The sequence below is a fragment of the Arvicola amphibius genome, chromosome 4 (genome assembly GCF_903992535.2).
Source record: "Arvicola amphibius chromosome 4, mArvAmp1.2, whole genome shotgun sequence".
In the NCBI taxonomy this organism is placed as follows: domain Eukaryota; kingdom Metazoa; phylum Chordata; class Mammalia; order Rodentia; family Cricetidae; genus Arvicola; species Arvicola amphibius.
The window spans coordinates 106,007,976-106,291,322 of NC_052050.1; the positions used below are offsets into that span (position 1 = coordinate 106,007,976).

The window sequence follows — 283,347 nt, forward strand, 5'->3', positions numbered from 1 at the left end:
TCCACATCTCAAATGCAGTGCACACCTGTCCACATCTCACCTGCAGTTCACACTTGTCCATATCTCACCTGCAGTGCACACCTTACATATCTCACTTGCAGTGCACACCTTACATATCTCACCTGCAGTGCACACCTGTCCATATCTTACCTGCAGTGCACACCTGTCCATATCTCACGTGAAGTGCACACCTATCCACATCTCAACTGCAGTGCACACCTGTCCACATTTCACCTGCAGTGAATACCTATCCACATCTCACCTGCAGAGCACACGTATCCAGTTCTCATCTGTTGTACACACCCATCCACTTCTCACTGCAATGCCCTGTACAGACACTTAGATGTCAGTGTTGGCTCTTTAAAGATACTGCGTCACTGTGAAATATGAAATCATTTTAACATTTGTGTGAAAACCCATTTGCTAAATAGTCTGAGTTCTCATTTTGACTTTCTAATGTATTCTGCATAGAAGACTTCAGAAAGATGAAATCTGTGTCTCATGAGTTATGATTGATACCTGCTTTCCTTACAGTTTTTCTTATGTTGAAGACACGGGGAGAGCTTGGCCCTGATTAAAACAGCAGCAACCCCATGTCCGCATACAAATACACAAAGGGAGACAGGGCATGGTGGACCTTCCACATGCTTTGTTCTGATGGTTGCAGTGACTGATGGTTTCCTAGTTCACATTCACGAGGCTAGGATTCCTGTCTCAATCATCCTCACGCCACTAGAGCAACCCAACCTTGTCTCTGTCACGACAGTTTGCTGACATTTCTTTGAGACTGATATTCTCTCCCAAGTGGTTGGTTTGGTAGATAATGAATTTGTCCCTGCCTCTAGGTGTCCATCTCAGTACTCTCAGAAGCCACCACAGTTTTCAACTTTCAAGCTGCTTTTAAAATAATTCATTTGTGAATAAATGATGAAACCACCACCTGGGTGTTTTTGTGCTCAACAAACATTTCATGTAATGCTGAGTCCCTAGAACTCACAATGTGAGCCAAAACTCACATAGGACAATCCTTTCCATCATCTCTGTGCCTTCCAGACTACAGCTAAGAGCTGCAGTTTCCAGGAGTTGTGCTAAGTAAATTCCAAGACAACAGGATCATTTCCCTCTCTTCCACTTTGGGTCACCAATGCAGAGGATCTGGGAGATTGGACTTTGAACCTGCTCTTAAAAACCTTATTCAGCAGTGTTGTAGGATACGAAATCAAGGCAGATATATCAATTGTGTTTCTATACACTATCTAGTTTTTTTACCAATTTTATTGAGCTCTACATTTTCTCTGCTTCCCGTCCTAACTCTCCCCTCCCCTTTACCCTCTCGCAAGATCCCCATGCTCCCAATTTACTCAGGAGATCTTGTCTTTTTCTACTTCCCATGTAGATTATATTCACATGTGTCTTTCTTAGGGTCCTCATTTTTGGTCTCGGTTCTCTGGGATTGTGAATTGTAGGGTGGTTTTCTTTATACTGAGTGAGGTAACCTAGACCCAGAAAGACAAATATCATGTGTACTCACTAATAAGTGACTTTAGACACTATTTAATTTTAAAACATCATTCTAAATATTATCCCCAAAGAAAGATAACATTAGGGGAGAATCTTAGGGCAGAAGTGTCACCGCCCTTCTTATATGGTCTGTGCTTGCAGAATTTTAAAAATTGTGGATAAAGCCAAGAGATGAGGAACAGAAAATTTTAACTAAGGCACTAGAAAGGTTACAAAGAGCAAAAACATGTTCTTGTTTTCTTTGTCTTTCTATGAATCCAAGCAAATGAAGTAAAAACAGAGTCCCTGACGCATTTTAGCTTTAGTTTATTATATGAATGACATGAAGGACTGAGGAGCAATGTCTACAAAATGCTAAAAGATTCCAAGAATAGAAAGCAAGTGGTCTGAATAGTGGGTCAGCATCCATCAGGACCTCTCACGGGTTCCAGGCTCAGGGCCCGAGGAGAAGGAATCACTAGGCCTACTGAACTCATGAGCACAGCAGGGCTGGAAGGATCTGAACCATCACACAGTTCCTGTCAGTGTTTGGCCTTTGCAGGTCAGACAGGTAGGTCAGTTTCAGAGCTGCAATTGGCAGGGGTTTGCAGGTGAGCTGTGCATGGCAGGCCAGGTTCCTGTTTCTGGAGTCTGAGCCAGGCACATGCGTTCTATTCCATTGTGAGTGCCTGCACTCGCGAGCATGCGTGCATCCTCGTTGCTAGGAAACAAAGAGGGATTCCATTCAAACTGAACCACGGACCTGCCCTGGCAGGATGCTCCTGTGGTGCGGCTGCGATAACTTGTCTGTGTTTCTAAGTTTCAGTGTGGGGTTTGGAGGGAAGTGGGTGCCAAAGGCAGGGGGATAAGGAGGGCAGAGAGGGCCTTGGCAGCCCTGGGCCTGAACCATGCAGGAAGACACTGATTATGATGCCCAGACACCAACACCGAGTGCTTCAGGGCAGGCACAATGGTACGCCCGCATGTGGGCCTTCTGCCTGGGCTCTGGGTGCCTTGAGGTCCAAACCGAGCAGTGTCCTAAATCCTTCATCCCGTATGTACCTGACAAACAGTTCCAAAGGGGCGGCCAGCACGGGTGACTTGTCTACAGTGGAGCGCTTGATCACCTCCCGTACATACCACATGGATAATCAGGACAGCAGGAGAAGGTGAGAGCCTGTGTTGGGAGATGGGCAGGAGGGCCGGGGCCAGGCAGGCCAGTCAGGGAGAAGCACCACCTTCCAGGGTTCCTTCCTAAGGGAGGGGAGAAGAAAGACTTTGCTTCTGCTTTCACTGAGTCTGTTGGGTTTTCTGCTGGCCTTAGGTCCATAAGCATATGGAGTTTGCACACCTTGGAAGGGTCTTGCTTTTGGCTTTTCTCTATGGGAAGCAAAACAGTTGGGTCTTGAAACCTTTTACATTGCCTCTTTTACAGCATTTTATCGGACATTTTTAAAACGATTTAGCTAGTAAGACCATATACATTTAATTTAATTTATTAAGTATATATTTAAAGACATTTTAGACTTCTGTATATGAGTGTCTCGCTTGTATGCAATTTTTTCTGCACCACGTGTGTCAGAGAGGGGCGTTAGATCTGTTGGAGTTATGAACGGATGTGGACTTCCAAATGGGTGGTAATCCAAGTCCTCTGTAAGAAAAGTTAGAGTTCTTACCATCAAGCCATCTCGCTAGTCCTTACTCTACATGTTTTTAGTACTAAATTATATATTGCAGAAAATTGTATCATGAGATAGATTTTACCATACGACATCAACATTAAGGTTAAAAAAAAAAAGGTACCAAAAAATGTCACATCAGGGTGACCCATGTTTGCTTAAGGATCTTTTTTTTTTTTTTTTTTTTTGGTTTTTCGAGACAGGGTTTCTCTGTGGCTTTGGAGCCTGTCCTGGAACTAGCTCTTGTAGACCAGGCTAGTCTCGAACTCACAGAGATCCGCCTGCCTCTGCCTCCCGAGTGCTGGGATTAAAGGCGTGCGCCACCACCGCCCGGCTTTGCTTAAGGATCTTATGAGGAAATTTTGAACAGGGACGGTGACTATGTTCAGACCTCCTCCCTTGATGTGACGTGTGTGTGTGTGTGTGTGTGTGTGTGTGTGTGTGTGTGTGTGTTTGGCAACTAATCTGATTGCCAAGAAAACACGGCTTGCTTGTAGTTATCCACCTTACAATGGCTCTGAAAGTCTTTCTGGCACCTCTTCTACAATGATGCCTTGAAGGCATGTTTGACATATACCCTAAAATAACCAGACCAGCTCAAAAAAAAAACAGATATAATTTAATAATTGAAAACAGGGAAACTCACACGACCGGAGTAAAAGTTCCAATGTCCGAACAGGTCAGGGTAACACTGCATGCAGCCAGCGTGCACACCTGAATCTCCAGGTTTATCTACCTGGCTCCAGGCAGCCACACCCTAGCCAGATGTGATAGGCTGAGCTTCCCCATCATCTCCCCCTTTTGTCTAAACAAGATCGAACCAAACCCAATACAACTATATACAAAAGGAACAGATACCAAATATAAAATTACAAGCAAGAAACACATAACGAGTTTGGATGCTCACCTTCCTGGACCTGGGGGGAGTTGGGAGTGGACTTACCATAGTGTAGGGAACCCTGAGGGCTCTTTGGCCTGGAGAGCGAGGAAGTGGGGGTATGGGTGGAGGGGAGGGGAGGGAAGTGAGAGGAGGGGAAGAGATGGAAATTTTTAATAAAAAAATGAAAAAAAAAGAAACACATAACAAAAGTTTTACTAAGCATTCTATTTCAAGGAGTCTAAATAATGTATTGAAATTAAGTTTAGCTAAATCACGAGGTGGGAGCTACAGTTATCTAATCTTCAACTCCATCAAGGATCTGAGAAGGGAAGTAATATTACTTGAATAACCAGGAAGTACAATCGAGAAAGTTCCATAATGTGCAACAAATGACAGAGACAACTGACTACCTGGGCAATCACCCAAAGTCTCATTTGCAATGTTGAGGCAACCAACTTTGGCTAAGGCCTAACGAAACTGACATACCATTTTCAAAGGCAAGGAACTTTTTAGAACTATCTTACCCTGTCTTGACAAGATATGACAATCCTGTTTTATCCATTTATGGATACTCTGTAATAGTCAGTGGTCGAGGTATGGGCTTTTCTTTGCCCAAAGGCCAGTTCTGCCAAGAAGAAGACAAGCTCCAAGTGGAATGTCTTTGGTGCTCAACAATCTCTTGGGAATAGATCGATGTTGCCAGGAGCAATTGTGTCTCACTACCACAGAACTCTAAGATTAAATTAAATGCCATTTTCTATAGCCCTTTGAAGAGGTTGAAGATTATACTATCTATACTGAATATAATCTCTATGTATCTAAAGAAACTGGTTAGACTAACTATAAATATGACAAACACAGATGACTATTCCTCTATAATTCTCAATACCTATCTAACTTAAAGACTAAGAGAATAAACAACTGTGCAATAAATGAGGACAATGAGCTCCAAATGTAAAAAATGTATATCATTACATAAACAATATATAAGTATCTTAATCTGAGGTAGAAATGTACACTGCAACATGGTAAATATATATTAATACAATATATGTCAATACATAAAAATGTTTTAAACAGAGGTAGAAGCATACTGGCATACAATATTCAATATAATTTAACTTTGTATCAATATACAAGAATCGATACCAATATAATTGTCTAAAAACAATAACTCACAAATACCAATCTATTATCCCATCACTAATTATCCCTCTTTTTTTTCAAGAACACATCTGAGCCTATAAAATACCTCCCCCATTCCTCAACCACATACCAATTATAACCAACCTTTAAATGATGTCCCTAAACCTGAGGGCAAACTCTGCTGTGAGAGGGGATGTTGTCTTCTAAAATTGCTTCTAGCTGTCATGGGGGCGACATTCTTCCTAGGGGGTCCTGTGAAAGTAAATGATGGTTAAATTCTAAGATTAATATTTGGTCTGGTAAAATTGCAAATAGTCTCTGAGTGTTTTGTGGAGGTCTGGCCAGAGTGTTGTAAAAGATGTACACCATTTCAGCTAACCAAGTTGGAACTGTCTTGTGCAGCTGGTACCAAAAAACAGGTCTTATAGGAGCGCTATCAGCATTATGATGTCATATTAACCAGGTGGAGTTGATGTTTTGGGGCCCCATCTTCTTCCTGGAAACTTCAAAGATAACTGCAGGAAAATTTATTGTTTCTTATGGGAAACTTAAGCATTATCTATATAGACATATACAGACATATATATTCAATGACAGGTATGATAAAGACAGAAACAGATATGAGGAAAGGAAAAGAAAGTTTATATATTATTATTATTATTATTATTATTATTATTATTATTATTATTCTGTCCCATATCATGGCTCTTGACATGAGACAGAAACTCTGGAATTTCTCTTACCAACAGGCTTGGAATTGGAGAGGGACTGAGCCAGAGTCCAACTCCAAAACCAGCTCTATATATTTTTAAATAAATGCACATTAATACACATTTTAAAATATGTTTAGAAAAATTCAACTTACGGAACCTATTCAATTTTCCTGCTGATCTTTATTGGGTTTTAAATAGTTTCCATCCATCAGTATTCAAGCATCCAGGGTCCCTTGAATTTTTTTAAAGATGAGATTTTTCCTGCAGAGATAAGAAGAAAACCCTCCCCCATCATAAATGTTTTTATTACCACCAGTATGATTATCATCATTGTGGATGAACTGTCATTTCTCCTTTCCAAAAGGTTCTTCCTCTTCAAACCGAACCTTTATTAATTTTGATGGTATTTACAATTTTTCTTCTCCTGTGGAAACAAGAGTAAAACCACTTCCCCAACATAGCACATCTCCTGGCTTTCATTGTGAGGTCAGCACATCCTTGAAATAAACTGGTTGATTTAATTAAGCAGACTTTTTCCATTATCCAATGTCTTTCTGCGGCAGTTGTCCCTTTCTCATTAGCGTTGAGAAAATTCTAAGTTAATGAAGCACTATGTAATCTATTTCTGGAGGTATTTTCCACCCATTTCTGTTTGTTTAACATATCCTTTTAGTTCGATTTGATCTTTTTATGACTGCTTAACCTGTAGGATTGTATGGTATACCTGTAACATGCTTAATATTATAATAAGCAAAAAACTGTTTCATTTTCCTAGAGACATAAACTGGACCATTTATTTGTGCAGGTATACCCATGATGGTCATGACTTCTAATAAATGAGTGATTACTGAATCAGCTTTTTCTGAGCTTAAAGCAGTTGCCCATTGAAAACCTGAATAAGTGTCAATGGTGTGGTGTACATATTTTAAATTGCCAAATTCTGTAGTGATGAGGCGAGCAGGCCTGCTTTTCATCCTGCCCGGCTCCTGCATGGCTAGTTTTACACCCGAAATAACAACACACAAATTGTATTCATTTAAACACTGCCTGGACCATTAGATTCAACCTCTTATTAGCTAATTCTCACATCTTGCTTTAACCCATATTTAGTAATGTGTGTAGCACCACAAGGTGGTGGCTTACCAGGAAAGATTCAGCATGTCTGACCTGGTGGCTGGCTCTATGGTGACTCACCCAGAGAGGAGAGGCATGGCGATTGCCTAACTTCCCTTCTTCCCAGCATTCTGTTCTGTCTACTCCATATATCTAAATCCTGCCCTATCAAAGAGCCAAGGCAGTTTCTTTATTAAGCAATGAGAGTCCTCCATCATTTCCCCTTTTTATGTTTAAACAAAAAAGAAAGGCTTTAACTTTAACATCATAAAATTACATATAACAAAACAGTTATCAAGTAAGAATTACAGTTACAATATTTAGATCTATTTTATCTTTTATCATAACAAAGGAAAACAACTATAACTATCTATCTATTCTTCAACTCCATCAAAGACTCCAGACGGTTATAGTATTACCTAAGTAAATGAGAAGTAAGCAGCTTCCAAAACTCTAGAAATCACAGAGACATCTCACTGCCTGGACAGTCACCCAAAGTTCCTCTGTACCATTGGGGCATCCATCTTCGGCATACAGGCCCATAGTTTCCAGCAGACATTTCCATAAAGCAGGAAATTTCAAAAGCAGTTCAGTCAGTTTCTGCTGTGTCCTGCAGAATGTCTCACAGACTCTTTCACGAATCAGGAACCCCAAAAGACCATCTCACCTTTAGGCAAGTTCAGCAGTCCTCTTTCTGCAGGTTCTCTGTGTCCAGTTTATGCAACAGTCCAGGCAAGAGCAGTTTCTTGCACAAATGGCTAACAAACTCCATAAAGAGCCTCTTCAATGTCCATCTTCCTCTTGAAGTAGCTGGTGCTGCCAGGAGCAGACGTGTCTCATTGTCATGAAAAACCCTAAGTTGTTAAAACATTTAAAATGCTATATTCTGTAATCTTTGAAAGATATGAAGAATGCCTATCTGAAATAAATCTATGCACATCTAGAAAATCTAACTAACATGACTACAAGCTTGACTATTATTGGTGATTATCCATTAACAATCTATATTTACTAATAATACAGTACATTTTTAAATGAACTACACAATCACAATACCTTAATCAAGATCAGAAATGCATATACATATAACAAAATTGACCTTAAAATCCATACCAATTCAAATTATTCATATCTATATCATACCCCTTTTAAATGTAAAAGAACACTTATAAACAATATTTGGGAATATGGGCGCAGTTATTTCTCTCCAAACTGCTTCCTGCTGTATGGGGGTGCTGTTATTTAGGTCTTTCATGGTATTACCTGTGTGCTAGGAACATCTCAGTCACCTGTTGAGTGAAGTAATTTTTTGCGGGTGTTCACAGCAACCTTTCAGGAGGGCACGGTCTATCATACCATATTGGGATAGAAGCAATCCACAGGGTCTCATCCTCTGTGAAAACAAAAGAAAAACTTTTCCAAAGCATCATAACCTTAAATCCAAACTTTGAAGTCAAGGTATTTTCAAAATATCTATCTTCGATTAATTCAGCAGCATTTATAAAAAATATCTTTTAGCAGCTGTTGCTCCTTCCTCAGCATTCCAACTATTCAAAGAGAGCATAATAGCATACAGTATCAAGAGTCTCTGTGTAGGCAGAGGCAGGCGGATCTCTGTGAGTTCGAGACCAGCCTGGTCTACAAGAGCTAGTTCCAGGACAGGCTCCAAAGCCACAGAGAAACCCTGTCTCGAAAAACAAAAACAAAAACAAAATAAAAAAAAAGAGTCTCTGTGTATTTTCCATCTTTGTGCAGCTTTATTTTAACCTCTATTTCATTTAATTTTACTTTTATTTTTTGAGACAGGTTCCCTATATATCTTTGTCCTGGAATAACTCTTTAAACCAGGCTGTCCTTGAACTCACAGAGATTCACTGTCTCTGCTTCCTAAGTGCTGGGATTAAAGGTGCGTGCTACAACACCTTGAACTCACAGAGATCTGTCTGTCTCTGCCTCCCAGGCATTGGGATTAAAGGCATGTGATACCAAACCTTGAAATCACAGAGGTCAATCTACCTCTACCCCTTGAAGTCACAGAGGTCAATCTACCTCTGCCTCCCAAATGTTGGGATTAAAGGTGTGTACTACCACACCCAACTACTCCCCTTTTTTCTTTTTTACTTTAAGAACTTTAACTTTTAGCCTGCATATATTTTTAACACACTGTAAATCATTTAGAGGTTTTCTTTGTTTTTAAATCTCTCTTTACTGTATATCTCTCTCTTTTTCCAACCACATGAGTCTTTAATTTCCCAAGCAATATGGGTAGGGTTGAAGCTGTGGCTTTGTTGGCTAGATCCAGCCCATGCCTAAGCTTTCTGCGATTCCAGCCTTGTGGCTGAGGTACTGGCCAGAGCCATGTTCATTGCCACAATTCTAAAGTGTTTCAAGGCCCCTGCCAGCAAGCAAGCTGCAGCATTCTGCTCACAGACCACACTCAATCAGACCGCCTGCCTGAAATAGTCAAAGTTTGCCCTGGCAGGACGGCCCAGAAAGCTGGCATTTTTAAATGGCGCAGCTTTTTTTCTGCTATGGCCGAAACCCAAAAAGCATGCATTCAGCTTTTCATTAATACCATTTAAGTGTTTCGTGGCAGGATCTCTTAAAAGAGCTGTAGGGTTTTGCAGCTAAAGCTGAGTCAGGAAGCCTCTCTTAGATGAGAGCACTTGCTAGACTCTAGCAAGCGGAGCAGACCCGAGAAATTGCTGTTACCAAGAAAACATGCTTTACTCTATTCTTCCCCAAGCTTTCTCAGGCTTTCTATAGATTCAATTATCCACATCCAGGCGCCATTTGTAGTGATGAGGCGAGCAGGCCTGCTTTTCATCCTGCCCGGCTCCTGCATGGCTAGTTTTACACCCGAAATAACAACACACAAATTGTATTCATTTAAACACTGCCTGGACCATTAGATTCAACCTCTTATTAGCTAATTCTCACATCTTGCTTTAACCCATATTTAGTAATGTGTGTAGCACCACATATGGAGTTCTGTCTACTCCACATATCTAAATCCTGCCCTATCAAAAAGCCAAGGCAGTTTCTTTATTAAGCAATGAGAGTCCTCCATCAAAATTCCGCAAAGTGGAACACATCCATCTGCCAGATTTCATTCCTTTGTGTACCCTTTTGATTAGTGCCTGCAGGTAGCGGTGTTTGGTTACAGAAAGAGCAAGTAGGGCATTTCTTTATAATCTCTTCAGCTTGTTGCCATGTAATAGAAAACTTTCTTCAAGCCTTTGCTATTGACATGATGTTTTTTATGAAATTCAGAGGCCTGCAGCATACTTCCAATCAACAATTGATCGATTTCTGTATTACCTTGTGCTAGAGGATCTGGCAGACACGTATGAGATCAAATGTGTGTTATATACATAGGGCAAAGCCTGTTCCTGATCATGTCTTGTACCTGGATAAACAATAAAGTCAGTTCTGTATCATCCGGTATAAATTCAGTGGTTTCAATATACAAGATAACTCTTTCTGCATATTGCGAATCAGTAACTATATTAAGAGGTTCTTTAAAATCCCTTAGCATCATAAGAATGGCATATAATTCTGCCTTCTGGACAGAATAATAAGGACTTTTTTCCACCTTACTCAAATCTTCTGATTTGTAACCTGCCTTCCCTGATTTATTGGCATCAGTATAAAATGTATAGGCTCCAGTTATCGGAGCATCACAGACGATTTGAGGAAGAATCCAAGAAGTTCTCTTTATAAAGTTAAGCCTATTACTTTTGGGATAGTTGCTATTAATTTCTCCAAAAAATTAGCACACCTCTTTGCCATGGTTCACTGTCTTCCCATAACTTTTTTATCTCATCAGTAGTGAAAGTCACTATAATTTCTGCTGGATCTATGCCTGCTAGTTGACGAATTCTCAATTTACCTTTTATAATTAATTCAGAAACCTTTTCTACATAAGTTTTTAATTTTTATGTGGGTTATGTGGTAAAAGGATCCATTCTAAGATAATATCATCTCTCTGCATTAAGATTCCTGTAGGAGTAATTCTGGAAGGCAATATGACGTGAATACAACTAAGCTTTGGATTCACCTTATTCACATGTGCCTCCTGTAATTTTTCTTAAACCATTGTCAGTGCCTTTTCTGCTTCAGCTATTAATTCTCTGGAACTGTTCAAGTCTTTATCACCATCTAAGGTTTTCTTTAAATGAATTATTAGATCAGGTGTTATGCCAACAGCCGGTCATAGGCTGGTGATGTCTCCTAACAATCTTTGAAAGTCATTAAGAGTCTGTAACCAATCTCTCCTAATTTGTGCCTTTTGTGTCTTAATTTTTTGTAAACCTATTTTATAATCTAGATAATTGACAGAATCTCCTCGCTGTATTTTTTCAGGAGTAATCTGCAATCCCCATTTAGGTAAAACTATTTTTACTTCTTCAAACAGTCTTTCTAAGGTATCTATGTTTGAATCAGATAGCAAAATATCATCCATGTAATGATAAATTATTAGACTTAGGAAATCGCTTACGTATTACTTCCAATGGTTGACTTACAAAATATTGACACAAGGTGGGGCTATTGAGCATCCCCTGTGGGAGGACAGTCTACTGGTACCTCCTAGTAGACTGAGAATTATAAGTAGGCACTGTGAAGACAAACTTTTCTCTATCTTTTTCTTGTAAAGGTATTGTGAAGAAACAATCCTTAAATCAATAACTATGAGAGGCCATCCCTTTGGTAACAGAAAGGGCAGAGGAATTCCAGATTGCAGAGGGCCCATAGATTGAAAAACCTTGTTGATAGCCCAAAGATCTGTCACATTCTCCATTCTCCAGATTTTTTTCTTAACAACAAATACAGAATTCCAAGAGCAGGTAGATTCTTCTATATATTGAGCATATAATTGCTCTTATACCAGCTGTTCTAAAGCCTGCAACTTTTCCTCAGCTAAAGGCCATTGCTTGATCCACATTGGCTTCTCAGTCAACCATTTTAGAGGCAGGGCCGTTGGTACCTCCAAAGGGTCATCAGTTGCTTTGTGTTCTTGTACAGCCCGAATGGCTGGTTTCCATTGTCTGTAATATCTTCTAATATTTTTCTCAGAAATATAAGCTTTAGAAACAGCAGGATTGTTAATCTGGGTATTCCATTGCTGCAATAGGTCACGACCCCATAAATTCACTGCAATATTGGCTATATATAGCCTTAGTTTTCCTATTTGCCCTTCTGTCCCTATGCATTCAACCTATCTCATGCTTTGTCTTACCTGAGATAGGGTCCTGATTCCCAGGAACTGAACATCTACCTCCTGAAGAGGCCAATTCGGATGCAAAGATTCTGGAGTAATGGTACTTACATCCACACCCATGTCCAATAAGCCAAGAAAAATGCCATTTATACATACTCTTAGCTTTGGTCTTTGTTTATTTATAGAAGTCTTCCAGAATATACGTTTTCTCTGTCCTACCAGATTTCTTGACTCATTCTCCACATTTATCTCATCCTTCAGACAGTTATTGCTTTTAACAGCAGGCATGAGGCCTTCCAATTTTCCTGATGAGACACATTCTCCACAGTAACTGGAAATGACTGGACCATATTCGTCATGGGGGCAAGAGGGCCCCCCATTGTGTTTCCCAACGGTAACAGGTTGCCTTGTCTATCTCTTGTTGACCTACATTCATTGGTCCAGTGCCGGCCTTTGCCACACCTCCTACATAAACCTGAAGTGAGTCCTCCTGTTCCTGTTATTCCTAGAAGAGGCATTATTCCTGGAAATCCATTGTCTACAATCCCTTCTCATATGTCCCATTTTACCACAATTAAAACATTTGGTATCTTGATGTCTTCTCTTACCATTGGAAATTGCTTCTCCTACCCTCGCTTCAGTGCCATAGTCAAATGTCTCAATATTCATTGTATGCAAGACCCATTCCTCCAAGGGCACTGATCTGATCTTTAAATGGCCCAGGATCCTTTTGCACTCTACGTTGGCATTCTCATAATCTCAAGACTCAATTATTATACATCTGGCTTCTGGGTCAGTTATCCCTATTTGTACAGCCTTAGTGCAGGGAGCCGATTTGCTGGCCGCCATTACAAGATGGCGCCGAGCCCCTGCACCACCGAGTAAACAACTCCATATTAGGCAAGGCTGTAGACGGAACCTCTCGCATGCGCAGTAGTGCGCAGTAATCTTGGCCAATCCCGTGGCCGGGGGCATTGAAAGACGAACGAGTAGCCAATCCAGGCATGACCCGTGTGCGCTCTCCTTATATAAGCGGCTGCCGTTTAGTGCTCTGGGCCCTTCGCTTCCTGCTATCCCTTCAACCAAGAGGCTCCAATAAAGCGTGATTTGAGAAGAATCCTCGACTCGGTGGTCGTTCTTCCCTGCTGGCCAGGGGGGTTCGCCGCACCTTAGTTTTTGAAAAAAGTCACTAAAGGGTTCTCTCTGACCCTGTTTAACCCTGAGATATGATTCCACTCTCTGTCCTGGGTCCTGAACCCTGTCCCAAGCCTTTAAAGCTGCTGTGGCACATATGAATAGGTTGCGGTCATCATAAAGAGCTTGGTCCTGAGGATCAGAGTAATGTCCGTCACGTAGAATTTGATCTAGGGAAATCTCAGTTCCTTTCACTCTTTCCTGTTGCTCTAAAATTCTAGCCTCCTCTCTAAAAAGGCATCTCCAATGCAATTGTGGACCACATTCTAGGACAGCTGATGTTGATCCCATTCGTGAGGTGTGGCCTTGTTACTGAGAGCCCAAGTTTTGACCATCTCTCTAACAAAGGACAAATGTAATACGTAATTCACAATCACTTGTTTAATTTCTTTCAGATCACTCATACGTATGGGCTTCCGTGTATGTTCCTTGATGACCTTAGGGTATTTGGAGCTGGTCACCTTTTCTGATGTCATTACTGGAAAGGCAGGTAGAATTCTGGGGAAGCTATCTCAGAGAGTTTTACGTGCTGACAAAGTTAATTTTTGCCTTTCTACCTTTTGCTCCTGTTCATAGAAGTCAATAATTTCCTCAATCTTTTCAAATCTGTTCACCATTGCCTTCTGTAAGGCCTGAATCTCCTGTCCAGTATTATGCTCTAATGCCCTCATTGAGGATTCAAAGGTATGAAGTCTGTCCATTAGAGATAATATCTCATCCTTGGACATAATCCTCATGGCATATATATTACCTTCTTGGAGGGACATTCTATCAGTCAATCTGTCATACCCCTTCAACAAAGTCCAATTAATACATTCGGCAGTTCGAATCCTCTCAAATAATGTTTCAGCACCTACTGTTATAGACTGGACTTTATGTGCCAAATCGCTCTCGGCCAGGATGCAGGAGAGAGCTGCATGTGGCAGGGGTGTGAGGTGGTGCGGGTATCTATGCCCAAATGAACGTGGCACGGCTCCAACTGGCCAGAGCCTTAAAGGGCTCTACAAAGCCCCACGTGGTGGGTGCCAAGCAAAGGTGTATTTGACCAGTATGCTAAAATAACTACATCAGCAGAAAACAACAGATATAATTTAATAATTGAAAATGGGGAAACTCACACAAACCAGAGGAAAACTTCCGATGTCCAAACGGGACAGGTAAACAACACGTGCAGAGAGCTAGCGCACCTAGATCTCCAGGTTTATCTACCTGGCTCCAGGCGGCCACACCCTAGCCAGATGTGATTGGCTGAGCTTCCCCATCAATGCCTGAACTTTGGGACAGGGTATGAGACAGGTGTTTCATTTAGGACTAAGCATTCTGCAGAGACCAACTGTAGGTCTCTGTCAATCACTATCTACTACAAAAGGAAGCTTCTGTGATGAGGGTTAATAGTGGTATTTATCTATGGGCTTAATAAAATAGGAGCCATTTAAAACTGACCTCTATGGGTATTCCAAATGAAATATGCACACCTACATTTTCAAACCTTATATCTATGAAAGAAAACTTACAATATTGTCTTTTGGGTCTGGGTTACCTCACTTGGAATGGCTGTCTCAAGCTTCAACCATTTACCTCTGAATTTTATGACCCAATTTTCTTATCAATTGAATAAAATTCCATTATGTAAATACACCACATTTTCATTCTCTATTCATAAGTTGGTGAACATCCAGGTTGTTTTCACTTTTCTGAAAGTTGTGAATAAGACAGCAATGGACATGGATGACCAAGTATCCCACAGATGCCTTGGGTAGATACCTAAGGACTGGAATAGCAAGATCATGTAGTTGATTTATTTATAGGTTCACAAGGAACATCTGACTAATTTCCATAGTTGGCTATACTCTGTCTTCTATAAGGTTCAGAGTGTCTGGCTTTATATTGAGGTCTTTGATCCATTTAGACTTGAGTTTTGTGCATGGTGATAAATATGGGTCTATTTTCATTATTCTACATGTTGATATCCAGTTTCATCAGCACCATTTGTAATATATGCTTTCTTCTTACCATTTGATACTTTTTGCTTCTTTGTTAAAATCGGCTGTTCGAAGATGTGTGGATTAATATCTGCATCTTCTATTCAGTTCCATTGGTCCTCCTGTCTGTTCTTATGCCAATACCAGGCTGTTTTCAGTACTGTAGCTCTGTAGTAGAGTTTGAAGTCAGGAATTTTGATGCCTCCAGAAGTTCTTTTATTGTACAGGATTGTTTTGGCTCTCCTGGGTTTCTTGCTTTTCCATATGAAGTTTAGTACTGTTCTTTCGAGGTCTGTGAAGAATTTTGCTGGAATTTTGATGGGCATTGCATGGAATCTATAGATTATTTTTAGTAAGATTGCCATTTTTACTGTTAATTCTGCCTACCCAAGAGCATGGGAGATCATTCTACTTTCTGGTGTCTGCTTCAATATTTTTCTTCAAAGATTTAAAATTCTTGTCATACAAGTCTTCCACCCTTTTGGTTAGAGTTACTCTGAATATTTTATGCTATCTGTAGGTATTGGGAAGGGTGTTGTTTCTCTGATTTTTTCCCAGCCCTTTTATCATCTGTGTACAGGAGGGCTACTGATTTTTTTAATTAATCTTGTAACGTGCTACATTACTGAAAGTGTTTATGAGTTGTAGGAGTTCCTTGATAGAATTTTGGGGATTGCCTTTGTAAACTATCATATCATCAACAAACAGAGTTTGACTTCTTTTCCAATTTGTATCCCCTTGATCTCATTTAGGTGTCTTATTGCTCTAGCTAGGACCTCAACAACTATATTGAATAAATATGGAGAGAGTGAACAACCTTGCCTTGTTTCTGATTAAAGTGGACTCGTTGTTAGTTTCTCTCCATTTAGTTTGATGTTGGCCGTTGGCTGACTGTATATTGCCTTTATTATGTTTAGGTATGTTCTTTGTATTTCTGCTCTCTGCAAGACCTTTATCATGAAGGGATGTTGTATCAAAAGCTTCTGCAGCATCTAATGAGATGATCATGTGGTTTTTATTTTTTCAGTTTGTTTATATGGTGGATTACTTTGACAGATTTTTGTATGTTGAACCATCCCTGTACCTCTGGGATGAAGCCCACTTGATCATAGTAGATCATGGTTCTGATGTGTTCTTGGATTCAATTTGCTAGTATTTTATTTAATATTTTTGCATTAATGTTCATGAGCGAGATTGGTCTGTAATTCTTATTTAAGGGAGAAAAACTTACAGATCACTGTCCCAGACAACAGCCCTCTGTGCAATCATGAAGGGAACCTAGTCGCCGGAAGCAGAGCCAGAAGCCAGAGAGCAAGCAGAGGGCAGTTGCTACTTTTTTAAAGAAAGAGAGACCACACCCCAATGGGCTGGTATCTCAGCAGCTGTTGGCTGAAGGAGCGGAAAGACCTCCCACAACACCTCCCCCTTTTGTTTAAGTAAGAGAGTTTTAAACCTACTACGAAATTATAACAATAAGTACAAATACCCTATTCTAACTAGCTTAAGTCTTGTATAATAAATAACTTAGCCAAGTCATGAGAGGAAAGTAACTACATCTATATAGTCTTCAACCCCATTGAAGATCTGAGAAGGGAAATAATGTTACCTGAGTAATTAGGAAGTGTAATCAAACAACTTCCAAAACATGCAACAAATCACAGAGACAACTAGCTACCTGGGCAATCACCCAAAGTCACGTTTGCAGTGTTGAAGCAACCAACTTTAGCTAAGGCCTAATGTAACTGACATACCATTTTCAAAGGCAAGAGACTTTTCAAAACTATCTTACCCTGTCTTGGCAGGATATGACAGTCCTGTTTTATACATTTACCAATACTCTGTATCTCTGTCAGTGGTTGAGGTATGGGCAATTCTTTGCCCAAAGGCCAGCTCTGCCAAGAAGAAAGGCTCCAGGTGGAGTTTCTTTGGTGCTCAACATTCTCTCTGGAATAGATTGGTGTTGCCAGGAGCAATTGTGTCTCACTACCACAAAACTCTGAGTTAAAGGCTATTTTCTACAGCTCTTTGAAGAGGTTGAAGATTATCTATCTATACTGAATATAATCTCTATGTATCTAAAGAACCTGATTAGTCTAATTATAAATGACAAACTTAGATGACTATTGATCTATATAATTCTCAATACCTTCAAAGACTAAGACAGGGCTGGAGAGATAGCACAGAGGTTAAGAGCACTGGCTGCTCTTCCTGAGCTCAATTCCCAGCAACCACATGGTGGCTCACAACCATCTGTACTGAGATCTGGCGCCCTCCTCTGGTGTGTGGGTATACATCGAGGCAGAATGCTGTATACATAATAAATCTTTTAAAAAAGACTAAGACAATAAACAACTGTGCAATAAATGAGGACAATATGACCTCCAAATATAAACAATGTACAAATATACTTTGCAATATGGTAAATATATATCAATACATAAACAATATATAAGTATCTGAATCAGAGGTAGAAATGTACGCTGCAATATGGTAAATATACATATATCAATTCAATATATATTAATACATAATGTTTTACACAGAGGTAGAAGCATGCATGCATACAATAGTCAACATAATTTAACTTTGTATCAATATACAAGAATCGATACCAATATATTTGTCTAAAAACAATAACTCACAAGTACAAATCTATTATCCCATCATCAAATTATCCCTCTTTGTTTTCTTTTTCTTTTCAAAAAGATCCCTGAGCTTATAAAATTCCTCCCCCAACCCTCAATCATATACTAATTATAATCAACCTCTAAATGATGTCCCTAAACCCAAGGACAAACTTTAGTGGGAGAGGGGACATCGTCCTCTAGAATTACTTCCAGCTGTCATGGGGGCGACGTTCTTTCTGGGGGATCCTGTGAAAGTAAATGATGGCTAAATTTCAAGATCAATGTCTTTTAAAATTGCAAATAGTCTCTGAGTATTTTGTGCAGGTCTGGCCAGAATGTTGTACAAGATGTGCACCATTTCAGCTAACCAAGTTGGAATCGTCTTGTACAACTGGTACCCAAAACAGGTCTTGTAGTAGCACTATAAGTATCATGATGTCATATCAACCAGGTGGAGTTGTTGTTATGGGGCCCTATCTTCTTCCTGTAGAATGGAGCGGCGGGCTGTGTCCTGCCACCCAGCTAGCTTTACCCAAAATAATTACACGGAAACTGTATTCTTTTAAAACACTGCCTGGCCCCTGGCCCGTTATCTGTAGCTTCTTATTGGTTGATTCTTATATCTTGCTTTAACCCATATTTAGTAATTTATATAGCACCACGAGGGGTGGCTTACCAGGAGAGGTCTTAACCTGCGTCCATCTCAGAGAGGAGAATCATGGCGACTCACTATGGCGACTGCCTGAAGCGTCTCCCCACTCCTGCTACCCAGCATTCTGTTCTGTCTACTCCGCCTACCTAATTTTCTGTTCTCTTAAAGGGCCAAGGCAGTTTTCTTTATTAATTAACCAATGAAAGTAACATACAGATAACTCTCCTCCATCATTTCCCCTTTTTCTGTTTAAACAAAAAAGGCTTCAACTTTAACATAGCAAAATTACATATAACAAAACAAAACAGTTATCAAGCAAGTATTACAGTTACAATATTAAGATCTATTTTATCTTTTATCATAACAAAGGAAAACAACTATAACTATCTATTTATTCTTTAACTCCATCAAAGACTCCAGAAGGATATAATATTACCTAAGTAAACAAGTCATATGCAACTTTCAAACTCTAGAAATGACAGAGAGAACTCGCTGCCTGGACAGTCACCCAAAGTTCCTCTGTACAGTTGGGGCATCCATCTTCAGCCTTCAGGCCCATAGTGTCCAGCATACATTTCCATGAAGCAGGAAATTTCAAAGACAGTTCAGTCACTTTCTGCTGTGTCCTGCAGAACGTCTCGCAGACTCTTTCACAAATCAGGAACCCCAAAAGACCATCTCACCTTTAAGCAAGTTCAGCATTTCTCTTTCTGTGGGTTCTTCATATCCAGTTTATGCAACAGTCTAGGCAAGAGCAGTTTCTTACCCAAATGGCTAACAAACTCCATAAGTAGCTTCTTCGATGCCCATCTTCCTCTCGAAGTAGATTGGTGCTGCCAGGAGCAGACGTGTCTCATTGTCATGAAAAACCCTAAGTTATTAAAACATTAAATGCCATATTCTGCAGTCTTTGAAAGATATGAAGAATGTCTATCTAACTGAAAAATATCTCTACATATCTAGAAAATCTAATAACATGACTACAAGCTTAACTATTATCAATGATTATCAATTAACAATCTATATTTCCTAATTATACATTACATTTTTAAATGAACTACACAATCACAATAGTTTAATCAAGATCAGAAATACATATACATATAACAAAATTGACCTAAAAATCTATACCAATGCAAATTATTCATATTTATATCATATCCCCCTTTAAATGTAAAAGAACATTTATAAACAATATTTGGGAAAAAGGGCACAGTGTTTTCTCTCCAAACTGCTTCCTGCTGAATGGGGGCACTGTTAATCAGATCTTTCATGATGTAACCTGTGTGCCAGGTTCATCTCAGTCAGCAGTTGAGCGAAGTAATTTTTTGAAGATGTTCATAGCAACCTTTCAGGAGGGCGTGGTCTATCATACCATATTGGGATAAAAGCAATCCACAGGGTCTCATCCTCTGTGAAAACAAAAGAAGACCCTCTTTTCCAAAGCATCATGTTCTTAGATCCAAATCCTGAAGTCATACCGTTAAGATGTCCATTCTGGTCTAGCCTGGCAGCCCATATAATGAAATGTCTCTCTGTATTTAGCTCCTTTACAGTCAAAAATTTCAAAGAAAACACAATAAAATACATAATCCAGAATCTGTGAATTTTCCATTTTTACGTGGCTTTTTTTTACTCTATCACTTTACTTCTTTTAATCTATAACTATCTGTACTCTGTCTGTTTAAAGACTTTACCCTTTTTTTAAAGGCATTAACTTTATTTTCTATATATTTATTTTTTTCTCTCTCTCAAGCCTATGTACAGTCATCCAATATTGTGACCCATATGGGGGGTCTTCTATGTCTGAATCTGTCCTATTGTGAATCTGTAATTTTTTTACTGTCGAGAAACATGTTTGATTTGTGCCTTTACATCGCTAAGCACTTAAGATTCTAAGCTGTGACATTCCTAGGTCAAAAACAGGTACTGTGAGCTTGCCCCACCCAGTCCAACATAGCAGAGCCACTTGTGACTCTGAATTGGTTGTACTTCTGAGCTGCAGAGCCGCTAGGCTATTCTGAATGTTGGCTCCACCTCTCTCCAATTTCAAAATGGAGGATGTACCATTTTCTACTAGCTCTGGGGCCGCCAGGTAGGAGCCGCACTCAGCACTTTAACTCTGAGACTGAGCGTGCAACACAAAAACTCTTTTCATCCAAGTTACAGCCAAATCTGACACGCAGAGCACTACGCAGTCTGAAAACATCTCTCTGTATAATGGCAGGAATCCGCCATGCTCTTCTGCCTGCCTAAGCCTGATTCCGCCATCTGCCCAGGTGCAGGCGGGGAGCTCTGAGCCATTGGCACGGTCTCAGCGCACTCTCCTTCTGATCCCAAGTGGGAACACAAATATCCAGGCCCATAAAAGCCATTGCAATGGTTTAAAGCCAGAGTTCACGCTGGCGGCACAGCACAGGAAGCTGCGTTTTAAAATGACTCAGCTTTTTTTCTGCCGCTATTGCCGAAACAGGAAATCTCTCTACGGCACATCCTAGCAAATAGCAAAAAGCTGTGTTAAACTCTCTCTCCTTTATTTAAAGCCCTCTCAGGTTTTTAAGTGGATTAAGTCACCATGTTGGAGCGCCAATCTGTAGAATGTCACTGCAGGAAAAACTCATTGTTCATTGTGGAAAACTTAAACATTAATCATATAGACATATACAGACATACATATTCAATGACAGGTATGATAAAGACAGGAACAATTATTAGGAAAGGCAAAGAAAGTTTATAAATTATTATTATTATTATTATTACTATTATTCTGTCCCATATCATGGCTCTTGACATGAGACAGAAACTCTGGTATTCCTCTTACCAACAGCTTGGAATTGAAGAGGGACTGAGCCAGAGTCCAACTTCAAAACTACCTCTATATCTTTATAAATAAATGCACATTAATACATATTTAAAATTATGTGTAAAATAATTTCACTTATGGCACCTATTCCATTTTTTTGCCAATACTTATTGGGTTGTAAACAGTTTCCATCTGTCAATATTCAAACATCCAGGGTCCCTTGAATTTTTTAAAGATGAGTGCTTTCCTGCAGAGATAAAAAGAAAACCCTCCCCCCATCATACATGTTTTTCTTACTACCAGTATGAATATTATCATTATGGATGAATTGTCATTTCTCCCTTCCAAGAGGTTTCTCCTCTTCGAATCATGAAGGTATGTGTTTGATCGGCAGTTATGATTCACCAGACTAGCTTTAATATATATAATTCAGTTTTAATAAAGGAAAGGAAAGGGAACTTACAAATCCAAGGTTCCAGCGAGGAGTGCAGGAAAAACAAAGAGCAGGCGGGCCATAGGCCCGCAAGATTTTATAAGTCAATATTAGCCTAAGGGGGACACACTTTTAGCCGAAGGGGGACACGCCTTACAAGGTGATTGGCTAGGCTTCCCCTTCATCTCCCCCTTTTGTCTAAATAAGACAGAACCAAACCAAATACAACTATATTCAATAGAAACAAATAATAAGTATAAAATTACAAACAACAAATAATATTAAGCAAGAAACATATAACCAAAGTTTTACTAAACATCCTATTTCAAGGAGTTTAAATAATGTAGAGGGTAACTACAATTATCTAATCTTCAACCCCATCAAAGATCTGAGAAGGGAAGTAATATTACTTAAGCAACCAGGAAGTACAAACGAGAAACTTCCAAAATGTGCAACAAATGAGAGAGACAACTGACTACCTGGGCAATTATCCAAAGTTTAGTTTTGCAATGTTGAGGCAACCAACTTTGGCTAAGGCCTAACACAACTGATATAACATTTTTCAAAGGAAAGGAACCTTTAGTAGAACTGTCCTACCCTGTCTTGGCAAGATAAGACAATCCTGTTTTATCCACTTATGGATATTCTGTATCTTTGTCAGTAGTTGAGGTATGGGCTTTTCTTTGCCCAAAGGCCAGTTCTGCCAAGAAGAAGACAAGCTCCCAGTGGAGTGCCTTTGGTGCTCAACATTCTCTCGGGAGTAGAGTGGTGTTGCCAGGAGTGATTGTGTCTCATAAGTACAAAACTCTAGGTTAGATTAAAGGCCATTTTCTACAGCTCTTCAAAGAGGTCGAAGATTATACTATCTATACTAAATATAATTTCTATGAATCTAAAAAACCTGAATATCCTAAATATAAATATGACAAACATATATGACTATTGATATATAATTCTCGATACCTATCTAATTTGGAGACTAAGAGAATAAACAACTGTGCAATAAATGAGGACAATATCTCCAAATGTAAACAATGTCATTTCATAAATAATATCAGAGGTAGAAATTTACATTGCAATATGATAAATATCTCAATATAACAATTCTTTTAAACAGGTAGAAGCATACTCTCATACAATGTTCAATATACAAGAATCAACACCAATGCAATTTTCTAAAAACAATAATTCACAAATACCAATCATCCCATCAAACCAGGTAATCTTCCCCTTTTTTAAAACACCCCTGAGTCCATATAATACCTCCCCCATCCCCTCAACCCTATACCAACTACTAAATGATGTGCCTAAACCTGAGGGCAAACTCTGTTGGGAGAGGGGGCGTCGTCCTCTAAGATTGCTTCCAGCTGACATGGGGGCGACATTCTTCTCAGGGGGTCCTGTGATGGTAAAATTCCCAGAATAACATTTGGTCGAGAAAATTGTAACTAGCCTCTGAGTATTTTGAGGAGGTCCGGCCAGAGTGTTGTCAAAATTGTGCACCATTCGAAACTGTCTTGTGCAGTTGGTACCAAAAAAACAGGTCTAATTTTAGCACTATTAAAAACATGATATCATAGTAACCAGGTGAAATTGATGTTGTGGGGCCCCATCTTCATCCTGGAAACTTCAAAGATTACTGAAGGAAAATTTGTTGTTTGTTACAGAAAAGGTAAACATTATCTACAAAGACATGTACAGACATATATATATATATATACATATATATACATATATATATATTCAATGGAAGGTGTAATAAAGACAGACACAGATATGAAGAAAGGCAAAGAACGTTTATCAAGTATCATTATTACTATTATTATTATTATTATTATTATTACTATTATTATTCTGTCCCATTTCATGGCTCCTAAACTGAGACAGAAACTCTGAGATATCTCTTATCAACAGGCTTGGAATTGAAGAGGGACTAAACCATAGTCCAACTCCAAAACCAGCTCTATATACGTATAAATAAAAGCACAGTAATTCATACATATATATATGTGTGTGTATGTATGTATGTGTGTGTGTAAAAAAATGTTTTATACTTACTAAACCTATTCGGGATCTGTGTTGATCCATATTGGGTTGTAACTAGTGTCCATCCATCAGTATTTAAATATCCAGGGTCCCTTAAGTTCTTTGAAGATGAATGGTTTCCTGTGGAGATAAGAACCCTGCCCCCAACCTATATGTTTTTCTTACCATCAGTATGATTGTCATCCTTGTGAATGAATTATTTTTCTTTTCCATGGGGCTTCTTCTCTTCAAACCGAACCTTTATTAATTTTGACGGTATCCACAATTTTTCCTCTCCTGTGGAGAGAAGAGCAAAACCCATTCCCCAATGCAGCACATGCCCTGGCTTCCATTGCGAGGTCAGCATATCCTTGAAATAAACTGGTTGATTTAATTCAGCAGACTTTTCCATTAGCCGATGTCTTTCTGCAGCCATTGTCCCCTTCTCATTAGCATTGAGAAAATTCAAGGTTAATAAAGCACTATGTAACATATTTCTAGGGGTATGTTCCACCCCTTTCTGTTTGTTTAACATATCCTTTATAGTTCTATTTGATCTTTCTATGACTGCTTGACCTATAGGATTTTATGGTATACCTGTAACATGCTTAATATTGTAATAAGCAAAAAACCGTTTCATTTTCCTAGAGACATATGATGGACCATTATCCGTCTTTATTTGTGTAGGTATACCCATGATGGTCATAACTTCTAATAAATGAGTGATTACTGAATCAGCTTTTTCTGAGCTTAAAGCAGCTGCCCATTGAAAACCTGAATAAGTGTCAATGGTGTGGTGTACATATTTTAGTTTGCCAAATTCTGCAAAGTGGAACACATCCATCTGCCAGATTTCATTCCAATGAGTGCCCTTTGGATTAGCCCCTGCAGGCAGTGGTGTTTGGTTATAGAAAGAGCAAGTGGGGGCATTTCTTTACAATCTCCTTAGCTTGTTGCTATGTAATAGAAAACTCTTCAAGCCTTTGCTATTGACATGATGTTTTTCATGAAATTCAGAAGCCTTCAGCACACTACCAATCAATAGTTGATCAATATCTGCATTACCTTGTGCTAGAGGACCTGGCAGACCCGTATGGGATCGAATGTGTGTTATATACATAGGACAAAACCTGTTCCTTATCATGTCTTGTACCTGTATAAACAATGAGGTTAGTTCTGTATCATCAGGTATAAATTCAGCAGTTTCAATATGTAAGATAACTTTCTGCATATTGTGAGTCAGTAACTATATTAAGAGGTTCTTTAAAATCCCTTAGCATCATAAGAATGGCATATAATTCTGCCTTCTGGACAGAATCATAAGGACTTTGTTCCACCTTACTCAAATCTTCTGATTTGTAACCTGCCTTCCCTGATTTATTAGCATTAGTATAAAATGTACGGGCTCCGGTTATCGGAGCATCACGGATGATTCGAGAAAGAATCCAAGAAGTTCTCTTTATAAAGTTAAGCCTCTTGCTTTTTGGATAGTTGTTATTGATTTCTCCCAAAAAAAAATTAGAACACGCTCTTTGCCATGGTTCATTATCTTCCCACAACTTTTTTAGTTCATCAGCAGTGGAAGGCACTATAATTTCTGCTGGGTCTATGCCTGCTAGTTGACGAAGTCACAATCAGCCTTTTATAATTAATTCAGAGACTTTTTCCACCTAAGTTTTTATTTTCTTACTTGGTTTATGTGGTAAAAAGGTCCATTCTAAGATAATATCATCTCTCTGCATTAAAATTCCTGTAGGAGAAATTTTGGAAGGCAATATGACGAGAATACAACTGAGCTCTGGATTCACCCTGTCCACATGTGCCTCTTGTAATTTCTCCTCAACCATTCCCAGTTCCTTTGCTGCTTCAGCTGTTAATTCTCTGGGACTGTTCAAGCCTTTTCACCAGCCAAGGTTTTATTTAAATGAATTATCATATCAGGTGTTATCCCAACAGCTGGTCGTAAGCTCGAAATGTCTCCTAACAACCTTTGAAAGTCATTGAGAATCCGTAACCGATCTCTCCTAATTTGTGCCTTTTGTGTCTTAATTTTTTGCAAACCTATTTTATAACCTAGATAATCAACAGAATCTCCTCTCTGAATTTTTTCAGGAGCAATCTGCAATTCCCATTTAGGTAAAACTATTTTTACTTCTTCAAACAGTCTATCTAAGGTATCCATGTTTGAATCAGATAAGAGAATATCATGCATGTAATGATAAATTATAGACTTGGGAAATTGCTTGCATATTATTTGCAATGGTTGATTTACAAAGTATTGGCACAGGGTGGGAGAGTTCAACATGCCCTGTGGAAGGACGGTCCACTGGTATCTCCTTGTAGGTTAAGAGTTATTATAAGTAGGCACTGTGAAGGCAAACTTTTCTCTATCTTTTTCTTGTAAAGGTATAGTGAAGAAACAATCCTTTAAATCAATAATTATAAGAGGCCATCCTTTTGGTAATAAAGAGGGCAGAGGAAGTCCTGATTGCAGAGAGCCCATAGGCTGAATAACCTTTATAACCTGAATAATCTGTCACCATTCTCCATTTACCAGATTTTTTCTTAACCACAAATACAGGAGAATTCCAAGGGCTGGTAGATTCTTCTATATGTCGAGCATCTAATTGCTCTTGTACCAGCTGTTCTAAAGCCTGCAACTTTTCCTCAGCTAAAGGCCATTGCTTTGTCCATATTGGTTTCTCAGTCAACCGTTTTAGAGGCAGGGCTGTTGGTATCTCTGAAGGGCCATCAATTGCTTTGCGTTCTTGTACAGCCTGAATGGCCAGTTTCCAACTTCTGTAATATCTTTTAATATTTTCCTCAGTAATATAGGCTCTAGAAGCAGCAGGAATGTTAATTTGGGTATTTTATTGCTGCAATAGGTCACAGCCCCATAAATTCACTGCAATATTAACTACATATAGCCTTAATTTTCCTATTTGTCCTTCTGTCCCTATGCATTCAACCCATCTCGTGCACTGCCTTACTCGAGATAGGGTTCCAATTCCCAGGAACTGAACATCTACCTCCTGAAGAGGCCAATTCGGAAGCAAAGATTCTGGAGTAATGATACTTACATCCGCACCTCTGTCCAGTAGGCCAGTAATAAAAACGCCATTTACACACACTCTTAACTTTGGTCTTTGTTCATTTATAGAAGTCTGCCAAAATACACGTAACTCATCTTACAGGCCATTTTTGCTTTTAACAGCAGGCATGGGGCTTTCTAATTTTCCTGACGAGGTATATTTTCTGCAGTAACCGGAAATGCCTGGACCACATTCGCCATGGGAGCCTGCGAGACGCCCCCCATTGCATTTCCCAATGGCAACGGGTTGCTTTGTCTATCTCTTGTTGACTTACACTTATTCGTCCAGTGTCTGTCTTTTCCACATCTCCTACATAAAGCTGAAGGCTGAGTCCTCCTGTGTCTGTTATTTCTAGAAGAAACATTATTATTATTATTATTATTACTATTATTTCTGGAAATCCATTGTCTGCAATTCCTTTTCCTATGTCCCATTTTGCCACAATTAAAACATTTGGTAAATTGATGCCTCCTTTTTGCATTAGAAATTGCTTCTTCTACCCATGCTTCAGTGCCATAGTCAAATGATTCAACATTCATTGTATGCCAGACCCATTCGTCCAGGGGCGCTGATCTCATATTTAAAGGCCCCAGGATCCTTTTACACTCCACATTGGCATTCTCATAAGCCAAAGACTCAATTATTATACATCTTGCTTCTGGGTCAGATATCCCTATTTCTACAGCTTTAGTTAGTCTTTGTAAAAAATCACTAAAGGGTTCTCTCTGACCCTGTTTAACTCTGATATATGATTCCATTCTCTGTCCTGGGTCTTGAACCCTGTCCCAAGCGTTTAAGGCTGCTGTAGTATATATGGATAAGGTGTGTTCATCATAATTAGCTTGTTCTAAGTGATCGGAGAAAAGTCCTTTACCTAGAATTTGATCTAGGGAAATCTCAATTCCCTTCACTCTTTCCTGCTGTTCTAAAAGTCTAGCCTCTTATCTGAACATGCATTTCCAATTTAATTGTGATCCACTCTCTAGAACAGCTGATACTAACTGTACCAAATCGTGGGGAGTTGCCTTATTGCTTATAGACCAAGTTTTGAGCATCTCTCTAACAAAGGACGAATGTAGCCCAAAATTCATAACGGCTTGTTTAATTTCTTTGAGATCATTCATACGGATGGGTTCCCATGTATAATCCTTGATGACCCTAGAGTTTTGGAACCAGTCACCTTTTCTGATGTTATTATTGGAAAGGCAGGTAGAACTTTATGGAGATTATCCCGGAGAGTTTTACTCATTGACAGAGTTAAATTTCGCCTTTTTACCGTTTGCTCCTGTTCATCACAGTCTATAATTTCCTCAATCTTTTCTAATCTGCTTACTATTGCCTTCTGTAAGGCCTGGATCTCCTGTCCAGAATTATGCTCCAAGGCCTTCATGGAGGATTCCAAAATATGAAGTTTGTCCAGTAGAGTTAATATCTCATCCTTGGATAGAATTTTCATGGCATGAATTGTGCCTTCTTGTATTGACAATCTGTCAGCCAATCTGTCATATCCTTTAGACAAAGTCCGATTTTCACATTCAGCAGTTTTAGTTCTCTCTGATAATGTTTCAGTTCCTACAGACAGGGACTGAAGTTTACGATCCAAATCGGTGTTCTCTCCTCCGCAGCAATGGATCTCTCCTTAATATCAGACTGTACTTTTTCTAAATTTTGCTCATTTGACAGAGTCATATCAGACAAAGACCTATTCCCTTCCTTGAGAACTTCAAACTCTGTCTTGAGGAGGTTGGTGTCAGTCTGAATTGTTTTTGCAAATACCTCAACCGACTTAAAGTTGTCACTCAAAACAGTTGTGCCCTTTCTTAAGCATTAAACCTCTGTCTTAAGAATCCTGGTTTCATTCTGTAAGGACTTTATCATTTTTCTATTTTCAAACCATGTAAGGAAGAAACCAAATACAAGGAAAATTGCAAGCCCTATAAATATCCAAGTTATGGGAATATCATATGTATCCTGCAATATTTCTATCATAGTATAATTAAATAGACTGCTGAACTTTCCTAAAGGTGAGATGGTCTTTCGGGGTTCCTGATTCGTGAAAGAGTCTGCGAGACATCCTGCAGGACACAGCAGATACTGACTGAACTGCCTTTGAAATTCCCTGCTTCACGGAAATGTCTGCTGGATACTATGGGCCTGTAGGTTGAAGATGGATGCCCCAAAGATACAGAGGAACTTTGGGTGACTGTCCAGGCAGTGAGCTGTCTCTGTCATTTCTAGAGTTTTGAAAATTGCTTATTTCTTGTTTACTTAGGTAATATTATATCCTTCTGGAGTCTTTGATGGAGTTGAAAAATAGTCATACTTATAGTTTTCCTTAGTTATGATAAAAGATAAAGTAGATATAAATATTGTAACAGTAATTCTTGCTTTATAACTGCTTTGTTATATGTAATTTTATTATGTTAAAGTGAAAGCCTTTCTTTTTTGTTTAAACAGAAAAAGGGGAAATGATGGAGGAGGGTCATCTGTCTATGTGTTACTTTCATTGGTTAATAAAGAAACTGCCTTGGCCCTTTAATAGGACAGAAAATTAGGTAGGTGGGGAAGACAAAACAGAATTGTGGGAGAAAGAAAGCAGAGTCGGGCAGACACCTCAGGCAGACACCATGATTCTTCAACCTGAGACAGATGTAGGTTAGAATCTTTCCTGATAAGCCACCACCTCATGGTGCTACACACATTAATAGAAATATGTTAATCAAGATGTGAGATTTAGCCAGTAAGAGGCTGAAACTAATGGGCCAGGCAGTGTTTAAATGAATACAGTTTGTGTGTTGTTATTTCTGGGGCTAAGCTAGCCGTGCGAGAGCTGGGCAGGATGAAAAGCAGGCCTGCCGCAGCTCCTACTACACACCCCAGGCAAGATTTAAAGAAAAAATTCCTTAAAATCTTCCAAAAACCATAAGTAAGGAATGAATATGGCAGAGAATACCCACCATCAGAACATCTCTTTGCAAAAAAGAGTGAAGAAGAGGAGTTTGCCCAGATGCATGCAGTTCAAAATGCATACCTAAACAAACGACTCAGGCAAGATTTAATGAAGAAAATCCATAAAATGTACAATAAGTCTGAAAGTACCATCTGTTATAACAAAGTGCCAATTCCTGATAAACCTAAAGTGAGAACACACTTAAAGGTAATTCTGTTCCCTCTGATCTGAAAAATTGCATATTTGAGTGTGTAAGAAATGAAGCATCTGAACTGCCCATCTCTGAAGTAAGGTAAATGTTTTCCAAACAATAGCAAAAACCCAAATCATGAAAATAATTTGCCTTTCGTCTAAGCTCCCAATCCCAGGAATATACTATCCAGAAGTCATTTAACGTTTTTTTTTAAAAAATAAACTAGAATCTGTAAATCACAAACTAAAAATCAAACAGGCTTTTAACACCATTTGAGTTCCAGGACAAAGATACATAGAAGAGCCCTGTCTCAAAAAGCCAAAAATTAAAAGAAATAGAGTTTAAAATAAAGCCATGTAAACATGGAAAACACACAGAGAATCTGGATACTGTATGTTATTATGTTCTCTTTGAATTGTTTGCTGAGGAAGAAGCAACAGCTGACAAAAGATATTTGTTTATAAATGTTGCTGAATTAATCCAAGATGAGTATTTTGAAAATACCTTTACTTCAAAATTGAAGTCATAATTATCTTACTTTGGAGAAGAGGTTTTGCTTTTGTTTCCACAGGAAATGAGAGGCTGTGGATTCATTCTGAATTAAGAAAAATCATATTTGATCATGGAAGACCACCTGAGAAATCTCTGGTAGGAACAGATGGCCAAGATTTTTGAATTCTATATCTAGAACAGATTCAAGACTGTTGCCTGAGATGATCAAGCCTCACAGGATACTCCAGTCAGGACTTGATCATAATTCTAAATTTTATTTAAGTCCCCATAAGATTATCAGTGCCCCCGACCAGCAGGAAGCAGCCTGGATAACAATGCTTACATTCCCAAAAAATGGACTATGGATATTTTCCTTTGTTTAGAATGTTGGTTACAAGTTGTTATGGGTAATGGTCAGGAGAATAGCTAAACAAAAGATATTAGGTTCAGAGTTCTTGTTCCTTTAAAAAAAAAAAAAGGAGGGGGTAATGTATTTGTGTTCCTTTCATTGGTGAATAAAGAAACTGCCTTGGCCTTCTGATACGGCAGAAATCATGTAGGCGGAGTAGACAGAATGGAATGCTGGGAAGAAGGCAGTGTGGCAGACACCATGGTTCTCCTGCCCAAGACTGACGCTAGTTAGAAGCTTTCCCAGTAAACCATAACCTCGTAGTGAACATAGATTAGTAGAAATGGGTTAGATCAAGATGTGAGAGTTGGCCAAGAAGAGGCTAGATATAATGTGCCAGGCAATAATTTAATTAATACAATTTCCATGTGGTTATTTCGGGTGTAAACTAGCTGGGTGGCTGGGAGCCAGGTGACCAGGACAAAAAGCAGGCCTGCACCTCATGCTACAGATGGTAGTGCTATGGGACAATGGTTTGTACCCTTTCAATTGTATTTTAATAAAATGCTGATTGGGCAGACAGGAAGTATAGGTGGGGCAACAATGCAGGAAGTAGAGGCAAGGCAATAAGAACAGGAGAATTCTGGGAAGAGGAAAGCTTGGTCTGCAGTTGTGACCCAGCCACAGAAGCAGCAAGATGTGACTGCCTCGCCGAATAAAGTACCGTGCCATGTGGCTAACATAGACAAGTATAATGGGCTAATATAAATTTTAAGAGTTAATAAGAAGTCTGAGCTAGTGGGCTAATCAGTTTGTAATTAATGTAGACCTCTGTGTGATTTCTTTGGGACTTAACGACTGTGGGAACCAGGCAGGACAGAAAACCCTCAGACAACAATTGCCTGAATCCCCTCTTGGCCTTTGACTAACATTGCAACTTTCTGAGGCTCTGACAATGATAACCTAATTTCAGTATGAAGTAGTTAAAGAAAGCAGATTGCTCCTTATCCTGTACAAAGGCTAGAATGTTAGGTCAAAAGGAAAGTTCCTGGCCTAGGAAACAAAATGGCTACCTATAGGACCTATTGGCATACCAAGAAAGGTACCCGTTAAAACCAAATCTATCAATGGGTAAATTCATTAGCTGAAATGGTTTTACAATATGATAGGGCACTCGACCTGCTTATGCAGGACAAGGAGGTTATTATGCGGCTTTAAGAAAAGTTCTTGGGGCTGGAGAGATGGCTCAGCAGTTAAGAACACTATCTGCTCTATCAGAGGTCCTGAGTTCAATTTCTAGCAACCATGGTGCCTCATAACCATCTGTAATAAGATCCGGTGCCCTCTTCACGCAGGCAGAACACTGTATACATAATAAATATATAAATCTTTAAAAAAAAATCCTTGTTTCTATGCAAGCCACTTGAAAACCATTAGAGAAAATTGGCAAGGATTAGATTTACTAACAGAAAGAGGTGGGCTTTGCCTCTTCCTCAGGGAGGAATGTTATTTCTGTTAACCAGCCAGATATAATAAAAACAAGATCAGACAACCCTAGACAGATCTCCAAAAATGTAAGGAACAGTTTGATGCCTTGGGCTGGTGGCTCACTGACAGTCCAGTATGGAATTGGATGCCTCCTCCCTTCTTAACCCCTCTTCTCCTCTTCTGAATCCTACTTGTGACACCCTGTTTTACAAACCTCTTAGCTAGATTTTATCAACAAATTCAAAAGGTTTTTAAATGTGCATTGGCATTTTTTTGTGTGTGTGTCTATGTGAAGGTGTTGGATCCCCTTTAACTGGAGTTACAGAAAGTTGTAAACTGCCATGTGGGTGCTGAGAAATAAACCCTGGTCCTCTGGAAGAGCAGCCAGTGCTCTTACCCAGAGTCATCTCTCCAGCCCTGAAAGATTTCTAACTAGCCATGGGACCAAAGGCCTCCGACCCCTAGTTATGTCCTGAGGTGGATATCAAGCTTACCCAATGAACCTTGATGCCCCCATACAACAGGAAGTAGTTTAATGATAATGTTGCCCTCTTTCCTGACCCCTGATTAGTTATTAATGATAAACAAAAAAGGGGGGAGGAATACAGAGGAAAGGGACAAGGAAAGCACACCCTGCCCCTGGCTTGACCTGGACTCCTGAGACTTGGAAATCCCAAATCCTGTAACTCAGCATTAACAACCAAACAATTCTTCCTGCCTCATTGCGCTTTCCTATTAGCTCATAGAACATGCTCTAAAAACCCTGTAGCCCCCCTCCCCTGCCCCAGACCTCTGCTGTCTCTCTCTTTCTGATCAGAAGCAGTCACCATTCTGACTCTCCTCAATAAATCTTTTGTATGGGGTTTGTTGATATTGTGACTTTGTGGTGTTCCTTGGTTCCCAACTGTCAAGATACCCGTGCACTGCAAACACCCTTATAGCTATTCTAGGAGTAGACTCTTCCCTTTGCTTCAGGGCAGAGTAGGTCTCTCCTTAATGGCATTTAATTCTCACTGCAGGTAAGCCTGGGTGATGAGATCATGCCTCAAGAAAACCAAGACACAGAGTCAACAAAAAGCAACCAAGTATGTGCCGGGACACACTGGTTACACCAGCACCTGAGGCTGGAGGACTGCCACAAGGTCAACCACCACAAGCTAGGGCCACTGTGGTGGTTTGAATGAGAAAAGCACCCCACAGACTCAGGAATTTAACAGCTGGTTCCCCTTTGAAGATGTTTGGGAAGGTTTAGGGGTGTGGCTGTTGTGGGAGGAAATAGGCACTGGAAGCAAAAAAACCCTTTCAGTCATGGTGTTTTACCGTAGCAACAGAAAGTTACTTATAAGTTGGTAGCTGGGTGCTTGTTGCGCACACAATCTCAGCACTTGGCAGGCAGAGGCAGGTAGAACTCTGTGAGTTCAAGGTTAGCCTGGTCTACAGAGTGAGTTCCAGGAAAGTCAGAGCTACACAAAGAAACCTTGTCTTGAAACAAACAAGCAAACAATGACCAAAAAAAAAGCAGTGGGCTCTTTTCTTTTCTTTGATGGAGGAAATTAAAAGACTACATCTGTTTAATCTGTGGTTATTGTTGCTAATGATTATGCAGGTCTTTGATGAAAAAGAGCAAGGGGGCAGAATAAACACAAAATAAGTGTTGAAGATAAAAAAATATAGATGGAAGTTTCTGTCCCACCTGGTCCAGCAGCCGTTCAGTCCCAATGTAATACACAAAACTTATATTAATTATGAACTGTTTGGCCTATTATCTCAGGCTTATTATTAACTAGCTCTTACAACAACCCATACTTATTATCTATGTTTATGCACATGGCTTAGTACCTTTTCTCAGTTCAGCATTTTCATCCTGCTTCCTCTGTGTCTGTGTGGCGACTGTAGACTGAGTCTTTCCTCTTCCCAGAATTCTCCTAGTCTGGTTGCCCCCACCTATACTTCCTGCCTGGCTACTGGCTAATCTTTACAGGGTATAAGATCATTATCCTACTGAAAAAGGGGGGGGGGCGGCTGCAGTGCGCCTTTAATCTCAGAACTTGGGAGGTAGAGACAGGTGGATCTTTGAGTTTGAGGCCAGCATGGTCTACAAAGCAAGTTCCAGGACAGCCAGGGATGTTACACAGAAAAACTTGGTCTTGAAACATCAAAATAGAAAAAAAAAAATGAAGAAACATTATTACACTGAAGTGATGTACTGAGAGGCTGGAATTGTTGAAATTAGTGCCAGTAAAGAGGAGGTCTGCTCTGCTCTGGGGCAGAGGAAACGATGCCTTGAGAGCAAGAACCCACCCAGTTAAGCTTCCTTCCACCAAGGCAAAAGTAGCATGTGGCAGGGGAATTCTTGCTCTCTTACGAGGTCATGATGTGGCATTGTGAAAGTGAAGCGTGGGGTGCACCGGAAACCCCAGTGTATTGGAGGTGCCAGATTTGTGGGACTGCTAAGGACAACTGCACACAAAAAGTGGAACAAGCCTGAGAGAATTGTGTTGATGGCATAAGGCTGGGGCATGGCATCACGTCAGCCCTCTGACACTAGGCCTGGAGCTATGAAGTTTGCTCTGGCGTCTTTTAGACCAGAATTTTTCACTATGCTCCTACTGCTTTTTGGAATGGTAATGTGTATTCTGTGCCACTGTATGTAGGAAGTATGTAACTTGCTTTTTGATTTTACAGGGGTTGCACTTAAAAAATTGTCTTGATTCTCAGAAGAGTCTTTGAACTTTTAAGTAGTGTTGTAACTGAGAAAGACCATGAGGATTTTGAAGTTGGACTGAATGCATTTTTATTTCAGCATGATATGGCAATGCATCTATGGGGGCTGTCTTAGTTAAGGTATGTGTTGCTGTGAAGAGACTCCATGATCACAGCAACTTTTATAAAGGAAAACTCTTAATTGGGACTGGCTTACATTTCAGAGGTTTAGTCCATTGTGAAGCATTGTGGCAAGCAGACAGACAGCAGACAGACATGGTACTGGAGAGGTAGCTTAGAGTTCTACATGTGAATCTGCAGGCAGCAGGAAGAAAAGTGAATTGCTAGGCCTGGTTGGAGCTTCTGAGACCTCAGAGCCCACCCCCTAGTGATGTACTTCTTTTAAACCACCATATTCCACTCTCTGGTTCCAGAAAGGCTTGTAGCCATAACCTAATGCAAAATGTGTTTAGTCCAACTCCAAAAGTCCCCATAGTCTTTAACAGTCTCAACACTGTGAAAGTCCAGTCTCTTCTGAGACTCATAACTGTAATCCCCTGTAAAATCAAAAGCAGATCACGTCCTTCCAATACATTATGGCACAGGATATATATTACCATTCCGAAACATGGGGGTGGAAGCAAAGTGAAGAAATACTGGGCCAAAGCAAGACCAAAACCAGCTGGGCAAACTCCAAACTCTCCATTTTCGTGTCTGACGTCAAAGTACTCTTCAGATCTCGCCAACTCCTTTCAATTTTGTTGACTGCAACACACTTCTCTCTCTTGGGCTGGCTCCACTCCCTGTTAACAGCTCTCCTCAGCAGGGATCCCATGGCTCTGGCGTCTCTAGCATCTTGGGGTCTCCAAGGCAACCAAGGCTTCACTTTCACAGCTTCATACAATGGCCTCTTTAGGACTCCACCCAGTGACACTCCTGACACAGACCTGGCCTCATTAGTGTTCCTTAGTCATGGAGGGAGACTCTATAACCTCTTTCTTCTATCATGGACTCTAAAGCTAGAACCACACGGCTAAATCTGGTAAGCTGCTGCTTGCTGTGGCTGGGAAGTGGCCTACCTGTTCAATTACATCTTCACCAGCTTTCCATTTTCCATGGTTTCTTTTACTACCCAAGCTTGTCTATACTGCAACTTTCTCTGTAGGTCTCAAACTAAGAGATCTGCCTGTGTCTGCCTGAGAAATGTGGGGCTTAAAGGCATGTACCACCATACCAAGTCCTAAACTCCCCCCCCCCCCCAAGTCCTAAACTTTTAATTCTGGTTCACAAATATGAATGGATGGAATTTTACCCTGAGGTCACCACTTCCTTTATTTTATTTAACGTTAGAATTTATCTTCTTGAGCACAGGACTTAGCTCCATTCCACTTCCTGGTGCTTTTCTCCTCAAATTGTACATTTCCTATTTTTCCTTGCTCAGCTTGTTCCTTTTCGTTATAGATCTTCTTAAGAGTAAACACTAATAACGACATGACAGAGTCAATACTAGGCTTTTTTGAGATTTCCTCTGCCAATGCCCACTTCAGGCAGATTTTTTTGGACAGAAAGCAGCCACATTCTTCACCAACAAGAACAGTTTCAAGGCCACAAACATTCTTTTCCTCTAAAACATTGAGTTGGTCCCTCACAGTTCAAATCACCCTCAGCACCAGTCTTCCATGTGCCTATTAGTGCGGCTCATCAGGCCCATTTAAAGCATTCAACTGCTTTTCTAATCCACAGTCCCTCAAACAGAAGCCTTGTCAGGCCTGTCACAGCAAACCCCACTCCTGGTACCATCTTCTTAGGGTTTCTATTGCTGTGAAGAAACACCATGACCACAGCCAGCAACTCTTACAGGGTTTCTCTGTGTAACAATCCTAGCTGTTCTGGAACTAGCTCTGTAGACCAGACTGACCTTGAACTCAAGAGATCCGCCTGCCTCTACCTCCCAAATGCTGGGATTAAAGGTGTGTACCACCACCGCCCAACAGGGAAGCTTTTAATTGGGGCTGGCTTACAGTTCAGAGGTTTAGTCTGTTATTTTCATGGCAGGAAGCATGGTGGGCATGATGGCATGTAGGTAGACATGGTGCTGGCGAGGTAGCTCTGAGTTCTACATCTGCATCTGCAGGCAACAGGAGGAAAAGTCAAATACTAGGCCCAGTTTGAGCTTTTGAGACCTAAAAGCCCATCCCATAGGGACACATTTCCTCCTGAAGGCTACTTCCAGTGAAGCTATTGGGCCACCACAGGGGTCAGGAAGTAGAATGTGGTGGTTTGAATGAGAATGGCTCCCGAGGCTCAGATGTTTGAACACTTGGTTCCCAGTTCCTGGTGCTGTCTGGATAGGCTTATTCTGAGGATGCCCTTGAGTTCTGATCCTATCTTTACCTCCACGGTGCTGAGTGATAGTTCACTACATCCCAGTGTGGCCCCATTTAGATATTCTGGCATTACATCTGGCTTGCTTCTGACTCCTGCTCTGACAATGTTGCTAGGGACTATCTCCTGTGCTCCAAATATTTTTCTGCTCCAAATCTTCCTTTGTAGAAATTCCTGGGATTTTCTATACATCAGGTCAGCATGTATATAACACTGAAAGTCTCAGCTTAAGTGCCACCCTTTGAGATTTGTCCTAGGTATCTTGTCCCCTCCCTGCTTTTCCAGCTGCACCCTGCTTCATAAGTATGTCTACGTTCTTTGTAGATATCCTTGGTTTTTGAGAAAGTCTTACCAAGTAGCCTTACTGGGCCTCCCAACTTGCTGTCCTCTTCCTCCCAGTGCTGGGATAGCAGGTGTATGCACCATTCCTAGCGTACAGCCCTGAAGGCCAGTCAGCTTGGCTGAGCACTTAGCGCCAAACCCAGATACCAAGGAGCAAGCTTGTGCATTCCAAATTTGGATATGGCTTACATATCTGTGAACTCCCTTTATTAATCAAAACTTTAATGATCTCATTTTTTTTTTCCTTTTATGTGAATGGTTTTGCCAACATGTATGTTTGTGCACCATATGCCTGGTGCCCTTATTGTTAGAAGGTGGCTTCAGCTCTCTTGGAACAGGAGTAACAGGCTGTTGTGAGCCACTATGTTCATGCTGAGAATAGAATCTGGGTCCTCTTGAAAAGAAGCCAATGTTCTTACCTCTGAGCCATCTTTCCGGCTACACCTCCCCCCCGCCCCAAATGAATGAACTTTGGAGAGTTTCATGTACTCAGAGCCCAAGTGGACCTCAAATTCAACACGTAGCCAAGTTTGCACCTGAATTCCTGATCCCCTTGCGCCCACTTTCTGACCAATGGGATTATAGAAATGGACCACCAGGCCCAGCCAGTGTCAGTTTTAAACAGGACTACACTTGAGTCTCATACACTTGTAGTATCACAAGTTTATACCTAGGCTGGGCTATGTTACATAGGGAGATCCTGTCTCAAAAGAGCAAAAACAAGGCTGGCCAGATGGCTCATTAGGTACAGCCACTTGCCACCAAGCTTCAGGATGGTAGGACAGAACTGACTCTTGCCAGTTGTTCCCTCCATGTGTGTAGTGACACACACCAAAATTTGTGTCCATAGGACTTCCACAGTATTTTATTTTAAAATCAGAAATCGAATATGATGACACACACCTTTAATCCCAGTACTTGAGAGGCAGAGGTAGGTGGATCTCTGAGTTATAGGACAGCCTGGGTTATACAGAGAAACTACCTCGAAAAAACAAATAAAATCCAAAAATGGCCTGGAGAGATGGCTCAGTAGTTAAGGACTTGAGTTCAATTCCCATTACCCACATGATGGCCCTCTTCTGGCTATGTTAAGCACCTGAATACATATGGCGTGAACTGTGCACACACATGCACAAATAAAATTTAATCTAAGAAAATAAAACAAGAGCAGCTAGGTTTGGTGGTGGTGCATGCCTGTAGTTCCAGTGCTTTGGGAGCGGAGGCAGCAGAAGAGCTCAAGACCAGGGCTGGAAATGGTGTAGCAGAATAGCAGAGTTCAATGCCCAGCACCCAGAGGGCACTGCAGCTCATAACTGCCTGTAACTGTAGGTTCTGGGATCAGACACCCTCTTCTGGTCTGTGGACACCAGGGATACACATGGGTGCACAGACATACTACAGGAAAATCCATTAACATAAAGTGAAAAACATTTATTTATCTATTTATTTATTTATAGGCAGGGTCCTGTCTTTCCTGGAACTCACTATGTAGATTAGGCTGAATTGAGATCCTTCTGCCTCCCTGAGTGCTGGGATTAAAGGCATACACCACGCCAGGAAAATTCAGAAAAAATCTAAAAAACAAATTAAAAAAAAAAAGAAAAGAAAAAAGGTTCAAGGCCAGGCTAGGCTACAAATGGTCTCAAAACCCCGGAGAGAAGTCTAAAATAACCCAGCCAGCAGGTAGAATGAGTGCTCTCCAGTATTGTTCCTAACTTGACCCATGCAAAACCAACTGCCTGTTCATCTATACAATTTGTTCTGACAAAGCCACACTATACCACTGAATGAACGGTTAAGACAGCAGGTCTGCAGGGCATGATGGTCATTTTAATCCCCGCTTTTGGGAAGTAGATACAGTTGGCTCTCTTTGGGTTCCAGACCAGCCAGAACTGCATAGTAAGATGCAGGCCACTGGACTGCAGTGAGTTCCTGTATTTAAGGAAGAGAGAAAAAAAACAACTATTAATAAAAGACAGCAGGTTGATACGTCTGTAATCCTGCATTAGGGAGGCATTGGCAGGAACAAACATTTGAGACCAAATCAGGCTTCACAAAAACCCTGTCTCTAAACAGCAAAGCCAGGATCGGATGGCGGAGGAATCTGTTTATTTTGCTTATCTATTGACATAAAATCAATCTTCAAAATGGGCTGCTTTCCAACTAGCACCATGCGCTCCAAACATGAAGCAGGGAGAGTGTTTGTGAGAAGTATGTGTTCACTCTACTAGTGCAATGCAGTCTACTGCCAGGTGCAGAATCAAGCAACCAGCCATGATAAAGCTTTTATTTTTTATGGGGGGAGGGAAGGACAAAGAGTCTTACCATGTAGTCCTGGTTGGTCTCGACCTTATTATGTAGACCAAGCTGAACTCGAATTCCAGAGATCCTCCAGCTTCCGAGCATTGGGATTAAATGTCTGGTTTCCTCCACCCCCACCGGATACTCCCTAGAAGTACAACAAATTCAAAATTAATAGGTGTCTTCCAGCTTTCAGAAGCACATGCGGTTTCCATTACCTGTTTCCCTTCCATTTCCAGTATAAATCTTTAAGATAACGACACAAAACGTTAGGTTATTTCTCCCGAGGCCACTGAAATACAGCGCGCTAAACTCGAAGCCCGCCCTCCCACCCCAACGTCTGCAGGAGAGCTCCGCGCCACCGAGGGACAGGAGACCCGGAGCCCTAACACTTGACATCCTCCGTTTCTTGGTTTGACCTAAAACTCCAGGTGACCTTGGCGCTTCCTTTCCTCCTCGGTTACGAGTTTCTGTTTTCCGGGACCTGGGCCGCAAAGGAAACAAGAAGGGAAAGACGCCGGGCTGCTGCTCCGCCACCTCGGGCCTGGGCCGCCCCTCAGGCCGGCGACGTGAGCGGCGCTTCTTCCTGTGTTCGCGCCCGGTACGGAAGCAGAGCCGAGGTGTCCGCGTCGCTTAGACCCCGGAGGCTCGCGCGATCCGCGCAGGCGGCGGCTCTCAGACGTGCCCTTAGGTCCCCTCTGCGCGCGGGTCACATGGGGACACGCACTGCCCTGCAGACCCGCGCCTCGGGCTTCTGCAGCGGCGGCGGCTGCGCAGAACTCCGCCGAGGTCCACGTAGCGCGGGTTTCAGTGCAACCGATGCCCTCCTTAGCGTCCCAATGGCCGTTCCATTCCCTTGCTTCTGAGCGCAGAAGGCCTTCAGCCCACGCCGCCGCCCCGAGGCAGAACAGAGGACAAGTCCGAATTCCCGGAGCCGGCCGGGGCGCTTCCGATAGGAAGCCCCGCCCTCCGGGCCGGAGTGGGCGTGGTCTCTAGACAGCGTCTGTTGCCCCGCCCAACTGCCTCCCAACCGCTCTCTGGGTTCGGCCGTGCAAAGGGGCGGCGCGACCTGATAACTGCGCATGCGTGTACATGCGCAGAACCAATGGGAGCAGCTCACGAACTGGCTCCTCCCAAATCCAGCGTCTCCGCCCGCCCCCATCTCCCAATCTCCTCAGCGTGACGTTGACGCTGCGTGCGGCGCGGTTTACCCAGAGTGCTCAGCGCCGGGGCAGCTCAGTGGAGTTTGGTTCTCGAGGCGGCGGTGTTGGCGGCTGCTCCTCCGTCGGCTCCTCCTCCTCCTCCTTGCTCGGCGGCGACGGCGGTGGCGGCGGTGGTCCGGGGCCTGAGCTCCGGTCCCCTCCGCTTCCCTCCGTCTTCCGCCGTCTCCCCTAGCGCCCCGACCTCCTCCTGCGCCGCGGGGAACATGCGGCTCCGTTCCCGGAGGCCGGCGAGTGACTGACCCGCGTCCCCCCGCCTCAGCCTGCCCGCCCGCCGGCCCGGCCGCTACCCCCCGCTTGGCTCAGGCAATGACAGCGGCTCCGGCGTCTCCGCAGCAGATGAGGGACCGGCTGCTGCAGGCCATCGACTCCCAGAGCAACGTAAGTGACTGCCTCGATATCGGGGACCGAGGCCGCATGTGCCGGGACCCTCCCCCTCCGACGCATCCCCGGCCAGGGGGCCTCTCCCAGCGGCGTCCTGTCCGCCACAGTCGCTGCCATCTCGGCCTTTCGTTCTCCCGGGTCCGGGGGCCGCAGGCAAGGCGGGCAGTCCGGCGGCTCAGGGTACCCGAGGCCGAGGCTTCACGCGGCCTGGACTGAGGGATCGCTCGGGGTTGAGATCAGATCGCTGGTTCTCGGTTGTCTCGGCCTGACTGCCCTTGGTGCTCCCCACCGTGCCCCTCTGCCTCTCGATCCCGGGACTCGTGACCCCTCGGGAGGGTCTCCTTGCGCGGGGGCAGGGTGGGAAGCAACTAGTGTCCCTTCCATGGCTCGGAGAGCCCGCGTCTCCGGAGTCTCGGCCTTTCTTCCTCTTCGGTCTTCTGGCTGAAATTGCCTTCTTGGGCTCAGGGAGAACCCTAGGCCCTCCTTATCCCCAGCCTTGCAGCTTGGAATCCCTAGAGAGTCTCCCCTCTCTTTTTGACTACCTGGATGTAACCTCGGTTAAACTCTTCCTGGGGTCGCAATTTAGGAAAGACGACCCTGAAGAAGGTGGGATCCTTTCTGTTACCTTTTTTGGCCTAAATGCACCATTGCATGTCTGACCAGTTATGGCACTGAATTACTGCCCATCACAGTTGATTGTTCTCTCTCCCCTACCTTCCGGTCCTCTTTCCATGTCTCTTGCCTCACATGAGCAACGCAGCCTGATGCTTTGGTCTCATGGCTTTCAAGAGTTAGCTGTAAGGGGTCACTTTATGTCTCATTTCCCTCTGCTAAGCGTCCTATGATCAGAGGGGCAGTCTTTTCTTCCTGTATGAACATAGACTGATCTCATCTGTCCTTGTGTTTTTTCCAAAGGTTTGTTGGCAATGTTGGGGGGGGGGGGTCCTTGTTACAGGCAGGAGCAGGGCCATGGAAAGATGCACAGGCATCCAGGTATGAAATGCTTGATGGGAGACCAGGAAGTGGCCTTTGAGATCACTTCTTAATATGCTCTAGATGGAAGAAGAAAAGATCATCTTGGGCTTGGCCAGGTAACTGCGGTTTGAGCAGGGAGGTTCTACCTGTGCTTGACTTGTTACTCTTAGCAATGTGCTGTATTCTGATGTGTTCAGAAGAATCCACAATGATTTGTGCAGTCTTGGTAGAAATGGAGGTGTCCTGATCTCTGTAAGAATCTGCTTGACAGATCCAAAGTAATTCTCGGCTTCCTGATCTTCAGGCCCCATTAAGATCACCTTGATACTGATTTAGCAAGTATTTTAGACATCTTTGGAGGTGGAGTAGGGACAGGCTAGATAAACTCTTCTAAAAAGTCTTTTCTTATGATTTTTTGGGGGGGTCTAATGACTGATGTTACTCCAATTGCATGATTAGGATATTAAAACAAGTGATATGAAAACGTAGCCTTGGTGACTTGTGCATCTTTTATGAAGCCACAATGTGCACAGTATAATTTTTGTTTGTTTGTTTTTTGAGACAAGGTTTCTCTGTGTAGCCCTAGTGTCCTGAAACTCACTTCGTCGATCAGGCTGCCCTCGAACTCAGAGATCTGCCTGCCCCTGCCTCCCAAGTGCTGGGATTAAAGGTTTGCACCACTACCATCTAGCTTCCACAGTGTAATTCTTAAGTCCTGTGTATTCATTCTCTTTGCTGAGAAATTATCAGGGATCTGACTGCTGCTTGTGAGAGTGTTGGGATGAGCAAGTGCTTTGACACGCCGTTATGATGCTGTAGATCACATGGGTCAGGGACCTTGGGGGTCCAAGTGCTAGCTAAGGCTCTGACTAAAAGGGTTCTTTTGGAGGTGTAAGAAGGAAGATAGCTGGGCGGTGGTGGTGCACGTCTTTAATCCCAGCACTCAAGAGGCAGAGGCAGGTGGATCTCTGTGAGATCGAGTCCAACCTGGTCTACAAGAGCTAGTTTCAGGACAGACTCCAAAGTTACAGAGAAACCTTGTCTCGAAAAACCAAAAAAGGGGGGAGGCAAATTTTAGTTACTTTCTTTTTTGGGGGGGGGGTCGAGGGGAGCAGGGGTTAAGACAGAATCTCTGGAATTCACTATGTATGTAGACCAGGCTGGCTTCACAGAGGATCTGCCTGCCTCTGCCCTGGGATTAAAGGCATGTGCTGCAGTGTCTGGCCCCCAAACTTAGTTTCTTGAATCTTTTCTTACTATACTCATTGGGTTGTGGGTAAGGTTCTTGAAATGGAGTATATATCTCAAAGGACTGTAGTGATAAGTGACCTCATTGTGATAGCTGGAGTTGAGGACTTGTCTCTGGGTGTCGAGGGAAGTTTTTCCCTAAATGCAGTGTGTCAGTGACCATCCATGAACACTGCTTGGTGTATGTGACAGGTGCTGGCTTTGCAGGACCTCTTTGTAGAACTCAGCCTGGAGGAGAGTCCTTGATTTCTTCCTGAGGCATTGAAGGGTACCCAAGCATTTGCGCTTTCTCTGGATTGCTCAGAGCCCAGGTAAGAGCTGTGTGCTGGAACAGGGCTCTCTGCTCTGCTCAGTTATGAATTCTACCACTTGGTAATTGACACATATTTAAGTTGTTCATGGAAAAAATACAAAAATGGGGACAGAGTTGAAGAGTTTACACTAAAATTAACCCTCTTCAGAGAGAAGTGACAGAGATTGGTGTCATGTAACGCTTACCTTTCTGAGCGTGCAATTATGGTTAACAAATTTAGCTGTTGCTGGAAAGTCAGTGCCAGGCAGCTGACCTACTGTCCACAGCCTCTGAAGTTGGGAATGACATCTGTCTGACTGACAGTATCAAGGAGGTGTCCAGAGGAAAGCCATCTTTGCTCTGTGGTCCAGCCTCAAAGCAGCAAGCATTGTCCTTTCTGCCAGGCCTGTATTTCAGAAAGTTCCTCTCTCCCTTCCAAAAGGCCCCTAACAGACTTCCAGAACTGTGAGAAATTCAGTCACCTCAGTGTGTGTGAGCTCAGGGTGTTGACAGTCTCTAAAGTATGCTGTAGGTCTGTGTGTTGTCTTTTGTTGAAAATAAAGGTCAGTGGTATGACTTAATCTTTCACAGAAATCATAGTGAGTCCCTTTTTGGCCAGTGGCAGGGTTCTTAGTCCTAATGGTGCCCTCCCTGCTTGAGGAAACCCTGGGCTGTGTCTTCCTGAGATGTTGGCTCCTTGTGGTTGTTCCATGTCTTGCCTCCTTTTCTAGAGAAGAGTCCTGACCCTTTTCTCCATGCTGGTTCAACTCTTGAACCTGTGACTCAAAAGCTGCCTTGAAGCCCCCGTTTTTTTCAAGAAGCCCTGGGACTGCTCCGTGTCCTGAAGGCCAGCTGTGGAAGGGCCTGTCTGGAGCCTAGATGACTGAGAAATCACAGGTGACTTGAGATGTGTCTGTGGGGAATATGGGAGTGACCTTGTGGAGGGATAGTACAGTTTCATGGAAAACTAAGTAGTGGTCTAGGATGGGGCTTGTCAAAGCAGGTTTGTGACCCTGGATCACAGTGGGAGGCCAGAGAAGGCTTGTAAAGGAGGACTTGATCCAACTACTGCTACTGCCAGACTCTGGAACAGGAGATCCCAGGAGCTGCTTTCTTCTTCTCACTCCAGAAGAAGTGGGCACCATGGCTGTCATTTGGAGCCTCTGCTGGCCTGTAAATTCTTTGCTGCAAAGTAACTAGTGGGCAGTCCTGGAAGAGCTCCTTCCAGGCCTTGGTTCAGATCTGGAAGGGCTGCTGTGGTCTACACGAGTTGTTCTGCAAGGCCTTCTCCTGTGTGCTTGCTTCAGGAATTGATGCAAGGTGGATTGTGTGATCTTTTCTAGCTGTTGAAGGAGATAATGGACACCCTTAGTTAGTTTTTATGGCGCCCTGGCTGTTCTTCTCAACAGCCCCATAAAGGGAGTTGGGATGAAGCCAGTTGCCTTTCTGGTAGCCTAGTGCTAGTGGTGTCTGCTGTGGACAGGAGAGGACAAGATGCTTTTGTTTCTTACCGACTTCATGTAAGGTGACTGGACCAGAGTTAGGGACTTACCCAGGGTTAAGTAACGACGCTTTTGACACTGAATAGTGTTGTGTGAGACATGACCTCGGTCAAGGCAAAAAGCAGGGGTGAGCTGGTGTGAAGAGCAGAGAGGCAGTGTGCTTTCATGCTGGTCTTGCTGCTACCCTGGCTCAGAGCACCCTTCGCAGTTAGCTCCTGTCGTGTTGGGGTATTAGCCTGGTGGAAGGGTGTCCTGAGCCTATGCTATGCTTTTCCTGAGTAGAGAAGGTTGGCCTGCTAGTCCTATGTGATTGGAGCTGGGTGATAGCATCGCAGGGGCTATTTCCCAGTGCCAGTAGGCATGGAACTTTACCTTGTCTGTGATCCAGCTTTGCTTTCTGCTGCAAGGTGACAACTCTTGATACTAACTTAAAATGTCAGTGATCCTGCTGGAAAAAGGATGCAGGAACTGAGTGTGTCAGTTCTGCTTGGTCCTGTGCAGTGGTATTCCTCTTGTTCTCTGCTCTAACTAGGATTCGGGAGAAGATCAGTGTGGCAGTTCTAACTTTGGGAAACAAGGTAACAAATCTCACTTTGGAATCAGATTTTGTTTGACTTTTTTTTTTTTCTCTACAGAAGGTAGACTTTGTCTTCGGAGAGTTTTTTAGGTGGTCCTTAAAGTTGGACGTCCTAGAGGCCTGAAGAGCTGTCCCCACACTAACCTGGAAGAAGGGACTTTTGTCCTGGACAAAGTATTGTATTGTATTGTCCCTTGACTTAGGATATTGCTATGTGTACCAGACAAATACCTCAAGGTGCCAGGATCAGGGTTGGGTGAAGGGGCATCTGCTCCAACAGCCCTCAGCACCAATAAATACCAAACTAACCCCAGCCTGACTGCTGGGAGACTGTCTGCTTCTCATAACAGACTCCTTCTGAAGCTAGGGCTGGTCCTTTTTGTTTCCTGGGAGTGAGCTGTCCTGAGGCTGCCTGACCCTATAGCTGGTTGTGAGAATAGGCAGATGAGTTTGGGGTTCAGCAGGTAGCGAGCAGGCAATGTGTTTTCTGAATGGCCTTACTATGTCTACACTCCTTTCATTCTCAGGACACATGTGTTCTCTAATGTAGGGTCCTATGAAATAGGATACCTTTCCTGAGTGAGGTGACACTCTAAGCGTCCTCCCAGTCTCAGGTCTGGGAGGCCATACAGTTACATCTTCAACACCAGAGGGGCTTGTGGTTTATAGAGAATTGTGATAAATCTGAAAAGGGGCCTGAGTAGTTGACTGTTTCTCTCTAGTGCTTAATAGTGCTTTGGGTAGTAAGCAGACTTGAGTACACTCAGTTCCCTGCCTTTGGGGACCTGGAGTCTGGCAAGTAGGAGGCCAAAATGGTGTACTGTGTGTGAATGTCTGAGGTGCAGTGTTTGACCTTAGGACTGCAACTCTTGAGCCCAAATGGAACAGTTTCCCTGTGTCTTATTTGCAAGTAGGATTCATTCTCTCTCTCTCTCTCTCTCTCTCTCTCTCTCTCTCTCTCTCTCTCTCTCTCTCTCTCTCTCTCTCTCTCTCTCTCTCTCTCTCTCTGCGTGCGTGCGTGCGTGCGTGTGTGTGCGCGCGCGCGCGCCTGATGGGGCAAGATGATTGCAAGTTATGGCACATCTGTGAAGGTCAGAGGACAAGTTTGTGGAGTCAGTTTTCCCCTTCTGTGTTTATGTGGGTTCCAGAGGAGTGCACTCTGGTTGCTAAGCTTCTGCACACTGCCTCTATTTGCTGAGCCATCTTGCCAAAGGTAGAATTCTTTTTTAAAAATTTGTGTGTGTGTGCCACATATGTGCAGGTGTCTGGGGAGTCAGAAGAGGGCATCAAGTCCCTTGGAGTGGCTGTGAGTATCTTGATATGGGTGATATGGGTGCAAATCCTCTTTGGGTCCTCTCTTAACTGCTGAGCCATCTTGCCAGCCTCCTTATTTATTTATCTATGTATCTATCTATCTATTTATTTTGAGGCAAGGTCCCTCTGTCTCCTGAGTGCTGGGATTAAAGTCATGGACCAACACCATCCAACTAGACCTTTTTTTAATTAAAAAGAAAGATTGACTTAATTTATGTGGGTGAGTGTTTTGCCTGCATATATGTACCATAAATGTGCTTTTGGAGGATTGTGAGTTACTATGTGGGTGCTGGGAACTGAAACCAGGTCCTATTTGTAAGGGCCGCAAGAGCTCTTAACCTTTAAACCATCTCTCTAGACCAATATAGAATTCTTTTTGATTTTGTTTTCTAACACAGGGTTTCTCTGTGTAGTTTTGGCGGTCCTGAACTCACTCTGTAGACCAGGCGGGCCTCAAACTTAGAGATCCACCTGCTTCTGTCTCCTAAGCACCACCACTGGCCCAAGGTAGAATTCTTGAGAGCATGAAATGGCTCTGTGGGATGCACTGTCATCTGGAAGTTGAGAATTAAATGTTTTATAGCAGGTGCAGGTGGTTAGCTCTTCGTTTGTCTCTAGTGTGAGGGGAACAATTTGGAAGGAGTAGTCTGGTTGGTTAGTCACTGAGCAGTTTGTCCCGAGGACTCCAAGATGGAGCTGTGTACATTTCAAGCTATCTGAGAACTCCTGGAGGGCTTGGACATGGGCTGAGGCTAAAATTTCATTTTCTTTTTTAGTTGTCATCTTGCTCTTCTGCCTTGGGCTAGCCTGGAACTCTTGACTCAGCCTTCCAGGCAACTCGTACTATGTGAGTGTAGACCAAGGGCAGAAGACAGGAATCCTGGGAGAAAACCCTGCTGCCCTTAAGGCTGCTGTCCTGGATTGTCAGCTAGTTAAAAAGTCCAGGGTCACCAGGACCCTTGGGCTGTATGGTGGCCCTCTACTCCCGCAAGCTTCTGTGGTTCTCTATGGATTGTTGTAGGGAGAGTCTCTTCAGGTGAGGTGAGGTAATGTGCCCTCTGGGGATTCAGGCATGCCAGGCAGCTGGGTTACTGCTCCTGAGCCCAGAAGCTTCATCACTATCCTGGATCCATCCAGTGGAAGCCCAGGGACCATCAGAACAGAGGGTTCTACTGGCCTTGGTGGCACAGGCCTTTAATCCCAGCACTTGGGAGGCCAGAGGCAGGAGGATCTCTTGAGTTCCAGACCAGCCTTTGTCTATATGGTGAATCCCAGGCCAGCCAGGGCTATACACAACCCTTGTCTCAAAATAAATAAACATTTAAAAAGGTTTTTCCTAAGCTCAGAGATAGGCATGGTGTTTTCTGTTGGCAGCAGCAGCAGTTGTAACAGCCAGTGTCACTAGATGAGTACACTGGCTTCCAGGCATTTGCTTGCTATTTTATCCTGAAAGTAGGCACTTGTCTTCAGCTAAGGGGCCAGGAGAGACTAAGCAAACTGGGTCTCTTAACTAGTGCTGGGTGTCCCTGAAGCATGGGCTCAGTCCTAAGAGCCAGGCTCTAGCTCAGAGGCTCCACTATAGTGGTTTGTTTTGCTTGCATACATATTTATTCACTTCCTGGTTCCTGCAGCTTTCCCTCTTTTACTTAAGAAAAAAAAAACTTTTAAAAGGAAAATTGATATATATTTATGTGTCTGAGTGATGTGTATGCCACATTGGTGCAGGTGCCTAAGGAGGCCAGAAGAGGGCATCCTATCCCCTGGAGCTGGAGCTACCAGAAGTGTGAGCTGTGCTGGAGCCTTCTTGGGTCCTAGGAATTGATGGCCATCTCTCCAGCATATCCCTTTCACTTACTTTTAAACTCTGGGCTCCTTTCCTGCAAGAACTCATTTTCATTTCAGCTTTCCAATCTCCTGTCCTCTCTTGGTGTGCTTTGCGTAGCTGTTTTGTTATTGTTTTTAAAATTCTTTTTGAAATCCATGTTTCTTCCTGTGTAACATTCATTATTTAAAACCCTACCAAGCTCATGGCACATGTTTTCGTTGTTGTTGTTGTTGTATTTACTTATTCATTTAGAGGTAAAGTCTCCCTGTGTAGCTCTTGATGTCCTGGAACTCATTACGTAGACCAGTCTGGCTTCTGCATCCGTAGTTCTGGGACTAAAGGCATGCACCACTATGACAGGTTACTCTGTGTGTGTGTGTGTGTGTGTGAGAGAGAGAGAGAGAGAGAGAGAGAGAGAGAGAGAGAGAGAGAGAGGGAGAGAGAGAGAGAGAAACCAAATATTTTTGGAGCTGGAGTTACACGTAGTTTTGAGTCATCTAACATGGGTGCCGATCCCTAACTCAGAACCACTGGAAGATCAAGTGTTCCAAATCACTGAGCCATCTTTCCACTTTCCCCTAGTTGTTGTGTTTTTGCTAGGCTTGACTGCCTGAGCTCAAGGGATGGATCTTCCTCAGCCTAAGGGGTCTTGTTTTCTGCCTTTTTTATGGGGTTACATGCTCCTCCCGGTGCCTGCTGAGTTGTCTGGTAAAGGGGCTGGTTTGGAACTGTTTTCTCAGCTCTTAAGTGAGCAGGTGACTATCAGGTGCTGCCATCTTTCAGTGCTTCAGAGCACATGTGTGGAGATCCTGTGAGGCAGCTGTCTACTCTGGGAACTGAGGCTTGGTGGCCACATGGCTAGGAATCAGGCTGACGTTGGAGCTTGGTCCTTGTGCTGGTTGCTTGCGCTGTTACCTGTGAGAGGCCAGTGGGCACTCAGAATGCCTTTCTGCCTCCTGTTCATGTCCCAGCTTTTTTTGATTGCTTTGAGACAGGTCTTGCTGTAGCCTTGGCTGGTCAGAAACTTGCTATGTAGACCACACTGGTCTCGAACTCATAGAGATTCCCCCTATCCCTGTCTCCTGAGTACTAGGATTAAAGGCATGTGCCACCATGCTTAGCTTCAGGTTCTAGTCTTTAGGCCAGGCCACAGTTACCTCTGGTAAACTGAGAGGAGAGTCAGACAGACTGAGTGCCCGTTACTTAAAATGCTTGGGCATAGAAGAGACTTGGAGTCTTGGTTTTTACCATGTTCCTATAGACTTCCCTTCAGTGTCACTACTGAATAATGTCACTACTGAGGGAAGAAAGGAGGGAGGTCTAACAGCTGCAGAGGCCCCTGGCCCTCTGCCTTTATGCCACGTGATTTGTTGGTGGTTGACTGGCTTGTATTGACTCTGGTCAGGAGCTCTGTGGTGTACACATCAGTGGTTCATGATTTGCTGAGAGAGGACTGTGGATAGTGATGGTGACTCCACTGTCCTCTTTTCTGTGGTCAGCTCCTGCACTCTTTGAGTAGCCATGTGCTCAGTCTTGTGTGAGGGACAAGGTGGTAGCCACTCAAACCTGAGCTGGGTGGACCCAATAATTGTGCTGCATGTGACAACAAAGCAAGCCGTTGGAGGGACTGTGTATGTATGTCAGTAAGACGTAGCCTCTTGGAAAGGCCTGGAGTTTGTCTCCTGGATTACTTATTGTGCCTCACTTCCTTCATTAAATCTTGGCCTGGCTCAGGTCAGGTGGCCACATTTTCCTTGGGATGAACTCTAGTTATCATGGTAATGGTAGACTGTCTTATTTTGTTTTGCTTGCTTGCTTTCTTTTTCAAAACAATGTTTTTCTGTGTAGCCCTAGCTGTCCTGGAACTTACTCTGTAGACCAGACTGGTCTCAAATTCAGAGATCCACCTGCCTCTACCTCCTGAATCCTGGGATTAAAGGTGTGCTCCACCACAGCTGTCATTTTCTTTTTAATTAAAAGTTTTTATTGGGAATACAGGGACCAGGTATACCGAGGCGCTCATGTGGAGATCAGAGGACAACTTTGTGGAATTAGTTCTCTTTATGTAGATTTGGGGGGGGGGGTCAAACTCAGGTTGTCAGGCAGCAAGCACTTCTACTGGCTAAGCCACCTTCTCTAGCCTGTTTTCAGGGCTAGCCATCCTGGAATCCACTTAGGGTGAATGCTGCCTGGCATTACCTGCATGCCTGTTGTGGGACCTTGTGTTAGATGGGAAGGAAGTCTTTGGCTCACTAGTTTTCATCATTTCCTCTGCATTCACTTAGTTGGCTGGTGACTGGGCACCCATTCTTACATCCTTGGCTAACTCAGCAGTGCAGCCTGCTGCTTTACCCTGAAGTCTTATGTGATATCACCATCAATTAGCTGGGCCCATCGCTGGGTCTGGAGAGCTATCTCTCTGGAGGGCCAGTGAGTCCAACTGAGATAGATCGAAAGTCCAGAGTAAGTGGAGGGTGGTTTGCAAGAAGAGAGGCCTAAGTGCTGCCTGTTAGGGTTTTACTGCAAGCTCTGAATTTGTCTGTGATCATCCCCAGGTGCCAAGCAAGCTGTTAGCTTGTCCTTGTGAAGGTATGGTGGTTTGTCACTTTGGCCCTCACTGTAGTTGAGTGTCCCTTGGTGCTGCAAATCATCTCTCCTTGTGCTTGACGAACTGCAGAGTCCACACAAGGGTCCCAGGCCAGAGCCCACAGCCTGTGTGGATTGAGGAGCCCCAGGCTTGGGAGCAGGAGGTCTGGTTTGGTCTGATTGCCCTGTCTGTTTCCTCCTGTCTCTCCCATCCCCCTGGTTAATCTGGGGAACTGGAAACTGGTACCTGTGCTTCTGGGCTGCTGCTTCCCTTAGGTTGACCAGACGACAGGCCCAAGGGATGCTTGTTGTGTGGCCACTGCTTTTTCTTGCTCTGTATGCTCTGGGCAGCATGAGAGCCGGTGACTCTCTGCTCTTGCTAGGTGCTGGCAGCCTGGAGCTAGCTGGTACCAAGGAGGTTTTTGAATGGGTGCTGCTGTCACAGGTACTGAAGTAGCTGAGTTCCCACTCTGACAACTGGTGGCCACCTAGAGAGGACCTGGAACTGACTTCCCAGGAACGGGATGTTGAGTCCCCAGGCCAGGCTGCCATGCTCTCGCTCTGCTGGTCCACCTTTTCTCTCCTCCCAAAGCTGAGGCATCACTGTAGTTTGGGGTTAAAGTTGAGGTGAGAGAAAGGGAGGGAACTTCATTTTATGTTGCTCTCAGTGTAATCATTTATGTGGGGAGGGGTACTCAAGCATGGGCGGGCTTCCTCCATGTGGTGGCAAGAACAGCAGCTCCTTCTGGACCAGCCCAGGCAATTGTGTGGAATCACTGTCTTATCTCCAATTTGGGGAGCTTCTTCAGGAGAATCTGCCCAGATATGGGAAGGGGGAGTGTGCTGTAAGAAAGTGTTAATGCCCACAGGAAGTTTCTAGAAGAAGCAGGGTCTACTGTGCAGATAGAAACAGTAGGTACCCCAAGAGTGTCATGAAGATGTAGACTGCAGGACAAACAGGTTGGCCACCCTGGTCTGGTCTGGGATTAGAGAGACCACACCTTGTGGTGCATTTGGCTGGTTATGCTTGTATGGGGTGCTGCTATGGAAGGTGCTCACATTGCACTAGTCCTTCCAGGAACTAGGGACATGACCTGGCTCCCATCTCATGTGGTTTCTATCCCACCAGATAGGGAGTATAAAGTGGCATTGTTTGATTTGTAGAATGAAACATCAATGGGCACCAGAGTACCTGCTGTGTTTGTCACCCCAGAATTCCTCCCTGGGTTGCTGCATTGTCTTTGTGCCCATCATGATGCAGCCTCACAGTGAGCCCTGGCCCTTGCCTTCTTACTATGTTAATGTTCCCTTTCTGTGTGTATCCCCTTCTGGGATACCCACTGTCCTTTATCCATCATTTTGACTATACCAGCACCATATGAAGCACTTACCTGGTTTCAAAGCTCTCCCCTTGTGCTGTTGGGCCTCATCTGTCCAGCACCCTTCCAGCAGCCCAGTCTCAATCAAGTAGGTACATCTTCATCTCAGTCCTGAGTGTGCTGAGCTGTGTTCTTTGGTGCTGTGATCTACCATTCTAGGCTCTAGGCCACCTGAAATGATCCTGGGATCCTCTGTTTCAGGAGATTGAATTTTGGGGCTTCTAGTCGTATGACCCTGTATCTCTTCTTGGTTAGTCTCAGAGCTAGTTGCTACAAACCAAGATTGGGTTGTTTACCTGTTGGAACCCACTGCTGACTACCAAGGCTCCTCAGTTCCTCGGATGGCATATGTTGAAGACAGTTTGTTTCACTTGTAACCTGGCCTCACTGTTTGCCTTCCACCTTGGAAAAGCATAGGTTCACAGCCTTTTCTCCTCAGGAGGATGTAGACACCACTGGCTCTGGAGGCTGTTGAGACTGGAATACAATAGCTAGTGTCTTGGATGCTAACATGCCAATAACACACAGATGACAAGGCAGTGGACCATCCAGCTCCACTGCCATCCAGTCCAGCACCTTGGTCTGGTCAGTCATAGGGCTCTATCTTCCTGGCCAGTGATTAGATCAGGGAAGCACTACGACCCAGTGGAGCCTGTGGAAGTTGTAGCACTCTGTTGATGGAGTTGGCGTTGATGTATGTGAGAGAGGTGGGAGATGCTTGCTGCTGGATCAGGCCTTCTGAGTGAGCTGACTGTTACCCCTTGGAGCTGGCTTTTCTGTCCCTCAAACAATGAGAGTCAGGACAGAATTGTGTGAGTGCTTTGACTCCCAGGATCAAACTCAGGCCTTGGCTGGTGGATCAGCTCCTGAGCACAGTAGTGCCTAAACTGAGGAGAATGGATTAGGTTTGGGGTGGGTGGGAATTAAGGTTTCATGAGGCCTGATTATAGCATGCACTTGGCAGTGTGGGGATGAGGGTGAGGACTTGGCAGGTCCTTTGGAGAACCTTAGAGAACCTCGGTTCCTCCTGTGGTACATCTGACCTGTGTGTGTCACCCACTCTCACTGAGTGACAACGTTGTGCATACTGTTGGGCAGGACCTGATGTGCTGAGCCCTTTTGACCTGCATGAGTGTGTGTGCTCTTGGTCATCTCAGTTGCTTTTTGTTAACCTTGGAGTGAGTGTCTTAATGTTTCCAAGTTTGGGTGCCTATTGTGTTATGGGGCTAGTGTCATCCTGTGTGGTCTGAGGTGTGATGGTGGTTTCTCTCTTTAGTCATCCTGCTTGTGAGGGATGTATTGTTTCCCTGCCCCACAAGGAAGGAGTTAGGGTTATGGTTCCATGGGTAGTGGTGGCGGCGAATGCCTTTAATCCCAGCACTTAGAAGGCAGATGCAGACATGTCTCCGAGTTCAAGGCAGCCTGGTCTACAAAGCAAGTTTTAAGACAGTCAGGGCTACACAGAGAAACCTGGGAGGTGGGGGCACTTCCATAAGATAGGGATGTAGGCATGCATTTAAAGCATTTTCTTAATTAGTGATTATTGACAGGGGAGGGCCTGGCCTATTATGATCCTAGGTTTTATAAGAAAGCAGTCTGAGCAAGCCAGTAAGCAGCACTTTTCCATGGACTTTATATCAGCTTCTGCCTCCAGGTTCTTGCCCTGTGCCCATCTCCTTCCATACTCAGAATCTTGCACCTGCTCTTCTCCCACTTGCCTGTATCTCCAGTCTGCTATTCATGCTATCCTATCTGGATATGTGTGTGAGGAGCTAGGGGTGCAGCTGGGCTCACTCTGTGTGCCCCCAATCACAATGGTTGGGTGGAGAGACTCCATGATAGAGCATTTGCCTAGCTTGTGCAAGGCCCTGATTCCATTCCCAGCACCTCCCAAAACTAGCAGACGTGGAGTTCCCAGCATCCACATGGCGGCTTATAAATAACCACCTGCAACTAACGGTTCCAGGATGCTCTCTTCTGACTCTAAGAATACTAGGCATGGGTGTGGTTCACATATATACACACAAATAAAACACACACATATATAAATATATTTTATAAAATAAAAGTACATGCCCATGGGTGCCTTTCTCTTTTAAGTTCTCCTGATTCTGTCTGTCCAGTTACCACAGTTCTCTTTATGGACCTCTCTCTCTTTCTCTTTTTGAGGCAGGGTTTCTCTGTGTTGCAGCCTTAGCTGTCTTTGAACTAGCTCTGTAGACCAGGCTGGCCTCAAACTCACAGAGATCCACCTGCCTCTGCCTTTCGAGTGCTGGGATTAAAGGCGTGCGCCACCACCACCAGGCTGCTGTGTGGACCTGTTATTTCCTTACAGCACAGACACCTGTTTCAAGTTGACTTTGAGATAGAAATCTGAAGCACGTCTTGAACATTAGGATGAAGTGCTCTATTGTCTTTGTTCTGAGCAGCATTTTGAGCCATCTGACACCTGTTTGATTAGTGTGATGGTTTAGAGAATATTCTCCGTCCTCAACCCAGTCAGCCACAGTCACTTCAGCTCACACCCGGCACTGCAAGCTGGTGATGGCCTGTAGGCAGCTGGTTCTGTTGAGCACAGTGAGGTATGAGGTATGTTTTCCTGAGTTTCTCTAGAGAAGACAAAGTTCAGAGGTCCTGAATGGACATGTTTCCAAGCTCCCCGTCTCCCCAAATCTAGCTCTGAACCTGTAGGTCTTGAGCAGGCCTTGATTGCTGTAAATTTGTAAAATGCAGCCTCCTTCCTAAGGTTTGGGACTATGTCTTTGCAGTGGTGGCCCAGTGTGTGCTTCCTAGAATGGATGAAGGTGAAGGCACAATAATGGAGTAGTTTCTATTTCCAGTGAGAAAGCTACCCCAGGACCCTCTTAGCAGAACGAAGGTGTGGGTAGAATTTACATAGATCTGCCGCAGGTGGGAGAAGTAGTGAGTACCATCAAGCCTTGTGCAGCCCAGCGTTAATGTACAGTTCTGTTCCTTCTTAGTGCAGTCCTTCCAGCACTGGCCTAATGACTCCCCGTGGTTCACAGCTCCCAAGAGCCTTGGGCATCACAAATGGCCCTGTGAACTTGGAACGGTGGATATTATATCTTCTGCCTAAGTATTTTCTTTGATTCTCCTTGATTTTCAGTCTACAGCAGTTAAGGCACTGCTGACACTGTCCCTGATGCAGTGTCTCCTGTATTGTGAAAGAAAGACCTGTGTCAGGAGTGTAGACTATGTTCCACACATGGAAGATATAGCCCAGAATATTAGGAAGGTAGTATGCACAGCTTTTAAATGAATTGTAAGACAACATAGATGAGGTAGTGCAGCCTTTAATCTTAGCACTTGGGAGGCAGAGGCAGATCTATGAGTTCGAGGCCAGTCTGGTCTATATATGTAGTCCTAGGACAGCCAGAACTATAGAGACTTTGTCTCAAAAACAAAAGAAACCGGGCAGTGGTGGTCTCGCCTTTAATCCCAGCACTCGGGAAGCAGAGGCAGGTGGTTCTCTGTGAGTTTGAGGCCAGCCTGGATTACAAAGTGAGTTTTAGGACAGGCTCCAAAGCTACAGAGAAACTGTGTCTCAAAAAACCAAATAAACAAGCAAAACTTAGAGGTGGCAGGTGGTATTGGTATTTGTCTGTGATCAGAAGGAGCCAAGGTAGGATCCATGAAGGATGGCTGCTTACTGACTTTTTTATTCTTCCTGGCCTCCTTAGTTTGTTATATAGCCCAGGACCTCCTTAGTTTCTTATATAGCACAGGACCATCTGCCCAGGGGTTTTGCTGCCCACAGTGGCCTGGGCCCTCCCACATCCATCAAGAAAATGACCCATAGGTTTGCCCACAGGTCAGTTAAGGTTCCCTCTTCTTAGATGTCTCTAACTTGTGTCAGGTTTATAAAAAAAACAAATAGCCGGGACTGGGCAGTAATTATGCAGACATTTAATCCCAACATTCGGGAAGCAGAGGCAGGTGGATCTCTGTGAGTTTCAGGCCATCTTGGTCTACAGAGTGAGTTCCAGGACAACCAGCACTATACAGAAAAACCCAGTATGAAAGCCAACTGTACAAAAAAACTAACATACACAGTCTGTATCCCAGCACTGAGACTGCTAAGGCTGTAAGGTTGCTCTAGCCTGGGAGTTTAGTGCCAGTCTGGCCAACACAGTAAGTCCCTGCCCAGAAAATAAATTCTGGCATTCTCTCAGTTATTCTCCAGCTAGTTCACGTCCCATGGCATGTCTTGTGGCTTCCTCCAATAGAAGCTTAATAGATTCTCTGATAGGCTTAATAGATACTCTGATAGGCAGCAAGGGCTTCTCTCCTGAAATGGCTTCCTGAGGCATACTGACAGAACTGACTATCCCATGTGCTTAAAGGCACATAATATAGGCCTATAAGGCACTACAAATGTCTGGTGGAGAAATGCGCAGTACCAGATTTACAGGGGAAGCTAATGTGGGTGTCCCTTGCAGGCAGGATGGGTGGCCTTCATAGCTCTGCTAGAAGCTGCCTTACTCAAGCAGCCATGTTCAGGTGTGGAAAGGAGCTCAGAGGTAGAGCTGTTGTGGCTCTAGACTTGCCACTTCTCTCCTTGGGGGCCTGGAAAGAGTGCCTGCCCAGTCCCCAAGAAATCAAGGCAGCTGCCATTAGGCACTTGTCGTATAGTGTAGAGATGTGATCGTCTGTCTGGTCCAGGTTTTTGCTTTCAGTTCTGTGGGCAGTGTATTAGTTACTTCTCTGTTGCTGTGATTAAAACAAGGCCAAGGCAACTTATTGAAGGAAGAGTTTGCCTCTCCAAGCCAAGTTGAACACCATCAAGCTGGGTATGGTGGCGCATACCTTTAATCCCAGCACTTGGGAGGCAGGTCTCTGAGTTCAAGGCAAGCTTGGTCTATAGTTCAAGTTCCAGGACAGCCAGGGCTACACAAAGAAACCCTGTATCAAAAACCAGGGGAGTGACTAGCGCGGTGGCTCAGCAGTAAAGAGCATTGGCTGCTCTTCCAGGGAACCTGGGTTCAATTCCCAGCACCGACGTTGTGGCTCACGAGGGTCGCAACTCTAATTCCAGGGGATTCAGTAGCCTCACACATATATACATTCAGGCAAAGAGCACCAACACACATAAAAATAAATAAATACAAATGGGGGGCTCAGTCTGACGTCATCGTGGTCTGGAAACATGGCAGCAGGCAGACATGGGATGCTGCCTTGAAATTGCCTCTGCCAGGAAATGAAACCGCTGCTTTCCAGTTTAGACTCGGGAGTTCTTAGGACAAGGCAGAGGTAGCCGCATTCTCTGCCAAATATTCCAAGAATGGTCTCCAGCCCAGCTGCTGATACTGTTCTCTCTGAAACCTTGAGCTGGGCCTTCATAGTCCACATTACTCTTAGCGCTACTGTCTTTCAGGCTATTACTAGCATGGCTCATAAGCCGCGCGTACAAGCATTCAACCATTTTTTTCTAGCTCAGAGTCTCAGTCTTCAATATTCTTCCAAAAAACCAGCATGGTCAAGGCCTGTCACAACAGTAGCCTAGTACCAACTTTGTCTGTTACTTTCTGTTGTTGTGACAAACACTATGACCAATAGAGAAGGAAGCTTATTTGGGTTTATGGTCCAGAGGGTTAGAGTCCATGATGGTGGAGCAGACGGAGCAGGTGTGGCTAGAGCAGTTGAAAGTTGACTTTTTTGTTTTGTTTTCGTTTTTCGAGACAGGATTTCTCTGTGTTGTAGCCCTAGCTGTCCTGGAACTCGCTCTTGTAGACCAGGCTGACCTCGAACTCACAGAGCTCCACCTGCCTCTGCCTCCCAAGTGCTGGGATTAAAGGCGTGCGCCACCACCACCCGGCAAAAGCTCACATTTTAAGCTACAAACACACACATGCACACACTCATGCATGTATGGACACACACACACATGGAATGGTGTGAGGTTTTTTAAGCCCAAAGCCTGACTTCCTCTTGACCTACTGTGTCCAGCAAGGTCACTCTTTTTTGTTAGTTTGTTTTAGTTTTTCTGCGTATCAGCCCTGGCTGTTCTGGAACTCATTCTGTAGACCAGGCTGGCATTGAACTTGCAATGTGTGAGTCTGCAAGGTTACTCTTAAACCTACCTACAAAGTGCCACCAACTGGGTACCAAGTATTGAAGTATCTGAAACTATAGGGGACATCTCATTCAGATCACTACAGGCTGTATGCCCAGAAAGGGTCATCTTGAAATAGTCATGGGGAGATGGAGGTTGTTGAATGGGGAGAGTGTAGAGAGAACCCACCTTAGGCTCTGTTCAGTTGTGACTGATGGTGGAAGTTCCAACAGTATAATTGGTTACTGGAGGCGGCCTGAACACATAGGGATCTAGGAGGGCTCCAGGCCCTGTTCTGGCATTTCTGTGCCCTTTGAAGACTGTACAGTCTTTGTTGGTTGATCATACTCTGGTGTCCCTCATTCCCTGAGCAGCTTGGCCTCAGCCTCATTTAGTGAGGGACCACATAAGCCATCAGGAACAACTGGCATGTACTGACACCGGCTCTTCAGTGTCTCTCAGTTGGGGGTGATGGTGACCAAGTCACCCTCCTCTACTCCCGCATATGCAGCCTCCTATCCAAGTAGCCTGTGTGGTATGGGCTCTTTGGTCTGTGCCTGGAAAACCTCTTCCTGCCTACCATCATCTCTTTTCCTGGAGCTAGCCAGTGCTGTCTGCCTGGCATTCTCTACTAGGCAGCCAGAGTGAGCTATTTAAACCTGAGCCTTTCACTTTTCAGGCAGAAAAAAAAAAAAAGAAAGAAAGAAAGCCTTAGGTTTCTCCCTAAACCCTGCATCCAACCTGGCCTGGTGCTCTGCTGTCTACCCACCCTCTCTGGACTGACTCCCCTTCCTGATCAGCCTGTACACTCCCACTTTCTCTTCATCTCTAAGAGACTCCCTCTGTTGCCCCTCATTGGAGGCCCCCCAACCCAGCCCTGTCTGCCTGCACTGTTTGAAGTACTTTTAATCAGGCGTCTGTGCCCTTTGAGGTAAGCAGTAAGCTGTGCTTCAAGGCCACGGGCTGTGTGTTGCTGAGAAAGGGAGCTGAGCAATCAGACAAGAGCCAGTGCATGGCCATCAGACTGCCTGTGCCCCAACCCCAACTGTTTGATCCCAGCCAGATCAGTCAGGTGACCTCTAAGTTCCTTGGTTGGCTACTCCTAAAAAGATACAGTCATTTGTGAAGTTTGTGGAGGAAATGCTTAATGCTTGCTTACTCCACTGAGGCTGAGGCACACCCCCCCCCATGCATACATACATATACTGTGTTTGCTGCAGGACCCCAGAGGCACCTCAGCTCATGCTTGGATAGTGCAGAGGTGTGAGAAGAAGGTAGTATTGGAGATTAATAGGTAAGAGGCAGGGACCTGGGAAGTAGCTAGAAGTTTAGAAAGAAGTTTCTGGGTTTGGTGACATGGTAGGAACAGTTCTTGGTCAGATGTGGGGCTGCTGTGCATTTTAAGGAACATGGAGGATTGCTGTTAACTCTGATGAGAGGCCAGGCTTCTTTGCACCAGCTGTGTATATCCTGAGGCTCCAGACACAAGTTCATGGCTGGAGGCAGGAAGGGCATGTAAGTGAGGCCCCAAGGTGCCAGGGAAGGGGTCTTGTTCTCTTGGACTAGTTGCTTTAAAGCTGCTGTGCTTGCTGCTGCCAATGGCAGCGTACTGGATGTGCTTCTCTGTCTTGGGCAGCTGAGGGCAGGAAGGAGTTTGTTTCTGTGTTGGGTGGTTTAGTTATATGCTTTGGTGGAGACTCTGCTTCAGGGCAGAGTGCCACTATCTCTGTGGTCCTCACTCAGAGTCCTGGGGCACTGACACTACAGCTGGGGAAGAGACCTTTGTTTAGCCAGCCTAGTGATGCAGGTTTGGGGGACATTGCTGGGTTTTGCTGGTAGGGCCAGGAAAATTGGGTGTACTTGGACTACTTCTCAGAGAGGATGGGAGTTGCAGTCTGGTTCATTCATGTCTGCCCTACTGTGAATTGCTGAGATACCCAGCTTCCTCAGGACCAGATGAATTGTGGTCCTCTGTCATGCACACTGGCACACCACAGGCTCTCTGTCCCTCTTATTTTCTCTACTTTAGCCTTGCCTTCTTCCTCCTCCCTACTTAGGTGTTTGTGTGCCCTAGAACATTCTACTTGTCTCTACCATCAAGGGACACTGGGAGGCTAGGCTTGAGGATTGTTATTCCCTACTCTATGGGAAGCTCCCAAAGAAAATCTGGAACAGTTGGATGAGAACTCAGGACACAGCAGGGCTTCAGGGTGCCAGCCTGGGCTACATAGCAAGATACTATGTCAGAAAACTGGGGGAGGGGGTGTCTAGCCAGAAGTTGGCAATATGAATAAGCACTAGGCAAGGGTTAAATAGCAAAGACTGTGTATGCTCTGCAGCACCTGTATTCCCACCTGGTAAGGCAGGCACTGTCACCCTCATTTTGCTCAGGAGTTTGGAGTCAGGTCCAAAACTTGGTTTCTGTTTTATTTCTTAGTGAATATATTAATTTTTCTGACTTTGGCTTTATGTGTGTGTGTGTGTGTGTGTGTGTGTGTGTGTGTGTGTTGGCAACTTTTGGGAAATTGTTCAGTCTACCATCTGGAGATGGAACTCAAATCATCAGGCATGCACAGTAAATGTTGTATCTCCTGAGCCATCTCACTGCCCTGTGATGGTTTTTGGTGACAGGGTTTCTCTGTGTAACCCTGCTGTCCTAGAACTTGCTTTGTAGATCAGGCTAGCCTCAAACTCAGAGATCTGCCTCTGCCTCCTGAGGACTGGAATTAAAGGGATGTACCTTGGCTGAGTTTCATCTTCAGTGTTGTGAAGGACAGTGGGAAATAGTGGTGACAGCTGCTCCCCTCCAAGAGGAGCTGCCAAATAATCTGACTTTGTTGGACATGTGGCACTTGAGATCATGCTAGGCAGAGCTGGGGCCATACCCTTCCTGGGAAGTGGGGGATCCAGCCATGCTTTCCAGTGGAGATCACAGGCATCGGTCAGTCCTAAGGCCATGATTTCCATACAAATGTCTTAAAATTCCACCCAGCTGTCCTAGAAAGAAGTCCAGGCCCTTCCGTCACCTTAGCAATGTCTGGTGGACTTGCTGTTAGCTCTGCTGCCTTGACCTTGTGGTAAGGAAGACCAGACTCTCCTGAGCAAGGTGTAGGGCAGGTCAGGACAACCTTTGGGCTAACCTGTCTCGTGACTTGTTTGCCGATTTGGGGCTATAGCATAAGGTGCCACACACAGGGGCCACAGGTAAAAGGGACTGAACAGCTGGGAAGGGACAATGAGCTGTAGAGTCTCATCCCAAGCCTCACTTAACCAGCACAACAGAGAAAGGTCTTAGGAGACTCAGGCCTTGTTACCCCCTTTCCTTTAGGAGAGAGGTGGATTTACTTAAGCCTGCTGACCTGCCCCAAACTCCAGGAGCATTTCCACACTGCCATCATGTCCCTGAAGGGATGATTGCTTAGTAGGACATGGCATTGACACACAAGACTCCAAGGCTGGGCAAGTGGCAGAGCCTCATTTCCTTTCTGATTCTCTAAAGGAAGGGCCCATTGATGCTCTTTGGTTGAGGTTGGATCAGAAATGCAAGCAATAGGAGTTTCTGGATACTGCCTCTCCATATCCTGCTGGTTGTTAGAGACACGCTGCCATGCTTGTGTAGAGTCAGATCTAGTGACAAGGACAGGAGGGCAGTTCAGACACTTTGGCAGTGCTGCCAAACAGGAGGGCTCAGGTCCCTGGAGTCCTTTTCGAAGACAGCACATTTACACCCCCATTCCCATGATGGGATGATAGCACTTGCACAGCTGAGGATTGAAAACACTTGAAGCGGTAGCAGTTGGCAGAAAAGAATTTGGACGCTTGTGGCCAACTGGAGCCACTGAGATCAGGTTCCTAAGGAAAAACTGAAGGAAAGAAGGAATTGTGAAGGTGTGCTTTCCAGTACTGGCTGCGGGCTGTTGTGAAAGTGGGGTCAAACACCAGAGCAGGAGCCACACTGAAGGTGCAGATAAGGGGAATGCAGGCGTGTGTACTGTGAAAGCGTGATGTTTAGGACACACCGCAGGAAATGGTTACAGTGCCTGCACCAGAACACAGGAGGCCCCCAATGACTTGGTTCCCTATCCAGTATAGCCTTTGAGATTAGGCCTGATGCTAGTCTCTGCGCAGTCTGTACTTTATACTAACATGCTCGAGTTATTGCAGGGTATCTTGTCTTGGGTGTTTGATGACAGGGATCCCAAGTCTCACCACAGGACTCCTTCCTCCAGCTTTTTAGCCATGGTGAGTTCCTGGTCTTTGTGCAGCCCTAACCCTGTTGGGCATGTAATTGGTTCTGGGCCAGAACAGAGTGCTGGTGTGGTCCCTTAGTCTAGCAGGGTTGTCCTGGTCCAGTAAAGACTACCCATTGCCACTAGCCTCCCAAATGCCTCATGGCCTAGTGAGCTGTGGTAGCCTGCTGGTGTGTCCTCATCCTAACCCCTGAGTGCACAGGCTTCTCTGTTTACTGCCTTGAGACTTTCCTGTCACCAAGTTCCCACAGTGGTTGTGATGTTTGGTCTGTGCCTGCTCCAACGCCTGGCTTTGTACCTCCTTACATAACACTTTGGAATCAGCTACTGGTTTCCAAGAAGGTAGACTGAAGAGCATTTTTGTGGTCCTGGCACCTTCCAGGACCACCGCTTTGAAAACAAAGATTCCCAAAAGCCAGTTGGCCTTGTTGAGAAAGTATGGCTTGAAAGAGTAATAGCTCACACTACTGACTAGGGCCTCAGTGGAACAGAAGTAGTCTCTGTGCCTGGCTAGAGTCTCCCCAGCCCACTCCAGGACAGCACTTTCATGTTCGTCATGAGAATCACTTCTGTCCCTGCCACCCCTCATGAGCAGCAGTTGAATACAGGATAAGTGTGCTGTCCAGACACTGACTTGATGTATTTAGGGCTCAACTTGCCCCAGAAAGAGAGATCTCAAACATATGTAGTTTACTAATTGGAGTAAACATGGCACCCAGTAGGGAGGGACCTCAACTGTTGGGATCCTTGCTGTGTGTCATTGTGGTAGGCATATTTTGAAGTGGAAGTAAGCAAAACCTAGATCCCTGCACTCCATGAACTGGCTTGTGTGTGTATGTGAATGCAGAGAATCAAGAGAACTGGTGTGAGGTGGACTCTGTGTGCCCACCCCTTGCTGGATGGGCAGACTTTCATGGTGGTTGGGAATGGGGAGGTAATATACTGGCTGTTCCTTAGGCCCAGCCTGGAGAATCTGCTACAGTTAAAATGACCATGAGTTCATCCTGTTGGCATCTGACAGATGTCACTGGGGGCCAGTGTTGGGGAATTTGTTTTTTTCTCCTTGCTGCCTGTGATCAGTGGCTCTGTACCATTTCTCGTGCTGGTTTGTGATGGACACCATAGATCAGTGGCTCACCCTGAGAGCTGACAGTCCAAGTGCAGGCAGGCTATATGTGACATGTCTGTGCCATTATTTGGGTTTGTGCCTTCTGTTGTTGTTGTTGTTGTTTCAAGATAAGGTTTCTCTGTAGCTTTGGAGCCTGTCCTGGAACTAGCTCTTGTAGACCAGGCTGGCCTCGAACTCACAGAGATCCGTCTACCTCTGCCTCCCGAGTGCTAGGTTTAAAGGCATGCGCCAGTACCGCCTGGCAAGTTTGTGTCATCTTAAAGTTGGGATATGTAGTGATGTTGCAAGGCAGTGGTTGGTGAGACAGTTGACTGGACCCTAGGAATACCCCATCCTATGTTATGGTCTGTCACTGCTCCCACCCCCCAGGAGCTACCAGTATCTCTGCTGGAATCTAGGCAAATACTGGGGGTTGGGGAGGTAAAAGAAGGGGGGCATCCTTTTGGCCTAGAGTTCTGAAACTGAGTGGATGAGGCTGTGGGTGTGCCACAAGTGTGCTCCCTGCCACATGAGAGTGACTGAGTTCAGCTCTATACACTCCCTTTGAGTTTAGGGTGGTCATGGAGATACATCTGGTGAGGGTGAAGCAGGAGCCCTCAACCTACTGTTGAGTGCAGGTTTTGCTGGGCAGGGGGTTTTGAATCCCCTAGAAGGCCCCATTAAACAAGACCTCTGGTCCCTCACTAGAAGAATAGTATGAAAACCAGGACTTCACAGATGTAGACCACACACATTATTTATTTATGTGTATGATGTGTGAGCTGCCCTGGAGGCCAGGCCTGGTTCCTATGGGTGCAGCAGCTCAGGTAGTGCACAACATGTTGTCTGTGGCTTCCCATGCTCATGGGAGAGAAACTGGGCTCAGGTCCTGCTTTGGGCTGGTGCAGGATGCCAAGTGACTCCCACCATCTGCTCCTGATCAGCCCAGGTGTGTGCACAGCCTCACTGCCTGTGCTCAGCTGGCTCAGGAGCCTGCTTTCTAACAGTTCCTGAAAAGCTGGCTCGCTCTTGTTTGAGATCTGCCTTGTGTACAAGGTGTGGACCAAGTACTGTGTTCCTTCCTCTGGTGTTGGGCCATCTCCTGGAGCTGGTGTTCTTAGCAGTTCTTACTATCAAAGAGAGGCCAGGTGGAGGAGCCCCACTCAGCCTACTGTCTTCAGACACTTGGTCACCAGGACCCTTCTGTGAGGATTGATGGCCTATATAGAAAGCTGTGCTTGGTTTGCAGGCTTTCCAGTTACATGGGTGGAGCAGCGGCAAACTCACAGATGACATTTGGGGCAGCTCAGTACACTCATGAAGGGCCTGTGGACTGGATCCATGGTTTGGAGAATCTACTTTGCGTCTCTGTTCCTGACCAAAAGCCAAAGGGACAGTATAGGTTTTGTGTGAAGACAGATCTGCCTCCTCTGCCTTTCTCTTTGTTCTTAGGTAGCTTCTGTTACTGAATAGGCTAGCTGTGCATGCTGCTGTTCCAAGCTTTGGGCTTCCTTCTCCTGGGTGCTTTATGGTGTACAATAAGTGGTCTGCATGCTGTTTGCACCCAGACTAGGTTTCTTCTAGGTGCCATCTGTGGCATGTATTGGTTTGGAAGGCGCAGCTTGCTTGCTGATCAACACTTCCAGAATCTTTTGAGTTCAGTGGGCTTTATAAATTTTATAAAATTTTGTCTGGACCATTTTTCATTAAAAGAAAAAGGGGAAAAAAGCCACCAAAAAACCCCACAAAGACACTGTGTATTGGTTTTTCAAAAGTCTTTGGTGCTGAAGCTTCACTCAGCTCCTGGGCAGGTCCTGAGGACTGTGCTGCATAATGTGGCTGCAGGGGCTGCTGAGAGGCAGTGCCTGGGAGTGCTGGTGAGGCACTAGGCCACCAGCATGGTTCTTAGACCATCAGCCAGGTAGTGGCTTGCTCTGCCTGTCAGTCAGTGGTCTTTCTTTTGCTGGGAAGCCAGGGCCACTTAGACAATGACAGGCTACTTACGTGCTGGCTATCCCTTGGGAGTAGGTGGGTCCTATTGATAGGGAAAGGCTTTTATAACTGCTGGCAGTGTTTGTGGGACTCTACCCCACTGTCCTTTTTTCTGAGAAGCTGCGAGTAGGAAGCCTGGCCCCAATGAGTTTGGGGTGCTCACTGGGTCCTAGTGGAGAAATCTGCCTTAATCAGGCATCCCAGGAGCTCACACGATCCATGAGGCTGGTGGCCCAGGGGACATGCACCCCAACAGGCTCCCTGGCTCATCCAGGTATAAGCCAAAGAAGAGCAAGAAACCGTTGCCACCAGACCATGTCCTGCAGCACCATTCTGTTCGTGGGTGTCCTTAACAATGTCAGCTGGGGGACAGAGTGCTGGGCTCAGCAGGGAGTACACAGCACACTGAAGGCTCACAGATTGCCTGCTTCTAGGTGCCATCTGTGGCATGTTTTGGTTTGGAAGGCGCAGCTTGCTTGCTGATCAACACTTCCAGAATCTTTTGAGTTCAGTGGGCTTTATAAATTTTATAAAATTTTGTCTGGACCATTTTTCATTAAAAGAAAAAGGGGGGAAAAGCCACCAAAAAACCCCACAAAGACACTGTGTATTGGTTTTTCAAAAGTCTTTGGTGCTGAAGCTTCACTCAGCTCCTGGGCAGGTCCTGAGGACTGTGCTGCATAATGTGGCTGCAGGGGCTGCCGAGAGGCAGTGCCTGGGAGTGCTGGCGAGGCACTAGGCCACCAGCATGGTTCTTACTTAGACCATCAGTGTATATGTCAGCTTAGGGATACTGTTGAGTATGAGTTGTGCTGGGATCTGTCTGCTCCTAGTTCTTCGTTAGCCCTTCAGGAGAGGCAAATGACACAGCACTGAGACCATTTGGAGGGGCTTCACACAGCTTCAGGAAGCTATTAACTATGTACTTCTCTGCTGTTGCAGGTTGGGGTGAGCACATTACAGGGTGCTAGCTGAATGTACCCAACACACTCAGGAAAGCAGGTTGTGCATTGTAGGCAGAACCTTATCAGGCCAGTGGGAAGAGTTTTTGCCTTCTGTGGTCCATGTGTACATTCCTGCCCTTCATGGGCTCAGTTTCCTTGCTGTATAATGAAGCTGCACAGTCCTTGGGTTCCATTAGTGCTAATGGCAACTGCCAGCATCTGGGATTTGGGGAGAAGAGGGGGTGGTGAGCTGACCTGTGGGGACACTGGAACTCTAAGTCTTGGTGTCTCAGTTCCATGTTTCAACTTCTGGCTGGAATTTTCCCACAGGTAGTCGTTTCTTAGGTCCCAGGGGTTTACCAGCACAACCCTGGAGTGGGAATCTGATGGTGCTGTTCTAATCATAGAACAGGAGCCTGGTGTCTCCTGTTGGGATTTATTTTAACAAGGACTCCAAGCCTTTGTTGGGGATGGAGTTTGCAAAGATAGTCTGGTCGTCTGGAGAGTCCAGAGTGTGGCCACTGAATGGTCTTCCACTTTGTGATGCTCAACTGAGGATGGTGAGGAGCAGGAGGCGGGGCTGGGTAGACAGCACTTTTCACAGGATAATGTGGCTTGGCTTAAACATCTCTCCATGAGATCCCCCCCCCCCGCCCGCTCCCATCCCATCTTGGTGTCCTCTACCTGGCCTCATGTACCACATGATGGTAGTATTTTCAATCCCTTTGCCTTCGGGTAAGAAACGAGGGCTCATTCACCCCTCAGCTTGCCAATTCCTTGCTTGGCCTGCAGCCCCAAGAACCTAGATAAGGCTGTGCAGGTATGCTTCCTACACTTTCCTCTCCCTGCACACAGAAGTTCCTAAGTTAGTACCATCCACCTTGGGACTCTGTGTGAATCCTGTTAGAGACCCACCTCTAGCTGGGCCCTGGTGAACTTTCAGAGTACCATAACTCCTCGGGGTACATTACTTTTTGGCTCAAGTCTGTCAGTAGCTCAGGAGCCTTCGGGGTTCTATGAGGTACTCTTGGAGTCTCCACAGATGGTCTGACTTCATGTAGCCTGGAGGCATTGGCAGGTGAGCACTCACTGTACCTCCAATCTCCCAGAGTTTCCTAGAGCCAGAAAGACTCTAGCATAAAAGTAGAGGGAGGAGTAGTCACTGCTTCTGATGGATGCCACTTGCCATATCTGGTGCTTGACAATGCTGGACCTGGTGGTTTCTCTTCCTCAGACTCACAGTGAGGTGAGCCCCAGATGTCATGGGTTTGCCTAGCAGAAGTTGTGAGCAGTACAGGCTGTGGTCTCATGGTGAGGGATGGCCTTTCTGCTTCCTTGGTTCTTGTGATGTAGGTCCCTGCCTGATATTAAGTATATGCTTCCTGTTACCATGACAAAATGCCTAGCACAATCAATTTAATGTTTCGGTGGTAGTGATGGTGGTGTTTGTTTTTGTTGTTTTTGCTTGTCATACATTGATTGAAGTGGGAGCATGTGCCAGAGCATGATCATCTCATGGCAGCCAAGAAGGGGGATCTAGGACAAAGAACCTAATGTCTCCTTAGGGCATGCACCCAGTGGCCTGGGCTCTTTCTTATGGCTCCATTCATAAATATTCATGTTTCATCTGGACCTGTGGTGGTTCCTTGCCCCACCTTTGTATGGCCACCAAGGAGATGCTACCTGCTTCCCTGGTGCCCCTGCTAGCCACTGCAAATAGGCTTCCCCATGGGCATTTGAGCCACTGTGCGCAGGCAGGTAGTACCACACTGGGTGCCCAGAAATGCAAATAAAAGAATGGACAGGGCCTGTAACTGATGGGGAAAGAAGGGGGAGGCACGCTTGGCCACACTTCTTGCTAATGAAATACAAATTGATCTGTGCCTATCCATCTAATGAACAAGTGCATAGCTCAAGGCCTGGTACCTGAGCTCTCCTGTGGTAGAGCTTTAGCAGGGAGTTTGGGCATATTTGGGCATTGGGAATGAGTCACAAAGGACAAAGAACCAGGCTATTCCTAACAGCAGCTATAAATGACCCTCAGGCCTTCAACATGTGCTCTGTGAGCTACACATCTACCCTGAAGCTGTCCTTCAGGGCACTGCCACGGGTTCCCCAGCCAAAGTCAGAACAGGACCTGTGAGATGAGTGGATGAGTGTTGACACACAGATACATGGAACAACCAAGAAAACACTGGTGGTCTGTTATGGTGGTAGCAGTGCATTAGCCCTGACAGCCTTGTCCTAATAGAACACCTGAGCCTGCCTGCCCTGGCCACTGCTGTGATGCCTGGTCACTTGACTGACTCCAGAGTGTGGCCCCAGCAGTGTGGGCCTTATAGGTGTGGCAAGTGGTTCCTCAGGTGAGTGGCCTGCAGCTGCAAGGGGACATAGAGGATATGGCATTTTCTTCAGGGCCTTCTGGAAGCCCACACTGATAAGGTGGCCCATCAGTCAGGGTAGAGCCATGGGACTCTGAGCACCTAGGCAAAGGCCCCTTAAATTCAATCCGTGCAGCCCATAGTAGACACTTTGACTGCACAGCTTGACTGCACAGCTGAGCATTTCTGATGCACCAACCCAACACCTGTTTCCCCAGGTGTTCTGTCCCCTTCTCCTGTCTGAGAGCAGGGTGGTATCTGTCCAAGGACACGCTCTGTGCTGCCAGGCTGCTGGGTCTTGGGCAGAGTCCTCTCTGCAAGGACTGCTGATCAGGACTATATGGGAACGTAGGGCTCTAAATATACCAGGGTGAGGTCACTGGGTGGAGATGAAGCCATGGAACAAGCTCTGGAGCCCAGTGGTACTGAGATCCCAAGCCAAGGAACACTGACTTTGCCTTCTCATAGCACACTCTTTGCATGGAATCCCTACCTATCTCATGCCAGAGTATAGGAGCCATGTCTATAGACAGGCCAGCCACCCCTGGAGCAACAGAGCCAGTGTTGTAACAGCCATCTGGATGTGTTACAGATCTAGTCTCAGAAAAAAGTGGAGGCCTTTGTTCCCCAATGAGGGGACTAGCTTGTCAGGAATACCTTGTAAAAGACTGTGGGACAGTGTAAAGGGCTGCTGTCTGCTCTGTGCTCCCTACAGCTTCTCTCCCAGGAGTCAGAGCCTTGAGGAAAGGAGGCATGATGACTGCCTTCAGCTAAAAATAGGCAGACTAGAAAAGCTGGGGATGCATGGGTCCTACAGATTGTCTGCCTCCTGGTCTAGGAACCAACCTGGTACCTCACCTGGCAGGCATGACTAAGGTGTGGACTGGAGACAGGAACAATTCTGGGTTACCCATGTGAGTCAGAGAACTGATGTGATCAGTACTGCTGGGGCTGTTATTGAAGGTGGAGGGAGGGCTTAGGAGCCCAGGGACATGGTGTCCGTGAAACTAGAAACAACATTTAGGTGACATCAAGTAAGAAAATAGGGATCCTGACCTGTATGTGTAGGGAATGGATCCTTCCCAAGAGTCTTCAGGAAGGAGGAAGTTCACTGCCCCAGGCTATGGATGGGCAAAGTAATCAAAACATGCTGGGTGGTAGCCAGCAATCAGGCTTCTGGTCACTGGGTGATGGAGGAGGGTCATCTGTCTATGTGTTACTTTCATTGGTTAATAAAGAAACTGCCTTGGCCCTTTAATAGGACAGAAAATTAGGTAGGCGGAGTAGACAGAACAGAATTGTGGGAGAAAGAAAACAGAGTGAGGCAGGTGCCTCAGGCAGTCACCTTGATTTTCCAACCCAAGAAGGATGTAGGCTAGAATCTTTCCCGGTAAGCCACCACCTTGTGGTGCTACACACATTAATAGAAATGGGTTAATCAAGATGTGAGATTTAGCCAATAAGAGGCTAAAACTAATGGGCCAGACAATGTTTAAGTAAATACAATTTGTGTGTTGTTATTTCTGGGGCTAAGCTAGCCATGCCCGAGTCAGGCAGGAACACAGCCCGCCGCCTGCCCCTCCAACTACAACTGGGTTGTTTGTAGTAAGCCAATCTACAAGGGTGTGGACTGCAGCCCCACTTGCAATGACAAGAGAAGGCCTAAATGACCCTCGACAGTGATATGCCGGTGTGTGACATTCAGCGACTGGCCTGGCCTAATGAGTGTGTATGTACCTGGTTCTACCTGAGGATTTGCTTTTCTCCTTGTGACCCGGTGTGCCAGGTGTATGCTGTCGGTGAAGGGGGCTTAGGGCTGTGGCCAGCTAGCTTGGCTACCAAGAACCTGCAGTGCCATGGCACTACCGCCCTGTGGGGTTCTTCAGTCTGCAGGTGGATTGATTACCCACCTGGTAGGTATGTATGTGTCCTGAGAAGTGTTTAAACAGACTCTTCATTTTGAGGTTCACTTTGTTAGTTTTCTTTGACTGCTGGTGCTCTGGACTCCTCAGGAGTACCTATCCCTCCACAGTTGCAGATCCTCTCCTGTACTCTTTGGAGCTTGGTTTTAGCTTGCCATTTAGGTTTGGGATTCACTGAATTTTCCATGTGCATGTGTGTGGAGCATATGTGCACACATACATAAGGAGACCCAGGTTAATGCTGGGAATCGTCACTCACTCCTCCACCTGTTCATTGAGACACATCTCTGAGTCAAACCTGGAGCTCACCAACACAGCTAGTCTTACTAGCCAGTTTGCTCTAGGGACCCCATCTTTCCCTTCCAAAGCTGGAATTATAGGTGGGCTGTCCTGCCACCTGGCAGGTCCATGGGTTATGATTCTTATGTGTCACAGAGAGTTCAAGTGCCACTCTGACCATATCCTTAGCCCATGTGTGGTGCTTTGTCATATTTGCTGGTTGGTGTCTGCTTTCTGAAATGTAGCCCTACTGGGTACACCAAAGCTATTCCCACTTAACTGTATTTGTCAGTGTGGCTGTGCTGCTGGGATGTCCAGTCATATCAGTCATAGCTTTTGGTCCTACCGTCTCTGGAATGACAGCCCTGGCACCTGCCCTGTGAGCCTGCCATGTTTGAACAAGTCAGTGCAGTGATGTATGGAAGGGCAGGCCCTTCTTGAGTGGGATCCCAAATATGAGTCTGTGAATTGTTAACCTCCCTGTCACCGTGAAGCTCAGTGCTAGTGCTGACCCTGCCTGTTCCACACAGAGCCTCTCAGTGTCTCTGGCCTTCTTTCATGTTCTTGAGGCTGCATTGCTGCTCAGGTGTTTTGTTCCAGAGTCCTTCCTTCTGGCCATGTGACATACATCTTATAGTCTGTGACATCCTGCTTTGTTCAGAGACTCTCTGAAGACCTTGAGGAGGTCATCAGGTTGACTAGTTTATTGTGATCATCTTGCTTTCCTCAGAGCCTTTTTGTGTTATATGTGGTAATTCCTCCAGTCATTGTCCAGAAGCCTCACAGCAAAGCTGTCGTCAGACCAGGGGCAGGTCTCTTTTCATGGCAGTGGGTGGGTGAGTGTGTGCATATGGGAGATGGTAATCAGGGTTTTGATGGTGCCCAGTGCTGTCACCTTGGAAAGCCCTGGGCTGCTGGGCTTTCAATGGGAGAGGGCAGATCCCTGAGCTGATAATGTGGTTCTTGTTTTTCAGATCCGGAACATGGTTGCAGTATTGGAAGTGATCTCCAGTCTGGAGAGATACCCCATCACCAAAGAGGCACTGGAGGTAAGAGCCCTGGCCCAATCTTGGGCAGAATGGGAGATGAGGGTAGCCCCCAGCCAGCTTCTTCCTGTGGCTTAGGCTCTTAGAGTCCTTCAGGGGACCCAGTGGGCAGTGTATCCAGGACATCAGTCTTCCCACAGAACCCTTCAAGAATGAAGGTTTCTGATTTCACTGCTGGGCTCCTTCCCCTACCCTGCACACCTCATAGCATTTTTGGGACATGGCCCAGGAACCAGTGGACCTGTTCCTGAGAAAGCCCCTGGGTTCCAAATCTAAGAATTCATGCTGCTACATAGTGCTGGACACACCCAAGCTGTATCCAAGAAGCTGGCAGTTTAGGGGCAGGTAGGGAAAAGGTAAGCCAGGAAGGGTCCTGCTCGCTATGTCCTTATTCTATAAGCATGTGTCACTCTCTTGGTTGTAGGAGACACGACTAGGAAAGCTCATCAATGATGTCCGCAAGAAAACTAAGAACGAGGAGCTGGCCAAGCGGGCCAAGAGGCTTCTGCGGAGCTGGCAGAAGCTCATTGAGCCCGTGCACCAGAATGAGGTGGCACTACGGGCACTGGCAGGAGCTGCAGGCTCTGCCAACGGGGGCGCACACAACTGCCGGCCAGAGGTGGGAGTGGCCAGCACACCCAAGAGCATCCATGACCTGAAGAATCGCAACGACATCCAGAGGCTCCCTGGGCAACGACTAGACAGACTGGGTAGCCGGAAGCGCAGGGGGGACCAGCGTGATCTGGGCCACCCGGGGCCACCCTACAAAGTTTCCAAATCTAGTCCTGACCCACTAGTCCCCAATGCATCCCCTCTCCCCACTAACGGGATCAGTGGGAGCCCAGAGAGCTTACCCAGCCCTCTGGATGGTAGTGGGCACATGGGCTCTGATGGCAGCCGCCTGGAGCCCAGCGAGAACGAGAAGCACAGCACCAAGATCCCTGTGAACGCCGTGCGGCCGCGCCCCAGCTCCCCTGGCCTGGGCAAGCCCCCCGTGCCCTGCCTACAGACCAAGACTGCGCAGTTGCAGCATCTGGACAGGACGGATGAGCCGCCAGGCCCTCCCCATCCCAGGGGGGCCCCTCGCTGCTCCTTCAGCCCCCGGAACTCACGGCACGAAGGCTCCTTTGCCCGGCAGCGGAGCTCGTACACAACGAAGGGCCCCATGTCCAGCCCCTCCTCACGCCCCCAACCACTGGACACCATACAGGTGCCGTCCCCACTCCCACTGGCCCAGCCATCCACGCCCCCTGTGCGGCGGATGGAGCTGCTGTCCAGCGCTGAGAGCCCTGTACACTGGCCAGAGCAGCCCGAGGGCCACCCGCGGCTAACAGGGCCATCCTGCAGGGTTGGGTTGTCGCCAGACTCCTCCAAGGTGGACAGTGATGCTGCCTCTTCAGGTGGCTCGGACAGCAAAAAGAAAAAGAGGTACCGACCTCGAGACTACACGGTGAACTTAGATGGGCAGGTGCCTGAGGCAGGCGTCAAACCTGTGCGGTTAAAAGAGCGGAAGCTCACCTTTGACCCCATGACGAGACAGATCAAACCTCTAACCCAGAAAGAGCCGGTGCGGGCTGACAGCCCCGTACCCACAGAGCAGCCACCTAGGACAGAACTGGACCAGCAGGAGGCCAAAGCCAGTCTCCAGAGTCCGTTTGAGCAGACGAACTGGAAGGAACTGTCGCGCAACGAGATCATCCAGTCCTACTTGAGCCGCCAGAGCAGCTTGTTGTCATCGTCTGGTGCGCAGACCCCAGGCGCACACCACTTTATGGCCGAGTACCTGAAGCAGGAGGAGAGCAGTCGGCGAGGATCCCGCCAGCCTCATGTGCTGCTGCCGCTGCCCACGCCCACTGACCTCCCCGGGCTCACTCGGGAGGTCACGCAGGACGATCTGGACAGAATCCAGGCCCAAAAGTGGCCAGGGGTGAACGGGTGTGAGGACACACAGGGTAATTGGTATGACTGGACGCAGTGCATATCGCTCGACCCACATGGCGACGATGGGCGCTTGAACATTCTGCCTTATGTCTGCTTGGACTGAGCACTTGGCCTGGTCATCAAGTGCATTATCACCTTGCAGGGGCTAGGCTGGCCAGCCGGGAGGCCGGGAGGGGGGGGGGCATGAGGCTCGCGCTCCACCCTCCTTTTGTGAAATGCTGCTACCAGTTTACTAACTATTGCAAAGGAAGGGCCACTCGGAGGGCAGACGGCAGAGGGAGTTCAGAACTCTATAGCAAGCCAGCTATAAAGCGTTAGTCCCCCACCCCAGAAGAGGTGCGAAGTACCGAAGGCGGGGACCTCAGTGGCAGGCAGGCACAGGAACCCTGTGGGAGAGGTTACCAGTAACAGCAACAGACACACATCTCATCTCTGCATCTCCTGCTTTTTGGCTCTGGTGTCTCTGAGGTACAGGCCACTTCTCCGGCCTCTGTCAAGCCAGTGTTTTCCTTTGTGTTGTGCGCTAGAAGCTTCTCTGCTGTGGTGAGCCCTGGCATTGGGCGGGTGGGCCAGCTTCACCCACACTGCACAGATGCCCACCCATTTGTATATGGTTTCAGTTCAACCCCAGTTCTTAAAGAAATGCTGCAAAAACTTCAGTTTTCTCATTTATTTCATCCTCTTTTCCACCTGACCACCAGCCAAATAACTTTTCTTTTTTCCTCTTCACATCTCTAGAAAATGTCATCTTTCTAGAGCCCTCAACCCACAAAAGTTCCCGAGGATGCTACTGGCGTGAGTTGCCCTGCTGGGTGAGGGGAAAGCCGTCTGTTCGCTGGAAACACTCATAACCATTCCTTTAGATTTGTTTGCCTTATGGTTGTCATAAACGCGATTTGCAAAAACAAGGAGCCTTAGTGAATGTACAGTACCTAGACTTCTGCGTCCGCGCAGAAGGGAGCAACTTTGCTATTTGGTCCAGTAAGTGGACACCTTGTGATATAAATGTGGAAATAAAAAAAACATTTGCACAAACCAGTTTTTGAATAATTCTCATTTTACACTTGATCTTTCTCTGAAGCCCACAGCCACACCCACTGTGCCCAGTCTTGGTGGCATCCCATTAGCTTGCTTCTGTGGCAGCAGGCAGGGCCTTCCTACCTGCCTTTCATTCATTTGGGGTCAACCACATCACCCACCCAGAGAAGCCCCCTTCTGCAGGCCGTGTAGCTGGTGACACCTTACCTGCCCACCAGGACTTTGTGACATGGCAAGGCCCTGAGCAACCCTCCGGCTCAGTGCACTAGAACTATCTAGTTTTCTCCTCTTCCCGAAATCAATAAGCCAAGATTGGGTTTCCAGTTTTTGGGGTTTTTTTTTTTCTTTCACTGAGATAGATATCTGTTTAATTTCATAGACGAGCAGGCAGTTACCCATAAAACAGCTGCATGGGGTCAAGTTCTAGAACATTCTAATTTTTAGGACCACAGCCAACCCATAATCAGGTTTTGGGGTTTTTGTTTTGAGAGCCAATACGGATTTACAAGGCTTGGTGCAGGATGGTACCACTACCATTAAAGGTCCATTTGAGGAGGTGGAACCCCTGGGCCAGTGTTCACTCATGAGCGCATGTTCCTGTTTTGTAAGATGAAAAGGCCTTCACAAAGTTGCCAGGGCCAAATGCCATAGGAGATAAAAGCAACCAAAACCAGTTGGTGACGAAAGGCTGTGTACCCAGCTGGAGGGCATTAGGGTACGTAGAGAGGCTGGCGTCCTGTCACCGGCTTCTTGTCTCAGACCCGGGCTTTGAAACAGGCCTTACTACTTGGATCCCAACGCGCAGGGACTGCCACACCTGTGTTGAGTATCTAGCAAGCCCCAGGGGGGTACACATGTGCTACCTCGAGAACAGGGATGAGCTACAAACACATCCCCGACACTCAGGCAGCCGAGTTGAACTGCCATTTTCTAAACTGCTAATAAAGACACTGTAAAGGAGAAAGTCGAGGTCGGTGAGATGACTAAGCGGATACACGCTTGCTGTGAAGCCAGAGGACAGGAGTTCGATCCCCTGAACCCACCTGGTGGAAGGAGACAACAGACCCAAGTCCTCTTCACCCCATCCTCTCACACTCATGAATGAATACATTTTTAAGGGACCGGAACAACTCCCACAGACACTTGAAAGCACACGACCTTCGGAATCGAGTTTTGTCGCTAGGATGACGGTGCTGAAGTCTTGTCCTGCCTCGGGGCTCTCGCCAGCAGCTTCAGCCCGGTCACAGGGCTCTGAGGACAAGTGTCGCAGGAAGCGCCCCACCCTGGGTTGTCAGGGGAGGGTGACACCTACCGCACAGCTTCCGAGGACCGGCATCCTCCAGAGGCTTGGCTGCAGTGGGCTTCTTTTCTCCTGAAAGATCTTTTGTTAATCCTGTTCGGGCCCTAGGCATCCCGCTTTCCCAGCCACAAGTGGGCGGGCCCGCGTCGCCCCGCCAGCCACGGGAGCACGCCGCAGCGCTTCGCGCACGCGCGACGCCCACGGCGCGCCTTCCGGAAACCTTCCAAGTGGGGCGGGGCCCTCGTCGGAGACGTGGTTGCGGGCGCGTCGGCGGGCAGGCGGTGATGACGCGAGTGTGGCAGCCAATGGCGAGCGGCGATGACGCGCAGGACCGGAGGCCAATGGGGATCGGCGCCTGCCGGCGCGCCCGCCCCCGACCCGCGTCGGGCGGTCGTCCGGCGGGAAGGGGGCGGCCGCTTGGGCAGGATGGCGGCGGCGGTGGCCGCGGGTCCCGGCGCGGGCGCGGGGGTCCCGGGCGCGGGGGTCCCGGGCGCGGGGGGTGGCGGCGGGGCGCGCGAGGGTGCGCGGGTGGCGGCGCTGTGTCTGCTGTGGTACGCACTGAGCGCGGGCGGCAACGTGGTCAACAAGGTGATCCTGAGCGCCTTCCCATTCCCGGTCACCGTGTCGCTGTGCCACATCCTGGCGCTGTGCGCCGGGCTCCCGCCGCTGCTGCGCGCCTGGCGCGTGCCGCCCGCGCCGCCCGTGTCTGGCCCCGGCCCCGGCCCGCACCCGACGTCCGGCCCGCTGCTGCCGCCGCGCTTCTACCCGCGCTACGTGCTGCCGCTCGCCTTCGGCAAGTACTTCGCGTCGGTGTCGGCGCACGTAAGCATCTGGAAGGTGCCGGTGTCCTACGCGCACACCGGTAGGTGCGGGCCGGGGCGCACTGCCTGGGGATTCGAAGTATGGGTACGAGTTCGCGGGCCGTCAGACTGAGACGCCGCCAAGGCGCGGCCGAGTCTCAGGTTGGAAAAAGTCGGAGGAGTTAACTGCGCGCCGAGCAGAACTGACTCCAGCTATTGGGGTCGGGAGAAAACCTTACAGAGAGGGAAGGTCGGCGTCGGGTGTACAGGTTGCCGAGACTGCCCGCTGAGTGCTTTTCCTCTCTTTGCAGTCAAGGCCACCATGCCCATCTGGGTGGTCCTCCTGTCTCGGATCATCATGAAGGAAAAACAGAGCACCAAGGTAACCCCAGCAGAAGCCCTGGGCAGGGCGGGATTCCCGGTAACTGGCTGGGTTGATGACGTGGTTGGACCATGGCAGTTCTCGAGCTTCCTGTCAAATAAGGAAGTCAAGGTGTCAGCCCCCTGAGCCTTCCCCAGTGTCCCACACTCATTTCAGACAGCAGGTGTGTGGGAAGGGGAGATGTCCTCGGATAATCTCTTGCTTATTGTCCCCGAGTGCCACGTCCCTCTGGGGTCCATTCTTCCTGTTTTGATTCCCTCTGCTGGTTTGTTGATTGATGATGCCTGTTGGGTCCCGTTTTGGCAAGTCACCAGGGAACAAACTAAGTTGAGACAGGTTTTCCTTCTGTTCTTTTTAAACATTTATCTGTTTGTATGCTGTGCCTCAGCATGTATGAGAAGCTCAAAAGACAGGAGTCATCTCATCTTTTCATGGTGTGGATGCCTGAGATCAGATACAAGTTACCAGGCTTGGCGGAAAGGGCCCTTACCTGTTGAGCTATCGTGTCCTCATTTTCCCTCACCAGAAAGAATGGTCGATGCTGGACAGTTGGATCTGATGTGAGATGCCAGGCCAGAGGAGTTTGATGGTGGCAGAATCCAGCCAGTTCTTAGAAATTAAAACTTTGAGGAGCCTAACATGGTATGATGGATCTGTCATGCCAGTACTCAGGATGCTGAGGCAGGAGGATGGAGAAGTCCAGGATAGCCTAGGCTACAGAGCTCAACTTCGTCTCAAAAAGTCTCGGAGCTGGTCATGGTGGTGCACGCCTTTAATACCAGAACTAGGAAGGCAGAGGCAGGTAGATCTCTATAAGTTTGAAGCCAGCCTGGTCTACATAATGAGTTCCAGGACTCTGCAGAGACCCTGTCTCCAACAAAAAAAAGAGAGAGAAAGGTTGTAGCTCAACGTGGAGCCCTTGCTGAGAACTCACAGGACAGGGGTTTGCCGTTTGTTGGGGGGGGGGGGTTGTAGCTCAGCGTGGAGCCCTTGCTGAGGACTCACAGGACAGGGGTTTGCCGCTTGTTTAAACCAAGGTTGTGATGATCTGGATGTGGGCCACACAGGGCACCCAGGGCTCAGGGCTGCCTGGGAAATGCCGGTGTCCCAGCTGGAAGCCATCTCACCCTGTTCTACAAATGCTCATTTTCTATATATGTCCTATAATTGGTTTAGCTCAGAATGGCTTCCCCAGAATCACTGTGTAAAAACTGGGCCGCCTCTGAGTTTTGTCCTCGGCCCATGTCCAATCCCGGCCAGCCCTGTCTGTGCTCTGCAGTCCCCATGCACGGTGATGTCAAGTGGGGCTGGCCTCCTGGAGTGAGTTGCTGGGGAGGCAGCCAGGTAGGTGTGTCACCTGATAACACACCTTGTGTTTATCAGTTTTCCTTGTCACTGGGGACATTGTACTTGAATCGGCAAGATGCCAGTAACCTCACAAGTGCAGGTCCTGGAGACTGGCCCTCTTGGGCAGAGACCTGCCTTGCGAGGCAGATAACTCAGGCCTCTGAATCCCTGTTCTCAAGGGAAGATGCGGGATGCTGACAGAGCGAGCGGACCGTGGCCAGGAGTGCAGGGGCAGGCATTCAAGTCTCAGTGGTCACTTGCCTTGAGGACAGAACCCTCTGCTGCTAAAAGCCTGACCTGTCTTGCTTTGTTTTTACACATTTTGTGGAGACGTGAGTCCACATGGAGATTAGGGGACAGCTTGCAGGAGTTGGTTCTTTACCCACAAGGAGTTCTGGAGATCAGACTCAGATTTGGGGGCCTTTATGTACTGAGCCCACTAACTGGGCCCCGATTCAGGTTTTGATACAAAATCTCTGACTGGAAATCCACCTGGCTTTCTACCTTGCTGGGTTTTGTTTGTTCTTAGAAACAGGATTTGAAAGTAGCCCAAGCTAGCCTCCTTTTTTCCCCATTTATTCATGTATTTGCCTGTCTGTGTGGAGGTCAGATGATAGCTTTTGGGCGAGTCAGTTCTGCTTCCACCGTGTGGGTCCTGGTCATCAAGCTCAGGTGTCAGGCGTGGCAGCAAGTGCCTTTCTCTTCAGCCATCTCACCAGCCCCAGCCCCAGACTCTTGGTGATCCTCCTGCCTCAGTTTCCCGGGTGCCAGGATGCTGGGCAAGAAGATGGGGTCCCCCAGGTGAGGTTTCCTGTAGTTCTGAGTGGTGAGTAGCCCTAGCCCACCTGAGCTCCTCTGCCCCCTGCAGGTGTACCTGTCACTGGTCCCTATCATCAGTGGAGTCCTGCTGGCCACTGTTACAGAGCTGTCTTTCGACGTGTGGGGGCTGGTCAGTGCCCTGGCAGCCACGCTCTGCTTCTCCCTTCAGAACATCTTCTCCAAAAAGGTGTGTGCTCTCGCTATGCTGCTTGCCTGCAGGGGCCAGAGCAGACAGCTGGGCAGACCCTCCTGTGCCTTCTGTCTGCCTGAGTCTCTGTTCCTTCTTTTGTTTTGAGAGCCGGCCCTAACCTAACCCACTCTGCTGATCTCCTGTGTTCCTTTTTCTTTACAAGTCTTCTTGTTACACTTTGTTTACATACTTAGTATGTGTGTGCAAGGGCACCGCCATGGCCTGAGTGCGGCGGGCAGAGAACAACTTGCAGAAGTCAGTTTTTCTTCCATGTGGGACCTGGGCGTTGAACTCAAGTCTTCAGGCTTGGTGACAAGCCTTTACCCATTGATCCATCTTGCCAGCCCTTCCACATTATTTCCCACTAAACCCCCATTTTGTCCCATGAGCCCCTGGGATCTGCCTGCAGTTCCCACCACCAAGTGCTTGATTTGCATACACTTAACACTATAGCCAACTTCTATGTGGGTGCTAGGGATCTGAGCTCAAGTCCTCATTCCTGAGCCATCTCCCCAGCCCTCCTTTCCTTTCTAGGAACGTGTATACTGAGCATGCCTCTGAGGTGTGGTCACTGACCCCATCTTGTCTGGCTGTGCTCATCAGTGGTTACTGTGTGGTGTCACCCTGCTGCAGAGCTCAGCCGTGGCTTCAGCACAGTGGGTCTCCTTGTTAAGAATGTGACTTATTGGGCTGGAGAGATGGCTCAGCGGTTAAGAGCATTGCCTGCTCTTCCAAAGGTCCTGAGTTCAATTCCCAGCAACCACATGGTGGCTCACAACCATCTGTAATGAGATCTGGTGCCCTCTTCTGGCCTGCAGGCATACACACATATACCGAATATTGTATACATAATAAATAAATAAATATTTAAAAAAAAAAAGAATGTGACTTATTTCCAACCTATTGTAAGAAATACATCTGTGAACCTCTGTAGAACATGCTGCTGGATGCTTGGGTTAGGGCATCCCCCTGCGGTACACCATGGTCTGCAGTAGGAGCTGTTTTTGGCTTTTGCCTGGCACTGCCTGGTGGGACTCAATAGGCTAAACCAACCTGGACTCAACTCAGGGATATCAACCAGGCATGACGGTACCTGCCTGTCACAAGCATGTGTGGAATGAAGTCAGGATCGCCATGAGTGTCAGGCCAGCCTAGGCTACAGAGAAAGACACAGATGCAAATAAAAAAATAGCGTGGGGGGTGGGGGCTTCAGAATGCCTGGCTCACTACACCCTCCCAGCCTGTGTGCTGCTGGGTCAGTTCTGTTCTTCTGTCGGCCCTCGTCCATAGGACAGCACTTTGTCCAGGCATGGCTGTGTTCCTTCCTAAGCAAGCAAGCCCGTCTGATACCCAGTCCTGGATATCGGATTCCAGTCTCATTGGGGGCTGGAAACCCGGGCGACCCTAATGAGGTGCTCTCCCCTCAGGTGTTGAGGGACTCAAGGATCCACCACCTGCGTCTGCTCAACATCCTGGGCTGCCATGCCGTGTTCTTCATGATCCCCACATGGGTTCTTGTGGACCTCTCCACCTTCCTGGTCAGCAGCGATCTGGTGAGTTGAGGCTGCTGAGAATTACGTGTCTTCACTAGCATGTGCTAAGCGTGTGCTGCTTTGAGCACTGTAGCCATGTGTTCATCCTGGACACTGAGCATCTATCTGTGCTGGTCTGTCTGCTGTCCCTGTAACAATAAGAACGTAGGAATCTTTAGGTCTCAGGTCTGGATACTGAATGCCCAGCATGGAGTATGTTCTTCCAAGGGCTCCTGTCATGTCCTGTGACACTGCGTGAGAGTGACAAGAACATGTGTGGGAGGGAGGGACCAGGCTCTGACAGAGCCCCTGAGGTGGTGGGTGTGGGAAGAGGGAGTTTACCTTGGCTCAGGGTTTCTGGGTTTCTGTTGGCGTGCTTGGCCCTGATGCGTGGGAACTGTGCTGAGCACAGTGCTGTCATGCTCTGACACTGCTGGAGTGTGTCCAGAAGGGATTCACACTTGAATTTCAGTATTTAAGTCTCCTTAATTCAAAAATCTAAATCCAAGTGGTCTAAAACCCAAACTGTGTGATCAGCTGTAGGAACCAGAGTCCTGGGAAGGAGAGGCCGGCCCCATGCTATCTTAGACACGGCCACGTCACGCTGGAGCGCGTGCACTTACCTGTGTACACACACATGCTCTTTCTAGTGTGGCACTGGTCACAGTCCAGAGCTGACCAACGGGAAGTGTTGGTCCCCGCCAAAAGCTGCTAGAAAGCGGAGGCACCACCTGGTAGGCAGAAGTGAGGAACTGGGAAAAATCCTTGCGGGGAGGGGGACTCTTCTTTTCCTCTGCCTTTGCTTCCTTGATGAAGTCATTCCTGCTACAAAAAGCCAACAGGTTCTGAGCTGCATGTCAGGACTGTGCCTCGGGGCTGGCTATGTCCAGGACAGCACTTGTCCTTGACCTCTCAGGGCCTAGGCTCCACTCAACACGACACACAGAACAAGGGACACTTCTTTTCTCATCCCAGCACGCAGGAACCGGAGACAGGAGGATCAGAATTCAGAGTCATCCTTGGCTACATAGCAAGTTTGAGGACAATCCGGGCTACATGAGACCCTGTCTAAAAAGAAAAGGAAATCCTGGGCAGCAGCTAGTGAGACCTGTGAGCACTGCCCCACATAGCGTCCAGGAGACTGGGTGGAGCTGTGGGCCAGGGCACTGTTCGGTGTGAACACTAAGCACAGAGCTTCTGAAGAGGCTTTGACCGTGGTCGCCATGGGCTGCTGGAGTTTGAAGCCCAGTAGCATTCTGTACAAGAGTCCAGTAGGGCCAGTGTCTTCTGCCATGTTGTCCTGGGCATGCTCCATCCTTAGGAAGCACATGATGGAGGGAGCAAGCCAATTCCTACAAACTGTCCACTGACTTGCCCAATGACACACGTTGTCCACACACGTACTCCGTGATTTTTTTAAAATACTCGAGTGGAGTCTCCGCAGTACTTGGGCACATAAGTGGGAGGATCAAGACCTTAAAGTCATCCTCAGCTACATAGGCCAGCCTGGGCTACATGAGACTGTTTCAAGGAAAGGGATAATTCCCTTTCTGGATGGTTCTCTTTTTTTTTTTTTTTTTTTTTTTTTTTTTTTTTTTTTTTTTTTTTTTTTGGGTTTTTCGAGACAGGGTTTTCCTGTAGTTTCTAGAGCCTGTCCTGGAACTAGCTCTTGTAGACCAGGCTGGCCTCGAACTCAGAGATCCGCCTGCCTCTGCCTCCCGAGTGCTGGGATTAAAGGCGTGCGCCACCACTGCCCGGCTCTGGATGGTTCTTGTGCTGAACCATCTTTCCTGGATGAGCATAGCTCCCACCCCTCAAGGCAGAAGCCTCTTCACACCAAATGGAACCCATCACAGCCAGCCATAGCTGGACAATGGGGATCAGCAGATGTGCGAGCACAGCCCCAGTGATACGCCCTCATCCCAGCTCCTGCATCACAGCTCAGAGAACATCTGCTTAGAGGGGCCGGGAAGATCCTAAGAGCCATAATCCCAGGAAGTCCACTATGAAGCAGTCTCCCTAGGAACGGCTGCATAAACAAGACGGGGACAATATCAGCGGACTTGCCAGTCTGGAAGGGAGAAAATCTCACAGGGTCCACCCCAGACAAAGAACTACAGGCAGCTAACAACTGCTGGGAGAGGGGGAGTTTCCCAGGAGGACCCTCACTGGCTGTCCAGTGCAGGGTGGTCAGCTCTGAAGCCTTACACACAGACAACGAAAACAGGCTCAGCAGGTTGTATGTATACATATGTGTTCACACATGCACGTGTGTGACACTAAAAAAAAAAAAAAAAAAAGGCTGTTAACTCAGGGTGCCTGCAAGGGGCTGGCAGGAGGAAAGGGATAATAGAAGTGACGCAATTTTATTTCATTTTTAAGAAGGAAAAGCGAACTCGAATGGAAATCTTAGACTGGGAACACAGCGCCTCTGAGATGCCTCCGTACCAGGGTGACACTAGTGGGTCGGTCAGCAGAGATTGTCCCATGCACTGTAAGGCAGTGCCATGATCCCATCGCTCAGCAATGATATAGAAGATTGCCAGAGAGTGAGGGCAGCCTGGGCTACATGGCGAGACCCCGTGTGAGCCTATATGTGAATATTTATAGTAACTCTATTTTTACCGTGAACTGGAAACAACCTACAACAAATGAGGAAAAGCTGGTATAGTCATGAAATGGAATATTACCTAGTAGTGAAAAATATCCTCTTGTTTCTCACAGCCCAGACTAGTGTCAGGCTGAATGGAAAAGGCCTGGCTCTGTGTTGTGTGATTCTGCGTATGGAAACAGTATGCTAGGGACAAACTCATTGCAGTTGCCAGGTTTAAGGAGAGGCTGAATGCATTTTGTCAGGAAGCCATTCGGGGGCTGGCCACTCGGTTCCCCAAACACATAAATCTGTGAGGCTGAAGTCCTTCCTGCCACATCTAGGCCTCCTGGGAGCAGAGCAGCACCCCCTGAGTGACCCCAGCGGACTCCTACCCAGCCTCAGGATCCACCATTTCTGTCCCCAAGCTTCCTGACTCTAGCAGTGTGCTCTGTATATGTGCAGCTGCATGGTTTCTCTTCTGTTTTGTTTTGTTTTTCATATGGGTGCTGGGGTCTGAACTCAAACATTTTCCTGACTGAGCTGTCTGTCTTCCCAGCCCACCATTGGTGTTTTTGAGACAGGATCTAGGTCCTGTATTATGTGGCCTACGGTGACTTCAAACTCCTGATCTTCCTGTCTCTAGCTCCTGAGTGCTGGAGTAGAAAGTGTGCCCACCATGCCTGGATTGGAAGCTCTGTAGTGAGGAGGCTAGCAGGCCTGCTTTTCGTTCCGCCTGGCTCTCGCACAGCTAGCTTAGCCCCAAAATAATTTCACGGAAACTGTATTTATTAAACACTGCCTGGCCCATTAGCTCTAGCCTCTTACTGGCTAACATTCACATCTTGATTAACCCATTTCTATTAATGTGTGTAGCACCACGAGGTGGTGGCTTACTGGGAAGATTCTAACCTACGTCCATCTTGGGCTGGAGCTTCATGGTGACTGCCTCACTGCCTTCTTCCTCCTGGAATTCTGTTCTGTCTTCCCCACCTACCTATGTTCTGACCTATTAGGGCAAGCATTTTTCTTTATTAATTAATCAATGAAAGTAACAGATAGATGGAAAATCCTCCCACATCATTTTCCCTTTTTCTGTTTAAACAAAAGAGAAAGGCTTTCACTTTAACATAGTAAAATTACATATAACAAGTTATCAAGCACAAGTTACAGTTACAATATTTAGATCTATTTTATCTTTTACCATAACAAAGAAAAAATATAACTATAACTAACTATTCTTCAACTCCATCAAAGACTCCAGAAGGATATAATATTACCTAAGTAAACAAGAAGTAAGCAACTTCCAAAACTCTAGAAATGACTGAGACATCTTGCTGCCTGGACAGTCACCCAAAGTTCCTCTGTACAGTTGGGGCATCCATCTTGGGCCTTCAGGCCCATAGTATCCAGAGACATTTCCATGAAGCAGGAAATTTCAAAGGCAGTTCAGTCGCTTTTTTTCCTGTGTCCTGCAGAATGTCTCACAGACTCTTTCACGAGTCAGAAACTCCGAAAGACCATCTCACCTTTAGGCAAGTTCAGCAGTCCTCTTTCTGTGGGTTCTTTGTGTCCAGTTTATGCAACAGTCCAGGCAAGAGCAGTTTCTTGCCCAAATGGCTAACCAGCTCCATAAGGAGCCTCTTTGATGCCCATCTTCCTCTTGAAGTAGATTGGTGCTGCCAGGAGCAGACGTGTCTCATTGTCATGAAAAGCCCTAAGTTATTAAAACATTAAATGCCATATTCTGTAGTCTTTGAAAGATATGAAGAATGCCTATTTAACTAAAATATATATATCTAGAAAATCTAACTAACATGACTATAAGCTTGACTATTATCGATGATTATCTATTAACCTATATTTCCTAATTATGCATTACATTTTTAAATGAACTACACAATCACAATACCTTAATCAAGATCAGAAATACATATACATATAAGAAAATTGACCTTGAATTTATATCAACGAAGCAAAATTTATATCAATGTAAATTATTCATATCTATATCATATCCCCCTTTAAATGTAAAAGAACATTTATAAACAATATTTGGGAACATGGGCACAGTTATTTCTCTCCAAACTGCTTCCTGCTGTATGGGGGCGCTGTTAATCAGGTCTTTCATGGTATAACCTGTGTGTTAGATTCATCTCAGTTGGCAGTTGAATGAAATAATTTTTTTGAGGGTGTTCACAGCAACCTTTCAGGAGGGCATGGTCTATCATACCATATTGGGATAGAAGCAATCCACAGGGTCTCATCCTCTGTGAAAACAAAAGAAGAACTTTTCCAAAGCATCATAACCTTAGATCCAAATTTTGAAGTCAAGGTATTTTCAAAATATCTATGTTGGATTAGTTCAGCAGCATTTATAAACAAATATCTTTTAGCAGCTGTTGCTCCTTCCTCAGCATTCAAACAGTTCAAAGAGAATATAATAGCATATAGTATCAAAATTCTCTGTGTATTTTTCATCTTTGTGCGGCTTTATTTTAACCTCTATTTTATTTATTTTTACTTTTTGAGACAGGTTCTCTGTATATCTTTGTCCTGGAATAACTCTGTAGACCAGGCTGTCCTTGAACTCACAGAGATCCACTTGCCTCAGCCTGGGATTAAAGGTGTGTGCTACCACACCCAACTACTCTCTTTTCTTTCTTTCTTTTTTTTTTTTTTTTACTTTAATAACTTTAACTTTTAGCCTGTATGTGTATGTATGTGTGTATATATATATTTTTTTTTTATTTTTTATTTTTTTATTTTTTTTTTTTTTTTGGTTTTTCGAGACAGGGTTTCTCTGTGGCTTTGGAGCCTGTCCTGGAACTAGCTCTTGTAGACCAGGCTGGTCTCGAACTCACAGAGATCCGCCTGCCTCTGCCTCCCGAGTGCTGGGATTAAAGGCGTGCACCACCACCGCCCGGCTGCCTGCATATATTTTTAACACACTGTAAACCATTTAGATTTTCTTCGTCTTTGAATCTTTACTGTATCTCTCTTTTTCTGACTACATGAGTCTTTATGGAGAGGACTACAGTCATGGCTTTGGTGGCTGGATCCATCCTCATGGCTGAGGTACAGCCATAGCCATTTTTATTGCCACAACTCTTTGGCGTTTCAAGGTCCCTGCCTGCAAGCAAGTTGCAACATTCCGCTCACAGACCACATTCAGTCGGACTGCCTGCCTGAAAGAGTCAGAGTTTGCCCTGTAGAAAGAAGCGGTAGCTTTACCCGAAATAATTACACGGAAACTGTATTCTTTAAAACACTGCCTGGCCCATTATCTGTAGCCTCTTATTGGTTAATTCTCACATCTTCCTTTAACCCATATTTAGTAATCCGTGTAGCACCACGAGGTGTGGCTTACCAGGAGAGATCTTAACCTGCGTCCATCTCGGAGAGGAGAAGCATGGAGACTCACTATGGCGATTGCCTGAAGTATCTCCCCACTCCTGCTACCCAGCATTCTGTTCTGTCTACTCCGCCTACCTAATTTTCTGTTCTCTTAAAGGGCCAAGGCAGTATCTTTATTAACAATGAAAGTAACACATAGACACTCCTCCATCATTGCCCAGACAGGATGGCCCAGAAAACCGGCATTTTAAAACGGCGCGGCTTTTTTCCTGCTATGGCTGAGAAACGAAAAGCATGCGTTCAGCTTTTCATCAACACTGTTTAAGTGTTTCGTGGCAGGACCTCTTAAAAGAGCTGCAAGGTTTTGCAGCTAAAGCTGAGTCAGGAAGCTTCTCTTAGATGAGACTGCTTGCTTGCCTCTAGCAAGCAGAGCAGATCCGAGAAATTGCTGCTACCAAGAAAACATGCTTTACTCTATTCTTTCCCAAGCTTTCTCAGGCTTTCTTTGGATGCAGTTATCCACGTGGGTGCCATTTGTAGTGATGAGATGAGCAGGCCTGCTTTTTGTCACGCCCGGCTCTCACACAGCTAGCTTAGCCCCAAAATAATTTCATGGAAACTATTCATTTAAACACTGCCTGGCCCATTAGCTCTAGCCTCTTACTGGCTAACATTCACATCTTGATTAACCCATTTCTATTCATGTGTGTAGCACCACGAGGTGGTGGCTTACCGGGAAGATTCTAACCTACGTCCATCTTGGGCTGGAGCTTCATGGCAACTGCCTCACTACCTTCTTCCTCCTGGAATTCTGTTCTGTCTTCCCCGCCTACCTATGTTCTTGACCTATCAGGCCAAGCAGTTTTCTTTATTGATTAACCAATGAAAGCAACAGATAGATAGAAAACCCTCCCACATCAAAGCTCAGTATGATTTAGTTGACTCTGTGGGTTACTCTTGTGAGTCTTGCTTCCCCTGGTGTCTACCTGGCATGCCTGCTAACCACCATGTTCAGAGAGGGTCCGGCTGGGACTTGTGGCCGCCACAGGATGGCTGGAAACTGACAGCAGGGCAGGAAGGTGGATGTGAGGGCCGTCTGAGGAAGCTGATGCCCAGGACTGCCCCATGTCCAGCTGGGCTGCTGCATTCTTCCGGCATCTGTCTGAGAATGGGTGGTGGGCTCAGGGGCTCTGTGTCCCTCTCTCTGGAAGGTGACCATAGTTGATAATGTCACCCATCTCCTCGGGTCCTTCTGGTTTGATACTTTCACTTCATTTGGTTTGGGGTTTGGGTGCTAGAACCCATGACGTCATTCGTGCTCGGCACACGCCCCACCACCCTGCTGTTCTGTGCTCCAGCTGTAGAGAATGCTTTGGGGGAAGAGCTGTGCAATGGCTCAGTGGGGAGACTGCTTGCTGTGCACCAGGAGGCAGGGAGATCCCTGCAGCAGGCTGCACCCTGCCACACACACACAATTTTGGTAGCCTTTTGAAGAAAAATTATTAGATGTTATGTGTATGGGTGTTTTGTCTACATGTATATCCATGTACAGCATGTGTGCCTGGTGCCTTCAGAGGTAAAAATGTGATCCCCTGGATTGGTATTACAGACAATCGTGATCCTCTATGTGGGTGCTGAGAATCTAATCGGAAAAGTACTCTTAATTGATGAACCATCGCTGCAGTCCTTTGGTGGCTGTTTTTGCATCTCTGACAAGATACCCTCAACCACTCCATGCAGTGGAGTGGTCAGGAGGGTCAGAGGTCATGTGTAAACTGGTAAAATGACCCAGTGGTACAGTAAAGGCATTTGTTACCAAACTTGTCGCCCACCAGTTTGAGGCCAACCTGGGCTATGTAAAATTCTGTCCCAAAAAAAAAAAAAAAAAAAAAAAAATCTAACCACCTGGTGACATTCTGCCTAAGTACATATGTACCCCTCTCCCACTGATGCTTCCCACCTGTCTCCATAGGCCTATGTGTCTCAGTGGCCCTGGACACTGCTGCTCTTGGCAGTCAGTGGATTCTGCAACTTTGCACAGAATGTCATCGCCTTTAGTATCCTCAACCTCATCAGCCCACTCAGCTACTCAGTGGCCAACGCCACCAAGAGGATCATGGTCATCACTGTGTCCCTCATTATGCTCCGCAATCCAGTGACCAGCACCAACGTACTAGGCATGATGACTGCCATCCTGGGGGTCTTTCTGTACAACAAGGTGAGCATTAGGGGCCACTGTCCGCCAGCCAGACACAGCCAAGGAGGGTAATTCTGGCTCTGGGTTCCAAAGGTGCCTTACAAAGTGGGTGGGTTTTGTGTGCTGCATCTTTCCTGAGCTCTGTCATGGGTGCACAAGACCTGAAGCTTCCTTGTGTCTTACCATTTGTTTTGGAGCAGAGGCTCGTAGAGCCCAGAATGGCCTTGAGCTTCTGACACCCCCCCCCCCACACACACACACACACACCTCCCAAGGGAGTGGAAAGACAGGTGTCTGTTCCATCTGGTTTATGCAGCGCTGGGGTGGAGCCCAAGTCTTTGTGCATGCTAGACAAGTGTTCGACCACAGAAGCATCCCTCGTCCTTGGTTTTGGGGTAATCTCTTTGTTGGTGGTGGATTTTTGTTTTGTTTCAGTTTGATTTTTTTTTTTAAAAAAGAGTCTCATGTGCCCAAGCTGGCCTCAAGCTCACTATGTAGCCTAGACTGGCCTGATACCCTTTCCCTTCTGCTTCTACCTCCTTAATGCTGGGTGACACTCCCCCACCCACCCAAAGTTCCTTTGTGCCTCATTACTCTCTCTTCACACAGACCAAGTATGACGCGAACCAGCAGGCTCGGCGCCACCTCCTCCCTGTCTCTACGTCAGACCTGAGCAGCAGAGAGCATCTGCGGAGCCCAATAGAGAAGCCCCACAATGGTGCACTGTTTCCTCAGCAGGGTGACTTCCAGTATCGCAACATTCTCCTCACAGACCATTTTCAGTACGGCCGCCAGAGCCACCCGAACTCCTATGCCCTCAGCCGCCATGATGTGTAGGCGTCATCAGGCCAAGCTTCCTGCACCACCTCTGTAAGCCCAGCAGCCTGGCTGAGCACATAGCAGCCAGCAGGATCCTGATGGGCTGTGGGGCATGACCACAACATGGATGGCCACAGGCTCGGATCCTGGTTCACTCTTCTGCTCAGAGGCCATGCTCTGCTTTGGTGCACAGAGGTGCCCCCAGTACATGGCAGAGGTCTGATCTGAACTTCTGGTGACAACAGGGACCCACTCTGCAGAACTGGCATTGCTGTGCCTGCAGTCCTGAAAGCTAGCAGGAGGTAGCATCTGGGGCATCAAGGAGAGGTATGGAGAGCTGACACAGGAGCCAGTACGCGTCCCCAGCAGCAGTGCTCCAGGATGCTCCATGGCAGTAAGCCACTTGCACTTAGTGCTGACTTGGGTGCCTACAGTGACCATCGGTTCATTAGTGATTGGTGTGATCTTCCTCTGCCTTGTGAGTGTCAGAGCAGGACACGACCCTCCACTCCCGGCCTGAGTGGCCCTTGGACTCCAGAAGGGCTGGCCAGTGTTGGCCTTGGCTGCACCTGCACCCTTCTGATGTACAGAAGGCAGGATGATGGTGATGGCAATTTCCCCAGAACCTCAAGTTTCCCTGGAGAAGCTTTGGAGCCTAGGTCCAGGCAGGCACTGCACCAGGGTTAACCAGTGGGTGGAAACCATCTTGATTTATTTCAAAATACGGGATGTTTGTTACTGGAGCAGTCCCTTGGAGCCAGTGGTAGCAAGGCAATGCTGAACCATCTTGAAGCTGCAGCCAGAGTAGCAGAAGATGAAATCTACACTCCAAATATAGTGTCGCTTGTCAGTGAGGAGATGGCGTGTGGGTCAGGATCTGAACGGTGTGCAGTGGGCAGGACAGCCGGCCAGTCTTAAGTTTAGTTAAGAGTCAGTTGAGGCTGGGTTGGTGAAATGCCTGCTTCGCGTACATGTGTCAGTGGCTTCAGTCTCCAGCATCACAGCATAGCGGTGCGGGACTGCCTTTTCAGCACTCGGAAGCAAGGTGGGGGTCCTCACCTACATAGTGAGTTCCATCCCAGCCTGGACCACATGAGACCCTATCTCAAGAAAATGATCAGTTTTAGGGACCTGGCCTGCTGGCATACATCCAGGGGTTGAGCCAGGAGGATGGACATGAGTTTGAAGCCAATCTGGGCTACATAATGAGACTGTCTCAAAAACAAAACGTTTTGGGGACTCATCCTGGTGACCTATTCCTATGGTCCTAGCTACTCAGGAAGCCAGGGCAGGAGGGTCTCCCAAGCCTGTGAATTCAAGGCCAGTGTGGCAATGCAAGGAGAACCTTTTGGTTCGCAGAAATGTGGGTTCTGGTGTGGGCACAGCAGGCCAATGGTGGTACCCAAGGATTGTGACATGTTTTTGGAAATCAAGGCACCAGTTTTGGGGTTTTTTTTGTTTGTTTGTTTTTGTTGTTATTGTTTTTGAGACAGGGTCTCATAATACAGATCATGCTGACCTCGAACTCATAGAGATCTATCTGTCCCTGCCTCTTGAGTGCTGGAATTAAAAGCATGTGCCACCATGCTCACCTGGAGACGTCCCCACTAAGGCTCCCAGACTGATCTCAACTCTTAGCTTTCTTCTTAGCGTCCTTCATGCCTCTGTCTCCATCTCTAAGCACTGAGCAGACAAGTGTGTCATGGCGCCCCAGTCCTTAACTCCTGGTTTGTTGGGTACCTACGTTTTTGATTAATTAGAGGGTTGTTTTGGTTTTTTTGTTTGTTTGTTTTGTTTGGGTTTTTTTTGGGGGGGGGGTTGGTTCTTTGAGACAGGGTTTCTTTGTAGCTTTGGAGCCTGTCCTTGAACTCACAGAGACCCGCCTGCCTCTGCCTCCAGAGTGCTGGGATTAAAGAAGCTCTCCACCACCGCCCGCCCAGATTAATTGGGGTTTTATATCTGAGGTTAGTTCATTCACAATGCCAGCCTGAGGGCAGTGTCCCATCTGTCTTGCTTGCTGGATTGCAGATGTTCAGAGCCCATCACCACAGTGGGAAGAGCACCTTGATAAGGTGGTCTGGTGGGGTTCCTCCCTGGGGAAGACACTGAGACACCTGGAACTATAGAAGTCTCCATGGGTGTCCCTGACGCTGTGTTGAACTCAGAATGAATTATGTCTTTTTGGATTTCCATGATGTTTTTGTAATATGTGTATTAATGCATTTTCCTTTTCCAGTGTGAGGTTTGCCAAGGAGGGAAAGGCCATCTCACTTTTCTTACAGTTTATAAATTAATAAATGGGATATTTAATTCTGTTCATAGGCTCTCAGTATGAACACTGGAACAAATGTGATAATCAGGTAGACCAGGTGGCTGCAGCTCAGTGGATGCAGTACTCAAACCTGTGCATGAAGCCCTGAGCTCCATTCTCAGCATCACATAAATTGATGGTGGTGCATACCTGTTACCCCACACTCCGGAAGCTGATGCAGTTAAGAGCAGGAGTTCATGGTCATCTCTGGCAACATAGTCCATGATTTACCTTGGCCCATTCAGTGTTGTATTAGCCCCCTAGTCTTGCTCGCCCATCATGTTCACCTCTCTTTTGGGATTCATATTAGAGAAATTTTGTTGCTTTTTCCATATAGCCTTTAAATGGCCTGGCCAAAACACTTATCCTGGCCCACCCGACTCCTTCATTTTGCAGAAGGGGAAACAGGCTTATAATAGTATTGAATGTCTGTTCACTATTAGAATACTCAGAGTAGGGCTTCTTTTAGTTATTTATTTCTTTGAGATGGTGGCTGCCTGTGTGGCTCAGGCTGACCACAGGATAGAAGGCAGCACTTCATCCTCAGTCTCGGTGCTGAGGTGACACAGGACTGCCACACCCTGCACCTTATTTTACACCGTTTATTCTAGGGAAGGAGATGAGCTGAATGTATTGAGGCAGGGAAGTACTTGAGGCTTGATTTCCCTGTGTGTTGGAAGGACTCTGGGCTCCCAAACCTCTGGGTCTAAAATGGAAAACTGTCATGTTCTTGTTTTCCGTTGTCGTCATCCTGAGGCTCCAGTGTCATAGACTGTTCTGTGGGAATAGTTGTGTTCCTGGTTGCTATTCACCAAAAATAAACGATGGTCTCCAGGGGCTTGAGATTGGCTCTGGTTTGTCAGGGAAGGTCTCTCCTTGCGCTCCCAGAAGCATAACATGCAAAGAGACTGAAAATCCTGGGTAGGGACATGGCTTGAGCAGCCCTTGCATGGCAGGGATGGAAACCAGAATTGGGACTCAAGCCCCACTTGCCATCATAGTGCAGGGGAGATGGAGCCAGGATTGTAGGAGCAAGCTGACGATTGACCAGCTCCAGGTTCAGCCAGAGGTAGAGGGCCAATGAGATGGCTAAGTAAGTAAAGGGGATTGCTGCCAAGCCTGGCAATCTGTGTTCAATTTCTGGGACCCACATGGTAGGAGAGAACCGATTCCTGCAAGTTGTCCACTAACCACATATATGTGTGGCATGCACACACCCACACAGAAATATCTGAATAAATAAATATTTTAAAACTTTGAATGTGTGTAGAGCAGTCAGGGGAGACACCTGATACCAATTTCCAGTTTCTGCAAGTAAAAACATATGTACACTCCTGTATATATACATGGTCACCTACATGCAAACAAATAACATGTACACAAACCACATATGTATGCAAGGCAAGAAAACATTCTGCCTGCCTTTATTTTCATGTCTGGATGTCTAACAATCATGAGTCTACGTATGAGTGTGTGTGAGCTCACTGTAACTGAGACTGGCCTTAAACCCTGAATCCTCTTGCCAAGGCCCCCTGAGAACCTCTGGCTTCAGCCAGCTGATGTTGCACCAGGATTCAGTTCCTCCAGGACCCAGGCCCAGCCACGCCCCTTAAGGGCCGGCAGGGCACCCATTTCCTTAGATGGCCTTATCTTTTGAGACGGCCTCACTCTGCAGCCCAGGCTGACCTCAGATTCATGATCCTTTTCCTCAGCCCTAGGGTTAGTTGTTGCTGTGTACTTGGCACCTGGGCCAGCAAGCCCCATGGCTCCTCCTGCCTCTACCTCCCAGCACTCCTGGCTTTTTATGTGGGTGCTGACGGTTTGAACTCGGGTCCTCATGCCTTTGTAGCAAGCACTTTACCCTTTCAGCCATCTCTGAATATTCAAACATTTGGGGGACGGGCCCCCTTTATGTGGGTGTAGAGGTCAGAGGTTGGCCTCGAGTGTCCTGTTGGACCCCGTCTTGTTTTATGACACAGGGTCATTCATTGAATTTGGAGCTCACTGATTGGCTAGGTTGGTTGGTCAGCCGGCAAGACCCAGGGATACTCCTGTCTCTGACTCCCCAGTGCTGGGATTTCAGCTGTGTGTCACCACTTCTAGGTTTTGCCTAGAAGTTGGGATCAGACTCCAGGCTAAATGCATGTGCAGCAAATACGTCACTGATGCTGCCATCTCTGGACCTATTTTTAAGTATGAAAACATTTTTAAAAACAAAACTAGTTGTTGATATTCAATGTTTAAAAGAACAAGTTACAGGCTGGAGAGATGGCTCAGTGGTTAAGAGCACTGGCTGCTCCCTGAGCTTGATTCCCAACATTCACATGGTGGCTCACAACCTTCTAACTCCAGTTCTATGTGACCTTTTGGGCTCTGGGCACTGCACACATGCAGTATACAGACATATATGCAGGCAAACACCCATACACATAAAATCTTTAAAAATACAGGATCAGGGGTCTGAAGAGATGGCTCAGAGGTTAAGAACACTGGCTGTTCTTCCAGAGGATCTGGGTTCAATTCCCAACCCCACATGTCTGTAATTTCAGTTCCCAGGGATCTGACATGACCTTAACATCAATTCACATAAAATAAAGTTAAATAAATTAAAAAAAATAGGATCAGGCGCTAGTGGTGCCCACCTTTAATCCCAGCACTTAGGAGGCACAAGCAAGTGGATCTCTGTGAATTTGAGGCTAGCCTGGCCTACACAGCAAGTTACAGGACAGAGCTACACAGAGAGACCCTATCTTGAAAACCAAATAAATAAAAGAATGAGGTAGACCCTTACACATAGTTTTCAAACTCTGTCAGGAAGCTTAAGGTCATCCTTGGCTACACAGACAGGCCAGCAGGAGCTTCATAAGACCATGAAGCTAAAAAAAAAAAACATGGTGAGAATATTGTTTTGTGTTTATTGTTTCCTTTGGAAAGTAATATGCTGAAGATACTGTGTTACTAAATATTCTTACCAAGAGAGTGATATGCTATCGAACACCTGTTGGGCTGCTGGCTCCATAGAGTCCAGCATCCTTGGTGTATATTCGCTGTAGCCAGTGTTCAAGCTGAGGGTAGTTGCTGTACCAGTGTGTGTGGTTTTAGTTCCTGACCTAATCTGTTTCCTGTGCTGTAACAGAGGATCTAACACCAGGGTTGATAAATCATGGTTTGGCTCACGGTGCTGGGGCTAGGGCGTCCCAGAGTGTAGCTCTATGCATAGCCTGGTGAGGGCCTTCCTGCCACACGCATGACGGTCACAGAGTGTAGCTCTATGCATAGCCTGGTGAGGGCCTTCTTGCCACACACATGATGGCCGTGACCTCCCCACAGGTCTCTCTTCCTAGGCTTTCCTGAGATTTGCAGCAGTCCTCCTGCTTCAGGTGCTATTTGCCATGCTTGACTCTCACTCTTCTGTGTGAGGCATCTGGACTCCTGCATCCACCCTCAGGTGTTGGGCTTACTGTCCTGTAGAGCATTCACACACACACACACACACACACACACACGACACACACACCTGAAAGCTGCTGGTTCAGCCAGGCAATCATCCCATCACCGAGGAAGCTCAAGCAGGACTCCTACAAGTTTGAAGACTAGGTTACATCTGTCTAGATAGCGATATTTAAAAATAAAAGAAGCCATCCCATCAAAGATGGGAGAACCAACACCTACGACATCACCATTAGAAACCCCTAATGTTTCCATCCACAACTATTACAAGACTTAAATATGCAGATGGGTTGTTTCCAACCATGAAATTTGGGGTGACCTGTTTAAACCATAGCTGGGTGGTGGGCCTCCCTCACTGAGGGATGACTAATTTTGTTTGAAAGAAATGCTGGGACCCAGCTTTCTTGCTTCTCAGTTCAGGGAATGGTGCAGCCACAATGGGAACATTTCCCCAGCCAGTTATCCTCATCAAGATCACCCCCATAGGCTCGCCCAGAGGTCCCCTGGGCCTTTCATTCTAGACTGTACTACGTGTATGGTTGGCATTTCACAGGCACTCAAAGCTACCAGACTACTCCATCTGTTCACTCAAGATAGAGAACTCTTGGTAATCCTCCAGGCTCTTTACAGCCCATCCCAGGGCAATAGTGGATCAGATCACATCTTGTTAACAATAAGTAACAATCTGCTGGGTTGTTGGCAAAGTAATACCCCAGGGAACAGGTGAGCTTCAAGGCTTGGCAGGTAGGGATACATGTGCTCGCTCATCTAACAGATCAACTATTTATTCCCTCAGAGGCTGCCAGGAGCAATAACTGGGCAACCGGGTGGGGCTAGTTACCTCTCCATTGGGCTGTGTGATAGATTTTGTGTGTGCACCCACAAACACATGAAGAGGGCAGAGGATGTCAGGTGCCCTGCTTTATTTCATTCTCCATGTTATTCTCTTGAAACAGGATCTCTCATTGAATCTGGAGCAAGGCTGGAGGCCAATGAACCCAGCATCCTCCTGCCTGACCCCACAGCAGAGGTAACAGGCACATGGGTATGGCCACTCCGGGCTTGATGAGGTTGTGCATGAAACCAAACTCAGGTCCTCACACTTAGACAGCACTCTTAACCGCCCAACACTTCCCATTTTCTAACCATTTATTTATTTAATATATGTGGGGGGGGGTACACATGCCATGGTCACATGTGGAGGTGAGGGGGCTACTTAAAGGAGTCAGCTCTTTGACTTAGGTCACCAGGCTTGGCAACAAGTACCTTTACCCACTGTCTTGTCTGCTCTTGTTTTAAGGACATCTCATGAAGCTTAGGCTAGCTTTGACCTCACTATGTAGTTGGTCTTGAACTCCTGACTCTGATTCCTTTATGTTGGGCATTGACCTGAAACCAAACCCTGTGGCCATCTGTTGAAATACTGGGGACGGGACCCTGGGCCTCACATACGCTAGGCAAGCAGGGGTCTCTGGGATGCTTGGCCATCTGTGGAAATACTGGGGACGGGACCCTGGGCCTCACATACGCTAGGCAAGCAGGGGTCTCTGGGATGCTTGGCCATCTGTGGAAATACTGGGGACGGGACCTGGGCCTCACATATGCTAGGCAAGCACGGGTCTCTGGGATGCTTGGCCGTTTTGGTTCCCCCATATTTTGCAGCGTTCTGTGAGCAGTCAGGACAGCTGCCATGGTGAGGGGACCAAATGTGTTGCAAAGTTTTGGTCTTGGCTTGGTGGATAGGGAGTCATTCAGGTTCCCAAAGAGGTTCCTTAGGAGGCAGAGTCATTGCCTAAGAAGGGCAAAGCCCAGCTGAGTAGCAAGGAGGCAGGCCTCCCTTGGCAGAACCTAGTTGCCTAGAATTATTAGGGAGGTGAAGGACAATGGGTTGGGAAATATGAAGCAAAGGCCCAAGTGTGGTAGTGCATGCCTTTAACCCCAGTGCTGGGGAGGCAGAGGCCCTGTGCAGGGGTGGCAGTGGGTATGTGGAGCAGGCTGGTGAGATGGCTCAGAGGGTAAAAGTACTTGGCAAATCTGATGACCCGAGTTCAATTCCTGGGGACACTGGAATGGCAGTTAAGAGCCAATCATGGTACAGTTGTCCTCTCCCCTCCACACTTGGGGAAGGAAGGTACACTTTCCCCCAATAAATAAAACATATTAAGCTTTTAAAATACTTACTTTCTTACGTTCCACTGGTCTTCACATTGCTTTCTTTTTCCCCCTTGATTGTTCAAGGCAGGGTTTGTCTGTGTCTGGCTGTCCTGGAACTCGCTCTGTAGATCATGCTGGCCTCCAACTCAAAGATCCACCTGCCTCTGGTGGGATTAAAGGCATCCACCACCACAGCCCAGCTATATTGTTTTGGTTTTGTTGTCTTGTTTGAGATAGGGTTTCTCTGTGTAACAGTCCAGGCTGTCCTGGAACTGGTACTTGTTTTGTAAACCAAGCTGGCCTCGAACTCACAGGGATCTGCCTATCCCTGCCTTCTGAGTGCTAGGATTAAAGGTGTGTGACATCACTGCCCGGCACAGCCAGTGTTTTTGTTTTTTTGGTTTTTTTTGTTGTTTTTTTTTTTTTTTGTTTTGGTTTTTTGAGACAGGGTTTCCCTGTAGTTTCTAGAGCCTGTCCTGGAACTAGCTCTTGTAGACCAGGCTGGCCTCGAACTCAGAGATCCGCCTGCCTCTGCCTCCCGAGTGCTGGGATTAAAGGCATGTGCCACCACTGCCCGGCACAGCCAGTGTTCTTGATGGCTGAACCATCTCTCCAGAAACTCCCCCTCACTTCCATTGCTTTACAGCAGGGTATCTGAGTGTCCCTCAGGACTGCAGAAAGTGGTATCCGTTGTCCCACATCTCATCCACTCATGGAGACGGTAAGGCTGGGTAAACTGGGACATGAGAGGGCTAGGGGAGAGCTCAGAGCAGTTGAAGGGAAGATGGGTGACCCCTAGTCCAAGCAGAATGCTGGGTAGACAGATTTAAGCAGGAGTGTGACCCGGGAGAGTGGACAAGGTCACTGTCCCTAACCCACCAGCTAGCTGCCTTGCAGTTCAAAATGATGGGATGGGGGTTAGGGCAGTCCGGGTGTTGGAAAGATCAAGACAGTGAGTCATGAGTTATGTCAGGGAAGAAGTCTGCAGGGAGCAAGAATGTTCTGGAACAGTCTCGGGTGAGCAGATGTAGACTTTGGTTTGCTGTGAGTCACACAAACAGTCCTGATGAGACTTATGTCATTTGGGGATTACAGGCTTTTAAAATTATTTTATTGATGTTTTGCCTAGATGTATGTCTGTGTGAGGATGTTGGATCCTGGGGTTACAAACAGTTGTTAGGTGCCTTGTGGGTGCTGGGAATTGAACCCCAAGTCCCCTGGAAGTGCAATCAGTGCACTTAACTGCTGAGTCATCTCTCCAGCCCCTTGTCTGGCTCTTACATTGAGTTCTTGGACATGAGTTCAGGTCATCTTGCTCCAGAGCCAAAGCCAAGCACATTACCACTGAGTGATCTCTGCAGCTCCAAGATTAGGACATCATGAAGGGTTTTCACAGCAGACAAGACAAGGTTTCCAGAGGGGCAGAGGCACTCTGAAGACTGTAAGGATACCTCACAGACTCAACTGCATCTTTCCTCCTTGTATAATCTTGGTGTGTAGCTTCCAGCAGCTAAGGTGATATCCAAGAGAATTAGAAGTTGAAGATCCCGGCTAAGAAGCCAGAAGACACAGAGGCTCACAGTTAAGGGCTTGGTGGCCAGTACAAATGCAGAAAGTAAATCCATGCCAGAGATGTCAGCACACAGCTCCAAGAGATTCTATGCCCTCTTTCAGCCTCTGAGGGCACTGAACTCACCTGCAGAAACCCACCAGACACATACATAATTAAAACAGATCTGCTTTTCTTTGTTTATCGAGACAGGGTTTCTTCATATAGTCCTGGCTGTCCTGGAACTCGCTATGTAGACCAGGCTTGCGTCGAACTGCCTGCATCTGCCTCATAAGCGCAGGAACTAAAGGCGTGCGCCACCATGCGTGGCAAACTAAGATACATGGGATTTTTTTGTTTGTTTTCCTTTTTAAAGCTGATAGTATAGCTTCGTGCTTGCCTAGCATGCACGCTTTCCTGGCTTCCAATGCTAACTAACACTCTATAACCCCGGCGCACGCCTGTCATCGCCGACAGAAGGATCGGGAGTGCCAGATCACCCCCAAGTATACGAGGAGTTAGAGGTCAGCTTGAGTTTCCTGAGACCCAATCTCCAGAAAGCAGAAGTAAACAATAAAATACGTAAACAAAGGGGATGGCTGCCGACGGCTGCTTTCAGTTCTCCTTCCCTATGTCAGCACGCGTCTGCACGGTCGCTTCAGAAGACACGTCGCTGTTCCACTTCTGTCTGACGCCGATGTTGGGAAGCCGGGATTGTGTGATTCGCCAAGCCTGAACGGTGCACGAGGCTGTGAAGGACGCAGAGGACTGAGAGCGCCCGGACGCTCTCGCAGGAACGCAGAAACCCAAATGTTCAAGCCAGGTCCGCTCCACACGCTCTAGCGCGTAGCGGAACGGCGGCGGTCCCGCGCAGGCGCCAAGAGTCTCCCACGCATGCGCCTCGCTACCCCCACACCCCCGTGCGTGTTACTCACACAGCCTCTTCCCGCCCTCTTCCAGTCCTCACTTGCGGGGTTTCCCGGCGACAGCCGTAAATGGCGCGCCAAAGCGGCCCGCGAGGCCGTCGTAAACGTCTCCCTTTGCGCCACTTCCGGCCGGCTTCTGCGGACGGTGCTGGTGGGCGAGCGTGAGGCGCCGGAGGTCGTTCCCAGCGGCTGCAGCCATGGAGATGCCGCTGCCGCCAGACGGTGAGATCCATCCCTGAGCGGAGATCATTAGGTTCTCCCCGCGTGCCCCCGCCGGCTGGTCGTGCCTCTCCAAGTTCCCGGCTCGGAGACGAAGCGCGCTACGGCCTCGCCGCTCCTCCCGCGGCCTCTCCCGTGGGTCCCCACATTCCAGCGCGCGCGCTTGGCCCTATTCAGGACCCGTACACCGCCGCCTCGCTGCGGCCCGCCCCAGAGGACCCTGGCCCGATCCCCGGGTTCGAGCTGCCCCCATTGACGCCTTTTCCTCCGTCCTGCAGACCAGGAGCTTCGAAATGTCATCGACAAGCTCGCTCAGTTTGTGGCTCGCAACGGGCCCGAGTTCGAGAAAATGACGATGGAGAAACAGAAGGACAACCCGAAATTCTCGTTTCTGTTTGGAGGCGAGTTCTACAGTTACTACAAATGCAAGCTGGCTCTGGAGCAGCAGCAGCGTGAGTCCCCCCGGCCCTCGGCCGCCTCAGCATTCAGTCCGGTCCCCGCCGCAGCCTTTTTCTTTGGGGTCGCATGTTTCGCGGTCTGCAAAACCGGGCGGTTCTGTCTCTGACTGTTCTTTCTGTCGTTCCTGGGGCCCTGCACTAAGATAGACTGTTGAATCTGTGTGCCTAAGGAGTCATACATTGAAGTGTCATAAACTCTCTTTCCGGGCGCTGGTCGGGAGTTCCTGGATTGTCTTTGCCCAGGGGATGACGGGTCTGCAGGAAGGCGGGAAGCAGAGTCTTGTATCTGGGGCAGGAACTGTGTAGCCCATTCTAAAGACTGAGACCAGAGGCTTCAGCGTTTCAGATGCATAGATCAGAAAGTTTCCCCTTTAGTTTCTGCAGCGTTTTTTCTTTTTCTTTTTCTCTTTTAATTGGTTTTTGACACAGCTTCACTCTGCAGCTCTGGCCATCCTGGAGTCAGCTTTGTAGACCAGGCTGGCCTCAAACTCAGAGATCTCTGCCTTCCAAGTGCTGGGATTAAAGACATGTGCACCACCCTGCCTGGCCTAACTGTACCTTAAAATGTCCAACTAGGTGAGCATCAAGAAACACATGATAATAAAAATAAAATTTAAAAGCCAGATGTGGTGGGTCAGCCCTTTAATCCTAGCACTCAGAAAACAGAGGCAGTTGGATCTCTGAGTTTGAGGCCAGTCCCATCTACACATCAAGTTCCAGTACTGGCATGACTGCATAGACCCAGTCTCAGAAAACTGGGGAAAAAAAAAAGAAAATAGTTAGGAAGCACAGGTGGTCTGTGAGGTCTCACATTGTAGCACAGGTTGGTCTGGCAGCATGTTATTCAGACTGGCTTCCAACTCAAAGCAAACTTGCATCGGCTTTTCAGGTGTTTGGGATTACAAGTGAAAGCCAGCATACCCCAGCTTTGAATGACAACACTGTCCTGGGTAACTCTTAACGCCTGGGTGAGCTGTTGGAATGAGTGCTTGCCCTTGCAAAGCTACGGGCATTCAAAGGTGACAGCTGCCAAACCACAGTCCTGATGCCAAATACTTTCTTTGGTGTGCTCTAGCATTATGTTGTGGATGGTTGATAGAAAACTTGTATATATCAAACTTTTAAACTATAGATTTTTATAGAAAACAGACAAACTTGAGCCCATGGAGCACAGGGACTTAAAGAAGCTGTATGTTCAGAGAGGAGCCACCAGTGGCCACAAGTGTGAGCTGGAGGAGGGTTTGATATGGAGAGTTCTGATATACCAATGTGGACTAGAGTCTGTGGGTCATAAGGTTTTGTCTCCTATTTAGTCTTGGTAGAGGTCAGCTGTTTGATGTCACTTAGCCTTCGAGCACCAAGTTCATAACCATCCTAAGGCAACAGAGAGCCACAGAGAGTTCCAACACAACAGGCTGGAGTTGGGGAGAGGGCTGACCTAATAAGGGGGTCAGCGTGAGCGTGGAGGCAGGTGGTATCAAAGGTAGACTTGGGGATAGGTGAGGGGTGGCAAGTGGGAGTAAGTTTTGATAGTGCCTTGGAGTGAATGTCCCTGGGAGCTGTACAGGAAGTCTGCCCATACTTCCCATCTGGACAGTGTCACTTGTTAGGGTGTAGACTTAGAGCTGGAAAAGGGAAAGGAAAATGCATGGAAGCCATGGCAGATTTGGGCTGGGATCAGGAGGGCATTCCGAGAGCCATGCCATAGTAGGATCTACTGAACATGACAGGGACAGCCAGGGGCAAACTGGAGGGAGAGTCTTAGGAAAGCTGGGGGGGGGGGGCACAGGCTGAGGATGATAGGTGGTGGAAGTCCAGAAGAGGGTTTGGGTTTGACCCATAAGGGAGGAGTTGCTTGCTGAGGAGCTATAAGCGTCACCTGAACATTAAGCTCAGAAAGGGCTGTGGGCTCAGTATTTTATCGCTAAACCTTGGACTGGTCTAGAATGGCACTTTGCAAGCACTGTGGTGAAGGCTAGTGCTGAGTTGTTGGTTAAAACTTCCAGTCCACTGTCACCATGGCCTTATATTTGCAAAGTGCAATAAAAGTGTGAGTTGTGGGCTGTTGCCTTTCCCTTAGATTATCTGCTGGGCAAGACTGCTCCACAGGCCTTGTCTGCTGTGTGCATAGGGCCGCACTGCTACAGGACACAGTTCCTTACTAGGTATGATGCAGGCAGAGGCTGATTAGTGTGAGGGGTATGTCCACCCTCATCTGGATGGACCGCTATGCCGGCTGGAGTGCAGGAGCAAGATCCAGGCTTGGACTGGGAAAGCCCAGTGCTGTCGTGAGTGAAGGTCCAGGCCATCAGTGGCTCCTCCAGAGTGAAGCTCTCCCCAAAGGAGTGTGGAATTTACAGCTTAAACCAGGCCAACTTGTGGATGCTACTAAGGCCTAAGTGGGACTCACCCCCTTGCCATACTTTGTTTTTGCTCAAAGTTCATTTCCTTTGGGTAAGCCTCAGAGGTTCCCACAGATTGGCCATGTTGTTGGGATCAGGCAGGGCCCAGAAGTAGAGGGTAAGCAGGCCATCTTGTTGAAGTCCTGCCTGCAGGCAGGGAAGTCCCTTTTCTCCAGACATACTGATACCTCATCTGGCCAGCATGGGCCCAGACACTGTCATACCAGTGTGTTATTGGTGGTTTAAGCTAGGTGATCCTGGATGCTGGTCCAAGGCCTGCAGATTGAAAGGATCACCACAGGAGGTGTGGCAGGTCTTGGGGATACTCCATCCCTGTGTGTGCTGGCCAGACCTTCAGAATATGTCTTGAGTGAAGGGAGAGTTTAGGGACCAGCCACATGGAACAAACACACCCCTAGGATAGATACCACATCTCCAGCAATGGCCATAGTACCTCAGTCCTGGCTAAGAAGGGAAGATGGGCAGATTCAGCCTGTGTGGTGAGGAGGTGGTACAAAGGCAGCTTTGATAATCTCCAGGAAGACCAGGCACAACAGGGAAAAAAAGCACGGGCAGGTTGGCGAGTGAACTTAGCTTTCTTCCATCAACCCCTCCATACTGGTCAAACCTGATGCATCGCAGGGAACCTGGGGCTGGCCCTAGGCTCACAGGACCCATCTCTCTCCTACTAGTCATCTGCAAGCAGCAGGCCCCAGAGCTGGAGCCAACTGCAACCATGCCCCCTCTGCCACAACCTCCGCTAGCTCCCACGGCACCCCTCACTCCGGCCCAGGGCACCCCGTCAATGGACGAGCTCATCCAGCAGAGCCAGTGGAGTCTTCAGCAGCAGGAGCAGCACCTGCTGGCCCTGCGTCAGGTACAGCTGTTTCTTGGGCTAGTGACCATGGGGTCACCTTCCAGTAGGACTGTGGAACATTCACAGGTGTTGCTAGGTAGACTTGTGGATGCCACCACCTAGTGACTTGGTGCCTATCAGGCTGAGTAGGGAGGAAATTCATTGTCCCATCTGTTAGGCTGATCCTATTGCCAAGTTCTCTAGGGAGGAGAATCAGAAATGAAAAGAATGATGTACGGACCTGAGTACTAGCCCCACTTGTGTTTCCTTGCTTGCTCTTGTCACACACCAGGCGTATGTGTTTGCTGCCCATCATAGACTGGACACCAGAACTGGCCTCTTAGTCTTAACTGGCTTGATGGCCCATACTTAGCATTTGTGGTTTGGGTTTGGGTTTGGTTTGGTTTGCTTTTGAGACAGCATCTCCCCAAGCTGTCCTAGAATCACAGTCTCTGCCTCAGCCTCCCAAGGGCTAGGATCATGGGTGCCTACCACATGTTAGCCCTCATTCCTGCCTCCCTGGCTTCATTTTCCTGTTAGCCGAGGCCTGTTCTGCCTACTGTGGTGCCTACTGTCACAGGATTTGGCATATGCTAAAAACAGATACCGGTGTGTCTGCTAGAGCCCTTGTTCACACCACCTGTCCCTTATGGCCTTCCCAGGAGCAAGTGACTGCAGCTGTGGCACATGCAGTGGAGCAGCAGATGCAGAAGCTGCTGGAAGAGACACAGTTGGACATGAGCGAGTTCGACAACCTGCTACAGCCCATCATTGACACCTGCACTAAGGATGCCATCTCGGTGAGGCTCAGTGTGGGGTGGGGGTGCTGTCACCTGCCTGACCACCCACTCACCCTGGCCTGACTCTCAGGCTGGGAAGAACTGGATGTTCAGCAATGCCAAGTCCCCACCACACTGCGAGCTGATGGCAGGCCACCTGCGCAACCGCATCACCGCCGATGGAGCACATTTCGAGCTGCGACTGCACCTCATCTATCTGATCAATGATGTGCTGCACCACTGGTGAGTACGCGATCCCTCGGGCCATAGCCCACACCTGTAATTAAGGGTCTCCCTCCCAGCTCACCAGACCACCCCTGCTACACACACACTGTCCACTGCTTCCCCTCCCAGGACAGTGTCTGGCACCTGCAGAAGGCAGGCCTTGGGTTCTGCTGCCTCCTTTCTACTTCCGCAGCCATCATGTGTCTGCTTTAGGCTGCTGTCCTCCCTCCCCACCACTGTTCCTCACAGCCAGACACATGGCTGCTACACTGTGTGGACCCTGCCTCCCCTCTGTTCAGATAGATCCTGGGGGCTGCTTTTGATGACTCTCTGCCTATCAGACTTCTCCTTTGCGCTATGGCTCCAGCCTCTTAGGGCCTGGGAGGTGTGTCTCTGCATGGCTACTGGGTGAAGTTGATGGAGGAAACCAGAACCCAGAACTCTGGCCAGAGGCAGGTGGAGGAGTTCCATGCTAGTGACACATGCTGACAGTCAGCTAAGCTGACTGCCTCCCTGCCTTTCAGCATGGCCATGACAACCAGGACACCTGATAAGTGTGCATGACTCCCAGGAGAGCAGGAGAAGCTGGCCTGCTCCCTCCCTCCCTGCCTGGTCTCCATTTCTGTCCTGCTGGGAAGTGGGCAGTTGGCTCTGCTACCTACGCCCTCCTGCACTGCTCCTTTTTCTCTCAGTGGCTTGCTGCTGCCTCTGAGGACAGAGCCTCTGCTCAGATGGCCTCTCCCCCACTCCCTGCTATACTCTTCACCTGGACTCACACAGAAGTCCGGCCTGCAGTGCCTTTCGTTACCCAGTTCCTGCCAGTCCTTGCTGCCCTGTGACCTCAGCTGTGGGAGCTGAAGCTGCTAGCCTCTGTCTGCATCTTTCCTGGGTCGGCATATGGTTGCTGAGCCACTGTCACACAAGAGGCCTGGATTCACCATACTGCACAGCTGGAGGGGCCTTCCTGGGCTGTTTCTTCCTCTTTGTCCCCTCTCAGTGGCACTGGACACAAAACCCAAGGTCTTGGCACATGGCATGCAAATGCTGTGCCTGGGGCTGACCATAACCTTTGTGGGTGGTTAGGCTCCAAGAAGCCTCCTCAGTGGCCCTATGGGGCTGGGGAATCCCTGCTGAGCGGGTTGTTGAACCTGCTTGGGCACAGTGGTAACTAGGTCCTGACCACAGCAGCCCCATTGCACCCTTTGCACATATGCAAGCACTCTGGTAGGCCCTTGTGATAGTGAAGGCCTTGTTCTGAATAGCCCTGGGGTACACACTCTTGTCTCCCAAGACAAGGCACCTGCATTGTAGATAGTCCTGTGTGGTTGGGGGGCATTTCCTGAGGAGAGGGTGCTGTAGCTGCAGCCGCATGGTAACGGGTGCGTGGCCGGGTCCCGCCCCAGGGCCCTGACGCGCGGAAGGTCTCTCCCTCACAGCCAGCGCAAGCAGGCCCGGGAGCTGCTGGCTGCCCTGCAGAAGGTGGTGGTGCCTATCTACTGCACTAGCTTCCTGGCTGTGGAGGAGGATAAGCAGCAGAAGATTGCCCGGGTATGAGGCTGCTAGGGCTGGGTGGGCGGGTGAGCAGCTGGGCTGAGTGGCATGACCTCTGCCTCACGAGTCTTCCTCTGCACCAGCTCCTACAGCTGTGGGAGAAGAATGGCTACTTTGATGACTCCATCATTCAGCAGCTACAGAGCCCCGCCCTGGGACTTGGCCAGTACCAGGTGAGCGCCACACAGCAGGGGCTACCCATCACCACAAAGTCTTAAACTGTGGATGTTTTCATCACTGAGTCTGGCTGCATCTTACATACCTTTTAGCTATTGGGTTCCAGACTGGTATCTTGAATGGTGGTGTTTTCTCCACCAGGCTACTCTCATCAACGAGTACTCCTCAGTGGTGCAGCCTGTGCAGCTGGCTTTCCAGCAGCAAATCCAGAGCCTCAAGACACAGCATGAAGAGTTCGTCAGCAGCCTGGCCCAGCAGCAGCAACAGCAGCAGCAGCAGCCACAGCCACAGATTCAGCTGCCTCAGATGGAAGCAGAAGTGAAGGCCACACCCCCACCAGCAGCACCTCCCCCAACCCCAGCACCTGCTCCTACCATCCCACCGACTACCCAGCCAGGTATGCAGTTCCCTCCACCTCTTAAAATGAATGCCTTGGCCAGGCGATGGTGGCACATATCTTTAATCCCAGCACTCGGGAGGCAGAGGCAAGCGGATCTCTATGAGTTTGAGGCCAGCCTGGTCTACAGAGTGAGTTCCGGGATAGGTTCCAAAGCTATACAGAGAAACCCTGTCTCGAAAAATCCAAAAAAACAAACAAACAAACAACAAAATACAAACAAAACAAAACAAAAAAAAAACCCTGAATGCCCTACACGTCAGAGAGCACTATTTATTCCCCTGGTCCCCTGGCTACCTGCTCCACAGCCTGCCCACTGCTGGGCCAAGAGTAATCCGCTTATGTGCCCAGACTAGGCCAGCAGTGTCTGCTCTGCATGGCCCCCAGAGTAGAAAAGAGGAGTCAGGCTAGTGCATTAATCCACATTTGGTACACTGTTCAAGGTGTGGTCCAGGGCTGGGGGACCTTAGCACGTATATAGCCCAGTCCTAAACACACACAACACACATGTCTGATCTCGTGTTTGTAGTGTATATGTGTATGTGTGTAAGGACCACTTATGAAGAAACCTGGGTAAGGTCTGAAGTGAGTACTCAGGAAGCTGAGGCAAGAGGATTTTAAGTTTTAGACCAGCGAGTGCTTGCCATGCAATCACAAGGGCCTCATTTTAAAAGTCAGGTGTAAGATGGGCAGTCGAGGCGCACGCCTTTAATCCCAGCACTCGGGAGGCAGAGGCAGGCGGATCTCTGTGAGTTCGAGGCCAGCCTGGTCTACAAGAGCTAGTTCCAGGACAGGCTCCAAAGCTACAGAGAAACCCTGTCTCGGGGAAGAAAAAAAAAAAAACAAAAAACAGAGAGAAAGATGGCTGGGTAGAGTAGTGTGTGTCGGCTCAGTGCTGGGGAGGCAGAGACAGCAGATCCCTGGAGTTCAGTGAGACTCTTGTCTCCAAAACCGAGGTGGAGACCAGTAGGGCAACTTGCAGGCGTCTGATGGCCTCAGTTTGATCCCTAGGATCCACAGGGTGGCAGGAGAGAGCCTGCTGCCAAGAGTTGCCCTCTGACTACCACGAGATGAGTTCACTAAAAAAAAATAATTTGAGCTGGGCAGTAGTGGTACCTATCTTTAATCCCAGCACTCGGGGGGTAGGGACAGGTGGATCTCTGTGAGTTCCAGGACAGCCAAGGCTACACAGAGAAACTGAGAAGCCCTGGGGGGTGGGGGTGGGGAGGAATGACAACTTGTAGACAAAACAGTGACATGTCATGAGCATGAAAATGTCTGCTCTTGTATCCCTAGAGGACTGTGATGGTGACATTGGCAGCAGTGGCTTTCAGTGACTTTAGGAACACAATTCTTTCCTGTCCTGGGCTGGGTTGGGGGTGTTAGGCTCAACAGTCCTTTCTCCTACTGACGAGCCACTCCTGATTGTCACCTGTGTTTAGATGACAACAAGCCTCCCATCCAGATGCCTGGTTCTTCAGAGTACGATGCCTCAGCAGGTGTTCAGGATCCTGCAGCTACTGGCCCTCGGGGTCCTGGCCCCCATGAGCAGATCCCGCCAAACAAGCCCCCTTGGTTTGATCAGCCTCACCCTGTTGCTCCTTGGGGTCAACAGCAGGTACTTCATCTGTTGAGACATGTGTGACAGAGTTAAAGGCCTGCTCTGTGTGCTCCTAGTAGGGTTGTGTGGGGCAGCAGGCAGGGGGCGGCCATAACAGCCCAGGGACAGTGAACCCTGAACAGACGCCCAGTACCACCATTGTTTGAGCCACTCAGGGTCCTCTTTGGCCTGTCCTTACTAGTGCAGCTTTCAGGTCTGTCAGGAAAGATAGAAGGAAGATCAGAAGTGGTGAGCTTTCCCCAGAGGCTACAGGTGCTGCAGGGACTCTGGGTGACTCAGACCAGAGCAGAGATCACATGGTACATGAGCAGCCCCGTAATTTGCTAGGTGAGATTGACTGGAGCATCTGGGTACAGCGTACTTTCCCATCAACAGGGCATGGCCATGCCACTGTAGAGAACACTTACGGGTGCCAGGGATGTGAACTACAGGTCTCAGATCTGAGCCTCACCCCTCAGCTTCAAGTTTAGTTGACAAGAGATGCACATCCCTGTCAACAGTACCCATGTCCCAGTGTGGGCTGTGAGCCTGCTGGGTGGGCACATGGGAACCTTTGAGGGAGGTATGTGACAAGCTTTGCGTAGGCTCAGTATGATCTATGGGATGGAGGGCTGGTCCACTGAGGCTTACCAGCCAGTATGGCAGTCCACCACCAAATCTTGAGGTTACAGGCATTAGCAGCCCATGTAGATGGCAAGGTGCTGGATTCCATCCCTAGAAGTGGGGGATAGAACCAGGCCATGGGACATGCTTGTAATTGCAGTCTTTGGAAGGCTGAGGTAGGAGGATTGAGTTCCAGGCTATCCTGGAACTGGAGTGGAGTGCCGCCCATACCCCTCTTCCCCAGTAAAAAAGACCTTGAAGCCAGCCAGGCTTCTTATCATGCCTTCATGGTACCTTAGAAACCATCCTGCACCAGGCGGCTGTGGTGCACGCCTTTAATCTTAGCATTTGGGAGGCTGAGGTAGGTGGATCTCTGTGAGTTCAAGGCCAGCCTGGTCTACAGAGCGAGTTCCAGGACAGGCTCCTAAGCTACACAGAGAAACCCTGTCTCAAAAGAAAAGAAAAAGAAATTATTCCTGCTATTGAGAATTCGGCCTTCTGCTTCTCTTGGAAGCCAGAGGAGAGAGCACTCTACTTACCTGGCATGGATCATGTAGCTTGCTGCCAAGCCTTGGGAGTGGTGGGGGACCTGTATGGTCTCTCTCTCCTGTACCAACCTAAGAAAGGCACCTGTTGTCCTGGAAAAAGAAACAAGGACAAGTGTCTAGGCTGACCTCAGGCAGTGTTCTGGGTGAGAGCGTCTTATGCTATAGAGTGGGGTGGTTTAAGGCACATGACCCAATTTGTTGGAATGTTTTGTGGTGTGGTACAGGATGTACCCCTGCTGTGTCCCACTAGGGATATGGTGCCCGTTGGGCCTGAGGGAGACACATTTGGTCCTACTTGCTTTAGATGTGAGGTTGTAGCCCTGGTGGGGACCTAGGAGAGAGAGGTAACTACAGACCTTGATCTCACGTCTGTGTTTTGCCTTGCAGCCCCCAGAGCAGCCTCCATACCCACACCACCAAGGTGGACCGCCTCACTGCCCACCCTGGAACAACAGCCATGAGGGCATGTGGGGCGAGCAGCGTGGGGACCCTGGCTGGAATGGGCAACGAGATGCTCCCTGGAACAACCAGCCAGATCCCAATTGGAATAACCAGTTTGAAGGACCATGGAACAATCAGCATGAGCCACCACCCTGGGGTGGTGCCCAGCGTGAGCCGCCTTTCCGGATGCAGCGGCCTCCCCACTTCCGTGGGCCCTTCCCACCCCACCAGCAGCACCCACAGTTCAACCAGCCTCCACACCCCCACAACTTCAACCGCTTCCCACCCCGCTTCATGCAGGATGACTTCCCCCCTCGTCACCCTTTTGAGCGACCACCCTACCCTCACCGCTTCGACTATCCCCAAGGAGACTTCCCCACAGGTGAGTGGGTAAGGCAATGTAGGAAGGCCTGTTGGGGTGTTCCAGGTATGCCTTGCTGTCAGTGTTGTGGAAGTGACAGGCATAGAATGGGTATGGAATGGGCAGACAAGGGTGGCCTCCACCCTGCGCCCACACGTACAGGCCAGTTGGACCTTTCTGTCTGTACTTCCAGCACCATTTTCCTGCTCTTGCCTTGCTGTCCTTCCCGGCTGTCTCTTGTGGTTGCTGTGTCAGCCTGAGCTGCACACAGAAGCCATAGACAAGAGTGTGCCTCAGTGGTAGAAATCCACACCCTATTACAGGGTCCTCAAGGCTGGCCTCAGGAAGGCTTTCCTCTGCATGTGTCCTCCCTGTTCTCTTCAGAGGACCTCAGGCAGTTGGGGTAGAGTCCACCAGAGTAGCCATAATGTTATGCTTCAAGGGCAGCTGCTGGCTCACCTGTCTTGAGTCCTGGCAGAGAAAGACCTCAACACCCCCAGCGAGGAGGTGGAAGTTCAGCTTGCTGCCACTGGGTACAATGGTGTGGTCCTTCAATCTTGTCACTTGAGACCCCTTAGCTGCATCCATATCTGTGAGAGTTCCAGGCCTCCTTATTGACCTTCTCACTCCACTTGACTACGGAGCAAGCTGGAGACAATGTTTTGTTTTGCAGAGATGGGACCTCCTCATCACCACCCTGGCCACCGCATGCCACACCCTGGGATCAATGAGCACCCGCCCTGGGCCGGGCCCCAGCACCCTGACTTTGGCCCTCCTCCCCACGGCTTCAATGGCCAGCCCCCCCACATGCGGCGACAAGGCCCACCTCACATCAACCATGATGACCCCAGCCTGGTCCCCAATGTACCCTACTTCGATCTTCCAGCGGGGTTAATGGCTCCCCTTGTGAAGGTGATACTGGACAGGGTGGTAGGTGGTAGTGTATGGTGGAAGGAAGGGCGTGCTGATGTTGGGCTGGGTTCCTGCCTTGCCGCTGTCTTCTACTGGGTGGCCAGGGAGGACTCCGCAGGGCACAGGCAATAGCGTATTCTCCTACAGCTGGAGGACCACGAGTACAAGCCTCTGGACCCCAAAGACATCCGCCTGCCACCCCCCATGCCACCCAGCGAGAGGCTGCTCGCAGCTGTGGAAGCCTTCTACAGCCCACCCTCCCATGACAGGCCGAGGAACAGGTAGGGAGGCTGGGCCCCAGGCTGGTTGAGCCCCTGCCCTCCTAGTCCAACTTGCAGGTGAGGACCTGGTTCCTCCAAACATTCTATGCATTGGTCTCAGACGCTGGGCATGGAGTATAGGCCTTGTGCCATCCAATGTTGGCCCAGCAGCCATTAAGAACAGCAAGTTTATGAGGTCACCTGGGATTCGGCTGCCTACCAGGTCCTTCCAGTGGGAAGGAAGTCTGAACACGTAGCAGAGCCCTAGCTGCCTCCTGGTTAGCTTCCTCCCTGGCCATTATGGCCCTTGGAGGCCATCCCAGGTCTCTCATAGGGGCCTTGTCTTACAGTGAGGGCTGGGAGCAGAACGGCCTCTATGAGTTCTTCCGAGCCAAGATGCGGGCGAGGCGGCGCAAGGGCCAGGAGAAAAGGAACAGGTGATCTGGGTGGGTGTCATGGGGCCAGCCCCGCGGTGTGTGGTGCCCTAACTGGCCATCCTCACTATGGCATTACCCCTGCAGCGGCCCCTCCAGGTCACGCAGCAGGTCCAAGAGCCGAGGCCGCTCATCATCTCGCTCCAGCTCACGCTCCTCGAAGTCTTCGCGCTCCTCCTCACGCTCACGATCCCGCTCCCGTTCCCGCTCTTCCTCACGCTCCAGGTCCAGGTAGGCACGTGGGGGCATTGGGAAGCCCATGTACACTGCTCCTACCAGCCCTCCATTGTCCCACTGTCCCCACAGAAGCCGCAGCAGGTCACGCTCTTCCAGAAGCCGCTCACGCTCCAGATCCAGATCCAGGTCCAAGTCATACTCTCCGGGGAGGCGGCGCCGCTCCAGGTCCAGGAGCCCCACCCCACCGTAAGCCGCTGGTGTCGGGTATTCAGAGGCACCCCTATTGCTGAAGGGAAGGTGGCATCACTCAGACCAACTGGGCCAGTCCACAGGCCCTTTCCTACCATGCTTAAATGGCTGCTGTCCGTGCTCTAAGTCAAATTATAGAGTTCATCACCTTACCACATGGCTCTCTTCATTCCAGCTCCGCAGCTGGCCTGGGTTCTAATTCAGCACCTCCCATACCGGACTCAAGGCTTGGAGAAGAGAACAAAGGCCATCAGATGCTGGTGAAGATGGGTGAGTACCTGAGTCAGTGCCAGCTTCCTGCATGGGACCCTGCTGGGGGTTCAGTGGTCATAGCCTTGCCATGTGCACCTTCTTTACTCCCTCAAGGTTGGAGCGGGTCTGGTGGCCTTGGTGCAAAGGAGCAGGGCATCCAGGACCCCATTAAGGGTGGTGATGTCCGGGATAAGTGGGACCAGTACAAGGGCGTGGGCGTGGCCCTGGATGACCCTTATGAGAATTACCGCCGCAACAAGAGCTACTCCTTCATTGCCCGCATGAAGGCCCGCGATGAGTGTGAGTAATGGTGTGGGTGGGCAGGGCGGGCATAGTCTGCTGGAAAGGTGGGAGTGACGACCCTGTTCTCACACAGTCTCCACGTTTGGGGCGAGAAAGGAGGAGAAGGAAGACTAACACAGGCCTCGGGTGGCGCTGCTCAGTGTGGAAGTGGCTCCAGCTTGGCTTGCCCATGTCCTGGAGGAGGTGCTGCAGATACCTCGGCCTCTCAGTGCCAGGAGAGCAAAGCTCAAACCAAGACCACCCCCACCCCCACCCCAGAGCCAGGTAGTGAGACCCGCACTGCACGTGACAGCTGGGAAAGGAAGGTCAGAAGGAATTTCATTTTGGTTCCACCTGGTTTTGTGTTAGAAAAGCGAAGCCTGACTCCTTATGTGTGGGGTCGGGAGACCCTACTCCTCCTCCGTCGTTTAGCTGCATTTTACCCTTCCTCAAACGTTAGCTGTTTTCTATCAGCTGGACACAGCTTCCGAGGAGACGGGGTCAGAAAAAGATGGCCTCCCCAGAGTCCTTCCACCCAGCACAGCGCCTCAGCCTGCAGCTCCCGCCTGGGGAGCCCAACACCAGCGAGGAGCATCCCAGAGCATGGGGTGCCATGGAGTGCGGGGCACCAGCCGGGCAGCACTTCCTGGGCTGTTTGATTTGTGTGCCCAGCCATTCCCAGAGAAGGAGGGAGGGAGGGAGGGAGGGAGGGAGGGAGGCCCCGGTCGCTCCTGGGGCTGCAGCAGCCTGGTGCCAGTTATTTGTACAGACTTTTGAGATGTTCTTTTCAATAAACTGCAGAGCCCTTTACAACTTCTCAGCACCACATAAGACACTTGATTTTTGTTTTAGATTTCCCATAGCTGTGACGTGTGCAGACATGTCTGACTCGGGACAAACAAGCAGACACATGTGCTGTTAACCACTGATTGTGGATTTTACTGTTTTGCCTTCAAATAAAACCTTTTGTAAAAGATCAGTTTGTCCACCTGTGGGTGAGATGTGCACACAGGCATGGTGCAGGCTGCTCCGAGGTGGATGCCAGCTGTGTTGGACACCGTGCTCAGAAGACCTGTCTCAGCTCCTGGCGTGGAATATTCCCCATGGGGCAGCTGCCTCCCTCTTGGATGATCCAGACGCCTGGCATGTGCAGTCTGTTGCATTGACTCGTGGCTCCATCCTGCTTTGAGTGCCTGTGGCAGGTCCTCAGCTGTCCTCATGACGTACCCACAGAGCCACAAGCTGGGCAAGTGGGGGCTTAGAAACCATGTATGGTTGTTACTGAGCTGAGATTAAGCAGGAAATTCCCCAGCCTTGCCTGCCCCCACGTGAATGAGATGGACAGAGGTACCCAGGTAAGCCTCACCTACTGGGACTTGAAGTGAAGCTCCTCCTTTGCCTCCTGAAGGGCAGCCTCCATGGTCAAGGGTGCAGGCCTGTGACTCCTAATGTACTGTAGGACACAGGACAGTAAATAAGATGGCTACAGGCACACAGGAAACTGCTGGGCCCTTAGCCTGGGAGACGGACTGCCCCAAGGTGCTACATTCAAGATGTTCTAGAGTGACGAGCCACGCTGGGTTCTGGGTGACATGGTCAGGCTGGGAAGTAGCGGTCTTAGGATAAGAGGCTGAGATGTCACATCAAACATCTCACTGTGAGCTGGGTGTGGTGGTGGCATACACCTGTAATCCTAGTATTTGGGAGGCCGGGGTGGGGTAATGTAAAGTTCTAAGTCAAGCCTGGGCTATACAGCAAGACCCATCAAAAATAACGTGGAGCCTACAAGATAGCTAAGTGGGGGAAAGGTACTGCCTGTTAATCTGACCTCAATCCCCAGGACCCACGTGGAAGGAGACTCCTGTCAGTTGTCCTCTGAATGAAAGGAGCTGGATATGGTGGTGTATGCCTGCCATCACAGCACTTTGGAGCGAGCATGAGGCAGAAGGCTTGCCATTTACCTGAGGCCAGCCTAGAGACAGACCCTGAATCCAGAAATGAAAGCTGGGCAGATGGCTCCGGCTGAAAGCACTGGTTGCTTTTTGCAAAGGACCTGGGTTTGGTTCCCAGCACCCACACAGTGACTCAAAACTGCCTGTAATTCTAGCTCTAGGGGATTTAATGTCCTCTTCTGAGATCCTAAGGCACATGTATACATAAACATTTGCAGCAAAATGCATGTAAAAAGAGGATCAGCTGAGTGGTGACACACACCTTTAATCCCAACACTCAAAAGACAGAGGTAGGTGGATCTCGAGTTCAAGGCCAGCCTGGTCTACAGAGTGAGTTCCAGGACATCCAGAGCTACAAAGAGAAACCCTCCATTAAAAAAGGAAGGAAAATCAAAATCCCAGCAAAATTCTTCATAGACCTTGAAAGAACAATACCCAACTTCGTATGTAAAAGCAAAAAACCCAGGAGAGCCAAAACAATCCTGTACTTCTGGAGGCATCACAACCCTGACTTCAAACTCTACTACAAAGCTACAGTACTGAAAACAGCCTAGTATTGGCATAAGAACAGACAAGAGGACCAATAGAACCGAATAGAGGACCTGGATATTAATCCACACATCTTTGAACACCTGATTTTTGACAAGGAAGCAAAAAATATCAAATGGAAAAAAAGCATATTTAACAAGTGGTGCTGGCATAATTGGATATCAATGTAGAAGAATGAAAATAGACCCATATCTATCACCATGCACAAAACTCAAGTCCAAATGGATCAAAGACCTCAACAAAAAGCCAGCCACACTGAACCTTATAGAAGAGAAAGTGGGAAGTACACTTGAAAGCATGGGCACAGGGAACCACTTCCTAAATAGAACCCCAGCAGCACAGACATTGAGAGAAACAATTAATAAATGGGACCTCCTGAAACTGAAAAGCTTCTGTAAAGCAAAGGACACGGTCAACAAGACAAAACGACAGCCTACAGAATGGGAAAAGATCTTCACTAACCCCACATCAGACCTCTGTCTGATCTCCAAAATATACAAAGAACTCAAGAGATTGGTTATTAAAAGTTCAAAGAATTAATTTTAAAAAAAATGGAGGGGGGAGGAACTTGGACTTCCCATAGGGCAGGGAACCTTTATTGCTCTTCGGACAGGAGAGGGAGGAGGAGTGGAAGGGGGAGGGGGAGGTAATTGGGAGGCGGGGAGGAGGTGGAAATTTTTAATAAAGAAAATAAAAAAATTAAAATTAAAAAAATGGAGTACAAGCCTAAACAGAGAACTCTCAACAGAGGAATCTAAAATGCCTGAAAGACACTTAAGGAAATGTTCAACATCCTTAGTCATCAGAGAAATGCAAATCAAAACAACTCTGAGATTCCATCTTACACCTGAAAGAATGGCCAAGATCAAAAACACTGATGACAACTTATGCTGGAGAGGTTGTGGGGAAAAGGAAGGCTTCTGCATTGCTGGTGGGAATGTAAGCTGGTACAACCCTTTTGGATGTCAGTGTGGCGATTTCTCAAAAAATTAGGAAACAACCTTCCTCAAGACCCAATGCTACTACTTTTAGGTATATATCCAAAGGATGTTCAATTGTGCCACAAGGACATGTGCTCAACTATGTTCACAGCAGCTTTGTTTGTCATAGCCAGAACCTGGAAACAACCTAAATGCCCCTCGACTGAAGAATGGATAAGGAAAATGTGGTACATTTACACAATGGAGTACTACACAGCAGAAAAAAATGATAGCTTGAATTTTGCAGGAAAATGGATGGAGCTAGAAAACATTATTTTGAGTGAGGTAACCCAGACCCAGAAAAACAATTATCACATGTACTCACTCACAGGTGGTTTTTAAACATAAAGCGAAGAAAGCCAGCCTACAAACCACAATCCCAGAGAACTTACAAAACAATGAGGACACTAAGAGAGACTTACATAGATCTAATGTACATGGGAAGTAGAAAGTATAAAAAGACAAGATCTCCTGAGTAAATTGGGAGCATGGGGACCTTGGGGGAGGGTTGCAGGGGGGAGGGAAGAGATAGGGAGGGGAGCAGAGAAAAATGTAGAGCTCAATAAATATGGAAAAAAATAAAAAATAAATTTAAAAAAAAGAAGGAAGGAAAGAGTGGGGAGGCTTCTCTCCAGAGTTAGCCCAAGAAACAAGCAGCTGCAGCCTGTTTGGTCTGGAAGGGCACAGTACCCATCCCTAACATGGTGTCCAGAGTAGAGTCCAGCCTGAGGGGACAGGCACCCCAGTCCCACTGCTGGCCCACCCGGGCTATGACCAGTTACCTCTCTGGTTTCCTCCAGGGTGTGGTAGTGAAATGCTTCCCCATCCAGGGACTGCAGGAGGGACACGTGCAGATGGCGACTGGCCTCGATGAACTGCTGCGTCAGGCTCAGCTGCTGCTTCAGCATGTCATTCAGCACCAGCATTGCAGGGCTGTAGGCTGTCAGGGCTGCAACCAGCACAGCCCATGTCGCTCAGTGGCTCTCCAGTGGCACCTGTGCTGCCCACACCCCCTCCCCCTCAGAGTCCAGATTCCTGCAGACCTGCTGTTTTCTGGCCAGTATGCCCTCACAGCCATGAAGCTCTTCCTGAGTCTCTGTTCTTTTTTTTTTTTTTAAAGATTTATTTATTATTATGTATACAACATTCCTTCCATGTTTGCTTGCATGTCAGAAGAGGGCCCCAGATCTCATTATAGATGGCTGTGAGCCACCATGTGGTTGCTGGGAATTGAACTCAGGACCTCTGGAAGAACAGCCAGTGCTCTTAACCTCTGAGCCATCTCTCCAGCCCCTGAGTCTCTGTTCTATACTAACCACACACAACAACATACATGAGCTCCACTTAAGGTCAAGAAAAATCTTTAGCTGGGCATGGTGTCACATGTCTGTCATCCCAGCAGAGGCATATGAGGCGCTAAGATCTGGCGCTCCAAGCCAGCTTGGGCTATGTATGCACAGAAAGCCTCCCACCCCTACCCCCAGTCCACCCTCAAAGACATAAAATGTTGGGCTTTTGGGGTTTTGTTGTTGTTGTTTTAAGAGACGAGGTTTCACTGGGTGTTAGTGGCACTTATCCTTAATCCCAGCACTCAAGAGGCAGAGGTAGGAGGATCTCAGCAAGTTTGAGGCCAGCCTGGTCTACGAAGTGAGTTCCAGAACAGCCTGGGCTACACAATGAGACCCTGTCTAGGAAGGGGGTGGGTGGGAGAAGAGAGAGGCTTCCCTATAAACTCCTGCATTCAAGTGATTCCCCTGCCTCCGCTGCCTAAGTAGCTTTGATTACAGGCTTAGGATTGCAAAAGTCGGGACCTTAAAAGAGAATGAAACTGGAGATAGGCAAAAATGACCTAATAATGACTGCCTGGCAGGGCTGGGACAGACTCAAAGCTTCTCTGATAGCTGACCACTAGCCCATGACTCCTAGACTCCTGGGTTTGGTTAAACCTAGGTGTCCCTTCACCAAAGACAGAGGCTCTAGCCACCCGTTAGCTGCTGCAACACCCTCCCCCAGGGACTCCACAAAGTCACCTTTGGCGAGTACTGCCCTGTGCTGCAAGGAATGGCTGGGCACTGTAGGGAAGGAGCAAGGTCCCAGCTGTCTGTTACCTTCTATAGCGTCCGCGCTGACAATGTGGCTGGCGATGGGTGCTGGGTCCACGTAGGTGCCTCCGAGGGTGGGGCCAATGGCCGCCATGCCACCAGCTGGCGCAAGACAAAGATGGGCTGCTGAGTGTGGCACAGTGACTCTAGCACAGTGACAATGCACTAAGGCTGCTGAGTGTGGCACAGTGACTCTAGCACAGTGACAATGAACTAAGCTGCAGTTGCCCATCCTGTCTCCTTCTGGACTGCTTACTGGTTGGTTGGAAACGGGTCTGGAAACCATGGTACCCAAGTTTGCTTTGAGCTTCTGGGCGTCAGAAATCTGCCTCATCCCTTTGTTTCGTCTACTTTTCCTGTGTGCGCATGTGTGTGCATGTGCAGACTGATGCTGCCATCAGGAATCCCCCGTGCATGTCCACTTTATTCTGGGCCTTCTGGGGCTGGGATGACAGGTGGGTCACCACAACCACCTGGCATTTACATTGGTTTTGGAGTTCCAGGCCTTAATCCTCATGTTTGCTAGGCCAGCACCGGGCCACTGAGCATCTTCTCTGTCTGCACTGTGGACTTTAAAAGCTAATTCAGATTTTCTCCAAAGACAGGCTGGGCTGGGCCTCAGTTCTCAGAAAGCTCATCCACCTTCCACAAAGCCCTAAGTCCATCATCCCCTGATGATCACCATCATCCCCGTGCCACGAGTGGTGGCACAGGCCTGTCACCTAGCACTCAGGACACTGAGGCAGGAGACCAAGCTCAAGGTCATCTTCAGCTACTGTCCAACCTGAAGCCAGCCTAGATTAAAGGAGACCCGTCTCAAAAACACAAACAACCCTGAAAGGCATACATGGAGCAAGGAGGGGGCTTAGTACCTTCCAATGGCCTCCATTGAGCACCGATGCTCTTTCCCCACTGAAGAACATCTGGAGCCCCTCCCCTCCGGCGACAACAAGGTCAAGCAAGGCAAATATACAGTGAATCCCCAAAGTCAAAACCATCAAGGGAACTGCAGCCTTCCCCAGCAGAGGGGGAGGTGTGAACAGTGCAGCCCCCCTGCCTGCAGCTGACTAGAGAAAAGGTCCAGAGCAATGCTGGTGAGGAAAGAAGCCTGAGACCAGAGCTAGAAAGGACAGAAACATCTGGAAAGTCCCAGTGGGTGTGATAAGAAGAGATGCTTTAAGAATACACTGGCACCAGGCGGTACTAGCACACGCCTTCAATCCCAGCACTTGGGAGGCAGAGGCAGGTGGATCTCTGTGAGTTGGATGGAGGCCAGCCTCGTCTACAAGAGCTAGTTCAAGGACAGGCTCCAAAGCTACAGAGAAACCCTGTCTCAAGAAAAAAAAAAAAGCTTACTACACTATTACTACACTAGCTACTAACGTCAAACATGTGACCTGTGGATGGCAGCCCTTGGAAATTGCAGTCTGGACTGCACCTAGTGAGGACCTGGGTGCAGGGGTTGCAGACAGGTTGGTGGGTAGGTATCATCCTGTCCCTTCCCCATAGCAGGCACCAGGAGCATTCTGCCCTAGTACCTGTGCCCTAAATGTCCACAGACTTAACTATCATCCCAGGGTCTGGACTGGCCTTAAGTCTTTGGTTCTGAAATTTAAGTATCAGAGCTGGGAGGCCAGAAACACACTAGCTGCCGCCTCCTTACCCTGAGAAGATGAAACAGGGTGCCAATATCCCCCCAAAGCTGGTTAATGGCAAGAGCCTAGATTGGAGGACCTGTCCTTTTCTGCCTGCTCCCAAAGACACTGCAGTGTCACATGGACCCCTTGCTCACCCATGCTCCACTGACCAGCAAAGGCAGGGTCAAGAGTCTGCACGGCTGTCTCCTTCGTGACTCCAGCCACACCTTGGCTCCACTTTGTCTTTGGGGACGGTCTGGGAAGACGATCTGTCTGCCCGCTGGATGACAGCTGCGATGAAGTGCCCAGTGTCCACTCAAGTGACGCCTCTGAGGTCAAGGGGCCAGAGTACTGCTCAAAATCCTCAGAGTAAGCCAGGCTAGCCTCGAGTGCAGTGGGAGTCTCCACAGACAGCACGCTGGACACACTCTGGGACTGGACAGCTCTGGCAGAACTGTCACCCAGGTGCTCCGAGACTTCAGTGGCAAGGCCCTCTTCCTCAGCAACCACAGTGGCCGCGCCCTGAAATGCAGCGCTCTTGTGCCGGGTAGCCCTCTGCTCTTCCAGCCGAGCGGGTGACAAGGGTGGAGAGCTTCTGCCTGACATCCCTTCCCTTCCAGAACCTTCCTCCTAAAAGGAGCAATGGCAGCAGAAGTGGAGGAGGGAATTTTAGAAAGGTTAAAAATGCCCCTTCATCCAGGCACAGCGGCGTACATCTGTGACCCAGCACTCAAGAGGGGATCGCGAATTCTAGGCTAGCCTGGGCTACACAGCAAGACCCTCTCTCAGAAACACAAGTAATAATCTAGGCAGAGCAATACACACCTTTAATCCCAGCACCTGTAGGCAGAGGCAGAAGGATCAGGAGTTCAAAACCAGCCTTAGCTACATAGTGAGTTTGAGGCCAGCCTGGGCTACATGAGAACCTGTCTCAGAAAACCAAAAGTAAAAATAAAGACAGCTGTGGTGTATCACACTTGTAATTTCATCCCTTGAAACACATGAGCAGGAGGACTGCTCCATCTAAGGTCATGCCTGGCTACAGAGTGAGACTCTGCCCCCTATATCCCCAAAGAAAAGAATTAAAAGTATTTTTTCTGGGTACTGGAAAGATGGCTCAGCAGGAAGAGGCAGCACAACAACCTGAATGATATTCCCAAGACAACATGAGGGTGAAGAGCAGACCCCCACAGCGTACACACATGCACACACACACACATACGCACACACACGACACACACACGCACACACATACGCACGCACGTACACATTTGCCTCCAGAAACACATAATTAAAAAAATAAAAATACTCATTAAAAGCCAGGTGGTGGTGGTGCACACCTTTAATCCCAGCACTCAGGAGGCAGAGGCAGGTGGATCTCTGTGAGTTTGAGGTCAGCCTGGTCTGCACAGTGAGTTCCAAGACAGAAAGGGTTACATAGTGAGACCCTGTTTGGAGGGGGGGCAGGGGGGGGTAGTGGTTCTGATCGCTTCTTGTTTTTTGAAAAAGGGTCTATGTAGCTAGCGCTAGCTATTGTGGAAGTCACTGTGTAGACCAGTCTGGCCTCAAACTCACAGAGATCCTCCTGCCTCTGCCTCCTGAGTTCTGGGACTAAAGGAGTGTCCACCAGACCTGGCTTGATCACTTTGTTTACAAACATTATTATTACATTTAGTGTGTGTATGTGTGTGCATTCGCACACCACCTATCTGCGCGCCTATCTCCTCATCCTCCTGCTATCATGAATTCCAGGACTATATTGAAGAGCAGGGGTGGGAGGACACACCCCTGCAGCACTCCACGACTGTCTTAAACTCATCACACAGTTCTCCACAGACTGTGATTTTCTCTGGGTACCTGGAGAACCTCACTGTTTCCCAAAGTCCCTTCCTGCAAATGCTATCAAACGCCTCTCCGAAGTCAATGTAACAGACATGAAAGTATTTTCCAGATTCTTCGTATTCTTCTGCCAGTTGCCTCAAAGTGAAGATCTGATCAACTGTGCTCCTGTGAGCTCTGAATCCGCACTGGGCCTCTGCCCTTGATCCTCTGCAGAATAATGGAGGAGAAGATCTTGGGCTATGGCACAATAAATGAATGCCCCTGTAATCTGAGCAGCCCAGCATTTCGCTGACGATACAGCACTACTTGATGAAAGTTAAACTGAACTTCAGGCCATGGTACATAGTGAAAACCTTGGTGTGAAGTAAACACTGAGGAGACTGAGACCCATGGGAAGGGCGCACAGGATTTTAACATTGTAATAAAGAATCCGAACCTCAGGCAAACAGTGAGCTTTGTCTATCTGGACAGAAACCTCAGTCCAAAGGAGGGATCAATTTCAGATGTCAAGAGGAGGACAGGGATGGCAAGGGCTGCATTCCAGGCACTGGGAAAGGTTTGGCCAGCAAGAGACGTGATGACAACAACAAGATTACAAGTCTATGAGACACGTGTCCTGAGCCGCCTTCTTTACGACTCTGAGACACGTGTCCTGAGCCGCCTTCTTTACGACTCTGAGACCTGGACAATGAAACGCTCCTCAGAACAGCGGCTGAGTGTGTCTGAGACGGCGTGTCTAGGTGTCACACGAAGAGACAGGCTGTGCAACAATGACCTTAAGAAACATCTCCAGCTACAGAAAGAAGTAAAATATAGGATACAGCAACAGCGTTGAGATACTTCAGCCATGTTATGAGAATGAATGAGGACAGATACCTGAAGACAGCACTGCTTGGAGAAGTGCATGGGATAAGGTGAAGAGGAAGGCCCAAAAAATGCTGGATAGACAACATAAAGGAAGACTGTGGGACCTTGGGTATGACAATAACAAGCATCTAGGACTGCCCAGGAGAGGAACAGCTGGAGAACCGCCATAAATGGGCTGCTGGCATAAATAACGAAACGATGATGTGTGCGTACGTGCAAATGAGCGCACTTGTGTTAGTGTGTGTGCGCGTGTGCGCATATGCAAGTGCACATGGTATTTAGAGTATGCAAATGTGAGCTCATGTGTGTAATATAGTGCATACATATAAGTGTGAGTGCACGTGTATTATTCTGTGTGTGCACATTTGAAAGCATGCATATTTTTTAGCGTGTGTGCACATGTAAGCATATGTGACAGTCCGAGGACAAAGTCAGGAGTCAGTAGGAACTATGGATTGATCTCGGGTTGTCAGGTTTGGAGGAAGCACCTTTACCCGCTAAGCATCTTCCCAGCCCATTGGGTTCCTTTTGGACTTAGTGTCTCTTTTCTCTCTGTCTCTGTCTTTTCTTTTTTGTTGTTGTTTTTCAAGACAGGCTTTCTCTGTGTAGCCCTAGTTTGTCCTGGACCTCGCCATGTAGACCAGTGGCCTCAAACTCAAGAGATCCATCAGCCTCTGCCTCCAGAGTGCTGGGAATAAAGATGTGCACCTCCACCACCCTCTGGCTAAACGGTGGAACTTGTGGCACGTGAGTCAGAACATTCTTTGGTGACAGCTGCAGAACACTGAGCAGTTTCCCTGGCCTCTACCCATACAGATGCTGATGCCCCAAATTCAACCAACAGGTCTCTAAATGTTGCCAACGTCACCAAAGGGACAGGACTGCTATGGCTGAGCCCCGCGGCCTAAACAGAACATTCCAGCTGCAAACTTGCTCTGCTCTAAATGACTCATAGAGCACCGCTGTGGCTCAGAGGCAGATCACCTGCCCAGCACAGGCCACAGCCTGGTTCTATTCCCCAAACTGCAAAAGAAGTAAATAAGGGCTGTTGTGACAGCTCTGGTGAGACACGCACTCAGCAGTCTGTGTTGTGTTCCCGTGACTCACAGGGAGAAAGGAGAGGCCCACTTAATCCTCTGTGCCGTGTGTGGGCTGTGGTGCACAGTGTGCATACACACAAAACAGGGAAATGCATGGCACACACCTTTAATCCCAGCACTGGGGAGACAGAGGGGAGAGGATCGCTCTGAGTTTGTAGTCAGTCCAGGTGATAGAAAGAACTCTGGACTGGTCAGGACTATAGACTGAGAGCCTGTCTTACAAATACATACATACATACATACATACATACATACATACACGATAAATCAGTTCAGTAAAATGACCCATCATACTTACTTTCTGTTCTACATCTGATTTCTCTCCATCAGCCAGAACCAGATCCTCAATGGACAAAATATTAATTCTAAAATCTGTAATTTAAAAATAAGTGTAATTTAAAAATAAGTGAGATGGTGAGCTGGCTCAAGCGGATAAAGCAGCCAAGCCTGACAGCCAGAGCTCAGTCCCTGGGACCCGCAGAGCAGGAGAGAGACCAACTGCAAGTTGTCCTTACTGCCTCACAGGCCCCATGGCAGCTCACAACCGTCTGTGATGGGATCTGGTGTGCATGCAGACCGTGCACCCACACAGAAAATGCATAAATAAGGAAATCTTTTAAAGAAAGAAAAAGAAGGCAGGCAAGATGGTGCAGGCCTTCAATCCTAGGTATTCAGGAAACTGAGGCAGGTGGATTTCTGTGAGTCTGAGGCCAGCCTGGTTTACATAGTGAGTTCTAGGACAGCCATGCTACGTTGAGAAACCTTGTCTCAAAAAGAACAAAAGTAACAACAAAAAATCATGAATCTGAGAGAGGAATTGCTGGGTTGGGGAGACAGTCCCAGAATGCATTGCACACATGTATATGATTGTCAAAGAACAAAACTACAAAGTTAGTACAGTGGTGTGAAGAATATAGCCAATTACTAAAATGTCAGTTCTGGCTGAGTGGTGGTGCACACTAATCCCAGCACTCAGGAGGCAGAGGCAGGCAGATCTCTGAGTTCGAGGCCAGCCTGGTCTGTATACAGGACAGGCTTCAAAGCTACACTGAGAAACCCTGTTTCAAAAAAAAAAGAAAATCAGTTCTGTCCCTCGAGGTTCCTCAACAGAACCAACTCCTGCCCTTCTTCATCCCACCCACTGACAATGTGACAAAGCAGCAAGACACCCCTGCCACGCAGTCTGCAGAAGTCTAGAACCCACTGCCAGGTCAACTTCTGTTCTTTGAATTACCTAGTCTGGGATGTAGTTCCAAGGTACAGCACTTGCCTAGCATGCAGGAGGCCCTGAGTTCAAAGCCCAGCACTGCTAAATGAACCCATTAAATAAATAGCCCAGGGTGTGGACTGTTCTTGAGACAGGATTGCATATAACCCAGGTGGGCACCTGAGGGTGACCATGAAGCCCTGGTCCTCCTGCTCTCCCTCCCGCCCTCTTCTGTGCTAGGACGACAGATGGGCACCACTATCACCAACAACAACCACAACTTTTCATTTCTTTTTTAGATGTATTTATGAGTTTTTGTCTTCACGTTTGTGTGTTTAATGCCTGCAGAATCCAGCAGAGGGCATCAGATCCCCTAAAACTGGAGTTATAAGCAGTTTTGAGCTACCATGTGGGTGCTGGGAACTGAGCCTGGGTCCTCTGCAAGAGCAGCCAGAGCTCTTAGCTACTGGGCCATCGCTCCAGTGCCACCCACAGCTTTTGAGGGTTTCCCTTTCTCTGACCAAGGGTAGGCTATGAGAGAAGAACAGCCTCAGGCCTAGGCCTGGCGCACAAGCCTGCCTTCTCAACACTCAGCGGTAGAGATATGGGGCAGACATAGGAGTCACCAATTTTCTATTAGCTATTATCTCAATGACACGGGGACTGTGTGTCGTGCCGGCCTCGATCTCCAATGCTGCTCTAGTGGCATTAAGAGAAAGTTTGTCAACCGACTGGCAGTTCACCCAGGCCTGCTGCCAGTGTGACAGGATTGCCACCCATTTACCCTCTGCCCACCGCAATGCCCTGGGACAGCAGGGGGATGGGTTACCATGGAGACTGTCATCAGCAGCTTCTGAGACTGACTCCTCTGAAAACTCCACCTCACTCCTGCTGGGGGAGGAAGCCAGCTTGATGCACCCCATCTTTGAAGATGCTGACTTTGAAAGGTCATTTGTGATGGAAGGTGAGGATGTGAGGGAGGCTGTGTCCCCCGCATTGAGAGTCCAGGGGGCGTCTTGCTGAGGTGAGGGATGAGAAGGCTTTGAGCTGGAAGGGTCCACAGAGAGCAGAGACAAGACTTCTGGCTGAGCTGGAGGTGGGTCCTGCTTTTGTAAAAAAAGAAAGGGCTAAAGTTACCAACACAAACAACATATATTCTTACCATCCCATGGAACCACTAGTGGGTGGATGACCAGCAAGATGGCTCAGGGAGCAAAGGCGCTTGCTGCAGAGTCTCAGGGTTTGAGTTCATTGGGACCCAAGTGGTGGAGGGAAGTGAACTGACCTTGGCAAGTTGTCCTCTTAGTTCCATGTACACATGTGTACACACTAAAGTGGGTGTACATGCATACACACACACTTACTTGCAAATAAATAAATGTTAAAAAATATATATATAGCCAGGCGATGGTGGTGCTCACCTTTAACCTCAGCACTACGGGAGGTAGAGGCAGGTGGAGTGAGTCTGAGGCCAGCCTGGTCTACAAAGCAAGTTCCAGGAGTTAGGAATGTTATGCAGAGAAACCCTGTCTCGAAAAACAAACAAACAAAAAATCCCTACTCTAAGGAACAATGACAAGTAAAGTACCAGCCACGTGAGCACAAAGACGCGAGTCTGACCCTGAAATGTGGGTGTGGACACTTTTCATTCCACCTCTGGTGAGGCTGACACCAGTGGGTCCCTGGGACCACTGGCCAGCCAGTCTGGGCTCAGCAGTGAGCCTCAGGTCAATGAGATCTTGTAGGGACAGCCAAGATTGACCTCTGAATTCCACACACCTGCACACATGTGTCATACAAGTACACATCTGGATGATCACGGGGCTGGGTGTGGCTGAGAAAGGAGGGTCTCGGGTTCCGAGTTTCTTTCCTGGGTGCGGATTCTGCACCCAGCCTAGCTAGCTGATGCAGGTACAGTCAAGGAGGGGGCAACTGCACCCTGTTGGTCCCACCCAGCTCAGTGAGGGTGAGCAGAACAGATGAAAGAGCCGTGGAGAAGGCAGCAGGTATCAAAGCAGGGCCTAGAACCTTCCCAAGCTGAGCTGCTCCAGTGTCTCTTTGAGTGACAAGCATCTTCCGTCACCTGACACTTTCTCAGAGCAGATGCAGGGACTTCCAAAGTGCTTCAGCACGGTTATGTCTGATACCCACGAGGTGACTAAGAAAACATCGTGTGACAGCCCAGAGTGAACAAGGGGGATAGGACTGAGTCAAAAGTATGCTGCCCAGATGCACACCTGTAATCTCAGTGCTCAGAAAGCAGAGGCAGGCAGCTCTCTGTGAGTTTGAGGCCAGCCTGGTCTACATTGCTAATTTCAGGACATCCCAGGGTACATAGAGACCCTGTCTCAATAAAAAAACAAAACAAAACAAAACAAAACAAGCCGGGCAGTGGTGGCACATGCCTTTAATCCCAGCACTCAGGAGGCAGAGGCAGGCGGATCTTTGTGAGTTCGAGGCCAGCCTGGTCTACAGAAGTGAGTTCCAGGACAGGCTCCAAAGCTACAGAGAAACCCTGTCTCAAAAAAACCAACCAAACAAACAAAAAAACAAAACAAAGGACAAGAAACTCTCCCCTCCATGTAGGCTCACTCCTGTAGTGTCAAAAGGTAGCACTCAGGGTGCAGGGGAAGCAGGACCCAAGGTCCTGAATGCTGATGACGACAGCACTAGGGCAAGGCCTGTCAGCTGCTGGGTCAGCAGCATCAATCAGCTTCCTGACTGGACTTAAGGCCCCTCCACAGGGGTCACCCAAAACTGTCACTTTGAACTTAAATAGAATCCGGGCCCAGAAGAATCAGGCTTGGAGAAATCAAGAAATTGAGAGCCATGGCTTTGGTATTGCTCACCCTGGGCTATGGTCATCAGCTGTCTTTCATTCTCCAAGCTGGATTAGGTGCTGATTTTGCTTTCATTTGTCACTGGCTCCGTCTGGGCTGGGATGTCTGGTCTCATCTCCCTGGCGATGGTGCCACACCACAGCTTGCTCCCACGGGCTAGTACAGCTTTCTCACACAACCCAAGACCACCCAAGCATAAGATCACAGTGGGCTGAGCCCTCCACATCAATAAACAATCAATAAACATCAACAAACAATTCTTCAGAACACAGTGGTGGGCCCATCTGATGTGGGCAAGCATTCGACTGGAATTCTCTCTTCCCGGGTGGCTTCTGGTTGTGTCAAGTTGACAAAGCTAACTAGGACAAGGCACTTGCTGCTCTCTAAGGGGACCTGAGTTTGGTTCTCAGCACCCGCATCAGGCGCCTCACAACCCTCTCTAATTCCTGCCTCTGTAGGCACCTGTGCACACATGGGGTGTCACACATACAGACGCACATATATGCACAAAAGGGGGGTGTCTCTGAGGTGTAGCTCACTAGCTGACCATCTGCTTGGGATACTCAAAACCCTGGGTTCCATCCCCAGAATCACAAAAATTCTAAAACATTGAAACCAACAAAAGAAAACCTCACCAAAGTCAACTTTCCAGGATCGCTCCTGCTGACTTTGGTGCTAGTGAGCACCCGGTTCATATTTGTTTCTTTCTCTCTAGAAGACTCCGTCAAGCTTCTGAGCAACATTTTCATTTCCTCTTCATCACTGTCGGGAGCATCACATTTTCCAGTAGGTTCTTTCTGTCTAGGTGGTGGGACGCTCTTCCCTTTCTCCACTATGGGCTCCGGGGACCTAGCTTCAGTGGGTGGCTCTCTCCTCTTCAAAAACCTGCTACCTTGCTCTCTTTGCTCATCGCTCTTTGCCATGGGGCTTTTACAGGCTTGTTTCTGGAAAGTTCTGTGTGGATACTGAGAAGGAACATCAGACGCTGCATCTGTCCCCTTCTGACTTTGCCGCTCGCTGGTCTTCGAATCAGACTCCGTGTCAGACAAAGCCGTGGGTGCCTGCTTCCGACTCCGGATCTTGGTTTCAATCTGGGCCAGCTTCCTGAGGGCCTCGTTGGCTCTGGTCTTGGAGGAGATAGTGGGGGGCCTCAAGCCCAACCTTGGCCCCCTCCCTGGCATAGTCTCCTCTTTGGGCATCAGATATTTTTCATCCATCGTTTGGTTTCTCTTTAGGATTCTGTTCTGCCCCAGTGTCATTTGGCCGAGACTTCGGGCTTGAATGTTTCTTATCTCTTTCATCCTTGAGTCCTCTAAGGACATATCACTGAAGTCAAATACACCATGGCGAGGGCCAATGGGCCTTCTTGTGGAAGCCATTCTAGGAAAAACCAAGATTGTGTTTTTAGTTTAATTTTAAAGTATTCATTTATTTTTGTTTCATTCTGCTTTTTCAAAACAGGGTTTCTCTGTGTAGCCTTCACTGTCGTGGAACTCACTCTGTAGGTCAGGCTGGCCTTGAACTCAGAGATCCACCTGTTTCTGCCTCCTATAGTAATGAGGAGAGGGCCCCTTGTTCCGTCCCGCCCGGCTAGCTTAACCCAAAATAATTACATGGAAACTGTATTCATTTAAACACTACCTAGCCCATTATATATAGCCTCTTCTTGGCTAACTCTCATATCTTGCTTTAACCCATATCTAATAATCTGTGTATTACCATGGGGTTGTAGCTTACAGGGAAGATTCTAACCTATGTCCATCTCGGGCCAGAGCTTCATGGCATCTGCCTGACTCTGCTTTCTTCCTTCCAGAATTCTGTTCTGTCTACTCCACCCACCTAAGGGCTGGCCTATCAAAAGGCCAAGGCAGTTTCTTTATTAACCAATGAAAGTAACACATAGACAGAAGGGCCTTCTATACCAGCCTCCTGAGTGTTGGGATTAAAGATGTGTGCCACCACTATCTGGCTAAAAGTCTTTTAGTCAGCTGTGATGCTACACACCCTTAATGTCAACATTCAGGAGGCAAAGGCAGGTGAACCTCTATGGGTTTGAGGCCAGCCTGGGCAATGGAACTCACTTACCTTTCTCCAGTGCTGGCCCTGGGGACCTACCTAGCTTCAGGTGGCTCTTTCTTCTTCTTCAGAAATCTACTACCTTTCCCTCTTTGGCAGCCAGCAAAGGTCCAGCCAGCCAGTCATAGCTATGTAAGGAAACCCTGTCTCAAAAAAGACAAAAATAAAAAAATATGTGGATGTGTTTGTGCGCCTTAATCATGCAGGAGTCCTTGGAGGTTAGAAGAGAAGTCAGATCCCCTGGAGCTAGAGTTACACATTGTGAGCTACCATGTGGGTGCAGGAATTGAACCCAGGTCCTCGGCAAGAGCAATCAGTGCATCTCTCCAGCTCGTCTTTTTAAAAATTATCTTTTTTTTTTTTTTTTTTTTTTGGTTTTTTCGAGACAGGGTTTCTCTGTAGCTTTGGAGCCTGTCCTGGAACTAGCTCTTACAGACCAGGCTGGCTTCAAACTCACAGAGATCCGCCTGCCTCTGACTCCCAAGTGCTGGGATTAAAGGCGTGCGCCACCACCGCCCGGCTCATTTTATTTATTTAGCGTGTGTGTTTGCACTGTGGAGGTCTCACTGGCCCAATGCGGCTACTTATAAGACTCCCTTATGTTACCTTCCTGTGTGCCAAAGATCCCACGTGGTAGAAATCACACTGCCTGATAGAGAATGAACACAGTTGTCTCCACACACAAAGAGGAAAGAAAGAAAAAGATACAGGGCAATAAAATCTGGAGTAAGTTATTCCAAAGGAGCCCAAGTGAAATGGAAATGTATGAACATATTCATAGGTCATTCACAAAATACAAAACTGGGAAATAACTCCGATGCCCGTGAACTAGTGCGCAAACCGCGGGAGTAGGGAATACAGTGGATAGGGTATTATTAACTTGTAAAACGGAGGGGAAGAGTCCTGGCTCAACCCTTGCCCACAACGACCTGAGTTTATTCCGAGAACCCACATGATGGAAGAAGAGAACTGATTCCTGCAATTTTCCTCTGACCAAACAAATAAATGTAAAAACTTTCATTGTATATACTTTTTTAAAAGTTTTATATATTCACGAGCGCGGGGGTGCATGTCCGCAATCTCAGTACTTCGAAAGTGCTGCACGAGGGAAGATCAGGAGTTGAAGGGCAGCCTCGACTACACAGGGAGCTCTAGGCCAGCCTGGGCTACCAGAGATGCGGACTAACATAACACACAAGATAAAGGAACTAAGCAGTACACACACACTGTCGTCACTCAGTTTCCTCGTCTTTGGGAGCAAGCCTTACGGGATCACGCTCTGGCACGCTCCAACTGGGGAAACTGAGGTGCGGGGATGGCGCCCCTTTCCCGAACTCCCCCGCGAACCCAGACGCTCACTGTGAAGTCACCTGAGGAGCTGCGTCGGCCTCTTCTCGCATTGCCTGGCCGCTACGACAGAGCCTGGCTCTTGCCGCAAAGCACAGGTCCCGGGGTGCCGTTGCCCCAGGAGACTGCCCCAGGGCCACGGGAGACTACATCTCCCGTCGGACACCGCGCTCCACCCACCAATGAGCGCCTCAGGTCATAATCGCGAGGCGTCACGGGAGTGGTAGTTCCAATGTGTACTCTCAGGGACCCTCAGGTCACAATCGCTAGGCATGACGGGAGTTGTAGTTTCTGGGTCGCGCCCGGTGGGCAGGGCAGACGCCTGAGAGCCGAAGAGCGAGAGTCGCGCGCGCAAGGATGGCCCGGGCCCGGGTGTCGCTCTGGGCCATCTGCATGCTGCGCGTGGCGCTGGCCACTGTGTACTTCCAGGAGGAATTTCTAGATGGAGGTGAAGGCAATGGCCGTGATGGCTGGCGTTCTCGTCCACCATCCGTGCTCATTATCCCTAGCACTTGGCAGCGCTAACCCTCCTGTCTCCCCACAGAGCGCTGGAGGAACCGCTGGGTGCAGTCCACCAATGACTCCCAGTTCGGCCACTTCAGAGTCTCGTCGGGGAAGTTCTATGGACATAAAGAGAAAGACAAAGGTTAGTGTAGAGTGTGGAGCAAATAGAGTGGCGTTAGAAAGCCGCAAGGCACCCTGGCGGCGCACCCACCGCTTAAGTCACGGCATTGAGTCACATGCAGGCTCTGCCCTACCTTGTACAGGTTTCCATTAAAATTGGTGGGGTTATTTTGGTTTTAGTTGAGACAGTCTCATGTAGCCCAAGATGGCCCTAACTTCCAGCAGTTCTCCTGGGTCAGCCTCTCAAGTACCGGTTACTTTTTATGTATTCTATGTATGTTTGGGGGAGGCTGTGTACCCTGAGCGTTGGAATGACAACCAAGTGTTCAGGAGTCTTCTTGAGTACAGGAATGATAACTGGACCAGCAAGAACGACTGTTTTGGTACGTTTTCAGTAGTTGCCCAAAATTGCCTCATTTCATGAAAGTTAAAACAAGGCTGTGGCACACACGTGTGAGAAAAATCACAAGTTCAAGACCAGCCTGGCTATGTATAGTGAGCTCTGGGCCAGCCTAAAATATAGTCAGATCTTGTCACAAAACAGACACAATCGAAATGAAAAATGGAGCCAGCAAGATGGGTCAGCAGGAAAAAGAGTTTATAGCCAATCTTGATGACCTGAGTTTGATCCCCAGGACCCACAGGGTAGAAGGAGAGAATCTATACCTACAAGTTGTCCTCTGACCGCTACGCATGCTCCCACACTACAAAATAAATAAGTAGATGTAATTTTTATTTTATTTTATTTTTATGAGATATGGTCTATCTTTGTAGCCCAGGCTGCCCTGGAACTCAGTGAGATCCTCCTGCCTTGCTTCTGCCTCTCGAGTGCCGGGATTAAAAGTGTGCAGTACCATACCTGGCTAATAAATGTAAGCTTTAGCTGGGTGATGGTGATGCACACATTTAATCCCAGCACTCGGGAAGCAGAGACAGGGGGATCTCTGTGAATTTGTAGGCAACTTGGTCTACAGAGTGAGTTCCAGGACAGCCAGGGCTACATAGTGAGACCCTGTCTCAGAGGGAGAAAAAAAAGTAGTATCAATAATAATATAAAATAATTTTAAAAGCAGAAACAGCCCCCCCCCCCAGCTTTAAGACTGAAGTGGGTAAAACAAGCCAACTATGGCATGAGTGAGCCAGAGGATGTGGCTGTTGTCTGCCCACTGATTTTTCTGTCCCACAAAACCCTTTGAGTAAGAACAACAGATAAGGCCTGGTGACTGGGGCTCTGGAAATTGGGATTCCCTGCATGGTCTCCGAGGACCATGACCTAGCAGTCACAGATGGAAAGATGGTAACAGGAGAGAATATGGCACCTAGACACAGAAGTGGGGAATTGCGTGACCCTTGGGATTGCCTGGCTGTGAGGGTAGGAGTTGGGTGGGGCTCTGAATCCCATGTGGGAATGGGGAGCTAGCTTGGAGTTGAGGCTTAGGTGTGTGGATCAACACCAAATTTAGACCCTTGAGGTAAAGTAAAGGAGCTTGATACCAAGACTAACTCCCCGCGTGAGCCCCGGGACCCATATGGTCTAACTCCCTGCGTGAGGCCCGGGACCCACATGGTTGAAGGAGAAACCTGATTCTCGCACGTTGTACTCTGACCCTCATGTATGTTTGCTATGACGCATGCTCTCTCCCCTCACCCTCACACACATACAAAATAAATAAATGTAAGCTTAAAAATTAAAAGAGCCACGCGTAGCGGCATGCAGGAGACAGATGCAAGCAGATGTCTGTGAGTTCTAGGACAGCCAGGTCTATATAGAGAGACTGTCTCAAAACAAAAGAGAGAAAGGAAGGAAGAAAGAAAGAAAAAAGAGCAAAAAACAGAAAAGAAAATACCAAGTTCATTTTAGGAAACTTGGTGTTTGGTTGTTTGCTTGCTTGATTTACTGCTTATTTTGAGAAGGGGGTCTCACTATGTAGCCCTGACTAGCCTGGTCTTGCTGTATAGACCAGTCTGGCTTCAAATTCATGGATATTGGCCTGCCTCTACTTCTCCAGTTCCAGGGTTTAAGACACAAACCACTTCAACCAGCCACAATAATTTTTGATTTTAATATTTTAAATTATTTTATTTCTGTGTAGAGTGTTTTGCCCACTTGCATGTTTGTGCACCAACTGTGTGGTCCCTGCAGAAGTCGGAAGAGAGCATTGGATCCCCTGGAACAAGAGTTACAACCTGTTGGGAATCACCGTGTGGGTGCGAGAATCAAACCTAGGTCTTCTACCAGAGCAGTCTGTGCTCCTAACTCCTGAGCCATCTCTCCTGCCCCTGATTCTTGCTCCTGGCTCCTGAGCCATCTCTCCTGCCCCTGATTCTTGCTCCTGGCTCCTGAGCCATCTCTCCTGCCCCTGATTCTTGCTCCTGGCTCCTGAGCCATCTCTCCTGCCCCTGATTCTTGCTCCTAACTCCTGAGCCATCTCTCCTGCCCCTGATTCTTGCTCCTGGCTCCTGAGCCATCTCTCCTGCCCCTGATTCCATGCTCCTAACTCCTGAGCCATCTCTCCTCCCCTGATTCCTGCTCCTGGCTCCTGAGCCATCTCTCCTCCCCTGATTCTATTTTTTTTATTTGAGATAGGGTCTCAGTTTGTATCCCTGACTGGCCAGGAGTTCACCATCCATCTGCCTCACTCAGCTCCAGCATGCTAGGATATGACACCATACCTGTTCAGCTAAGCTGCCTTCAGGTAGCAAGGGAAAACAAATGCATCAGAACTGGCCCTTATGGCTCACACCTGTCCTAGAACCCTGACGGTAAAGGCAGGAGGATGAGGAGTACAAGGTTATTCTGCTGTGCTGGCTGCTTTTATGTCAACTTGACACAAGCTTGGGTCGTCTGAGATGATGGACCCATAATTGAAAAATGCCTGAGTAGCATTGGCCTGTAGAGGAACCTGTGAGGGATTTTCTTAGTGACTGTCATGGGAAGGCCCAACTCAGTGTGGACAGTGGCGCCCCTGGGATGTTGGTCCTGGGGTTTAAAAGAATGCAGGCTGAGTAAGCCATGGGGAGAAAGCCAGTAGGCAGCCTTGCTCCATGGCTCCGCTTCAGCTCCTGCCTCCAGGATCCTGTCCCAACCTCCCATCATGGTGGACTATGAGCTGTAAGCTGAAGTAAACCATTTCCTCCTCAGATTGCTTTTGGTCATGTTGCTTATCACAGCACAGAAACTGACTAAGACATTTGGCTAAATGGGGAGTTTTAGGCCAGCCTGGGCTACCTGAGACCTGTTTCACAAAAAAGTAGTGTTTTGTTTTCTTCAGTAGCTATACAGCCTTCATTGTAGATTCTTTTTCTTTCTTGTTTTTTGGGTTTTTGAGACAGGGTTTCTCTGTAGCTTTGGAACCTGTCTTGGAACTTGTTCTGTAGACCCGGCTGGCCTCCAACCCACAGAGATCCACCTCTCTGCCTCTTGAGTGCTGGGATTAAAGGCATGTGCTACTACCACCTGGCTCATTGTATTTTCTTGCCTCATCAAAATTAAGGTAGCAAATTAAGCTTTTCCGTGTTATATCTAAGGTGTGCGGTATAGGCACGTGTGTGCACTGAAGAGATCAGAGAGTGTCCAGTCTGTCACTCTTCACCTTATTCCCTTAAGACAGGGTCTCTCACTGAACCTGGAGTTTGGATGGTAGCCAGCGAGCCCCAACCATTTTTCTGTCTCTGGAGCGCGCGCACACTCACACACACACGCACACACGCACACACTAGCAATGAAGTTACAGGCACGTGTAACCACACCTAGCTTTTTTAAGTGAGCGCTGGGGATTGAAACTCAGGTCCTCCTTCTGCCACCTCAGTGAGGACTCTCACAATCTCAACCGTCTCTCCAGCCCCTGCTTTTTTGATTTTTCGAGACAGGGTTTTGCTGTAGTTTTGGAGCCTGTCCTGGAACTAGCTCTTGTAAACCAGGCTGGCCTCAAACTCACAGCAATCCACCTGCCTCTGCCTCTCAAGTGCTGGGATTAAAGGCATGTGCCACCACTGCCTGGCTCAGCCCCTGCTTTTTAAGTGTGTGTGTGTGTGTGTGTGTGTGTGTACTTGCCAAGACACACATATAGAGGTCAAAGGACAATGTGTGAGGGTCGGTTCTCCCCTTGCCATGTAGGTCCTGAGGACCCCACTCAGACTTCACAGCAAGCACCCTGACCTGCTGAGCCATCTTTTATTAACCTGCTGTGTTGATTTTGAGGTGGTTTTGTGTAGCCGAGTCTGGCCTTGAATACCTGGCCCTTCTGTCTCCTCCCGGTTACTTGGATATACCACTCCCACTCTTGTGGTGCTGGGGATGGAGCCCCAGGTCTTTGGCGCAATAGCTGAGCTTCCAGTTGAGCCGCACCCCAGCTTAGGAATTTTATAACATAAAGTCTAACAATGATGGAATTGAGGATGTGATCCAGAGGGAGAGCCAGTGCTGAGGATGGGTCAGGTCCTGTGTTCCCAGCACTTGGGAGGCAGAGGCAGGGGATCTCTGAGTTCAAAGCCAGCGTGGTCTACAAATCGAATTCCAGGACAGCCAGAGTTACATAGTGAGATCCTGTCTCAAAAAAGAGTGTATTTTTGTAAATTGTGTGTGTATGTGGTATGTGGTGTGTGTGTGTGCGTGTGTGTAGCAGGCACGTGTGATAGTGTAGAAGGGCAGAAGTGCCCTGACATGTATGTGAAAATTAGAAGACAGCTTTTGGAGTTGGCCTTCTTTCCATGACATGGGTCTTCAAGTGTCTAACTCGGGCCATAAGGCTCGGTCACAAGCACCTTCTCCCACTGGGCCCTCTCACTGGCCCCAGCAAAGGATGTCTGGGTGTGTGAAGTGCAGGTCTCGACAGCAGAGAGCTCCTTATGGTATACTGCGGCACAAGGCTGTAGGTGGACGTTTCCTTTCCTGTGTTGGGTCCAGGAGGGTCATGCAAAGATGGGGACAGACCACCAAAGTCTAATAAACCAGAAGCAAACTTTATTCCAAAAACCAGATTCCAGGAAAACCAGAAGCAAAGTTAATAAAAAATAAAGAAAAAAAAACCACAGGGCACAGAAGCTTATCAGCTAGCTGAGACCACAGCCAGAGATGGTGTTTGTTAGGCTGTGGCAAAAGGCCAGTTTCTGAACCTATATTTTTATAGTAGGGCCACCAAGTATTAGGTCTGAACAAAGGGGTTTTCACGATCTTTCCCAGGTCAGTCAACACAGACCCTAAGGAGGGGAGTGAGTTCTAATGTCCATGGGTAACTAGGCAGCCATCATTCTGTTTCAGAGGAGATTACAGCGAAAGTCACTAATTGCAAGAAAACAGGTGTCTTTAGCAGTTAGTTAGAAAAAGGGACTGCTAGTAATATCAGAAGGTTAACAAATTAGAATTAATTGGTTCTTAGGCTGGGAACTTAGAGGACAGCAGAAAGTTCTTCACACTATCTCAAGGTAAAACTCAGCTACAGATTGCCATACTTTACAACCCCCATTATCAGAGCTCATTAACCAAACCAGATGTTTGCACCGTGTCCTCTGTCTCTCCTGGTTCCTCCAGGCAGTGAATACTGGAGCCCCATGCCTCCCCTTTGATGGTGCCAGTTTCCCATAACAGAGACAATGCCTAACTTCACGTATCTCTGTCTCCTAGAGGTTAACTCAGTTCACATCTGTCGTTTATCAAGGATGGCCAGGACACTACTCTCAGTTTGCAGAGAGAAGCTCTGACCTTGTAAATAGAACAGCCAGTTGTAAAATGAAATGACCTAAGCTGATGGAGGCTGTGTAAGCATCTGAGAAAATAGCTCACTGTGAATGATTGATCCTTGATCTGCTGAGAAAGATGCTGACAGTCTGTTCTCGTTCTCCTAGACTTATAACTTTATATTTCTTTATTTCTACATTCCTATTTCTGGAATCTACATTTTTATTTTCTTATTCTTGGACTCTTTAACTGCCCGGTCCCAAATAACCACTCAGAGGCTTAATATTACTTATATGTTCAGCTGATAGCTCATGCTTATTACTAACTCTTACATTTAAATCAACCTATTTCTAGTAAAATCTATGCATTGTCACATGGCTCATGGCTTTACCTGTCCTCTAGCATGTCTGCTGGGTGGCTGGCTGGCGTCTCTCTGGCTCTGCCTTCCTTCTTCCCATCATTCTCAGTTTGGTTTTCTCACCTAACTTCCTGCCCAGCTACTGGCCTGTCAGCTTTTTACTAACCAATGAGAGTAACACATATTCATGGTGCAGAAAAGGACTGTTCCACAGCACACTACGGCTGCTTTGTGCACAGTAGATAATGCAAACAGGACCTCTGTTATTGGGGAATCACTGGAGACATGAATTTGTGGTTCCTACAAGTTGCTGAGTTGGTCGTCTGAATCATGCTCGTTTTCTGTTGGAAGGCCTGCAGACAACTCAGAACAGCCGCTTCTATGCCATCTCTGCGAGCTTCAAGCCATTCAGCAACAAAGGGAAGACCCTGGTAATCCAGTACACAGTGAAGCATGAGCAGAAGATGGACTGTGGTGGTGGCTACATCAAGGTATTTCCCTCCGACCTGGATCAGAAGAATATGAACGGAAAGTCTCAGTACTACATCATGTTTGGTGAGTTCAGCAGGGAGGGCAAGCATTGCCAACCTCACACCGAGGCTCTGCCGACAAAACTAACGGAGTAGAAGTGAGCCTATCTGACCCAAAGTTTGTAGCACTGTTAATAAACCAACGCAGGCTGATGTTCTTGGGACTAAGAATCAAAAAGCCGCTAGGCGGTGGTGGCGCACGCCTTTAATCCCAGCATTCGGGAGGCAGAGTCAGGTGGATCTCTGTGATTCGAGCCCAGTGTGGTCTAGAGAGCGAATGCCAGGACAGATTCCAAAGCTACACACAGAAATTCAAAAAACCAAAAAGCCAAAGGACTCTGAATCTGAACCTGGGTTTTTTGAGTTGTTTTTTATTCATTTAATTTACATACATGTGTGTGCAACATGCACATGTTGATGACAGTGGAGGTCATCAGTTTTCCTGGAACTGGAGTTACAGGCAGTTGTGAGCCATCATATGGGTGCTGGGAACAGAGCCTGGGTCCTCTGCAAGAGCAGCCAGTGCTCTTTACAGCTGAGCCGTTCCTGAGGCTCCAGTAACTTGAGGGAGACTCCTTCCTCCATTTGAGTTCTGGGAATTGAATTCAGACCTTCAGGCTTGATGGCAAGTGCCTTCACCTGCTGGTCATCTCACTCGCTGGTCCTCAACGTGACTGTGTTTCAAGGTGTGAGCGGAAAACATACATTTAAAGAGTGAGATGCTAGCCGGGCCATAGGGCACACTTAATCCCAGCACTGGGCTACAGAGTGAGTTCCAGGACAGGTTCCAGAGCTACAGAGAAACCCTGTTTGGAAAAACTGAAAAACCAAAAACCAAAACCAAATAAAACCAAACCAAACAAACAAACAAAACAAAAACAGAAAAAGAGAAAGAAAGTGAGATGTTAATGGTGGTCATAAACACACCTCCCCGTGGTAAACCCTGCCTCCCCAGCACCTAGTCAGGAGGCTGGGAGATTGAGAGCCAGATGCCAGCCTGGTTAAATAACAAGACCTGGCCCCCAGAGATTCAAAACAGTGATAAAGCCTGGGGTTTCAGTGGGGACATGGGACAGGTAAAGTCAACAAACCTTCCCCAAAGTGACAAACTGGCTGCTGAAACAAGTCCAGACTGTCAGATAAGGGAGGTGGACTTTCTGGCCCATTCTCAGAGTGTGGTAAAGCTTGAAAGATCCAAGTGTGGGCTGGGGCTGTGCTTAGTTGCTAGCATGCCAGCTGCCTAGCATGCAGAAAGCTCCGGGTTTTCTCCATCCCTTGCACCTCAGAAAGCTGGCATCATCCCAGTTCTTGGAAGGTAAAGGCAGGAGGATCAGGAGTTTAAAGTCATCTTTAGCTACAGAGTTTAAGGCTGGCCTGGGCTACAATGACACCCTGTCTCAAACCCCTCTAAAAATGTAGAAAATAAAATAAAGATTGGGGAGATGGTTCAGGGGGTAACTCTAAGTTTAAATCCCCAAAACACACATAAAAAGCCAGATGTGACTGTGTGTGTCTGCAGTCCCAACACTAGGAGGTAGAGATGGGTACACCTCTGAGAATGCCACAGGCTGGCCGTCTGGCTGGAAGAACCAGCTTCCAGCTCAGTCAGGGTCCTGTCTCAAGGATGTAAGATGGCAACTGATAGAGAAAACCTCAAGTCTTCCTTCTGCCCTCAGCACGTGTACACAGGCAGAGCATTCTACACGTTCATGTGTGTTGGCAGAGGGTTCTGTCCCGCCCGGTCCCTCAGTGAACACACAGAAACTATATTATTTGCAATACTGTTTGACCAATAGCTTAAGCATATTGCTAGCTAACTCTTACATCAAGAATTAACCCATTTCCATTATTTTATATTTTACCCCGAGGCACGGTCTACCGGCAAGGTTCCAGCTAGCTGCTGGCGTCTTTCTCCTCTGGAAGCTCCATGGTGTCTCTTTGACTCCGCCTTCTTTCTCCCAGTTTGGTCGAGTGGTCTCCATCGCCACCCCCAGCTCTACTCTACCCTATTACAGGCCAAGACAGATTCTTTATTCATTAACCAATAAAGGCAACGCATATACAGAAGGACCTCCCACACCACGTGTGTATGCACCACACATGCAAGCATGAACGCACATGCACACATATGCACACGCACACCTTGTGCTAAAATGATATAAATTCTTTGGGCTGCAGTGTAGCCCAAGTGATGAGCACTTGATTGGCTGGTGTGAGGCCCTCTGGGACCCACTCTCACCATTGCAAAAAAGCAAACAGACAAAGCAGCACAAAATGCCTTAGCTCTTTTTGTGCTTTTTGTTTTGTTTTGTTTTTTGAGACAGGGTTTCTCTATGTGGCTTTGGAGCCTGTCCTGGAACTTGCTTTGTAGGCCAGGCTGGCCTTGAACTCACAGAGATCTGCCTACCTCTGCATCCCAAGTGCTGGGATTAAAGGCATGTGCCACCCCCACCTGGCTTCTTTTTGTGCTTTTTAAAATTGCATTTTATTTTCTTGTAATTTTTATTTGAATTAAATTCAAACATTAAAATGAGTGTTTCTTATTTTAAAGGACATATATATTTGGGGACTTAAGCAGCTCAGTGGTTAAGAATGCTTTCTGCTCTAGTGGAAGACCCCAGTTCAGTTCTCACACCAGAGATGGGTGGTTCATAATCACCTGTAACTCCAGATCCAGGGGATCTGGCTCCCCCTATTGGCCACCACAGGTACTGGCACACACATGTACACACACACACACACACACACACACACACAGTCACACAAAATAATCCTTTATAATTTATTTATGCGAGGCATACATGTGCCATAGTGCACATGCGGAAGTCAGAGGACACAATGCAGGAATGAAGTACCTCCCTCTCAGCCTTCTGAGCCTTCTCTCCAGCTCACTGTATGTGCCACCCAGGCTGGAATCGGCAATCTTCCTGCCTCAGCCTCCCAGCACTGTGAGCTCAGGGGTGGACACTGCCCGCTTGGGCCTTGTTTTCTTTTCTTTCTTTCTTTTTTTTTTTTTGTTTTGTTTTGTTTGAGACAGGGTTTCTCTGTGGCTTTGGAGCCTGTCCTGGAACTAGCTCTGTAGACCAGGCTGGTCTCGAACTCACAGAGATCCGCCTGCCTCTGCCTCCCGAGTGCTGGGATTAAAGGCGTGTACCACCATCGCCCGGCTTTGTTTTCTTTTTTTAAAATGATTTCTTTTCATTTTATGTGTATTAGCGTTTTGTCTGCATGTGTGTCTGCGTGTGAGTGTCAGATCTTGGAATTACAGACAGTGGTGAGCTGCCTTGTGGTTGCTGGGAATCGAACCTGGGTCCTGCAGAAGAGCAGTCAGTGGTCTTAACTCCAGCCCCTGGGGCCTTGTTTTCTTGTGTGTGCTGAGTCACAGTGGGATTGAAGGTGGCTTTGGCAGGAGGGAGCCAGGCACCAGACCTCTGCTTCAGTGTCTTCTGGTGAAGTCAGAGTGCCCCCGGAAGACGTGTCTGCTCTCTGTGTTCGGGGAGGATGCTTAACTGAGCATTTCTGTTTGCTGATGCAGTCTGGAAGAAAATTGAGAGCACCTAATTTTTTTTTAGGACCTGATATTTGTGGATTTGATATCAAGAAAGTTCATGTTATCTTATATTTCAAAAATCAGTATCATTCGAACAAGAAGCCAATAAGATGCAAGGTGAGCACACTGATGTCACAGTGAGCGAGCGGCTCTCTCCATCCGCCCTCATTCTCCTTCCCTCCCTTGCCCTCCTTTCCCTCCTTTATTCCTTTCTTTCTCTCCTTCCCTTATTTCTTTTAAGCTTGTTATTTGTAATTGTGTGTGTGTATGTGTGTACACACATGTATTTGTGCACACAGATATTTGTTTTTGTTTTTTTGAGACCTGGTTTCTCTGTAGCTTTGGAGCCTGTTCTGGAACTAGCTCTTGTAGACCAGGCTGGCATCGAACTCACAGAGATCCGCCTGCCTCTGCCTCCCGAGTACTGGGATTAAAGGTGTGTGCCACCACTGCCCGGCTCCTCACTCACATTTTAAGACAAATAAAAAGAGCTAAGCATCGTGTCATGGGCCTTTAATTTCAGTACTAGGAATGCAGAGGCAGGAGGGTTTCTCCGAGTTTGAGGTCAGCCTGGTCTACACAGTGAGTTGCAGACCAATCAGGACTACATAGAGAGACCCTATTTCAAAAAGGAGAGGTGGGGGAAGAGCAAAGGAGCAAGACTCGCTTTTGGGTATGGTTATCATACAGTCTGGGACTGTGTGTGTAAATGACTATAAAGTGATGGACAGAAACGCCATCCCCTGCCCCAGAACATTTTAGCAGAAGATAAGGAAAAGCCACTTTAAAGAGTCTGTCCCAGATGATGCCTTCCTGGCTGGGTGGCTCATAAATCCTTCCCACTACCCCTAAGCATTTTACTCCTTCTGAGAGGAGTGGGAAATACCGTTTCTCTTCTGTCTAGTCCCTGCTGAACAGGGGCACCCATACCTCTTTAGTTAGAATAAAACTCTCCTGATCAGTCCTAGAATCAACAGAGGCAGGTGACACTGGCTGGGGCTTGAGGGCTCAGGGTGACACTGGAACTTGAGGACTTTGTGGGTTTGTTTCCATATTGAGATCAGTTTCTCACATAGCCCAGGCTGGTCTTAAACTTCCTGTGTATCCAAGGATGACCTTGAATCCCTGACCTTCCTGCTTCCACACCAGCATATTGATTTGGTTTTAAAGCCCTACACTAGCATACGGCAGGTTGGGGCAGTGCTGTTGGGAAAGGCCACCTGACCAGCTAGATCAGTGACTGAGCACAGAGAGACGCTACCTCAGTATGGAAGGCAGAGAGCCATCAAGGAAGACGTGTGACCTCAGTCCCCGGTCTCAACATGCAGGCACATACACATACAGGTGCCTTGCACACATACGCATTGTACACATATACACAGAGAAAAGAAGTGTACAGGGCTGGAGAGATGGCTCAGCGGTTAAGAGCATTGCCTGCTCTTCCAAAGGTCCTGAGTTCAATTCCCAGCAACCACATGGTGGCTCACAACCATCTGTAATGGGGTCTGGTGCCCTCTTCTGGCGTGAAGGCATACACAAAGACAGACTATTGTATACATAATAAATAAATAAATAAATAAATAAATAAATAAATAAATAAATAAATAAATAATAAAAAAAAAAAAAGAAAAGAAGTGTACAGGGCTAAAGAGATGGCTGCTCACGCAGAGAACCCGGGTTTGCTCGCAGCTCCTACACAGAGGCTCACACAATCTGCAACTGCAATTCCAGGGAACAGAAACCACTTTCTGGCCTCTGCAGGCTGTGTTTTTTGGGGGGGGGGGGGTGTTCATTATGTAACCCTGGTTAGCTTGGTCTTAAATTCACAGAGATCTATCTTCCTCTGCCTCCCAAAAGCTGGGCATTAATGGTGTGCGCCACCACATCTAGAAAAATAACAGCTTTTAATCATTTGTAAGGCTGCTTTCTGCTTTTAAAAACATTCTTGTGGGGGCTGAAGAGATGGCTCAGTGGTTAAGAGCACTAGCTGCTCTTCCAGAGATCCTGAGGTCAATTCCCAGCAACCACATGGTGGCCCACAACCATCTGTACCTGAGATCTGGCGGTCTCCTCTGGCGTGCTGGCATACATAGAGGCAGAATGTTGTATACATAATAAATAAATAAATCTTAAAAATAAAAACACACATTCTTGTAGCCAGGTGGTGGTGGTACTGCACGCCTTTAATCCCAGCACTCAGGAGGCAGAAGGCAGGTGGATCTCTGTGAGTTCGAGGCCAGCCTGGCCTACAAGAGCTAGTTCCAGGACAGGCTCCAAAGCTACAGAGAAACCCTGTCTCAAACAAAACAAAACAAAAACCAAAAAAAAAAAAAAAAAGAGAGAAAAAACCATTTTTGTGTTCTGTCTACTCAAAGGCAGAGAAATTCTTCCAAGAATATGAGGGCTTGAGGCTGTTTTTAGCGTGGTGAGGAGAGCCCTCCAGCCACGTATCACAGAATAGCTGTCCCCAGCCTGAATACTATGGACTTTCCCCCATAACCTGCTGCCAGAGGACCTTCCCCTGCCTGCTTCCTCATGTCAGCAAGGAGCTAGAGCAGTGAAGAGCTCTACTAAAAACTGAAGACTAGGGAAAGAGATGGCTCAGGGGTTAAGAGTGCAGAGGACCTGAGTTCAGATCCCACCACACATGTCAGGTGGCTCACAACTGCCTTACTCCACCATGTGGCAGCCAGTGCCCTCTTCTAGCTCCCACAGGCATCTGTATGCATAAGCGCGCACACACACACACACACACACACACACACACACACACACTCACAGAAGCATGCACACCTAGTTCTGTAGACCAGGCTGACCTTGAACTCAGAGATCTGCCTGCCTCTGCCTCCTGAGTGCGGGGATTAAAGGTGAGCTACACACACACACACACACACACACACACACACTTAACACAAAAGCAATCTAAGAACAAGGGGTTGGCAAAATGGTTCAGTAGGAAAAACCACCAAACCTGACAACCTGAGGTTGAACCCTGAACCCCACATGGTGGAAGGAGAGACTCGACTTCCAAAATTTTTAGTCTATTCTGACCTCCATACTCTAAGGATGCACATGTGTACACACAGATACACATGGATACAAATAGAATATATATTATCATTATATTATAAATATATCTTATATGTATTTATATATTCAGAGGACTAGGTTTCTAGCCCAGATTCTGATGCTGGAAAGTTCCAGAATCATCCTCACATGACCTCTGGCTCCCAGTGCCCTGTCAGGAGTCCAGTTTACAGCAGAGATTCTGTCAGCTTTCTAACTGAAAATCTGGAGATAGGGCAGTAAGATGGTTCAGCGGGTAAGAGGTCTTGCTGCCAAATCTGAAAACTGAGTTCAATTCCTGGGCCTTACATGGTAGAAGAGGAAACCCCAAAAGTCCTCTGACCTTTACCTAGCAAAGAAAATATGATAAAAAGAAATCTGGAGAGATGTGGTAGGGGCCTAGAAAGACAAGTTGAAGATGTCATTGTATTTTTTTTTAATTTTTTTATGATTTATTTCTCTTTATTTTATGTTCATTGGTGTGAAGGTGTCAGATCCCATAGAACTGGATTTTCAGACAGTTGTGAGCTGCCATGTGGGTGCTGGGAATTGAACCCTGGTCCTCTGGAAGAGCAGTCAGTGTTCTTAACCACTGAGCCATTTCTCCAGCCCTGTATTTTTTTTTAACTCAGATAAAAAGATGACTTTGGCTGGGCAGTATGGCCTTTAGTCCCAGCACTCTGGAGGTAGAGACAGGTGGATCTCTGAGTTCGAGCCCAGCCTGGTTTACAGAGGGAGTCCCAGGACAGCCAGGGCTATGCAGAGAAACCCTGTCTCGAAACAGCAACAACAACAAAAAAGTTGACTTTGGCATTTTAGGGTGTTCAAATGTAAAATTATAAACCTGTGAGTTCCAGCATAAACAACCAAAACCAATTTGTAATCTCAGCACTCAGGTTGAGGAAGGAGGATCACGATGGGTTCCAGGCCAGCCTGGACTATAGAGTGAAACCCTGTCTCAAAAGACATCAGAGAACTCAGGGAGAGGCAGGGTGTGGTGACTGGCACCTGGCTGAAGCAGGAGGGCAGTTGCCAGTTGGAGTATATGGAGGAGTGAGCCACTGTCTCAAAAAGGACAAAGGTGAGCTCGGGAAAGTGCTCAGGGAAGGAGCTGCTTGTTGAAGAAGCAGCCCAGGGACTTGAGCTTGAGCCCCAGCCTGTAAACCCAGTAAAGCCGAGGTCTGCGTTGTAAGGAGACAGCAGTCAGTCTAGCCATGCTGTTCAGCTCCAGACACCCAGTGTCTGGAAATAAGGAGAGCAGCAATAGTGGGTGGCACCTGACCCAACCTCTGGCCTCCACACAAATGCACTCAGGCTACTCAGGGACTTGTGGTCTCCCTGCCTCAGCCTCCCAAATGCTAGGGGCAGAGGCCTGTGCCACCCCCAACACACCCAGCTCTGTTTTATCTGCACTGCCCTCTGTGTGTGTGTGTGTGTGTGTGTGTGTGTGTGTGTTGTGTGTGTCAGAGGACAGCATGTGGGAGTCATTTCTCTCCTTCCACCAATGTGGGTCCTGTGGGTTGCATTCAGGTCACCTTCCCCCACTGAGCCATCTGCCACCATCCTGTTTTAAAGTACACATCTGGACACACAATAAAAGTGCTCCTCACTGTGGCTTCTGTGCAGGTTGATGGCTTCACCCACCTCTACACCCTGATTTTAAGGCCAGATCTTTCTTACGAGGTGAAAGTTGATGGCCAGTCCATTGAGTCCGGCAGCATTGAGTATGACTGGAACCTGACATCGCTGAAGAAAGCAGAAACTCCCTCAGCAGAGTCTAGGGACTGGGACCAGGTGGACGGTGGCAGAGCCCAGGTAGGTGGGCTGTAGCCTGGGGATGTAGCGAGGGTCCCTCGGGGCTTCCCTGCACTGCATCCCTGCCACACAAACCTCTCTCCCTGAGGACTGGGCACACACTCAAGGGACTGCAGAAACAATTTTAATGGGGTGTTTGTTTTTCACAGAGACTCACTGTGTAGCCCTGGCTGACCAGGAGTTTACAATGTAGACCAGGTTGGCCTCGAACTCACAGAAGTCTACCTGCCTTTGCCTCACAGGTGCTGGCACTAAAGGTGTGTGCCACAAGGCCTGGCCATTGTGGGGTTTTAGTCACACAGATATTAGGTCTGATGCAGGGACAGGCTCTCACAGGGAATAATAATAGCCCAAGATAGTTTGCTTCTGGCCTGTAGCTTTCTGGTGCTCCATTGTCATGAGGTTTCTATGCAGCTTCTCCCCCTCATTCCCTGTTCCCACCCCAAAATTAGCTGAAGAGAGCAAAACCCATCATGGCCAAAACACAAACCGACAGACAAACAAAAGCTAGGCAGGGCACACGTGTGCCATGGTGGGATTGGCAGTCCTACAGCCATGGTGTCTTTGCTAGGGTAACAGTCACTGTGATGAAACTCCATGGCCAAAGCAACTTGGGGAGGAAAGGGTTCCATTGCTGAAGGAAGTCAGGACAGGAACTCACACAGGGCAGGAACCTGGAGGCAGGGGCTGATGCAAAGGCCGTGGAGGATGCTGCTTATGGGTTTGCTCCTCGTGGTTTGCTCAACCTGCTTCTTTTTCTGTTTGGTTTTGAGACAGGGTTTCTTTAAGTACCTCTAGAACTCACTCTGTAGACCAGGTTGGCCCCGAATTCACAGAGATCTGAATTCAGCCTCCTGAGCGCTGAGACTAAAGGAATGTGTCACCACTTCCTGACTCAGCCTGCTTTCTTATAGAACCCAGGGCCACCAGCCCAGGGATGGCATTATCCATAATGCGCTGAGCTCTCCCCATCAACCACTAATTAAGATGGCCAAAGAGATGGCTCAGTGGTTGGTTAAGAGCACTGACTGCTCTTAACTATAAGGAAAAAAAAAAAGAAAACTGCCTACAACCTAGTCTTATGGAGGAATGTCCTCCCTCCCTCCCTCCCTCCCTCCCTCCCTCCCTCCCTCCCTCCCTCCTTCCTTCCTTTCCTCCCTCCATCCCTTCTTTCTTCCTTCCTTCCTTCCTTCCTCCCTCCCTCCCTCCCTCCCTCCCTCCCTCTCTTCCCCTCTCCTCCCTCCTTCCTTCCCTCCTTCCTTCCTTCCTCCCTCCCTCCCTCCCTCCCTCCCTCCCTCTCTTCCCCTCTCCTCCCTCCTTCCTTCCCTCCTTCCTTCCTTCCTTCCTTCCTTCCTTCCTTCCTTCCTTTCCCCCTCCCTCCCTCCCTCCTCCTCCTTTCCTTCCTTGGTGCGGGAGAATTGTCTGTATTCTGTCAATCATGTTTTAAATAAACACTGATTGGGCCAGACCACTGAAGAAGCAGGATATGACCTACCCCGCTAAAAGAGGTACCAAGCCATGTGGCTAACATAGATAAGAATAATGGGTTAATATAAGCTACAGAGCTAATAAGAAGCCTGAGCTAATGGGCCAATCAGTTTATAAGTTATGGAGACCTCTGTGTGATTTTTCTTTGGGGCTAAACGGCTGCCGGAACTGGGCAGGACAGAAACCCCAACAAGCAGGACCTAATGCTACACTTCCTTCCTTCCTTCTTTCCTCCTCCCCCTCCCCCCTCTCTCTTTTATTTTAGTTTTTGGAGACAGGAATTCTCTTTGGAGCCATGGCTTTCCTAGAACACACTCCGTAGACCAGGCTGGCCTTGAAACTCAGAGGTCCGCTTGCCTCTGCACCCCAAGTTCTGAGATCAATGGTGTGCACCACCAGCCTATGGAAGCATTTTCTTTTCTTTACTTTTCTTTTCTTTTCTTTTCTTTCTTTCTTTCTTTTTTTTTAGTTTATAAACTAATTGGCCCATTAGCTCAGGCTTCTTATTAACTTGTATAACTTATATTAGCCCATTATTCTTGACTATGCTAGCTACATGGCTCGGTACCTTTTTTCAGCGAGGCAGTCACATCTTGCTTCTTCTGTGTGGGTTCACCTGGAGGCATTTTCTTCATTGAGGCTTTCTCCTCTCAGATGACCCCAGCTTGTGTTAAGTTAACATAAAACTACCCACCATACTTGGAGACCACTCTAGTGAACAGGAGAGGATATTGTGACAGGAGTTAGGGACCTGGCCTGCTACTCTGTTTCTAGGTTTTTCCAGCCTATATGCTGGGGCCCATCATCTTCTGTAGGCCATCTGAGCTCTGTCCCAGCTCCACTGAGCATGTTGGCTCCTTAGGTCCCCCTGCCATCTACACTAAAGAATTTTCTGGGGGTTGTGAGATAGCTCAACAAGAAAAGTGCTTGCTGCTAAGCAATGAGGACCTGAATCTGATCCCTGGATGTTGTTGGTTCCCAGTTGCTCAGCCCCAAAATAACCACACAGAAACTGTACTAATTAAATCACTGCTTGGCCCATTGGCTCTAGATTCTTATTGGCTAACTCTTACATATCAATTTAACACATTTCTGTTAATCTATGTATCGCCACGAGGCTGTGGCTTACTGGGTAAAGTTCCAGCATCTGTCTCTGGCGGGGTTACATGGCTTCTCCTTACTCCGCCTTTCTTTCTACCAGCATTCTGTTTAGTTTTCCCCGCCTAGCTAAGTTCTGCCCTGCTATAGGTCCAAAGCAGTTTCTTTATTCATTAGTGGTAATCACAGCATCCAGAGGGGACTCCCACATCACCTGGAACCCACGTGGTGGAAGAGAACTGACTCCAGCAAGTTGTCTTCTGACCGCTACATGCACACATATGCATAACAAATATAATGCAAACAATTTAAAGGTTTTCCTTTTTCCAGTGTGTCTCTGGTGTCATGCTTTCCTTTCTGTATTTGAAGGACTGGGAAAAGCATTTTCTGGATGCGGGTGCCAGCAAGCCAAGCGATTGGAACAGTGAACTGGATGGGGACTGGCTGCAAAAGCCACCGTACCAGGTGTGTGGCTTCTTCCCACAATGACTCTGGACCCTCGTAGTGGTCCTTGCCTCTGTCCCCACCTGTGCTGTTAGAAAAGAATATTCTTGGTGTCACAGGAAGTAAAAGTAACCTGGCAAGGCAACTTCTTTTTGTAAAAAGTACACATCGTGACCCAAGCTTGCTAGCAAGCACATGGGCAGGAAGTTCGTTTAGTTTTTATTCTAACACAGGTGATGACTGTGTCTCAAGGGAACCTGAGACAGACTTTTGAGGTTGGCCACTTTTGAAAGAGTTTATGCAAAAGAAATGAAGGGAAGGGGGAAAGGGACTGGGTAGCTGCAGGCTATCAAGTTCCAAGAATTAGGGGCAGAGTGCTTTTAATAAAAAAAAAAAATAGTTTTTAACCAGGTCAGGGAAGCTAAACGTTTTGCATTGATTTTTATTTTAAAAGTAGGGGAAATGAAAAGACCTGAATTTCTTTTATAAGTTGCAGAAAGATTCATGGAATATTGGCCCTTGGTGGACTAGCCACCTTGGATAGGAAAAAACAAGAAATAAACCATTTCTGGTGCCTGTGATCCAAGCCTGGCAAGCATCTACCTTTCCAGGATGGCCTGAAACCTGAGGGCATCGATAAAGACGTGTGGCTCCACCGGCAGATGAAGCCTGCCCACTACCTGACACAGTACGACCTCTCAGAGTTCGAGAACATCGGTGCCATTGGTCTGGAGCTGTGGCAGGTGACTTGGCTTTAAGTTTGCTTTGCTCTAATAGTTCAGGGCCGGACTTGCTGTGTAGCCCAGGTTGGCCTTGAAATCATTATCTTTTTGCCTCAGCTCCTGAGTGTTGGGATGCTAGGCATATGCCACATGGGCTGCTGATTTAATAACTTGAACTTTAACATAACCCGCTTAGTACACAACTGTCATTTTTCCGTGTGTGTGTGTGTGTGTGTGTGTTAAACACAAGTGGCAGAAGCCAGAAGAAGACATCTAGTGTCTAACTATGTCACTCTGTCTTACTCCTTTGAGAGAAGGTACCTGGAGCAAGTCTGGCATCCAGTGAGCCCCAGCATCCCCTGCCTCTGCTCTTCTTGTCCCCCAAATACCGGGAGTCATAGGCACCTGTACAACCTTGTCTGGTTTTCCATGTGGGTGCAGGAGAATTGAACTCAGGTCCTGAATGCTTTCTCAGTGAGCATTCTCACCTATTGAGCTATTTCTCCAGCCCTTGATGTATTATTTTTTATAGCTGTGTGTGAATTGTGTATGTGCACATGCGTGCAAGAGTCCTTGGAGGCCAGAAGAGGGTGTCTGATCCCATGGAGCTGGAGTTCCAGGCTGTCGTAAGACACCCAGTTGGATCCTATGACCTGAACTCCAGTCTGCTGCAGGAGTGGCAAGCACTCTTAGCCTCCAGCCCTCTCTTGAGCCCCAGCCTGTCGTTACTTTTCATTGAACACTTTTGTTATCATTGGCAGTTGCATGTGGTCTTGAAGACACAGCATGTGCCTGACATCTTTGCTCCTTAGAAGCCCCTTCCTTTGGAGCTGACTGTCACTCCTGTCAGCTGTGGAATGTGCACTAGGGGTGATGCCTGGGCTACTGTCCCAGCTAGCCCCCAATTGATGCCCACTAGCCACACTTAGGTGCTAGCAATGTAATCCAGGTCCTCCTGCATAGTAAGTGTGTGCCCCACCTTTGGGGAACTCCCAAGCCCCACCTGGATTATGCTTTGCTGTGGTAGACATGGGTTTAACCATGGCCAACGACAGCTGACCATGGGTGTGTACTAAACTAAGCTCTCCTGATCATGAGAAAGGTTGTGCATCGCCCACCACTGATGAGGGCCCATTTCTATCCATAGGTGAGATCTGGAACCATCTTTGATAACTTCCTGATCACGGATGATGAAGAGTATGCAGAGCGGTTTGGCAAGGCCACCTGGGGGGAGACCAAGGTAGGCACAAAACACCCAGCTCACTTTTTTTTTGTTTGTTTGTTTGAGACAAGGATCCACTCTGTATACCACGCTGACCTCGAACTCACCCTCCTCTGCCTCCCAAGTGCTGGACTAAAGGTGTGCACCACCAAGCCTGGCTTTCTTTCTTATCTGTAATTACATCTGTGCACATGAGTGCAGTGTCCGCAGAGGCCGTCAGACGGCGTTGGATCAGTCGTGAGCTGCCTTGTGTGGGTGCTGAGCACTGCCCTCAGGTCCTCTGGAAGAGCAGTATGTCTGAGCCACTTCTGCAGCCCTTGTTTTCTTGAGAGGGAGGCGTCTTGGTAGAGCTTTGCCTGCAATGAACTCACCACGTCACTCATAGGAATCTACTCTTGTGTCTGCTTCCCAAGTGCTGGGACAACGGACGTGTGACAATGTGTGACAGCGCTGTGACAGCGGTCTCACGGTCCTCCAGACCGGCCTTCACCTTGCTGTCAGGGGTGACGTGCCTGTGTGCAGGTGCACCATCACGCCCAGTTTTTCCCAGTCCAGTGCTAGGCAAGCATCATTAACTGAGGCGTAAGCACTCTACCTGCTGAATTCACATGCTCTTGTGTGTGAGCCCCAGCCCTAGCTCTGGCCTCTCCTACTGTTGTCCCTCCAGGGTCCAGAAAAGGAGATGGATGCCATACAGGCCAAAGAAGAAGTGAAAAAAGCCCGCGAGGAGGATGAGGAGGAGCTGCTGACGGGAAAGTTGCGCAGGCACGACAACCATTTCAGCAGATTCCACAGGCAAGGCGAGCTGTAGTCGTCCCCACTCTGCATGTAGAGGACTGGCCCAGCCTCCACTAATACACTCTGAATGTCACACGTCTGCATGGTCATTTGTCCAGTTCCTGAAAAACAATTCCATGTATGTGCTGGGGTCCCCTAATTTTCCCCAGTACACAGATCAGGAGGTTTCCCTCGACTGCTTGTGGGGGGGCACACCTATAATCTCAGGACTCCGAGGCAGAGATCTCTGGGAGTTTCAGGCCGGCCTGGTTTATATATCACATTCTAGGGCGGCCCTAGTCACATAGTGCGACATTGTCTTAAAAAAAAAAGTTTACTCTACAAAGAACAGACCACTGGAAGCCTGAGACCTGTAAGAATCTGGCCATAAATGATATACCTTTTTTTGAACCTCTTAAATATTTTCATGAAATAAAAGATGGTAAAATGAATTTTTTTAAAAATTATTTATTATGGAGCTGGAGACATGGCTCAGTGGTTAAGAGCATTGCCTGCTCTTCCAAAGGTCCTGAGTTCAATTCCTGGCAACCACATGGTGGCTCACAACCATCTGTAAATGAGGTCTGCTGCCCTCTTCTGGCCTGCAGACATACACACAGACAGAATATTGTATACATAATAAACAAACAAACAAATAAATAAATAAACAAATATTTTAAAAATTATTTATTATGTATACAGTGTTTTGCCTGCATATATACCTGCAGGCCAGTAGAGGGCGCCAGACCTTATTACAGATGGTTATGAGCCACTTTGTGGTTGCTGAGAATTGAACTCAGGTTCTCTGGAAGAGCAGCCAGTGCTCTTAACCACTGAGTCATCTCTCCAGCCTGGTAAAATGAATTTAAAAAAAAATTTATTTTTTAGTTTAAAGATTTATTAATTTTTAAAAAATTTGTCTCTGAGCATTTCTGTGTGTTTGTGTTGTACCACATGCAGGTACCCATGGAGACCAGAAGAGGGCATTGGATTCCCTGAAACTGGACTTACAGGTGGTTGTGAGTCACCTGACATGGGTGCTGGGAACTGAACTCGTCCTCTGGAAGAGCAGCCAGTGCTCTTAACCACTGAGCCATCTATCCAGCCCCCCCCCCCCAGTTTTCTTTTAAATTATTTGAAAGATTTATTTATACGTATAAGTGTTTTTGTCTATGTGGTGCTTTGAATAAGAATAACTCCCATAGGTTCATATATCTAAATGTTAGGGAGTGGCACTATTAGAAAGGATAGGAGGTGTGGCCTTGGTGAAGGAGGCTTTGAGGTTCCAAAAGCCCACGTGTGGCCCAGTGTGTCTCTGCCTGCTGTCTCTGGATTAGATAGAAAGCTGCCAGCTGCTGCTCCAGTGCCATGCTTCCTGCCATGCTGGTCACGGACTCTAGAACTCTGCAACTGTAACCCCCAATAAACTCTTCTATAAGCTGCCTTGGTTATGGTGTTTTTTTTATTGATATTTATTGAGCTCTATATTTTTCTCTGCTCCTCTCCCTGCCTCTTCCCTTCCCTCTTCAACCCTCCCCAAGGTCCCCATGCTCCCAATTTACTCAGGAGATCTTGTCTTTTTCTACTTTCTACTTCCCATGTAGATTAGATCTATGTAAGTCTCACTTAGTGTCCGCATTGTTGTCTAGGTTCTCTGGGATTGTGGTTTGTAGGCTGGCTTTCTTTGCTTTATGTTTAAAAACCACCTATGAGAGAGTACATGTGGTAATTGTCTTTCTGGGTCTAGGTTACCTCACTCAAAATAGTGTTTTCTAGCTCCATCCATTTTCCTGCAAAATTCAAGCTGCCGTTATTTTGTTCTGCTGTGTAGTACTCCACTGTGTAAAATGTACCACATTTTCCTTATCCATTCTTCAGTCGAGGGGCATTTAGGTTGTTTCCAGGTTCTGGCTATGACAAACAAAGCTGCTATGAACATAGTTGAGCACATGTCCTTGTGGCACGATTGAGCATCCTTTGGATATATACCTAAAAAGTGGTATTATTGGGTCTTGAGGAAGGTTGTTTCCTAATTTTCTGAGAAATCGCCACTGACATCCAAAGAGGTTGTACCAGGCTTACATTCCTACCAGCAATGCAGAAGCCTTCCTTTTCCCCACAACCTCTCCAGCATAAGTTGTCATCAGTGTTTTTGATCTTGGCCATTCTTTCAGGTGTAAGATGGAATCTCAGAGTTGTTTTGATTTGCGTTTCTCTGATGACTAAGGATGTTGAACATTTCCTTAAGTGTCTTTCAGGCATTTTAGATTCCTCTGTTGAGAGTTCTCTGTTTAGGTCTGTACTCCATTTTTTTAATTGGATTATGTGTTCTTTTGGTGTCCAGTTTCTTGAGTTCTTTGTATATTTTGGAGATCAGACAGAGGTCTGATGTGGGGTTAGTGAAGATCTTTTCCCATTCTGTAGGCTGTCGTTTTGTCTTGTTGACTGTGACCTTTGCTTTACAGAAGCTTTTCAGTTTCAGGAGGTCCCATTTATTAATTGTTTCTCTCAATGTCTGTGCTGCTGGGGTTCTATTTAGGAAGTGGTTCCCTGTGCCAATGCGTTCAAGTGTACTTCCCACTTTCTCTTCTATAAGGTTCAGTGTGGCTGGCTTTATGTTGAGGTCTTTGATCCATTTGGACTTGAGTTTTGTGCATGGTGATAGATATGGGTCTATTTTCATTCTTCTACATGTTGATATCCAGTAATGCCAGCACCACTTGTTAAATATGCTTTCTTTTTTCCATTTTATATTTTTTTGCTTCCTTGTCAAAAATCAGGTGTTTGAGATGTGTGGATTGATATCCGGGTCTTCTCTTTGGTTCCATTGGTTCTCCTGTCTGTTCTTATGCCAATACTAGGCTGTTTTCAGTACTGTAGCTTTGTAGTAGAGTTTGAAGTCAGGGTTGTGAAGCCTCCAGAAGTACAGGATTATTTTGGCTATCCTGGGTTTTTTGCTTTAGCATACTAAGTTGAGTATTGTTCTTTCAAAGTCTATGAAGAATTTTGCTGGGATTTTGATGGGCATTGCATTGAATTTGTATATTGCTTTTGGTTAAAATGTAATTTTAAAAAATGCCAGGGTAGCAGAAGAGATGATTCATTGGTTAAAGGTCCTTGTTGCTTTTCCAGAGGACCCAAGTTCGGTTTCCACTCACATGTGGAGGCTCATAGGTGCTCTTAACTCCATCTCAAGGGCATGCAACAACCTTTTTCTCTCCTCGGCAGGCACTGGCGTGCATGTAGCGGACACACAGACAGACATACATAAATTACAAAAGAACCAAAAACGAACCTCAAACCAAACTGTCAGGCCACACCCACATCTGCAAACAGAATCAGAACCGAGTCTGCAAGTCTGTTTAGTAAGTCCACTGGGTTATACTCACACCGCACAGGGCCCTCGCTGGACTTGGGTGGCATGGTACTTTGTTCCTATGTTCCTGGGTAAAATTCAGTAAACCCTAAGCATTTGTAGGGGCTGCTAGCGTAGAGAGGTTAAGACAGAGCCTGAGTTTAGATAAACTCCGAGATGCCGACCCAGACTGGGTGGCGCACAGAGGGCTAGGAATAGGAGAAGCCTAGAGCATCCCCAGCAGCGAGCCCTCCACCCACAGGGAAAGGGAGGCCTACTGCCCTCTGGTGTCCCTGCCCCTCAGAACCAGCCTACAGCCACGTCCCGGGCTCGTTCCTTCCACTCCAATCAGTCTAAGCACAGGAGTCACGCCCCCAGGCCGTCCATCCCGCCCACTCCGGGCCAGCTGTGCTCCCGATGCCCCGCCTCTCGGGACGACTGAGGTCGAGGCCCCGCCCCGAGCAGAATCGCCCCGCCCCTCCTGACAGACTATGCTCGAGGCCTCGCCCCTCTTCTGCAAAACTGCGCACGGGAGGCCCTGGATTCCCATCTGCGCATGTGTATTCTTGTCCTCTAGCTCTCAGGCCTGTCATCGCGCGGGCCGGGCTGCGCGCGCAACGCATCCCTCTTTCGTCCTAGTGCGCACGCACGGCTCCGCCCCCGCCCCCGCCCCTTCGGCGCTCGGGAGGCCGAGTCCGCACGAAGATGGCGGCGCCGCTCGTCCCCCTCTCGCAGCAGGTACGGTGCTGGGGCGCGCCGCGGGGTGGTGCAGGTGGCTGGTGCGGTGGGAAGGGCGAGGCACCGCGGAAGCGCGGCTCCAGGGAACGGCGGCGGCGGCGGCGCGCGCCGAGGACTCGGGCGGCTCTGAAGGTGACAGGCCGGCGCGGCCCGTGGACTCTCGCGCCCGGCGACCCTCCGAGAGGCTGCGAAGAGGTGACGGGGCGCGGCCGCCGTGCGTGTCTGCTCCGTCGGGGCCCGGCCAGGCTGGCAGGGGCCTGTGAGCCGCGTCGCGCTTCGTCTCTGTGGAGGTGGGCGAGGACGGTGGGCCCCGTCGCCAGTCTTTGTCTCCCGCGGGGTCGGGCGTCGGGACGGATGGCGTCCCTGCGTGGAGCCGCGCCGGGATCCGGGACGCGCCGCAGCGCCTCCCGCCGCCCAGCCCTCCTTTCCCAGGGAGCCGCTTCCGCTGCCCCTGCGCGCTGCGAAAAGCGCGGATCCCACGCCCCCACGGTGGGCGCCGGTCTGCGTCCTCAGAGTCGCCCTATTCTTTCTTTTTTTTTTTTTTTTAAAGAGCATCAGACGCCACAGGGATGTCCAGAAAAGCCACGAGAAAGCCTCTGTGCTTCTAGGCAGAGTCATTCATTCATTCTTCATCCCTCTAACGTGCGTGGGGTCAGGTGCTGGGAGCACAGCAGTCTCTCACTGACAAGGTCGCTGGTCAACTGGAGGTGACACCCATAAAAATTAGAAAGTACTCCTGTCCTGCTAATTTGCCAAGTTACCCGTTTGTCCCCACAGCATATTATAAGCCCTTTGCTTGTATCATCTTGCATGAAGTCAATGTTATCAGTGAGGAAACACCTTATGTTTAGATCTTGACCCTAGCTCTTCCTCTTCCTGAGTGTCCTTGAAGCAAGCTTCTTGGCCTCAGCACACATCAATTACCTATTTGAACTATAAAATGCATTAGCGGAAGGTGAAGAACTATGCCCAGTTTGAAGCTCTTTTGTTCCCATCCCTAAATTTGGGTGTCTGGGACTAGAAACCACTGCAGGTATGAATGCCAAAGCCGGTAGGAACTGATAGGCAGGTTGGTGTGCTGGCTCAGCTGGGCCGACGGAGAAAGAAATGCAGGGTTGTAAGCCCTACAGGCAAGCACTAGCCGCTCAGCAGCCCTGTTACTAAATTAACAGTGTGGAGACCAGTGATTATTAATTAACATGTTCTTACAGCACCAGTGAATGTGTTCTGTAAATGGTTAAGGACCAGGCAGATGTGAGATATGTGTTAATATGGAGCCTTGCTATGTCACCCAGACTGGCTTCCAGTTTCCAGTTCCTGGTCTCACTCCATCCTGCTCTAGGCTTCCAAGTTGGGACTGCGGGTGATGTGGCCATGCCTGGACATAAGGTATCCTTGTTAGTAGGCAGATACTACAGTGTAGGCTTGGAGGGGATGTCTCCGCTAAGCCCTTTGAAGGAGTGAGTGCTCTTGGCTGTGCTTTCTTTATGAAAGTGTGTATATGTGTGCACTCCTGTTTGCAGAGACCAGAGGACAACCTTAGGTGTCCACCTCTGTTGTGACAAGTTCTCACTGGCCTGGAGTTCATCAGTTATGGCAGTCTGTCCAGCCAGCCAGCAGTTCTCCACCTCCCCAGAACTTATAGGTACATGCCACCATGTGGTTTTGGTGTGAACTCTGGGGAGAGGGCATGAATCAGGCAAGCATGTTACCACCTGAACTCTCTCTAGCCCAGGCACTACCTCTGGCTTTTGGAAGAAGGTCTTTTTAAAGTTTCTGATTTTGGCATTGGCCATAATTTGGATTTTTTTTTAAATTTGGGCCATGGTAGTAGCTGGTGGTTATTGAGTGCATGGGAGTTGGGCACATGCTGTCAGTTTTTTTTCAAAACATCAGAATATTAAGGAGGAGGTTCCTGGCTAAGCATGGTATTGACTCTCAGCTAGCGCTCCAGAGACCCTGCTTCTGATTTACTGATAAAGTAGTTGCAACATAGGATGGTGTTTTGTCAGTGATGTGACCCATGTGAAAACATGAGTCAGTTCATGATATTCACCTTAGAACCTTCTGGAATAGAATTCTGATTCTCTTTTTCCAGGTGTGCACCAGATTCTGACTTGCCTGCCACATGCTCTCATTGGCACCACAGTGTGGCCAGTTCTCTGCTCCTTGAATATTCCAGCCGTCATGGTGTCCCTGAGGGCTGTTCCTCCTTCCTGAAGCACTCGAACCTTTTCCCCTTCTGTGATTTGGCTCCTGGTTCCTTTCCTTCCTTCAGTGGCAGCTCAGATGTCATCCTTCCCAGAAGCCTTTGCTAGTCATGGCACATGGCCATGTGTGCCTCACATGACCCCACAGCTTTTAGTCTCAGAATTGCTTGTTTGTCTGCTGTGTCTGTGTCAGACCTGTCACCAGTGGGAGGACAGGCTACTTGCTCAGAGTCCAGCATTCAGGAAGTGTCATCTAAGTGGGTAGTAGTCCCCACATGGCCTTTCCTCCCTGTGTGGGATGAGCTGTGGGTGGGAATAGGAGCTGAACCAGCAGTGGAGACGCTAGCCTGCTGTGGCACACAAGTTTAGGTTATACCTTCTAAACTGCTTCCCGTCCATGCTTGTATTTTTGTGTTGATTATTTTAATATTATTTTTGTATTTATTTAGTTTATTGTTGTGTGTGTATGTATGTAGGAGTGTGTGCCATGGTGCATGTGGTGGTCAGAAGGCAACTCTTCTTGTGTTAATCCTCCATGTGAGTCCAGAATCTTGCTGGTTGCTCAGGCTGGCCCCAAACTTGTGCTGACTCTCCTGCCTCAGTCTCTGGAGGACTGTGATCACAGATAATACCTGACTGCACCCTATCCCCTTATTAGCAGAAGGCCTGGTTCACAATTCCCTTGCCTGCTTCTATAGGGGCAGTGTACTGAGGACTGAGTGCAGGGTTTCATGCACACTATACAGTTACTTACTGAGTAGTCCTTACATTTATGTGTGTGGAAGTCAGAATACAACTTAGGAGTTGGTCCTCTACTTCCATCATATGGGTCCTAAAAAAATCATCAGGCTTGGTGACAACTATCCTTACTTACTGAACCATCTCTCTGACACTAAGTTGCCCAAGCTGGCCTTGAACTCACAGCAGTTCTCCTGCCTTGCCCTCCTAAGTACTGGGATTACAGTATGTGCCACCTGCTCAGCTTCTATACCTTTCCCTGCCTTGATTTATTTGCTTATATGTGTGGGGGTGTGGGGATGTGCCTGAGTTAATTATACCACATGTGTTCAGGTGCTCATGGAGGCAAGAGGGTGTTGGCTTCACTAGAACTGGAGTTACACGTGGGTGCTGGGAACTGAACCTAGGTCCTCAGTAAGAGCAGTAAGTCCTCTTAAAGGCTGAACCACCCATCTTTCTAGCCCACTGTGCCTGCCCTTGAAACTCAGACCCAGGTGTAAGACAAGGTCCTACCAAACCCTTAGAGCCAAGCCTCGGAGCTCACATAGGATACCAGGAAAATCAAGGGGAGGATTCTGGGATACCATCTGGATGGTTGAGGTGTTCTGAACAGAAGACTTCGGTGTGGTTGAGCTTCCAGCCACAGGACCAGTGGAAGTCCACTGCTCTTCTTTCTCGACCAACCCCAGAGGATATTTCCTGTTATCCTCTGCCTTCCTTCCCAACACCACCCTGACCATCGGATCTGCAGTTCTGCTTCTTTTTCTCAGCAGATTGCACGAGTGCCAGCAAACCCAGCCTCCACCTTGCTCTCCCTAACCCTGGAACCCTTCCTGCTCTTTCAGAGGTGCTGGGACAGAGCCTGAGGCCTTGTGCACAGCCTCCTCCTTTGTCCACTCAGCTTCCTCCTCTCTGGTCAGGGGCTTTTGCCGTCTCCCACCTCTCTGTCTACCTTCTTTTTCTCTGCCTCTGGTCCCAGCCTCCATGCCTAGCACTCTAAATCTGCCATCAGCAGATGCTCCCGACACACTCTCCGCCACCGCTTTGGGGCCTGCTAGACTCTGGAATAGGCCACTTCCTGAGCCTTACAATTCTCTGGGGCATCAGTCTCATTTCCCTCTTTTCTTCCTAACACTACGGTGGAATCTTCTAGCCACTCCCTTGCTCCAGAACCTTCCATTACTCTCATTCTCTTAGCAAAGGGATAGGGAGTAGCTCTGGTAAAGTGCTTGCCCTTTCAAAGTGAGTCTGGACTGGTGAGCCAGCACCCCCAGCCCCACTCTGCCCCGCTCTGCCCTGCTTGGCCTTGTTGACTAGCCTTGCTACTCCAGTCTCTTGTTCTGACCCTTGTCTTCCACTCACCAACAGGCTCTGTTGTTGCTGGTGCTGTAGTGGCACTGGGAGACTGCTGACTTCCCTTTTGCCCTGCTGGGCCTCAGATTTCATCCTGCCTGCTGCTTTCTGTGGGTCTGCTGTTCATAGTCCTCACCCTCATACTGAAGGTACCGCCGGCTGGAGGAAAGCACCTGCTTTCACGTCTTACTTCCAGGGGATTTGGGGACACTTTATTAAACCAAGAACTGTGGCTGTAGGTTTTGATTGTTTCCAGGGCTGTGGACAACCCAGGCCCTTGCACTTGGCAGGTGGCGCTTTACTGGCAAGCTATCCCCCAGCCCCTCTAGAAAGACTGTTTATCGCATGGGAAGAAGCTGAGACCACAGTAGTCAGGTGACTTGTGAGGTCCCATACCTGTGGGTGCCACATTGGAGTTGACCCACAGCTGCCTACTGAGGAGGCCCCCCACCATCCCATTTTTCTATACTGGTCTTCTATGCTGGTCACCCTGCTCAGAGCTCTGAGCCAGGCTAGTGTGTCAGGAATGAATGTTGAGGGCTTGGGGACCCTCATTTGTCCCCTTGTGCCTGTGCTATGTTCAAGGCTTTTATCTTTCTGAAAGGCTGGTGACTGTTCAATATGCCTTGGTGGACAAAGAGCAGGGGGTCTGGGGCAGATTTGGCCCTGGAAAAACTGTACTCCCTTGGTTGCTTTGTTAACCTGTGTTCCCTCTTTTTTGCTGACTCCTGAAGCCCTCTCAAGCAAGATCACATGCTTGCTTCCTCAGCCCCCGTTCCCACGCCCGTCTTTGAGCCTGGGTTAGCTGCTTTTAGGAGCCAAGTGCCTGTCTTTGCCTGAGATGCTCTGGGGAGCTGAGCATCACTTTCTGATGAGACCTCTAGGCTGTGTTACCAGCCATGATGCACAGCTACATGTGCTCTCCTCAGCTTGGCTTCCCTGGCACAGCCAGTGTCCCTCTAGGAAGCCGTTCTACGTAGTGGGTCTAGGCAGGCAGCTTGTCAGCCGGCATTAGGTAGGCAAAGGCTACCTAATTGAATTGAAGGACAACCTGGATTGTGTGGTTCCAGGTCAGGCAGGACTACGTAGTTTAAACTTGACTAAACAAAGCCAGTACACATAGAGAAGAGGGGAGGGGCTGTATCTTGGGTTGCTGGGTTAAGCATCTGGGTCACTCTGGTCATTATTGTGGTTGTTTACTGTGTAGAGGGGTAGAGTGAGTCGGAACCATCTGGTCCCTGGTTGGGGTTGTGCCTGGCACCTTTACCTGGCCAGGCTCTCTGACCCAGCTGTGGTTTCCTGTCCTGGAAGGATTGTTTCCAGGTATCAGACACAGATGTCATTGGCTGCCTGCAGTGACTGCTCCTCAGAGTACCTGCTTGTTATATCCTTGTACTTTTTTTTTAAACATTTACATATTTGTGTGTGTTTGTGTGGACATGAGTGTGCCACTACTGTGTGTGTGGTCAGAGGACAAGTGGCCCCAGGCTTGGCTTTACCTGCTGAACCATCCATCTGGTGGTCTTCAGTGTTTTGTGTACATTGTGTACATTTTGGGGGAGAGGGTTAAGACAGGTTTGTCACCTGGTCTCATCTAGAACTTGCCTTGCCATCCTCTCTCCTCACCTCCTGAGTGCTGGCATGACTGACAGCACCTGCCTCCCATGTTCTTTGACTGTGGGTAACTTAGGGACAGAATGAGGAAGGTGTTTTGGTAAATAGGACGTGGTGTGTCTGGACTGCAGATGAGTCTGGGACAAAAGCTGACAGGAGGCTGCTTGTCTAGAGCTGGCCTAAGGCCAAGGGTTGCAGTGGAGTGACACCTACCCACTGTCCTCAGGCAGGGTCACAGCTTGCTGATGGGCAGGGTGGTGACTCCAGTGGTCTAGGGCATGATGGATTCCACTCCTTGTGGAGTTTGAGCCATTAGCTGTTGTGGCTGATACAGTCTTTCAAGCTTAGTTTGGTGTAAGAGTGCTAGGGTCTGAATCAGCATCAGCGCCTCATGTATTCTATCTAGGCAAGTGCTTTTCCTCTGATTTCCATCCCAGAAACACTGATGATACACATTTGACTCCTGCTACTTGCTGCATGGGAGATCTCTCACCTTCTGTTTCTAGCCAGGCTTGCATCTTACTGACTGAAAGCTGGAAGAGGCATAAGAAGCCCTGCTTGAGAAGGGCTGCTGCTCATCAGCATGGGGGAAGAGCATCCCAGGGTTCCCATCTCCTAGCACTGCCTGCCTCGTGGGCTGCCCTGGGGCCTTTGTACCTGCAGTGGCCTATCTGGAATCCTCTTCCCCTTCTTCCTGTTCATCTGCTCTTCCTGCCTCAGCTGGGCTGTCTCCTGAGGGAGCCTTTTCTCACAAATGACTGTCTGGTGTGATGGACACCCTGTGCTTTGCCACATGCCTGCTCGTGATTTCTGTATTCTTGCATTCTCTCTGTCTCATTTAAAAAAACAAACAAAAACATCTTTTGAGACAGGCTGTCATGGAGCCCAGGCTGGCCTGGAACTTACTGTGGAGAGCAGGATGGCCTTGCAGTCTGGTCTCTCTGCCCCTGCCTCCCAAGTGTTGGGATGACAGGCATACACCACCATGACCATAGTATGTAGTGCTGAGAGTGTACGCTACAGCCTTATGCATGTTAAGATAGTGCTCTACCACCTGAACTATATAGCTCTGGAATTTAAAAAAAATTATTTTGATTGGATTGGGACTGATGGAACATGAGACCAAACCAGACTCTCTGAATGTGGCCGATGGTGGAGGCTGATGGAGAAGCCAAGGACAAAGGCGCTGATCTTTGACTATTCTGCATGGACAGGCTCTGTGGGAGCCTTCTCAGCTTGGTTGATCACCTTCCTGGACCAGGGGGGAATTGGGAGGACCTTGGTCTTAACATTGAGTAGGGAACCCCGATGGCTCTTTGGCCTGAAAAGGGAGGGAGGGAGGGTGGGAGGGGAGGGGAGGGAAGGGGGAGGAAGAGGGGAGGAGATGGAAATTTTTTAAATAAAAAAAAAATTATTTTGAGGCAGCCCCCCCCCCCCCCATTGTAGCTCAGGCTGGTCTCAAAGTTTCATCTCCATGTTTCAGTCTCCTGAGTAACTGGGTGGCCACAGCAGCCGCTGTGCCTGCCTTGGGATCCTCAGTAGAGTGATTGACAAATGATATATATGTTGCCTCTCCCGCCAATGCTTTTTACTCATCCTGTATCCCAGGGCCTTGATGTTAACTGCCAAGCTGTTAGGGAATGTGAGAAATAGTGGGTGGGGCCGTGTTGGGGCCAGCACTGCCACAGGGAATGCTGGATGTGCAGTGGCAGAGGAGCTGGTCGCTTCAGGAAGAGCAGTGGGGTTGCTCATGGAAGGGATGTAGTCAAGAGAAGCAGTAGTTGTGGGGGCCTGTGAGATGACTCATTGGGTAGAGGCACTTGCCACCAAGCCTGATGATTTGAGTTTAGGTCTGGAAGCCACATGGTAGAAGGAGAGACCCAACTCCTACAAGTTGTTTTCTGACTTCCACAAGTGTTGTGCCCATGCTTATCCCCTCATTCAATAGATGAATGAAAGAAATAGCCATCGCTTATGCAGACCAGAACCTGAGGCTAGCCCTCCGTGCTCCAGGGCAGCCACGGGACACCTCTTACCTCTGCTTTACAAACTCTGGAGGATGGAGAGGGCCTCATCACAGGAAATTAGCCTACCCTTTCCCCTGCCCCCAGACCTTATTTTCCTCGTGCTGGAAATGGAAGCCACTGACTCACCCATGTTAGAACGTTTATCTTTGCTGGAAAATGTAAAATTGAAAAACATGCTCCTTTTGGATTAAGAGAAGCCAGTTTTCAGGCTGATGTGTGGCTGCAATTTTAAGCAACATTATTGCCACCATTGGGCTGGATGAACCCTCAGGTCCCCTCCCTGTCTGTGTTGGAGCTGAACCTGGGGTCTGGAAGGCATTTGACTCTTAAGTTTGGTTCTTAGGTAGGATCTCTAAGGCTGTCCCCATCACTCCTGTCACTGCCAAATTCCTTCTATGAAGCTACAGTTACCCTGATACCTAAACCACACAAAGACTCAACCAAGAAAGAGAATTACAGGCCAATCTCACTCATGAACATTGACGCAAAAATTCTCAATAAAATACTGGCAAACCGAATCCAAGAACACATTAGAAAAATTATCCATTACGATCAAGTAGGCTTCATCCCAGAGATGCAGGGCTGGTTCAACATACGAAAATCTATCAATGTAATCCATCATATAAATAAACTGAAGGAAAAAAACCATATGGTCATCTCATTAGATGCTGAAAAAGCATTTGACAAAATTCAGCACCCTTTTATGATAAAAGTTTTGGAGAGATTAGGGATACAAGGGTCATTCCTAAATATAATAAAAGCTATTTACAGCAAGCCGACAGCTAACATCAAATTGAACGGAGAGAAACTCAAGGCTATCCCACTAAATTCAGGAACACGACAAGGCTGTCCACTCTCTCCTTATCTCTTCAATATAGTGCTTGAAGTTCTAGCAATAGCAATAAGACAACATAAGGGAATCAAGGGGATTCAATTTGGAAAGGAAGAAGTTAAACTTTCATTATTTGCAGATGATATGATAGTGTACATAAGCGACCCCAAAAACTCCACCAAAGAACTCCTACAGCTGATAAACTCCTTCAGTAACGTGGCAGGTTACAAGATCAACTCCAAAAAATCAGTCGCCCTCCTATACACAAAGGATAAGGAAGCAGAGAGGGAAATCAGAGAAGTATCACCTTTCACAATAGCCACAAATAGCATAAGATATCTGGGAGTATCTCTAACCAAGGAAGTGAAGGATTTATTTGACAAGAACTTTAAGTCTTTGAAGAAAGAAATTGAAGAGGATACCAGAAAATGGAAGGATCTCCCCTGCTCGTGGATTGGGAGGATCAACATAGTAAAAATGGCAATTCTACCAAAAGCAATCTATAGATTCAATGCAATCCCAATCAAGGTCCCATTAAAATTCTTCACAGAGATTGAGAGGACAATAATCAACTTTATATGGAAAAACAAGAAACCCAGGATAGCCAAAAAAATCTTATACAATAAAGGTACTTCTGGAGGCATTACCATTCCTGGGAGCTTTGGAACCTTGTGGGTGGGGCTGGGAGTCTGGGCCGGCTGGGTCTGCTGAGTGCCCTGTACCATGGATTGGTATCTTCTCTCAGGCCAAATTCTTTCACTTGAGGGCTCATAGCTTAGTGGCAGGTATGTGCCTGGTGTTTAGAGGCCCTGAGTTCCAACCTCCCCCCATCCCCCAGTCAACTCCAACTCCCACTGTCTGAAAAATGCAAAGAGAAGGAGGGACCAGGACAGAGACCTTCTTGAACCAGACTTAAGAAGCACCCCCTTCCTCAGTTCTGGCCTAGGGCATAGGGGTAGGAGAGACACATTGCTATGGGGCTAAGGGAAACAGAGAACAGCCAGTCACAGCACTCAGCATAGGAATAATTTGTGACACTGCCTGGATGTGTGGTGACCTCAGCTGGCAGGAAAGGAAGGAGAGAATACTGCTGTGAGTGTGACTGAGGGGTGGTGGTGGATGTGTCGCTGTGAGCTTGTGGGTGAGTGCACTAGCCTGCATGGTCTCTTTAGGGTTTTCTCTCATTGCGATGGCATTCCGTAGAGACTGGACCTGAGACTGGAACTTTCTCATCTAGTCTTCCTCGGCCTGGTCTGCAGTGGTGTGTCCTTGCCTTTGGAATGGTGAGGCCTCTGAGTAGAGGAGAGGCTTTGTGCTGGCAAGTAGGCCAGGCAGAGGGGATACTGGGTTTCACTCTTTCTTATGTAGATACACTTTGATCCTGGTCCTCACACCCAGCTAGTGCACTCCTGTGCCTGTGTCAACTGATGGGCCTCAGCTCAAGATGTTGGAGCTCAGGGCCTGCTGCCTAAGGACTCAGCTAGTAGCTGGTCAGTGACCAGGGTTATTAATGTCACCAGTGGTTGTTCAGAGTGGGAAGGTGATGAACTGACCCTGCAAAGCTCAGGATGGGATCGAGGAGTCCCGGCAGATTGGAAGCACCCCAGGAGGAGGTCAGATGCATTCAAACTCAAGTCCTAGAACCTGTGTTCAGGTAGGGAGGGGATAGCGGACCAGGCGGGGCAGTCAAGCTGGCCATGGAGGAAAGGAGTCTCTTAAGGCCAGGGTGTCCTTGAGAGAGAGTGCTGTGCAGTGGGCTATTCCCGAAGTCTACTGAGCTAAGGTGCCGTTTGGGGTGACTGTCTCTAGGCTTTTCAGGGTGCTGTTCAAGCACAGGCAGAGTGGAAGAGGATGGTCTCTGAGCCGGGTGGTGGTCTGTGTCTGGAGCCTGGGAAGTCACGGCTTCTGGGTAGTGCTACTTGGTATGTGTTGACTGTCCCCTAGACAGACTCCGAGAACAGTCTTCCTTTCTACTGCCCCAGCGCTTTAATGGCATCCAGGAGGGAGGCAGAGTCATCCTGCTCACAATCACATTTGCACCTCAGCTTCTGCCAGGGTGACAGCCATTCCCCTAGCCCTGCATTTCCTTCTGCACACTAAGTCTGAGAGGTCAATGTGGGGGTGCAGTCCTCCTGGCCCTCAGGTCTGTAGCCTTGTTACTCAGCAGGTGCTCTTCTGCTGTGATGACTCCTATACCAGCCCCCAGTCCTGTCTCCTTACATCATCGCTGTTGTTGGATGATTGCTGACATGGCCCTCCCTGCTGCTGGGGTGACAGGTCTCAAGACACTTGGCTTCTGTCGCTCTCTCCTGCAGAGCTCTGGATCTGCTGGATCCTTGCTCCAGCCATGAAGCCCCTCATTGTGTCACACTGTCCCTGTCTGTCATTCTGGGTTCTCTTTGCTGTAGGCTGTCGTTCATGAAACTCAGAGCACTGTCGTGCACACTGCATCCTCAGGGCATGGAATAAGCAAGTTGGGGAAATCGTCTGTAGAGGGTTAGAGAAACTTGAGTGGAAGCAGGGTAGATAGGATGAGCGAGTGAATCAGTACAGCCGAGGACTACAAAGCCTTGGTGGTGGGATGTGGAGACTGAGATCCAGAGAAGAGGCCTACTGTCCCAGGGTTGCCCAGTGAACCAGGGCTCGGCTAGGAAGGGAATCCACATCTGTTGAATAGTGCAGTTGACTCCTGCACAGAGCTGTTTACTTTAGCTCAGGCTTGCCTGGAACTTAGAGCCAGCCTCCTGCTTTAGCCTCCTAAGTGCTAAGGTGACAGGCGTGTGCCACCATGTCAGACTGGGACTTCTTGCCTTAGTGAGGTCAGTTAGGGTAGGTGGAAGAGCTGGCAGAGCCAGGTATGCTGTCTGAAGGTGGGCTTATCTCAGAAAACTGCTGCTCCTGACCGAGGGTCATTTCTTGTAGTGGAGGCTGTGATCCAGGGTCACCTGGTAGCAATTGATGCTCTCCACTCTTGAATCTGAGCTCTGGCAGTGTGGATGGAACAGGTGAGACCTTAAGATTTTCCTACTCTGTTCCGTGTGGGGAAAGCAGTGATCTTAACCACTGAGCCATCCATCTCTCCAGCCCCATTTGAATTCAGGAAGTTTTCTTTCTTTCTTTTTCTTTTTTTTCTTTTTCTTTTTATTTTCTTTCTTTCTTTCTTTTTTCTTTTCTTTTTTCTTTTTTTTTTTTTTTTTGAGACAGGGTCTTTCTCTCTGTGTGTAACCCTGGCTGTCCTGGAACTCGCTCTGTAGACCAGGCTGACCTCTAACTCAGAGCTCCTCCTGCCTCTGCCTCCTGAGTGCTGGGATTAAAGGTGTGCACTACCACGACCCAGCATAAGAACTCATTTTTATTTGTTGCTCCAGTGCAGTGGATGGAACCTGGGCACTGTGTGTGTTCAGTAAGTGAGGCTGATGAACCCAGGTCACTGCATGCACAGTAAGTGCCTGGGATGGACCTGGCCTGAATGTGTAACCAGGTCTTGTGTACATGCAGCAGGCGCTCTGGCTTCTAAGATGTCACCTAGCCCTAGATTCTAAAGATTTGTCTCCTGGCTTTCTCCTCGGTGTTTCATATTTTTACATTTTACATTGAAGTCTGTGCTTTTTAGTTTTCACCAGTATCTTTTATGTATCAATCACTATGTGACCAGCAGCTGTGGTCCACTTTGTTCTGTGTTTTGCTTCCTCCAGCACTATGCTGAAAACTACCCTTCTGGCCACCAAACCACCTCCTTCCCTCATAATCTTCAGATGAGGCCCCTGGTATAACTTTTACTTTTTTTTTTTTTTTTTTTTTTTTTTTTTTTTGAGACAGGGTTTCTCTGTAGCTTTGGAGCCTGTCCTGGAACTAACTCTTGTAGACCAGGCTGGCCTCGAACTCAGAGATCCGCCTGCCTCTGTCTCCCGAGTACTAGGATTAAAGGCGTGCGCCACCACTGCCCGGCCTTAACTTTTACTTCTTAAAAAGAAATTATCACACTTATTTATGTTGTGGGACACTATAGTATGTGTATGGAGGTCAGAGGACAACTTACAGGAATAGGGGTCAGACTCTGGTTGTCAGGCTTAGTGGCAATCAGCTTTACCCACTGAGCCATCTCACCCTGCTGTGCTTTTTATTAGACTCCATTGGAACAGGGCTAGGGTCTGACCCAGTAGTGGAGCTAGTATGTGCCAAACTCAAGGTTCCACCCCTAGCATTGCAAACATGGGGTATTGTGCAGGGCAGTGTGGTGCTGCAGTCCCAGTGCTTTGGAGGATGAAGCAGAATGACTGCTGGAAGTCGAGGTCCGTCTGGGCTACATAGTGACATCCTGTCTCAAGATACCATAATAATAATGAGCAGACAGGTCCATCTAGGCTCTGTTCTGCCCTACATGGTGCACACTTGTCTTCTGCCCCATTATGACATGGCTGCAGAAAGCCTTGTGATCAGGCACATTAACCTTTCTTCCTCTTCCTCCTCTTCTGGCTTGTTTATTTTTATTTGTGTGTGTTGGTTCCTGCATGAGTTTATTCGAAATGTATATTCATGTGCCTGTGGAGGCCAGAGGAGGTGTCAGTTCCCTGGAACTAAAATTAAAGATGGCGTGAGCTGCCTGACCCAGATCTTTGTAAGATCAGTATGTGTGTATCTCCAGCACCCTTCACCATTTATTCTTTTAAAAAGGGAGGGAGGCTAACAAGATGACTTAGTAGTTAAAGGCACTTGCTGCCAAGCCTAACAGCTGTGAGGTCAATCCCAGAACCCACAAAGTGGGAGAAGAACGAGTCCTTTAAACTCCACTTATAAGCTGTGGCATGTTTGCACACTCATGTACACAGCTTTTAATTGAAATAGAATTACACATGTACACACATTTTTTAAAAAAAAGTTTAGATATAAATTAAAACTTTAGGATTGATCAGATGGTTCGGCTGCTAAAGGTGCTTGCTGCCAAACCTGATAATATAAATTTGATCCCTGGGACTTACATGGTGATGAGAGCCGACTCTCACAAAGTTGTCCTCTGACCTCTGTGTGCACTGGCATATACACATGCATAGGCATATATTTTAGTTCTTCTGCTTTTGTGTGTCAATCTGAGAACGATCCCACAGTTAGCAGAAATCTGGCTGGAGTTGGAGGAGTCGCTTACGCCTGCACATCTGGGGTGCATAGGTCCAGCTCCTGCAGCTTCATTGTTCCACCTCCAGAGTAGGGCAAAGAATGTGTGCATGTGCTTCTGCCGGCTCTGCTCCACAACTGGTCTTGACTTTGCCAAGTAGACAGCAAGGCTAGCACTTCTGTTCTGTAATATAGGCTGTGCATTGTTTTGCTCAAAATCCCAAATGAGCAGTGCCCCAAATCCAAAAGTTCTTTAGACATGGCTCCACAGGCAGGAAGTTGCACACCTGCCCTTCTGGGACTAGCTTGCATGAAATGTGGGAAACTCATTAAGCTGTGTGTGTGTGTGTTATGGTAAAAATAAAATGCTGTGGATCCCCGAGGGTGGCAGTGGGCAGTGGACCATGAGACCATGCCCAAGCGGCGGTAGGCAGTAGGCAGTGGGTCCTGAGACCACGGTGGGCCATGTGGCAGGTAAGAGACTGAGATGGATAGGCACACCATGCAGAGTGAGGTAGGATATTTATTTAGTGGGTTATGGGTGGGAAAGGAAAAGGGGGTAAGGAGAGAAGGGAGAAGATCAGAGAGAGGCAGAGAGAGAGAAAGAACCAGGGGGGCGGGGAAGAAGTGGGGAGAAGAAAGAAGGCATAAGCTGCTTCTTCAGGAGAGAAACCCCACACTAGCTCAGAATTGAAAAATAGACATTTATTTAGGGGTAGACTCACAAATCAAAATCCTCTTCTGGAACGGAGATCAGAAACCAAATCCCACAGCTGGAAAAGAGAGCAGATGGCATAAATAGTATAAGAGGCCACACCCCAGTGGGCGGGTAACTACTGGCTATAGGATTTCCTATAGCACCTCCCCTTTTGTTTAAATAAGAGAGTTCTAAGCCTAATACAGAATTATATACAATAAGAACAAATATATTTAATAATTATCCCATCCTACCTAGTTTAAGTCTTGTATAATAAATAACTCGGACAGGTCATGAGAGGAAAGTAACTACAACTATCTATCTAGTCTTTAACCCCATTGAAGATCCGAGAAGGGAAATAATATTACTTGAGTAAACAGGAAGTGCAATCAAGCAACTTCCAAAATGTGCAGCAAATGACAGAGACAACTGGCTACCTGGGCAATCACCCAAAGTCTCATTTGCAATGTTGAAGCAACCAACTTTGGCTAAGGCCTAGAGTAACTGACAGACCATTTTCAGAGGCAGGACATTTTTCAAAACCATCTTACCCTGTCTTGGCAAGATTTGACAGTCCTGCTTATCCATTTCTGGATACCATGTACCTTGTCAGTGGTTGAGGCATGGGCAGTTCCTTGCCCAAAGGCCAGTTTTGTCAAGAAGAAAACAAGTTCCAAGTGGAGTGTCTTCGGTGCTCAACATTCTCTTGGGAATAGATGGGTGCTCCCAGGAGCAATCGTGTCTCACTTCAGCAGAACCCTAAGTTATTTAAATGCCATGTTCTACAGATCCTTGAAGTGGTGGAAGATTACCTATCTATGCAGAATATAATCTCTATCTATCTAAAGTACCTGATTAGTCTAACTATAAGCATGACAAGCATAGATGACTATGGATCTATCTATATATATATATTTTTGAGACAGGGTTTCTCTGTAGCTTTGGAGCCTGTCCTGGAACTAGCTCTTATAGACCAGGCTGGTCTCGAACTCACAGAGATCCGCCTGCCTCTGCCTTCCGAGTGCTGGGATTAAAGGCGTGCGCCGCCACCGCCCAGCTTGATCTATAATTCTTAATACCTATATAACTTAAAGACTAAGACTTCATATTAGAATATTGTACAATAAACAACTGTGCAACAAGTGAGGACAATGACCTGAAAATGTAAACAGTGTATAAGTATCTTGATCAGAGGTAGAAATGTACATTGCAATATGATAAATATATATCAATATATAAAAATGTTTTAAGCAGAGGTAGAAGCATGCATTCAATATTCAATATAATTTAACTTTATCAATATACAGGAACCTATACCAATGTAATTGCCTAAAATAATAACTCACAAGTATTCACTCTACTACTCACTATTATTATTAGTGTGAGTAAGCTCACACTAATCTATTATCCCATCCAACTTCCTTTTTTTTTCCAAAGAGATCCCTGAGCCTATAAAATCCCCCCCCCAACCCTATACCAATTCTAATCAACTCCTAAATGATGTCCATAACCCTGAGGACAAACTTTGTTGGGAGAGGGGAAGAGACTGAAAGAAAGAAGAGACTTCCTGCAAGCAGGAGGGAAGATCTGCCTGCCTTGGCAGAGGGGTGGGTGGGTGGGGCTTGTCTCTTAAAGGGACAGGACAGATCATTACAGTGTGTGCAAGGCTCCTGGGAACAGCTGAGTTCTGTGTTTAGGCTTGAGTTTCATTCAGAAGATGGTGCTGTGTGGTCTGAAAAATACCCATAACCTGAAAGAGCCCTGAAGCCCTGCTGGCCTGGGCACATAGCAGGATAATCTGCCAGTATAACTGCTAGTGGGGGGTGGCCTGCCTTTCTCAACCATGTTTTTTTCTCTTCCTAATTTTTACCTTCCTCCCTCTTCCCCTCCTCTCCTTCCCTCTATTGTTGAGGTGATGAGAATAAAACGTAGGGCCTTGTCCACACAAATTGATGCTCTACCACTGAGCCCCAGCGCTGTCTCTTTGTTAATTTAAAATTATTTTATTATTATGGGTGGTGGGAGAACATTGCCACAGTGTGTGTAGAGGTTAGAAGACACAGTGTATATATGGAGCCACCCCTTGCCTTCCATCTTTGTGTAGGTTCTGGGAGTGAAGCCAGGTTATCAGGTGTGGTGATTAGAATACAGATGGCCTCATAGACTCATATATTTGAAGCTTAGTCACTAGGGAGTGGCAGTATTTGAAAGGATTGTAAAGATTAAGAGGTGTGGCCTTGTTGGAGGAAGTGTGTCAATGGGGCTGGATTTTGAGGTTTCCGAAGCCCATGCCAAGCCTAGAGTCTCTATGTCTGCAGGTCATACTGCCATGATCAGCTTCTCTTACTGGTTGTCCCCCCTGTGAAGTTCTTCATTCCCAGGCCCTGCCTGAGTTCTGACCTGGCCTAGAGAGAGCTGTTACTCTGGGGGTCAAACACACCCATGTAGTAGAGTTTCCTTCCTGCCACATACTTACCACATGACGGAATGCAGGCCAGCATGCCCTGGGGGTAGGGCTGGCATGATAGGACTGGCACTCACACCTCTGGAGGCCTTGCTTTGAATCATATGGGAGTCTAGGCTGTCTCTTCTTACTGTGCCCAGCGCAACCAGGATTGGGTATGGGCTCCCTGGGGAAGCAGCAGGCTGCACCTGTTTTCAGATGACTTTGTATGCTCAGTGTCTAATCACGGCTGCTTTGGTTTTATAAAGTCCATCATTGTGGACCCTCGAAAGTGCATTTTTCCCAGGTCACATGCCTATGTAACTGTCCCATACCCAGCACTGCCCCACACCCAGCACTGCTACACATGGGCTGTCTTTGTAGCAAGTTAGAATCAAGTGAAGGCCTCCCAGCCTGGAGCTCCTGGAGCTCCTGGAGCTTCAGCACTCACTGCTTGAATGGGCTCGCATATTGTCTGACCTATAGCCTTGCCTTATAGGAGGATTGAATGAGTAGCTCAAGACCAGGCATGGTGGCATGCATATACTGCCGGTAGTCCCAGCCTTAGGCAGCAGAGGCAGGAGATTGCTGAGGGTTAAGGTCTGCCTGAGATAAATCGTGAGTGCAAGATATGCCAAGGATATGTATCAAGACCCTGCCTGAAAATGAAATGAGGTGAAAGTGTTGGATGTGAGACATTGAGTGAACAGTGAGGAGCTTCCTCCATCAGGAGGGGTAAGATGGTCTCGGATATCTCAGGGTTCCCTCAAACTCCACACGAACCTGAGATTGCCCTGAACTCCTGACCCTCCTGCCTCCACTTACTTGGGGGATGGCAAACGTGTGCTGTCATGCTCCACTATGATCTGTTTATTAGGAGAGTGGATTATACATTTTCCTAGAAGTCTTAAATTCTTTATTATTTATATATTCTGCCACCTACTAGGGGCTTTAGAGCTTCTAGACCCTCCAGTTTAGGAGCTGGGAGCATAGTTCAGGTAGAGCTAGACTAGGATCAGTCCTGAGTACTGAACACACACACACACACACACACACACACACACACACAAAGCCCTCCTCAAAGAGTCACATTCTTAAAAAAAAAAAAAAAGTGTGGGGGTGTGAGGAGTGGAGCTCTTGGCAGGATCCTGCCAGAATTAGGGCTGCTGTGATGTGATTGCTAAAGCATCCCCTTCTCAGAGTTGCTGCCATGTTCCGTATTCTCTAATGCGCATGAATTGTGGTGTTGCAAAGCTGCTTCAGCAGCAGTGTGTAAAGCTGTGCCATGTCCTCTCCCTGCCATCTCACCCAGCTGGAGGAGAAGCTGAGAGACCTCGTGGGTGGGATGCTATGTTGTAATGGACAGTTATGATGTCCTGGCTGTGTAGTGGGCCTGCCCCTGCAGCTTCTTGCCCTCAAAGCCTTGTTATCTGGTTGGTTCCTCTCTGTCTGTGCTTCTCCCTTTGGGGTCAGACTTGTGAGCATAGCTTGTGTGGGTCCAGAGGCCTCTGTCCTAGCTTGGGAGCTCACTCGGGGGACCACTGCCCTTATCATGAGCTGGCTGTGACTGAGGTCTCTGCTCATGCTTGTTTCACAGATTGGCCATGACTGAGGCTTGGGTGGTGTCACAGTGAACACTAGGGCAGCCTGCAGGTGTCACTTCAGTGTCCCCAGGAAGCATGACATAAGAGGAATCATGGCTGGTGTCTGATCTGCCCTGCTTCCTTGTCTCTGTCCACAGTACTACAGTGTGAGCACTAATGAAACCTTTGCTATTGCTGCCCTGCCCCTAGGCTTGTGGGACTGTGGCTTCTCAGGATGGATACCTAGCCCCAGGGGTGGAACAGGCTTTCGTGAACCTGGCTGTGGCCGCCTCTCTGAATACTGGGCTGCGTTTCTCTTGACCATAGTTCTGGTAGTTTTGCTTGTTTTGGATTTTGTTTTGATTGGGGCCGGCTCTCTCTGTGTTGCTCAGATTAGTTGGTTTTGAACTCATTGGCTTGAATGTGGCTCTTGTCACTTCTAGGCCCTTGGGAAGCTTGAGCCGGATGGTAATAATTGCATTGACATGCACCAAACCTACCGCTGTCTATCATTGAGCCACAGTGCCTTGAGAATGGATGCTTGGTGTACTTGGGTGCTATGGAATTGAACTACCTCCAAAAACTTGAGGAAAATATTTTCAGTCTAGACTTTACCAATGAGACCTGTGAGCTATGGCAGGTAATATGCCATTGGCACCTTTTCTCACACATGACAGACAACCTGTCTCCTTTCTGTCGGTCTTAACTGCTCTGGGAGGTTGTTCTAGAGACTTGCTGAAGTATTTAGTTATGTATGTGTGTGCATGCATACTGAATGTGTGGAGAGGTTAGATGATAACTTGAGGGAGTCCATTCTCTCCATCTTATGGGTTCTGGGATGCAAATTCAGGTCATCAGGCTTGTAGAGCAAGCACATTTACCTGCTGAGATGTCTTGCTAACCCTGCATAGTGGCATTTTCATATGTTCTTTCTCTAGCATTGCTCCAAGCCTTAGGTCTTTTCCTGCTGTCCAACCTCTCCCCTCTCTCCCCTGCACCCTCTGGACTTTCCCTCTTGCCTCTCATTGTCGGGTATTTTGCTCTGCTCACAGGTGCCTGGTTCCCCCAGAGAGACTGATTATAATTGCATTGTTTTGAACCTGAACTGATCTTGTGCTGGTTAGTGCTGGTTCCGAGCTTGGGGTTCCTGCCCTGGATTGTCCTTATGCAGTCACAGGACAGCATTCCTCCTGACTCAGTCTCTTGACTGCTAGCATCAGAGGCAGCCCAGGCCAAGGAAGTTTATTTGTTTATAAAGACAGAATCTCACTATGAAGCCCTAAGTAGCCTGAAACTCACTATGTAGATCAGACTGGCCTGAAACTCACAGAGATCCTCCTGTCTCAGCCTCCTGAGTTCTGGGATTTGAGAGTGTGTGCCACAACTTGAGGAAGGTTTGATAACTCTTTTAGGAGCACTCAGCCTCTCAGTCTCCCTGCAGCTGTGGATGACACCCTTTAACTTATCCTCACCTCTCTTCACTCTACCCTGGTGTGTTTTGTGCTGGATGTCCAAGGCTGGGCCATTGGTCAAGAAGAGATTTGCCTCTTGTAAGCTCTGGTGGTTGGGAAGGCCAAGCAGGACACCTACATCTGGCCAGGCAGAGGGAGTGGACAGAACACTCCCCTGTGGGGACAGGATGATAGCAGCCTGATGCTTCAGAGTATGGAGCCCTCTTCCTGACTGTTACTTCTCCCAGTTCTCACTGGGGTTGATGCTGCCTGCATTTGAGCTAAGCCCTTTTCATATAGTCACTTGTTTGTTTACTTTTTTTTTTTTTTTGGCATGGTCTCACTACATAGTTGAGGTTGTCTTGACTCACAAGACTTCTGCCTCAGCCACCCCTCTGTCCAATGCTGCATAGTGGATGTTTACTTCCTCACTGGGGTAGTTCGCTCCCCCAGATGACTTCTTCCTCCCCATAGAGGGGTATCCTGTTTAGGCCAGTGAGGGACAGAGGTGGTAGTTAGAGCCCGATAAGTGACCTTATGTTCTGGGCATGTTCCGGCCTGAACAAGAGGTGTCATTGGTGTGGAATGGAGGACTCTTGGCTTCCCGCACAGATGTGTGGATGCTTTCAGTGTGAGGCTGTCTGCATCCTGGAGGATGCTGTAGTATGAATCTATGTGCTGTCACTTGTTGGGAGACTGACAGAGGACAGGACGGGTGCATTCTGGTGACTCAGGGTCACATCCAGAAACTCCACCCACACATGGGGTGAGGAAGGAGGCTCCACCACTGCCTCTCCCTCGGCAAGCCTCAGTGCTGGGGTTTGGCTTTGCTCTGGCTGCCAGGTGCACATGTTTTTACCAGAACCAGGGTGTATTTTGGTGATGGCAAAACACTGTGTATTGTCACCTTAGGAGTCTGGCAGGAGACTACTTGACCCTAGGAGTTCAAGAGGAGCTTGGGACTGGGTGTGAGAGTCTGCCTATAATATCAGCACTCAAGAGCCAGAGTCAAGAGGATCACTAGGAGTTTAAGGCCAACCATGGCTATCTAGCAGTGCCTTGTTCCAACACAAATGAAACAAAACAACCAAAGACCAGCTTGGACAACACCTGAAGAGAAAAAAGCCCAAGACGGGAGGGTACTTTTGTGCTGTCAGGTCATATGTCCACTTGTGACCACTTTCTGGCTTTTCTCTTCTGTTCAGATTCCCAGTGGAAATCCGTTATATGAATCTTACTACAAGCAGGTATGTCTAATTGCTATCTTCTTGTTTTACATTTCAATTTATTTTACTGTGTAGGTGTGAATGTGTTCACTTGTGCCATCGTGTGCCTGTAGCAATCAAGGGGCAACTCTTGGGATCAGTTCTCTCCTTTCGCCATGTGGGTCCCAGAGACCAAATTCAGGCTGTCAGACTTGGTAGCAGGAACCTTTGTCCACTGACCATCTCTCCAGTCCACCAGTGCCTTTTTATATATTGTGTATGTAATCATGTGTGCATGTGTGTGTTAGTGCTGGAGATGGAACCCAGAGGCACCCATCTTTGTTGTGAAGTTGGGAACACACTTAAAGCAGCTTTTTGTGAGCACATATGGAGACAGCATCTGTACGTGGTTGTGTTGACTCCTGTGAACACACATGGAGATAGCACAGCTACCTCTTCATCTGTAAGTGGTTGTGTTGACTCCTGTGAACACACATGGAGATCGCGCAGCTACCTCTGCATCTGTAAGTGGTTGTGTTGACTCTTGCTGTCCTTTTTCAGGTGGACCCTGCCTACACAGGGAGAGTTGGGGCCAGCGAGGCTGCGCTGTTTCTGAAGAAGTCAGGGCTCTCTGACATCATCCTGGGGAAGGTAGGGAAGATGAAGCATAGCATCCTAGCTACGCAAACCCTCCCTGGGTAGGGCCAGGACTCTCAGAGCTTTTTTGCTGGTGGAGCTAAAGGCCTTTAGAACTAACCTTTCATGCCCATCCTAGCATTTGAGAGGCTAAGGCAGAAGGATCATGAGTTCCCGGCCAGCCTGGGCTACATACATAGTATAACCTGTTTTGAAAAAATAAATCAAAGCCACAATGCTAAGCATGGCAGAAAGCTTCCTTAATCCCAGCTCTCTGGAGGCAGAGGGCTATGGATCTCTGGAGTTTGAGGTCAGTCTCAGTTGGTGGCCCCCGTCAAGGTAGCGTGCTTCTGGTGTCTTGATAGCTGTGGGTTTGCATTGCCATGTAATGACTGAATGGGGGCTAAGTGGGCATCTGGGGTTCTTTGGGCCCTGCCACCAAATGGCTGTGTGCCTGGCAGAGTTATTGGTCCCAGCGCCCATGGCAGAGAAGCAGTCACCGTGACTTGTGACGACAGTCACACTTACAGGCATTTTTATGTCTCCACAGATATGGGACTTGGCGGACCCTGAAGGTAAAGGGTTCTTGGACAAACAGGTATATATGCACACACAGAGCAGGGGAGGGGCTGGGCAACTTGTCCATTTCTTCCACTGTCTGCTATCATCCACATATAGCTGCCAGGCTCAAGTGAGGAATTCTCACTTTGGAGTGCAGGTCTGTAAGTATCCAGCCCCTGGCTTGGTGACATGCCTTTGACTGTCTTGGGACTGTCTCAGCCTTTACCTGCTGGTGTCATAAAATTGCCCTGACAGAGGCAGCTCTGGTGAAAGGGCACCTGTGGCTCACAGCTCCAGGCACACCACTTGGGACAAGTCAAGCTGGAACCTGAAGTAGCCGGTCACATCCAGTCAGAAGCACAGGGACCTGAATACTCTTCTCCTGTTCATTCAGCCCAGGGCCTAGCCCAGGGGTGTTGCACCCACACGTCCCAGGAACCTCTCACAAGCCCACCTAATTGAAGCAGCTCCTCACTGAGACTTCTTAGGTAGTTCCCCTTGTGTCACTAAACAGCAAGGGGGCTGGAGAGAGGACTCAGCTGTAACCAAGTTCAGGTGCCAGCCAGAGCACCCACCCTTACATACATGTATACATACATACACACCTTTAAACAAAACAAACATAAACATCGTGATGAATTTACCAGTGATTAAAGCACTTTAAAGATTTAAGGTAATTAAAATAAATTGTCCTGTGTATGGTAGCGCACACCTTTAATCCCAACACTCAGGCAGCAGAGGCAGATGGGTAGATCTCTATGAGTTTGTGGCCAGCCTAGTCTACATATGGAGTGCCAGGCCACCCAGGGCTACACAGTGAGACTTTGTCTCTTAAAAAAAACCAACCAAACAAAAAAAACCCTACAGGGGTGGGGGAAGACTAGAAAAAAAAATTTGTGTGTTTAAGTGTCAAGACCATGGAGGTCAGAAGAAGGTGCTAGATCCCCTGGAGGTGAGGTGATCGGCAGTTGGGAGCTGCCTGATGGGGTGCTGGGAACTGAACTCTGTGGGAGCAGCATGTGCTCTTAACCACAGAGCTATGTCTTCAGCCTGAAGACTGTTGTTTTTCAAAGTAATTTTAGAATTCTCTAAAGATACCAAGTGTAGTTGAGTGGGTTCCTACACACCCTTTCTAGCCCATGTTTGTAGGCAGCTCTTCCGAGGGATGCCTGGTCACATAATTCCAATGCTGTGTCAGACTGCTGTGGTTACAGCACTAACCAGGGCTTGCAGCCAGGCTGGGTGTTTCCCAATGCCCTCTACCATGGAGGTGTGTCCAGATCAGCCTGACTCTCTCAGGCCTCCCCTTGGAGCCTTGGTATCGCTTCAGGAGTATTCTGAGTGGAATTGTGTTTGTCCCGAAGTTCTGGCTGTGGGAGCTTTACATAATACTTTATGGTGCTGTGCTCACAGGGCCTGGGTGCAAGTGAGTTCCCCAGCTCTTCCCCCAAGGTACTGTCTGAACTGTTCAGTGTCCTAAGGCCTCAAGCCTGTTCGTCTGCTGGCCACTGACCACCAGCACCTCCCGCCCTTGTGATTGGGTTGCTCGGCCGCTTAGTGAAGGTGCTGAGGGACCTGATTTGATCCCTCTGACCACCATACTGCCCTGTTTTTAGCTTCCCTCTAATACCATGTGATTCTCCACAGCATCTGTGAATATCTCTATGAAAGGTGTAGCTCTCTCCCCATGTTCTTACGCCAGGAGAGAAGCTCTGCTGTAGGGTGCACACCTGCCCTAGCCTATGTCACTGATAAAACCACAAGCTCTTGGAGAGGAAGGGTTACTTGATTTACAGATTACAGTCCATCACTGAGGAAAACCAAGAACTCCGGGCAGGAACTGGAGCAGAGGCCATGGAGGATCAGTGCTTCCTGGCTTGCTTCCATATGGCTTGCCCAGCCTTACAGAATTTAGGACTGCCAGCCCAGGGGTGGCACTGTCTGTGAATCATTAATCAGGAAAGTGCTCCACAGACAGGTCCACAGTCTGATGGAGGCGGTTCCTTGATCAAGGTTCTTTTTCAGCTGACTTTATTTTCTGCTAGTTGACAACTCATCACAGAACACAGGTCCTGCTGGCACTCAGGAGGCTGAGGCAGAAGAATTGAGAGTTCCCCTTTAGACTCAACTGCGTAGTTAAAGAATCTGTTTCTAAAAAGGAGGCCAGAGGAATGCTTACTGTTCTTGCAGAGAATTGAGTTCAGGCCCCAGTACCCCCAGGCAGGACTGCTCACAACTGCCTGTACCTCTGGGCTCTGAGGGTGGCACACACCTTTAATCCCAGCACTCGGAAGGCAGAAGCAGGCAGATCTTTGAGTTTGAGGCCAGCCTGTTCTACAGAGCGAGTTCCAGGACAGGTGCCAAAGCTACACAAAGAAACTCTGCCTTGAAAAACCAACAAAAGAAAAGGAAAGAAAAAGGAGGTCAGTGAGATAGTCCCTCTGGGGAAGGTGCTGCCCGGCCTGAAGGCCCAAGTTCAGTTCCTAATCCCTAGACTCACGTGGTGGAAGGAGAGAGCTGAGTTCCCTCAGGATGCACATGACCCCTCTTCCCAAATAAATACTAATAGTTTCTTTCTTTCTTTCTTTCTTTCTTTCTTTCTTTCTTTCTTTCTTTCTTTCTTTCTTTTTCTTTCTGTTTTTCGAGACAGGGTTCCTCTGTAGCTTTGGAGCCTGTCCTGGAACTAACTCTTGTAGACCAGGCTGGCCTCGAACTCACAGAGATCCGCCTGCCTCTGCCTGCTGAGTGCTGCTGGGATTAAAGGCATGCACCACCACCGCCCGGCTACTAATAGTTTCTTTAAGCAAAAAATTTAAATCCAATACCTGGGCTGAGGCCTGGCTTAGGAGAAAGAAAAGTGCTGGCATGGTATTCCTGAGTGTTCCACAAAAACAGAAAACAAAGCAGGCTGTGTATATTTGACCTGTCAGTCATTGTGAGCATGTGGACCACTTCAGCATTGTGACCTAGGAGCATTGCCTTTGGGAAAATCCCTTTGCTTGAAACGTTTCAGTGCTCAGTACTCACCGATGGCTGCCTGCTATGGTGTCTGTGGTCATCACAGTGGAAGTGAGAGCTGTCCTATCCTACCTTATGCTGTTTGTTCATGCCTCCTCTTTTTGGGTCCACAGGGTTTCTTTGTTGCACTGAGATTGGTGGCCTGTGCACAGAGTGGCCATGAAGTCACCTTGAGCAATCTGAACCTCACCATGCCACCACCGAAATTTGTGAGTGTGCAAGCCATCATATTCTCTTGGTACCGTGTGTGTGCACATCTGTGTGAGTGATGCTCCGTGTTTTCTCTTGTCTTCCTGTGAGATGTGTATGTCATAAAATGCCCCATGTTTTACATGCGCAGTTCAGCTAGCATAGTGGCATGCCTTGAATTCCAGCATTCGGGGGGCAGAGGCAGGTGGATTTCTGAGTTCTAGGCACGCCTGCTCCATAGAGGTAGTTCCAGACAGCCAGGGTGATACAGAGAAACCCTGTCTTGAAAATAAAACAAAATAAATAAAAATGCATAGTTGGGTAGCCCTTAACACATTACAGTGTCGTGCAGCAGTTAGCCTGAGTTCCAATTCTCTCACCTCCCAAAAGGAAGACTCGGGGTCATGTCTTCCTCTTCGTCCCCCATCTCCCAGTCTTGGTAGCCACCCACCTTCTTTCGGTGTAGACTGTCTTTCCTGACGCTGCTCTCAGTGGACTCACACAGGGATGGCCTTGTGTGTACGTCTTTCACTCAGTCTGCCCAGATTGGGACATTGTACTGTTGTAAGCGTGGCTGCTCTGTCCGTTTGCTGAGCTCTGTGATGTCGCCTCTACCTTTGGCTGTTGGGAGCAGCACAGCCGTGAATGGATTTGCATGTGCACCTGTGGGTCTCCCCTGGGAGGGGAGTTGTGGGGTCATAAGTCATTCCCTGTTTGTGACCTTCCCACTTTGGAATGAGATCCTTTTGGTTGTGTTTGCATATGTGATCCTGTCCTTTTTTTCCTCAGCATGACACTAGCAGCCCACTGATGGCCACACAACCGTCTACAGAGACCCACTGGGCTGTGCGCGTAAGTGAGGGGGACAGTGCCATAGTTGATGTGCACCGTGTGTATTGTTTGGAACATTCGGAAGTACCTTTGCCATCTCTATGTCTTCATAGGATCGAAGGGTCATATCTGTGCTTGGATTTTGTTTTTAAGATTTTATTTTTAATTGTTTGTATGTCTTTGGTGGGTATGTTGCCCTTGGAGACCAATGACAACAGGGTTGGGGGGAAGTGGGGGGTGGCTTGGAGCTGGAATTACCAGCTGTTGTGAGCCACCTAACTTGGGCATTGGAAGCTGCACTTGGCTACTCTTAACCTCTGAGTCATCTCTCCAGCCCTTGTTTTATTTTGTTTTTTGCTTATTGAGAAAGGGTCTCATGTCACCCAATCTGACATCAAGCTCAACCTGTAGCTAAAACAGCTCCCATCTTCTGATCCTCTGCCTCCCTAGGATGGGGAGGGCAGGCATGCTTGGCTTGAAAAATCAATTTTTACATTCTTTCAATGTAGCTGGCAGCTGTGTCTGGGAGCAAAGGAGCTAAGGATCTGAGGTTGCAGTTAATTTCTGTGCTCTCAGACTGCATCTGGGGCTGTGTTGCTTGTTTTGGTTCTTCAAGATAGAGAAGAGACACACTGCTATCTAGCCTTCCAGCTCTGCCGTGACCCATCTTCCCTCTCTGAGATGACTACTGCTCTGCAAAAAACCTCACCCAGCTCTTAAGGTGTTCCTTTTCTACGTAGAGGGTAATGTGGTCCTGCCCCTAGGAAGGACAAACAAGCACGGTGGCTGTCTTAGTGTCTATTTCTGTGAGGAGACACCGTGGCCACCACAGCTCTTAGAAAGGAGAGCATTTCAGTGGGGATTGCTTATAGTTTCAGAGGTTTAGTCTATTAGCATATCAGGAAACCTGGTGACATGTAGGCAGACATGGTGCTGGAGAGGAGCTGAGAGTTCTATATCTGTATCCACAGGCAACAGGGGGAGAGAGAACTGACTTGGGCTTTTGAAACCTCAAAGCCCACCCACAGTGACACTTCAACAAGGCCACACCTACCTCAACAAGGCCACAACTCCTAATAGTGCCACTTCTTGGTGACCAAGCATTCAAATCTATAAGCCTTTGGGGGGTCCATTCTCAAACCACCACATTCCTACATCCTGGCCCCCATAGGCTTTGTAGCTATAATACATTCAGTCCAATTTCAAAAGTCCCCAGTCTGTCACAAACTTCACACTGTTTGAAAGTTCAAAGTCTCTTCTGAGACTCATGACAACCTCTCTTTGTCTGTCTGTCTCTCTGTCTGTCTCTCTTTACAGGGTTTCTCTGTGTAGTCCTGGCTGTCCTGGAACTCACTCTGTAGACCATGCTGGCCTCAAACTCAGAGATCCGCCTGCCTCTGCCTCTCAGTGCTAGGATTAAAGATGTGCACCACCATGCCTGGTCCTAAACTTATCTTTAATTTCTTTTCACAAGTTGGAAGTTTAGCTGCTTGGAGTCTGGCTTGAAGTTACCACTCTCTTTATTTCACTGAGCACTGTTCTAACTCCATTACACTTTCTAATGCCCTTTTTCTCCTTGAACTGGACCTTTTGTGATTTTCCTTGCTCAGCTTGCTCCTTTTTTTGTGTTAGATCTGAATGAGAGTGACTACTACTAATAGTCAGGCTGTGGAGGTGCACACCTTTAATCCTAGCACTCAGGAGGCAGAGGCAGGAACACAGATCCGCTTCTTGCCCCTCTTCTGGACTTGTCCTGCTCTTTCATTAAGCAATAGTTTGAATCATTTTTGCCTTGCTAAGAGAAGAGGAAAGAACCTGTGACTATCTCAGGGCAAGTTAAAAAAAAAAAATCAGAAAGCTGGGCCAGGCAGTGGTGGCACACACCTTTGATCCCAGCAGGTTTCTGTAAATTCAAGGCCAGCTTGGTCTACAGATCGAGTTCCAGGACAGTCAGGACTATACAGAAAAACTTTGTCTTTTTTTTTAAAAGACTTTGGGTTTTCTTTTACTCTAGCCCCATGTTGGAACACTAAAATGTTGTTTTTTACTCTTTTGGCTTTTTTTGTGGGGCCTGCCACTCAGCTCTCAAATCACGTGGAGGCTTATCCTTTATTATAAATGCCTGGCCTTAGCTTTTCTTATCTTAAATTATCCCAACTACCTATTGCCTCTGGGCTTTTCCTTTTCTTACTTCTGTGTGTCTCACTTTCACTCTGAGTCCTCCACGGCTGACTGGGTGACGGCCCCTGACATCCTCCTCTGCCTATTCTTGGATAGACCTTGAGATTCTCAGGAAGGGCTTTGCCAGCAAACTATACCCTTAGCCCTGTTTAGTTTGTTTCTCTGACACAGGATCTCCTGTAGCCCAATCTGACTTCAAATCTCTATATAGCCAAGAATGACCTTGGACCCCCACCTCCACCTCCTCACTCCTGGGATTGCAGATGTGCCCTGTGGTTTATGCATTGCTGGGGATGGAGCCCAGGGATTTTTGTGTATGCTGCACTGAGCCACAGCACACTTTTTAAAACTTTTTTCTTAGTGAGATTAAAAATTTAAGGCTTCACTGTGCTGAGCCCCATCACAGCTTATGTTTGAACTTTGAGAAGCAAGACTTCTGCTCTTTAAATTGAAGACAGGGTCTCTCCATGTAGCACAGGCTAGCCTGAAGCCCTCCATCTTGAGTATTGGAATGAGAAGTATGAGCCATTGGCCCCACTAGAGGTTGATTTGGGCCATGTTTGCTACCAAACTAGATATCTAATGAGGTTCCTTGAGACACTGCAAAAGCATTGCCCTACTTGGCTAGGTCCCTTTTGCCATGAGACAGAGCAAAATATGGACCAGCTTCTCTTCTGGTCACCATGGCCCCCAGGCCATAAATTCTCCCTAGAAACTCAGGCAGCTGGGCTTGCTCACCCTACAACAACTGAGCTCTGTATAGACAAGCCTGGATTTGAATCCAAACTGTGTACTCTGTACTCATTCTAGTTCCTTCTTTCCTGGTAGGTGGAGGAGAAGGCAAAGTTTGATGGCATCTTTGAAAGCCTTCTACCAGTCAATGGTCTACTCTCTGGAGACAAGGTCAAGCCAGTCCTTATGAACTCGAAACTCCCTCTGGATGTGCTGGGCAGGGTAAGGCCTGGGTGCTCTCCTGTCCTGTACTGTGATGTGTCTGTCCGCTAACAGTCACCTTTTCCTCCCACCATGCACTGTGCCACCAGGTGCGTCCTATATGTCTGGCTCTTCTGTAGTTGGAGGATCAGGACTGCTCTTCTGCTGCTGCTGGGAAGATGCTGGCATCCATCTTCTTATGACAAGGGGCAGGGGCAGAAGGGAGATGGCTACACGTACCTGTGAGAGCAGAGCCTGCTCCAAGCCCGCCCAGCACTGAACCCCTTTCTTTTGTGTGTTTGTTTCTTTCCATTTCTTTTTGAAAAGGTGTCTGCACAGGAGTAGATGTACATGAGTTCAGAAGACAACCGTGGGTGCACTCTTCAATTGCTGGCTACTGTTTTTATAGACAGGGTCTCTCCCTGGGCCTGGAATGTAATAAGTAGCTCGCTGGCCAAGAGTCCAGGCTTCATTCTGTCTCTGTCTCCCCAGGACTGGGGATACAAGTGCATGCTACTACACCTAACCTTGAAGAACAAGTGACATTGATTTTTTTTTTTTTTTTTTTTTTTTTTTTTGAGATTCATTGTGTTTCCCTGGTTGACTTGAAACTTATTATGTAGACAGTATTGGCCTTGAATTCACAGAAATCTATTTGCCTCTGCCTCCCAAGTGCTGGATTGAAAGCATGTGTCACCATGCTAACTACATTTAAGAACTAAGTGTGTTCATGTACATAGTATGTGTGCACACCGCTGTGTATCTGAAGATCAGAGGACCTAGGGAGTCAAACTGAGCTTGTTAGCTTTGCGGCAGCACCTTCACCTGCTGAGCCATTTCATTGGCCTTTGTCTTCTGTTTTTAAGCAGATGTTTTTTCCTGCCTGTCAGTTTTGAGGTTAAAGCATTTTCAGCTCTGTTGCGGGTTTAGAAATAGTCTTAGATGTTCCATTTTTTGGTTTTATCATTTACCCCATCTTGACTGGGGATAACCTTAAATTCCTAATCCACCTCCATAGTGCATTCCATCCATCTATCTATCTATCTATCTATCTATCTATCTATCTATCTATCTATCTATCTATCTATCTATCATCTATCTATCTATGAGCCTAGATGAGCTGTGGACATGCATACCTATAATCCCAAGAGACTGAAGTAGGAGGATCTAAGTTTGAGGCCAGCCCAGTCTGTAGCAGGACCCTGCATCAGGAACCCCTCATCAAAAATGAACCTCAGATTTGTTCATATTAGTGCAGTGTGTTTGGCTCCAGACCCCCCCACTGTAGGCACGATTCCTTTAGAGGGATGTGGCTGTGGCTTAAGACTTCATCCTGGCAGCCTGCTTCCTGGTGTATATGGGCCAGGCAAGCTTATTGTCATCTGTGAGGCCTTGCTACAGAGAGACCATGGTTGTTCAGCCAGAGCCCAAGGCCCTAGCCTCCAGCAGAGCCTAAAAACAGCAAACATCCTCGGTGGCTCATTAAATGTGCCTCTGTCGCCCAAGTTCTAGACTCAGAGGCATGTACAGCACTTAGTTACATTTTAAATTAGACTTTAAAATCTGTGATACAGGGGCTAGAAAGATGTCTTAGGGCTTAAGAAAACTGCAAGAGGACCCCAGTTTGACTCAAATTTCAGTTGAAAGAGTTGCCTGGGATGTTGTTTTTATCCTGGCCTTTGTAGGCACAGTGAACATGTTTTAGGAAGGGAGTGGTTCTCTGCTTTGGCCCTCAACTCCCTCAGAGGATGGTTTTCAGAGAGCTGCAGGGTGGCAGGGTTGTTTTGATTTCTTGTTTTGATCTTTTTAGGTAGTGTCTTAGTCCCTGTTCTGTATTGCTGTGAAGAGACACTATGATCATGGCAACTCTTATAAAAGGAAGCATTTAATTAAGGTTTTCTTACAGTTTCAGGTTAGTCTGTGATCATCACTGCATGAAACATGGTGGCAGGCAGGCAGGCAGGCACGGTGCTGGAGCAGTAGCTGAGAGCACACATTTGATCCACTGGCAGAGATGCAGGGAGAAACTTGATCTGACCTGCTTTGAGCATTTGAAACCTCAAAGTACATCCCGCAGTGACACAACTCTTCCAACATGACCACACCTCCTAATCTTTAACAGTTCACCAGCTGAAGACTAAGCATGCAAAGATGTGAGCCTATGGGGGCCATTTCCATTCAGACCATTCAGACCACCACAGATAATCTGTATACTCCAGGCTGGTCTTGAGCTTCCAATCCTCCTGCCTCAGTCTTTTGTCACAAACTAGCTCTTAAATGCTCTTTCTTCTTCTTCTTCTTCTTCTTCTTCTTCTTCTTCTTCTTCTTCTTCTTCTTCTTCTTCTTCTTCTTCTTCTTCTTCTTCTTCTGCTTCTTCTGCTTCTTCTGCTTCTTCTGCTTCTTCTGCTTCTTCTGCTTCTTCTGCTTCTTCTGCTTCTTCTGCTCCTTCTGCTCCTCCTCCTCCTCCTCCTCCTGCTCCTCCTGCTCCTCCTGCTCCTCCTGCTCCTCCTGCTCCTGCTCCTGCTCCTGCTCCTGCTCCTCCTGCTCCTCCTGCTCCTCCTGCTCCTCCTGCTCCTCCTGCTCCTCCTGCTCCTGCTCCTGCTTCTCCTGCTTCTGCTTCTCCTTCTGCTTCTTCTGCTTCTGCTTCTTCTGCTTCTGCTGCTTCTTCTTCTGCTGCTGCTGCTTCTGCTGCTTCTTCTGCTTCTTCTGCTTCTGCTGCTGCTTCTGCTTCTTCTTCTGCTTCTTCTTCTTCTTCTGCTTCTGCTTCTGCTTCTGCTGCTTCTTCTGCTTCTCCTTCTTCTCCTCCTCATCCTTCTCCTTCTTCTCCTTCTTCTCATCCTCCTCCTCCCTTTTCTTCTTCCTCTTTCCCTCCTTCCCTCCCCCTCTCTCTCCCTCCCTCTCTCTCTTTGTGTGTGCATGTGTGTATACGTGTGTATGTGGGGGGGGGGGTGTTTGGAAAGACAGGTACACAGCTTCTTAAGTGCCTCTAATCACTGTGGCCTCATTCACTATTAACTCAGATGTTGCTTGTGCTGGGTGAGACTTTATAGGCACTTCCTCCCCATGGATCTGTCTGTCCATTGCAGGTCTGGGACCTCAGTGACATCGACAAGGATGGACATTTGGACCGAGATGAGTTTGCTGTGGTAAGTCCTCTGTCCTGCTCCTCCCTTTTTGAGGCCTGAAGAAGTACTCATGGGGTGGGTAAGAGAGTCCCATTGAAGAAGTACTCATGGGGTGGGTAAGAGAGTCTCTGTGTGACATCTTCTAATACTTAGAAAAGGTTCAGGGGCACAGCAGAGTCCACAGCTGCCTTCACTGATCCAGTGTAGTCTTACAGTGCCTGTTCACCATCCTTCCTCCCTCTTCCTCTGTCTCTTCCTTATTCCCCCCTCCTTCCCTCCCTCCCTCCCCCTTCTCTCTCTTCTCTCTCTCTCTCTCTCTCTCTCTCTCTCTCTCTCTCTCTCTCACACACACACACACACACACACACACACACACACACACTTTTTCCTGGATCATTTTCAAGGAGATAAATTGCAAACACAATGCCTTTATTTTTGTAATAATTGGAGCTGGTCTTTTTTTAAATTTTAATTAAATATCCATTCAAACATTTACACTTCCTTCCCTCCTCCCAGTCTCCTATGAGGGATTGGTCCACCAACTGAGGCAGTGTGCCTGTTCTAATGGGAGCTCACCAAATCCAACTGGACGGGATCTGAATGAGCATGTGATCAATCCAGACTCTTATTGGAGCAGTCTTTTTTGTTTGTTTTTGTGGGTTTTTTTTTTTGTTTTTGTTTTTTTTTTGAGTCAGGGTCTCAGATAATTGGAGCTGGTCTTTTTTTGTTTGTTTTTGTGTTTTTACAGAGAGACAGGATTTCACTATGTAGTCCTGGTAATCCTGAAACTCACTCTGTAGACCCAGCTGGCCTCAAACTCAGATATCCGCCTGCCTCTGCCTTCCAAGTGATAGGCTCAAAGGCTCATGCCACCACTGCCTGGCTTAAAGCTGGCCTTAAACTTCTGGTTCTTCTGCCTCTTATCTTCCAAGTTTTAGAATTAACATGTACAGCACCTGGATGGACTTGCAGTTACATTTTAAAGTAGACTTTAAAATCTGTGATATTGGGGCTGGAGAGTTGTCTCAGTGCTTTAGAGCATAGCAGAGGACCAGGGTTTGATTCCCATTCCTACATGGAGGCTCACAGCAATCTGTAACTTCAGTTACAAGAGATCTGACACCCTTTTCTGGCCTCCATGAGCTCTGCACACACCTAATGGACAGACACACAGGCAGGCAAAATACTCATAGATATAAAAATAAATCTCCAAAATCTGTGATTTTTGTCAGTGTATACCTGTCATCCTAGTACTCAGAAGGCTGAGGCAGGAGGATTGGGATTCAGGTCCAGCCTGGACTTCATATCAAGACTTTGCCTCCATATAAATAAATACATAGACATGATTTAGAACACATCCCTCTGCTCCCCCTGCCTGTCATCTCTCTGTCCCCTCTGGGATCTACTCTGTGTCTCCTGAGTATTTTGAAGTAGAAGCTCCTTTCAGGGTCTGTGTACTTCCAGATTTCAGAAATTTGGATAATCAAGCCCTGGGGCTTGGTGGTCATACCTCATACTGATGGACTCAGAACTGTTACATACATGTATTTCACTTTTCCTGTCTGTTCTTGGCTATTACAACATTTTCATTGCTAATAGATTAATAACGATTGAAATAAAGTAATTGCAGCAAAGACTGGGGCTCAGTGGGTAGAGTACTTATTAGCATGCACAAAGCCATAAATCAGGTGTGGTGGCACATGCCTGTAATCTCGGCACTCTGGAGGTGGTCATGGCAGGAAGATCAGGTGTTCAAGGTCCGTTATTTAGTGAGCAATAGGCCAGCCTGAGAACATGTCTCAAAACAGTCATGGCAATGTACTGTAATAGAGTGTTATGAATGTGGTCTTTTGTTTCTGGAATTTCCTACCTAACATTTCAGACCACGGGTAACTAAAACCTTGGCAAGGAACCCTTAGAACTGGCTGTGTGTTGTCTGGATGATTGTCTGCTCTCTTCACTTGCCTAAATTCAACATGGCTCAAGAAGCTGCAGAGGAGGCTGATGTCTGAGAAAAGATGAGCAGATTCCTTGGAGCCTCTAGGGGTTCCCATGGCTCCCAAGAGTGCAGGAGACTCTCAGTTCTGTGGCCCCTGCCCCTCAGTTCCTTTCTCTTCTCGTTGGCACCACAGGCCATGCATTTGGTGTACCGCGCCTTGGAGAAGGAACCAGTGCCCTCCGTCTTGCCCCCATCCCTCATCCCACCCTCCAAGAAGAAAAAGACAGTGTTTGCGGGAGCTGTGCCTGTCCTGCCTGCCAGCCCCCCACCCAAAGACAGCCTCCGCTCCACGCCATCCCATGGCAGCGTCAGCAGCCTCAACAGCACAGGCAGCCTGTCTCCAAAGCACAGTGTCAAGCAGACTCAGGTCAGTGTCCACTGTCCGGTCCTGCACCTTTCTTTCTTTCTTTCTTTCTTTCTTTCTTTCTTTCTTTCTTTCTTTCTTTCTTTCTTTCTTTCTTCCTTCCTTCCTTCCTTCCTTCCTTCCTTTTTTTTTTTTTTTTTTTTTTATTGATTTTTACTGAGCTCTACATTTTTCTCTGGTCCCCTCCCTGCCTCTCCCCTCTTCTTTCTTTTACATATGAGGGTGCCCTTGAATTTGGGGCATAGATGTTCAGTATTGAGATTTCCTCTTGATGGATTTTTCCTGTGACTAATATGAGATGTCCTTCTTTTGTCTCTTTTGATTGATTTTAGTTTGAAGTCTGTTTTGTTAAATATTAGGATAGCTAAACCCACTTGTTTCTTAGGTCCATTTGATTGGAATATTTTTTCCCAACCCTTTAATCTGAGACGGTGTCTATCTTTGAGGTTACGGTGTGTTTCTCGTATGCAGAAGAAGGATGGATTCTGTTTTCGTATCCAATCTGTTAGCCTATGCCTTTTTATAGGTGAGTTGAGTCCATTTATATTAAGGGATATTAATGACCAGTGATTACTATCTCCTGTTAATTTAGTTTTCATGGTTGGTGATGTTTATTTGTGCGCTTTTCCCTTCTTTGGAATTTGCTGCTGTGAGACCATCAATTGTCTGTTTTTGTTGGTGTAGCTGACTTCCTTGGGTTGGAGTTTTTCTTCTAGTATTTTATGTAGGGCTGGGTTTGTGTCTAGGTATTGGTGAAATCTGGTTTTGTCATGGGATATCTTGTTTTGTTCTTCTGTGGTGATTGACAGTTTTGCTGGGTATAGTCATCTGGACTGGCATCTGTGGTCTCTTAATGTCTGCAGAACACTTGACCATGACCTTCTGGCTTTCATTGACTCCAATGAGAAGTCAGGTGTAATTCTGATAGGTCTGACTTTATATGTTATTTGGCCATTTTCATTTGCAGCTTTTAATATTCTTTCTTTATTCTGTATGCTTAGTGCTTTGATTATAATGTAGCGAGGAGACTTATTTTTTTTGATCCAGTCTGTATGGTGTTCTGTAAGCTTCTTATATATATCTTCATAGGCATATCTTTCTTTAGGTTGGGAAAGTTTTTTTTCTATGATTTTGTTAAATATATTCTGTGCTTTTTTTTTTTCATGTTTCCAAATGTCTTTATTCAAGTTATCCCATACAAGATGGCTACAGCAAAATGAAACCAAGGGGGGAATGACATTGACTTTTTCAGCTCACACACACATTGTTGCTGGTATTTCTTCTTTTCATGTGATGGTATAAGTAATGAATTCAGACAATGTGAGTCAGCTATTCTAACAGTGTATGTGCCTATTAGAGAACATATTCAGGCTTGCAGTTTTTGCCTCTAAAATGTGAAACAGATAGCTATAAACTAAACAAATAGTTATTTTCTGTGCTTTTGAGTAGAACTTCTCCTTCTATACCTATTATTCTTAGGTTTGGCCTTTTCACAATGTTTCATATTTCCTGGATATTTTGGGTTAAGCTTTTGTTAGATTTAATGTTTTCTTTGACTGATGAGTCTATTCCCTCTATTGTATCTTCAGCACTTGAGATTCTCTCTTCCATCTCTTGTATTCTGCTGTTCACGCTTGCGTTTGTGGTTCCTGATCATTTTCTCATGATTTCTGTTTCTATAAATCCCCCAGCTTGTGTTTTCTTTATTGTCTCTATTTTAGTTTTCAAGTCTTGAATAGTTTTTTTTCCTTATGTTTGGTTGCTTTTTCTTGGTTTTCTTTAAGGGATTTGCTGATGTCTTCCAATTTTTTGTTTGCCTTTTTCTCCATTTCTTTGAGGGAATTTTTTGTTTCTTCTTTAAGAGTTTCAAACAGTCTCCTGAAGTTATTATTTAGGTCATTTTCTTCTGCTTCGTCTATATTTGGTTGTTCAGGTCTTGCTGTTGTAGAGTCTTTAGGTTTTACTGGTTTTGTGTTGCTCTTTGCTGTGTTGCATGTGTTCTTACTTTTTCTACTCATCTTTTCCTCTAATAGGTGTGGTTGTTGCTGTCTGAGATTCTGTTGGTTTATGTAGGTGCCAGTGAATCCAAGGCTCAGATGGTTGTTCCTCGTGGTACAGTCAGTGCCACAGTTCTTGTTACCACCTTGGTCACTCCCGGACTCTGCTCCGCTCCCTTGGAGTTTGCTGTCTCAGGCCTGCTCTAGCCTAGATTTTCGGCTCAGACCTGTTTCTGTAAATGTCCCTGGTCTGGATCTGTTCCTGCAGAGGTCCCTGGCTTGGGGTTGGTCCTGTACAGGACTCTGGCTCTGGTCTACTCCCTTGGAGTTCCCAGGCTCGGGTGCGCCCAGACCCGTAGAGAACCTTGCTCAGGCTTTCTCCCTCAGAGGTCCCAGACTCACGCCTGGACCTGCAGAGGTTTCTGGTTCTTGCCTACTTTGATGCCCCAGGCCAACGCCCAGACCCACAGAGGTCCTAGCTCAGGTGTACTCCCTCTGAGGTCCCAGACTCACGCCTGGACCCGCAGAGATCTCTGGTTCGTGCCTACTCCCTTGGAGGTCCCAGACTCACAGAGGTCCTGGCTCAGGCCTAGTTCCTCAGTGGTCCTGCACCATTATTTCTTGACAGCGAAAAAAAAAAAAAGAGAGAGAAAACTTTGATTCAATTCTCTAAAAAAAATTGACTAGAGGTATGGAGCTGGAGAGAGGACTGCTCCTCCAGAGGACCTGGGTTTAATTCTCAGTGCCCACATTGCAGCTCACAGCAGTCTGTACTTATGCATGTGGTGCATAGACAGTAACACCAATACACATAAAATAAATAAATAACCTGGAAAATTTTCTAGAAGGATTCAGAATTAACTTTCTTGCTCACTTGCAGGTAAGTGAAATTGTTCCCTGGTGTCTGTGAAGCCTGGGCTCCAGAACCCCCAGGGTGCCAGTGGCCTGCAGTGGTGTCCTCATTGAAGTGATACAATGTCTGTCACAGAGCCCAGAGTGTGTGCTCCTAGACTCTCCACATTCAGAGAAAAGACTCACCTGGGTTCAAGTCCCAGCACCCAATGGCAGCTCACAACTGTCTGTAACTCTTGTTCCAGGGAATCCGATGCCCTCATGCAGACATACCTGCAGGCAAAACACCAATTAAAAATAAATAAGTTATTTTTAAAAAATGAAAAGAGAGCCTAGGTGTTAGCTCAGGCTAGAACAGGGCTCATGGGTAAGTCACTATTGTAATATGTTTCAGCCGCCAGTAGCCTGGGTGGTGCCAGTGGCAGATAAGATGCGCTTTGATGAGATCTTCTTGAAGACGGACCTGGACCTTGATGGCTATGTGAGTGGCCAGGAAGTAAAGGAGATCTTCATGCACTCGGGCCTCACACAGAACCTTCTGGCACACATTTGGTAAGAGTGGAAGCCATGGTCAAGGTGGCTCTGAGAGGCTGGGAAGATGGCAGACAGGAGGAAGGGCTCCAGTTTCCCAGGTGCCAGTGAACAGGGAAGTTGGGTCAGCCTTTTTACTGGAGAGCTCTGTTGGGACAATCTCTCCACAAGCCTTACCTTGCCTCAGTTACCTGGAACAATCATTCTGCCTGCCACTTGGGTAAGCCAGAGAGGGCCTTGACAGTTTAGTGAAGTCCTACTTGAAAGGGCAACACGTGCTTCCAACAGGGAGGAAGGTAGGGAGTAGAACCCTTGTTTGTTCCTCAGTGTTATGGGAACCCTTTCCTGGGGAGATGTAACAAAACCCCAACACACATACACATAGGGCACCAAGGATATACCTAAGTTCATACCACTGAAGTCCATTAGGGAACCAATGACTTAATTGGGCTTGCAGTTCATAGGTGAGATGTTTCTTACAAGAGTGTGGGGTACCCCAGAAAGGCTGATGACATCCACAGCTGCACTGATGGAGTTCTCTTCAGTTAACTTTCTGCACTCAGTGGATCTTGGCACATCCTGAGATCCTTGGCTATGTGAGATTAGCGCAGAATTACATACAGTGTTTGGGATGTATAGATGAGGGTCTAGCAACCCTCCCCACCCTGTCCTCCTATGGGAGACTGATTTAGTTAAAATTTCTATTATTGTGATAAAACAGTGACCAAAAGCAATGTGGAATGGTTTATTTTTGCTTACATTTTCAGATAACAGTCCATCACTGAGAGAAATCAGATAGGAACCCAAAAAGGAACCTGGAGGCAGGAGCTGAAGCAGGGGCCATGGAGGAGTGCTGCTTACTGGCTTGCTCCTCATGGCTTGCTCAGCCTCCTTACACAGCTCAGGACCACCTGCGAAGGGACCACCCACAGTGAGCTGCCCCCTATTTTCAGTCATTAATCAAGAAAATGCCCGCACAGAGCTGCCTATAGTCCAATCTGATGGAGACATTTTCTCAAGAAGCCTCTACCCAGATGTGTCTGGGTTGTGTAAAGTTTAAAAAAATCAGCCAGCACAGGGACAGACAGTCACGAGCCAATAGGCTTACTCTCAGGGTTCTCACAACTGCTCTGGTGTAGATGGTGACCACTGTGAAACACTTGGTGCTAGGTGGAGGAGCCACCTTCATCCTCCCTCTGCCATATGAGAATGGGGCTCCTGTGATTTCCTGGTCCAGGCATTGTTAGCTTGTCCAGGGCCAGGGCCTTGAGTGACTTCCTGACCACAGCAGGGAAACTGAGCTGGTTACATGATGGCCAGAAAGAACAATCTTGAATAATCCTAGCCGGGCAGGGAAAAGAGCTGGCCAAGGGGCCGCGGTCACGGAGTTGCCTCTTTAGACAGGCTGCCTGCTCCTTCAGAGCTGAGCTGCTGCACTCAAGTAGTGGAGGAGCTACAGAGAGCAGCCCAAGCTTGCTGTTTTTCGACAATGCTCTGCAAGTAGCTGCTGCCAGAGTAGGCCCCTGGAGACCTTGTGCTCTGCCTTTGGCAGATGACGGCATTTTAACAGCAACTGCATCGGTCACCAGTAGTGGAAGTGTTTGCCCCTCACGAGGCCATTCACTGCCAGTTCAAGTCTGGGGCATTCCTGTTCTCTCTTTTCCACACTAGGAACAGAGAGGCCAGAGGCAAGTTCCTGGTGGCACAGACACTGTGGCAGGGACTTGTGTCTCCAGACCTCCCTAGTGCAGCTCTTGGCCCCACTGACTCACACAGCTGTAGATCTCCAGAGTCTCCAGGAATCAGTGTAGTCCTGCGCCTTCTGCACAGGAGCTAATGGGGCAACTGCGTCTCTACAGTACCTTGAATGAGGTGAACCAAGAAAGCCTTGACCCTTACAGTCAGCTGGAAGTGTATGCTAGGGGCAGGGTCCTTCCTGAGACCGGGAGCCTCAGTTGTGTAGGCCAGACCCTCACTCCCATACTGTCAGCCTGTTATCAGCCTCGGGTAGGTGCTCATCAGCACTGGGGAAATGTGGAGGCCATGCCCAGGGCTTGCTTGGTAAGTGGGGCATGCTCAGGGTAGGTGGCAAGCACAGCTGTGGTGTGTAATTGCATCCCACGTCTCTCCCAGGGCCCTGGCTGATACGAGACAAACGGGGAAGTTAAGCAAAGAGCAATTCGCGCTAGCTATGTATTTCATTCAGCAGAAGGTCAGTAAAGGCACCGACCCTCCTCAAGTCCTCTCGCCAGACATGGTGCCACCCTCGGAGAGAGGCACTCCTGTTCCAGTGAGTAACCAGACACCCTTGCTTCTGTTGTTCCCACCACCCACCAGAAGGTGGTGCTGGTGCTCCAAGAGCCCCTAAGTCCTCAGTCCCCAAGCACAGGTTGGGGATGGGTGTGGGGTGTGTGACTGGGCCACCTGGAGTGTTCTCAGGACGGTGGCCAGCACTTTGGTCCCCTGCTGTACCAGAGGTGTGGGCTGTTGGCTTCCTGTGACTCTATGTCTGACGTTTTATCCTAGGATAGTTCGTGTGCTCTTGGGTCAGGGGAATTCACTGGTGTTAAGGAGCTGGATGACATTAGCCAGGAGATCGCTCAGTTGCAGAGGTATGTGGCTGCCCTCTTCCCTGGTGGCTCGTAATGTATGGCCTTGTGTCCGTGCTCCCAGTAAGCCTCTGAGGGACGGGAGGACACAGTCTTTTCAGATCTGCTTCTGTTTGGGTCTTCGTTGCCTTGAGCCCACACTGTCCAGGTAGCCTCAGCAGGTTGTGGCTACACAGTTGCACAGGGACACAGACAGCAGGGATGAGCCCAGCTTAGGAGAGAGACCCTAGTCAGGAACACCTGGTCTGCACAGTGGGCCAGTTCCTCACTGCCCTTCACCACAGTGGGTGCCTGCTGCTGCTCTCCATGTCACTCCTCATGGCCCCCCGAGCCCAGTTTTGTTTCCAGTCCTGCCTTTCAGAAAATTTTACGTGTCTCCCCATTCCCACAACAGCCCCTCAGAGTCCACTGTGTGTTGTGGTGCTGGTTGGCATCCATGTGCAGACCTTTTTCCCCAGTGTCCCTCTACTCTTGTTGAGTGGACCTTCAGTGTCTTATACCTCCCTGTTTGCCTCCTGAGCCTTCAGAGTTAGTAAGGGCTTGGCAAGTCCCCGTCACACCTAGGAGTCTCCACTTTCCTCTTTGGCCATCAGATGGGGAAGACACTGCTCTCAGGCAGTGAGCACTGGGAGAGGGACCTCTTGTGTGCAGGTTCTGCTGTGCCCTAGGGTAGAGGATTGTTGGTTAGTCCAGGAGTGTTGCTGTAATGAGTACCTAAGACTGGGTAGTGTATAAAGAGAGCGGCTTCTTTCCCTCAGTTTTAGAAACTGATCTGTCTGGCCTCTGATGAGGACCTCAGTACATAGGCTGTCACAGTGACATAGGACCAGTTTTATGGCAAACCTGAGGGGACAGGACACACGAAGGGTCATGGGTCATTCTGCATGGGCGTGTATAGGGTCAGGCCTGAGGTCAGGGTCACAGCTGTGTACCGTGAGCATGGTTTCACTTTTTCTGTGTTGTCTTTAAACCTGCAGAGAGAAGTACTCCCTGGAACAAGACATCCGAGAAAAGGAAGAGGCCATCAGACAGAAAACCAGCGAAGTACAGGTATGGATGCTGTACCTTGGTTTGTGTTTTTTCCTTCTGAGACAGGGTTTCTCTGTGTAGCCCTGGCTGTCCTGAAACTCACTCTGTACACCAGGCTATCCTTGAACTCACAGAGATCACCTGCCTCTGCTTCCCCAGTGCTGGAATTAAAGGTGTATGCCACCACTGCCTGGCAGCTTGGGCCTGCTTTGTGCTGAGTGTAGGGAACATGCTTTAGAAACAGTTTTGGGATTGCAAAGTGTTTTTGTTTCCTTGCCAGCATCGGTGATGGAACCTGGGGTTTCATTTATACTTGGTAGGCAATGACCATAAAAAAACCTGCCTCACCTGTGCTCAGGTGCCAGACAAGAACCCAGGACCTCATGCTCACTCTCAGCCAGCACGGGGATGGAGCATCATCTTACAGAGGTCCAACAAAGCCACAGCCAAGCCCAGAGAATGCTTTTAATCTCTCCTTGTTCAGGGCCATTACCAGTGTCAGTCAACACCTTCCCATTTCCCTAGGAGTTACAAAATGACCTAGACAGGGAAACCAGCAGTCTGCAAGAACTTGAGACACAGAAGCAGGATGCCCAAGACCGCCTGGATGAGATGGACCAGCAAAAGGCCAAGTTGCGGGACATGCTGAGTGATGTGCGGCAGAAATGCCAGGATGAGACCCAGATGGTGAGTCCCATGGTGTGGAAGATGTTCTGAGTGTCCCTAACAGCCAGCAGATGACTGAATGCCTGGAGTGGAGTCTCCCGACCTGTGAGTGATCCCTCCGTCCCTAGAGATCAAGTTGCAGAATTGCATGACTTTCATAACTATGGTTTGGACACCTGGCTATGGTCTATGTCCCACAGCAGGAAATGGCTCCAGGTGCCTCTCTGCCTCTTCCATTTTATGTGCATTGGTGTAAAGGTGTCAAATACCCTGTTACTGGATTTACAGACAGTTGTTAGCTGCCATGTGGGTGCTGGGAATTGAGACCAGGTCCTCTGAAAGAGCAGTCAGTGCTCTTAACCGCTGAGCCATCTCTCCAGCCCCCCATTCTGCCTTTTAAAAAATGTTTATTATTATACTTATTCATTTTTTGCGAGAGATTTTGTGTGTGTGTGTGTAGGTTAGAGGATTTCAGTGGGACTTGATCCTTTCCTTTCACTCTGTGCACCCACCCTGGTCTTCAGGCTCGGCAGCCCCCATGTGTACCCACTAACCACCTCCCCAGCTTCACACAGTGAAGAAGTTTGATGTCTGTCTTTCTGTCCCTGACTCGTGAGTCCTTTGACTGTCACTTCAGATCTCATCATTGAAAACCCAGATCCAGTCTCAGGAGTCAGACTTGAAGTCCCAAGAGGATGATCTCAACCGGGCCAAGTCAGAGCTGAATCGGCTGCAGCAGGAGGAGACACAGCTGGAGCAGAGCATCCAGGCGGGACGTGCCCAGCTGGAGACCATCCTCAAGTCCCTGAAGTCCACGCAGGATGAGATCAACCAGGTATTTTGACGGGGTTGGGGGCTAACTGAAGCTGGGTCCCCTGTGCGGCTGTACTGTTACTTTGGCTTTTTTGTCTCACCTGCCTGTGTGCTGTGGGTCAGTGGTGCTGGGGAGATTAACTGGCGGGGGCTTTATGCAGTGTGGCTCAGGGAGCCTGGCATACTGTTCCATGAGTGCTTGGGCCTCTCCTGGCAGCTGGGAGGAAACTCTGACCATGCCCTGTCCTTCTGCATATAGTGAGCATTGAATTTTGTGGTGGTCTCTGGGATGCAGGCCACAGAAACAGGATGGTACTGGGCCTTGATACATAGGAAAGAAAACCTGTGTCCTCTAGACTGAAAGTGCTTGTCTGCAAGTTACAGACTAGCAGGGCAACGTGGGGGTTAATTCTTTGGGATTTTCAGACTTTTTCCTCCCTCCTTCAGAGTCTTTCATGGAGATGGTCCAAGATGCACATAGAATTGCTGATAGAGTAATGGTTGATGATGGCACTAGACAGATCTCACTGTGTAGCCCCTGCAAGTCTGGAACTCACTATGTAAACCAGACTTTCCTTGAACTCATAGACCCTGCCTCTGTTTTGAGTGCTGGGTTTAAAGGTGTGTGCCACCATGGCTATCATCATTCCTTTTGTTTGTTTTGGTTTTTGTTTCAAGTTTGTTTTTTTTTTTTTTTTTTTTTTTTTGATTTGAGGTTTTTTGTTATTGTTATTCTTGAGACGGACTCTCATCGTATAGTTCAGGTCAGCCTTGAATTTGTGACATATTCTCCACCTCAGCCTTTGCAGGCCTTCCGCTGGTTTCTCCTCTTGTCTTTCATTAGCAGATGCTATACAGCAGGTATCATTTTGACATTCCTGTTTCCCTTCTTGTCATTCCCAATACTCGTTTTTAAATTAGAGGAGACAGAAAACAATTAAAATCACAAAAGGCTGGACATGGTAATGCACGCCTTTAATCTCAGCTCTTGGGACACAGAGGCAGGTGGGGCTCTGTGACTTTGAAGCTAGCCTGGTCTACATAGTGAGTTCTAGAACATCCAGAGCTTTGTAGAGAGATTCTGTCTCAAAACAAAACAAAAATAAAGAAACAGAGGTTGGGTTCAGGACCAATTGGGTGCACTGAGCTGTCTCTGTTGCATGTGTCACTGTCCTCTCCGTGAGTTCTCTGTCTGGGAGTGAGGGAAAGCATGCACATAGTGAAAACCTGAGAGGTAACAGATTGCCGTCCCAGATTCTGTGTAATTGTAGTTGGTTGAGAATTGGCAAATGTTTGGGGGAGCAAGTGCTCCTCTGGGGGTTGGACTGCAGAGCCCTGGAACAGTAGGGTGTCTTGGTTTTCACGGATCAGTGCATCCTGAATTGTATACAGCATGCGCAAGGCAGTCTTTCCCATGAGCATGATCCCCTGGAGAAGGCATCTTGCTGGCTGCACCCCGAGCTATTCTTGATGTCCATGGTATTTATCTTGCAGGCAAGAAACAAGCTGTCACAGCTTCAGGAAAGCCATCTAGAAGCTCACCGGAGCCTGGAACAGTACGACCAGGTGCCTGATGGGGTCTCTGGCACCAGCCTGCCTGACCTGGCCACCCTGAGTGAAGGCGTCTTGCTGGCAGAGAGGGGCGGCTTTGGAGCCATGGTAAAGGTCGAGTAAGCGTCTCCTGGTCCTCGTGGGCTCTGCTGCAGCTGCAGAATCTGCACACGGCACTGGCTTCCTCGGTGCATGGCACCCCTTGTTTTTGATGGCAATCTGTACAGGGCCCAGGGGCTGGTGGTCAGATTTATCCAGCTGTCTAGAAGCTGTGAAGTCTAAGTGTTCCGTTTCCACAGAAGTGTTTCTATTGTAGAGGGTAAACCTAACCAAAGCCAATGTGGTTCCATGCTATGGAAGTTCTGTGTTCCACTAATGGTGCCCTTGGGGTGCACGTGTGTTATTCAAGTCAAGTGATTCTGAAAGATGAGAAAACCACTGGAGGTACAGCTCGTAGTGAGCACTGCAGGTCCCAGGTTCCGTCCTGCAACGCACATTAAAAACACCGCAGCTTGTCTGCCTTCCAGGTGCTGTGTGGTCAGCTGTCAACTGGCCTTTCTGGGAGAACCTCAACACTGTGGCCTTCACTACTTGTGAGCCATCAGCCCAGGCAGTGTAACCCTTCTCTCGAGTTGTCAATGCCTGTTGTTGGAGCCATCAGCCCCCGTCGACGGATATCTCTGTGGTTAGGCTTATGAGTCCTGGTATCTGGGTTGCTATGCTACTCTTAACCACTTGGCCGCCTCATCTTCCAGGGCTCTGCCTTGCTCCGGCCCTGCTGCTTCTCCCTCTTTGTCCTTTCCCTTCTTGTCTTGTGCTCTAAACACAGCCACCTTTCCCTCTCTTCTCTGTGTTTCTTTCGCATCCAAGAACTTACAGGGAAGCCTGTACTTGTCCTGGACTACTTAGAAGGTGCTGTCTGTATCTCTGCCTGACCCTTATGTCTGCCCACAGAAGTCCCCTTCACTCCTGGACTCAAAAGCAGGTGGCTTCCTGCCCACCTCAGCATCTCAGGCTTCACTGTTCCATGGGATTCCCATGGAATTCCCTGCGCTGTGGCCTGTAGCTGGTTTCTTGTGACTGTCCTCTCCACTTGGTCTCACCATTGCTTCCCATGCAGCTGGCTTGTCCCGTGTCCTGGGCCAGGGAAATGCTCACTCTAATGCCTGCCTTGTAGACTGCTTGTTTTGTTGTTTTCTTTTCTGTCTGTCTCTTGAGACAGGATGTCACTGTAGGCCAGGCTGGCCTGGAACTCCAGAGATTCCAGTTTGGGGGATTAAAGATGTGTGCCTGGCTCTCCTTGGCTTTTATCAGGCTCACATCCTGGGCTGCATCTTTGCAGTAGGTGACAGTTTGCTGGTGGCTGGTCATTTCTGTTACCACCTGAGGCTTTTGTACCTGGGTATTTTTTGTTCATTGTTGAACAAGGTGGAGTTTGCATGGTTGACTGTCACTTGTACAGTGTAACTATCAGATATATTACCTAAAAACTCAGTACTTGTGTCTGAAGGAACCCCACATCTCTTTGTACAAATAGTTTTAAGATAATTTCTGGGGCTATTGCCGTTTCTTAATAAACACTTTGAAGCAAGGTCTTTGTTCAGTTTTCCATCTGGGGACTGTCTGGAGCAGAATGCTCCGTCAGTTCTCTTCGTGAGCTGTGCTTATGGAGAACACTGCAACCAGAGTGGCACATCTAGAACTTTCTGCAGGTGATTCTTGAGTCACTGAGTTAAATGTTAAGTTCCCATGGTGGAGACATAGGATCTTAAGGCCATGATCATTTCTGTGTGTATATCCTTAATTACTTTTTTCTTTCACAGTGCTGTAGGTGGAGTCCAGGGTCTAACATGTTAGCAAGGACAGAGCCCAGAGCCTCATGTGTTAGCAAAGGTGGAGCCCAGGGCCTCACACTTGTTAGCAAGTACTCAACCACCAAGCCTTGAACCAGCCCAAAGTCATGTTTATTTCTTGTGACTGACGGATACACAGCCCACCCAGCAGAGAAAAAGCTGTGAACCATCCTATTTGTTACTTTGACTCATCAGCACAGTTGGATCCTTGGTCCCTTTCAGCCCCAATAACATGCAGGAGCCAAGGTTATGGACTCCCAGCAAGTAAATGAGAGCTACTTAGCTGGTTACTTGAACTCAGCTGAGGATGGGAATATTAAATCAGGACAGTTAGCAGGAGCTCCAGCATTGGGCCCCTAACCAACACACTTTTCATTTTGTTTTGTTTTGTTATTTGAGGCAGGGTCTCATGGTATAGCCATGGCTGACCTGGATCTCTATTATGTAGACCAGGCTGGCCTTGGGCTCAGAGAGATCCATATGTCTCTGCCTCCTAGTGCTGAGATAAAAGGGATGCACCCCACACCCAGCCCCCAACACTGTAAAAAGCAGGGATTTCACAGAAATTTTTTTGGTGCCCTCTGTGACCATATCTGTACTCTGAAAGCAGGCAGAACTTAGGGCTAATTGCTTTTGAAGGCATTTTCTGCATCTGAGCACATGGCTCATCAGTGGGGGCTTGCCTAGTATATGTGAGGTCCTTGGTCCCATCCTCCATGCTGCAAAAGTTAGTAATTATATGAAATTAATTAATATGTTTTACCTCTGTGAAGGAACTTATCACCCATCCTAATGTGTTCACCTCATCATTGAGTGACCACATGATTCAGTGTTCTGGGAAAATGGCATCTACTAGTGGCATTGTAGATTGGTTCATCCGCTTCTGGGCACATGCTAATAGCATGTGTCCCATATTTGGAAGTGCCACAAGCCTGTACTTAGCCTTGTATTCTGTCTCCCAGAGTGACAAAGCCTTCATTCTGGCTGAACTGGCTGTGTTCTCATTTGTGGGTAAGAAAAAGCCTTCTTTCCAGTTCCATTTCTTCCTTACTCTTAATGTGAGCCAGTGCCTTGGCTACAATGCTGAGCTGTACCCAGCTGTTGTGTGGCCCCCTTCGGGGACACTGTCAAAGCTGCATGAGGTGTGCGATTTCTCCCGACATTACTGCATAGGCCCCACCATCCCACCGTGTGAGAACTGGTAGTACACGTCACAGGCACGTTTGTGCCATTGAAACCCATTCGTTCATTGCCCTCCCTTCAGCAATTGTAAACAATAGATAGTACTCAGCCCTGTCCATAAATGGCAGCGTAAGCTTCCTTTCTGAGACCAAGCTCCATCCCTCATCCCTTTGTCTTTTAGACATAGCCCATTCCTCACCCAGGGCTAGTCCAGGAGTCTTCTGCCTGACTCAGGGCTTTCTTAGGTCATAATCTTCTGCCAGTGTCTCTCTGTCCTTGAACCCCAACAGCTGTGTGTCCTTCCTTTGCCCATGGTGTGGCAGAGAGGTCCGTCTTCTGCCCCATCACATTCCTCTCCATCCTGAACCCCAGCAGCTGCACTGGGGTGTGCATCTCGGGGCTGGCAGCACCCAGGCGTCTTCAGCAGATGCTGCGCTGACTGCATCTGTGCTTAACCTCCCTGAGTGCCAGGCCTGGCTTCCCTAGGAAGACCTGTGCCCAGAAGCTCTGAAGAACTGGTCCCAGGTAAGAAGATGGCCCACCACTTCAAGTTGTAACTACTGCTTACTATTTTTTTAAATCTTTATTTCTTTATTTCTTGAGAATCTTGCTGTGTGGCCAAGCTGGTCAGGAACTCTTGTCCAAGGTGCTGGAAGCCTTATTAGAATGTGTCCCTTTAGACCATTTGTGTCATTTCTTCAACCATTGTCTGCTTTCACAGATGCCCCAGCTTTGAATGACTTGGTCATGGGAGGAATGACAGTCCCTTCCCCCACTGTGAGTGCTACTGTAAGAAACCATCTGCTGGCTATGATAGCATACACATTTAATCCCAGCAGTCAGGGTGGCAGAGGCAGGCTGATATATGAGCCCAAGGTCAGCCTTGTCTACATAGTGAGTTCCAATCTAGTCAGGGCTGCACAGTGAGACCCCATCTCCTGGGGTGGGGGAGGGGGAGGATTCCAGTTCAGTAGCCCTGTTTCTTGGAGGATTGTGTCTCTCTTAGGCAGAACAGACCCCTGATTCTCAACCCAACATTCTGCTTGCAGGGGTCACCCCACCCCTCGGTCCATTTCCACTATGGAAAAGCACTCTTCAAAAGTAAATGTTTTTCTGTTTTTTTTTTTTTTCCTGCTGCTTTGAATACACTTGCCAGTTTCTAGAAATAAGCACCTTTTTATAAAAATGCAAAATGCCCTGCATGCTTTAGCAACTCCCACTACACCAGGGTCACCCCAGACCTTACTTCCTACTTGGGCTGAAATGGCCTGCTTCTTTCTTGACATAGAACTATGAGGGCTGGGAGCTGATGGCACTGCCCCCCCCCCCCATCATTCCACTTTCTGCCCCTGTGAATGTGGTAACTCCAGGGGCCTTGTATGAATGGGATCACACAGCATTTATCTCTTGGCCACTGACCTCTTATTTCTCCTTACCTTCACATCCTCAAGTCTCTTTTTTTTTTCTTTTTATTTTTTAAAACAATCTTTTCTCATTTTACATACCAATCCCAGTTCCCTTTCCCTCCCTTCTTCCTGCTCCCCCAACCTTCCACCCATCCCATCATCCACTCTTTAGAGAGAGTGAGGCTTCCCATGGGGAGTCAACAAAGTCTGGCACATCCAAGGTCCCTCCCCCTTATATTGGGGCTGAGCAAGGTATCCCTCCAAAGAGAATGAGCTCTAAAAAGCCATTCAAACACTAGGGATAAATCATAGTCCCACTACCAATGACCCCACAGACTGCCCCAGCCACACAGCTGTCACCTACATGCAGAGGGCCTAGTTTGGCCCTATGCTGGTTCTCCCTCTGTCAGTCTGGAATCAGTGAGCTCTCACTAGCTCAGGTCATCTGTTTCTGTGGGACCATCATAATCTTGACCCTTTGCTCATATTATTGCTCTTCCCTCTCTTTGACTGGACTCTGGGAGCTTGGCCCAGTGCTATCTGTGGATCTCTGCATCTGCTTCCATCAGTTGCTATATGAAGTTTCTATGATGACAATTAAGGTAGTCATCAATCTGACTGCAGGGGAAAATCAGTTCAGGTACCTTCTCCACTCTTCAAGTCTCCTCTTTTCACAGCAGAATTTCCTTCCTCTTCAAGGTTGGATATTATTCTACCATATGGGTGGATTAGATTCCATCTATTTGCTCATTTCCCTCAGTGATTTTATTAGAGTTGTTTTAGATTTATTGCAACACTGCAAAGCTGTCGTGTAGAGTTTCCACGTGTGCCATGCCTGGTTTCTATTGCATCTCAGCAAATAAACCAGCGTCTAGGGTTGTTCTTCTAAAATGTCCACTTGTGGGACTACTCTTGAGGTATTCTGTCCTGGCTCACACTGCGTCAAGTGCAGGTCTGATTTAGGTGTAGGTCAGAAGTAACTCAGCGCCTGTTCTTTCTTCACAATCCTAGGATGATCCTTTCAAAAACAAAGCCTTACTGTTTAGCAACAACTCCCAAGACCTGCATCCAGACCCTTTCCAGGCAGAAGACCCCTTCAAATCCGACCCGTTTAAAGGAGCTGACCCCTTCAAAGGTATGCCCAGCCTGTGAAAGGACTGTTGTTTCTCTTCTTTTTAAAATGCTTTCTTATGTGTATGGGGTTTTCACCTGCATGTGTATGCATCATGTGTATGCAGTGCCACTAGAGGGCACAAGAGGACGTCAGAGCCACCATGTGGGCACTGGGACTTGAACCTGGGCCCTCAGCAGGATCAACTGACACTCTTAACTGCTAAGCCACAGATTTTTGTTTTTTGTTTGTTTTTGGAGATAGGATTTCTCCATGTAGTGTGGCTGTCCTAGAACTTGCTCTGTAGACCAGGCTGGCCACGAACTCACAAAGATCATCCTGCCTCTGTTTTGCTTGTGTTGTGATTAAAGATGTGTGCCACCACGCCTGAGGAGCTTTCAGATTTTGATCTTAGATGTAAGGGACAGATCCAGCAACTTTGGCTGTCACATGTCATGACCAGGAAAACCACTGTGTTTCTATTCTCTCTGACTAAGCAAGATAGGAGGAAATACAGGGATCCAGAGTGGAGAAAGAAAAGTGAGCTCATGAAGACTGTAAGTTCCTTCTGTAGCCAGCCAGGCATCTGGGCCATCTTAAGTGTTTTCCTGTTTGAGACTGACACTTTCACTCATGAACTTTCTGTGGCAGGGCCGGGGTGCACAGGGTCCAGTTTTTTCCCTTAAACCAGGCAGGAGACATGTCTCCACTGTCCTCCTCCACTCAGCTGACTGCAGGAGACATGTCTCCACTGTCCTCCACTCAGCTGACTGCTGCTCTCTTTGTTCCAGGTGACCCCTTCCAGAATGATCCCTTCGCAGAGCAGCAGACCATAGCCACAGGTAAAGGCTGGCTTCCTTGTGTCCCTGACAATGCTCAGAGTCTCTCCAGACTATGGGGACACGGTTACTTGTGCCATAGCTGCCTGTATTGGGTGTGTTATGTAACTGTCACACATGGTGGGATTTTCCACCACTCATGCCAGGGACTGTGATGTCATAGGAAAAGACAGCCATCATATGTCATGTGTGCCTTTTTTTCCTTCTGTGTTGGCATTGCCTAGTGGGACCAAAAGCCTGGATTCCATCTCCAACCACAGAAACAAAAAAGATTTGGAATATTTGCATCCCAGCAGAGACTCCCATCCTGTCCAATGCCTGGTGCCACCAGTGTGCTTCCTGATTACAGAGCAGAATGTACACATCACAAATTTCTCCTTTTAAAAAGGTTTTATAAACTGAACATGGTGGCACACACCTTTAACCCCAGAACTCAGTAACTTTGTAGGCAGAGACAAGGTGGATCTCTTGAGTTCAAAGCCAGCCTACATAGCAAGATCCTGTCTCAAGAAACTTCTAACCGTTGTATGTATGTGTGCCACGTGTGGAGGTCAGGGCACAACTTGCAGGAGTCAGTTCTCTGCTTCCTCCATGTGTATCAGGCTGTTAGGTTTGGCAGCAAATGTCCAGTAAAGCTTTTGACAGATGTGTAAAACTGTGGAAGGTTGAAAGACAGTCCATCACCCAGAAAGGTTCTCACTTGTGGCCAGTGTCCCCATCCTAACCCTGGGGCAACTGATCACTCACAATTTGTGCCTCATTCTGAGCCTTCTTTCCCTGGTGTCCACTCCTTACCTCTCCCTGGTGCCTGCTCCTTATTTCATCTTTCTAGCATCTTTGCTCACCAGTTGTGCCCTCTCCTAGACCCATTTGGAGGAGACCCTTTCAAAGAAAGTGACCCATTCAGTAGTTCAACCACTGATGACTTCTTCAAGAAACAGACAAAGAATGACCCATTTACCTCAGACCCCTTCACGAAGAACCCTTCCTTACCTCCAAAGGTGAGTAGAGTAGTCTCTGTGTGGGACCCACTCGAGCAGGTCTGATTTGATGTGTGTTTGGATGGGAATGTGGTGTTCAGGAGGCTGGCTGGCTTGGCCAGGAGCTGGGATTACAAGGGTGGTCTCATTCCTGGTCAGTGAGGCGGCTCCCAACACTGTCTGTCATTGCAAGTCCCGTCTTGTGAGCCAGTGTACTACAGTACCAAGTCAGGGCCAGGGCGATTCCTCTAATAGCTCTTTTTCCTTCCTGTCCCTCTCCTCTGCTGTGGTCCTCTGCCTCCCACCTCCACTCCATCTCCTCTGCTGTGGTCCTCTGCCTCCCACCTCCACTCCATCTCCTCTGCTGTGGTCCTCTGCCTCCCACCTCCACTCCATCTCCCACAGCTGCAGTAAAATATCACAAGTAGCTGGACACTTGTTGTCCTGTCTGCTCAGGAGGATGAAGGTGGGAGAAGAATTGAGCCCAGGAGTCCCACGTCATCCTGGGCAACATGTATCTATATGTATTTGTGTACCACATGTGTGCAGTGCCCTGGAGGGCAGAAGAAAACATCATATCCCCTAGAGCAGGAATCAATTTGCTGTGAGTTACCTGACATGTTGGGAACCAGACTCAACAAGAGCACCAAGTGCAGTTAACCACTGAGGAGTCCATAGCCTCTATTGTGTGTGTGTGTGTGTGTGTACACTTGTTAGTGCCACAACATATGTTGATGTCAAGATAACAAATTGATGTCTTTTCCACCAAGTAGGTTGTTGGGATTGTTGACTTAAGATTGTCAGATTTGACAGCAAGCACCTTTACTTGATGATTTGTCTCTTGGCTTTGCTCTGGGATCTAGGTGGTGCAAATCACCGAGTTAGATAACTTCTGAGTTATCACCCTCCTGGGTGTTGGCCTGTTTTCTGTTACTCTTAACAAAATCCCTGAGGCTGACACTTAAGTAAAGAGGTTTATTTTGGTTCAGAGTTCTGGAGTAGTGTGGCCACTGGTTTTGTGGGAGCAGCCAGAGAAGGAAAACAGCCCTGCCAGAAGGAGCATTTTTGTGGAAATAAGGAACCAAAAGGCTGAGAGGTGCCAAGCTTCCTACTTTTCCCTCCATGTAACTCTCAGAAGACCTAACTGCCCCTGCCAGACCTGACGTCATGATACAAGTGACCTCTTGTGGCTGGACATATAGCCAGGGCACAAGTGCACTCAGAATCTGTGCCAGTCTCTCTTCCGGCTGTTTGTAGAATATAAGAAACAACAGCGTTCCAGGCCCTCCTGGCCATCACAGCAAGTAATGAGACATTGTAAGACACTGTCTCAAAAACAAAAACAAAACCCCAGCGGGGTGGGTGGGGGTGCTGGGGTGATGGGGTACTGGAGTGGTAGCTTAGCAGTCAGGAACACGACTGAAAACCTGAGGTGGGCGTGCAGACCCCAGCACCTGTGAAACAAGTTACCTGAGATCTTGTCATGTACAGCGTACCCTGAGCTGGGTAGAGACAGGAAGATGGTTGGGACTTGATGGTCAGCCCAGCTCCAGGTTCAGTAAGAGACTGCCTAAAAGAAATAAGGCAGAGGGTGCATGGCCTTTGCATGTACACACTCACACCCACACACATGCAAACAAACCTCACATACTTAGAAACAAATGGATTTCATGTTGAGACTGGGGTCCCATCCCTAATAGTTCATTATGTATGTACAATTTTACATCTTCTAGAATCCAGGCCCTTTGCCCAACATGTTGGAGAGTGAATCACAACCTATAATTGTTTTTCTGTTGAGTTTTTTTAAAAAAGAAAAGATTTTAAGAAGTTTTTATTTTAGTTGTATAGGTGTTTTGCCCTCATGTCTGACTGTATACTACATGAGTGCCTGGTGGCTATGGAGTCCAGAAGAGGGCATCAGATCCTTGCACCATGCACCGGGATCCCAGCTCTGGCCCACTGGAAGGACAGCCAGTGCTTGAAACCACTGAGTTACCTCTCTAGCTCTGAGCTTTTTTTTTTTTTTTTTTTTTTTTAATGAGACAAGTATTCCCTGGCCTGGAACTCAGAAATCTGCCTTTCTCTGCCTCCACAGTGCTGGCAGCATTTGTTATTTTTGCTTTGATCCTTTCTATATGGATCTCTCTCTGTCTTCTATTTCTCTTTTCCTTTTGAGGCATAGTCTCTCTGGATAGTCCCAACTGGCCTCAAAAGCCTGCAGCAATCCTCCTGCCTTGACCTCCTGTGTGTTGGGATGACAGGCACGAATTTAAAAGAGTTAACCACTTCATTTTATTTATTTGTTTTTTTGTTTGTTAGTTTGGTCTGAGACAGGGTTTCTCTTTGTAGCCTTGGCTGTCCTGAACTCACTCTGTAGACCAGGCCTGCCTCTGCCTCTCCACTGCTGGGGTTAAAGTCTATGCAGCCAAGCCCTTTAAGCACTCATAGGATTGTCCAGGCGTTTGTCATTTCTGATTCTCTTCCTTCCATTGAAGACAGACTTCCCTCCCGTTATTGAGCCACACCCTCAGCCCCTCGCTGGGGAATTCTAGGCAGAGGTTTTACCCCTGAGCCATGCCTCTAATCCTTACTGAGGGATTCTAGGCAGGGGCTCCACTTCTGCCAGATGTTAATGCCCTCTGTGTCTGTGGCTTTGGCTCACTTCTTAGGCCTCCAGTTCACAGGGTGCATGTTGAGGGTTACCCTCCACAGCCCAGGTTTGTCTGAATCACCCCACCCTCCCTGAGGTGTGCTGTTGCTTATGGCATTTGAAATTGTTGGAAAGTACAGGTATAAATGGGTAGATGACCGAGTAAATTCTCTCTCTTGTCCCTCAGCTCGACCCTTTTGAGTCCAGTGATCCTTTCTCTTCCTCCAGCATCTCCTCAAAAGGATCAGGTGAGACCTGAGGCTCTTCCCCCTTCTCCCTACCACTTCACACCTCAGTAATTCCCTCAGTCCCTAGATTTGTATAGCCTTAGGTAGAACATGAGGCCTATGTGGATGCTCCCAACAGGAGCTGGCATCCTTCCAGAGAATCTGTTAACACCAGTGCTGGCGGCCACTTGTTCATTGTCCGTAATGGGAATAGTCCATAGTTTCCAAGCATGGTGGCACTCACCTCTGACCTCAGCACTGGGAAACTGGTTTTGAAACAGACCCAGGCATGGTGGTGCACACCTTTAATAAGCCCACCACTCAGGAGTCAGGAGGCAGGGGGATCTCTATGAGTTTTAGACCAACCTGGGCTACAGGGTGAGACCTTATCTGAAAATCCGGGGATGGGGGATCTCCTAACTGATGGCCCTACACACACATAGACTGTGTTGTGTCTGGCCACCCTCAAATGGCTCATTCTCTCCATGTCACCTGCTTCTCCTGGACTGGTAGGTCGACAGGACCAGTCTCTCCTTTGATCACTGTGATCCATGAGCCTCGCAGAAGCCATCTTCCCAGAGACATTCATGGCTCTGAGTTTCCTACTCCTGGACCCTAGGATTACCCCTTGACGCTTAGGCACATCTCTTTAGACCATAACCCCAACTGTATTGGTGCTCCTCACAGATCCCTTTGGAACCCTAGACCCTTTTGGAAGCGGCTCCTTCAGCAGTGCCGAGGGCTTTGCTGACTTCAGCCAGATGTCCAAGGTAAGACTCCTCCCAGGAAGTCCCAGCCACAGCTTGAGTCTGCCCGCCTCTTGTGGGTGGGCAGATAGAACTGTTGCCACATGTGTATGCTTGCACTTGTCACACTTGTGAGTGCAGCTCTACACGGCAGAGAGCAGATAGGGCTATGGTATGTTACCTGTGTACATTTGAAGCTGCCATGGCCAAGTCCCTCCTGGTGCAGTCATGCTATTGCCCATCTTGCTCTGAGATCTGATCAAACAAGGATCAGATCTCAGGACGTGAAGTGGCACCTCTGTGACACTCAAGGTCAGGGAGTGGCCCAAGGCAGCACACTTGTCTGTCTGCCAAGGACCTAGGGAAGGAAGAGTTAAACACGGTGGTCCCAGGAGGCCAGCGTGACAGGCCTTAGGTTTGAGGTGTCTGGAGAGAGTGGACCACTTAAATGTCTGGAACCTCCAGGGACCAATTCATGAGGGTATTGAATAGTGAGGGTATGCTCACAGCAGAGGTGAACAAATACACACATGAAGACAGCTTGTACTGTTCAAGGACGGAAGCCACAGCCATGTCCTCAACAGGGGCCCTGTAAAGCTTCCCTGTCTGCTCTGGCTCTGTGATGCACAGTGGCTGGTGTCACTCTTTAAGGGGACGTGCAGTTTAAGAGCTCAACATCTTGAGCTCAGCAAGCAGTCAGCCCAAGTAGAGCAGCTCAAGACCTAGGTGGCTGCACATCTTCTTCCAGCACTTGGTAGTGGGCTCAGGTGACTTGGAGGCTAGCCTGGGCTACTAGGAGCTAGCCCTGCCTGAGAAGAAAGCTGCAGGGCTCATCCTTATGAAGAACTTGCCAACCTAGAGTTGTAGTCTTAGTGAGATGGACTAAGTCACCAGTCCCAGCCCAGCACGCCAATGCATGTATGTTGGTATCATCTTTGGTAATGAATTAAAAAGTCAAACTAGCTGTAGCAGCAAACCGTGGATGGCTGAGGCAGCCAGCCTGGGCTGTACAGGGAAGCACTGCCCCCAAACAGCTAAGAACAGTAGTGCTACAGGTGTGCTCTCCTGTCCTGCCCTGGCAGGGCATTAGATCTATCCTTGAGCCATGTGGTGTGCCTTGCAAATGTTTTTCATGAGGCTCAGTTTCACTAGCAGAATCCATCCTTCTATTGGGGCCAGGTGGTGGTGAGAGTCACCAGGCAGCAATCCTGTTTCCTGTTGGTTCTGTCCACCTGAAGGAGGCGGTAGGCGGGCATTCTGAGGGCGCGGGCATCCCTTGGTATCCATAAAGATGTATTGCATGATGCACAGGGGATATTAAATCCTCATTAGCATCCCTCCTGTGATTTAACTCAGTGCCACAGACTGCATGTCTGGGCGGCTTTGAGTGTCCATGGTTCCGTTGCAGTCAGAAGGAACGCTGCCTGTGTGCACTCACTGTCTTTCTGTCTTCAGTGTGAGGGTGGTGGAAACCCCAGGAGATGGAGGCCAACCACATGGCGTCCCTGCCCTCCACCACCGTGCCTTCTTTTCACTCTGTCCCAACTGCGCAGTCACTCTCAGGTGCCACAGTCTGGCAGCTATAGCAACATGCAGTGTGACATGCTGCTTCCAAAACACACTTGACATGCTGCAAGTTTTGAGCACAGTGACAGACCTACACAGCAGCACAGGGAGGCCTGGCTTCCAGCACACTCAGGAGCCCCATACATGCAGGTCCAGGAGCAGCCAGTACCTCGGCAGCACCTAACTTTGGAGAAGCAGAGGCAGCCCTGGGAGTCCAACTCCTACAGTCAGGACATGTTGGCCACATGGGGGCAGCAGCTTATAAGGGCTGGTGATTAGGAGCTATGGACTCCTTTCTGAGGAGCCAACTATTCTAGGCTTGGAACCTGTTCCCTGTTCATTGTCAGTCCCAGGGAAGGCCTAAGCAAGTGTACAAGGTATCTGCAGTTGTAGGTTGCTGATTGGAAGGGCGTTTTCTCCACTCACTGTGGCTAGCCACTGGCTGGTTTCCCATGCTCATATAAGCAGCCCTAATTAAGCCCAGAGTCACAGAAACCAAAGACATGGAAGTAGGAGTGAAGGAGTTTGTAGGAGTGGAAAGGAATGACAGGACTACGGGAATACATCACACAAGTGTGAAAATGTTAGCGAGTTCTAAGTGTTCAGTGAGAGGTCATCTGTGTGGCTGGGGGGTCAGGGCCTGGGCCTCTCTCCGCCTGGGATGCTGGGATTTGAGACTGGAGTAGATGCTAGCTCCCACCCCTATCTAGTCCTTCCCTGTCTCTCTGCCCAGTTACTGTCCAGTTGCATAGGTCCCCTTCTCCTGATGAACCACCCCAGATAAGCCTCTGTCTCTCCCTGCCCCCGACAACTGGGATAGGAAAGCCAGGCCCACTTCCTGTTCTCGGCACCAGGCCAGGACACAGCTGGCTGGGACTGTGGAAAATCCTGTCCCGTACACTGTTTACACCATCCTGGGGCTCTTTGACTTCAGGACACTTGTAAAGCCTGTGCCCACCCCACCCCCACTCCCTACTGATTTTCCTCTCTGGTTACCTTGTTAGTTTTCAAGAACAACACCCAGTATAAATAAGTCTGGAGGGAAATGAAAGTAGAGTGGTGAGGGCTTTTTTCTTTTAGCTTTCTTTTTTCTTTTTTTTAACCATCACCACCACCAGCCTTCTGCACCTGATCAGGGTGGGGCCACAATGCGTGCCGTTCCTCGCTCCTCAAGTTAAGAGTGTCCTGCCTCAGCGTAGCTGTGCTGAGGACAGTGACGGCAGGCACCTCGGGAGCCCTTCAGGCAGTGGAGGGCTCTGTCCTGGGGTTCTACAGTCTGTCACTAAAGCAACTGGAGGAAGGGTTTGTTTGGCTCACACTTCCACAGCACTGTTCATATCCAAGGAAGTCAGGACAGGAACTCACAGGGGACAGAAACCTGGAGGCAGAAGCTGTGGAGATGCTGCTTACTGGCTTGTTTCCCCTGACTTGCTCAGCCTGCTTTCTTATAGAACCCAGGACCATCAGGGATGGCCCCACCCACCATGAGTTGGGCCCGCCCCATCAATCAGTAATTAAGAAAATGCCCACAGGTTGGCCTACAGTCAGATTTTACAGAGGCATTTTCTCAACTGAGGTTCCCTTCTCTCAGATGACTCCAGCTTGTGTCAATTTGACATAAAACTAGCCAGTACAGGTTCCCAGAGGAATATTCTAAACATTTGTTGAGCTTTGGTGACATTTGCTTGCTTTAAAAATGAGTTCCCCCGACTGCAGGTGCGGTCAGTGGCACGAGCCTGCAGAGCATGATCAGGGCCCTGGGTTCATCCCAGCACTCCAGCCGAAAAGGAAATCAAAGTAAGTAAGTTCTCTAAAGTGTGTTCATAGAGCACTTCAGAATGTAAATAAGGCTAACTTCTTTCACCTTCTCTCCACCCGCACCCAGAAGAAAAGCCACCTGTGAAGTAGTGGGGTGGATGACAGCCCATTTTTAGTGATTTTTCAACCGTGTCGTGGTTTTTTTTTTTCTTTCTTTCTTTTTTTAAAAATCTTTGCAGTGGTGCTAATGGAACATAGGGTCCCCTGCATGCCAGGCAGGAGATTCACCCCTTAGCTATGCCCCCAGTCCTTTTTGACTGTTCCTCAAAACTGCTTTCCAGAAGGTCTGAGCAGTCTACATTAACACAATTCCAAGGCCGTTGCAGTGGTCAGCTCACGCCTGCCTCTGAATTCTTCATGTCATTGGAAGCATACCTTGTTCCATCCCAGTTCCCAGGCTTCACAGGAACCTTGTTAAAAATGCAGCCTACCTTGAATTCACTGCGTGACTAGGAGAGAGTCAGATCCCAAAGGAAACATGGTGGTAAACCTAAAATCATCAAAACTAGGGATACAAGCTGGCCTGGTGAAAGACACCTTTAATCCCAGCTCTTGGGAAGCAGAGGTAGGTGGAGCTTTGAGAGTTCAAGGCTAGCCTGATCTTCATAGTGAGTTCAGGTCAGCCAGGGCTATACAGTGAAGACATTTCCTCAAAAAAGAAAGAAAAGGAAGAAAGGGAAGAAGGAAGGAAGAAAAGAAAAGAATAAAACTGGTACTGGGCATTGTGGCACTAGATAAGATAGAAGACTGTGAGGAGAGCCAGGCTGACACAGTTAAGCCCCAACGAGACATTGCAGCTAGCCAGAGGGTCAGACAGCACTGTCACCAGGTGTCAGGGCTTCCCAAGTCAGGAGGCCAGGGAACCGCGTCCACACGGCACCCTCTCTACACTTCTGTGTTTCAGGCCCCAAAACCAGGATCACACAGGCCACACAGTTAGACCTTCAGCTAACTTCTCTTTGGGAGGAGTGGTGCATGTGTTGTGGCACCCATGTGGAACTCAAGGATAACTTGCTTGAGTCAGTATTTTTTTCCACCATTGAACATGAGGACCAAACTCAGGTCAACAGGCTTGCTTGCAAGTACATTTTGCCTCTTGCCAGCATCAAAAGACACTGAGAGGCACACACCTTTTCTGTTATCCTGTGTCTTGTCTGGAGGCTAGAGAAGCGTGCATATAAGGGCAGCCTCGGGATTATAGTGAGACCCTATCTCAAAAAAACAACCACTAGCCTATAGATGGCCCTAGTCTACCTCGAGGCAGGAGGGGTTGAGGGTCTGTAGACACAGGCTCCAGAAAGAGATAGGATCCTGCTCATGTGCCTCACCATATTCTTAGCCTGTGGAGACCCATCTTGGGAGCCCTTCCCCAGTGGATGCCTGAACCTTGTATTCACTTTCCTCTGCACCTGCAGTTCTGACACAACTGGCAAATGAACAGTTACAGTATGCTGCAATACGTTATTTGAGGTTCAGGAGCTGTTTTTCTGGAGCTTTTCTACTCCATACTCTCAGTGTGAGGGATGTGACAAGGTGGGGGCCACTCTGTTCATTGTGGCATCTCTGTTGATGTATCCAGTGTGGTGTGTGGCAGACATTTTCCCTAACTCTTCCTTTCCAGGACACTCTTGACAATGAGGCTGGTTGTCTCTGTCATGTCACAGAATGGGAAATCAAGGCAGAGAGCTGGGCTGGGATTTCAGCCCAGATTGGGAAACCCAACTCACCTCACACCATAGATACATGCCATAGATGCTGCAGCACCTGAATTTTCCTGGGGTTACTAGGAAGCTCAGGTACTTGACCTGTTGGCTGTGTCTCCAGCCCTGTGTCTCCAGCCCTAGAACGCTGTTTCTTTTTCTTTTTTTAATATTTATTTATTAATTATGTATACAGTATTCTGTCTGCATGTCTGCTGCAGGCCAGAAAAGAGGGCACCAGATCTCATGACAGATGGTTGTGAGCCACCATGTGGTTACTGGGAATTGAACTCAGGACCTTTGGAAGAGCAGGCAATGCTCTTAACCTCTGAGCCATCTCTCCAGCCCGAACGCTGTTTTCTTTTGGAGGAACTCCCTTCTCCCTGTGTCTGCTCTTGGCTGTTTCTCCCCTGAAGCCATGTGTGTCTCCTTCAGCCTGAGAATGGGGAGTTCTCGGTGTCTGCCCTTCTGGCAGTGCCATGGAATTAGTCCAAGTCTGGGTAGTAGACAAGCTGTACTAGCCCTGGGTCAGCACTGACATGCGGTACAGTCTGAGCAAGCCTTCCTGTGCATCAGTTTACCTGTGTGTGATGGCAGTAGGATTCTCTCACAAGCCCTTAGGAAGAGGGTGAGAGTAGCAGGACAGCCATCTCCTTCCTGCCTGGGAGCCAAAGGCACTGAGGGGCCTGGGGAAGGAGCTGTAGCTTCTGCAGGCCCTGCTGCAAAGTACTGTGACTAGAGCTGAGTGTCTTCCCTGTGGCTGATGAGTCACACTCTCCCCACCTCTCCAGCAGTGTGTTGAGTGCATTGTCTGAGTGCTGCCTTGGGTTCTCAGTGCTTTGGTGACTCTGTCCTGTCCTTGGCCTGCCCTATGGGGAGAAAATAGAAAGCACCAACCCTCCTCTCACTCTCTGGGCTCCTTTGAGGAGTTTCATGTCATTTTTATTCTCACGTCTGCTCAGTGCTGTAGACGCACTGTGGTGGCAGCTGTGCCATCACACCTGGCTTGGTCCTTCTGGTTTTTGTCAATAGTGAATTTATTTGACCTGGACTTTACTATTTTATATGTTGGGTAAAATGTGTTCTTGTTTACTTTATTTAACATTTTGTTCTTTTTGAGGGTTTTTTTTGGTTTTTTTTTTTTTTCTTTTTTTTTGAGACAGGGTTTCCCCGTGTAACAGTCCTAGCTGTCCTGGAACTAGCTCTTGTAGATCAGGCTGGCCTCGAACTTACAGGTATTCTGCCTCTTCCTCCCAAGTGCTGAGATTAAAGGCGTGAGCCACCACAGCCCAGTTTAGTTAGAGTTCCTATTGCTGTGATAAAACATCATGACCAAAGCAGCTTAAACAGGAAAGGGTTTATTCGCTTACACTTCCATATCAGAGGAAGTCAGGACAGAAATTCAAATGGACAGGAACCTGAGGCTGGAGCTGATGCAGAGGCTATAGAGGGGAGCTGCTTACTAGGTTGCTCCCCATGACTTGTTCAGTCTTGTAGAAGCCAAGGCCATCAGGTCAGAGATGGAACTACCCACAATGGGCTGAACCCTACCCCATCAACCACTAATTAAGAAAATACCCTACATGTTTGCCTGCAGCCTAATTTTATGGGGACATTTTTCTTTATCTTTTTTTTTTTTTTTAATTCTAAGACAAGGTCTCTCCTTATAGCTCTGACTGTCCTGGTACTTACTCTGTAGACCAGGCTGGCCTCTAACTCAAGCGATCTGCTAGCCTCTGCCTCTCAAGTATTGGGATTAAAGGCATGTGCCACCAACACTCAGCTGGAGGCATCTTCTTAATTATAACTCCCTCTTCTCAGATGATGTTAGCGTATGTCAAGTTTATATTGAATTGTCCATGACAGAGTCTCACCCTGTAGCACTCTGACTGGCCTCAAACTCAGACAGAGATCTGTCTGTGCAGGGGTTAAAGGTATGTGATGTGGCACTGTATGCAGTCAGATATCTCACTTAAGAAAGAATTAGTTTATGTGTACAGTATTTTGTTTGCATATATATCTTGTGCAACATAGCTCTGTTAGACTCCTGGAGCTGCAGTTACAGATGGTTGTGAGTTATGTGGATGCTGGAAACCAAACCCAGGACCTCACAAGAGCAGCCAGTGCTCTTCATCACCCATTGTCCAAGCATTTTACTTTATTTTTTTTCTGCCATATTTTATTTGTGTAAGTGTGCCAAATGCCCCAAGGTGCACAAGTATTACAGGAGTTTCTTGTTTCCACTATGCAGGTCCAGGGATCACAGCAATCCCTCTTAGCATTCCCATTTCTCTTTCCTATTTGCGTGCTCTCCACCAGGTGTGATAGTACCTGCCTGTCCTCCTAGCACCCAAGAGACTGAGGCAGGAGGATCAGGAAACCCACCCCTTGCCATACCACAGAGATTTTTCTCCCACATGGGAGGCTCCAGCTCTTTCCTGCAAGTATCTCAAATGATCTGGCTACTGTGGTTTGTCCACTTGTCTGTCGGAGGGTGTCTCTCCCATAGGTAAGAGGCACTGCATCCCTATGATGCTGACACACAGGCACCTGCCAGCCACAGACACTGACCCTGAACCGGGAAGGATGCCATGAGTGGTGGGAGCCCTGTACCAGCAGGGGGAGGCCCAGGCCCACCACTGAAACAGTGCCAAGACAGAGTGGTTATTGACAGGCAGGGCTCGGACCAGAGTGGGGTCCATCTGCTAAACTTCTCCTGGGGTCTCTAGTACTTGGCCGAGTTCCCAGGGGGCCTCATAGAGCTTCACAGGCCATCGTGTCTCCTCATCGTCATGTATGCCCTGGCAGTGCTTGAGTGTGCATGGGCAGCCTGTTTATGCTGGTTCTCCAGCTGTTCCTATCCTGGGCACTCCTAGATGCTTGTGTTATTGTCACACCCAAGGTTCCACAGTCTTCTTCTATGCTGTCTATCCGGTGTTTTCTAAGCCTTCCTCTTCACCTTATCCCATGCACCACCATACCTAGCTGTATTTATTTGTTTTGTTTTTTGAGGAGATGGGCTCAAATGAGGCCAAGACCTGGCACCTGTACACCCTGAAGAGCACTTAGAGTGCGCTTGGTACACCAGCCCCATGTGCGGTCTGACTTGTTTACCACCGCCCCCTCCTCCTCCTTTCTCCACCCATCCATCCACCAGACTACCTCTGTCAGTCCACTAAGTATATATCTGCTGTCCATCTACTCATTATCCCGTCCATCTGTCCTGCTCTTCTCATGTTGCTGTCATAAAATATCCTGGCCCATCACTGTGGGGAAGTCAAGAGTGTGGCTTGAAGCAGCCAGTCATACTCAGTCCAGAGCAGAAAATAAATGCGTAAATGTTTGTATTTAGCTCTCTATCTCTGCTTATAGAGTCTGTGGTGCCACCCACAGTGGGCAGGTCTTCCCACCTCAGTTCATGTGATCAAAATAGTCCCTTCTCCCATGCCTACAGGCCAACCTTATCTAGACTTGGAGCCCTCATTGTTGAGAATTGCTTCCCTGGTGATTGTGGATTATGTCAGGTTGAGGATTTAAACTAACCCTTCTACCATCCATCCACATACACACCCATGCATCTACTCACCCACTTATCCACATCAGTCTGTGTTCATCCATCCACCCTCACCCACGTCTTATCCACGACATGCCCCACTTATGCTCACCCTCAGGTCCCATCTGTCCTTACCCACGTGTCTGTATCCATTCACCACTCCACACATTCATCCACTCCCTCATCTATCTATTCGTAACTGTCTTATTTCAAACAGGAATTGGGGCTAATTTAATTGAGACTTAAGCCTTGGATAGGGAAACAAGCTGAAGTAGAAGTAGCTGCCACGAGTGGGTAGAGCTAATGGAGGTAGTGTGGTTGTGCCAGCAGATGAAGGGGGGCAGGCATTGGCTCAGACACTCCAGCCTGAATCACTCAGCGGGCTGCAGCATACAGGCTCTGGGGGCATAGAGAGGGTCTGTCCCAGCATCAGGCCAGCAGAGGCTGAGGCCATACGCATCTCTGAACATGAGCTGAAGTCCCAGGAACCCATGTGCAGTGTTGAGCTGAGAAAGAGCCCATAATGGAGCAAGAGAGACCACTGGGGAATAGGGTTACCCTCTGCTGCTTGTATTGGTGGCTTCCCTTTCATACAGAGGGCCTGGCTTTTGAGGGTGGAGGAAAGTGGAGTCTTGAGAGGACCCTGGTCTTGCCAGGGCTCTTGGTGCGGGAGTATTTGCCCGGTGCCTTCTTTTTAATGTCTGTTTTTGCCTCTTTCATGTCCTCTCTTACAGCCCCCACCTTCTGGCCCCTTCTCCTCCTCCTTGGGAGGCACAGGATTCTCAGATGACCCCTTTAAAAGTAAACAGGACACTCCCGCTCTGCCTCCGAAGAAGCCCGCTCCTCCACGGCCCAAACCGCCCAGCGGTCAGTACGCTTCCTCCTCTCGCGGCACCCGCCCGTGGGGACAGGGCGGCGGGCACAGGGCCCCTCCATTGAGTTGCCCAGAGTAGAGTAGACCCCAGGGTAGGAGAGTTTCCCCTCTGCCCCATTACCTCCCCGTTGCCCTCGGCTTGAGCTGTGTGTGCTGTGCTATTTCCCTGTTCCGAGGTCCAGGCTGTGATAGTATCCACACGAAGGTCCCCCGAAGGCGCCTGCATCAGTGTACCTATATCTGCACCATCCCTTAGTGTCCAACGTCCTCCTGGCCTCATGCCATTCCCACTGTGGCTGCAGCAGGGACTCGGGGTACCCCTTGTCCCTGAGTGTTGGGGTAAGGTGGTAGTTTTGGCCCACTTGGTCAGGAGAAGGCTGCCAGAGGGGCTTCCTGCCCTCTTCCCTATAACCTCACAATCCTGAACCCTGCTCTCCAGCGAGGGCCACTGTGCCCTCCCCTAGCACATGCTGAGTACTCGTGACTCCCATGTGAAGGATTGAGGACAGAGCTCAATGGCCTTGCATGCCTGAAGTCCTGGCTTCCATATCTAATACTGAAAAATAGGAAACATTCCTGAGTGACTCGCATACGCAATGTCTTCTTTCCAGTCCCTAATAAGAGCAAGTGGGCACAGGGCCACAACTGTCCTTACAGGCTCCCGTCCATCATCCATCCCACTCTGCTATCCAGGTTTTCCTTGGCAGCAGGACATCTTCACAGACCACCTACAGAAGCTAGAGGGAGGGTTATCCTGAAGAGGCTGCCCTCCCCTCCTGTCACCAGTGCCCCTCAGGGACAGGTTGGCAGACTGTATGATGAGAGCAAACTCTGTGAAAGGGGGGAAAAGGGGCCTGGATGTACAGGGGAGTCCTTCCACTGTGGGCAGCACCCTGAACTCCATCGCCTCGGATGTAGCATGTAAACACATGTGCACACCTGCACATACATGCCTCTCGTTCACAGGCAGTGTATGTGCATGCTCATACACATATGGGCCCACATGCATGTTCTCTCACTCAAGGCTCACATGCACTTTGAAAGCAAAGGCTTGAATGTGTGTGTACCTATGTACGTTTTGCGTATGTACTCATGGTGTCAAATGTTCGAGTGTCAAGTGAGCATTCATTCCTACGGTGTGCCCACTGCCTGTGTCACATGTGCCACAGGCATTCACCTGCACACTTGTAAACACTGCACTCACTCCCGCATCATGTGTGTCCACAGACATGCTCTCATGGGCACAAACAGTGCTGACACTGCCCCACATGGCCTCCCATGTCCGTATGTGTCCTCTCCTCACGCTGAATTTAGAGAGCAGGCAGCTTGTGAAATGCTGAGTGCTCAGTGGTCCCCGTACCTGGCATTACATTTGAGTCTTCTCAAGAATCGGCCCAGGTTCAGGACCTCAGGGCCCTCAGACACCTGTTTGAGGCTCTGAACCTGGTGCTTTTTCGATGATGCAGACCTGTGTTCTGTCATAGCCACTGTGCCTTGGGTGTGCATGTGTGTTCTTGCTGTCTGACCTTGGGAGGCCTGGTGCATCCCTTATCTTTTCTGATGCTAGTGAGACCCTGCGATAGACAGGGCAGGCAACACAATGTCTACTTACCACAGAGGAAGGGGAACAAGAGGGCATGGGGGCCACCCAGAGTCACAGGGGAAGATGGCATCTGCACCTGGACTTGGTCCCCACCTCCCCTCCATCACTTGTCTCTTGTTACTTGCCATTTGCTCTTACATCAGCAATCAGGAGAACCCAGCCAGGAGGGTCCCAGCATCCTGAGAACTGGGGCTGTCTCGTGCACTGTAATCCTGAGCAGCTGCAGAGTACCTGTGGGGGCCTAAGCGTTTTTCATTTCACTCTACCCAGAAGCAGCAGCTGGACAGAAAGGCGCGGCCGTGTACACACTGCTGGGTGGTAGGTACAGATGTGTGTGGGGTGCATGTAAGCCCAGCATCCTATGCTGTGGTTGTGCCAATCTCATGCTAGTCTCTAACCATGCAGGTACCGCCATGGTACCAGTGCACAGCTCAGGATCCTCCCTCGCCTTAGCTGACTTGTTAATTAGCCCTGTTTGATGGGAAAGCATTTGGCATCAAGTGCCTGGTTCATGCATGGATTTGGAGCCAAATCTTGCTGTGTCTCAGCCAAATCTTCCTGTGTCCCACCCATACCACACATGCCACAGCTACTCTCACAGGTGGATGGGGCAACAGTTCACACTGACCAACTTCCACTGCTGGACTTTCTGTCTTCTGACCACTTAAGAAGGGACATAGCCAAGCTGAAGTGGGGCCTTTATTTTATTTTATGTCTGAGACAGGATCTCTGTCATAACCTGGAACTCGACAATTCTCCTGCCTCAGACTTCATGCCTCGTCATGCCCTGTTTTTGGATGGTGCTTTTCTGCCCACCTTTTTTCCGCAGTGTACAGCCATAATAGCCCTCAGCTCCATCGTTCAGACCCTTGCGATATCACATGTGGAATTCAGCATGGCTAGGAAGGGATGGAGGAGGTAGGGCACCCTGCTCCCAAGGACCCCTACGGGTGGTGTACCTGGCCAAGAACATGTGGCGATGGCAGCTTCTCCAGACTGTGTTTTAGCTGATTCAAGCAGGAATCCTGAGAGACAGTGGCTTTCCTCATTGTGACTGCCCTGCATGTGACATATGCTACCATCTTCCTGTCCAGGCTTTTCTAGCCCAGGGACAGAGACTCTCTGAAAAACCCTGCTTAGTCCCTGTGCCTAGAAGTGACCACTTAGCTTTGGTCCACCTGTCCAACAGAAATCTAAGGAGTTGTTCAGTCAGGCTGCTTTTGGGACATGAGGGCCTCAGGCAGATGTCCATGGGCTCTTGGACGCATGCCCAAAGCTCACCCTGCCTCAGTTTTCCACAGCCTGGGCCCAGGCTTGTAGGTAAAGCACACGGCATGGTGAATGGTGTACAGGTCTGCCTTGCGTTCTGTGTGCACCCAGCCGACCCAGGTGTAGGGTCCCCTGAGGGTCGTCGCTCAGGATGTGTAGTTTGGGTCTGGGTGGCATTTATACGTGCTGCGTTTTCCCAGCTCCATGTCTCCCGGGTCTGCTGTTTATCCTGTCTCAGTTCAGTTCACATAGGGATCAGCTGCGTCTGTTGTGGTCCCCCACCCAGTGCCAAGGATACAGTTCTTTCCTTGAAGCTACAGAGTATGTGTCTTAGGCTGCTGGGGTGTGCAGAAAAGTTAGGTGTTTTGAAAGCACTGCATTTTCATGCCTGGAGATCTTTTCTAGAAAGGTCTGTCAAGGTATTGAATAACCTGCAGGTGTCTGTCTGAGCCTGAGGCAACTGTACTGCTTTCAGACACATGCAAAACAGCCTGAAAACTGCCAGTGAGCGCACACCTCCCCCAGGTAAACAGTGGTGTATTTTCTGCAACGGACGAAGACGGAGATCAGTCAGAACTCACCGCTAAAGTTTCTAGGTAAAAGTTGTTGATTTGCAAAGAGAGAAACAGATTTTTTTTTTTAAGTGCAGGAAACGGCTGTGTGGGCGTCAGTGATTGGGCTGCCTGAGATAGCGGAATCCTGACGGGCCCCACCCTGCCACTTCCTGCCAGTGCTGCCCTGCGGCTCCCAGCAGAGCCTACCCGCTGCCCCAGTGGCACCCACTCACCAGCCAGTCACCTTTAACCTCTCCCCAAGTTAATGATCATCTATATTACTACTCATGACCTTTCCTCTACAAGGCCAGGCACACCATAAGGATAAGGTCATAGTAGCTTTTTGCCCCTTCCCACAATGCCACCAGCAGTACATTTAAGTTAGCAAATATCTCTCACTCAGGCCACATGAGAATGGTCCGGACTTGTATTGAATTTGATGCCCTTTCCAAAGCAGAAGCAAAAAGTCACTTCTTTAAGAAAAAAAAGTCACTTCTACCAGGACAGACACATCCTTTCCCACCCGTGTGAGATCTATGCAGAGTGGCATGAGTTCCTCGCAGGGTCACTGTGACCTGCAGGGTACAGGCACAGGGAATGTTCTAGGACTGTAAGCATTCCACCTTCCTGTGAAGTCCCAGGCCAACGACAGAACCTACGTGTCTGGGCGCTGACACTGGCCATACTGTGCGCGAGTCTCTTGCTGCGTATTGTCAAATGGCATCGCCATCTGAGCCTGTGGTTAGCACCTCTGCCCTGAATGTAACTACTTTAATTCCGTTCCCACGATGGTGGCAAAGAGATAATGCAGTGGGTACACTAGAGAGTTTAGAATGGGACACACTTATTCCATTTCAGGAAGACGCTGGCATTTGCTAGCCAGCCAAGATGGGCAGAAGGCACCCAAGCTGCCTGAGACACCTAAACTGGTGGAGCACCGTCACCCCCATCTTGTCCTCACTCACTCCCACTGCCCTGCTGTTGTCTGTCTTGGAGTCCGTTCTAACCACTGCCTGTGCAGATGCTGGCTGAGGAGGCACCCATATGTTGAAAAGGGCTGCATCCCAGGATATGGGTTAATCCATGCTTCCCCAGCTGGTTGCAGTTACCCTGCAATTCCCGTTCTGCAGAGTTAGCAGAACAGTTTGAAATAGAAGTATTTGCCTACCTTGTCACACCCACCCCACTGTACCCCCCAGGGTGATTCCAGTGGATGTCCTGTAACCCCATTACCTGGTGTGGAGTCACGGGTAAATGCTGCTCCAGGGCTGGGTCACATGCAGACAGTGGAGGTCCTGGGGAGCCTGCGGGACGGAAGCCCAGAAATAGGGTCTTCTTTCCCACCTGCATCCGTGCTGATGAATGGAAGCAACTAACTTCCAGGCCCTCACCGAGCCGAGGGTCCACCATTGACTCACCTAAAGGACTCAGGCTATTGGCTCCAGGTACAACCTCCCCAGCCCTCTGGCGGGGTCAGTGTGGTCGCTCACAGCTTGTCAGAAATTTCACCATAAAGAGAGCCAAGTAGAGGGTCTGAAGAGATGGTTCAGTGGTTAAGAGCACTGGCTGCTTTTCTAGAGGTCCTGAGTTCAATTCCCAGCAACCACATGGTGACTCACAACTGTTTATCATGGGATCCAATGCCCTCTTCTGTCATGCAGGTATACAAGTAGAGCACTCGTGTACATAAAATATATTAGGAAAAAAAAAAAGAGGGGAGCTGGAGAGATGGCTTAGTGATTAAGAACACTGACTGCTTTTCCAGAGGACCTGGGTTCAATTCCCAGCACCCACATGGCAGCTCACAACTGTCTGTAACTCCAGTTTCAGGGGATTTGAAACCCTTACGCCAATGTCCATAAAATTAAGTAAATTGTTTAAAAAAAAAAAGAAGGAAAGAAAGAAAAGAGAGAACCAAGTAGGGTTCCTCCCCCTCAACCCTCCTTGGGCTCCTCCATGGGCCTGTGACCCTTTCCAGCACAGGTCATTCATTCCCACTGCAGACATCGCGGTCTGTGCTGAATCCCCACCCTTCACAGAGGTAGCATTCTGGCTGTGTTGGCCCTTGTAGGGAAGAACAAAGGTCCCTGGCAGCCTCACGGCTGTGCATAGCAAGCACTTAGGACTCCCACCGCCACTTCTCTGCCGAGAACATCTCCCTGAACGCCCACTGGAACAGAAGGATTGTGTCAAAAGTGACTTCTCAGAAGACTGATGCGTGCCAGAAATGGTGGCTTGTGCCTGTGATCCCAGCACATGGGGCATGAGGTCCCACTGGAGCTGCAGAGTGAAACCCTGTCTCAGAAGCACCAAAACAAATGACAGAACACAGGGCAGGTGGTTTGTAGCAATTTGTGTCAGCCCTGCCCCCCAGCCTGTTTTCTTCTGTAGGCTAATGTCACCCCATTCACCAGTTCCTCGTTAGAGATCAGAGCGACCCTTGTGAAAACTCAAAATTGTCTCTCTTGCTTCAGACCTCTTTGTCTTTTGTGGACCCTTTCCATGGTGGGTCAGCGCCTTGTCTGCCAGCCCTGCAGACTCCCATGACCCCTGCCCGTATCATAGCAGACAAAACAGCCCAAGCACAGGTGGGGATAACAAATATTTGTTCAGCTTTTCTCCTCAGCTCAGACCCAAACCTCATCCTGTCCCTTCTGATGCGCCAAGCAAGACTTCTCAAAAATTGGTAAATATTTTGGGTGGGAAGTTTTGGCACCATGATATGATCCGGTACCTCAGATTTTTATCTCCTGGACTGTGCTGCTATACTGTGCTCTGATCTGCCGATGTGCAGAACTGCCTGCAAGCCCGCAGTGGCCTGGGCACCAAGGCTGCCAGAACTGTCAGTGGGAGAACGGAGGTGTGAGCGGAAAGGACTCTTTTCTTATGACAGTTGAAAGTTTGAGTCAGGCAATCTGATTTCTCTCTCCTCTCTGTCCTACGTAGTCTTTGCTTTGTTGGTAAGCTGTGAGCAAAAAGAGATGAGATCCCTGGTGACTTCTTGGTGTCTCTGCCTGGGACAATGTCCCTCACCTAGTTCCCTACAGAAGGTCTCACAGAAGCCTGGCAGTGAGAACGACCAATGCTGTCCAGGGCAAAAAGACAGTAATGGTGTGGAGGGTGCCCATGTTGGTGCACGGTGGTGTGGGAACAACCGGGGTTGCAGAGGGTAATGGCTGGGGTGGGGCAACTGCCCTGACCACAAACCTTTAGCCTTTGTTTTCTAGTTGTCTTTTTTTGGGGGGGTGTTTTTCCTGTATTTATCTCTCATCTGCAGAACTGCGTTTTCTAAGTACAGCAATGAATTGTGTCAACAGAACTCAGTTTGACAGGGGCAAGCACATGCTCTCTCTTGGGTGAATTTTATTTTTCCCCCTTTAACAGCACGATGTTTCACTCTATAGCCCAGACTGGTTTGCCTGGAACTAATGATCCCCCTGCCTCAGCCTTCTGAATACACCAGAGCCTGGTCCCGATATTTGATATTCTCCTTAATCAAATTTCTAGGGCCCCTGCACCCCGGACCTCTTGACTGTTCTTCTGTGTTAGTCACCCCTCTTGGAACTGATTATTGAGATCCAGTGTGTTATCAGGCCTGGCTCTGGGAAGGAATGGCTCAGGGGATCCCTGAATAGCAAGCCGAGAAGGGCAAGGCACTTCCCTGGTCTTTAGTCTCTAGGTGTGCTGACTTTCTGTGCTGGGAGACAAACAGCCTCGAAAACCTGAAAAATAGAAAAATTAAAGAAATTCTTCCAGGGTGGGGCCGGCCACTGAGTAATTTTTTTTTAGCAGAGTGTGCTGTGGTAAACCATGGAGTTCGTGTTGTTTTTGCCGAAGTCAGTGCTGTGTGTGGTTTCGGTACACCGCTCGGGTGGCTGTTGAAACTGCTGTGGTTTCCACATACAACCTACTGTGCTTCAGTCCCCTCAGCTAGTGCAGCGGCCGGAGGGCATGGCCGGGCACCATGCCCGCTGTGGCACCAGTTATCACGCGCCATCCCGTTAGATATCCATGTAACGTTTTTATTGTCATTTGTTATTTTGGGGGGTAGCGGGGACAGGGGAGTCTTCTCATTCCCCCTGCCAAGCGTTCCAGTTCAAGGTGTGTGCCACCATGCCTGGCCAAACAATTCTTTTATTGTTGCTGTTGTTATTAATGGTACTTACTTACGAACTGTTTTTATTTCTTCCCTTTGTTTTGGTTTTCTACATTTATTTGCTTGTGTGTGCACGTTGGTCAGTGGCACACAGGTGAGGCTCAGGGCAACTGTCAGGACAGTTCTTCCATTATGTGAGTTTGGGGATTGAACCTAGATGTCAGGCTTGGGAGCAAGCAACTTTGTCTGCTGAGCCATCTTGCCAGTTTTGTCTTTGAGACATGGCCTCAGTCTTTTTTAGTTTTTTCTGATCCCTTTTCCGCAGCCATTACTCCATACTCATGTCCCAAGAGCCAAAAGCACTGTGACTTTGCTTCCTACTGCTGGGTAGACAGAGTGACTTTGTCACGCTCGGGATCAGCTTCACCTCGAAAAATGGGGAAAGCAATGAAGGAGTTAGCAGAAGTGGTTACATAAAAGCAGGAACTAGACCCAGCCTTGAAACAATACAGCCACCAAAAATAACTCAGTGCCAAGTAGGAAGCCACGGCCAGGGTCTTCCTTCATTGCTCAAGCTGTGGGCACAGTCCACACCAACCTGCAAGTGGCAGGGACCTGCAGCGCCTGCACACTAGCACCCAAAACACAGGCACCTAAGAGAAAACCGTCTCCCTCCTGAAAACAAGAGGCAGCAGTTGCTCCTGGCGGGTTTCATGAGCACAGTCGCGATTTCTAAATAACGGTTTCGGCTGCAGTGAGTCTTGGTGTGAAAGGCTCTTTTCATCTCTGATTGCCTCTCTGCTCTCAGAAGCCAAAGCCTCAGTTGACTGCAACCGGCTAAGCTCCTGACTGCCCTCCCACCAGAACAGTTTTTTGTGTCTTGTTTAATCCCCAAGCCAGGGGAGAAAGAGCTGTTCATCAAATAGATGAAGAGTGGTCCAGAAGTGGATAGTCGCCTCCTTTCCCTGCCTAGCCTCAGCACACTCTGCAAGAAATGTCCTGCTCTTAAATTCTTATTGTTCATTGTTTTTGAGACAGTCTCATGTAGTCCAAGCTAGCCTCAGACTCTGGTAGCTAATGTTGAACTTGAATTCCTGGTCCTCCTGCCTCAGACGCTGTACTGGAATCAAAGGTGTGGCTAGCCACGCCTAGTTTTTAGTGGGTAGGGAATGAAACCCAGGGCTTCACTCAGGGCTGAACAAGTGCCCCACCCTTGTTTTTACTTGAGATGGGGCTGGCTAAGTAATACAGGATTATGAGTCTTCAAGCTCATAATCCTTCCTCAGCCTCCCAAGTACGGGATGACAGTCTACATAACATGGTCAAGGCCAGTCTGGGTTACATGAGACCATTTCTCAAAAAACAAAATTTTAACAATAGTGACCTGCTCTTCATAGCTGGGGGTCAGGACTTCTAGCCATGAACTTGATGAGTGGTATGGAGATAGGCTGAGCAGGCAGCAAGGCTGTGTGGGATCCCGGGGGCCAGCTGATTCAGTCCCTAGCCTAGGACCTTGCCCAGTCAGTACTAGGCCTGCACAGGCATGAGTTAGTGTGTATTTATGCATGTTGGGGCATAAGATAGCATCTAATTTGAGAGTACCCAGGTTTAGGATCACTGCAGAAGGCTGGGAGGAGAGTCAGTGTGGTTCTGCTCAGATTTTATGCTATAACGAGCCACATTTCATCAAAGGCCCACAGCCCTCTCTCCCAGCTCCTGATTGGGCACTGAGGATGAGGAGCAAGGTCCAGACTCAGGGGCGGAGGTTCCAGCCTTCGAGAAGAGAATGAGAAAGCACACAGTGACTTGACCACCAGGCGTGGCAGGGAGGCATCTGAGCCAACAAGTGAGCACCGGAACAGCCTCCACAATATGACCTTGCATGTGGATGGGCTGTGCAGATGAGGCCGAGTGCATGATGGGGTGGGCTCTGTGGCAGGACCCCTGGCAAGAGGGGGTTTGTTTAGGGTGGAAGTTACAGAGACAGTGACCAGAGAGGGTCCCCAAACGAGGACAGGGACCTCTCCTATGTCACACTCCCTTTGCCTGGGTGAGGCTCCCAGACCACAGGATGAAGAAAGGCCCAGGACAACAGTTGGACCCTGGGTCAGTACCAAAAGTGTGCTGGAGCCTTGCGAGCCTTCCCAGCCTCTGCTGGCTGCCTTTTTGTTCATGCCTGTTGGGTGGGCTTGCTGGTGATTGGCCTGCAGGGATATTTGGGAATGGGAGAGAGATAGGCTTTAATAAGCCACAGGGGTCAGAACCTCTGTGGAATGAGGTGTGTACCCATCCTTCTGGCAGGGGCTCTTTTATCTTTCTTGCTTTTTTTTTTTTTTTTTTTTTTTTTTTTTTTTTTTTTTTTTGACAGTTTCTCTGTGTTGCTTTGGAGCCAGTCCTGGAACTAGCTCTTGTAGACTAGGCTGGTCTCGAACTCACAGAGATCCGCCTGCCTCTGCCTCCTGAGTGCTGGGATTAAAGGTGTGTGCCACCACCGCCCAGCTATCTTTTTTTAAGGGGGGCAGCATCCTGAAGGAACAGTACAGTGATGCTCACTGGACTCCTCCCATGGCCATGCACCTGCTGTGCCCTCCTGTCACCAGGTTCCACTCCAGATGTGTCTTGTGAGTGTGTGAAATATAGCAGTATAGCAACTGCAAGAACCTTTGCCTACCCTGTCAAGTTCTTACTCCTGGTGGTGGCACCAGGTCACTGTTGTGTGAAACTTACTTCTCATGGGGTTACACCTCTAGTGTAAATGAAGCTGAGAGACAACCTGTTCCAACTATTGCTCTTTACAGCTGTCTGGGCCCAGGCTGCCATTGATGCTTTCAGAAGAGCTGCAGCCAGGGCTCCATCAGGTGCAAGAGTCAGCTCCCGAGTATCGTCCTGACAGCACCCCAGTCTCTCCTTCCTGCACCACACATGAGGAAAGAACTTTTCCTTCACGAACCCCAGAGCAGAGAGTGGAAGGTGTGAATTAAGTTTGGAGCCCTAGATAGCTGGAGTGGGGTGGGAAGTGGCTCAGTGGTCTGGGGGGAACAGAACACAATGCTAGGACTTATTACTTGCATTTATTCATTTGCTGGGGGTGAGGGGTGAATGCCGTGGCACATATGTAAGTCAAAACACCTTACAAAGCTGCCTGTCTCTCCCATGTTGGTGCCTGGGGTGGCTCAGGTCGTCAAGCTTGGTGGCAAGCGCCTTACCTGCTCAGAAATCTTGCCAGCCAGACTGCTGTCAGGCTGTGCACTGTTCTGACGGGTAGGAGGCAGATGGCCAGGGCCGACTGGTCTACTTCCTTTCTGAATGATTTTGAAACCATGAGAGCCAGTATGGGTAGTTCATTAACACCAGGGAGCTGTGCTTGGTCAGAGGTGCAACATCAGGATGCAGGAGTACCTGCCTGACTTGGAAAGTGTGTGGTTGGTATTTGTCACTTGTAATCTTGCTCTGTGCTCTGCTCTGCCTGTGACCTTGTCACCAGGGAATCCTCCCTGCCCCCTCTTGCTGTCCTTAGATGTTTTTACTGTGTCTCTGCTCAGCTGTGATGGAAAAGGTGTGATGGGCTGGGCTAAAGTGAGTCACGTGCAAACAGCCTGCCTGTCTCATCCTAGGTATTCTTTGAATGGAATAGTAACTGTAGGGAAGTGTGGCCAGTGACACCTCAGAACCAGGACCTCGGTACTGGGAACCAAACTTGAGTTCTAGCATGTTTTTAACTGCTAAAGACAGGTCCAATTTTAGCTGCTGGTGGGTCTGTTTGTGTTTATGAGACCTGAAGTGATCTTGGGCCAGGTGTGGTGGTGGCACACACCTGCCATCCCAATCTCTTGGTAGGGTGAGGCAGGAAGATGAGTTCAAAGCCCAGCCTGGGCTGCATGAGAAGATCCTGTCTCAAAAATAACTTTAAAGCAATTAAATCATTCTTCTGGCACCGCTCACAACCCTGTTGTTCCTCTGTTTGGGGTTATTATCAACTAACTCCATGCTGTAACAAGTACAGAGTGGGCATAGGGTCGTGGATTCCAGGACCACCCCTCCAAAACAGAGTCCCCAGGGCCACTGCTCTCCCCAGAGAGGCAGCCAAGGGCCCCACTCTGCCCTCCACCCTGTTATAGTAAGTAACTTGTGTTTCTTTCTTTTTTTGTTTTTGTTTTTGTTTTCTTTTTCCCCTAAACTTTCCAGGTCAGAGTACACCTGTAAGCCAACTTGGTTCTTCAGCCTTCCCCGAGTCCCCCGATCCATTCCAGCCACTCGGGGCTGACAGCGGCGACCCGTTCCAAAATAAAAAGGGGTTTGGGGACCCATTTAGTGGCAAAGATCCATTTGCCCCCTCCTCTTCATCTAAACCTCCTAAGGCCTCTTCCTCCGGCTTTGCCGACTTCACCTCTGTAAGTTGAGTCCTCCCTCGGCTGCCTTCCTGCCTGGCTTCCTGCTTCTTGGGGGTGGGGGGTCCCTCTGCAGCTACAGACACTGCCCCTCCTGCTGCTGCACCTCCCACCACCCGCCTGCTTTTGTCATTTGTTCTGCACTGGCCTCTGTAAGAAATGGGCTGTCGATAAAGATAAGAGCTACAGTTTAATGGACTGCAGGAGGATGAAATTTCTCTTGGGAGAGTGGCATGGAGTGTGCCTGATCTTTGTCCCTCAGAGGATATTGTGTTCACTGGGTTTCTGTTTGAGACATGGTCCCTAGGTAGCAGAGGCTGGCCTGGAACTCAGAGTCCACTTGCCTCTTCCTTCCAAGTGTTGAGACTAAGGTGTGTGCCACCATGCTGGTCCAGTGAGTTTTGGAGATTGAGCGTGCAAGCACTTCCCAAGACTGACTGTGAACATTTCATCAGGCCCTCGGAGTCTTCAGAAAGGACTCGAGTGCCAGGGTTGGCAGTCCTGCCTAAGTGCATAGTGTGTGTAGGAGAAAAGAGTCCAGGCAGGACATCCGAGAATGAGAGATTCAGTTACGTTCTGTTCTGCTTTGTTCTTTCCCCAATTCCTGTTTGATTTATTAGCTACAGTGAGAAAGAACTCACCCTAGACGACCACCCTGGAACCTCTTCTCTCTTTCAAGGGTTCAGAGAGGCCACTTTCCCAGGCCAGGGTCTTCCTGGAATCAGCCTGGGCTCTCACCATCACTGCCCTGTTGTCTGTTTAGAGCCAGCCCCAGCTCCTTCAAGGCATTCTCAGCACCTCTGCCACCTCAGGGCAGCCTGTGCTCTGAGTGTACTGTCTTCCCATAATCCATGTTATTTTCCCAGAAGCGTTCCTTTGTAAAGGTTTGTGAGTTCCTCGCTGGGTTGTCTTGGGAGGCATTGGGATCACTGCTCTGTTTACTCATTTCTTATTGTTCTTTGAGATAAGCCCAGACTGTAGTTTGTAGCCTGGAATCAGTAGTCGTGAACTACTGATCCTCATGCCTCCAAACAGACCTGGAGGGCTGAAGTGTGGCTCAGTGGTGAGAGACTGGCAGAGCCGCATTCCCACTACAAACAAACAAACAACCCAAAGCACTTGTATCAGGGCATAGTAAATACCCAGGTGCTCCCCAGCTGGTAGTGACATCCATGGGATGTGGCTGTATGGTGGCTTTATTTGAATTACATAAGCAGAGCTGGGCCCAATGGCACTTACCTCTTATCCCAGTGCTGGGAAGCCAAGGCAGGAGGATCTCGGGGTTGAGGCCAGCCTGAGGTACATGGGGAGATGATATCTAAAAATAGTAATAATAATAATACATTAGCCCTGGCCCTCATGAGGCCCTTGGAGAGCTGTGACTTTTCCGAGCTGCAGCCCATTCGTCTCTGTTGGTAGCGCACACAGTGTGCCTTTAGAAAGGCACCATTATTGTTAAGAGCCAGAAACAGGAGCTCTTTGAGTTTTTTGGATAGCACCAGGTGTATTTTCTTGTGGAAACTATTAACCAACAAGGCCAGGACTGGTGCTGTGCCCAGCTCCACACCAGCTCTCTTATCTTAGCACTGGGCAGGTAAAAGCAGGAGAATCAGGAGTTCCAGGTCAGCTTGGGCTACAAAAATAAAATAGTCCGTTTAAAAAAACAAACAAACAGGGCACAGCTGTTGCCACGTGACTCCAGTGCTCGGTTTAGGCAGGGAAGAGTGGTGGTGGAGCTGAACCACAGTGTAGAGAAATGACTGTGGCCTTTCTGAAAAGCCAGTTCACTTCCTGTGCCCTCACCGGCGGAGCGCTCCGTTCCTCTGCACAGTTTCTCGTAAACACCAGGTTCCGAGCTGTGCCTGGGCTAACGACTCCGTTGTCCCAGAGTGCTTACTGGCTTCAGGTTTATTTTTCAAGTTTATCAGTTTGTTGTTTTGGTCTCGTCTAGGCTAGCCTCAAACTCTTAGCATCTGGGTGCTGTGATATTGGGCCCTGTACCCATACCTAGATTAACTTTTCATTTAAACACCCTCATCTCCAGATGGGAAACCAAATCCCACCTGCCCTGGCCTGGCCCGGCCTGGCCTGTGTTCCCATCAGTACAGTACGGTCCCCACCTGTAGCAGGGGTCCAGCGGGATCACCCTCTCTGAACTGCTTTCCAGGCTCGCTGGGGCTTCAGGGCTGTGCAGGCTCAGAAAAGGCTGTAGTCACCTGTGGGAAACAGCTTGATGGACTAGACTTCTGGAAGCTGATGTCACTCATGCAGGCTGGCCATGCTATCCTTGGCACCTGCTGTGGCACCCTAGAGCTTTCTAGTGGTGAGCCATTTCCCTCAGTAACTTTGGAAGCTGCTTTTAAAAAAAAAAAAAAAAAAAAAAAAAGACAGGACTTTTCTGTGTAGCCCTGACTGTCTTGGAACTCACTCTGTACACCAGGCTGGCCTCGAACTCACAGAGAGATCCACCTGCATCTGCCTCACAGGTGCTGGGATTAAAGGCATGCACCACCACCGCCTAGCTTTAATGGAAGCTTCTTTTCTTCGGCTCTGGTTGTAACTCGGTGGTGCTCATGAAGCCCAGGGCTCCATCCCCAGCATCCAGTAGTTGAGGAGTTAAAGATCATCCTCAGCTGGTTCAAGTCCAGTCTGGGCTATAAGAGACCCTATCTCAAAAAAGGACTCGGTAGCCAGTACCTTTAATCCCAGCACTTAGGGAGACAGATCTCTGAGTTGAGGGAAACCTTGACTGTATAGAGAGAACTTTTCTTGAAAACAACAAAAAAAGTTTCTTTACATCCTGGCAAGCAGGGCACGGTGGTGCCTATCAGAGGCCCAGGGAATTCAAGGCCAGTGTGGGTTGCCCGAGTCCCTGCCCTAGAAAATAGCCACAAACAGCCATTCTGCCTTGGGCCTCACCTGTGTTCCTTAGAAGCAGCCAGGGGTGCGAATCTAGCAAAACAGCTGACAGCCTGCACAGCTTCCCTAAGAGCCAGGCAGACATAGATTGACTTCTCCGGGCCTCGCAAAGGTGTCCATGAACACACTGGGGAGTGGAGGCAGAGCCTGTCAGTACACTCCATGCAGACAGATTTCAAGGGGCTTCAGAAATAAAAGCTTCTTGGCCAAATTCTCAATGATGATGATGTCTGAGAAAGGGAACTCCTTGCAGCTGACAGTACAAAAGGAAAGTGGCACCCAAGCTGCTGCTCAAGGGGCGCCTAAGACACCCCAGACTCAGGTTACCCCTATATGACCCAGGAGAACCAGAAATGACTTACTCTAAGCATCTCCAATCACAGCTAGTCAGTACTACTGAGAAAATACCCTTGCTAGAAACTTCTCTCGGCCCAAGTGTGTGAGGCAGATCTGTGTGGGGTTCTTTCTCTTGGCCTCTAGCTCAGAGGCACCCCAATTTGTGGGATGAGTGAAGTGCAGTAGAGGTGGGGGCTGTGGAGGATGAAGCCCTTCTTCCTGTGGCCCATCTTTTTTTTTTTTTTTTCGTTCCCTATGAAGTTTTGGGGAAATTCCCTAAGACAGTGAAGGGGAACAGATGAGGGGATCCAACCTCCGAGAAATTTCTTAGACTCTTGCCCCAACCTGAGCCCTGGTGAGCGTTCCTGGGCTCCACCCCTTCCCTGGGAGGCCACACCCCCACCACCAGCATAGCTGAATAATACTCCAGTAGGCTCCTTGTCACTGGCTGGGAAGGACTCTCAGGTTCCTTGTGGCCCCCCGTGTCTCCCACCTAGAATCTCCAAGGTCCCCAAGGCACTGTCTGTGTCAGCTACTGGTGACAATGTACAGAGGATTCGTTCTGAGGGCCCAGTGCCCTGGTGAAGCAGCTGCCTGTGTTCCTCTCCACTGTCCTTCCCTCCTCCCCAGGGAGGTTGTTTCATCCCTTGTCCGCTGATGTCTGTCTGCTCTCGAGGACACAGATCTCCACATTCACTAGAAGAGATGGTGATTAGGGGACTGTTGGTCCCTATACGGGCAGTGGTCTGGCTCCCTGAGCCCTGGAGGCCTCTCAAGAGAACTTGGAGGAATTAAGTAGCTGGTAGGGTGTGGCTCCAGCCTAAGGAGGATGGAAACTTAGACAACCAGTTGGGGTAGCTGAAGCAGGAGGATTGGCCAGCCTGGTCTCCGTAAGGAGAACCTGTCTCAAAAGGAGAGAGAAAGCTGGAGGATGTGCCTACAGAGTTGGTGGGCCTGCCTGCTAGAACCTTCCAGCACCAGGTCAGGCTGCCTCTCTCTGCAGGGGTGGGTGTCTGGTCCTCCAGTTGGCAGCTCAGGTTGGATGCACCTTGCTTCTTTGTACGTAGGGTGAGGTCAGAGGCCCCAGCATGGGCTCTGATTTTTACCTGCCCAAGGGCCCCTTGGCCCACATTCTGGGTCCCCCTCTCACTTTCCCAATCTTTTTTTATAGTTTGGCAATGAGGAGCAGCAGCTGGCCTGGGCCAAGAGGGAGAGTGAGAAAGCGGAGCAGGAGCGGCTGGCAAGACTCCGGCGACAGGAACAGGAGGACCTGGAGCTGGCCATTGCCCTCAGCAAGGCTGACATGCCGGCTTAGGCGGTGCAGGGAGGCCACTGCTGTCCATATGTACACCCATGTTCAGCACGCGCCCCTCTTCAAGCCGTGCTATGCCTCAGCCACCACAGCCAAGGACAAGCTGGCCGCAGAGCCTTGGGTTTTGGGGCCGTGTTCAGAGGCAGTAGATGCAGCTTACCCCTGTGGTTGGGCCAGGAGGGCAGCTGGCAAAAAGCCTGGACGCTGCGGGTCTGTCTGCCGTGTGATGGCCATCAGTCAGGCTTCACCTTCCAAATCATTCAAAGGCAGAGGAGGCCTCCAGTCTCCTGACGCAGACAGGCCCCACCCCTAGGCCCTCCCCACATCCACAAGACACCCCCCACACACATGATGTATGCATTCGTGTATAAAAATGAAGTTTGAATGATTAATATAAAATATTTTAATACAAAACATGAAGCTATCTTGTTTTCAGTCTAGGAGCATGGGTCAGTGGCTCGCTGGCAGACTGAGGACCAGCTGCTCCTGCAGCAGGGGTAAAGAGAAGCACTAAATTGTTTGCTTGTGCATGATGCGTGCGTATGCCTGTAGGTGCTGGCAGAGGCCGAAGGGCTATCGTATCCCCTGGAACTGGAGGTACAGGAGCTGGGAGCCACAGTGTGAGTGCTGGGTTGCGATCTTGGTCCTCTGCTAGACCATACACACTTAGCTGCTGATCCAGCCTGCACTGCACTGCATACTTGTCTTATTTATTTACTTATTTTTGCATTCCATTTATTTATCGTGTGTGTGCACATGCATGAATCCATGATGCACAGTGAAAGGGCAGAGGTCAGTTCTTTTCTCCAACCAACCATGTGAGACCTTCAGATTGGAATAAGGTCATATTAGCAGCAAATGCCTTCACCCAGCGAGCCATCTCACAGGGCCGTTTTGTTGTTGATAGTAGTGGATTTTGCTTTTTGTTTTTATTAAATGTGTATGACTATTTTGTCTGCATGTATGTCTGTGCATCCCTGGTACCCATGGAGGTTGGAAGAAAGCCCCAGAGCCCCTGGAACTGGAGTTAAAGAGCCACCATGTGGATGCTGGCAACTGAACTTCAGTCATCTGCAAGAGCATCAAACACTCAACCACTGAGCCATCTCCCCACACCCGCTCAGATACTAAGCTTTGAAGGCAATTTATGATCATAGATAAGCCAGTTTGACTTATTCATTTTCCAAAATGCATCCTTCTTCCTCTACAGGAGACAAGTGCTTTTGAAATGCAGTTTGCTGGCACGCCCTGGGACAGAGACAAAGTCAGGCAAGGGCAGTTGGTCAGCTTGTTCTACATGAGTTCCAGGACCGCCAGGGCTGCGTAAAAACACCATGTCTCAAAGAAAGTGATGCAGGTCAGACACCTGGGATCAGAACTGCTTCTTGATATGCAGCTTTCTGAGTGAAGACAAATCAGACGCTCACCCGGCCACCTGTCGCTGGGGCAGGTGGGAATGCTGCCTCTGGCCGTGGTGGGAGATGACCTGTTTCCCTAGAGCTCACAGTTTATTTCATGTGTTTAGAATCTGAATTAGGGATGGAGTGAGGAGCTGGATAGATGCCTGCTGCTCTTGCAGAGAACCCAAGTTTCATTCCCAGCACCCATATCAGATAGTTCAGCTACAAGTGTTCCCAGCTCCAGGGCACCCACTGCCCTCTCTGGCCTCCTTGGGCACACACACACACACACACACACACACACACACACTTAGTGGTGGTGCATGCCTTTAACCCTACTGCTTGGAAAGCAGAGGCACAAGTAGGCAGATCTGAGTTTGGGCCAACCTGGGCTATGTAATGACTTCAAGGTTGCCAGGGCCACATAGCCAGACCGTTTCAAAATAAATAAGGGACTAGAGAGACAGTTTAGGTTAGGAGCACTGGCTGTTCTTGCAAAGGACCCTGGCTTCATTTCCAGCACTCGCATGATGGCTCACAACTGTCTGTACCTCTGCTCTAGGAAATCACTACCCTCTTCTGACTTTGAGTACCAAGCACTTATGTGTTGCAATACATATATGTAGACACACACTTACATATATACAGACAAACCTGTTTGAGACAGGGTTGCTCTGTGTAGCCTTGACTGTCCTGGAACTCGCTCTGTAGATCAGGCTGGCCTCAAACACATAGATCCGCCTGCCTCTGCCTCCCTAGTGCTAGGATAAAAGGTGTGCATTATCACTGTCCAACTTCTTTCCCAGTTTTTTTAAAAAGTGAATTATTAGCCTGGGTGGTGGTGGCACACGCCTTTAATCCCAGCACTCAAGAGGCAGAGGTAGGTAGATGTCTCTGAGTTCGAGGCCAGCCTGGTCTACAGAGCAAGTTCCAGGGCAGCCAGTGCTACACAGAGAAACCCTGTCTCTGGAATGAAAAAAGAAAAACTATATACTAGTTTCAGGAAACACAAACCTTCCATCGCCTCTACCAGCAGAAAAGCCTGGAGTCCTCCGGCAGCTCCATTGAGGTCACGTAGCCTGCTGTGTGATGTCTCCATCATGGTATTTGAAAAGCCCTTCATTTGTGGCTTTATTTTCTTACTCTAAAAGCTCCACAAAACTGCCTGCCTCTGAAGGCATGGAGCCTCAGGTGACACTGTTTTGGCATCTACCAGCTGATGCCCTCAGCCGTCAGACTTGATGACAAGCACACCTACCTACACGACCTCCTTCTCTTTCCTTTTTTATGACCATTTTAGATTTAGGCTCACAGAGGTGTACAAGAGTTCCAGAAACCCCTTGCGTCACGGCCTGTTCATTCGGTCAGCAGTTACCTAACTAGCTGTCATCGCTCGAAGCTGCCCCTGCTTCCCCTCAGCTCCTATGCCATCATGGGTTCATGTGGACCTTTAGCCCTCGGTTTCCTTGGCCTCTGTGGGCCCTGGAAGTTCTCCGGCCTTCCTGCCGTTAGACCTTGGGCATTTCCCGCCCCCGTTTAATTGTGTGTGTGGGTGTGTGTGGGTGTTCAGCCTGAGTGTGCCTGTGTACCAGGTGTGTACAGTGCCCTCTGAGGCCAGAAGAGGGTGTCGGATTCCCTGGAACCAGAGTTACTGGCCTTCCCAAGTCATCTGCAAGAGCAGCCAGCACTCTCCACCTCGAGCCAGCTCTCCAGCCCCAGCCTTGAGCCTTTTAAGGCACAGAGATGAGGTATACTGCCCACGTCCCTCCTTGGGATTCCTGTTGTTCACAAGGCTAGAGGAAGGCTACAACTTCATGGGCAGGAACATACAGGCGTGAATACCCTATCTGTGCACTTACCATTGCAAACGTGAGAGCCCGAGTTCAAATTCCTAGACGATCTGTAAAATCAGGCAAGATGACCCAGCTGTACCCCCAGTGCTGGAGGCAGAGACAGGAGGGTGTCTGGGGCTCGCTGGCTAGCCAGGTTGTCCAATGTGAGACCCTGTCTTTAAACAAAAACAAAAGATGGAGAGAAACTGAGGAAAACACCTGACATCAATTTCTGGTTTCTCCGGCCAGGATACACACAGGATAGCCACACAGAAGAAGAAGAGTCCCTATAGCCAACCAGGTGTGGCAGCGCACACCTGATCCCACACATGGGAAGCTGAGGCAGAACTAAGCAGCTGTGTGGAGATGCCGGGTCTAAAAAAGGAATAGCAAGAAAACGTGCTGCCTGTTGTGCAGCCCTGCACTCCACCCTAGGACCGCAGAAGCCGGGTTTGGGGTTGCACGCTGTCATCCCAGCACTGCAGGATCTGAGGCAGAAAGTTTGGGAGTTAAGGTCATCCTGAACTACAGACCCTGACTCAAAAAAAATGTTTAACAACAAAAAGCTGGGCATGGGTGGCACGTGCCTTTAATCCCAGCACTTGGAGGCAGAGGCAGGTGATCTCTATAGTTTGAGAACAGCCTGGTCTACAGAGTGAGTTCCAGGACAGTCAGGGCTACACAGAGAAACCCCATCTCGAAGAACAGCAACAGCAATAATAACAGTAAAAAGTAAAGGGGGGCTTGGGTGGTGCTCAATGGCAGAATGTCCTCAGCTTGGGTTTGGGGGAGCCACTGCCTGCGCCAGGCAAGTGGCAGATGAGCCGAGTCAGGACTCAAGAGGTGGTGTTTTGCAGACTCTGAGATTCACCTTGCAGATGGCCTGAGGTCACTTCGATGGCGGTTGGGTAGGTAGAAAGAATCAAGATACCGAACTGCCCAGCCATACAACAGTTTATTACTGCAAGTCAGAGCCCTGTGAGACGGAGTCCCAGCTTCCAAGCCGGTTTATGAGACGGCCGTCCATGTCCTGAGCCCCTTCATGGGCTATTTTAGGACCAAACAGGAAGCAGCCAGAAAACAAACTTGCCACCAAAAATAATAGACTTGCTATTTTGGCCCCTTATCAGTTCTAGTGCCTTTCAAACGAGGGCCTCCCACCCTACAGGTTTTTTCCTCAGTAAAAAGTTCCTAGGCGCTGGACAAACTGTATCAGGAGGTGAGATTGGGAAAAAGAAAAAACATAGGGGGAAATGGAAACATGATCATTATCTCTTGTTTATTCCAAAGAAATTCCATGTTGGGAGCAGCAGCGAGCTGTGTGGACATGCGCAGGTCTGTAGGATGAGCTTTGGTTTGTTTTCTGACTGACAGACAGGAACCTCAACCATGGGTCCTGTTTTCCATCTTTTCTGGGTTTTGTTTTGTTTGAGGGGAGAGGTTCTGTAGCCTCCCAACTCTCTGTGCAGCTAAGGCTGGCCTTGAACTCCAGCACCTACTTCAGCCTCCTGAGGTTCACCCTCGTCTTCATCAAAAATTCTTTATCAGGGACCGGGATGTGGCTCAGTGGGTGAAGGCACTTGCCACCAAGACCTGGGTTCAGTCCCTGGGACCCAGTTGGCAGAAAGAGAAAACTGACTCAAAAATTGTCCTCTGATGTTCACGTGCACACACAAGCTGTGGCACGTGGATTCCCCCACAATCAATCAATGCAATAATTAAAAAAAAAAAAAACTTTAAAAAAGAGAAAAACTGTTAAATGTCTATTTTGTCAGTGGGTAGTGGTGGTGCATGCCTGTCCTAGCATTTGGGAAGCTAAGGAGAAGAGAGTGGAAGTTTGAGACTAGCCTGGGCTACTTAGCAAGACCCCTCCCAATTAAAAACAAATGTGACTAACTTCGCTGGCTGCCTGAGAGAGAGATGCAAACCCTGACTCACACATCGACTCTGACATGGTGTCATTCAGCTTGATAAACACAACCTAGGATCGTCTCACTCAGCCGTGGCAGCGTCAGTTATGGCGATGTCATCTCAGCACTTGGGAGGTGGAGGCAGCTTAAGGAGTTTAAAGCCAGCCTGGGCTTCTTGAGACTGTCTCACACAACAGTAAATAAAAATTAATAACCACGGATGGAGACGGGTGTCTTTAGTCACAGCACACGGGAGACAGAAGCAGGCCGACCTCTTTAAATTAGAGCTAGCCTGATCTTCATGGCAGACTCAAGTCAGGGCTACATAGTGAGACTCTGTCTCTAAAAAACAAATCTCACTGGCCAGGGAGATGGCTGAGTTGGCAAAGGAGATTGCTGCCGAGTCTGAGGACCGAGGTTCTGTTCTGGGATACCCTCATGGAAGGAGCTGACTCCTGCAAGTTGTCATCTGACCTCCACCATAACCATGGCCCTCGGACATGCACGCACATATTAAATAGATAGATAAATGCAGTTTTAAAGGCAACATTAGCATTATGCTAATCTGGGTGTGGGGTGCACTCCTGGTACCTGGGCTACCAGGTGAGACTGTCCTCCCCTCCAGAAAAGTTGGCTTTGTTTTTATGGGCTTTGTTGTCAGTTTCTTAGTTTTGAAATGGTCTGAGGTGTCCCAGGCTGGCCTCACACAACGTGCATTGGTGGATGACCTTGAACCCCATGATTCTCCTCCTTGGAAAGAATGTAGGGGAGCAGGAGAGGGGGTCTCAGTCACACTCAGACCGTTGGGAGGCTGAGGCTGGAGGACCAGGGATGCCACACCTTGTACCTGCCCCCCTACAGTTTTTCCTTTGTTTTGTTTTTTAAAGGGAAACTTGCAGACGTGACAGTTCAAAGTTGCTCATTTGCAAACTAGGAACAAACAATAGAAAAATCTGGGTTTGACTGGCCTGGCTTCTGTAGGCAGCCTCTTTTGTGTGAGGCTCAAGACTGGAGGAATTCTCTTTGTCACGTCAACTGAACAGCCTTGGTTAGGTCCTGATCCTTCCCAAGGTCAGAGAACCAGTTCCTCCTGGCTCCCAGACTGACCTCTTGGGTTTCTGTCACTTCTTCAGGACCCAGTACCACAGCCTAAAGCCAGACACTAGTACTTATAAGTTTGTCGTAGAACTTTCCTTCCTGGGTGAGGCCTGGCCACACTGAGGAGCATGCTGGTTAGGAAACAGAGCTTCATGTAGCTCAGGCTAGCCCTAGTATGCTACATAGCTGTGGACCATTTTGAGTGCCTCCATTTCCCTTGTGCTGGGATGGCACGGGTGTGCCACCTGGTTGATGTTGGGGATGCCCAGGGATTGGTACAGGCTGGGAGAGTGTGCTGCCCACTGAGCGCCAGCCCCAGAATGGGCTTGCTCACGAATCTTTATCTAGGGCAGTTAAAGGTTTTGAAGCAGGTGGAGTGTGGTCCCATCTTGTCAGGACTTTGCCTATGTCCGAGAGTTTGAGACTAAAGTGGGCAACACTGTGAGACTCGCCTGCCTGCAGCATAACAACACAGAGCCAGGGCTGGTGAGATGGCTCAGCAGTCTCCGGCTCTTGCTGCCAAGCCAGAAGACCTGAGTTCCAACCCCAGGTGCCACAGGTGTGAGGGAAGCTGGTTGCCCTTGACCTCCTCAAGGAATGAACAAATCAACAAGTAAATGGAAATAAATTCCCAGAACTAAGCAGTTTGTTTTTCATTGTTTTTCCTTCCAGGTCAAGTGACAAGCTGGCCCTCCCACAGAGAGCAGTTCCTCTGGCAGCCCCCAGGACTTCAGCCTTCCCCCTGGGAGAACTCTGATTTCTTGGGGTTGGTTCATTGTTTTAAGAATCTGATAACCAAAGAGAGGGGCACAAGCAGAAAGGCCACGGGGATCAGGAATTCAAACCCATTCTCAATTGCATAGCAAGTTAGAGGCCAGCCAGGTCTGTGGGAGACCCTGTCTCAAACAGCAGAAAATGGGCCAGCGTGGGCCTGAGGGCTCAGCAAGTAAAGGTGTTTGCAGCCGAGCCTGATGACTTAATGACCCCATGGACACACGTGGTGGAAAGAGGCAACAGCTTCCAGCAAGTAGTCCTCCAACTTCTCCATGTGCATGGAAGTGTGCACAGGACAGATGCAAAACCTATCCACATCCCATGAGGGCACAAATGTGCCTGAGGCTCTGGGTCTCACACCATCACCTGCAGAGCCCCCAAATCCCCCCCAAGACAGTAGTAAGTAAAGCCTCCCCCAGAAAATAAGCAAGCCAGCAAGTAGAGTGGGGGGGGGGAGTGGGGAACGGTGTGAGAAAACTATGTAGCAAATGGCGTGAGTAGCATTGGTCTCCGGTGTCCCTCCAAGAAAGACACAGTTACAGCAGTTGTTCAGGAATAAACACCAGCTTCAGTGGAAGTGACAGCAGATGGGCGGGCGCTCCAGACTGGGCCCAGCTCTAGATCTGGAGATAGGATATCCCTGGCTCCACCTTGGGCTGCTCAGTTGCTTCTGCTGTTGCCACTTTCCCTCAGTGTGAGTATGGAGGTCAGAGGACAACTTTCAGGAGCTGCTATTTCCTCCGGCGTGTGGGTCCCGGATAGAATTCCAGTGCTCGGACTTGGTGTCAAATACCTCTACCCAGCGAGCCCTCTCATTCCGACATATTTGTTACCAGACTGTGATCATATTCATCCCATTACGCTCTCCTGCCCCCTCACACTTCTGGTGACCCCCTTCTATTAGGGTAACCCCTACGCCCAACCAGATCCCCTTCTGTTGTGCACATGCACACACGTGTGCACGTGTGACCCAAAGGGCTGAAGAAAATGTCTCTCCATCCCTTGACAGCTATGAACCTATTAACTGCCTCTCACACTCAGGGATGGACAAGCTTCCTGAGCCCTCCCCCGTCCATGATGCAGTATTGAGGGCCCAATCTGTTGCAGGTGGTGACAACTGACCAACAGCACTAAGGAACACAAGGACCACCTGTCATACCTGGGAGATGGCTATCAACACAGGGTCTTACTGTGTAGACCAGCAGACCAGGCTGGTCTCAAACTCACAGAGATCCATGGGCCTTGCCCAGACACTGGGATCTAAGGTTTCTGCACCCACCTGGGAATTTGGCTGACGATAGGAGACCCTGCCTGCTGCTTTCTGAGGGATGGTGCAGGCTCACTGTCCTTAAAGCCTTCTGGAATCTGACCGTTCATGTGACCCCTTGATGTTGGGGTGTCTAAAACCAGGGTGCTAACTTTAAAGGAAGACCCCCCCCCGGTGCAAAGGCCACTGCACTCTGTGGCATGGCTGGGCAGCATCACAGCTGGTCACAACTTCCACGGTGGTTATTTTTGTAGCTGACAGACTTACTGGAAGTGGCTTGGCGCTCAGAAAGTGTCTGCATTTAAGCTTGAGCGCTTGGAACACATAAACCCCTGGGAGCCCACAGCCATTCCAGAGCTTGGCCCAATCTCTAAGCTCTTCACAGTAGCTAGACTGATTCTGCCTTTGAGCCCTTGTCCTCCGCTGTGCCTGCCCATCTTCTTGTCTTCCCAGGGTCGTTAGTCCCCTTCCCCTACTCCTTGTCCAGAGAGGCATTCTGACCTGTAAAGGGGAGGAAATACGCCTTTCCAATTTCCAACCTTTTCCTTCTTTTTCAAGACTCCAGACAGAACCCAGGGCTTTGCACAAACGGGCTTGGCACTCTACTTCCCCAATCCAGCAGAGCACAGCTTCCAAAAGGCCCCACAGAATGTGTACACACACACATACACATTCACACAAACACACACTAGAGTAGTGGCAGGAATGCCCTGCTGTTGACTGGTGGGAACTGGTGTGTCGCTGTGGCCACCAGCTTCTGAGATGACAAGCCTTCCTTCACAGACTCAGGGATGACTCAGAACGATCCTCAGAGCCCCTGGCAATATGGCCCGAGTCACCCCGGGGCCACACCGAGGAAATGAGGCATCAGGATGTGTTTGAGGTTTTGGGGTTCAACTGAAGTGCTCTGGGAATATGGAGAATTCTGTTCCCAGAGCCCAAGTGGATTCCTCTGGATCCATGTTAAAGCCAGACAGGGACTAAGTTGCCCCCCAACTCCTTGCCCCAGGATTCCCTCTTCGTTCTGGAATACCACTGAATACAAAGGCTCTGGTTGCTGAGTTCGTTTCTCTTGATCTTGGGACAGTCCCCAAAAGGCCAACCTAAGGTTAAGGTTGAAAATAAGGTTTGTTGAAGTGAAGGTCGGCAATTCACGATGTGCCACAGCAGGCTGCATAGGGGCCTGCTAAGAAGAGCATCTGCTGCTCCTCATGGAAAAAGAAGTATCTCTCAGCTGTCAGTGATAACTCATTCGCAGATACAGACAACTGCTGACAGCCTGCAGCGCCAGGATGCCATGGGGCTCAGGTGTGCACCCGCACTCTGCAGCGCCAGGACGCCGATGCTCCCATGGGACTCAGGTGTGCCCCCATGCTCTGCAGCGCCAGGACGCCGATGCTCCTATGGGACTCAGATGTGCTCCCTCCCACCCACCCCCGCACTCTGCAGCGCCAGGATGCCCATGCTCCCACACGCTATGCTGTGTCTAGACTCTGATGCTCCTACAGGACTGGTGTGTTCCCCACATTCCATCCAGTAGCATCCTGGCCTTGATATCAAAAATTCTTGGATGCTAGATTTCTGTCTCTTTCAGGGACAAAGTCACAAGGACAGGCCATAACTGCTCTGTCTTCTCTGTTGACTTCAGGTAGTCGTGGCCCCTCTTCCTGATAGTGCCTGGACTAGCACAGGCGGCAGAGTACTTATGGGAACCAGAGTGGGTTTCCCAGATGAGGATGCAGAGCTGGGCCATGGATTCCGGAAGGGGCTTTGTAGTGTAAGGAACATTTTACAGAGAAGTGCTGCAGAGAGCAGAAGGAAGAGACTGCACGGAAGGAAGGGGGTAAGGAAGAGAACGGCAGGAATGCAGAGTGAAGGTGTTTCCTCAGTGCTCTAAAACTCCGAGCTCTACTGCCCAGACACAGCCCCAGCCCCTCACTGGAATTCTAGGCAGGGGCTCCACCCCTGAGCCACGCCCTCAGCCCCTCATTGGGGATTCTAAGCAAGGGCTCCACCCCTGAGCCACGCCCTCAGCCCCTCATTGGGGATCCTAGGCAGGGGCTCCACCCCCTGAGCCACACCCTCAGCCCCTCACTGGGGATTCTAAGCAAGGGCTCCACCCCTGAGCCAGGCCCCCAGTTCCTCACTGGGTCTACCACTGAGCCACCAAAGCCAGGGTTTCTTGTACAGGCTTGAGCCCCAGCCCCAGCCCCAGCCACTTTTACGCTTTTAAGACAAGGTTCTCCTTATTCAGTCCAGGCTGTCCCGTAACTTGTGATCCTCCTGTCTCAGTGTTTCACGTTCTGGGAAGACAGGTGTGACAGCATGTTGAAGACCTTTTTTCCCCGAGTCTCCCTCAGTTCCCCTTGTGGCATGTGGGTCCGGTCTTTGGAGGTGTCCAGGCCACAGCTGAGCAGGCGAGGGCAAGTGGGCCGGGTGCGAACAGCACTTACCCCACAGGCCGCTCCCAGTTCCAGCAGCCCTGGCTGCTGCTAACCCGCAAGTTCCGGGTGGCACCCAGAAACTGGCCCACTGTCCGGGTCTTCCAACACCCCCCTAGCTGTCACCCCATTTCATAGAAGAGGAAACCAAGGCCTAGAGTGTGTTGTGACCCAGCTGACACTGAAGTCACTTGGTGTGAATCCGCAGATGGCGCGATCAGACTTATTTCTGTAGCCATTGCTTGTTTGTTTGCTATTGAGTCTTTTGTAGCCCAGGCTGCCCTCAAACACACCCTGTAGCCTTGAACTTCTTACCCTGAGGTACCAGAGTTTGGAGAGCTGGAATCACGTGTGTGCCACCACATCTATAGCACGTGCTGCGGGAGATGGCCCCAGGGCCTCGTGCATGCTGGTTGAGAGCTCTGCCGGCCTAGACAGCCAAGACCTTATCTGTATCTTCTTTGTAACGTCTTCTGGTCTGTGGTGAAGGGTGTTGGTCTCCAGGCACTCTGCCGTGGAGGTGCAGCTCCACGCTTTAAAAAGCAGCCCTTGTCCTTTTTAAGTTTTTATGTTTAAGGGGCTGGAGAGATGGCCCAGTGGTTAAAAGCTCATGCTGCCCTTAGAGAGCACCTGCATGGGGCAGCTCCAACTCCTCCACACACCTGGCATATACTTACATAGGCACACATGTATACATTAATAAATACATATTTTTATTTGTTTTTTTTTTTTTTTTTTTTTGTTTTTCGAGACAGGGTTTCTCTGCGGCTTTGGAGCCTGTCCTGGAACTAGCTCTTGTAGACCAGGCTGGGTTCGAACTCACAGAGATCCGCCTGCCTCTGCCTCCCGAGTGCTGGGATTAAAGGCGTGCGCCACTACCGCCCGGCTAAATACATATTTTTAATTTTAAAAATTCAAAATTTTGAGACAGAGTCTTATTAATCTGTCCAGATAGGGTCTTGGACTTGAATCCCTCTGCCTCAGCCTCCAGAGTAACCAAAGTAATTAGCCTTCACCACCTCACCCAGCGACAAATTTGCTTTTTTATGTGATCTCATCAGAGACAGGTTCTCACATAGCTGAGGCTGGACTTGAACTCCTGATCCTCTGGCCTCAGTCTTCCTAGTGCTGGGATGGCAGGAACACACCACTAGGCCTGCTAGGCATGTTGTGACATGTTGGATGTGGTGGTGCATGTCTGTGATGCTGGGAGGCCATCCTGGTCTACAAGGAGTTCCAGGCTGGCCAGGACTGTTGTGCGCATTTATTCAGTACAAAGGAAGAAACCAGCCCCCACTTACAGGCTCCCTGGAGAAGGTGTTGAAGGAAGTGAATCTGGATGGAAGGTCAAGTACAGTGACATCTGGTTGTCATCCTAGCTTCCAAGAGGAGGACCATTCTCCTTTACACAGTGAGTTCGAGGCCAGCCTTGGGCTATGTGGAAGTCTTTTTTAAAAAAGCTGAGTGTGGTGGCATGTGCCTTATTTCCCAGAACTCGGGAGGCAGAGGCAGGGGAATCTCTGAATTTGAGGCCAGCCTGGTCTACAGAGTGAGTTCCAGGACATCCAGGGCTACACAGAGAAACCTTGTCTTGAAAAGGAGGAGGAGGAGGAGGAGGAGGAGGAGGAGGAGGAGAAGAAGAAGAAGAAGAAGAAGAAGAAGAAGAAGAAGAAGAAGAAGAAGAAGAAGAAGAAGAAGAAGAAGAAGAAGAAGAAGGGGAAAAAGCAGCATAGTTTCAGTTTGGGAGGTGAGAAAGTTGTCGAGTGTAGAGATATGGAGGGCGGTGGTTACATAACAAAAGCTCCGTGCGCTGAGCTGTGTTCTTGAGAGTGGGTCCCTGAGCCAGCTGGCTCCAGAACCCTGGGTACCTCACCAGCACTGCAAGGTGGCAGGTTTTTGTTTTGGGTTTTTTAACCACAATAATTAAGGAAGAAAGGCTGGGTAGACTGTGGGCACACGCCTGTCATCCAGCTACCAATAGACTGAGGCAAGAGGACCAGGAGAGTTCAAGACTGCGTTAACATATGACTCATCACTGGCCTGACTGGCTCAGAATAAAGAGGAAAAAGGTGCAGGGGTTGCGGCTTGGCAGGTTAGTCTCTGCTCTGCTGACTGGAGTTCTGATCCCAGCACTCACAAGCTCTGAGGGATGAGACACCACTTTCTGGACCTCAAAGGGTACCCATTCACTCCTACCCAAAGTGAAAGAGTTATGGGCGTGGCTTAAGGGAGGAGCCCCTGCCTAGAATCCTCCAGTGAGGTCCTGGAGCATGGCTCGGGGTGGAGCCCCTACCTAGCATGGTGGGGTTTCATCCCCAGTATCATAAAGAAAGGAAAAGAAAAGAAAAGCTTCTAAAGGCACAAGCTGGAGAGGATAGAGGGATTTCTGTGTCCTCATTCCTAGTTTCAAAATTCTTTGCACAGAGGCCGGGCGGTGGTGGCGCACGCCTTTAATCCCAGCACTAGGGAGGCAGAGGCAGGCGGATCTCTGAGTTCGAGGCCAGCCTGGTCTACAAGAGCTAGTTCCAGGACAGGCTCTAGAAACTACAGGGAAACCCTGTCTCGAAAAACCAAAAAAAAAAAAAAATTCTTTGCACAGTTGTAGAGGTAGTTACCAATGCTGATTGGTACAGAAGGAGCTGTGGGCCGCTTCCCACCACCAGGCTAGCTTTACCCAAAATAATTACACGGAAACTGTATTCATTTAAACACTGCCTCGCCCATTAGTTTCAGCCTCTTATTGGCTAATTCTCACATCTTGCTTAACCCATTTCTATTAATGTGTGTAGCACCACGAGGTGGTAGCTGAATACCAGGAAGATCCTAACCTGCTGTCTGTTTTAGAGAGGAGAGTCATGGTGACTGCCTGAGGTGTCTGCCTGACTCTGCTTTCTTTCTCCCACAATTCTATTCTGTCTACTCCGCCTACCTAATTTTCTGTCCTATTAAAGGGCCAAGGCAGTTTCTCTATTAACCAATGAAAATAACACATAGACAGATGACCCTCCTCCATCAGATAGGAACTTGGCCTAGTATTTACCCATGGAGTCCCAGTTCAGAACCAACAAGATCTTCTCCCAAAAATCTAGAGTACAGAACCCTTTGATACATGAAGGGGAGGGTGTGATGGGTCAGAGGGGAAAGGAAGGTCCCCTCCCAGCTAAAGACATTGCAGAGAAGCCCTGTCACAGGACGCCAAGCTGATGGCCACTCTCTGCCCTGATCCCTCCATGGCTCCCTAGTGCCACCCATTCCTGCCGCCTGGCTCATTCCTTTCTCTTGGGATGTATTCCTGTTGGGATGACCTCAAGCTCCGCTAACAAACGGGCATCTCCTCTAACACTCCACCCCAGGAATCACACACCACTGCTCTGCTGGTGGATGGGGGACCCCCAGAGACAGAGACTGTAGGGCTCGCTGTAAATATGCTGCTGGGTTGGAGGACAGGTGGCAGGGACCTGCTGTGAGAGATCAAGAGCCATTGCTCCATCAGACCCAGGGCCCCAGGGGGCAGAGGGGAGAGGGCAGAGAGCCTGGGAAATCCAGACGACACCTGCAAGGGGAACTAATGAGCAGGGTGGTCCAGGAGTCCAAGCAGTGGTTCTGACTTTCGGGATGTCTAGGTTTCTGCATTCCTGGGCAGAGAGCTGTTTGGATGGTTCAGCCCAGGACATGAGCTGGCAGGTGTCTCCTGGGGCCTGTATCTTGGGATGCCATCTCAGAGAAACACATCCTTGCACTCTTGTTTTTAGGGAATGCTCTGAGGCCTCAGGTGTCTTATTTCAGTGCCTCTTAGCCCACCCTGTCCTGGTAGGTTTTCCTGGAAAGTGCATTTCTGCTGGATGTTCAGCGTCTTGGCAAGAGCATGCAGGGGTGGGAGTGGGCCGGCAAGATGGTTCTGTGGGATTTGGGGGGCAGAAAGGATGCTGGGAAGAAGAAAGGGAGATGCCAAGAGACAAGCAAGACATGCAGAAGGAGAGGTAACAGCCATGAGCCATGTGGCAGCACATAGATTAATAGTTAATTTAAGCTGTAAGAGCTAGTTAGAAATAAGCCTAAGCTATCGACCAAGCTTTCATAATTAACAATGTCTCCACATCATTATTGGGGAGATGATGGTCCTTACTAAAACGTCAGACTACAAATGGCATCCAGTGTGGGGCACGCATTTCCACATAAGAACTGAGAAAGCTGCCGGGCGGTGGTGGCGCACGCCTTTAATCCCAGCACTCGGGAGGCAGAGGCAGGCGGATCTCTGTGAGTTCGAGGCCAACCTGGTCTACAAGAGCTAGTTCCAGGACAGGCTCTAAAAAAGCTGCAGAGAAACCCTGTCTCGAAAAACCAAAAAAAAAAAAAAAAAAAAAAAAAAAAAAAAAAAAAAAAAAAAAAAAGAACTGAGAAAGCTTAGGCTCCAAACACAAAAAACAGAGCCAGACGCAACTGCCTAGTCCCCAAGTCTCTCATGCGGGCCACAGTGCAGGGATGTCTTGTGGCTGCTGCCTTCAGACTTGAGGTGCCAGCATGCCATAAACTAACCTGTGAGCTGGCTTAAGATTTCGCTCATGCAGGCAGAAAGGGTTACATATACACTGTAAAGCAGATTCAGACAGAAAAACATCTGAACAGGTCACAGTGTGTTTAAAAATGTGTGTAAACTTAAGAAAGAAAGGAAAATAGGTATTGGCAGTTGTAGAAAAAGAAATAGTTTATAAATAATAAAAAAAGAATAGGCCATATAGAGATGGGAAATACACAGGGAACCTGGATTCTGTATGATGTTGTATTAGCTTTAATTGTGTGTGTGTGTGTGTGTGTGTGTGTGTGTGCGCGTGTGTGTTTGAGACAGGGTTTCTCTGTAGTTTTTGGAACCTGTCCTGGAATTTACTCTGTATACCAGGCTGGCCTCAAACTCACAAAAATCTGCCTAACTCTGTCTCCCAAGTGCTGGCATAAAGGCATGTGCCACCACCATCGGGCAACTTTAAATTTTTTGATTGCTGATAAACAAATTCTAGCTGCTGAGAGGGATTGGGTTATAGAAACTATTAAATTAAACAAACCTATCTATTTAAAAAATGTCTTAACTTCAAAATGGAAGTAAAAAATATGTTACATTGGGAAAGAGGTAATGCTTTTGTTTCTACAGAAAACTATGGATTCATTCAAGGTTGCTAGAGATCAGATTTGATTAAAGAAGACCCCCCCCTAGAAAATCCTGGCTACTGACATAAAGAAATAAACCTAGAAAAAACTACATCACAAGTAACATATATTTTATCTTCTCAAAAATCATCTTTGGCTGACTCGTGTACAATGCACAGTCCATGCTTGTGTTGATGCAGATACGTATGTTACCATTGAAAATTTGTGTGTTTTCAGAACAAGGGGACCAGACACCAATGAGGAAGGGTGTCACAGGTGGTACACCCTCTCAGAGTGCCTCTACTGCAGAGTTTCCTTAGAGTTCTGCATCCAGAACAGCTTCAGACTGCTGACTAAGATGGTCCAGCCTGACAGCCTAGTCTAGCCAGGGCTTGACTATTATCCTAATTTTCTCAGGGTCCCCCAAAGATTCCAGCATCTCAAGACACCAAGGAAGCAGTCTAGAGAGAACACAACACCCACATTCTCAAGAGATAGGGTATGTGGTTTTTGGTCATCCCGTGGGTTATAGATGTTTGTCATTGTTTAAGGGGGTTGGTTACAAATTACTATTGGTCATGGTCAAAAAAAAAAAGAAAACGAACAAAGGATATTAGATTCAGGAATCTATTTCTGAAGAGAAAAAGGGAATATAGTATAGAAATGATAAAAGGGTAGATATTTATACCTGCTTTCAGACTAAAAAAGCCCTACTAATCTCAAATATTTCACACTGGTATGGATTTTTGTATATTGATACAAATTTAAGGTTATTTTGTTACACTTTATATATGTTTCTATTCTTGTGTAAGATATTTTTGTATATTGATACAAATTTAAGGTTATTTTTGTTATACTATATATATGTTTCTACTTTTGTGTAAGATATTTGTATATTGATACAAATTCAAGGTTATTTTTGTTATACTTCTATTTCTTGTTTAAGGTATTGTACCTATGCAGCTCATTTAAAAATGTAATGTACCAGCACTCAGGAGGGAGAGACAGGTGGATCTCTGAGTTCAAGGGCAGTCTGATCTACAGAGTGAGTTCCAGGACAGCAAGAAACTCCGGGACACAGAGAAACCCTGTCTTGAAAAACCAAAACAAAATAAAAAAAAAAACCAATGTAGTGTAAAGTTCTAGTTCTTGAAAGCTACTTAGGATAATAAAGACAGGATAATAATTAGTCATCTATAACAATCAAACTTATAGTCATGTTAGGTATGTTTTTAGGGTTAATCAGAGACATATTTTAAATAGATAGATGGTCTTTAAACATTTCAGAGACCTACAGAATGTGACATTTTAATGTTTTAATAACAGGGCTTTTAATGACAGTGAGACATGTCTGTTCCTGGTAATACCAATCTACTTCATAAAAGAATGGTGGTTGTCAAAGAACCTCCATATGGAGTTTGCTTTCTTTGTGGCAAAAGATAACCATCTGAGCAAGAAACTGCCCTTGCCTCCACTGTTGACAGCATGCTATTCAAATTGGACAAGCAGGACACAAAAGAAAGCAACTGCTGAACTTTGTCAAGAAAGTGTAGGACAGCCCTTCAAAAATTCCTGCTTCACAGGAAAATCTGTCAGATACTCTAGACCTGGAGGCCAAACATAGATACCTGAATGTTGCAGAGGAACCTTGGAGTGTCCAGGCAGTCAGATGTCTCTATCATTTCTTAGTTTTAGAAGTATCTTGAGCCGGGCGGTGGTGGCGCACGCCTTTAATCCCAGCACTCGGGAGGCAGAGGCAGAGGCAGGCAGATCTCTGTGAGTTCGAGACCAGCCTGGTTTACAAGAGCTAGTTCCAGGACAGGCTCCAAAGCCACAGAGAAACCCTGTCTCGAAAAACCAAAAAAAAAAAAAAAAAAAAGTATCTTGAACTGCACTTCCTGTTTACTCAGGTAATATATCCTTCTGGGGTCTTTGATGGAACTGAAGACTAGATAGTTATAGTTTTCCTTAGTTATGATAGAAGATAAATTAGGTACAAAACTTTGGATTCATCAAGAGAGGATAAATAATGGAATATTTTCTCTAAATTTTCCAAATACAAATGGACTGAACATTGTAAATGCAATTCTTATCTGATAATTGTTCTTATTGTATATAGCTTTACTATGTTAGAGTTAAAACTTTTCCCTTCTTTTAGACAAAAAGGGGGAAATGTTGGCGAATAGTCTTTTTGTACACTGTGAAGATGTGTCACTTGGGTTGGTTTAATAAAAAGCTGAACAGTCAATAGCTAGGCAGGATTTTTGAGGCAGAAAGGATGCTGAGACATCAAGAGACAGGGAACAAACAAGATATGCCAGAGGAGAGGCGACAGCCACGAGCCACATGGCAGCACATAGATTAGTTAGAAATGGGTTAATTTAAGTTGTAAGAGCTAGTTAGAAACACGTTTAAGTTACTGGCCCAGTTTTTATAAGTCTCTGTGTCATTACTGGGGAGATGATAGTCCTGATGAAAAAGTCTGACTCCTACTACTACTACTACTACTACTACTACTACTACACACACACACACACACACACACACACACACACACACATACATATACACACACATGCACCTCTTTTATCCCAGCACTCAGGAGGCAGAGGCAGGTAGATCTCTGGAGTTGGAGGCCAGCTTGGTCTACTAAGTGAGTTTCAGGACAGCCAAGTTTACACAGAGAAGCTCTGTCTCTGCATAAGTAAGTAAAATTCAGGATGTTTGTTATCCTAGGCTTGCTGAGAGGATAGGGAACTGGTCCATGTTCAGAGTGGATGTGCTCCGAGGATTCTGGAGGGAGGGGCCACAAGTAGGTCTGGGCTTCTCAGATACGTGATGGGCACTTGGCACAGACTCTAGATTGGGGCCGGAGGCTGAGCCTCTGAGTGACTCCTGATTATCAGTGATGGTGGCAGGGGACAGGAAGATGAGGCCTAGGGAGTAAGGGCTGAGCGGATGAATGGGGAGAGAAGAGGGGGGCTCAGGGAGGAAAAGCTGGGTCTGAGGCTACATAGTAAGACTTGTCTCACAAAAGAAATAAGGGAGAGGGAGAAGGATGGAGAGGCAGCTGGACTTGGCCTCTCCATGTAGCTGGGGATGGCCCTGAACTGATCTTTCTGCCTCTACCTCCCAAGTCCTGGTCCTGCGTCATCATGGCTATCTCTTCCGGTTGTTCTGAGACAGCTTCTGAAGCTCAGACTAACCTTGAAGCAGTGATCCTCGTGCTTCAGCCACCCACACTAGTTATTCAGCTCTGCAAGTCATGGCAACTCCACTCCTAGTCCTCAGCATCCCATATAACCTCTAAGAGAGAGAAGATGCTCCCTGGCAGCTGAGATGGGGAACTGGGTGGAGGACCAATGTGAGAGACTGGGTGAGGAGCCAGGTGAGGAACTGGGTGGGGGACCCAGTGAGGGACCAGGGTGAGGAGCCAGGTGAGGAACTGGGTGGGGGACTGGGGCTCTGCTCAATATTCGGGTCCCAGAGATGACCTAGAGCCCTCTGTCAATCAAGCTGAGATGGAGTTACACTGACACAGATAGGAGCAGGGGACCAGAACTTCACACTACCTTTGTGGTGGTGAACCAGCTCTAAACTGTATGGGGTGACTCAGCAGAGAGAGCTCCTCCCTGAGTCAAGGATCCTCCCTGCTGAGAACGCCCTGAAGGGCCCCAGAAAGGCAGGAGATGCCCAGTGGGAACTTGCATCTCTGGAGTCTTCTGACTGCATCCCTGCTCCCAGCTTCATCCTCTCCACTGTGACCCCTACCCTGGGGACCATCTGACATCCAGCCTTAGACTTCACAGGGGTCGGCTTGCAGGGCCCCTCTATCCGGACCGAAACCCATGGGCTTTCACGTGTTTGCTAAAATTGGTACAGTGGGGGCTGGGGAGATGGCTCAGAGGAGAGTGCAGTCGAATGGTCGGTACCCATGTAAATGCCCCGCGTGGCCGTGGTAGCCCACCTGCAGTTCCAGCAGCAGAAGGCAGAGATGGGATCCCCAGAACATCCATGAGAGCCTGCCTCACTGGAGGAGAAATGAGATGATCCATCATCCCGACCTCAACCTCAGGGCTCCACACACAGTGTACATGCAGGTTAGAATACCTGACACGTTGAAAACACCATGTGCACTGTTAGACTAGAAAATAAGAGAAGGAACACAGAGACCACTGTCCCCCCCCCTTGCATAGGCACCCCTAGAAGATCTAACTGAAGGGCAGGAAAGGCAGGGGAGAGAATGTGAAAACCGTATCACTCCGGAGAGAAGGGCTACACCAACACTGAAAGCAACTCAGCCATGAGCCAGGCACCCACAGACGAGACCAGAGTGGAGGCTGCAGGGGCTTATAGACTGTGAACATTTTATAGCAGACCTTGGTTTTAAAGACACAGAGCCTACTTTGATATGGATAGAGCTCTGAGAGACTGAGGAGACACCATGAAGTTGGTTTTAAAATGAATCGTCTCTCTTTAGTTACATTGGATGATATCAGAACTTGCAAAATTTTGATTTTGATTATTACTATTTGCTGGTTTTTATGTCTTGAAATTCAAACCATGAAAAGGAATATTGACACCAAAAGTTTACATATATGTGTACGTGTCTGTGTGTGTTTATTCCCATCATTTTGCATTGTGTGTGTTACACAATTGTTCAATCCTTCTTAAATTCATCATTTATATATTAAGAATATTTCTGAAAAACAAATCTCCAGCAATTTGATGACTAAAGCTAGTGAAATTTTAATGTATTTATTTTGTGAAGGTGGTACATATGCCATGCTGCAGGCGTGGAGGCCAGAGGGCAACTGTAGAACTCTTTGCTCTTCCGATCATGTGGGTCCCAGGGATGGCATGAAAATGGTCTGCCTTGGCAGCTACCGCCTTCAGCACCTTCCTCCACTGAGCCTTCTCTTCAACCCTGACATTTAACATTTCCTCCAGGGCCAAGGATGGCCCTGCCTGGTATGCAGGCCTTTAGTCTTAGCACTCTGGAGGCTCTGGCAGGTGTATCTCTGAGTTTGAGACCAGTCAGGGCTACATAGGGAGCCTGACTAAAAAAAAATTAAATTAAAAATAAAGCAGAAAACGGACATGAACAAGGTTGTGGATAGTTTTTCTAGAGGGAGAGAAATGGTCCTATGCCTTATCTTGTCACAGAATTGTCAAGAATGGTGACAGAAATTTTCCTCACCCCACTGGGTCACACTGCTCCCAGACTGGGCCACCTCTTTTTCAGCATCCAGAGCAGTGTTCAGCCTCAGTGTGACTCACAAGGGCTGCCCTGTGTATATTTCAGTTGCCAGCCAGCAGGAGCCTTAGGGCAGTCAAAAATGGTCCACACCGAGTCTACCCCCAGTTCTAAAGGCGGTCACCAGAACACACAGGTGACATTTGTCTGAGCGGGCAGAGGAATGGAAGGAGGCAGAATGCTCTGGGCTAGCCCAGGGGGCACACTAATGCCCAAGCCCATTGCTGGAGGAGCCTTTGACCCATCCTCAGCAGCACACAGGAAGCAGTCCAGCAGCACCTGAGACTCAGGTAGCCTGTTCCAGCGTCAGAGCCCTTCAGGGGACAGCTGAAGTACTAGTGGAGAAAGAAAACAGCAACGCTCTAAACTTGAGGCCAGCCTGGGCTGAGACCAAAACAATACACAAGAAAAATGGCTCAAGGCTCTAGCTTCAGGGAAGACTGCAGGACTGCACACGTAGCTATTTACATCTGAAGGGCTTAGGGTGTGGCTCAGAGGCCCAGCACTTTCTACCCCAGCAAAGCAAACCAAACCGACAACAAAAATCATATGATGGGAGGAGGGCACTAGTGGTGGTGCCCACTTTAACCCAGCTATCGGTGGAGCTCTACAAAGTGAGTTCCAGGACAGCCAGGGATATACGGTGAAATCCTATTTTGAAAAACTAAACAAAAAAAAAAGATTAAATTATGGGTGCCTGGTAGTGTAGTTAGTTCTAGGGCCATGATCCCGGCACTCAAATCACCACAAAATGTAAAAAACAAATCAAAAACCAACACACACCAACCCTCTTAGGAGTGTTTTCCTCTTCCAGAGAAAGCTCTGAGCAAGAAGGGCCCGTGCCTGGGCTGAGGGCCGCTGTGGGTTTTGCAGAAGTGGTTCACAGAGGGCAGAGAGCTCACACACCCTCCCTTTGCAGCGGAAGCAAGCCTGAGTATTTACTCTCGAAATATGAATCACATTATCATCCTCATTTCTGCTTTTCACAGATTACCAAAGAGCTGTCAGCTGTTTCCAGGGCCAGCGTGGCTCCGGGAGGGGGAGGATGGAGAGGAAATCCCTGCTTCTGTTGCAGCTGGGGTGAGAGTGCGTTAAAATCTGCCTAAGGGCTATTTTCACTTTCTGGAAGTAAGTTGGGCAATTGTTAGTAGCCATGGTTGCTGGGGGCCCAGAGCCCAGGGAGTCTGCCAGGCAGAGGCTAATGACCGGCATTGTTGGAAGACCTCACAGTCTCCAAGACAACACAGGTGGGTGACTGCAAAACCATTGCTTGTGCCCGGGGCAGGAGGCACACGTCATCCCAGCCTGTCCACATGTCACCATGCTTACATGCCATTAGTTCAAAACTTCTCAGCCGTGTGGGGTTCCTGCAACCTGAAGACCTGAGCTGAACCCTCCCACCCCCGACCTGCAAAGGAGAGGCAACTCCAAGCTAGTCTCCACCCCACACTGCCACATATGCAGTTCCCCAAACACAAAAATAAAAAGATCCACCTCAACACTTGGGAGGCAGAGGAATCTGAGTTTGTGGCTAGCCTGGTCTACATATTAAGCCCCTGCTTCCAAAAATAAAAATTTAAAAAAAGCAACGAAACGTCAGCATACTCCTTAAGTTTGGCTAAAACCCCAGAAGTTACCAGGAAAAGATTTTTAATTTTCCTTCTCTCCCCTCCTCCAGCTTAGATGGCCACATCAGTGGGACCAACGCTTTTCCCAGCTCTGGGGAACAAGGGGGCAAATTATGGCTCAAAGTAGCTGCCTTAAAATAACCCGTGCTCAATCCTAAAACGCCATGTTTACATTTATAGAGAACCCACAGGCCCTGGCAGCTGGGGGCTGCAGCTGGTGACCTTGGCCACAGGCGCCACTCCCTGTCCTCCTCAGGGCCTCTCCCCTCCCCAGCCACACCACTGCGGTGATTCTTCCAAAGATCCAAAACTTTAATTAGAAAACACCAAGTCTTATAAAAATGAAGCAGGCGGCAAAGATGCCATCGTCTCCCTTATAGTAAATACAATCTGCCAGTCACTTATATACAATATCATAAAAAAAGACACGGGTGACAGTACACTCAAAAGGCCATTTCTCACAAGGCATCTAGCCTCGATCCTCTAGTGGGGACCCAAGGGAAATAAGTCAATTAATTATTGCACCATTTTGAAAACATTCGTCACAGGCTCCTGTCTTCTTCCCCGGGGCCTTCAGTCACGGTGGGGGCCAGAACTGGTGGCATTGTCTTGCCACACTCCCAGCCCCGTCCTCAGGGTCCAATAAATAGCAGTCAGTTTGCAAAAGGACCGTGCCCGGCGCGTGGGACCCGCCACGGCCGTGCATGGAGTAGCCAGGTCTACCCAGGCTACATATGTCGCTTCATGTGCAGGGCCAAGTGGTCGGACCTGGAGAAGGCGCGGTCGCACAAGTGGCACTGGAACGGCCTGTGACCTGTGTGCTTGCGGTAGTGGCGGGTAAGCTCGTCTGAGCGCGCGAACTTCCAGCCGCAGCCGTCCCAGTTGCAGTGGTAAGGCTTCTCACCTGAGGGGGAGGCAATGACAGTCAGTCTCAGTTTCCCCCCCCCCCCCCAAGGCCTAGTTCTTGCACCCAGCGCCCAACGGCACCTGCTCCCTCCCCCTCTCCATTGTGCTCCCGATGCTATCTCAGGTGCGCCTCTCCCCTAACATTCTCTGATTAAGTATGGAGTACACTAGGCTAGCTGTGAATTCCTGATGCTCCTGCTTATGACCATTGGCGCCAGGCGTTATACGCAGGGCTGTGGATGGAAACCGTGTCCTCCGTAGACCCTAAGCCCGCACTGGTGCCCCTAGCCAAACTGTTAATCTGCCACGCCCCCTTGCCAGGACCAATGTGTGGTAAATGTACCATTTCCCTTCCCTCCGTAGCCTAGCCTGAACTCGCGGTCATTCCCCTGCCGCAGCTCCACCCCACCCCCGGTGAGGCCAGGCTCCCACCTGTGTGCGTACGCAGGTGCGCTTTTAGATGCGAACTCTTGGTGTAGGTCTTGCCGCAGTTGGCATAGCTGCAAGTGTGCGTGGCGGCGCGCTTGCGGGGCCAGGAGCGGCGGCCGCGTTTGGGCTTGGCCTCCAGCAGCTCCAGCGGGGACGAGGGCGGGGTGAGGAGACCGCGGGTGGCGGGAGGAGGTAGGCCCAGGGCCGCCGCCGCGGCGGCCGCGTCGTCGAAGAGACCGAAGGCGCCGGGCGCGGGCTGCCCGTAGTGCAGCGCCGGACCGGGGCCGCCGAAGCCGGGGCCGAAGGGCGGCGGGAACGGGTTGCGGGGTCCCGGCGCGGGGAGGCGCGTGGGGCCGTCGGGGCTGAGCGGCGGCGTGTCCGGGGGCGGCGGGGGACGACCGGCGGGGCCCCGCATGCATGCACCTGCCGCTCCCGGGGCGCCCTCGAGCTTAAGCCCGCGCGGCCCGCGGGTCAGGCCGGGCGCGCAGCCGTAGCCGCCGCCGTCCACCTCGGGGGGCTCGGCCTTCACCAGCCGCCCCGGGGGCGCAAGGACGAAGCGGCCGTGCAGAGCCGGTCCCGGGGACGCGTCCAACTCCGGGCGCAGCAGCTCGGTTCCCAGGCCTGCCGCGGGGGTGCCGTAGGGCGGCGGGGCGCCCGGCTCCGGGTAGTAGAACGCAGGCGGCGGAGGCTGTGGCGGCGGCTCGGGAGGGTTCTCGGCACCCAGACCGTCCAGTCCCATGGACAGGATGAAGTCCAGAACGCTGTTGAGGTCCTCATCGGTGCCGCTCGCCTCGGGCTCGTTGCGCGGCCAGCGCTGCTGGAGACAGGACGCGGGACGTGAGCCCGGAGCCGCCTTTTGCTCCCCGGTACCCCAAGGTCTAACTCAACTACCAGGCGCCCGTGGTCTGCACCCGGTGTTCACCCATCCATTACACGCGCGCGCGGGTCCTCAGCCCCTTCGCCCGAGATCTAACTAACTCCCCGGCGCCTGCGATCCGCACCCACAGGTCGTTATCCTCGCGTGGTGTCCTAAGCTCCTGCGCTAACTTCTCTGTTCCCCCACAGCCTGAGGTCTAACTCCTCACCGCCGGCAGTCTAACTCTCCGAAGCGCAAGGTCTCCCCGGCCGCTCGCGGTCTGCGCCCTGGCGCTTGCCATCCCCAATCCTCGCCTCTGCGCCCACATCCTGTGGCCAGGTCCTCTGCTGCGCCCCCACCCGCGGTCCCCCATCGCCCTCACCTCCTGGAGGCCGCGCTCGCACGGGCTGGCGAAGGTGGCAAAGGACGGCAGGATGGGCTCGCTGAGCGCCATGGCAGAGACTGTGTGTCGCGGCCCGGCCCGCCCAGGCCTTATAGGCGCGGCCGGCACGGGGGGGCGGGCCAGGAGGCGGTGGCGGAAACGCGTCCCGGATGGGGACGAGCTCTGGACTCAGCCTAAATTTAGCCGCGGTATATAAGCCTGGCGGCGGCGGCGGCGGCACCCACTGCGGGAGCCCGGGCTGCTCGCCCCGGACCCCGCCCCCTGTGTCCAAGGCCCGCCCCTGTCCGTCCCCATGACGACGGCGTCAACACTCCGGGCACAACAGCCAGACTAGCATGCGGGGGTGGCACCTGGGACTCCGCGGGGAACACGGGCTGAGGAGGCTTCCCCGGTGTCTCCCCAGCCTCAGGCCCTCGGAAACCTAGACCGATGCATGGGAAGTCTGGGGTCACTGTTGATCAGAGAGACGCTCTGTGAAATTCTTTTGTGAGCCTGACATGTAAGCTACTCTGGAAGCTAAGGCAGGAGAAAGAAGAGTTTGGGGCCTGTCTGGGCTACCGGGGAAAGTTGAAGGGGCGGTTACGTAGATTCTCTTGTCGCTCTGACAGACAGACACAAGGAAAAGCATAGCATGGTGATATACACCTATCCTCTGAACACTTGGGAGATTGAAAGCATTAGGTTCAAACCAGCCCTGACTACAGGAGACTCTGTCTCAAAAAAACATAAAACAAAAACAAAACAAAGCAAAAAACAAACAAAAAAAAAAAGCAAAACAAAAAAACATGGAGCAGGCCAAGATGGCTCAGTGTTTGCTTTCAAGCCTGACCCATAGTCCCCAGGAGGAGAGAATGTATTCTCATATGTCACCTTTGACCTCCACAGTGCACTGTGGCACACATGCCTACACACACACACACACACACACACACACACACACACTCGTAGTAAAAAGTTGCAATGCAATAATTAAAAGTTACAATCAACAGCTGGGCTCCAGTGGTGCACACCTTTAATGCCAGCACTCGGGATGCAGAGGCAGGAGGATGTCTCTGAGTTCAAGGCCAGCTTGGTCTACAAAGAGAGTTCCAGGGCAGTCAGGGCTATACAGATAAATGCTGTCTCAAAAAACAAAACAAAATAAAATAAAAAGTATAATAAGTAGATAAATACCAAGTATTGGGTCTCTGGGACCTTTTTACCTCCCACATGAACCTCAGAAAAACCCTTCAAGTGCAGGGAAACTGAGGCCAGGGTGCTGGGAAGTGTTGTCATCTGGCTGACACAAAGGGCAAAGAGTACTTTCAGTGGGGGATGGGCATGTCAAATAAATATACATAATACCCACAGGGCCCAAACAGAAAAAAGGAAATAGTGGAAGAGGAGGAAGTGTGTGGTAGGGCCTGGGGCAGGGAAAATGATGCAAGTCTGACCCACCCAGGAGCAATTGTTGAGGTAATATCTGAAAAAAGCAAGGGGGAGCCATCTGGGTAAGGGGGAGCAGTGTTTCAAGTCATACCTGAAGTAGGTGCTGAGGGATACAGTTAGCCTGGGTGCCAAGGATCCCAGGGGCAGCCCCTGCAGCAGGGTTAGGTGGCTGCAGGTTCCATATTGACCCAGCCTCTGCCCCTTACCCACCACTGTGTGACTCTGTGTAGAGGCCTTGCCTCTCCGGGAAATACAGATACATCAGCCCCCAACACTCCTCAGGTCGTTTCTAGACAACAGCAGTGTCACACCAGACCTGCAGTCCTGTGAACTCTAGCTCTCTATGGAGGACCAGGGCTGTGTGCGACGTTGTTACACTGTGTTAGTTAGGGACCAAATCACCTGGGACTGAGGGCTCCTCAGCACCTCGTCACAGAGAGGGAGAACGTCACGTGTTTCTCACAGAGCGCAAAAGCAGGCCAGAGCTGTTTATTCCGGATCAGAATGACCTGGGCGGAAGGTGTCTCAGTTTCCCTAATTTACCATAAGAAGCAAAACATGCGATTTGAATCATTCCAGCCAAGGTTTAGGATTCTGGGGGAATTGCTGAGTAGGGAGTTTTGTTTGTTTTTATTTGGGGTGTGTGTTTTTCTCACATAGCCCAGGAAGGCAATCTCCCTGCTTCTGCCTGCCTCCAGAGTGCTGAGATCCCAGACCATAGGCCACATGGGTTGCTGGATCAGTAGGGTTTGAGTCTGTTCTGAATTGCAGACTTCTTTTCCTTGTCATTCCTAGATGATTCAGAAAGATGTGACTTCCAAAGCTGTCCTGTCTTAGGTGCAACCCACCCGGTGGTATTTTGCAGTCTATGGGAGTCCTGGAGGGGTGGTTCAGTATGTACCCACATGGGGCCTGTAACCTCACCTCCAGGCGTCCATGGCCTGTTACTAAGGGGTTTGAGTGTCTGGGCACCCTGATAATCACTGGCACGAACTCCCTCAGAGAGTCACAAGAACGACTAATAAATAACACAAGACCCTGTGAGGATGCTTGCCTGTCATCCCAGCACGGGGGATGGGGGGGCTTCGGACCTGGAGAGATGACTCAAAACAGTAAGGATGCTTAAAACTAAGCCTGACAGCTGGTGTTCAATCCCTGGGAGAGTCCTGGCTCCTGAGGTCCTAGGGCCTCCCACACAATCACACACAGATAAAAAAAAAAAAATACAACTTTTAAAACTATTGAGAGCTCCCAGGGTCTAGGAGCTGTTACCAGGGCTCCAGGTAGGGCTTCCCGGCCTGAGCCGCCCCTAGCCTGAGGAGTTTGGGAACTTCTCCTTTCCCGCAGGTCAGGTGCTGGTTGCCTCAGTAGCAGGGCCCTGGCTGGCCCGGGGAGCTTTTGAAATGCGGATTTCTCTTTCTGCCTACTTTCTCCTTGTACAGCTTTGTTCTGACACGTGCCGGTCTTCTGTGCTCAGGCGCCCCGGCTGGGTATTTTGAGTAATTTCAAATGGAGTGTTTTGTTTGCTTCTGGTCACCTTTGCATCTTTTATCTTAGTCTTTAGTCGTCCTTTGTCTTTACAAAGATTTCTCTCCTAGTAAGTGGCCTGCCTTCAAATTCTCGTAAGGGCACTCTTTGCAGGGTACATTCTGAATAAAATGTCTTTTAATTGTATTCATTATTTTTTATTTATTTAGAAAGAGAGGTATGCACCTCTTTGTGAAGTCACCTCTCTCCTGCTGTGTGATTTCTGGGATTGAACTTGGGTTGGCAGGCTTGGTCGCCAGAGCCTTAACCTCTGTGGCCCTTGCTGGACCTTGGATTTTTTTGTTTGTTTGTTTTGTTTTTTCAAGATTTGGTCTCAGGAGGCTCAGGCTGATCTTGAATTCTTGACTGTCCTGCCTCAGCCTTCCAGTCCTGGGATGACAGAGAACCACCACCATGGACCTGGCTTCCATTTTTAACTTTGGTGGAGTCCAACTTTTTGATTTTTCCTTTCCTTGCTTGAGCCTCTGGTGTTGTGTCCTGTCAGCCTGTCAGGGAACTAATGTGTCCCCTCAGCTGTCAGGGAACTAATGGGCTTCTGTTTCTTTATGGTGACTTTGGGGCTGGGCTGGGCTGGAACCCCGGGCCTCTGGGCCTTCCCCAGAGCCAGGCCTCTGCCTTGGAGTTTGGACCTTTGAGTTTGCAAGTGATGAATGCACTTTGTGTAGCTGTTTAGCCAGTAGGCCCCACTCGTTCCTCTGTGGGAGCTGCTGCTCTTGGCCCCATTCGCTGGTAGTTCCCGGCACACGTGGGTTTCGAGGTGTCTTTTGACCTCCCTGCACAGCTGCTGCTCTTTTCTGAACTGGTTTTCTGGTTTTCTTTTAGTGTGTGTGTTCTTTTTCTTCATTGCTAGAAAGAGAGAGGGTGTGTGCCTGTGTATGCATGCCATGAAGGCACACCACATGCCACAGCACGTATGTGGAGCTCAGAGGAACTTGTGTCTCTCTTCTTCTACCATGTGTATCTCAGGGACCGAACTCATGTTGGCAGCAAGCGCTTTTACCCACCAAGCCATCTCGCCTGTTCTTATTTTTGGTGTTTTTTTTGTTTTAGACAGGGTCTCACTGTGTAGCCCTGGCTGGGCTGGGACTCACAAAGATCCTTCTGCCTCTGCTTCTCAATTGCCTAAACTCAAAAAAAAAAAAAAAAAAAAAGAGTGGCACAAATGCCTTTAAACCCAGCACTTGGGGAGCAGAAGCAGGCAGACCTCTGAGTTCGAGGTCAGCCTGGTCTACACAGCAAGTTCTAGGACAGCCGGGCTACACAGGGAGACATGGTTTCAAAAAACAAACAAAAAGCATGGATTTACTTCATGTGTATAGATGTTTTGCTGCATGTACGTCTGTGCACCATGTGTAGTATCCTAAGAAGAAAGCACTGGATCCCCTGGGACTGGAGTTGCAGACAGCTATGAGCTGCCATATTGGTGCTGAGAATTGAACCCAGGTCCTCTGGAAGAGCAGCCAGGGCTCTTAGGGGCTGAGCCATCTCTGCAGCCCCCAATGTGTGCCCCTTGATTTCTCTATATGAGATGCCCTGTGGTTGAAGTCAGATCAACAGCCCTATGCCTCAGAGAAGCTGTGCAGCTCTGAGGGGCACCCACAGAGGCAGTCCTCAAACACCCATACAGATGCTCAAGGTGTCCCAGGAGTCCTGACACACACCTAGAATCCCTGCCCTTCAAGAGTTGATGCAGGAGGATGGCCATGAGTTCAAGGCAAATCTAGGCAACAGGATGAGAGAGAGATCTGGTCTCCACAAACAGCAAATCAGAACTGGTAAGGTGGCCTATTGGTGAAGGCTGAGCACCCGCGTTCCATCCCTGGAGCCCATGTGGTGAAGGGAGAGGAAGGCCTCCCATAAGTGGTCCTGAGTCCCTCCCTGTGCACCGTGGCGTGCACACACACACACAAACATGTCTGCATACAGGAACACAAAATAAATGTGGCCTTCTGAAAGCAGCAGCTCAGGTTGCTGTGGTGGCCACCTGTCACCCCAGCACTGGAGAGATGGAAGCAGTAGGGTCCAGGCCAGCCTGGGCTACATGAGACCCTGTCACAGAGAGAGAGAGAGGGGGGGGGAGGGAGGGAGAGAGACAGAGAGAGAAACAGAGAGAAACAGAGAGGAAAAAGAACTCAGAAGCCCAAAGGAGGTGCCTGGTAGGCAAATGGAGGAGACCTTTGTTAGTGATTCCTCAGCGGTGGGGATCAGCTCCAGGTCTGTCACACATCCCCCTCTCCATGGGGATGCCCTCACTCTCATGGCCCCTTCTGCTTATAGTCCAGTAGGACAAGGGACTTGGTCACCATGGCTAGGACAGCACAGTCAGTGTAGTCAATCATTGAGCTAGGCCTCATCAAAAATTATTATTTTCGTTAAATTGGGCTTAGTGTTTTAGAATCTTTATTTTTGAGAATGTCATATGTGTGCAATGTTTTCTGGGCCTTTGATTGTTTAGACAAGGTCTGTATGTCACTGGCTGGGCCAGAACTTGCTATGGAGACCAATGAGGCCTAAATCACAGAGAGCTGCCTGCTCCTCTGCCTCCTACTCCTCAACTGCTGGGATTAAATGGGTGGATCACCAAACACCAGGTACAATGTATTTATTATTATATTTATTTGTTTATTGAGGGGCTGGATCTGTATGACTGAGATCCTTCCCAGCTGTGAGACATGAACACTTCACTCCTCTAGGCTCAGGCCTATAAATCAGTGCTGTTTGATTGGCTGTGTCTGTCTGTGATCTGTGACTGACTACTGATGTCTGCATTGAGTGAAGGATTAAATAGTGTACCTGTAGCTTTGCCAGGTTGTCTTCATGGGGCTCAAGAAAACCTACAAGTTTCAAAATCTGGGCTAGAAATAAATGCTGGTACCCAGAAGACACGTAGATTGAACTAAAGAAATATATGGTCTATATCCTCAGTAGTCTCAAACTCTGTGTGTGTGTGTTTAGTCTTCGTCATTGTAGGAGCCCATGATCTCCTGTTTCTGGCTCCTGGCCATTTCTAGGTTCCTTTCATTTTTTTCCACAACTGGATTCTAGACTGCCCTTCTCTCCACCAACTGTTTTCTCCAAAATTGTTATTGTGTGCACTTGGCTCAAATCCCTGATAGCAAGCGCTCAGGAATGTGTCCCGTAAGACGTCACATAAAATACAGCTGAGCTTCCAAGACCTTCTGAATGCCCCGGAGGGATCACAGTGACAGCGGAGGCAGAGGAGGGCACGCCCAGCTGAGGACACCGAGTGTTTCCACTTAGTGTTCCTGCGGAGCCTGCGCAGGCTGGGGGGCTGCTGGGAAGTTTGGGATTGCTGAGTTTCTTTTACTGGAATGCAATCCAGTGGTGGTGCATACCTCTAATCCCAGCACTCGGGAGCAGAGGCAGGAGGAACTCTTTGAGTTAAAGGCCAGCCTGGTTACAAAGTGAGTTCCAAGACAGTCAGGTTATAAAACACAAAGTTTGATCCTGCTTTTCCTCCCCCCCCCCCCCCCCCCCCCCCGCTACCTCTCCTTGAGATGTGTGGATCTGGAACTCTCCCTGCTACACAAGCTGGCCTTGCCTCCACTGCTCAGTGTTCTTGACCCCTGGGCCTCCTGGGCACAAGCATGGCAGGTGTACGCCCCAGGCCCGACTTTATGAAAATGAATTTCTTGTCCTTGGCTCTTGTAGCAAAATGCTATGAGAAAAGCCACTGTCCAGTTGATGTCGTTTCTGGTACTTCCTTATTTACGTCTGTCTGTTTGAGAAAGGCTCTCATGTAGCCCAGGCTAGCCTCAACCTATGCCCCAAGGATGACCTTACCCTCCTATTCTTCCTCCTTCAACCTCCAGAGTACTGGGATGGACCCAGGGCTTTTCAAATGCCCGGCAAGCGTACTCTCATTGCTGGGGTGAATTGCACCCCACTCCATCCCCTCCGGGCTCTGGTCAGATCCTCCTGTCTCTTCCACACAAGCTTCAGTCTCATGAATATGCACGACCCACTTGGGGTTTGCATGGTTTATTGATCACCTACTTTATGCAGGGTCTGGCACTGAGCAGTACCATGTGCTTTCTCATCTAATCTCATCTTCATACATGCAGTGGACTCTAGGGTTCCTCATCCCCCAGTGGGGCTGACACCTGAGCTGCATGTGTTCATAGCAGTCAGGCTTGCTGGGCTCAGCTGTCATCCAGAATTCGGGAGGCTGAGTTACATACTGACGCCCTGCCCCCCAAACAAGAAAAGGGCTGGAGGGGCAGTTTGCCAGTTCAGATCACTTGTTGCTCCTGAGGAGGACCAAGTTCCGTTCCTTGCTTCCAAGTCGTGCAGCTCACAACTGCCTGGGGTAGAGAACCCTGAGCTACAAGAGGCATTCTATGAAAGCCAAATCTCAGCTAGTATAAACATGTTTCCTTGGCACGGCGCCACACCCCCACCCATGGCTTCTTCAGCAGACAGAGGACTAAGTCGCCTTGGAAGATGCCATATGGTGGACAAGAGAGAATCCCAACCCTGCCTGCCTGGGCTTCTGGTGGGGGAAGTGGGCTGGGTAGCCTTTAGCCTCCAGATCTTCAGTGCTCACCAATCCTGTTGCCTCTCAAAGTATATTTAATAGATGCTGTGGCTAGCTCTCATGGGCCACGTGTGGGTATGTCCATGCCATGGCAGCGTCCTGGCCACCAGCTCTGGGGCAGGCAGGAGGCTCCAGTGACAGGACATAAATGAGACTGCGCAGGGAGGCAACCTCAGGCCGGGCTGTGAGTGTGATGGTGGGCTTGGTGAAGGGACTTGCTCAGCAGGCAGAAAGAGCAGATGGCACACACCTGCCCGTGAAGGTAGAGGCGCCAGCTTCAGCTTATTGCTGACGGAGAGCTAGCTATCATCTGTCAATCATCTACCCACCTACCTATCATCTTTTTGTTTTTGAGGTAGGTCTCACTATTAGGCTCTCAGTTGTCTGTGTTCTTGCTGTGATAAATCACCCTCCCAAAGCAGCCCGATAGCAAGCTTTGTTCCGGCTGCTCTCTGAGGGTGCAGTCACCATATGGGGACACCAGTGCAGCAGCTGTTTGAGGTAGAGGGTCACATTGCAGGGTGAAGGGGGCTGCCGAGCTCTACGGCTTCTGTCATCCGGGTGGGGGGGTGACACAGGGAACGGTGCCGCCCACCTCAGTTAAAGCCACTGCCATCAAGATAATCCTTCACAGATGTGCTCAGAGGCTCACCCCATGTGATTCTAGTCTTGCTATGTTAGCAGTTGACATCAGCAATACGGAAGTGCAGCCTAGCCTTACATTTGTGTGCTGTCTCTGCCTCTGCCTTCCCCAGTATCGGGGTTCCAGGTAAGCATGGCCACATTCAGCTATGATCTGTGTGTGTACATGGAGGCCAGGGGTTACCAGATGCCAACCAATAGCTCTCCACCTTGTCTTTGGAGGCACGGCCTCTCACTGGACCTGGTGCTCACTGACTGGGCCGGGCTGGCTGGGCAGCTACCGCCAGGACTCTCAGGTCTCTGCCTCTGCAGCCAACACATCTGGCTTTTTACATGGGTGCTGGGTATAGCACAAGGGTTCTCATACTGTTGTGGCAAATAATTTACTACTACAGATCTGTCTTCCTAGTCTGTCTGTCTGCATCTATCTATCTATCTATCTATCTATCTATCTATCTATCTATCTATCTATCTATCTATCTTTGAAACACTGTTTGGTCTTGGCTGTTCCGGAACTCACTCTATAGACCAGGCTGGCCTCAAACTCACAGAGATCTGCCTGCTTCTACCTTCTAAGAGCTGGGATTAAATCCTACCACACTTGCAGTTACAGTTTCTTATTTCTTATTTATTGTTTCTCATTCACTCCTCATTCTTTTTATTATTTTTTTAGGTGGTGGTCCTTATGTAGCCCAAGTCTTTTATTTTTGTAGAGGCTCACTGCAGCCCAGGCTGGCCTCTGTCTTCCTACCATGGCTTCCCTGGTGCCGGGGTGACAGGAACACAGCAGGGGGTCTGAATTGAAACAGATGTCTTTCCCCTATTTTATTGTGTGCAACCACAAGTGTGTGTAGATGTGTGTATGTGTGTATGTGAATGTGTGTGTATTGTAAACAGATGTGTGTGAGCAGATGTGGGTATGTGAATGTGTATATTGTGAACAGATGTGTGTGTGTGTAGATGTGTGTGATTGTGAATGGGTGTGTGTGTAGATGTGTGCATGTGTGTATGTGAATGTGTGTGATTGTGAATGGATGTGTGTGTGTGTAGATGTGTGCATGTGATTGTGCGTGTATTGTGAACGGATGTGTGTGTAGATGTGTGTATGTGAATGTGTGTGATTGTGAACGGATGTGTGTGTAGATGTGTGCATGTGTGTATGTGAATGTGTGTGATTGTGAACAGATGTGTGTAGATGTGTGCATGTGTGTATGTGAATGTGTGTGATTGTGAACGGATGTGTGTGTGTGTAGATGTGTGCATGTGTGTATGTGAATGTGTGTGTATTGTGAACAGATGTGTGTGATTGTCTTCCATGTGGAGGTCAGAGAAAATTTGTAGGAGTCCCCTCTCTCTTTTCACCTGTGTGTGGGCTCCAGGCACCGACTCAGGCCATGAAGCTTTCTTGACAAGCAGTTTATCCTCTGAGCCATCTCACCGGCAACGGCTTTTGTTTTTGAGACTGAGCATTAATTTGTAGCCTATGCTGGCCTTGAAGTTGCGACAATCCTCCTGCCTCAGCCTTTCTAATACAGATGATGGCCACCAAAATCATCACCAAATTCTTCTTCTCTTAGCAGAAGACAGCAGAGTGTTTGAGTTCACCCAGAACAGGCAGTAGGAAGGTGGGGGGAGCAGCACGGGGATCCCCGACAGGGTTTTCCAGCCCCATTTCCAGGCCTCCATTCCCCAGATGCCAGGACCTTTCTTCCACCCCTGGAGGATGGGCTGCCTGCCCCTGTGCTCCAGACCTGGCCATATGTATCAGGTGACCACCTCAGGTGGCCCAGGTGTCACAGCTGGAGACGGGACTCAATTCCTAGCAATTGCAGGCTAGGGGCCACCACCCCCTTGCTGTCCTTGCCACAGACCTCTCAGGAGGCATTTAGGAAAAGCTTCTACTCTTGTCCCAGTTCACCAGGACACTCTTGCTGGGTGATCCGTAGTGTTTACCACAAATAATGTCTCAGTAACTGAGGAGAGGCGTCACGTGTGGGGAGCTGACTCAGACGATGTGCAGGGCACACTGCCAGGGCTTGAGTCACCAATGCCTGTTACACCTGGCTTGTCCCCAGGAGAGATGGCGCCCTGAGGAAATGTTGGCTGAGTGCCCAGACAGCTCAGCGGGCAGGCCTGGCCATGTGCCACCTTACACAGGATAGGGGCAGGAGCTTCCATACAGCTGTGGAGGAATGTGGGACCGAGCACAGTCCCCAAGAGGCGCGCTGAGGACTTCTGCTCCTTTCTGGACATTTCTGTTTTAATTTCCTCCTCCTTGCCCTGTGAAACACGGTCTGCTATAGTCCAGGTTCTCCATGAATTCAAACTCTTCATCCTCCTGCCTCACTACACCTGACCTTTGCCCCGAGATGTCTTTCCTTCTCTTTTTGAAATATATTATGGGGACTGGAGAGCTGGCTCAGTGGTTAAGGGCACTCACTGTTCTTTCAGGGAACCCAGGTTTGATTCCCAGCACCCACATAGTGGCTCACAGCTACCTATAACTCAAATTCCAGGGCTTCTGATGTCTTCTTCTGCCACCCTGGACACTATATTTACACATATATGCAGGGAAAATGCTCACGCATTCAATAAAAATAATAAACATTGAAAAAACAAACTTATTTTTTGCCCAGCTGAGATGGCTCAGCAGGTAAAGGTACTTGTAGCTAAGCAAACGTGGTGACCCGTGTTCAGTTCCTGGGACCCACATGTTGGAAGGAGAGCCGACTCCCAAAGGCAGCCCTGCGACCTCCACAAGCACATGTTGGTATGCCCCCCAATATAAAAGCTGTATTTTAAAATTTATTCCTTTAATTCTTTATTTTTGGCAGGAGCTGGCCTGGGACTCCTGATCCTCCTGCCTCCACTTCCCAGGTGCTCGGAGGAGGATGTGTGTCCCCTGTCATTCCTCATGGCAGCCTAAACATGTGGTAAATTTCCATGTTAAGGCCGTCCCTCCTGCCCCCTTCTGTGGATCCCTGTCTCTCTCACAGCCCCCCCGTGATCTCCTCTCTCCCTCTGGGGTCCCCTTTCTGCCCTCACGGCCTACATGCATTTATCAATTGAAGTCGGTTCTGTCTGTGAGAGAAGGTTGAGCTATTTGAGCCGGGCTTATTTCACTTAACCAGAACTTTTAACACCATCCATTTTCCTGAAAGCTTCATGATTTCATCTTTCTCTCCAGCTGAGTAATTTTCCACTGTATAAATGTACCATGTGTCCCTTATCTGCTCAGCAGCTAAAGGGCACGCAGGCCATGCGCATCTCCTGGCTGTTGGGAGTAGTCTCTAGAGCATGCTGAGGAGTCATGTGGGTACAGCTGGACCCTGTGATTAGTGTGTTTCCAGATTTTTTTTCTGTTTTTCAACACAGGGTTTCTCTATAGCTTTGGAGTCTGTCCTGAAACTAGCTCTTGTAGACCAGGGTGGTCTCAAAGCTTTTTTTTTTTTAATGTGCATTGGTGTTTGTCCCACTTGTATGTTAGCATGAGGGAGTCCAGTGCACTAGAACTTGAATTATACAGTTGTGAGCTGCCATGTGGGTGCTGGGAGTTGAACACAGGTCCTCTGTGTTCAGTTAACCACCGAGCCATCTCTCCAGCTTGTATGTGCAGCTTTTTGAGAACTCTGCACCCTGATTTCATAGTGGCGGCACCAGTTTGCCTCCCAACAGTGAATAAATGTTCCCCTTTCCCTAGTATTTGTTTTCAATTTTTTTATGATAGCCACATTGATTGGGTGAAGCAGCAATTTTTGTCTTGTTTTTTTGTTTTATTTTTCAAGACAAGGTTTCTCTGTGTAGCTCTGGCTGTCCTGGAACTTGCTCTGTAGACCAAGCTGGCCTTGAACTCAGAGATCCACCGTCCTCTGCCTCCTGAGTGCTGGGATTAAAGGCAAGTGCCACCATGCCCAGCCAAAATTAGCCGTTTTTAAAGCAGGTAACAGGGGCTGGAGAGATGGCTCAGCAGTTCAGAGCCCTTGATGTGCTCAGCGGTCAGGAAGTGCATGGCCCTCTGCAACTGTAGTTACAGAGGATCCACCAGTCCTGCTCTGGCCCCCACGGGCCCCAGTGAGCACACACACACACACATACACACACACACACACACACACACACACACGATAGATAGACAGACAGACAGACAGACAGACAGATAGATAAAACAATCTAACAAAAATAAAAAGTGGACAGCTCAGAGGCTGGGGAAACAGTTTAGTAGGTAAGTGAGCTTGCTGTGTAAATATGAGGTTTGTACCCAAGCACCCACATAAAAACCCAGACATGATGGTGCACACCCATAACCCCAGCAATGGGAGGCAGAGGCTGGGGGATTGCTGGGGCTTAGTGGCCAGCCACAATAGCTGTCAGCAAGCCCCAGGCAAGTAAGTGACCCAATCTCAAAAAATGTAACAGAGTGGGCAGCATGGCTCAGTGAAGTCTCTATAGACACAAAGGGAAAAAAGCAGGCACCCCCTGAGCTCCACACACAGCCAAGCCCATGTGCCCAAACGCAGGCCGTGGCCTTGCGCAGGCCATGCCCACACAGTGGAAAGCAACAGAGGAGGATGCCCAACACTGACATCTGCCTCCACAGATGGACACATGCAGGAAAACATACACATGCATACACCACATACAGAAACTGCACACACAGGAAGACATACACATGCATACACCACATACAGAAACTGCACACACAGGAAGACATACACATGTATACACCACATACAGAAACTGCACACGCAGGAAGACACACACATGCATACACCATATACAAAAACTACAGCTGGGCAGACAGGTCCTCTGGGTATGGTCAAGGCTGTGATCCCACCACATAGGAATCCCAGGCCCGTCCAGGATATACAGCCAGAGCCTGTCTTAAAAAGCCAAACACGGGCTGGAGAGCTGACTCTGAGGTTAAGAGCTTGGGCTGCTCTTGCAGCGAACTTAGGTTGGGATCCCAGAACCCACATGGTGGCTTGCAAACATCTGTAACTCCGGGCCCAGGGGAGTTAACATCCCCTTCTGGTTTCCATGGGCACCAGGCACAGTTAGTAGACATACATGCAGGCAAAACATCCACATACACAGAATAATTGAACAACAAAAATGGGGGTAGTGGTGCACACCTTTAATCCCAGCACTCTGGAGGTGAGTTCGAGGCTAGGCTGGTCTATATCTAGCTTCATGCCTGCCAGGGCTACACAGGGAGACACCGTTTTACAAACAAAATGCAGAGCTGGCTCAGAGCGTAAGGGCACTTGTGGCCAAGCCTGACAGCCTAAGTCTGATCTACAGGATACGCATGGTGGAAGGACACACCTGAAGCCTGCCAGTTGTCCTCCAGCCTCCACATGTGGATCGAGACACACGCTGGGCCACCTACCACCCCCACAATAAATTAAAAATTGTAAAAAAAATTAAGATGAGCGGTGGTGGCTCACGCCTTTAATCCCAGTACTCGGGAGGCAGACAGGCGGATCTCTAAATTCCAGGCCAGCCTGGTCTACACAGAGAAACCCTGCCTCAAAAACAAACAAAAGAACTACAACAAAAATTTTAAGAAAAAAATGGAAAGTAAGTGTTCGTGTGGAGAGAGGACTCACACACGTGTTCAATGTTCGTGTGAGGGAGGACTTGCACACGTGTTCATTGTTCATGTGAGGGAGGACTTGTACACGTGTTCAGCGTTGGTGTGGAGGGAGGACTTATACACGTGTTCAGTGTTCGTGTGAGGGAGGACTTACACACATGTTCAGTGTTCGTGTGGAGGGAGGACTTACACACATGTTCAGTGTTCATGTGATGGAGGACTTACCCATGTGTTCAGTGTTCGTGTGGAGGGAGGACTTGCACACGTGTTTAGTGTCCGTGTGGAGGGAGGACTTACACACATGTTCAGTGTTCGTGTGGAGGGAGGACTTGCACACGTGTTCATTGTTCATGTGGAGGAAGGATTTGCACACGTGTTCAGTGTTCATATGGAGGGAGGACTTGCACACGTGTTCAGTGTCCATGTAGAGGGAGGAATTGCACACGAACATTGAACACGTGTGCAAGTCCTCCCTCCACACGAACACTGAACACGTGTGTGAGTCCTCTCTCCACACGAACACTTACTTTCCATTTTTTTCTTAAAATTTTGTTGTGTTCAGTGTTAGTGTGGAGGGAGGAATTGCACACGTGTTCAGTGTTCATGTGGAGTGAGGACTTACACATGTGTTCAGTATTTGTGTGGAGGGAGGACTTGCACACGTGTTCAGTGCTGGTGGGAGTGCATAGTGGGGCTGCCGTTAGGAAAGCATCCAGAGCCTTCAAAGGGCTGACAGAGGGACCCTAATACATGCAGCTCTGCTCTTATGGACTGAGGTGTACATGCACGTGCGCACACAAACACATACACATACACACACACACACACCTCTCATACATAATCACAGACGTACACACACATTCACCCACTCTCTTTCTCTCTCACACACACAACCCTCTCATACTCAGATAATCATACACGCACAAATACACTCACCCACCCTCTTTCTCTCACACACACACACACTCTCATACTCAGACAATCGCACACACTCACACACACACACCCCCTCTCACACACACCCCCTCTCACACACACCCCCTCTCACACACACACTCTCATACTCAGACAATCACACACACACACACACACACACACACCAGATGCTCAGGGCAGCAATGTCACAGCAGCCAGAATGTGGGGTCCGCTCCCCTCCCCTAGGGAACATTGCAGCTATGAGAAAGCACAAAGCACCAACTCACACTGTACCTGCATGGACCCTGAAAGACTGAGACTGGGGGACAGTACCCGGACACAGAAGGGTCATGGTGTCTGTGTGACCCCACTAATGCCAAACGTCGATTCTCAGAGACAAGAAGCAGATGAGGGGCTGCCAGGAGCTGGGGACAACCTGAGGAGTGACCGAGGAGGTTGGGGTTCCTGGAAGATGGAATGTAGAGGAATTAAACAGGTGCTGGTTGGATTTTCTATATTTTTAAATTTTTAATTTAATTTTTTAGGGTTTTGCTGTTGTTGTTTAAGACAGTCTCACTATGCAGCTTTGCCTGACCGCCTCCCCAGTGCTGGGATTCGAGACGCTTGCCACCAGCCCTGGCTGTTTTGATCCTCTGTATGTGTCAGATCTGTGTGTGCACAGAGTCAGAGAGGACTCTAACCCCCCGAGGCTGGAGTCACAGGCGGTTGTGAGCCCGCCAGATGTGGATGCTGAGAGCTACACTCAGGTCCTCTGTGAGCGGCGAGTGCTCCTAACCCCAAACCATCTCTCCAGCCTGGAACTGTCTATTTTAAGAACATCATTTATCTATTTTTTAGTGTGTGTGTGTGTGTGTGTGTGTGTGTGTGTGTGTGCACATAAGGAGGTCAGAGGGCAACTTTGCAGAGTCCATTCTCCTTCTCCCACGTGGGTTTCAGGGATCGAGCATAGGTGGTCAGGCTTGCCAGCAAACATCTTTACCTGCCGAGACAGCTTGCTGGCCCCTTTTAATTTAATTTGTTTGTTTGTTGCTTTTGCTTTTCAAGACAAGGTTTCTCTGTGTAGCTCTGACTGTCCTGAAACAGGCTGGTCCCCAAGGGAGTTGGAAACCTCCCATAGTGACTCCCTTGAAGGTAGCAATGACCCTGATGACCACTGGTTAGTTCCTCCAGTGCCCATCATGGTAGGCGTGTCTGGGAACTGACCGCCACACCACACAGCCTCTCCCGACAGCCACCTTTATACACAGCGTCTCCACACTGTGCTCACCCCGAGTCAGAGGGTGAAGCCAGCGTGTCCCCTTGTCTGGAACTCTGGTCTGCTGCCATCCTGTCCCTCAGCAGCTGTTCAAAGTGGGTCCCTTTGGACCTAGTGAGAACAAAAACCAACGGGCAGCCAGGTGTGGTGGCTTGCCTGTCATCCCAGCATTCAAGAGGCTGAGATAGGAGGATTGCCACAAGTTCCAGGACAACACAAACTACACCTTAAGATTATCCTTTTAAAAATTAAATTAAGCCGGGCAGTCGTGGCCGTGCACACCTTTAATCCCAGTCAGGAGGCAGAGACAGGAGGATATCTGTGGGTTTGAGGCCAGCCTGGTCTACATAATGAATTTCAGGCTACTTGGGGCTACATAGTGAGATCCTATCTTTATAAACAAAAAAATAAACTTCCTTAGCCTGGATTCTAATCTATCTTTTATGTCTACTCTGGCTCATGGACTTGGTCCATCCTACA

General features: G+C 48.3%; 7 protein-coding genes and 1 long non-coding RNA gene across 23 annotated transcripts; 5 read left to right on the plus strand and 3 right to left on the minus strand.

Annotated features, from left to right (window-relative positions):
* Positions 1-39,772: 39,772 nt before the first annotated feature.
* Positions 39,773-41,235, minus strand: LOC119812502. Of its 2 annotated transcripts, XR_005285090.2 has the most exons (3): positions 40,700-41,235; positions 40,288-40,411; positions 39,773-39,894 (listed from the first exon to the last, which is right to left on the minus strand). It is a non-coding gene; the product is annotated as an uncharacterized LOC119812502 (long non-coding RNA). The 2 variants fall into 2 exon arrangements; XR_005285089.2 differs by having other exon boundaries at positions 40,288-41,235.
* A 274-nt stretch (positions 41,236-41,509) lies between these two features.
* Positions 41,510-75,661, plus strand: Med26 (mediator complex subunit 26). The gene is made up of 3 exons (XM_038329008.1): positions 41,510-41,864; positions 73,489-73,563; positions 73,985-75,661. The coding sequence occupies exons 1-3, from the start codon at positions 41,793-41,795 to the stop codon at positions 75,602-75,604; spliced, it is 1,767 nt and encodes a 588-aa protein (XP_038184936.1). The 5' UTR covers positions 41,510-41,792; the 3' UTR covers positions 75,605-75,661.
* Positions 75,662-78,265: 2,604 nt separating this feature from the next.
* Slc35e1 (solute carrier family 35 member E1) lies at positions 78,266-95,026 on the plus strand. Its single transcript, XM_038328542.1, has 6 exons — positions 78,266-78,701; positions 78,951-79,021; positions 81,237-81,374; positions 82,805-82,930; positions 90,829-91,074; positions 91,663-95,026. The coding sequence occupies exons 1-6, from the start codon at positions 78,266-78,268 to the stop codon at positions 91,888-91,890; spliced, it is 1,245 nt and encodes a 414-aa protein (XP_038184470.1). The 3' UTR covers positions 91,891-95,026.
* A 7,368-nt stretch (positions 95,027-102,394) lies between these two features.
* Positions 102,395-116,158, plus strand: LOC119811780 (calcium homeostasis endoplasmic reticulum protein). Of its 2 annotated transcripts, none has more exons than XM_038325794.1 (18): positions 102,395-102,484; positions 102,760-102,933; positions 106,034-106,218; positions 106,860-106,997; positions 107,068-107,219; positions 108,605-108,749; positions 108,836-108,925; positions 109,071-109,326; positions 110,769-110,944; positions 112,486-112,921; positions 113,574-113,812; positions 113,960-114,093; positions 114,423-114,509; positions 114,594-114,737; positions 114,813-114,929; positions 115,108-115,202; positions 115,299-115,484; positions 115,561-116,158. In XM_038325794.1, the coding sequence occupies exons 1-18, from the start codon at positions 102,460-102,462 to the stop codon at positions 115,599-115,601; spliced, it is 2,820 nt and encodes a 939-aa protein (XP_038181722.1). In that variant the 5' UTR covers positions 102,395-102,459; the 3' UTR covers positions 115,602-116,158. The 2 variants fall into 2 exon arrangements, with proteins under 2 accessions (XP_038181722.1, XP_038181723.1); XM_038325795.1 differs by having other exon boundaries at positions 108,638-108,749.
* Positions 116,159-116,379: 221 nt separating this feature from the next.
* C4H19orf44 (chromosome 4 C19orf44 homolog) lies at positions 116,380-134,108 on the minus strand. 6 transcript variants are annotated; one of them, XM_038325802.1, is made up of 10 exons: positions 133,989-134,108; positions 132,658-132,761; positions 131,178-131,922; positions 128,532-128,808; positions 126,794-126,867; positions 122,842-123,316; positions 121,056-121,151; positions 119,730-119,896; positions 116,833-116,919; positions 116,380-116,723 (listed from the first exon to the last, which is right to left on the minus strand). In XM_038325802.1, the coding sequence occupies exons 3-9, from the start codon at positions 131,919-131,921 to the stop codon at positions 116,833-116,835; spliced, it is 1,920 nt and encodes a 639-aa protein (XP_038181730.1). In that variant the 5' UTR covers position 131,922; positions 132,658-132,761; positions 133,989-134,108; the 3' UTR covers positions 116,380-116,723. The 6 variants fall into 6 exon arrangements, with proteins under 6 accessions (XP_038181730.1, XP_038181729.1, XP_038181725.1 ...); XM_038325801.1 differs by lacking the exon at positions 132,658-132,761 and having other exon boundaries at positions 133,989-134,093; XM_038325797.1 differs by lacking the exon at positions 132,658-132,761 and having other exon boundaries at positions 128,532-128,805; positions 133,978-134,071.
* A 158-nt stretch (positions 134,109-134,266) lies between these two features.
* Positions 134,267-155,436, plus strand: Calr3 (calreticulin 3). 3 transcript variants are annotated; one of them, XM_038326377.1, is made up of 10 exons: positions 134,267-134,413; positions 134,510-134,611; positions 136,683-136,793; positions 140,976-141,179; positions 144,727-144,821; positions 149,397-149,585; positions 152,541-152,636; positions 153,227-153,358; positions 154,485-154,577; positions 155,227-155,436. In XM_038326377.1, exons 1-10 carry the CDS (start codon positions 134,323-134,325, stop codon positions 155,368-155,370), a joined length of 1,257 nt encoding a protein of 418 aa, XP_038182305.1. In that variant the 5' UTR covers positions 134,267-134,322; the 3' UTR covers positions 155,371-155,436. The 3 variants fall into 3 exon arrangements, with proteins under 3 accessions (XP_038182305.1, XP_038182307.1, XP_038182306.1); XM_038326378.1 differs by having other exon boundaries at positions 134,273-134,413; positions 136,683-136,797; XM_038326379.1 differs by lacking the exon at positions 136,683-136,793.
* Positions 155,437-159,364: 3,928 nt separating this feature from the next.
* On the plus strand, positions 159,365-241,975 carry Eps15l1 (epidermal growth factor receptor pathway substrate 15 like 1). 7 transcript variants are annotated; one of them, XM_038324790.1, is made up of 24 exons: positions 159,365-159,429; positions 180,695-180,736; positions 181,256-181,345; positions 181,881-181,928; positions 185,023-185,118; positions 185,888-185,950; positions 188,939-189,064; positions 192,130-192,189; positions 194,301-194,534; positions 197,775-197,932; positions 200,045-200,201; positions 200,438-200,523; positions 201,498-201,570; positions 202,075-202,236; positions 202,853-203,050; positions 204,523-204,687; positions 210,032-210,155; positions 210,923-210,973; positions 211,835-211,971; positions 214,788-214,848; positions 215,515-215,597; positions 224,945-225,077; positions 236,792-236,997; positions 241,421-241,975. In XM_038324790.1, the coding sequence occupies exons 1-24, from the start codon at positions 159,397-159,399 to the stop codon at positions 241,562-241,564; spliced, it is 2,730 nt and encodes a 909-aa protein (XP_038180718.1). In that variant the 5' UTR covers positions 159,365-159,396; the 3' UTR covers positions 241,565-241,975. The 7 variants fall into 7 exon arrangements, with proteins under 7 accessions (XP_038180718.1, XP_038180719.1, XP_038180722.1 ...); XM_038324791.1 differs by lacking the exons at positions 236,792-236,997; positions 241,421-241,975 and adding an exon at positions 226,958-229,034; XM_038324794.1 differs by lacking the exons at positions 236,792-236,997; positions 241,421-241,975 and adding an exon at positions 218,856-218,936 and having other exon boundaries at positions 224,945-225,079.
* A 22,626-nt stretch (positions 241,976-264,601) lies between these two features.
* On the minus strand, positions 264,602-266,955 carry Klf2 (Kruppel like factor 2). Its single transcript, XM_038327120.1, has 3 exons — positions 266,884-266,955; positions 265,649-266,459; positions 264,602-265,214 (listed from the first exon to the last, which is right to left on the minus strand). Exons 1-3 carry the CDS (start codon positions 266,953-266,955, stop codon positions 265,039-265,041), a joined length of 1,059 nt encoding a protein of 352 aa, XP_038183048.1. The 3' UTR covers positions 264,602-265,038.
* Between the last annotated feature and the right edge of the window lie 16,392 nt (positions 266,956-283,347).

Excerpts from the sequence above, each read along its gene's own strand:
- Med26 (XM_038329008.1), top strand. The coding sequence starts at position 41,793 with ATGACAGCGGCTCCGGCGTCTCCGCAGCAGATGAGGGACCGGCTGCTG. Across the intron at positions 41,865-73,488 it reads CCATCGACTCCCAGAGCAAC|ATCCGGAACATGGTTGCAGT; the intron begins GTAAGTGACTGC and ends CTTGTTTTTCAG. Across the intron at positions 73,564-73,984 it reads TCACCAAAGAGGCACTGGAG|GAGACACGACTAGGAAAGCT; the intron begins GTAAGAGCCCTG and ends TCTTGGTTGTAG.
- Slc35e1 (XM_038328542.1), top strand. The coding sequence starts at position 78,266 with ATGGCGGCGGCGGTGGCCGCGGGTCCCGGCGCGGGCGCGGGGGTCCCG. Across the intron at positions 78,702-78,950 it reads GGTGTCCTACGCGCACACCG|TCAAGGCCACCATGCCCATC; the intron begins GTAGGTGCGGGC and ends CTCTCTTTGCAG. Across the intron at positions 81,375-82,804 it reads AGAACATCTTCTCCAAAAAG|GTGTTGAGGGACTCAAGGAT; the intron begins GTGTGTGCTCTC and ends CTCTCCCCTCAG.
- LOC119811780 (XM_038325794.1), top strand. The coding sequence starts at position 102,460 with ATGGAGATGCCGCTGCCGCCAGACG. Across the intron at positions 106,219-106,859 it reads ACCTGCTGGCCCTGCGTCAG|GAGCAAGTGACTGCAGCTGT; the intron begins GTACAGCTGTTT and ends TGGCCTTCCCAG. Across the intron at positions 107,220-108,604 it reads AATGATGTGCTGCACCACTG|GGCCCTGACGCGCGGAAGGT; the intron begins GTGAGTACGCGA and ends GTCCCGCCCCAG.
- C4H19orf44 (XM_038325796.1), bottom strand. The coding sequence starts at position 134,018 with ATGCGAGAAGAGGCCGACGCAGCTCCTCAGGTGACTTCACA. Across the intron at positions 128,809-131,177 it reads ATCCTGGAAAGTTGACTTTG|CAGGACCCACCTCCAGCTCA; the intron begins GTGAGGTTTTCT and ends TTTTTACAAAAG. Across the intron at positions 126,868-128,531 it reads TGCTGATGACAGTCTCCATG|ATTTTAGAATTAATATTTTG; the intron begins GTAACCCATCCC and ends TTTAAATTACAG.
- Calr3 (XM_038326377.1), top strand. The coding sequence starts at position 134,323 with ATGGCCCGGGCCCGGGTGTCGCTCTGGGCCATCTGCATGCTGCGCGTG. Across the intron at positions 144,822-149,396 it reads AGAAGCCAATAAGATGCAAG|GTTGATGGCTTCACCCACCT; the intron begins GTGAGCACACTG and ends GCTTCTGTGCAG. Across the intron at positions 153,359-154,484 it reads TTGGTCTGGAGCTGTGGCAG|GTGAGATCTGGAACCATCTT; the intron begins GTGACTTGGCTT and ends TTCTATCCATAG.
- Eps15l1 (XM_038324790.1), top strand. The coding sequence starts at position 159,397 with ATGGCGGCGCCGCTCGTCCCCCTCTCGCAGCAG. Across the intron at positions 192,190-194,300 it reads ACCGAGATGAGTTTGCTGTG|GCCATGCATTTGGTGTACCG; the intron begins GTAAGTCCTCTG and ends TTGGCACCACAG. Across the intron at positions 204,688-210,031 it reads GGGGCGGCTTTGGAGCCATG|GATGATCCTTTCAAAAACAA; the intron begins GTAAAGGTCGAG and ends TCACAATCCTAG.
- Klf2 (XM_038327120.1), bottom strand. The coding sequence starts at position 266,955 with ATGGCGCTCAGCGAGCCCATCCTGCCGTCCTTTGCCACCTTCGCCAGC. Across the intron at positions 266,460-266,883 it reads GCGAGCGCGGCCTCCAGGAG|CGCTGGCCGCGCAACGAGCC; the intron begins GTGAGGGCGATG and ends TGTCTCCAGCAG. Across the intron at positions 265,215-265,648 it reads GCACCTGCGTACGCACACAG|GTGAGAAGCCTTACCACTGC; the intron begins GTGGGAGCCTGG and ends CCTCCCCCTCAG.